This window comes from Eumetopias jubatus, unplaced genomic scaffold, assembly GCF_037043125.1.
Source record: "Eumetopias jubatus isolate StellerSeaLion01/CBP00866 unplaced genomic scaffold, mEumJub1_p1.0 scaffold_14, whole genome shotgun sequence".
Classification (NCBI taxonomy): domain Eukaryota; kingdom Metazoa; phylum Chordata; class Mammalia; order Carnivora; family Otariidae; genus Eumetopias; species Eumetopias jubatus.
Window position 1 is genome coordinate 93,111,915 of NW_028274820.1, and position 288,358 is coordinate 93,400,272.

Consider the following 288,358-nt stretch of genomic DNA (forward strand, 5'->3'; position numbering starts at 1 on the left):
TAAAAGCAGCATAGATCAGAAAGGAACAGAGACAATATACAGTAACAGTCACCTTACAGGCAATACAATGGCACTAAATTCATATCTTTCAATAGTTACCCTGAAAGTAAATGGGCTCAATGCCCCAATCAAAAGACACACGCTATCAGATTGGATTAAAAAACAAGACCCATCAATATGCTGTCTGCAAGAGACTCATTTTAGACACAAAGGCACCCCCAGATTGAAAGTGAGCGGGTGGAAAACCATTTACCATGCTAATGGACACCAAAAGAAAGCTGGGGTGGCAATCCTTATATCAGACAAATTAGATTTTAAAACAAAGACTGTAATAAGAGATAAAGAAGGACACTATATCCTACTTAAAGGGTCTATCCAACAAGAAGATCTAACAATTGTAAATATCTATGCCCCGAACATGGGAGCAGCCAATTATATAAGGCAGTTAATAACAAAAGCAAAGAAACACATTGACAACAATACAGTAATAGTGGGAGACTTTAACACCCCCCTGACTGAAATGGGCAGATCATCTAAGCAAAAGATCAACAAGGAAATAAAGACTTTAAATGACACACTGGACCAAATGGACTTCACAGACATATTCAGAACATTCCATCCCAAAGCAACGGAATACACACTCTTCTCTAGTGCCCATGGAACAGTCTCCAGAATAGATCACATCCTAGGTCACAAATCAGGTCTCAACTGGTACCAAAAGATTGGGATTGTTCCCTGCATATTTTCAGACCACAATGCTTTGAAACTAGAATTCAATCACAAGAGGAAAGTCAGAAAGAACTCAAATACATGGAGGCTAAAGAGCATCCTACTAAAGAATGAATGGGTCAACCAGGAAATTAAAGAAGAATTAAAAAAATTCACGGAAACCAATGAAAATGAAAACACAACTGTTCAAAATCTTTGGGATACAGCAAAGGCAGTCCTGAGAGGAAAGTATATAGCAATACAAGCCTTTCTCAAGAAACAAGAAAGGTCTCAAATACACAACCTAACCCTACACCTAAAGGAGCTAGAGAAAGAATGGCAAATAAAGCCTAAACCCAGCAGGAGAAGAGAAATAATAAAGATCAGAGCAGAAATCAATGAAATAGAAACCAAAAGAACAGTAGAACAGATCAACGAAACTAGGAGCTGGTTCTTTGAAAGAATTAACAAGATTGATAAACCCCTGGCCAGACTTATCAAAAAGAAAAGAGAAATGACCCAAATCAACAAAATCATGAATGAAAGAGGAGAGATCACAACCAACACCAAAGAAATACAAACAATTATAAAAACATATTATGAGCAACTCTATGCCAGCAAATTAGATAACCTGGAAGAAATGGGTGCATTCCTAGAGATGTATCAACTACCAAAATTGAACCAGGAAGAAAGAGAAAACCTGAACAGACCTAGAACCACTAAGGAAATTGAAGCAGTCATCAAAAATCTCCCAACAAACAAAAGCCCAGGGCCAGATGGCTTCCCAGGGGAATTCTATCAGACATTTAAAGCAGAATTAATACCTATTCTCCTGAAACTGTTCCAAAAAATAGAAATGGAAGGAAAACTTCCAAACTCATTTTATGAGGCCACAATTACCTTGATCCCAAAACCAGACAAAGACCCCATCAAAAAGGAGAATTACAGAACAATATCCTTGATGACAATGGACGCAAAAATTCTCACGAAAATACTAGCCAATAGGGTCCAACAGTACATTAAAAGGATTATTCACCACGACCAAGTGGGATTTATCCCTGGGCTGCAAGGTTGGTTCAACATCCGCAAATCAATCAACGTGATACAATACATTAACAAAAGAAAGAACAAGAATCATATGATCCTTTCAATAGATGCAGAAAAAGCATTTGACAAAGTACAGCATCCTTTCTTGATCAAAACTCTTCAGAGTATAGGGATAGAGGGTACTTACCTCAATATCATAAAAGCCATCTATGAAAAACCTACAGCGAATATCATTCTCAATGGGGAAAAGCTGAGAGCTTTTCCTCTAAGGTCAGGAATGTGGCAGGGATGTCCACTATCACCACTGCTATTCAACATAGTATTAGAAGTCCTAGCCACAGCAATCAGACAACAAAAAGAAATCAAAGTCATCCAAATCAGCAAGGAGGAAGTCAAACTCTCACTCTTTGCAGATGATATGATACTGTATGTGGAAAACCCAAAAGACTCCACCCCAAAACTGCTAGAACTCATACAGGAATTCAGTAAAGTAGCAGGATATAAAATCAATGCACAGAAATCAGTGGCATTCCTGTACACCAACAACAAGACAGAAGAGAGACAAATCAAGGAGTCGATCCCATTTACAATTGCACCCAAAACAATAAGATACCTAGGAATAAATTTAACCAAAGAGGCAGAGGATCTGTACTCAGAAAACTATAAAATACTCATGAAAGAAATTGAAGAAGACACAAAGAAATGGAAAAACGTTCCATGCTCATGGATTGGAAGAATAAACATTGTGAAGATGTCAATGCTACCTAGAGCAATCTACACATTCAATGCAATCCCTATCAAAATACCATCCACTTTTTTCAAAGAAATGGAACAAATAATCCTAAAATTTGTGTGGAACCAGAAGAGACCCCGAATAGCCAAAGGAATCTTGAAAAAGAAAAGCAAAGCTGGCGACATCACAATTCCGGCCTTCCAGCTCTATTACAAAGCTTTCATCATCAAGACAGTATGGTACTGGCACAAAAACAGACACATCGATCAATGGAACAGAATCGAGAGCCCAGAAATGGACCCTCAACTCTATGGTCAGCTCATCTTTGACAAAGCAGGAAAGAATGTCCAATGGAAAAAAGACAGTCTCTTCAACAAATGGTGTTGGCAAATTGGACAGCCACACATGGTCCAGGATGAAACTGGACCATTTCCTTACACCACACACAAAAATAGACTCCAAATGGTTGAAAGACCTAAACGTGAGACAGGAGTCCATCAAAATCCTAAAGGAGAACACAGGCAGCAACCTCTTCGACCTCAGCCGCAGCAACTTCTTCCTAGAAACATATCACCAAAGGCAAGGGAAGCAAGGGCAAAAATGAACTATTGGGATTTCATCAAGATAAAAAGCTTTTGCACAGCAAAAGAAATAGTCCACAAAACCAAAAGACAACCGACAGAATGGGAGAAGATATTTGCAAATGACATATCAGATAAAGGGCTAGTATCCAAAATCTATAAAGAACTTATCAAACTCAACACCCAAAGAACAAATAATCCAATCAAGAAATGGGCAGAAGACATGAACAGACATTTTTCCAAAGAAGACATCCAAATGGCCAACAGAGACATGAAAAAGTGCTCCACATCGCTCGGCATCAGGGAAATCCAAATCAAAACCTCAATGAGATACCACCTCACACCAGTCAGAATGGCTAAAATGAATAAGTCAGGAAATGACAGATGTTGGCGGGGATGTGGAGAAAGGGGAACCCTCCTACACTGTTGGTGGGAATGCAAGCGGGTGCAGCCACTCTGGAAAACAGTATGGAGGTTCCTCAAAAAGTTGAAAATAGAGCTACCCTACAATCCAGCAATTGCACTACTGGATATTTACCCCAAAGATACAAATGTAGGGATCCAAAGGGGTACATGCACCCCAATGTTTATAGCAGCAACGTCCACAATAGCCAAACTGTGGAAAGAGCCAAGATGTCCATCGACAGATGAATGGATAAAGAAGATGTGGTGTATATACACAATGGAATATTATGCAGCCATCAAAAGGAATGAGAGCTTGCCATTTGCAACGACGTGGATGGAACTGGAGGGTGTTATGCTGAGTGAAATAAGTCAATCAGAGAAAGACATGTATCATATGACCTCACTGATATGAGGAATTCTTAATCTCGGGAAACAAACTGAGTGTTGCTGGAGTGATGCGGGGTGGGAGGGATGGGGTGGCTGGGTGATAGGCATTGGGGAAGGTATGTGGTATGGTGAGCACTGTGAATTGTGCAAGACTGTTGAATCACAGATCTGTACTTCTGAAACAAATAATGCAACATATGTTAAGAAAAAAGAAAAAGAAGACGATAGCAGGAGGGGAAGAATGAAGGGGAGTAATTCGGAGGGGGAGACGAACCATGAGAGACGATGGACTCTGAAAAACAAACTGAGGGCTCTAGGGGGGAGGGGGGTGGGGGATGGGTTAGCCTGTTGAAGGGTATTAAACAGGGCACATTCTATGTGGAGCACTGGGTGTTATGCACAAACAATGAATCATCGAACACTACATCAAAAACTAATGATGTAATGTATGGTGATTAACATAACAATAAAAAATTTTTTTAAAAAGTGCGATTTTGTCTTTCTTCCATTAGCGGTTTTTTGTTTTTGTTTTTGTTTTGAGGAACCTCCATACTCTTTTCCACAGGGACTGCACCAGTTTACATTCCTACCAACAGTGTAAAGGGTTCCCTTTTGCCCACATTTTCAAAAAATCTTATGATCTTTTTTCTTTCTTTCTTTCTTTCTTTTTTTTTTTTTGATAACAGCCATCCCAACATATAAGGTGATATTTCTTTGCAGTTTTGATTTGAGTTTCCCTGATAATCAGTGATGTGAGAACGTTTTCATATATCTGTTGGCCATCTGTATCTCTTCTTTGACGAAATATCTATTCAATTCCTTCGTCCATTTTTAAAATCATTTCTTTCATTTTGTTTTTGCTGTATTTTGGATATTAATCCTTTACCAAATATATGGTTTGCAAGTATTTTCTCCTGTTCTGTAGGTTTCCTTTTCTTTGTGTTGTTTCCTTTGCCATGCAGTATCTTTTTAGTTTGATGTCATTCCACTTAATCTGTTTTTGCTTTTGTTGTCTGTACTTTTCATAGCATATCCAGAAAGCATGGCCACAGCTGTTGTCAAGAAGCATTTTCTCTGTGTATTCTCCTAAGAGTCTTATGTTTATGTCTTTAATTCATTTTGAGTTGATTTTTTGTGTATGGTATAAGATAAGGGCCCAGTTGTCTTCCATTAGCATTTCCTCTATGGTCTTTAGACTAAAAACTCTTGTTATAATGGCCCTAAAGTAAGCTATAGGATTTTATATTGATATTATTTATAAATGATCTTTTCCTCCAAAACCATTTACTAGCCCCCACAAGATTTTTTTTTATTTTAGTTAGTATCAGTTGGTTCATATTAAATATTTACACATTATTCCCTCCTTTTCTCTTTCCAGATATTTCTTTATTATCATAGGCTAAGATCGGATGTTATTTTTTTCTTTATAAATCATGCAATTTTCTTTTTAAAAGTCAAACATTCACAAAGTCTCTGATAAAATTTTGAGTTAATTTTGGTACTTTACCCAAAAAAATCATAGTAAAACATAAGATTTAGCACTTCGTTCATTTTTTTTAAAGATTTATTTATTTATTTATTTTAGAGAGGTGGGGAGGGGCAGAGGGAGAGGGAGAGAGAGTCTTAAGCAGACTCTGCGCTGAGCACAGAGCCCAACGTAGGGCTCAGTCTTGCCACCCTGAGATCACCACTTGAGCTGAAACCAAGAGTCAGATGCCTAACCAACTGTGCTACCCAGGCACCCCATCATTTCATTCATTTTTAAGACTACAATTCATGGACAACAAGTACATTCACAATGTTGTACAACCATCACTGATTAACTTTTAAAAAGATAATAATGATACCATTTATTGAACTCCTTCCATATGTATTTATTTCATTCATTTTTCAAAACCCCTATGAAGTTTCCAGGTCATGTGACTGGAAAGTGGCAGAATGGGTTCTAGCCGACGTCTTTCTGACTAGTTCAAAATCAGATTTTTTTTATTTGTAGGTGTATAAGTTTAAAATTTGTATTAATGTGGGTGATGGACATGAAGGAGGGCACTTCACGTAATGAACACTGGGTGTTATATGCAACTGATGAATCACTAAATTCTACCCTGAAATTAATAATACGCTGTATGGTAACTAATTTGAATTTAAGTAAAACCAATAAATAAATAAATAAATAAATAAAATTTGTATTAATGTAATGCAGGCACACAGTTGAAAAATCAAATAAAAAACAAAATGATAAAAGTAATGGAGGAAATATACAAAATAATTTGTTGATAGCCTTAAAGTAAGAAAGACGTTCCTCCTAAATAAGATGCAAAAGCAAAGGACAAAAAAAGGTGATATATTGATGAATTTGACTACACTAAAAATTTTAAATTTCTGTATGGTAAAAAAATACCACAGAGTTAAAGAAATGGATAGAGATAAAATATTTGCACTGTATATAACCAGCAAAGATTTATAAGCCAGAATATGTATATATTCATATATGTGTATATGTATGAATATATATATATATATATTCCTTTACATCAATAGGAAAAAGACAAACAAGTTAATAGAAAGTAAGCAAATGATATGAACAAACAATTCATAGGACACAAAATACCAACAGTCAATAAACATATGAGAAGATGTTAAACCTCACTGGTAATCAGGGAAATAAGTGAAATTGGATAGATCTCCAACCTATATTTGGGTGGGGAAAAAAAGCAGGAAACCTAAAGACACAGAATAATGGATTGGTTTCACAACAAACTGGGTGGCTTAAAATAATAGAAATTTATTGTCTCATAGTTCTGGGGGCTAGAAGTTCAAGAGCAAGGTGTCAGCAGAGCCATGCTCCTTTTGAAAGCTATAAGGGAATCGTTCTTCCTCCTAGGGGAATACTCTTCCTAGCTTTTGGTGGCCCCAGGTGTTCTTTCACCTAGGGCAGCATAATTCCTGTCCTCCATCTTCACATGGCATTCTCCCTGTGTCTTCACATGGTCTTCCCTCTGTTATGTGTCTGTCTCCATGTCCAAATTTTCCTCTTCATAAGGACACCAGTCATACTTCGATAAAAAAATAAATATTTCTACCTCTTAGTTCCATTTCCAGAGGGAACCACTTTTTAATTGTTAGCTCTTTTTCTTACTACTTACCTTTGATGATTTAAATAACATGCTTAGGAAGATAATTTCTACCTCAGAGCATCATTGAGAGGAGCAAATGAATTATTACATGTCAAGAACTTAGAACTATGCTTGGCATATTAATACTTAATATAGGTTGGCTATTAGTATTTTCATTATACCATTGTTTTGGCATTTATCAATTTTAGACATTACTTATTGACTTCAGCAGTGATAAATGAGGATGTAGGGCTCTTATACCACCCCTCTCCCCTCTCTTATCATCTCAATTGCTTAATCTTGTCAAACACTGATTAACTCAGTTTGAAGTTCTTCCAAGTTGTTCTAATTTTCCCATTGCTTCAGCTTCCAAACTCACCAGTATCTAACAGGCTCTTGTCAGAATTACTGCCCTAAAATTTGGAAGAGAATCTGGTTGCCTTGATTGTGGAGAAGTGGTTTTTAATTTCTTGCTGAATCCCTCTTTCTTGGCCTTTTCTTTTGTAAATTGAACCAGACTATTACTGTGCTTCTATTCTGTTTTCCCTCAGCTTCTAGAGATCTAGTTTCAGAGTACTGACCTAAATGATACTGTCAACAATACATATTTGTTACACAGGGAAGGTAGTCAATAATACTGTAATAACTTTGTATATCACCATACACATCACTGTGTGGTAACTAGGCTTATTGTGGGGATCGTGTCAAAATGTATAAAAATTTTGAATCACTATGATGTACACCTGAAACTAATAAGATATTGTATGTCAATTATCCTTTAATAAAAAAATAAATATTTGTTGATGGACTGAAGGCTCTTTTATTATTGTTTTTACTATAATGATACATTTTAATCTTACCAAGTTAGAATTGAACTCACTGTGAAAACCTACTCACAACCCACATATCAAGTTATTACACTTCCCATGTGCAAGTTACTCTTCACAACACTGTCTAATATTTATAAGAACTCTTTATATTAAAACATTTTATTGTGGTTTAAATATATACAAAATAAGAGAGAATAGTATAATGACCTGGTACCTATCACCTTAATTCAAAAGGTATCGACATATAACCAATCTTATTTATATATACTCCTGTATACTCCCCCTCCCAAACTGGTTTATTTATTTATTTATTTAATTTATTGTTATTTTTTCAAACTGGATCATTTTAAAAAGTGAATTCCAGATTTCATCTATGGATATGTAGGAGATCAGAATATGCCTCCCAAAGTAAGCCACTCACGGCATAAGGATAATTTTGAGCTAGAGGCAATGGAGAAAAAGACACAGGATGAAATTTCTGCCATCCCTTTGTCTTCCCGAAACCACCATAAATCCTCCTTTCAAAGATGTGCGCCCCTTTCCCATACCAGGGAGAGAATAACAACCTTATGACCTGAGAGGAAAGGGCACCAAGAAAAAGTTTACACAAACTTTGCTAACTAGCCTTTATTTACCACTAGTTTCTCCCATATACTTGCCTTCCTACAGCTTGCGACCTCTTGAAGCTCAAAGCCTCTTTCCTTCATCTTGTCACTTCTCTTTTAATTTATCCTCTTTTGGCAGATTGGTATAAATGTCTCCAAGCATACCCATTTCTTCGGAGGCTTTTCTCTTTACTCTACGAAATCCCCTCACGCTCTACAAAACTTTTAACATCAGATAAATGTGCTTGCCTTTTGTTCTGTTACTCTGTCTGTTGTCAGTGTCTTTTGCAGATCCAGCTGGAGAATCTAAGAGGATAGAGGGAAATTTTCCACTCCTACAGGATTTGAGTTTGTATTTCTAAGATCTCTTCTCTCTTTCTCTCTCTCTCTCCCCCCTTTAACATCACTAAGAAACATTTACAATACTTCCTTGATATCATTAAATAATATAATATCCAGCCAGTGTTCCAACTTCCTCTATCATCTCATAAATGTTTGTTTTTTTACAATTGTTTTGTTCTACAGGATACAAACAATGTCTTCTTCCCATTTTACATGGTTGATATATTTCTTAGGTCTCTTTTAACCTATAGTCTCCCGTTCTCTCTCTCTCTGTCACTTTGTTGTTGATGTTGAAGAACCTAGGTTGTCGGTATTTATATAAAATTTCCCATTTTCTGAATTTAGCCAGTTGCATCTCCTTCCCCCCCTTCCCCCCATCCCACAATGTTCTTCAATTCTCTGAATTTCCTGTAAACTGGTAGTTAGATATAGGGCCTTGATCATACTCAAGTTTGAATTTTTTTTCCAAAAATAGTTTATTGGTGGTAATACACTTTCTATTACATCAGGAGGCATGTAATGTACTTAATGCTCTCTCTTTTTGTGATGTTAGGATTGATCTTTGGTTTCTGGTGCTATTGGCCTAATCCTTTCATTATAAAGTTTCCCACCAACTTTTCACCTAATGATTTTCACAGCCATTGATGATCATTTCCTAGATCTATTATTTTGTTAAGGGATGTATGGTGATGTTGTAATTGTATTAACTTCTTCTATATTTCCAATCTAGAATTCTTCTATAGGAAAGAATTTTCCTACATGATTTCCCCGAGGTACAGTTCTTATGGAGAGGTGGGATAACTTTTGTTAGCGGGCCAATGAGTTGGTTCTCTGGCATCCTCTAAAGATGTTCAGTGTGATTTAATGTTAACATATATGAATGCTTAAACTTTCACACTTGATGATACATTTAATTCATTATGGTTATCATTCTTCTTTTTAATGTTCAAATTATCACTTTGGTCAATGGGAGCCTCTTCAAGTTCGTTCCTGTATCCTTTTGATGTGACCACAGTAGGCTTTCAGTTTCTTTGCTTTCTCTTTAGGACAAGATGTTCTAGGATCATTTTATACATTTCCTGCTCCAAATCTGAGATCAGTCATTTTTCCAAGGAGTCCTGGATTAAAGAGCCTAATCAAAGTCTATCAGAAAATTGCTTAAAACATTTTCTTAGAAATGCTAGATACTTCCCAGAAGGTGGTTTAATTATTACATCACAACAGAGTTCTACTCTAAATCACTTTTTCTCAAATTTGAGATATCTTTATTTCTCTTAAATAGTAAAATGTTTCATAAACTACTTAGAGAGCTATATAAAATATAAACTTATAATTATGCATGGTTCCAGTGTTTTAAAGAAGATGTGATTTAGAGAGCAAGAAGCAACAAGCAGAATAGAGGCGATTAACAAAATCAGTTAGTTACTGATTAGTTACTGAAGTTACTACTTTACCCAACAGCAGTCCAGATGCTTTGAATTCCTCCCCTTTTATTTTCTATTTATTTACACTTATTTTAATAAACTTTCATTTTTAGAGCAGTCTTAGGGTCACAGCAAAATTGAGTGGAAGGTACAGAGATATCTCATATATTCCCTACTTTCACACATGTATAGCTTCCCCCACTATCAACATTCCCTAGCAGAGTGATACATTTTTTACAAGTGGTGAACCTACAATTACACAGCGTTATCACCCAAAGTCCATAGTTTACATTATGGTATGCTCTGGGTTGTTTTGAACTTTTATTTATTAAAATCTGTTGTCGGATTAAAAAAAAACTATTATTGTTTAAAATCTTGGAAAAGCAGAGAAACACCTAGAAGAAAATAAAAGTCACCTGCACTCTCACTCAGGAAAGACCACTGAAATATAGACCTCTGGTATATAGGTTTCCAGGTCTTTCCTTCTTTCCTTCTTCCTCTTTTTCTTTCTGTCATTTGAAACTTAGGTTTTCACCTATTGACAAGAGAATATTTAAAGGCTACATAGCATTTCATTATGTGGTTACAACACAATTTCTTTACACAAACTTAGTACTGGTTTATGGGTTATTTCTTCTTATTTGACTATCATAATTACTGCTATGATTTTTTTTAAGCCTGTACATCTGCAATTATTTAAATTTGTACTTGCTTTTTCATAAAATAAAGTCTTAAGAGTAGAAATTGGGGGTCAAATGTATACATGAAATTAATATTTTTGCTATAGGGGCACCTGGCTGGCTCAGTCAGAAAAGCATGTGACTCTTGATCTTGGGTAATGTGTTAGAGCCCCATGCTGGGTTTAGAGATAACTTAAATGAATAAATAAATAAAAACTTTTAAAAAAAGATTTTTTTCTACATATTTCAAGTTGAACTGATTTATACTCCCACTAGTACACTCATACTTTTATAGTATTATGCTTTTATAAAAAGAAATGGCAGATAGTACCTTCTGGTCATGCAGTCTAGAGAAGCTAAATGGATATATTTTTCCAATTCCAAGGAATGAATGTTCACCAGTGTGAGGGTCAAACTGGATTCATTCATTGTACAATTCAGAAAAAGAGTACACTTGAAGCTCTAAAAAGTTCTGAAATCGACTATTCTGATAGAAAGCAAGCCTTCAAATTGCATATTTTATTACCAAATCTCATTTGGAGTGATTCAGTTCAAATATTTATGAGCAATGAATAATAAATTGAGTGTAATAAATAGTTATTTCTCTTAATGATTGATACTTAAATGAAAGAAGGAGAATATTATCAGGAGATGAAGTGTGATCGGACCTCAGGATTTCAACATTAATTTTTTTTTCCTATGCAACAAATTGTAGGAAATCATGGTTTTGAGAGAACTTCTTCTCTTTTTACTTTGAGGGAGGAGTGGTGTTGGGGAGGAAGTCTGAAATAATGGAAAAGTTTTCCAACAGATTTCCAAAGATAAAAAATGACTCCAGATGTAGGAGCATTCAGCTCATAGCTATTGAGCACCTACCATGTTCAAAGTCCTATGCTAGGCAAGCAGGTGTAGTAAGATGATTATGCTGAGCTTCTGACCCTTACAATCTAACGAGGAGACAATCATAATACAAAATAAGTGACATTGGAGTTCTGAAAAGGAGAATGAATTCTCCTTGAGAAGCAGGTATGAGAGGGGGCAGGGCTACTCAAGGAAGACCTCACATCTTTCTAGGGCATCCTGTTATAAAATCTGTCACAGGCAACACTTTACAATGATTATAATGTTAAAAATAGGCCTGAGATAGTGTTCCCAGAAGATTACTTTTTAGGCTTGTGAGGGGTTAAGAATACATATAATCACAGAGCTGTGGACTGATGTTATCTTTTTAAAAATCAAGTGAATAATCTAGAGACAATTTCAGGATTGGTAATATTTTTTCCTTATAGTTCTAAAGGCTTTTTCCCCATTGTCTTCTAGCTTTCCATGTGGCTGTTGAGAAGTTTGATTCCATCTGACTCTTAGTCCTTTATACTGGACCTGTTCATCTTCTCTTTAGAAGCTTTGAGGATGTCTAGTTCGCTCATGTTCTAAGTCGTGCCCCCTTCTCTCCTGTTGCTCCATTTCAAGCGTGGACATGCACACTTCCTTCCGTTCCCAATGGTGACAGCTAAAACTTGGCTCGAACATCTGATAAGACTTAAATGCTTAAAGATTTTGGAATGGACTTTCAACACATCAGGCTAAATTTTTTGTATTTATCATTCTTGACCCATAGTGACTATTCAATATACAACTTTTCACCACGATAGCCATAATGCCACTTTTCTGACAAGTCATTTTTCCAGCACAACATATTTTCACTCAAAAACATTAAATAAATATTCTATAAGCAGCAGTATTTCGACATTATCATTTTAAACAAAGACTCATTCACCAATTCACTTGACACAACAATTTCTAGTTAAAGAGTATCATGTGGAACAGATCTGAATGGTGCGCTATGTTTGACTTGTATTGTGTATGTTTTTTTATGTGCATTAAGTGAGAGGGATTCTTCAGTGTGCTTTGAAGTGCTTTTCTGTTTAGCCTTCACTTTGTCCTAAAGGGATTTTTGTATTATAACTTCATTTTTAAGAGCATCACAAGTACAAAGCAGTATGAGCCTCCAAAGGTTCAAATATTGGTGGAGAGGAAATGGTACAGAAAGAAGAGAAGAATGAGAAACCTGGCCATTCAAAAAAGATGGGTGTGAGAAGCAGAATGAAAAGGGAGAAAGAAAGCAGCTCTTTATCCCCACAGGTCCTGTCCCCAGGCTTTAATAAAACCACATTTCTGGGGGGGGGGGGGAAGGAGAAAGAATAAAATACTTTGAATGTTTTTAAGGGAGAGTTCATCATATTGTGTATAGAATTTTTGTAAATTATGAGAAGATAGAGAAAAATTCTGAATCAGTCATATATTCAGGGAAATTGATCATGTCTACAAAAGAAGCTGCTTTTAGTTGTAGTCTGAAAGAATTGAAAATTATTATCAAGTGTGTCTCACTCTGATCTTGAAGGTCTGGCTGAAGGTCCCTTAGATTCCCCTGCTTCCTTCTCCTCTACCCACCACAAAGTCCTTAATTCATCTTTTGGAAAGTACAATAAACCTTCATTACATTATACTTTATATACAAATCATGTGTCTTTATTTTCAAACTGTTGTTTGTTGCTTATACAAATTTGAATTATTCAGTTGTTATATTTTTCCACAAAAATTATATAGGATCTTGGGCTGGGATTTAAGGCATCATAATTCTTCCCATTAAAATTAGTGAATATTTTTTTTTTGAAAATGGATTTTTAATTAGCACCAGTGTTTAGGGGAATGAATTAAAAATGTTAAGCAAGAGGATAGTTGTATCTGGTGTTTCTCAAACTCTGTAGGTCCAAGTCCCAACTGCGGTCTTACACTAGGAGTCCCTGAGCCTGGCCACAAGCAGACTGCAGGGCTAGTTTACTGCCCCGTAAGAGGAGTGACCCTGAGCTAGAATAACCAAATATTTATTGTGTAAACTAGACACTTTTCAGCAGTGAAAGGGGAACTATTAATACTTACATCAGGAAAATGGAGGTATAATGAGACTGTCCCAGGCAAATAAGGGATGTGTTTGAGTCCATCTCTTTTACCTGGAGTCAGTAATGTGTCTATAGATGTTTAACAGCTAGCTTTCTAGGGGGAGAGAAGCCCATTTCAGTGTTTGCTTCTACCTGCTAGAAAAAGCCCATTTCAATGTGTGCTACTATCTGATAGATTTCCAGGGCCAATTTTAAGCTACTAATAGTCTAACAACCAGCTTGCAAAATTCTTGAAAACTTGGCAGTCGGTTTTTGCCAGCCAAGAACCAGCACAACACAACAAGCCAGATCCAGTACATCGATGCCTGGAGTGTAGACATTAAATTACTTGCAGTTCAGAGTAGAATTCAGCTTCCCTTCATCTATATCCTATATTCCTGTTTCCTCTCCGTGGATAGAATTCTTCCTAGAAGACCAGAAATTCTATTATCTTTAGAGGAATCCCCATCCTTAGCCATAGATGTGGTCTTGCTTTTTCACCCCTCCAAACATAGTTTATTTAATCTATACAAGAAATGTTCCATGTGTTTTCGGTATACTAGGTATTGTGATATATAAGAATACAGCAACCCAATATCAGTCATGTAATCAGTGTCCAGGATATTCCATCTTGAATAAAACCATGTGCTATCAACAGTCCAGTAGGTGTCAAACAGCACCAAGATCAGCATAGTTTCTTGAACAATTTCTCCCGCGCCATGAAGGGATGACCAGGCTTGCATATTATTTCAGCAGTCTTCAGGGTTTTTTGATTTCCCATGGGCAACTAATAGCATAAAGGCTATAACTACAGATATGGCCGAAGAATATGCAGAAGTAATTACATGGGACAATTGGAATCTAGGAAGCAAATATTTCTCTAAATGAGAATCTAAAGGAAACACAATATTCAGATATACAGTTCTTTTCAGCATGGAGACAAATTTTACAGAATTATGAAGAACACTTTAGCTCCTAAGACCACAGCTCCATTCGAAAAAGCTCTTTACTTTGCCTTTGCACAACTAAAGCAAAATTAGGTTTGCCTGGAACTCGGGGATGGTTTGCCTCCATGTGTACCAAGTCTCTCCTTCTAGGAGGCAGATGCTTGTTTATATATTTAAGTGATGATTTTTTTTCAGTTTTCAGTGTCTACTCCTGCTGGATCCCAGTCTTAATATAGCTCACCTTCTTACATATCAAAATCAACTTTTTCTCTCTCCTTAATGATATCCCAAGACTTTGGGCTGTATTCTTGGCACTAAGCTGCAAACAGAAGTGAACACAAATACTGTCGCCAGGAAGTTCACGCTTGTGAGAGAGAGAGACAATTATATGTATCATTAACTATAATAAAAAAAAGAGAAAAATAGAGGTACAAACCAAAGACAGAATTAATGGACATGACATAAACTAAGAACATAAGGATCATAAATTCATTCTCTGCTACCCATTAGCATCTACGTGCTGTCTGCTTTGACTGCTTTCCAGTGTGCACACATTCACTTTTGCATCAGACCCAAGTATTTCCTGTTCATAAATACTTAATTTCATTTTTAAAAATCACAATTAGATTTTTTATAGAACTTGACAAACTGATTACAAAATGTATGTGGGTATTGATGTGGTATTTCCCTGACTGTTTACAAAGTTTACATTATCGATCCTGACTAGAATATATATGATTGTGCAAAAAAAAAAATTGTATTCCTGTTCAAATTGCTTCTGAGAAGCAAAACTCTAAATACATTATGGAAGGTAATAAAGATACTTTGTTTCCTTGCACAAAAAAAAGTACATGGAGCAGTAAACATATAAGAATAGTTTGAACAATTTGAAAAGAGAAATAAAAGGGAGGGTGGACTTACTCTTAGCAATACATATTATAAAGATATAGAAATCAAGGTAGTATTCGGGAAGAGACAAATCAATCAATGAAATAGTATCTGAAGCAGATCCATGCATATATGGAAATCTGGTATCAGCTACAAGTAGCATTTCAAATTAGGAAGAGATAGATGAACCATTTAATGATTGTAGTTGGTACCACTGGTCATCCATATGGAAACAAGAATGAATTCGCTTTTCCTTTCCTTCCTCCCCCAAATAACAAATGTTCATGTCACAGAGCTGTTACTATACTGTGTGGTTGTTAAAAAGAATGAAGTACATTTATGTGTAAAAATATGAAATGATCTTCAGACTGTAAAATAAAAACAGCAAGCTATAGAACAGTCTATACAGCCCAATCTTATTCATATGTGTTTGTGTGTGGGGTGGTTGACAAGCTTGAAACCCCCAATACACACGTATATATGAACACACATGTACAGCAAAAGGGTTGGGAAGTATATACAACCGACTGCTACCATGGTGACCAGGAGGAGGAGTGTTAGAGCAGGGTGGGGTATATGTGGGAGTATATTAGTCTTCATTCCAAACTTCCATAATTGCTTAATCCAGAAAGAAATAGTACTATGAAACAGTCACATGGAAAGGGCTGTCAAAATTATAAATCACTAAATAAGTATGTGATTATTTAATAAATGAATCTGTTCAGCTAGCTTTTGTGAAGTCTTCTCCCTGCTAGTAATGGGCTGGCTCAGTGGTTTTCCAAATGTGGTCTAGGAACTCCTGAAGTTTTCTGATGCCGTCTCAGGAGATCCGTGAGGTCAAAACTATTTTAAAAATAATACTGCTTTGTTTTGTTTTGTTTTTCCCTTTTCTTCTCTCACGAGTTTACAGTGGATTTTCCAGAGGAGGAGGAGGGTCATGAGGTTAATGAGATCGAAGTGGCAAGGGGTAGCAGGACGATTTTTCACTGTGTAGTTTTATATTTTTATTTTTATACCATACAAATGTGTTATCCATTAAAATATATCTTAGAAGATAATACTTCTATCATCTTTGGATGGAAGGCATTTCTGAATATGCCACAGAATCGAAACCCAGAAGGCCAAAGAACGATAAATTTAACTACATAAAAAGTTAACAATTTTTCCTAGCAGTATAAGAAACCTGCAAGATGAAAAGACCAATGACACAGAGGAAAAGTCTTTTTTGCAAGATATGGTGTGTGAAAAACAACAATCTCTTTCAAATCCATAAGAAAAAAGATGAGCACCCAATGGAAAAATAGGCCGAGGGCCATGATCAGGTAATCACAAATGAAAAAGATACAAATGTCCCCATATATGTGAAGATATGTTCTGTCTCAGCAGTAATCAAAGAAATGAAAATAAAATCAATACTGGGTTATGTTTTTTTAGACATTCAGATTAGCAAAAATTAACTAGAATAATGGCAAAGAGGTAGGGAAATTGATATTCACGTACAACATTGGTGGGAGTGTAGTATAAATTATTCCTGAAGGGCAGTGTGGCAATAAATATAAAAGTATTAATTGTGCAACCATTGTTCTAAGAATTTCACTTCTAGGAATTCAGGGTAAGGTCACAGAGATAAGTGAAACGCTGAAAATAATCATATGTCAGATTACTAATTTCTGCCCCATCTACCCGATCCAGTTTTCCCTTATCCCTTTACTAATAAAATGTCTACTTCTGCCAAGTTTTAGGATGTATGACTACTCTACTGGAGAGGACATTTCCCAGCTTACCTTGAAGCTAGGTGTGGCCCTGTGACAACATAGTGTGAATGGAAGCAAACGCCCAACTTTCATGTTACTTGATGGAAATCGCCAGTTCCTCTCTCTTCTCAGGTGAAAACATAGCACTCTGGGCCCAATCTGGCCATGTTGACAAAGACAACATTTTAAGAGATGACAGAATACCAAGTGAGAAGGAACTGTTGCCTTGAATGATTGAGAAGCAGAGCTGTGGACACACACTGGGACATATTATATAAAGAAAAATAAACTAGATATTGTTTGAGCTGCTGGACTTGTCATACCAGTTTAGCCCATAACTTAATTAATACAGGTTTAAATGTCGGTCAGTATAGCTTTTTAAACATAAATTTTGTTATAATGGAATCATAAGCAATCATTAAAAATGATTTCATAAATCTATAGATGTCTACCTGCATTGTTGGGTTTTTAAGACTTCTTGAGCTGCTGTAATAAAATACGACAGACTGGAGAAATCGACTTAAACAACAGAAACTTACTTCTCACAGTTCAGGAGGCTAGGAAGTCTAAGATCAAGGTTCTAGCCAATTCAGTTTCTGATGAGAGCTCTCTTCCTGGCTTGCAGATGGCCATCTTGCTAGGTCTTCACATGGCCTTTCCTTGTTGCCTGCGCCCCTCTGGTTGTGTTTTATGTTGGGTTGTGCTAGGATAAATTTTTTATAAGTTATTTCTTGGAATAAACTATGTCATCATTTTCAGAGTTCTTTCAAACCCCCCCCCCTTTGGTCCACCCACTCATTTCTCACCTATTTGCCCCTTCCCCACAGAGGGTCATGAATCTCCTCATTCTCCTTCCAGCTGCTAGCTACTCCACTTTTTCTTCTCTTGTTATCCGCAAGTGTTATTCCTTTTTCCTTTTATTCCATTTGTTTTCTTTCATTTGTCCCCTTATTATCTTCCTTGTTCTCACCCTCTTTTTTTTTCTTGGTCATCTGATTGACTTGCGCTTGATCTATGAGTTTTCCATTGCTTCTTTCTTCTTTTTCCCCTCTGCAATTCCTAATCTCATAATAAAACCCAATAAAAGTGCTTCCACAGAACTGGCAGAATATTAAAATGTGGGGCTTCTCTCTGCCCTTAGATATTCTCAGAATGTTCTGCAGAGGTATTGCTCCCACCACGTAAGTTGACTTCTCCAACTGTCTGTAACATATCTGTCCATAAAGCCTCATGAGTCAATATTCAGTTTACAGGTCACTTCATTACTCTTGTCCTTCAGACAAGGGAATAAATATGCCCCTTCTCTGGTCACTCCCCAGCCCTTTGGTGACTTCTTTTCCTCCACACTTCATGTTCTAAAACCAATGTTTATCCAGAAGAAAAAAATGACTACAGAGGGGAGGTAATTACGGAAAAGGGAAATCACTGCAATTATCTCTCCTGGACCTTCCTCTTCAGCAAATGGCTCACAAGAAGCAAAAAACAAACAAGCAAACAAAACCATTGAGCAAAGGAGCTATAATTGAGGCAAATACTTGGAATGAAGCAAAGGGTGAAAGGAAGAAAGCAGGAGGAACCAAGCTCTAGATTTTTTTTGCTTCTATGCAATTTGTGAGATATTAAAGGAATACAAAAGAGGAGAGATGGTTCTTAGCCCAAGGAATTACAGTTTAGTAGGGGAAATGACATGCCCTTTGTGTTGGCTGTCCCCAAGACCACCCTCAGTTTCAATGACTTGCTAGAAGGATTCATAAGATTCAGAAAAATAGATTCATCTATATCCCAGTTACCAGTCATTACGGCAAAAGGATACAGATTAAAATTAGTAAAGGAAAAAGGCACATAGGCAAAGCCCAGGAGAAACCAGGAGGGAGCTTCCAGGTGTCTTCTGCCAGTGGAGTCTCACAAGCAGGCTTAATTCCCTAGCAACTTTGTGTAACAACATGGGTAAAGTGTTGCCAGCAAGGGAAATTCACCAAGCCTTGGTATCCAAGATTTTAACTGGGGGTCAGTCACACCAGCTTGGAGTACCCAGGTGACTGACCTTAGCTACTCAGTCTCCTGCCTTCCAGAGGTCAAACACACTGTGGCCCAGAGCCCCAAGTATATAAAAAACCAGTGTGAGCCTAAGTCATATTGTTAGTATAAACTGTGATCAAACTGATAAGAGTATAAGGCCAAAGCCTCAGGCATACAGCAACCCCTTTATCAGGTAGGACAAAGATTCAAAGGGAATCTCCCAAGAGCCCATCAAGGACCAGTTCTTTCTTCGGAATGTGTAGGGTTTGAGTAACCCAAGCTCACTGAGTTAACCCTTTATCCTGATGGCAGAAAACTTAATCTAGTCATATTCTCAGTTACTTTAGGCTTTGTTTCCATTTTGGTTTTGGTCATCATTTGGGGTTTTAAATCCGTCAGTAAAAAATTCATTCTCCTTTCTGTCTAGGGCCAATTTGAAGACCCAAGGGTTTAATAGGGCCATGGCATACGTGGGAGAGACACTGGATCCTAGTACATCAGTTCATGATGGCATACACAGAACGTGCCTTGCTTGTATTGGTTCTTGACTGCTGCCACCTCTGTGGAAACCACTGAAATAACGAGACAGTCTTTGGTCCGTGCACAAGGCATCCTTGTGCTAACAATGAGGTCGCAAGTTATCCAAACCTCTCAGCTACTCCTGAAGGTGCAGAAATCTTTTCCTTATTCCTCTATAGCTATAGAAGATTGGGTTAAGGGGGTTATCTCACACCTTCCTTGCCTAGACATGTATTGTAACCTCGAAGAGTTCTACTCAAAAATGATTTTGTTAAACTTTTCTGGAAGATCTGGAATTTCTATTCATCCCTGCCATGTAAGGGGTGGGCATGAGAAATCCTCACTAGCCTCAAATGCTCTTGCTCTCCCTTCTCTTCTAGCAGAGACAAATATTACCCTTTCTCTCAGAGGGATGGTAGAGGTGGTGTTGCTGCAGTTTAGAAAATGGCAAGCCATCCAATTAGGCTGGAGCTTAGAGTGGATATGGGCAAACAGTATGAGCAGGCAGGGAGATCAGATAGGGCTGAAATTGTGGAGATCATTGGATGAAGTAGGGAGCCAGAGACATTATAGAACAAGAGGGGGAGATAGATGAGAGCTACAATTAAGGAAGAATCATCTGTCATAGTGTGGATCCCTGTGAAATATTTTTGCAATGCACTTGGGAAGACAGTATCTAGATAAGAAAATCAAATGATAAAAACACTTAAAACAATAAATTCCTTTTATGGAATTAAAAGGATCAGAAGCCATATATATTTGAACAAAGTAAAACACATGATTGTTTTAACTACATGAGACTAGAAGCCTAAGACTATGGAAGATAATTTTCCCTAAAACTGATTATCCATGATGATGTGAGAAACTAAACTAGTGGGTTGTTATCAAACTGCATGGAATTCTCCAAAAACAAGCTTCCACAATTTACCCCTTATTTTTTCCTTCTCCACCACCATCATCAAAGGGAATAAAAGATACTTTGTCTTTTAGTGTCCCTTTCTCTTTGGTCTGCTTGAATCCTGTATACCATTTCTGTAATAAATTATTAGCATATTAAATCATTAATTTATAATGCAGAATTTGCTTTACTAGGATATAAAGATTTGCAAGGTGCAGCTACAAAAAGTTGGGGCACAGAATGAGTATTGGGGAAAGAGTGATGAACTTCATGTGGAGTGGTTTAGGGAGACAATTGGTAAATCTGAATTGTGAGGGAAAAGCATTCCAAAATAAAGGGAACAGCATGGGCAAAGCAGGGATGCGTTAAATTTGCTGGTGCATAAAGTATGAGAGTAGAGGGAGCTTCAGCTTGAGGGGTATAGGTTGAGAGAGGGATGAACTCATAGAGGGATGGTAAGTGGGTTAAGAAATTTGAGATAGCCCCTGTTTTTCTAAGGGTGGTCCTAGACCACTCAGATCACAATCACCAGATGCTTCTAAAATTGAATAGGGGGATGAGCCCGAGAACCTGCTTTTAAGTAAGCTTGCCAGGTGATTCTTATGCAAACTAAGGTTTAAGAAACTACCACTATACAAAACAAATAGCTAGCCCTTGACTGCCCTTAAGAAGGAGAACTTCACTCCTGGAGGCCTACAGTGATTGGATTTAGGACCTGTTTTGGGAAAGAGGCCAGTAGGAGAGGAATAATTTGGAAAAGGTAAGGAGGATCAGGTTACCTAGAGTTTGCCCTCCCTCAGGCCATTTTTTCTTCCAGTATCATTCCAACTTTAACAAGGCCTTTTCTGACCCCATCCCTCTTTCCTCAGTGGTCCAGTACCACTTCATTTGTACTTAAAAATGGCACTTCCATACAATTTTTTTACATGTGTGTACAAAAGTTTTGTTTCCCCCACCCCGTTTCTATACTTCAAGCTCCTTAAAATTTGTTTTTTTTTTTAAGTAGTCTCCGTGCTCAAGATGGGGCTTGAACTCACAACCCCAAGATCAAGAGTCACATGCTCTACTGACTGAGCCCACTTGGCACCCCAAAGTTTGGCCATTTTTTGAGTGAAAAATGTGTGTACCTTCTGATATAAGTCTGTGTGTTTTGGGAGACCGGATGAAAAAATTTTTGAAGGAATTACTTGGACATCAGTACTGAGATTTATTTTTATTTCTCCAATTGATGTATTTATGCAATAAAGACATTTTCAAACAATCTTTATATATTTGTTTCTTGAAGAAAAAAACATTTTTATTTATTTGAAAAGCAACTCGCTGACTTTAAAAATTAATCACCTTTTTCACTGGGGAAATCCTTTAAAAATTTCCGACTTTGCAAGAGAACCTCCACCCTTATTCTTCATGTTCCGTCATTCATCATGGAGAAGAGTAAATTCAGGTGGCAAATCCATGCTGCCCCAGTATCTTTTTCACACAACATTTCTCCATTTATAAAATTCTTCCCTTGTTTGCTCTTCACAGTCTCTACTTCGTCATCCTTTGACCCTCCCACCATATTTACTCTTCCTACAGGACCCCTGTCTTCAGCAGTAAAACGAGAGTTTTCGAAGCAGTTACTTAATTAACCGCTTTGAGCCCACACGGTGGAGCTCCGCCCCATAGGAGGAGCTAACACAGGCGGACCGAATTAGTCGGTCTGTCATTAACAAATAATCCCTTAATCTTTTCAGAGGAGCGAAACACACACAAAGGCCCAATCAGAAGCCGCGGCTCTAGGAGTTCGGTGGGGGGCGGGGCTGGGCAAGCGCCTTCCCACCTCCCAGCCTCCCGCCGCGGCCGTCGGAGCCTCGCGGGCTTGGGCAGGCCCCGCCCTCTGGCCAGGCGCTGCGGCTATTGGGCGGCGCATTCCTTGCCGTCGCCTCAGTTGCTGGGAGAGGGAGGGTGGGGGCGGGGCCTGAGGTGGGCCGGGGGCCCAGGGAGAAAGGCGGGGAGACGAGGGCGGGCTGGGCGGATTCGACGAGCGTCTCGGCGGTTGGCGAAGCGGACGGGGCGCAGCCTTCCCGGTGCGAGGAACGGTTCCCGCTGACAGATCCCCTTCTTCCGGCCGCGCCACCCGGGAGGCGGATCCCCGGGGCCTGAGGAGGCTTCTTCGGCCCGGCCCGCCCTCACTCCCTCCCTCTCCCGCGGGTCACCCAAGCGGCCTGTGAGGAGGAGGAGGAGGAGGTCGTCGGGGGCGGCGGCAGGCGGAGATCGCGCTCCCCCTTTCCCGGCGGCGGCGGCGGCGGCGGCGGCGGCGGCGGCGGGGGCAGGACAATGGAGGTGGCTGTGGAGAAGGCGGCGACGGCGGCCGCGGCGGCTTCGGCGGCGGCCGCCGGGGGGCCCTCGGCGGCGCCAAGCGGAGAGAACGAGGCTGAGAGTCGGCAGGGCCCCGACTCGGAGCGCGGAGGCGAGGCGGCCCGGCTCAACCTGTTGGACACTTGCGCCGTGTGCCACCAGAACATCCAGAGCCGGGCGCCCAAGCTGCTGCCCTGCCTGCACTCCTTCTGCCAGCGCTGCCTACCCGCGCCCCAGCGCTACCTCATGCTGCCGGCGCCCATGCTGGGTTCCGCCGAGACCCCGCCGCCCGTCCCCGCCCCCGGCTCGCCGGTCAGCGGCTCCTCGCCGTTCGCCACCCAAGGTGAGAGCCAGCCGTGGGCGCTGGGGAGCCCGGGGAGGGGCTCGGGGAGGCGAGCGCCCTTGTGCGGCGCGACCCGCTGTCATGTCGCCGCCGCCCGGGGTGCGCGGCGGGGGAGGGGCGAGGAGGAGGGTCTGTGTCGGCGGCAGTGACATGGAGGGCCCGCGCGCTCTGCGGCGCGCCGCGCGCCCCGCGAGCAACTTCCACGGGCGCTGAGGACTTGGCGGCGCCGCTGCTGCTCCTCCTGCTGCTCCGCATTCTCCTCCGGGGTTGGGTGGCCCGTGCGACCCGCACTTTTGAAAACCTCTTTTGGAGCGGGCTGTAGTGTATCTCGGATTCTTGGCCGACTGCGTCTAGTTAACTGCTACCCTCTGCCTCCCCAAAGCTTTGTCCGGGTCCATATGATCCTAATCATCTCGTGTATAACCACGTTATTTGAGCTGGAGGGGGGAAGGGAGGGATGAAGATGAAGTGATGGTGACTTTCTTTGGTGATTGATTACAGATCAGATGCCGTCTGTTTTCTGGCTTGCATGTTTCGGGTTCTTTACCTTAACGAGTCCCCGATTTTTCTCCCTTCTGCTAGGGACAAAGGAACCAAAAGAGACGGTATTTTGTTGTCTTTTCTCCTTCGAAGATTTTATTTTGAAACGGTAAAGGGTAAAGAGAAATAGAACAAAGTGATTTGGGGTGCAGGCTTTTCTTGTATTTTGTGAATGACAGCTGGAAATGTTGAAGTTGCTGTTCTCTTTGTGGTATTTGTTACTGTATAATGATACTTTTGACAGGTAGTTCCCATTGCTAACGTTAACAGGTTTGAAACATTTAAAGTTAGTTAAAGTAAGCACAGTAATTATTCTAGTAGAATGCTTGAGGATTTTAAATTGTAATAGTGCAAATATTGGAGCACATCATTTTTAAAAATAGAAAGTAACTGGGAAAAGGGGGATAATTAATTTTTAATATATACTTCCTTTTAGAGGGTCTAGTTGATTTGAGATAAAATGCTAATTAAATAATTGAGGCTAGGTCAAAAGGTATATGAAATTGATGCTATAAATAGTAGTGTTAGACTCTTCATTTGATTATATGTTACAAACTATCTAGTTGAGGGAGCCAATTTTCCATGGGTCTCTAAGTTTCTGCAGGTCTTGCCAGGGAGGTACTGACTGCCCTTTGTTTCTATTTTTAAAAAGATGTTTGTATAAAGATCAGCCTTGGAAGATAGAGATAGTGTCTTCATCAGAGCAAAGAGCAGGCATGCATATGGTCCAGTATAATGTCTCTACTGGAGTAAAAGGCAGGCATGCTTACTGCCCATGACAAAAGACTGGGGTTCTCTAAGCTTAGGTTTCCTCTTGTGTAACACAACCCACTGCCTGTGCAAGTGTCAGTGGGCCCTTTTCACCTTGCCTGGTGGGAACTGGGGTTCTGGGAACCAGTGCAAAAATGTTGATGCTTTGGCTTATGTTATTGTAACTAATAAACTGCCCCTTGTCTCTCATCCCTGAGTCTTTGTATCTCCTACCATGGTAAGCTAGCTTGCAAGTAGGCTGAAGTCTCAGATCTTTTATACTGTTTTCTCTGATGTGGCCCACCTGTTGGAAATTTAGTACAGGTGAAACTTAAATTTTAGTTCTTAATTTTTAGACACATTTTAAGTTTTCTTTTATTTATGTTTTAATTGGTTAAGCAGGCTAGTGGCCGATTAGGATCTGAATTTTGCATAATCCTAGAATTAAGATTGATCTTGTGCCTGGCCATGACATTTAGACCTGAATGAATGAGAACATGGGTAATAAAAGCTCTGAAACTAGACTCTGAGACAAGTTTTCAATTTCAGATTTCTCAAAATGTTCTGTGCAATTCTAGTCTCTCAATGTATTTTATCTTGGTGTTTGTATTATCAGCACGAGTTCCAAGGAAGCATTTAAATTGGAAGGTAATGTTTTTTGTTTTTATACTAAGACAAAGTCTCTAATAAATGATACTTTAAATACAGTACAAAAAAAGAGGGTTATTTTCAATAAATTAAAAATAGTGTCTATCCTGAGTCTTATTGACTTGGATATATTCTCCCTTCCTCTCTCCTTGCAAACTTATTTTAATACTAGCTGAAGTAAAACCTGATCCAGTACATTTCATAAATATATAGGGTTCATTTGATCATCTGTACTTCATTCTCCTAATGAACTTGTGGGTACAGTCATCATGGGTTAAACTATAATACCTACAGGAGCTAAGCTAGATATCTGATTTAGGGAACTATGAACTTGGGGGTAAAATAATAGGGAAGGGAGAGGGAGGGCATGGGAGGGGAAGTAAACTCAGCTCCAGCAGGTTGTCATGCAAGAGAGGGGAGGGCCAGTATTGAAGGATATATATATATATATATATATTAATGAGAAGCCTGAAGCCCGGATTTTTGTGAGAGCTTTCTTTGTATTAGATATTGGCAAGTAAATAAAAAAATACCCATGCACACAGACCCATTCTATAGGCCAAACAAAACAAGTTTTGTTGAGGCCACAACCATGTTGTAGTTATGCTCTTCCCTTTTAGATTTAGTCAGTGGTTTCCAAATTTTAGCTCTACTAGAGTCACTGGTGTACTTATTAAAAAATTGGATTTCTGGGGGCACCTGGGTGGCTAAGTTGGTTAAGAGTCTCCCTTCAGCTCAGGTCATAATCTCAGGATCCTGGGATCCTAGCCCCCATGGGGCGGGCTCCCTGCTCAGTCGTGAGCCTGCATCTGCTTCTTCCTCTACCCCTCCCTGCTTTTGTGTGCGCGTGCTCTCGCTCTCAAATAAAATCTTTATTTTTTAATTTGTTTTTAAGATTTTATTTACTTGAGGTAGAGTGAGAGCAAGCAAGCGAGAGAGGAGCTTCCCCCCCCCGCCCCCATGCAGGGCTCTATCCCAGGACTCTGGGATCATGACCTGAGCCAAAGGCAGATGCTTAACTAACTGAGCCACCCAGGTGCCCCTAAATAAAATCTTTAAAAGAAAAATTAGATTTCTAGGCCTATCCCTCCAGAGAGCCCAACTTGGCATAGTTTTAGAATTCTAGAGTATATTAAGCTCTAGTGTTTCTTTAGTTCAAGCAGTATTATATTCCAAAATAAAGTTGATCATGAAAGGATTCCTTAGGAAATTAAGACCAAAATTCAAGGTATAGAATAACAGTTTTCAACATTATCAGACTTAATTTTTCTGTTAAATAATTTTTGGTGCTTCTTGTTACCCTAAATGAAATTCATAGAAAATAAATCCTAAAATCTTTTTTATGAAAAAGAAATAAAGCTAATTTATAACAACAAAAAGGTATGTGTTATGATTTATAAATGCCCAGACACAATTACATTAGCTCTCAAGACCTCATTGAGAACATGGGTCAAAACTGTCCTTTTGTAAGGCTGCCAGTTGGAAGGAATGAGGATGAGTGACCACACGCTAAAGTTGGATGACTACCTTAGATGTGACTGTCATTTTCTTAGTGTGCAGTTATATCCAGGAAAGAGGGAAAAGCTTAGAAAACAGATTTTCTTTAGGTACATTATAGGTACCCGAAGTCAGAAGACAAACTGATCTTGGACAAATGTTACAACATTGTGCAATATTTTGTGGTGTTGATGTAGTGTTCAGCAAAAGAGTAGCAAACTCTATTTTTTTCCTCTTTAATTTTATTTAAATTGAATTAGCCAACATGTAGTACATCTGTAGTTTCAGATGTAGTGTTCAATAATTTATCTGTTGCGTATAACTCCCAGTGCTCATCACATCACGTGCCCTCCTTAATGCCCATCACCCAATTACCCCATCCCCCAACCCTAAGCTATTTTTAAAAGAATACTGAGCATACTCTTGAAAAGGGTCATGTTATTCGTCCAGGGAGAGTAAAAAATAAGAAACCATCAGTTTTCTTAGACTTCTATACTAACTGGCAGTCTGTAAGATGTAATTGTCAATTCTGGGATCTGATTTCTTTGGGTTCTTGGTAAGAAGTATAAATCACCTTGTGAGTACAAGATATAATGTCAGAGAATTAATACTATTTAAGATTGATCCATATTGCCTACCAGTTTTGTACACAAACAGTTCTATATATAGTATTCACCTGTTAATGGAAATTATACTACTGTTTTCAATTTGGGGCTATTATGAATAAAACTGTTATAAATATTTGTAGACAAGTCATTATGTGGATATGTTTTCATTTCCTTGGGTAAATACTTGGAATTTCTTGTTTGCATCATAAATGTGTATTTACACTGGTGTACTGTTTTGCATTCCCTCCAGCAACGTATGAGAGTTCCAGTTGGTTCACATCCTCGCCAATTTGGGTGTTAGTATTTAATTTTAGTCATTCTAGTATGTGCAAAGGGGAGTCTCATGGCTTTAATTTTCATTTCCCCGATGAATAATGATGAGCATCTTTTCCTGTGCTTATTAGCTATTACAGCTTTTTGGTAAAATTTCAGTTTATCTTTTGTAGATTTTTAAAATTAGGTAATGGGTTACATTACTGAAAAGTAAATATTCTTTATATACATTCTGTATCCTGGTCCTCTGTTAAATACGTGTATTACACATATTTACTTCTGTACCTTGCCTGTTCATTTTCTTAATGGTGTCTTTTGAAGAGCTAAGGTTTTAAATTTTGATTAAGTCTGATTTGTCAATTTTTTTCTTTTATTTTTTTCTTAAATTTTTAAGAGATTTTTATTTGACAGAGAGAGAGAGCAAGAGAGAGAACATAAGCAGGGGAGTGGGAGAGGGAGAAGCAGGCTTCCCGCTGAGCAGGGAGCCCTATAGAGGGGCTCAATCCCAGGGTGCTGGGATCATGGCCTGAGTCAAAGGCAGATGCTTAACGACTGAGCCACCCAGGTGCCCCTTTTTTCATTTATAGTTAGTAATTTTTGTGTTCTATCTAACAATTCTTTGCCTACCGTAAGTTTACTAAGATTTTGTACTTGCAGTATTTTTATAGTTTTGGTTTTTATATTTAGATGTGTCATCTATTTTGAGCAATTTTTGTATTAGGTATAAGGGTTGAGATTCATGTTTTTAACCATATGTTAAAGTATCATTTATTGAAAAGGGTACTTTTCCCATTACATCACTTTGGCATTTTTGTAAAAAATCAGTTGAACATACAGGTATGATCCTGTTGCTATACACTTTTCTGTTCTTTTGAGCTATCCGTTCAGTAATAAGTGTTTGGGGTTTTGTTTTGTTTTTTTATTGCTGTAGCTTTTTTTTTTTTTTAAGATTTTATTTACTTATGTGAGAGTGCCAGAGAGTGCGGAAGCATGAGCAGGGGGAGGGTCAGAGGAAGAGGGAGAAGCCCAAGCAGACTCCCGGCTGGGCAGGGAGCCTGATGTGGGACTCCATCCCAGGTCCCTGGGATCATGACCTGAGCCGAAATCAGACGCTTAACCGACTGAGCCACCCAGGTGCCCCTATTGCTATAGCTTTTAAAGCAAATTTTCAATTGGACAGTTTTGTTCTTTTTCAAAATTGTTTTGCTCTTTGAAGTAATTTACATTTCTTCATAAATTTTAGAATCCACTTGTTAATTTCTACACAAAAGCCTGCTATGATTTTGATTAGAATTGCATTAAATCCAGATACCACTCTGGGGAGAATGATCTAACAATATTGACTATCCCTATCTATAAACATGTTTTATCTCCTATTTAGATCTTTAATTTCTCTCAGCACTATTTTATCATAGTAGTCTTGCACAATATTTGTGAAGTTTATTCCAAAATATTTTATGATAATGTTTAATGATACTGGTGTTTTTAAAAAATATCATTTCCAATTGTTGCTAGCTAAAGTACAATTGGCTTTTGTATATTGATTGTATCCCATTATCTTGCTAAATTCAATGATTAAATCTCAATAGTTTTTTTGTCTTAAGATTTTCTTCGGAGACTATCCTGTTGCTCACAGGTAGATAGTTGTACTTCTTTCTTTCAATTCCTAATTTCTGTCATTTTCTTCCCTTACTGCACTAGGTAGGACCTCCAGTACAGTATTGAATAGAAGTTTAATTTCACTATTAAATGAGAGATGACATCCTTGCCTTATTCCTGATCTTAGGAGGATAACGTTAGTTGTTCACCATTAATATGTTAGATCTACTAGCTGTTTACAGATGCCCATTATCACAATTAAGAAGATCTCTTCTATTCGTAGTGTGCTGAGGATTTTGTGTTAGATGATGAATTTTGTCAAATGCATTTTCTGCATCTGTTAAAATGATCATCTGGGTTTTCTCTTTTTTTCTGTTGATGTTGTGAATTATGTTGATTTTCAGATGTTAAACCTATCTTGCATTATTGGGATATATTCTACTTGGTCACCATGTTTGTGTACTTGTGGATTTGATTTGCTAATATTTTAGCGACTTTTTTATGTTCATGAGGAATATTGGTGATAGAGTTTTCTTGTATCTTTATCTGATTTTGGCATCAAGATAATAACTGTCCTCAAAATGAGTAAAGTGTTCCATCTCTAATTTTCTGAAAGAGGTTTTTTTAAGTTAGTATTAATTTTTTAAATATTTGACAATTAATCCATCTGGGTTTGGAGTTTTCATTATGAGAAGGTTTTTGATTAGGAATTCAGTGTCTTTACTTGAAACAGGGCTCTTCAGATTTTATATTTCTTCATGAATCCATTTTGATAAGTTGAAAATTTTCTGTTTCATACAATTGGTGCATTTTTAACATATATTCTACATACTCCCTTTCCCTTTTAATGTTTTCAAGGCCTGAACAATGTCCCGGACCTCTTTTGTTTCTGCTTGTAGTGTTTGCTCTTTTCTCTTGTTTGCTATTCTTAAGGACTTATCTACTAACTTTTGGCTTTGTTAATTTTATTTATTGTTTATCTCTGCTTTAAAGGTATAATTTTCTCTCTGAGCATGTGTTGGCCACCTCAAACAAATTTTGTGTTTTTATTAATGTTCTATTAAAATATTTTAAAATTTTTCCTGTGATTCTTCTGTGACTGATGGGTTGCTTAGAAATGTGTTAATTTAAAGGTATATGGGGATTTTCTGTATAGCTTATTCCATTGTAGTAAGAAAAAAAGTGCTCTGTAAGACTTAAATCTTTAGAAGTTATTGAGACATTTGATGTCCTTATAACATATTGTTTATCTTGGTGAAGGTTCTATGTATATTTGAAAAAAAATTTAAATTCTATCCACAGTTGTTTGGTGTAGTGTTCTATAAATGTCAGTTAGGTCAAGTTGGTTGATAGTGTTGTAAAAATCTTTGTTTTGGTTTGGTTTTCTTTCTTTTTTTTTTTTTTTTGTCTACTTCTCTCAGTTACAGAGAGAAGAATGTTAAAATCTCATGATTGTTGACCTTTTTATTCCTTTAATCCTGGTTAGTTTTTGCTGCAGATATTTTGAAGCTTTGTCTTATTGATTAATTGCCTGCCCTTTTTAACACCATGAAATGTTCTTTATCTCTCGTACTACTTTTTCAAGAAGTCTGCATTGTCTTAGGTTAATACAACTACACCAGTTTTCTTACCTCTGTTTGAATGGTATATTTTTCCATTCTTTTGCTTTTAACCTTTCTATTTAAAGTAGGTCTCTTGCAGATAGTGAATAGTTGTGTCTTGCTTTGTTATCCAACCTGTAAATTTTGCTTTTATTCTTTAATCCATTTACATTTTAAGTAATTATTAGTATGGTCAAGCTTAAGTCTACTTTTTAAAAATTTGTTTTCTCTTTGTTCCTGCTGGGCCTCTAGTATCTTTGCTTTTCTCAATCCCTTAGCTACTGTTCTCTGGTAAGCGTCCCAAAGTCTTGCTGTGCACATGCATGGTAGCCTTCAGCCAAGGACTTTGAGAAACCCTAGAGAGACTACTGGCACGCCCCTCACTCTTTGCAGCTCTCTTCTCTCTAGGGTTTAATTTGTTTCAAGCCCCAAATTTTCCTCTGGCCTTTTAAGCTACGTTCTGCTTAGGCTCTAGCTCCCCACATTGTGGCTGGGAAATAGACTCCAGGCAGAGAATCAAGATATGTTAGGGGTTCACCTCCTGAATTCCCCTTTCCAGGGATCAGAGTCCTCATTGCCTATTTTCCAGTGCCTGAAGACAGTTGCCTTGTATATTCTTCCCAGTTACATACAGTTGTTCATGGCAGGCAAACTTGTCTTGGTACTGGTTACTCTGTCCTGGTGGAGAGTTGATGTCAAAATACCATTTTTAAATTGCATTGCACCTTTTAAATACACTCACATGTGGGTAATTTGGTTCTTAGATCTCTAGATTTTTATCTTTTTAATTTTCCTTAGAGATCTCACCAAGTTAAACTCTCATCCTAGATGCATGAGCCCTACATTTCTTCCTATAACCTTGACCCCTTTCTCAAATTTACTTCTGCATTTTCAAGTACGTACTAGACCAGTAGTCTCCAGAATGGGATGTGTGTCACACATTATGAGGTAACATAATTGAGTTGAGGGAAAACATTAGAACTTAAGTTAAGCGTTAAAGTACTTGATAAGTAGAATGTCATGGTCACATGAAAAAGCATGTCAAATGGCTACATTTCACATATGGCATACAAAGTATTCTAAGGAGGAGGAATGAGGGCTGCTGCAAGTCCTAAAGGTAACTTTGTATGAATTAGGAATATATGTCCTTTTGACATATGTAGCACCAAGGACTACATGGCATAGGAAGTGGAATGCATATTAATCTCCATTTGCCCTCTTAAATTAAGTAGTCCCTTGGGCTGTACAGCCGATCAAACTGTACACAGCTGCCCTGGAGGTAATAGGATTTCTATACTGCAGACCCACTCCACCCCTACACACTCCACACACACAAACACACACACATATTGTAATACAATTTACATGTTCTTTGATAAGTCGGCTTATGGATTGTAGCCTCTGTTTTTAACTAAAATGACTGTCAAAAATTGAAGATCATGGTAGGCCATTATCAGGACCCTGACATAAAACCCTGTAATCTCAGTTCCTAGGGAATTCCCATATGTAGGCCGCTCACAAAAGCCCCTCAGTTCAGCAGCCTGGAGAGTCCCTAAGTTGTAGGATGTAGGGCACATGTGTAATGGCCATAAAAAGTGATCCCCAACTCCAATTAATAGCATAGGGGGTTCATTTAAGTCTGTCATCAAGGTTGGATGCTGATAACTTGTCTCCTCCCCAGTTTAGGAAAATACAGAAGGCTCCTTGGGGCTTCCCATATTTGATGATTTCTTTAGTGTTACATAGAGGAATAGATACTTGTCATTTCCTGGAACCTGAATATGCAATCAGTGATGGATTAGCCAGCAAGGAGATCTGTATTCTATAGAAAGCTGTTTTTGTTGCTGCTCCATTTTGTTTCTCGTTTTATCAGGTGTATGGAGTTGATGGGAATCGTGATTTTCCACCAGCCCTAAATTATTTGAACATTTGAAATCTCATTTTCAGCTATGATAAAGATAATACTAATTTGTAAGCATAACAGCTTTAGAGTGGCAGAATTGATATTTTATAGGCTCATTATCAGTCTTGTGAGGTTAACATAAGTGATTTTCTAGCCAAATCTAATAATTGGGCCTAAAAGTTTCAGAATTACTGAGAAGACTCTTTGAAATTGATTGACATCCTCTGTATTAATGATGAACTATACCTTAAATGTATAATACATCTTGGACCGTTAGAGAATAGTGGTATGAAGCTCCATGATTAGCGAGACATTTAAAAATATTTTACCCTGATTTTATTCTTTCAAAATGTCTTGTTTGTGTGATTTATTATATACAGGATATACCAGTTCCATAGTATATATACATAATAAATATATAGGTGCATGTTCAAATACTTGTGTTTAAAACAACATGTGAACATAACTATCAGCTGAATTGCCTCAGTGTTTTTCTCTGTTTATCTCATCTTTAAAAATGGTTTTCAAATCCTCTTCTAAGTTTTAAAAATACAGGACTCCTCAAGGAACTTTGTTCTGATTTTTTCTAAAATACGTAGTCCATAGATACTCTTGCCGTGATACAATACATTTAAAAGAAAACTGTCATATATAGTAACTGGGAATCATAACTACCAGATCTTTATTTTACCTCGATTATGAGAATAGTCTTTCTGGGATCTCTTGACTGTGTATTCAGCATTAAGGTTGACCAGGAGGAGAGCCTCTCGCACATGACATTCTTAGTATCTGTCTCTTTGTACTGGTGCATGTTGATTTATGTTTCTTCTGGCCCTCATCAATCTTCTATACTTGACTTGTGTGTCATGTGCCTTAACTTGCTTTTACTAATTTTCTCAGCTCACTTTCCCACCTATTTTTTGGTATTAGGGTTTCCTCCCACTTCTCTGACCCTTCATTTTTGGTCTCCTGTTGTCCTCTGTTCCTTTCCCTTCTCTGGAGATTAGAGTGAGGAGATCACCTAGGACAAGACTTTAGGAATTCAGATATGTAATGGATATATGGGATGGAAACCTAGAAAGGAGATTGAGAAGAGGTACGAGAAAACCAGGAAAATGTAGAGTCATGGAAGCCAAGGAAGGAAAGAATTAACAAAGGCAGTGGTGTTTCACAGTGTGTTGTTATTGCAGGGTCAAATAAGAGAGGCCAAAAACATTTTTAGTGTTAGAAACATGGCAGTTGTGCAAAAGCATATTTTGGTGGAGACGTAGAAGGGGAAACCCTACAGGGGTAGGTTTTACAATGGGTGGGAAGTTAAGACAACTCTGTGGAGAAGTTAAAAGGGATAGGCAATACTTGGGGAGAAAAATGGAGTTAAGGAGCGTTTCTTGTTTATTGCCTTTTTGTAAATAGGAAAGGCTTAAGCATGTATATATGTAAGTGGAAGAGTTCAATCAAGTTAGCTATCGCATATACCAAAGAAGGGATTTGTAAGTGAGTGTGTGAGGGTTCTGAGAAGGCAGGATAGGATTGATCCAAGGCATAGGTGGAGAGATTGGTGACTTTGGATAGGAGAGACATTTTGTTATGAAAAGGAGAGAAGGCAAGAATAGGTGTATGGATAGAAGATTTTTCTGTGTGTGTTCAGAGTGGATTGCATTTTCCAGTAAAATGTAGCACGATTGCAGGTCTTGTTGAGGCCCACTTGCTGCTAGAGATCATACATTTGTAGTGATACCTGTCTGCCTTATAATGCTACCCAGCACTTCTCTGAAGAAGCAGAGTATTTTAGGCAGTGCTATTCAAAGTGTGGTCCACAAACTGCTAATAGGGTTTGAAATGAGACCGTTTGCCACCAGAAAGTATGAGGGAGCTGCGGCAGCCTAGTTCCTGAGATTCTTAGAAATATTCAGTGAAAGAAAAGAGCCCCACACTGAGAAGAAACTGCTGCAAATAAACAAGATTTGATGAGAGTAGGAATTTAGGGGCAAAGAAGAGAAAATGATACATGTGGCAGGGGGGCACTGGAGGAGGCAGATCTCACAAAGTCTTAGGGAAGTGCTTATAAAGTACCATAGGTTTGAATATTTGTGATAACAACGTAAGAGGAAACCTTAGAACTCTGAATCTAGGAAAGCTATCTTAGTCTGTTTACAAATCCTAGATAGGAAACTTAAAAGTATAGGAAAACCCATTCTATAATATGATTTGTAGAAAGTACTGTAATTTTATACTACTGAAAGATAGTATTAGAAAAAAGATGACAACAGTCCTCTGAATAACAAATCTAAAGAAATGAAGATAGCAGTATACTTTGGTCTTAAAGCAGAGATATAATGAAACCTATTACTACAAAATGAGCTGAGAAAATTAAATAATATGTTATGAAAAAACAGTATAGAAATGTTTAGAAATGAGCTCCTACGCCATAGGAGATCATGAAAAGAAAAACTGACAGACTTAAGGAATGAATTAGAAATTTTTCAGAAATGAAGATGAACCAGAAAGTTCTTGAATGAGGAGACTCTCTAGAAAGTACTGTAAAAGAAATGATGGAAAAGAACAAGTGAAAACAAATCAAGTAAGAGATAAAAGAAATTCATAAAGTGAAAAGAAGATGTGATATGCAGATGCACATAAATATATGGACATTAATAATAGTACCTGGAGACTATTTGAAAAAAGAAACAGGAAAAAAAGAATGTTGTTTAAAGAAAGATGAACATCTGTATTATAAGGGTTCACCATGTGCCTAGAAGACTTGAAACAGCCACCACTGAAACATGTTCCAGGGCTTTAAAAGAAAAAAAATAATACTTTGGGCATCTACACACAAAGACTGGATCAGTTAGGTGGAAAGAATGCCAGATTATCATTAGACTCTCCAACATTGGTACTTGAATCTGGAAGACTGGGGGGTAAAGATTTTTAAGATTTTTACAGAAAAAAAAAAAAGTGAATTGAGACACTTACCCAGCCAACTGATGTTTAAGCATAAAGACCACATGTAAGAACTTTGAAAGTACTGTTCCTGTGAGCCCTTCCTAAGGATTCTAGATTTTGCTGCATTTTCTTTATTTCTCAAGTCAGTATACTTAGTGTTATTTTTTCTGATTTATATGGGAGTAGGTTGTAGACGTGACACTTGAGCCCCAAATATGTCAATGTGTCTCTGAAGTATAGATTCTCTTTTTTAGAAGGTTGTTTTCTTTCAGATTTACTGAGATAAGGGTAACATACAGTAAGCAGCACATATTTAAAATGTACAAGTTGATGAGTTTTGATATATGCAAGGATAATCCTCTATAACCACAGTATAATTACCAAATTCAGGATATTTGACATTAATACAATGCTATTATCTAATACATAGTCTATATTCAGATTTTGCCAGTTGTCACAGTAGTGTCCTTCACAGCAGCTTTTCCCCCTTTGGTGGTGGGGAAATCAGGACACAGATTGCTCGCATGTACCATAGGATAGATTTGTGGATAAGTTCCAGAGGGTGAATTTCCAGCAGATCCCACGGATGCAGAACCAGAGTGTGAGCGATGGGTGTTATCTTTTCTAACAGGGTCTGATATCAGGTCTGAACTTGGGCACTCTGTCCCCGCCTGAGGGGTAGTGGCTGTTAGGTGTCATAATTGTCGTATCTCCTGGTATATTCTTGAGTATTGTCTCAGCTTCTTACTAGCCATCCTTGTTATCCCAGTTCCTTGATGTCGTTAATAATTATTTATGTCAAACGTTTTTTCAAACTTAATGTTTCATTTCTCTCCTTATTGTACCTAGCCTGATGCATCGTTGTTGGCAAATGTAATGTGTCCTCTTAGGTGCTTCACTTTAGGAAACCGTGATATCATTCTGTCCCATTGTTGTTGGGTGTTTGGCTTTGATCACTGGTTTGAACAGCCAGATTTCTCCACTTTACAGATATCTTTTTTTCCCCCTTTATAATTAAAAAGTAACCTTCTGTGAGATACTTTGGGGTCTGTGTGAGTGTTCTATTCCCAGAAACCGTAGATAGCATCCACTGTTGATTCTTCCCCTCATCATTTATTATAGTGATGTTGCAAAATGGTGAATTTTCTGTCACTCTCTTCTTATTGATATTCTACTGTATGGATGAGAGTTTCCTTTTCCATTTATTTATTGTGGGCTTGTTAAATTTTTTTATATAATATGTTATAAACCATTCCTTTCATTATTTATTTTGATAACCACATTGTTCCAGTTTGGGCAGTAGAAACCCCTTCAAGTTGAAATCTTGTCCTTTGACATGCCCCTGTTGACTTTAGAGTACGTCTTACCTTGCTGGCAAACCAAGGAGTTTCTAGGTTCACCTTGTGCTTTTCCGTACCAGCCTTGGTTGTTTCTCCAGGGAGCCCCAATTCCTTAGTGAAGTCCAATTTATCTTTTATGAATTTTTCTTTTGTTTGGTATCTAAGAAATCATTACCTAACATAAATGTTTTCCCCTTGAAGTTTCATAGTTTTAAGTTTTATGTTTAGATCTATGATCCATTTTGAGTTAATTTTATATGAGATATGAAGTATGGATCCAAGCTCATTTTACATGTATTTAATTTTTTCACCACTGCTGTTGAAAAAACCATCCTTTCTCCTACTGCATTGCCTTTGTCAATTATCATTTGTCCATGTACATCTGGGTTTATTTTTGGGCTTTCTGTTCTGTGGATCAGTTTGTTTTTACCACCAATACCATGCTGTTGAGTCTTTATATTAATGCCAAGAGATCTTTTAGCAGGAAAACAATAGGCAAGATGGTCTGCAGGGAATTCTTTTTTTTTTTTTTTCATTTTTTTAAATTAAGTTTTTTATTTTAATTCCAGTATAGTTAACATACCGTGTTATATTAGTTTCAAGTGTACAGTATGGTGATTCAACATTTCTGTACGTTACTCAGTGTTCCTCATGATAAGTATACTCTTTAATCTCTATCACCTGTTCCACCCATTCCCCAACCACCTCCCTTCTGGTAACCATCAGTTTGTTCTCTATAGTTGAGAGTCTGTTTTTTGGTTTGTCTTTTTTTTTTCTTTGTTCATTTGTTTTCTTAAATTTCACATATGAGTGAAATCATATGGTATTTGTCTTCCTCTGACTAACTTCTTTCACTTAGCATTATGCCCTCCAGATTCATCCATGTTATTGCAAATGGCAAAGATTTCATTCTTTTTTACGGCTGAGTAATTTCCCATTGTGTGTGTGTGTGTGTGTGTGTGTGTGTGTGTATGTACCTTTTCTTTATCCATTCATCCATTGGTGGACACTTGGGCTGCTTCTGTAATTTGGCTATTGTAAATAATGCCACAGTAAACATAGAGTTCCATATATCTTTTTGAATTAGTGTTTTTATATTGTTTGGTTAAAAATCCAGTAGTAGAATTATCGGATCATAGGGTAATTCTGTTTTTAAATTTTCAAAGAAACTCCATGCTGTGTTCCACAGTGGCTGTACCAATTTGCATTCCCACCAACAGATGTTCCTTTTTCTCTACATCTTTGCCAACACTTGTGTTTTTGATTTTAACCATTCTAACAGGTGTGAAGTGATACTTTATTGCGCTTTTGATTTGCATTTCCCCGATGATGGTGATGTTGAGCACCTTTTCATGTGTCTTTTGGTAATCTGCATGTCTTCTGTAGAGAAATGTCTGTTCATCTCTTCTGCCTATCTTTTAATTTTTTTTTTTTTTTTTTAGTATTGAGTTTTAGAAGTTCTGTTATTTTGGATACTAACCCTCTATCAGGTATGTTGTTTACAAATATCTTCTCCCATTCTGTATGTTGCCTTTCAGTTTTGCTGATTGTTTGCTGTGTGGAAGCTTTTTATTTTGATGTAGTCCCAATAATTTATTTTTGCTTTTGTTTTCATTGCCTCAGCAGACATAGCTAAGAAAAATGTTGCTATGATTGATGTCAGAGAAATTACTGCCTGTGCTCTCTTCTAGGATTTTTATGGTTTCAGTCTCACATTTAGGTCTTTAATCCATTTTGACTTTATTTTTGTGTATGGTTTAAAAAGCGGGCTGGTTTCATTCTTTTGCATGTAGCTGCCTAGTTTTCCCAACACCATTTGTTGAAGAGACAGTCTTTTTGCCACTGGATATTCTTTCTTGCTTTGTTGAAGATTAATTAACCATATAGTTGTGGGATTGTTTCTGGGTTTTCTATTCTGTTCCATTGATCTGTGTGTCTATTTTGTGCCAGTACCATACTTTTATGATTACTACAGCTTTGTAATATAACTTAAAGTCTGGAATTGTGATACCTCCAGTTTTGCTTTTCATTTTCAAGATTGCTTTGGCTATCTGGGGTCTTTTTGGTTCCATGCAGATTTTAGAATTTCTTGTTCTAGCTCTGTGAAAAATACTGGTATTTTTGGTATTTTGATAGGGATTGCATTAAATCTGTAGATTGCTTTTGGTAGTGTAGACATTTAACAGTAATTGTTCTTCCAACCCATGAGCACAGAATGCCTTTCCATTTCTTTGTGTCATCTTTGATTTCTTTCATCAGTGTTTTGTAGTTTTGAGTTCAAGTGTTTCACCTCTTCGGTTAAGTTTATTCCTAGTTATTGTTTTTGGTGCAATTGTAAATGGGATTGTTTTCTTAATTTCACTTTCTCTGTTGTTTCATCATTACTGTATAAAAATGCAACAAATTTCTGTACATTGATTTTGTATCCTATGACCTTAATGAATTCAGTTCTGGTAGTTTTTTGGTAGAATCTTTAGGGATTTCTATATTTAGTATCATGTCATCTGCAAATAGTGAAAGTTTGACTTCTTCCTCACCAATTTGGATGCCTTTCATTTCTTTTTATTGTCTGACTGCCGTGGCTAGGACTTCCAGTACTTTGTTGAATAAAAATGGTAAGAGTGGACATCATTGTTTTGTTCCTGACCTTAGGGGAAAAGCTTTCAGTTTTTCCCCATTGAGTATGATGTTGCCTATCAGTTTCTCATTTAAGGCCTTTTATTATGTTGAGGTTATGTTCCCTCTAGACCTAGTTCGTTCAGGGTTTTTTTATGGAGACTGGATGTTATACTTTGTCATGTGCTTTTTCTGAATCTGTTGAAATGATCATATGGTTTTTATCCTTTTTCTTAGTGATGTGATGTATCACATTGATTGAACCATGCTTGCATCCTGGGAATAAGTCCCACTTGATTGAGATGAATGATTTAAGTATTGTTGGATTCAGTGTGCTAATATTTTGTTGAGCATTTTTGCATCTAGTTCATCAGAGATACTGGCCTGTAGTTCTCTTTTATTTTGTGGTATCTTTTTTTTTTTTAAGATTTTATTTATTTATTTGAGAGTGAGAGAGCATGAGAGGGGGGAGGGTCAGAGGGAGAAGCAGAAGCAGATTCCCTGCTGAGCAGGGAGCCCAATGTGGGACTCCATCCTGGGACTCCAGGATCATGACCTCAGTTGCTTAACCACCTGAGCCACCCAGGTGCACTATTTTGTGGTATCTTATCTGGTTTTACTTTCAGGATAATGTTGGCCTCATAGAATGAATTTGAAAGCTTTCTTCCTCTTCTATTTTTTGGAATAGTTTGAGAAGAATAGGTGTTAACTCCTTAAATGATTGGTAGAATTCACCTGTGAAGCCGCTTGCTCCTGGACTTTTGTTTGTTTAGAGTTTTTTTGATTACTGAGTCAATTTCATTGCCAGTTATTAGTCTGTTCATTTTCTTTTTCTTCTTATTTCATTTTTGGTAATTTCTGTATCTAGGAATTGATCCATTCCTTCCAGGTTGTCCAATTTGTTGGCATATAATTTCTCATAATATTCCCTTATAATTGCATTTCTGTGATGTTGGTTGTTATTTCTTCCCTCTCATTTGTGATTTTATTTATTTGGGTCCTTTCTCTTTTTGATAAGTCTGGCTAGAGGTTGATTGATTTTACTAATTTTTTCAAAGAACCATGATTGTTTATTTTCTGTTTAGATGTCCTGTCCATTGATGTAAGTGAGATGTTAAAGTCCTCTACTATGATTGTATTATTATCAATGACTTCCTTTATGTTTGTTATTGTTTTATATATTTGGGTGCTTCCGTGTTGGATGCATAAATATTTGCAATTGTTATATCTTCTTGTTGGAATATTCCCTTTATTATTACATAGTGCTCTTCTTTGTCTCTTGTTACAGTCTTTGTTTTAAAGTCTAGTTTGTCCGATATAAGTATTGCTGCTTTGGCCTTCTTTTGACATCCATTTGCATGATAAATGTTTCTACATCTCCTCACTTTCAATCTGCAGGTCTTTACGTCTTTACGTCTTTACGTCTAAAATGAGTCTCTCGTAGGCAGCATATAGATGGTTTGTTTTTTTCTTTTTAATCCATTCTGTCACCCTCTTGTCTTTTTTTTTAAGATTTATTTCTTTATTTTTGGGGGGAGCATGTGGGGGGATGGAGCAGAGGAAGAGGGAGAGAGGAGCTCAAGGAGACCGCAATGCTAAGCATGGAGCCTGACACGGGGCTCGATCTCACGGCCCATGAGATCATGAACTGAGCCAAAACCAAGATTCAAACACTTCACCAGCAAACTGTGCCACCAAGGTGCCCCACCCTATGCCTTTTGATTAGAGTGTTTACTCCATGTACATTCAAAGTAATTATTGATAGTGTGCATTTAGTGCCATTTTATTACTTGTTTTGTGGCTGTTTCTGGAGATTTTCTCGGATTCTCTCTTGTCTTTCTCTCTTGTGTTGCTGATTTTCTTTAGTGATATGTTTGGAGTTCTTTCTCTTTATTCTTTGCATGTTTATTAGTGGTTTTTAATATAGGGGTGCCATTAGGTTTGTGTATATAGCGTCTTCTGCACACAGCAGTGTGTATTAAGTTGATGATCGTTCAAGTTTGAACCCATTATTCTCTCCTCCCCAGCGTTTTAGGGATATGTTTTTATATTTTATGTCCTTTTTTTGGGTGAGTTCCTTGACTGATTTTTACAGAAATATTCAGTGCTACTGGTTTTGTGTTTCCTGCGTTTATGCTGTCACTTTTGGTCTTTCCTTTCCACTGGAAGAGTCCCCTTCAATTATTTCTTGCAGTGCTGGTTTAGTGGTCACGAACTCCTTTAATTTTGGTTTGTCTGGGAAACTCTTTCTCTCTCCTTCTATTCTGAATGATAGCCTTGCTGGATAGAGAGTATTCTTGGCTGCAGATTTTTCCCACTCGGCACTTTGTATATATCATGCCACGCCCTTCAGGCTTGCCAAGTTTCTGTTGAGAAATCTCCAGCTAGCCTTATGGGCTTTCCCTTATAAGTTAAGGGCTTCTTTTGTCTTGCTGCTTTTGAGAATTTTTTTCTTTGTCACTGTATTTTAGCAATTTCAGTTACAGTATGTCTTGGTGTTGGCCTGCTGTTGTTGATTTTGATGGGAGTTCTCTGTGCCTCCTGAATCTGGATGTCTGTTTCCTTCCCCAGATAAGGGAAGTTTTTAGCTATTATTTCTTCAGATTAATTTTCTGCTCCCTTTTCTCTCTCTTCCTCTTCTGGGATTCCTATAATATGAACGTAGTTACGTTTGATGGAGTCAACTGAGTTCCCTCACTTTGTTCTCATGTTCCATAATTCTCTCTCTTGATCAGCTTAATTAATTTCTATTACTTTGTCTTCTAGGTCATTCATTCCTTCCTCTGCTTCTTACAGCCTGCTGTCTTTGCATTAAGCATGTTTCTAACCTCAGTTATTGCACTCTTTGTCTCTGATTGATTCTTTTTTAACTCTTTTATCTCTATGGTAAGGTTCTCACTGATGTCTTCCATTCTTTTCTCAAGCCCAGGAAGTACTTTTATGATCATTAGTTTAAATTCTCCATCAGGCATGTTACTTACATCCATTTTGCTTGGGTCTCTTGCTATGGTCTGGTCCTGTTCGTTGATTTGGGAAATATTCCAATGTCTCATTTTGTCTAACTCTGTCTCTGTGTGTTAGAAATGTCAGCTATGTCTCCTGCTCCTGAGAGGAAATGGCTTTCTGAAGAAGAGGTCCTCTAGTGACTCAAGTGCAGTGTCTCCTATGTGAGTTTGTATGTTCTGCTGTTGAGAACTGGTCAGTTTTTCCTTCAGTCCAGTTGTCTGTGGAGAGGCTCTTTTTGCCTGTTGTGGATAGTGTTTGGTCCCCAGCTGGGTGAGACATGTTTTAACAAGGCATGTACTGGTCTGTTTGGGAAATGAGACCTGCCACTGCTGCTACTGGAACTGAGGTCCTGCAAAATGCTCGGGTCAAGAGACAAGGTGTTGAGTAGGGTTTGCACTAGTCTTGTGGGGGAGGTAGCCTGCAGCCCTAGGACTGAGGCAAGCATCACTGGGAAGGGCGAATCCACCAAAACATGGGCGGTAGGGGAGGTAGCTTGGTGTAAGCAGGTTAGGGAGAGTGTGTGCCCTGCGGGTTCCTGCAAATGATCATGTGTTTATCCTGGGGAGCAAGTGAAAGAAATGGCCATTTCACCTGCTAGCTCCTTTGTTCCTGGAGGGGTCTCCCCAGGATCCCTGTCCCTCCAGGTCAAGGTCTGAGATGAATATATAACTCTCCCTCCCATCTGCCCCTGGTGTTTTTCAAACTGTTGCTGCCATGCTGTATCACTGCTGGCTCTTTGTCTTGCTGTGTCTTTAAGGGTGGGAACTCTGCTTTTTAGTACCCTCCATACTCTCCAAGAGCAGAGCCCACCACCAATTTTTAGATTTCCAGGCTTTAAGTCCTGTTGTAAGAACTGATAAGATTCATCCCCTCTCACTTTCAAAGCCAAATGTTACAGGGATTTGTTTTCCCTGTGTGGGCTTCCTGGTGTGATAGTCTGTTTTTTGCCTTTTCTTCGTGCCATGGGCATCCTCCCTACCACAGTCGACCACAGTCCATTTCACTCCCAAGCCATGTTCGCCCTTCCACCCTTCTTTAAGGTAGCCTTTTCTCTCCCTTTAGTTGTGGACTCTGTTGTGTCAGTCTTTGGGTGGTTTTCTGGGTTATTTATCTGATGTGAGTGTTAAGCTAGTTGTATCAGTGGGTCGAGGTGAGCTTAGGGTCCTCCTCCTCTGCCATCTTCCCAGCCTCCTCTGCAGGGAATTCTTATGTGTAATGGTAGAACTTAATTCAGTGATAGGGATAAGGGGTGACAAAGTAGTATATACTCATTATGTGCTCTGACAGTGTAGATACAATGTAATTACTCAAGAACTTAAGGAATATAGTTCACATGAATCTTTCCTGAGGAAGCTATTAGATACTAAATTTCAGACAGCAAAGAAGTGGTTTAATAGGTTCATTGGTTGCCTTAAAGAAATTCACCAGGGCATCAAAGGATATTATTACTTTAAATAGATGCTGGGGGTGTATGGTGCAGGGATGGTATAAGGGGAAGGAAGGAGCTAATTTCTATATTTATACCAGGAAATCAATAGGCCATATCTAATAGAGGACTAAGGTTACGTAAAGGTACGAAGATAACCATTAAGACAAAAACCCAAACCTCTCTAGATGTCAAAAGAAGTATGAAGGAAATAGAATGAAAGAAACACACACAGTGAAATAATTTTTATATTTTCTCTGACGGAATTGAGACCATATCAGTAAATGGGCTTAATTGAGCTAATAAGAGAAAAAAAATATTTTCAGGTTAACTAACATAGCAAAATCCAGTTCTGTCTTCTATGCATATAACCACAAAACTGAAAGTCTCAGAAATGTTAAGAAGAAGTTAGGCAAAGATGTACCAGACAAATCAAATAAAAAGAAAACAGAGGTCACTATTTTGATGTTGCACAAGGTAGAACTCAGGCCAGAAAGCATTAAAGAGGTAGGACACATTACAGTGCTACAGCTGCAAGTCTCAATGAAGATGTAATATTGGATACATGGATATTGATGACAACTTCAATTTTTGCAAATTTTTGGAGGAATTGATAATGAGAAACATATTAATAATAGAAAACTTAAAATCTCTCTCAGTTGTGGATAGATCAAGCGGACAAAAAGTTTTATAACGCTACTAAAGATCTAAATAACACAACCAAAAGGTGGATCTCATGGTCGTATATTGCATTTGAGAGAATAAACCTTCTTTGCAAATGCACATGGAACACTGATTAAAAATGATAGCAGTAGTTTCCCTCATCTGTGGTTTGGTTTTCCATAGTTTGAGTTACCCACAATCAGAGGCAGTCCACAAGCAGATGACCCTCCTGTTGACATATTGTCAGAAGGTCAGTAGTAGCCTAACACTATGTCACCGTGCCTACATCATTCCCCTCACTTCATCTCATCACATAGGCATTTTATCATCTCACATCATCACCAGAAGAAGGATGAGTATAGTACAGTAAGATATTTTGAGAGAGATCACATTCACATAACATCTATTATATTGTAATTGTTCTGTTTTCTTACTGGCTGTTATTAGTCTCTCAGTGTGTCTAATTTATAAACTAAACTTTATCACAGATATGTATAGGAAAAAACAGCATGTATAGAGTTCAGTACTGTCCATGGTTTCAGGAATCCAATGGGGGTCTTGGATAAAGAATGGTTGGAGGTGGGGGGACTACTGTATTTGTTGATATATATAAAAAGAAATTCCTTCACATTTCTTTCCAAAATATATAGCATTTTTTGACCAAAAAAAAAAAAAAAAGTCAGAATGCACTCTACTTGGAAACTAGCAAATAACAAACATGCTGCCAAACAACTCTTGGCTTAAAGTGAAAATGCAAACAAAATTGCTAGGTTTCCTGACATGACACATCAGGATCAATAGGTTACAGCATGGTTGAGAGGGATGGATAGTGAACATTTTAGAGTTTGTGGACATGTGGTTTCTTTTAACTTTCACACTTTTCTGTTGTAGCAGAAAGCAGTCATAGACAATATATAAAGCAATCACAGACAATATACAAAGTCAGGTGTAGCTGTGTTCCAATAAATCTTTATTTAACAAAACAGGTGGCAGGCCCAATATGGTTCATGGAGTATAGTTTGCCAACCTCTGTGTTAAAGCCAAAGCAGTTACCATTAGAAAATTCTTAGTGTCAAATGCTTACATGAATGCAAATAAAAATAAACAAACACTCAGATAGAAAAGCAACAAATATAGGGGTGCCTGGATGGCTCAGTTAAGTGGATGCCTTCAGCTCAGGTCATGATCCTGGAGTCCTGGGATCGAGCCCCACATCGGGATCCCTGCTTAGCGGGGAGTCTGCTCCTCCCCCTGCCCCTCACCCCACTCATCCTCTCTCACACATAAATAAATAAAATATTTTTTTTAAAAAGCAACAAAAATAAATGAAAAGAATGCAGAAGGAAAGATTTAATACTGGTAAAAGTAATGAGTTTTAGATAACAGAATAATAGAATTTTCGTTCCTTAAAGTTTGTTTTGTTTGTCAAACAGATAACTTATCAGCTAACTAAACTTTTAAAAAGAAGAAACCTTAAATATAATGGGAAAGGAAGCCTCAAAACAGGAAATTTATTCACAAAGATAACTTTATGAGAATGTATGCAAATAGATTTGAAAATTATTGATGAAAAGGATTTTATAGGAAAAAAATTTATCTCAATTGACCCAGAAGAAAGAAGCACTTTAAGTAGACCAGTTTCATCATGACAAAGATTTATTCTAGGAATACAAGAGTCAGTATTTGGATTTTAGAGCCAAGGAGAAAAATTGTATGATTGTCTCCATAGTAAAAAAAAAAAAAAAAAAAATTCTCATTTGGCAAAATTCAACTCTCCTTCATGTTAAGAATAATTAATAAAATAGGAATTGATAGATACTTAAAAAAGAAATCAAATGTAGTTCCTCTTAACAGCCAGCATTTTAATGAGGGAAACTCTGGAGACTTTACCTATAAAATCAATAAAAAAAATTGAGAGAAAAAATTGTAGAATTAAGTTGCAGGATATGAAATTATAGAGAAATCAGTACCCTTCATGTCACCAGTTAGAAGATATAATGGAAGAGAAGTTTCCATTGTAATTGTAAGAATTCAAATAAAGTCTGGAAATCTAACTTGTATATAATCCACATGATGAAAACAGGACACTTCTTTGGGGGGTTATTTATTTTTTTAATTTAAATTCAATTAATTAACATACAATGTATTATTTGTTTCAGGGATGTAGGTCTGTGATTCATCAGTCTTATACCCAGTGTTCATTACAACACATATCCTCCCCAATGTCCATCACCCAGTTAACTCCATCCCCCCACCCCCCTCCCTTCCAGCAACCCTCAGTTGAAAACAGGACACTTCTGAAAGACTTAGAAGCAGACTTGAGCCAAATGAAAAGGGATTCCTTGTTTATAATAAGGATGAGATATTAAAGCATATAAAATGTATGTAATTAAAGTAGCATAGTACTGGTGAGTGAGTAGACAGATGCAAGGAGCATGAGAAAAACATCCAAAAACAGACATAATGTATATGAAAACTTCGTATATAATAAAAGTGGCATTTCAAATCATAGGGAGAAAACAAATACTTTTAATGACTATTACTAGGACAATTGATCAGTCATCTGGAAAAATATTTGATCTAATTCTACAATATACCAGAATAAGTTCCATATTGATTGGAGGTTTAAGATGTAGAAAATGAAATACTGGAAGAAAACAACAATGGATTCCTCTTTACCTGGGAATAGAGGGAATTTTTCCCAACCATCCTCTCAAATGTAGAAACAATGAGGGAAAGATTGGCAAATTTGCATATGTGAAATAGAAAACAATTACACTATAATGAGCACCATAAGCAACTATAAAGGCAAATGGTAAAGTAAGAGAAATATTTCCAACTTCTATCCAGAGAGCTAATCCTCCTAATATTTTAAAGTACTTCTAAAACTTGTGATGAAAAAGACCCACAGCCTCAAAGAAAAAGGGTAAACTTATGTTGAAATCCCATGAAAAATAAGTACAAATTGTCCTTATGCTGATGTACTTATAGTAGGAGAAACACAAATTAATTGTGATGAAGCACCATATTTTCACCTACCAGAATGGAAAAAAAGAATTGGCATTATACTTTTTGGGTGAAACTGGGGGGAAAGTAAGTCATTCAGTAATATTGTCAATGAGAATATAGAATGTTAAAATTCCTATGGAATGGAATTTGGCAACATCTAGCAGAATTAGAAATGCATTTCTCCTTGACCCAGCAATCTTCACTTTTAGAAATATATCCTGAAGATAGAATTGCAAAAGTATAAAATGAGGTATGTACAGGCTTGTAGCATTGTTTGCAATAATGAAAGATTGGAGTGCCCAGCAGTAGATAACTAGTAGAATATATTATGAAATATCACTGTGCAGATGTAGAAGAGAAATGAGAAAGTTCTGTATAGACTGCTATGGAGTGAATGAATTCCAGGTTGTATTATTGAGTTAAAAAAGAGGTGTAAAATATGTATTAAATGACCAGTTTTTGGGAAATGGGGTGAAATTGTGTGTGTGTTTCTTAGCTCTTTCCACTCTTAGGGCCTAAAAGCAGCAATATCTCAGTAACAAAAAATAAGAGAATATATGCATATAATCTAAAAGAAACAATAAAAAAACTGAAAATGGCTACTGAGGGAGGCAAGAGAGAACAGGGAAGAGATTAAGGATGAAAACTAGATCTGTGTAAATGTTACTTGTATTGCAGCATTGATTTTGGAATAATATAAATGTGTTGTATAACAAGTAAAGACTAAAGTACTAACCCTACTCCCCCCCCCAAAAAAACCCCACCCTGAAACAAATGAACATTATATTATGTTCAACCAGGTATAAAGTTTTACTAACATAGTAAAGAATTTTTTTTTAAGATTTTATTTATTTGACAGAATGAGAGAGCACAAGCAGTGGGGAGCAGCAGAGGGAGAGGGAGAAGCAGGTTCCCCACTGAGCAGAGAGCCCGATGTGGGGCTCCATTCCAGGACCCTGAGATCATGACCTGATCCGAATAACTGAGCCACCCAGGTGCCCCATAAAGAATTTTTTGAACTGATTTTAAATCACAGTGTTAATTATCACCCTAGAATGCTGTATTCTAAACCCAAAAAAACTTGTATTTCATTCAGTGGCCTATTTTTAGTGATTATATTGGTATGATTACTTTGAAACTATTTAGATTTCACATGGCATAAAACAAATAGATAATTATGTTCAGGTCATTAGGCAAAAGAATTCCCAGGATGATGATGAAAGAAAAGTCCCAGGATGGCAGCTTGCAACAAGCTTGGGAAAGATTGGAGCTTGAGGAAGGACTTCAGATTTCAAGAGGATACATCTTAACAAAAGTGAACTTCATAGGTTACTTGATATAGTTGAACATACTGAAAGGGGTTTGCAGTTCTGTTGGAAATTTTTGCGCTGATTTAGTGGTGAATACGTAAAAACAAAGCAAATAAATGCAGAAATTGTTTATTACTAAGAACAAAATTGGAGAAAGGAAATAATGGTAATATGCTCTGTGGCTCATACTGTGAATATTATTAAATGGTTATAAATGGTTTGATTTAATGGAAAACTAATAGAAATAAATTTTAAGAGGATGAAGAGGGAAAAATTTAGAATAGCACCATCTTCTGTACAGTTGGACTAGTGATTGCTGTTTTTTATAATAACTTTAGTAATACTGTAATTTTAAAAAGAAGGTATGTGCATTAGTAAAATTAAAAAAAAATTGTCATGCATGTTGATTATATATCAGGGAAAATTACTTTGAAAGTAGAAAAAGTCTTAAAATCATACCTGTGATAGTATTTTAGTAAAGCTCAGCTTACTTAAGTAATATTTAATTTGACTATGGAGATACTCATTATTTATATGCTCTCTCTTTTCCTGTATATCCAACGCGGGTTTTGAAAGTACTAAGGCAGAGGGGCGCCTGGGTGGCTCAGTCGTTAAGCGTCTGCCTTCGGCTCAGATCATGATCCTAGGGTCCTGGTATCAAGCCCCACAGCGGGCTCATTGGGCTCCCTGCTCAGCAGGAGTCTGCCTCTCCCTCTCCCACTCCCCCTACTTGTGTTCCTGCTCTCACTCTCTCTCACCCTGTCAAATATATAAATAAAATCTTAAAAAATAAAAGTACTAAGCCAGAAGTTAAAGCTTCAGCCTTGACTTTATAAAGCTACTCTCCCAAACAAATTCTGTCACTTCTCCTTTTTACCTTTGTCAGAAATCTGTTCTCTTCTTTTGCCTTCCTAGTTCAGGCCTTTTTTACTTCTCATTATAGCTACTTCCTACCTATTCCTCCTGCTTTCTCAGTTTTGTTGAAGAGGCTTTTTTTCCCCCTCCTCTAAAACTAGGACTTTTAAATTATGTAAAAAATGTGAGGGAAACACATGTACAATTAACAATTTAAATGAATACACATGTAACCACCTAGGTCAAGAAATGAACACTGATAGAAGTTCCTTGTGTGTTTCTTTGTTGTCACCCCTTTCCTCTCCTATCGTAGGTGATAACCATCTGCCCAATAACTGTGTTCATCATTCTCTTCATTTACCTTATGGTAAATATGTAATTGAGTTTTGCCTGTTTAGGGACTTTGTGTAAAAGGAATAATATTGGGTATATTTCATTTCATTTCTTGCTACTTTCATTTAACTTTGAAGGGATCATCCATGTCATTGCATATAGCTATAGTTCATTCACTTTTAATGCTGTACAATAGCACATTGTCCAAATATGTCACACATTTTTTATTGTTGCTGGGCATTTGAAATCTTGCTTGCTTTTGGCCTTTTAAAGCAATGCAGCTGTTAACATTCTTGTTGATGTATCCTGCAGTTCATGTATATGAGATGAGTACTGAGTTTTTTGACTGAAACTAGAATCTTAAGTTCAACTTAACTCTTACCAACTCTCATATCCCTACCAGCAGTTAATATGCGTTCTGTTTGCTAACATGTGGCTCACCAGCATTTGGTGTTACTCATCTTTATGTCTCATGGTCAGTTTCTTGTTAATGTCATTGGGTCTCATATGCTTTACCCAAGTACCAGTTAGGTTGAGAATCTTTCATATGCATATTGACCATTTGGATTTCAGCTTTTGTGAAGTGCTTTTTCAAATCTCTCTTCCATCTTTTTATTGGGCTTAATAAGAGTTCTTTAATACTCTAGATATCGTCTCTGATTGTCTTTTTTTATAGTCTTTGACTCAATTAATTTTATGAATCTTATTGTGTGGTCAGTGCATTAGTTTTAAGAATCTTTCCATACCCCAAAGTAATGAAATTATCTTCCTCTGTTCTCTTTTTAAAGCTCTATAGTTTGGCCCTTTACATTTAAATTTTTGTTTCAAATTGCATTTGATTTATATATTGGAATCAAGTTTCATTTTTTACCAGCTGTCCCAGCACCATTACTGAAAATACCATTCTTTTCCTAATGCACTGCCATCCTTATCAGTTATTAGGTATTTATGGATGAGTGAGTGTTTCTCAGCACTTGATCTGTTTTTCAGCCAGTTTTCCTCTGTTGGTCTGTTTGTCAGTCCCTGAACCAGTGCCACTCTCTCTTAATCACGAAGTCTTTACCATAGATTTTGATAAGTGGTAAAACATGTCTTTATGTAAACCCTGGCCACCACTTGTTATTATTCTTCAGAAACAGTTTTTTATTAAATTATTTTTAGCTGTTTCAATTATTATATAAATTTTGGAATCCATTTTCAAGTTTCACAAAAAACCTGATAGGATATTGATTGTGGGAACTGTTAGATCAATTTGGGTAGAATTTATATGTTTGTAATAGTGAGTTTTCTAATCCACAGCTATGCCATATCTCTTACTATGTTTTCTTTAGTGACTCATTAAATAGGTGTAATTATTACCATAGGGCTTTTGCACACATTCTCTTAGGATTTTTCCTGGGTACTTGATAGTTTTTGATATTCTTATAAATGGTGTCCTATTTTAACTCCATTTTTACCTTTTTGTTCCTGATAAATAAAAATACAAATGTGTTTTAAGTATTAACTTCTTTTCAGTAACTTTGTTGAATCTTACTAATGCTAGTAATTTCTTTATACATTTGTTGGGCTTTTCAACATTTATAGTCACATCTACATATCATATCATAGCTGTGAATAACAACACTTTTTCTTTCATTTCTAATCCTTAAACCTTTTTTTTTTTTTTGCCTTACAGTGCTTCCTAAAATCTCTAGTGTGTTATATCTTCTATAAAATTATAGATGTTGTTTTAGTATATGAAACATAGTGTTTTAATAGCCTACTATTTCGCTTATTGGTGTGAAAGATTCCTGCCCTAAGGTTATAAGAATGACCCCACACGCAACACCCAACACTGGACAGATGAAATTGAAAGCGGTTTATTAGTCATATATACTCATGCCCTGGGGGGAAGACACTGTATGCCATGCAAGGCCATAGGGGGGTTGCACTGGAGGCAGCGTGAAAAATCAGGTACCACTGGAGGCAGGCTTTGTATGTACTATTAGGAAATTTGTATATACTGTTAGGAAATTGGAGTGCCCACTCATTCCCACAAGAGGATGTGATTGGCTTGTTTGAATAATTCTGTAAGCTGGCAGGGAATTGAAACCCACTATTCAAGGATAAGCAGAAATTGTGCCTGGTCCCTTTGATACAGGAGGCATGTTTTATTAGGGGACCTTATCTGTTCCCACTGGAGGGGAACTTGTGGTTAGGCTATTCAGGGCTGTCCCAATTTTACCAAAATTGAGGCAGCACATAATACTAAGCCTTAATTTTAGGCCTTCTACCCCATTTATTACTAAAACCCACAAAAGGCTTTAGGGTTTCTTTTTTGTTTTTTTAATCGTGAATAATTTTTTTTTAATCAAATGCGTTTTTTGTATCTAGTGAGAGGATAATTTTATCCTTTTATCTGTTAAGTGGTGAATTCTAAGAATTGATTTTTTTTTAAGATTTTATTTATTTATTTTAGAGCACGAGTGGGGTGGGGAGGGGAGAGGCAGAGAGGGAGGGAGAGAATCTCAGGCAGATCCCATGCAGAGCACGGAGCCCCACAGTGGGGGAGGTGGGCTCCATCCCAATACCCTGAGATCATGACAGGAACTGAAACCAAGAGCCTGACACTCAACCTACTGAGCCACCCAGGTGCCCCTAAAATTAGTTTTCTAATAAAATAATCTTCATTCCTAGGCAGAACACTACTTAGTGGTGGTATTTTATCCTTTTTACATGTTGTAGAATTTGGTTTGCTAATAACATTTTAAGATTTTTGCTTCTGTGTTTGAGTTATATGGAATTTTTCCTTTTTTCCTTTCCTATTTTTTGGAATAGTTTGAGAAGAATAGTTGTTAACTCCTTTAAATGATTGGTAGAATTCACCTGTGAAGCCATCTGCTCCTGGACTTTGGTTTGTTGAGATTTTTTTGATTACTGAATCAATTTCATTGCTGGTTATCATCTCTCCAGGTTTTCTATTTCTTCCTATTTCATTTTTGGTAATTTCTGTTTCTAGGAATTGATCCATTCCTTCCAGGTTGTCCAATTTGTTGGCATATAATTTCTCATAATATTCCTTTATAATTGTATTTCTATGATGTTGGTTGTTATTTCTCCTCTCTCATTTGTGATTTTATTTGGATCCTTTCTCTTTTTGATAAGTCTGGCTAGAGGTTGATCAACTTTATTAATTTTTTCAAAGAACCAGCTCCTGGTTTCATTGATTATTTTCTGTTTAGATGTCCTGTCCATTGATGTAAGTGGGATGTTAACATCCCCTACTATTATTGTATTATTATCAATGAGTTCCTTTATGTTTGTTATTGTTTTATATATTTGGGTGCTCCCATGTTTGTTGCATAAATATATGTGATTGTTATATCTTCTTGTTAGAGTGTCTCCTTTATTATTATACAGTGCTCTTCTTTGTCTCTTGTTACAGTCTTTGTTTTAAAGCCTAGTTTGTCCACTCTCACTTTTTGCAGATGACATGATACTCTATGTGGAAAACCCAAAAGACTCCACCCCTAGAATTCATACAGAAATTCAGTAAAGTGGCAGGATATAAAATCAGTGCAAAAAAATCAATTGCATTCGTATACACTAACATTGAGACAGAAGAAAGAGAAATTAAGGAGTCAGTCCCATTTACAATTGCACCCAAAACCATAAGATACCTAGGAATAAACCTAACCAAAGAGGCAAAGGATTCGTACTCAGAAAACTATAGAACAGTCATGACAGAAATTGAGGAAGACACAAAGAAATGGGAAAACATTCCATGCTATTGGATTGGAAGAACAAATATTGTTAAAATATCTATGCTACCTAGAACAATCTACACATTTAATGCAATCCCCATCAAAATACCATCCCCTTTTTTCAAAGAAATGGAAAAAATAATCGTAAAATTTGTATGGAACCAGAAGAAACCCAGATTAGCCAAAGGAATGTTGAAAAAGAAAACCAGAACTGGTGGCATCACAATTCTGAACTTCACACTGTATTGCAAAGCTGTAATCTTCAAGACAGTATGGTACTGGTGCAAAAACAGACACATAGATCAGTGGAACAGAATAGAGAACCCAGAAATGGACCCTCAACTCTATGGTCAACTAATCTTCAACAAAACAGGAAAGAATATCCAGTGGAAAAAAGATTGTCTCTTCAACAAATGGTGCTGGGAAAATTGGACAGCTACATGCAGAAGAATGAAACTGGACCATTTCCTTATACCATACACAAAAATAAACTCAAAATGGATGAAAGACCTAAATGTGAGACAGGAATCCATCAAAATCCTAGAGGGGAACACAGGCAGCAACCTCTATGACCTCAGCTGCAGCAACTTCTTGCTAGACATGCCTCCAAAGGCAAGGGAAACAAAAGCAAAAATGAACTGTTGGGGACTTCATCCAGATAAAAAGCTTTTGCACAGCAAAGGAAACAGTCAACAAAACCAACAGAATGGGAGAAAATATTTGCAAATGACATATCAGATAAAGGGCTAATATCCAAAATCTATAAAGAACTTATCAAACTCAACACCCAAAGGACAAATGATCCAGTCAAGAAATGGGCAGAAGATATGAACAGACACTTCTCCAAAGAAGACATCCAAATGGCCAACACATGAAAAAATGCTCCACATCACTTGGCATCAGGGAAATACAGTCAAAACCACAATGAGATACCACCTCACACCAGTCAGAATGGCTAAAATCAACAAGTCAGGAAATGACAGATGTTGGCAAGGATGTGGAGAAAGGGGAACCCTCTTACACTCTTGGTGGGAATGCAAACTGGTACAATGACTCTGGAAAACAGTATGGAGGTTCCTCAAAAAGTTGAAAATAGAGCTACTCTATGACCCAGCAATTGCACTACTGGGTATTTACCCTAAAGATACAAATGTATCTGAAGGGGTATGTGCACCCCAGTGTTCATAGCAGCAATGTCCACAATAGCCAAACTGTGGAAAGAGCCCAGACGTCTATCAACAGATGAATGAATAAAGAAGATGTGGTGTATATATACAATGGAATATTACTCAGCCATCAAAAAAAATGAAGTCTTGCCATTTGCAACAATGTGGATGAAACTAGAGGGTATTATGCTAAGCGAAATAAGTCAATCAGAGAAAGACAATTATATGATCTCACTGATTATGGAATTTAAGAAACAAAACAGGATCATAGGGGAAGAGAGGAAAAAGTAAAACAAGATGAAACCAAGGAGGGAGACAAACCATAAGAGATGCTTAATCATAGGAAACAAAGTGAGGGTTGCTGGAGGGGAGGGAGGTGGGGCGATGGGGTACCTGGGTGATGACATTAAGGAGGGCATGTAATACAATGAGCACTGGGTGTTATATAAGATTGATGAATCACTGATCTCTACCTCTGAAACCAAAAATATAAGTATTGCTCCTGCTTTCTTTTGACATCCATTTACAAGATAAATGTTTCTACATCTCACTTTCAATCTGCAAGTGTCTTTACGTCTAAAATGAGTGTCTTGTAGGCAGCATATAGATGGTTTGTTTTTTTTTAATCCATTCTGTCACCCTCTTTTTTTAAAGATTTTATTTCTTTATTTTTTGGGGGGAGGGTGTGGAGGGATGGAGCAGAGGAAGAGGGAGAGAGGAGCTCAAGGAAACTCTGCATGCTAAGCATGGCGCCCTCACAGGGCTCGATCTCATGGCCCATGAGATCATGAACTGAGCCAAAACCAAGATTCAAACACTTAACCAACCAATTGTGCCACCAAGGTGCCCCACCCTATGTCTTTTGATTAGAGTGTTTACTCCATGTACATTCAAAGTAATTATTGATAGTATGCATTTAGTGCCATTTTATTACTTGTTTTGTGGCTGTTTCTGGAGATTTTCTCGGATTCTTTCTTTCTCTCGTGTTGCTGATTTTCTTTAGTGATATGTTTGGAGTTCTTTCTCTTTATTCTTTGCATGTTTATTAGTGGTTTTTAATATAGGGGTGCCATTAGGTTTGTGTATATAGCGTCTTCTGCACACAGCAGTGTGTATTAAGTTGATGATCGTTCAAGTTTGAACCCATTATTCTCTCCTCCCCAACGTTTTAGGGATATGTTTTTATATTTTATGTCCTTTTTTTGGGTGAGTTCCTTGATTGATTTTTACAGAAATATTCAGTGCTACTGGTTTTGTGTTTCCTGCCTTTATGCTGTCACTTTTGGTCTTTCCTTTCCACTGGAAGAGTCCCCTTCAATTATTTCTTGCAGTGCTGGTTTAGTGGTCACGAACTCCTTTAATTTTGGTTTGTCTGGGAAACTCTTTCTCTCTCCTTCTATTCTGAATGATAGCCTTGCTGGATAGAGAGTATTCTTGGCTGCAGATTTTTCCCACTCGGCACTTTGTATATATCATGCCACGCCCTTCAGGCTTGCCAAGTTTCTGTTGAGAAATCTCCAGCTAGCCTTATGGGCTTTCCCTTATAAGTTAAGGGCTTCTTTTGTCTTGCTGCTTTTGAGAATTTTTTTCTTTGTCACTGTATTTTAGCAATTTCAGTTACAGTATGTCTTGGTGTTGGCCTGCTGTTGTTGATTTTGATGGGAGTTCTCTGTGCCTCCTGAATCTGGATGTCTGTTTCCTTCCCCAGATAAGGGAAGTTTTTAGCTATTATTTCTTCAGATTAATTTTCTGCCTCCTTTTCTCTCTCTTCCTCTTCTGGGATTCCTATAATATGAACGTTGTTACATTTGATGGAGTCACTGAGTTCCCTCACTTCATCCTCATGTTCCATAATTCTTTCTCTCTTTTGTTCAGCTTAATTAATTTCTATTACTTTGTCTTCTAGGTCATTCATTCCTTCCTCTGCTTCTTACAGCCTGCTGTCATTGCATTAAGCATGTTTCTAACCTTGCTTATTGCACTTTTCGTCTCTGATTCTTTTTTAACTCTTTTATCTCTGTGTTAAGGTTCTCATTGATGTCTTCCATTCTTTTCACAAGCCCAGTGAGTATCTTTATGATCATTAGTTTAAATTCTCCATCAGGCATGTTACTTATATTTATTTTGCTTAGATCTCAGGCCCTGGCCTTATCTTGTTCTCTTATTTGAATAAATTTCTCTTTTCTCTGCATCCTTCTCTGTGTTAGAAAACCAGGTATGTCTCCTGCTTCTGAAAGTAATGGAATTATGAGGAAGACATCATGTAGTGCCCAGGGCGTGGTGCCACAGAAAATGTCTCTGGTGTGTGCTGCATGTGCTCTGGTGTGTGCTGCATGTGCTCTGCTGTTGTGTTCTGGCTGCTCTATCCTTCAGGCACGTTGTCTGTATAGGCTCTCCTTGCCTGCTGTGGGCAGTGTTTGGTCCCTGGCCTGAGTGTGGCAAGGTTTAATTAGGTGTGCTTTGGTTTGCTTGTGAAATGAGTCCTGTTACCACCTCCACCAGAACAGAAGCCCTGCAAAATTCTCTGGTCAGGAGAGGTGGCAAGGGGTGGGATTTGTGCTGGTCTTCTGAGGGAGAGACCAGCCGTGCTGGGCCTGAAGCAGTTGTGACTGAGAATGGCAGTCCCACCAGGGGTTTGTCCTTGGTGTAAGCAAATTAGGCAGCCAGTGTTGGTACTGTGTTGCTTTCCCACATGTGGCTCTGTGCTTATTTGGGGGGAGTGGGAGGAGGGAAATGGCACCAGCCGGCTGCTTTGTTGTTTGAGAGGTGTCTCTTTGAACTCTACCTCTCAGGGACCCTCTCTGAGAGGAGCAAATAAATTTCCCCAGTGTGTGCCCCAGGCACTCTTACGATCACTTTTTCCACACTGTGTGCTCCTGGGTGGTTTGCCTGCCTTCTCTCTGGAAGCAGCACAGTGCCCTTGGGGCTCTGTCACAGTCAAGCCCACTGACCTTTAAAACTCCAGGCTTTAAACCCCACTGGTTGCAAAAACTCGTGAAATTCAGCCCTTCTTGTTTTCTAAGCCAGTGGGTTGGTGGAAATGTTCCCCTTTGTGTGCTCCTCTCTCTCTCTCCCTCTGCTGCTCCCTCTTCCTCTCTAATTCTCTCACCCTTCTCTGTGACCATGGCTCCGTCCCCTCTGCAGCAGCCATAATCTGTTTCTCCTCTAAATCACATCTTCCACCTTACCTGCCTTCTTCAGTGTGGCTTCTTCTCTCCCTTTAGTTGCTGAGTTTGTTCTGTCAGTCTTCAGGTCATATTCTGGGGTACTGAGGATAATTTGGTAGTTAACAAGTTGTGTTCATGGGATGAGGTGAGCCTAGGGTACTCCTACTCCATTGCCATCTTCCTGCTCCTCTTCTCTGATTTTCCTTTTATATACTACTCTTATGAGCTTTCCTGTAGAGTTATATGAGCTTCATAAAAATGAATTGGAGAGTGCTACCTTTTCAATTCTTTGAAAGAGTTTGTGTAAGATTGGAATTATTTCTTTCTTGAATATATAATGGTAGTCAGGGCTTGTGCTTTACTTTGTGGGAAGACTTTTTACTCCGGATTCAGTTTTATCTATAAGAATCTTCAGGTTTTGTTTCACTGGAGAAACTATGGTAGTTAACTGATTTTCTTGTAATTTATTTCAGTTTACTCTACTATGCCTTACCAGCTTTTTGAGTATTTCTTATTGTAAAATATACATAATGTAAAATTTACCATTTTAACTTTTTTTTTTTTTGAGAGAAAGAGTATGTGGGGTGGGGGGCAGCGAGAGAGGGAGAATCTTAAGCAGGCTCCGTGCCCAGCATGGAGCCCAACTCAGGGCTCAATCTCACAACCCTAAGATCATGACCTGAGCCGAAATCAAGAGTCGGACGTATAAACTACTGAGCCATTCAGATGCCCTCCATTTTAATCATTTTCAAGCCTACAGTTTCATGGCATTAGGTACAGTTATTATGTTGTGTAACCATCACCACCAGTCCCAGAATGTTTTTCATCATCCTAAATAGAAATTCTGTACTCATTAAGCAATAACTCATTTCCCCCTCCCTGTCCCTGGTAACCTCTCTTTCACTTTCTGTCTTTCTGAATTTGCCTACTGTAGATACCACATATAAGTAGAATTATATATCATTTTCCCTTTTTTGTCTGGTTTAGTATTTTAAAGGATTATCAGTTTATAGCATGTATAAGATTTTCATTTCTTTTAAAGGTCAGATAATACTCTGTTTTACCAATACAACCATTTTATTTATTCCTTCATCTGTGATGGAGGCAGCCACCATTCCACTGTTGTGAATAATGCTGCTGTGGACAGCAGTGTACAGATATATTTTTGAGTCCTCTTTTCAGTATTTGGGGGCATATACCTAGGACTGGAATTTCTAGATCATATAATTATTCTATGTTTAACTCTTTGAGGAACTATCAAAGTCTTTTTTGCATTGGCAGAATTTTTTTTCCTTTAAATTTTTTTATTGTTACGTTAATCACCATACATTACATCATTAGTTTTTGATGTAGTGTTCCATGATTCATTGTTTGTGCATAACACCCAGTGGTCCACACAGAACGTGCCCTCTTTAATACCAGGCTAACCATCCCCCCACCCCCCTCCCCTCTAGAACCCTCAGTTTGTTTTTCAGAGTCCATTGTCTCTCATGGTTCATCTCCCCCTCTGATTTTCCTCCCCTTCATTCTTCCCCTCCTGCTATCTTCTTTTTTTTCTTTTTCTTAACATATATTGCATTATTTGTTTCAGAGGTACAGATCTGTGATTCAACAGTCTTGCACAATTCACAGCGCTCACCATAGCACATGCCCTCCCCAGTGTCTATCACCCAGCCACCCCATCCCTCCCACCCCACTCCAGCAACACTCAGTTTGTTTCCTGAGATTAAGAATTCCTCATATCAGTGAGGTCATATGATACATGTCTTTCTCTGATTGACTTATTTCAATCAGCATAACATCCTCCAGTACCATCCACGTCATTACAAGTGGCAAGATCTCATTCCTTTTGATGGCTGCATAATATTTCATTGTATATATATATATATGTATATATATACCACACCTTTTTTTTAAAATTTTTTATTGTTATGTTAATCACCATACATTACATCATTAGTTTTTGATGTAATGTTCCATGATTCATTGTTTGTGCATAACACTCAGTGCTCCGCGCAGAACGTGCCCTCTTTAATACCCATCACCAGGCTAACCCATCCCCCCACCGCCCTCCCCTCTAGAACCCTCAGTTTGTTTTTCAGAGTCCATGGTTCGTCTCCCCCTCCAATTTACTCGCCTTCATTCTTCCCCTTCTGCTATCTTCTTCTTCTTTTTTTTCTTAACATATATTGCTTTATTTGTTTCAGAGGTACAGATCTGTGATTCAACAGTCTTGCACAATTCACAGCGCTCACCATAGCACATACCTTCCCCAATGCCTATCACCCAGCCACCCCATCCCTCCCACACCCCCACCACTCCAGCAACCCTCAGTTTGTTTCCTGAGATTAAGAATTCCTCATATCAGTGAGGTCATATGATACATGTCTTTCTCTGATTGACTTATTTCACTCAGCATAACACCCTCCAGTTCCATCCACGTCGTTGCAAATAGCAAGATCTCATTCCTTTTGATGGCTGCATAATATTCCATTATGTATATATACCACCTCTTCTTTATCCATTCATCTGTCGATGGACATCTTGGCTCTTTACACACTTTGGCTATTGTGGACATTGCTGCTATAATCATCGGGGTGCACGTACACCTTTGGATCCCTACATTTCTATCTTTGGGGTAAATACCCAGGAGTGCAGTTGCTGGATCGTATGGTAGCTCTATTTTCAACTTTTTGAGGAACCTCCATACTGTTTTCCAGAGTGGTTGCACCAGCTTGCATTCCCACCAACAGTGTAGGAGGGTTCCCCTTTCTCCGCATCCCCACCAACATCTGTCGTTTCCTGACTTGTTCATTTTAGCCATTCTGACTGGTGTGAGGTGGTATCTCATTGAGGTTTTGATTTGGATTTCCCTGATGCCAAGCGACATTGAGCACTTTTTCATGTCTCTGTTGGCCATCTGGATGTCTTCTTTGGAAAAATGTCTGTTCATGTCTTCTGCCCATTTCTTGATTGGATCATTTGTTCTTTGGGTGTTGAGTTTGATAAGTTCTTTATAGATTTTGGATACTAGTCCTTTATCTGATTCGTCATTTGCAAATATCTTCTCCCATTCTGTCGGTTGTCTTTTGCTTTTGTTGATTGTTTCTTTTGCTATGCAAAAGTTTTTTATCTTGATGAATCCCAATAGTTCATTTTTGCCCTTGCTTCCCTTGCCTTTGGCGATGCTTCTAGGAAGAAGTTGCTGCGGCTGAGGTCGAAGAGATTGCTGCCTGTGTTCTCCTTTAGGATTTTCATAGACTCTTGTGTCACGTTTAGGTCTTTCAACCATTTGGAGTCTATTTTTGTGTGTGGTGTAAGGAAATGGTCCAGTTTCATTCTTCTGCATGTGGCTGTCCAATTTTCCCAACACCATTTGGTGAAGAGACTGTCTTTTTTCCATTGGACATTCTTTCCTGCTTTGTCAAAGGTGAGTTGACCATAGAGTTGAGGGTGCATTTCTGGGCTCTCGATTCTGTTCCATTGATCTATGTGTCTGTTTTTGTGCCAGTACCATACTTCTTGATGATGACAACTTTGTAATAGAGCTGGAAGTCCGGAATTGTGATGCTGCCAGCTTTGCTTTGCTTTTTCAACATTCCTCTGGCTATTCGGGGTCTTTTCTGGTTCCATACAAATTTTAGGATTATTTGTTCCATTTCTTTGAAAAAAGTGGATGGTATTTTGATAGGGATTGCATTAAATGTGTAGATTGCTCTAGGTAGCATTGACACCTTCACAATATTTGTTCTTCCAATCCATGAGCATGGAACGTTTTTCCATTTCTTTGTGTCTTCCTCAATATCTTTCATGAGTATTTTATAGTTTTCTGAGTACAGATCCTTTGCCTCGTTGTTTAGATTTATTCCTAGGTATCTTACGGTTTTGGGTGCAGTTGTAAATGGGATCGACTCCTTAATTTCTCTTTCTTCTGTCTTGTTGTTGGTGTATAGGAATGCCACTGATTTCTGTGCATTGATTTTATATCCTGCCACTTTACTGAATTCCTGTATGAGTTCTAGCAGTTTTGAGGTGGAGTCTTTTGGGTATTCCACATAAAGTATCATATCATCTGCAAACAGTGAGAGTTTGACTTCTTTGCCGATTTGGATGCCTTTGATTTCTTTTTGTTGTCTGATTGCTGTGGCTAGGACTTCTAATACTATGTTGAATAGCAGTGATGATAGTGGACATCCCTGCCGCGTTTCTGACCTCAGGGGGAAAGCTCTCAGTTTTTCCCCATTGAGAATGATATTTGCTGTAGGTTTTTTATAGATGGCTTTTATGATATTGAGGTAGGTACCCTCTATCCCTATACTCTGAAGAGTTTTGATCAAGAAAGGATGCTGTACTTTGTCAAATGCTTTTTCTGCATCTCTTGAGAGGATCATATGATTCTTGTTCTTTCTTTTGTTAATGTATTGTATCACGTTGATTGATTTGCGACTGTTGAACCAACCTTGCAGCCCAGGGAGAAATCCCACTTGGTTGTGATGAATGATCCTTTTAATATACTGTTGGATCCTATTGGCTAGTATTTTGGTGAGAATTTTTGCATCCATTGTCATCAAGGATATTGGTCTGTAATTCTCCTTTTTGATGGGGTCTTTGTCTGGTTTGAGGATCAAGGTAATGGTGGCCTTATAAAACGAGTTTGGAAGTTTTCCTTCCATATCTATTTTTTGGAACAGTTTCAGGAGAATAGGTATTAATTCTTTAAACGTTTGGTAGAATTCCCCTGGGAAGCCATCTGGCCCTGGGCTTTTGTTTGTTGGGAGATTTTTGATGACTGCTTCAATTTCCTTAGTGGTTATAATTCTGTTCAGGTTTTCTCTTCCTTCCTGGTTCAGTTTTGTTAGTTGATACATCTCTAGGAATGCATCCATTTCTTCCAGGTTATCTGCTTTGCTGACATAGAGTTGCTCATAATATGTTCTTATAATTGTTTGTATTTCTTTGGTGTTGGTTGTGATCTCTCCTCTTTCATTCATGATTTTGTTGATTTGGGTCCTTTCTCCTTTCTGATAAGTCTGGCCAGGGGTTTATCAATCTTGTTAATTCTTTCAAAGAACCAGCTCCTAGTTTCGTTGATCTGTTCTGCTATTTTTTTGGTTTCTATTTCATTGGTTTCTGCTCTGATCTTTATTATATCTCTTGTCCTGCTGGGTTTAGGCTTTATTTGCCATTCTTTCTCTAGCTCCTTTAGGTATAGGGTTAGGTTGTGTATTTGAGACCTTTCTTGTTTCTTGAGAAAGGCTTGTATTGCTATATACTTTCCCCTTAGGACTCCCTTTGTTGCATCCCAAAGATTTTGAACAGTTATGTTTTCATTTTCATTGGTTTCCATGAATTTTTTTAATTCTTATTTAATTTCCTGGTTGACCCATTCATTCTTTAGTAGGATGCTCTTTAGCCTCCATGTATTTGAGTTCTTTCCAGCTTTCCTCTTGTGACTGAGTTCTAATTTCAAAGCATTGTGGTCTGAAAGTATGCAGGGAATAATCCCAATAATTTGGTACCAGTTGAGACCTGTTTTGTGACCTAGGATGTGATCTATTCGGGAGACTGTTCCATGGGCACTAGAGAAGAATGGGTATTCCGTTGCTTTGGGATGGAATGTTCTGAATATGTCTGCAAAGTCCATTTGGTCCAGTGTGTCATTTAAAGCCTTTATTTCCTTGTTGATCTTTTTCGTAGATGATCTGTCCATTTCAGTGAGGGGGGTGTTAAAGTCCCCCGCTATTATTGTATTGTTGTCAATGTGTTCCTTTGCTTTTGTTATTAATTGCCTTATATAATTGGCTGCTCCCATGTTCGGGGCATAGATATTTACAATTGTTAGATCTTCTTGTTGGACAGACCCTTTAAGTAGGATATAGTGTCCTTCCTCATCTCTTACTACAGTCTTTAACATCTAATTTGTCTGATACAAGGATTGCCACCCCAGCTTTCTTTTGGTGTCCATTAGCATGGTAAATGGTTTTCCACCTGCTCACTTTCAATCTGGGGGTGTCTTTGGGTCTAAAATGAGTCTCTTGCAGACGGTATATCAATGGGTCTTGTTTTTTTAATCCAATCTGATAGCCTGTGTCTTTTGATTGGGACATTTAGCCCATTTACATTCAGGGTAACTATTGAAAGATATGAATTTAGTGCCATTGTATTGCCTGTAAGGTGACTTGCTGTATATTGTCTGTGTTCCTTTCTGGTCTATGCTCTTTTTAGGCTCTCTCTTTGCTCAGAGGACCCCTTTAAATATTTTTTGTAGGGCTGGTTTCGTGTTTGCAAATGCCTTTAGTTTTTGTTTGTCCTGGAAGCTTTTTATCTCTCCTTCTATTTTCAGTGACAGCCTATCTGGATATAGTATTGTTGGCTGCATATTTTTCTCGTTTAGTCCTCTGAAGATATCTTGCCAGTCTTTTCTGGCCTGCCAGGTCTCTGTGTATAGGTCTGTTGTCATTCTAATGTTTCTAGCATTATAGGTTACATATCTCTTCTCCCGAGCTGCTTTCAGGATTTTCTCTTTGTCTCTGAGACTCGTAAGTTTTACTATTAGATGTCAGGGTATTGACCTATTTTTATTGATTTTGAGAGGGGTTCCCTGTGCCTCCTGGATTTTGATGCCTGTTTCCTTCCCCACATTAGGGAAGTTCTCTGTTATAATTTGTTGCAATATACCTTCTGCCTCTCTCTCTCTTTCTTCTTCTGGGATCCCAGTTATTCTAATGTTGTCTCGTCTTATGGTATCACTTATCTCTCGAATTCTGCCCTCGTGATCCAATAGTTGTTTATCTTTTTATCAGCTTCTTTATTTTCCATCATTTGGTCTTCTATATCGCTGATTCTCTCTTCTGCCTCATTTATCCTAGCAGTTAGTGCCCCATTTTTGAATGCACCTCATTAATAGCCTTTTTGATTTCGACTTGGTTAGATTTTAGTTCTTTTATTTCTCCAGAAAGGGTTTCTCTAATACCTTCCATGCTTTTTTCAAGCCCAGCTAGTATCTTTAAAATCATGATTCTGAACTTTAGGTCTGACATCGTACTAATGTCCGTATTGAGTAGGTCCCTGGCAGACAGTACTTCCTCTTGTTCTTTTTGTTGAGGTGATTTTTTCCATCTTGTCATTTGTCCAGAGGAGAATAGCGGAATGAGAGAACAAAATACTAGCAGGGTAACAATGTCCCCAGAAAATATACTCTAAACAAATCAGAAAAGTCCTGAAACCAGGGGAAAAGAAAGGGAAAGAAAGAAAAAAGAAAGAGAAAAAAAGAGAAAAAGATAAAAACAAACAAAAACAGAACAAAACAAAAAAAAACAGAATATGATCAAATATGATCAGGTTGGTGCATAGATCAGTGCCACACACTAGATTTTGGGTGTATTTTGGTCTGTTAGAAGAAAGTGCCTCCTAAAATTTTAGAGAAAGACTTATAAATGTACAAACTAAGAGTTGATACAATGAAGGGATGGAACATGACTGTAAAGATGAACATTATAAAAAATTTTATAAAAGGAATTGATAAGAAGTTTGAAAAAAGAAAGAAGAGGATTTAAAAAAAAAAAGAGAAAAAAGGAGCGGGAGAGAATGTGATCAGGCAGGAGACTAGAACAAAGCCACACACTAGAGACTTAGGGTATATTTTGATCTGTTAGAAGAAAATGTATCTCAAAATTTTAAAGAGACGACAACTTATATATATATTCCAAAAATAAGGGTAACTACTATTGAGGGATAGAATATGACTCTAAAAATGAAAAGTAAAAATGTTTTTTTTTTAAAAAGGAGATTGATAAGATGTTGGTTGAAAAAGGGAAAAAGAAAAATTCAAAAAAAAAAGTTAAAAAAATTAACTTTTTAAAAGACTAAAGAATCATGGTAAAAAAGCCAGGAATTCTATGTGCAGTATTCTCCTAGCGCTGGAGTTCTGCCGTTCTCATAAACTTGGTCTTGGCTGGCTGTTCTTGCTGATCTTCTGGGGGAGGGTCCTTTGCTGTGGTTCCCAAATGTCTTTGCCAGAGGCAGAATTGCCCTGCCCTTTCCGGGTCCGGGCTATGTAATCTGCTCGGGTTTGCTCTCAGGAGCTTTTGTTCCCTGCAAGCTTTCAGTACAGCTTTGGAGGACCAGAGTGAAAATGGTGGCCTCCCAGTCTCTGCCCTGGAGGATCCGAGAACTCGGGGCCCTGCTCCTTAGTGCGCCTCCAGAGAAAAGCAGTCAACCACTCCTGTCTCCCCGGTTTCCGGCCACACTCTGTGCTCACCCAGCCTGTGACCGAGCGTTTCTATCTCTGGCACCTGACTCGGTGTGGAGCCTCCAAACCCAGCAGATCCCTGCGGTGCGCTTCCGCGCCGCTCCTTTTGGGGGAGGAAGGGGAGTCTCCCCGGATCTGCCGCCTGTTGGGTCCCTGCTGGAGGAGCAGTGGCCCGACTGGGCCGCGGATCACAGTTTATGGCCACCCCGAGCTGAGAGCCCGCGCCTCGGCTCCATCTCTGCAGCCAGCTTCCCTGCTCCGATATCTGGGAGCTCTGCCGCACTGAGGCACCCCTGGTCTTTCTGTGACCCCGAGGGTCCTGAGACCACACTGCCCTGTGAGGTTTCCACCTCCCGCTTAGCCACTGGAGCAATGTCCCTCAGCGGAGCCGACTTCTAAAAGTTCTAATTTTGTGCTCCGCTGCTCTATCACTTGCAAGAAGCAGCCGACGGAGGCTCCCTCCCCTGCCGTCTATCCTCCCAAATATCGCCTCGGATTCACTTCTCCGCACGTCCTACCTTCCAGAAAGTGGTCGCTTTTCTGTTCAGAGAGTTGTTGCTATTCCTTTCTTTGATCTCCTGTTGAGTTCGTAGGTGTTCAGAATGGTTTGATCCCTATCCAGCTGAATTCCTGAGACCAGACGAAATCCAGGTCTCCTACTCCTCCACCATCTTGTTCCGGCCCCTGCATTGGCAGAATTTCATTTGCTGTATGCCACCTACAGTGTATGGGCGTCTGGTTTCTCCACATCCTCCATCCTCTGCAACACTTATATTCCTTTTTTGGATAATAGCCATTCTTGTGGTATGATGTGGTATCTTACTGTGGTTTTGATTTACATTTCCCTAATGACTAATGATGAGAATCATTTCATATGCTTACTTGTTCTTTGTGTATCTTTTTTGGAGATATGTCTATTCAAGTCCTTTGCCTGGTACTGAATTTTTGTTGTTGTTGAGTTGTGGGGTTTCTTCGTATATTCTAGATATTTAAAGCATTATTAAATACGTGATATGCAAATATTTTTCTCCCTTTCTGTGTGTTGTCTTTTCACCCTCTTGATAGTGCTGTTTGATGTACAGTAGTTTTAAATTCTGATCCAGTCAAAGTGACATCATGCATAATTACACAGTAGGACTTCATAGGGGTCGGTCTCTTCAGTGAAACAACCAATAAAGTGGTGAAAATGACTAGAATCAACTATTTTAGACTCTGGACCTTGGTCAAACTCTTAAAAGATACAGGAGAGTGTTTGATTGAAGGGAGGGGCTGTTGCTTTTTGGTGGAGGGCTCCAAAAATTTCGGGTTGTGTGTTTTATTTGATCTGACAGATTCCTGAGGACTGGACATTGATGTTTGCTGAAATTTAAAATGATAGTACCTCCTTCACCTTTTGCAGCTAGATACTTAAGGAAATCTTTATCTGGTTACCAGCTGGCCACCAGACCGCATGGAACAGAAACTTCAGTGACTACAGTCAATAAGGAATATATACATACTTTGCAGTATAGTTTGGAAAAGTCACAAATGAACTGTTTCTTCTGTCAACAAGGAAAAATGAGCGATCCATCAGCAGTGGGACCGTCAGAGTTCTAGAGTTACCATAATAACCAGATCTCTTTGTGTTTAACTTGCTTGGAGTTCCCTCCATCTGCCCCCCGCCCCCGCCAGCCCCCCTACTTCTTAGATTCATGTCTTTCATCAAATTTAGGAGGTTTTTCACCATTATTTTTTGGATTATCCCGCAGGTCCCTCAGGTTCTGTTCAACTTTATCATTATTTTCATTCTTCTCTTCATACTGGATTGCTGATTATTTCTTTTTCCTGTTCAGATCTGCCATTTCTGTCAAATTCTTGTTTCCTATGAATGAATTATATTTCCTGGTTTCTTTGAATGCTTTGTAATTTTTTTGTTGTTGCAAACTAAACATTTCAAGCAAGCATATTGTGGTAACTCTGGAAATCAGGTTCTCTTCAGGAATTGATTTTGTTGCTTGTTGAGGTCTTCAGTTGTCTATTTGTATAGTGACTTTTCTAAACTGTTTTCTCAAAGCCTTCCTTGTGCCTATTACTGACCTGTTATCTTGGCACTCAGCCTGTGACATCTCAGAGGTTTATTGTTTTATTATTATTTTTTTTAATGTATGGACTTTTTTTAAGTGTATATGCCTCTTTAGATGTTCTGATAGATGCCACCAAGGAAGCTTTTGTTTCCTGGGGGTGCTAAATAAAGCCAGGCATCCTAGCTGACCCTCAGGGAACCTCATACTACCCAAATCACACAACTCTAAAATTTTAGAGTACAAGGTCTTTACTGTCCACCTTGGAACCAGCCAGCCACTTGAGGAATGCAGGCTGCTGTCCCTACATTGCAACAGGATTAAGGAAGGAGGCATAGCAATTGGTTTACCCAAGCAGCTCTTGTACCAAAGTTCAGCAGCATCTGTCTCTATTAAGCATTTCTCTGGTTGCTATAAAATTTCTGAGTGAGCTCCAGAGTTCTGAAATAATGCAGATAGTGTTTTTCCAGCTTAATGTTTGTTTTGGGGAGATAGCAGCCCAGAAGCTGCCGGGGGTTTTTTTGACATCCTTTGCTGCCATTTTTATTGCTATTTTTTATTTTATTTTACTTTTAATTATTATTACTATTATTTAGATTTTAAATTTATTTGAGAGAGACCAAGTGCACAAGCAGGGGGAGTGGGAGAGGGAGAAGCAGGCTCCCCACTAAGCAGGGAGCCTGATGTGGGGCTTGATTGCAGAACCCTGACATCATGACCTGAGCCAAAGGCAGATGCTTCACTGACTGAGCCACTCAGGTGCCCCATTTTTACTGCTATTTTAAAGTAAATCACAGATTTGATTTGGCATTTCATCCTTAAATACCTTAACATGAAATAAGAACAATCCGCCTGGATAATCTCACATCATTACCATGGGTAACTAAATAACTATTATTTTCTAACATTCTAAGTCAAGTGAAATTTCACATTTACCATATTGTCCTCAAAATTTGTTTATGGCTGTTTTGTTCAAACCTGAATCCAGTCAAGGATTAACCACATTTAGTTATTGTGTTTCTTAAGTCTTTCTTAATCTAGAATAGTTCCCTCTCCTATCCCTGTTTCTATTATTTGGACCTGGTGGAAAGAACCAATCAGTTGGATTTGTAAAATACTTTGCATTCTGGATTTCTGTGGTGTTTCCTCATAGGCTCTTTAAGTCATTCCTCTCAACTAGAAGTTTAGGTGATTAAGTTCAGGTTGAACCTTGTTAGATAATAATATTATTATATTCTTCATATTGCATCCCATCAGGAAGCAAGGAATGTCTAGTAGATTTGCTAGTAGAATAGTATTGAGGTTGATTGGCCAGATCATATATTATAAACTTGTTTATCTCTCAAGTAGTGCATCTTAATTGATCTTTAAAGATACTTCTGCTGGGTTTAGAGGTCTGGCAAGGCAATTATTATTGTATTTAACACTTGGAAGATGTCTTTCTACTGTCTTCTGATTTCCATTGTTGATGAGAGGTAGGTAATAAGTCTTACTTTTGTCCTGTTTGATAATCCATCTTTTTTTCTTTGCTTTTAAGATGATTTCTCTTGGTAGGATTTATCATTTCTATAAAATCCTTAGTTGTATTTGCTCTCAATCCTTTTTGAGACAATGATTAAATACTTGTTTTATATTCTATATGTATATGTCTATTTTTGGAGTCCCTTCTGTCCCATTGTTATTATTTCTGTCCTTACATAAATATCATCCTGTCTTGATTACTGTAGCTCTATAGTAAGTCTTGAAATCAGATCTTGTAAGTCCTCCAAATTTGTTATTTTTCAAATTGTTTTTGCTATTCTTGGTCCTTTTGCATTTTCATATAAATTTTAGCATCAGTTTGTCAGTTTCTACAAAAATCCTGCTGGGATTTTAATTGGGATTCCACTGAATCTTTAGCTCAGTTTGGGGAGAAGGAACATCCTACCCATATTGAATGTTCCAATCCAGGAACATGTTTAATGTCTCTAAATCATTAATTTTATTTCTTAATTTTCATTATACAGGTCTTACATATAATTTGTTAAAAGTATTCCTAAGTATTTCATGTGTTGTCTTTGTTTTGTTTTTATGTGTGTATGCTTTACAATTTTTTACATAGGTGATTATGTTTCCTGTGACTTGAAACAATTTTACTTCTCCCTTTCTAACCTGTTTACCCTTTATTTCTTTATCTTTGACTTTTTTGCACTAACTAAAACAGCTTGGAATAGAAGTTGTGAGTGGAAGTCATTGGTTTCTTCCAAGTCACACCAGAAAGCATTTACTATTTCATCATTAAATATGTTTGGTACAAGATTTTCATATATGACTTTTATCAGGTTGAGGAAGTTTCCTTCTATTCCTAGGGTGCTGAAAGTTTATCTTACATGGGTGCTGAATTTTTCAAGGATGATCATATGACTTTTCTCCTTTATTTTGTTAATACAGTGAATTACTTTAATTGACTTGAATGCTCAACCAACCTTGCATTTCTGTAATAAACTTAACCATGATGGGTTATCCTTTTTATATGTTTCTGAACTTGATATTCTGATATTTTCGTAATGATTTTTGTTCTTGAGACATACTGATCTGTACTTTTCTGTCGTGGTAATGACTGCATCTGATTTTAGTATCAGGGCATTACTGGCCTTATAAAATAAGACAAGAAGTATGTTTCTTCTCTGTTTTCTAAGAGTTGTTTAGAGTTGATATTATCTTCTTTAAATGTTTGCAGAATTGGGCGTCTGGGTGGCTCAGTTGGTTAAGCAACTGCCTTCGGCTCAGGTCATGATCCTGGAGTCCCGGGATCGAGTCCCGCATCGCTCCCTGCTCAGCAGGGAGTCTGCTTCTCCCTCTGACCCTCCCCCCTCTCATGTACTCTCCCTCTCTCTCTCTCATTCTCACTCTCTCAAAATAAATAATAAATAAATCTTTAAAAAAAAATGTTTGCAGAATTCACCAGTGGTTCCTTCTAGAGCTAGACTTTTCTCTTTGGGAAAGTTTTAAAATACAAAATCTGTTTCTTTAATTGATACAGGGCTATTCAGGTTTTCTATTTTTTTAAGATTTTGGATAATTGTGTCTTTCAAAAAATTAATATATTTAATCAAGTTGATCACAATATTCCCATACTATTTTTTAAGGTCCACAAAATCTGTACAATGGCCTCTATTTTTATTTCTGATTTTTTTCTTTTTTTTTGATCAGTCTAGCTAGAGTATTAATTTTAACAACCCCCCCCAACTGACCTCAGTTTCATTGCCGTGTTTTCCTTTATTCCCATTTTCTTTTCTTCTTTTTTTTTCCAGTAGTTTCTACTCATTATTTCCTTCATTCTACTTTCTTTAGGATTAATTTGCAATTTTTCTAGATTCTTGAATGGAAGTTTCCTGGATCATTGATTTTTTTTTTTTTTTTATGCCTTTCTTCATTAACATGGAAATCATTTGTTCAATTTCCACAGAGTTGGGGATTTTCCAGTTCTTTCTGTTTCTAATTTCCAAGTTTATCTCATTATGGTCATGGAACATATTTTGTGTGTTTTTAGTTCTTTTAATTTATTCATACTTGTTTTGTTGCCCAGCATATGGTATATCTTGGTAAATATTCTAATCACACTTAAAGAACATACATTCTACTAACATTGGGCATTCTTAAAACATCAGTTGCATCAAGTTATTTGATTCTTTTGTTCAAGTCTTTTATATCCTTTTTAAGTCTACTACTCTTACTGATTTCTGAGAGGAAAGTTAAAATCTCTATCATGTGGCTTTGTCTGTGTATCAGTTTTTACATTGTGTTATGAAGCTCTGTTAATTAATTAAATGTGCATTTAGGATTATATGTCCTTGTAGGGAATTGACCCCTTTATCGTTATACATTGTCCCCACATATCTGGTAATAGTTCTTGTTCTTTTGTGTACTCTGATATTATTACAAAGTCCTCCAGGTTTTATGGGTTTATTGTTGAATGTGTATCTGTTTCTATCCTTTTCCTTTTTTAAACTGTGTGTGTATTAATTGGGTTTCTTGTAGATAGTATTTAATTAGGTCTTTTGTTATATACATGTGTATGTATGCTTAATAGGAAGCCATCAATGGTATTGATAGGACCATGGACAGAACGTTATTTTGCACTGTATGTATCCTCTACTTTTAAAAACTCCACTGGATATTGGACTATAGTTTCCTGATTGGTGGTGATCCATCTCATGATACTATCATTCAACTCACTTGTGTCTCTGATCCACAGTGTTTAATAAAGAGGCTTTAAATCCACATATGTTTCTTTTGTGGAGATGAGTAGTCAGAGTTGCCAGTCATTCCTGGTACTTAATATCAAAGCATAAGCTCTGCATTATGCTTAGGTTTAGAAACTAAAACTTCACAAAAAGGAGATAGCAAATAATATTCCTCTCAGAACCCAAAAGCCATAAACATTTAATTTGTAGAAAAAATAATAATACCAAATCTTAGTAAGTTCATTTTAGGTCCACGTGCTTTTATAAGTGTATAATTTATGGTGTCATTAATTTCCTATGACTCATGTTTTATAACCTTATAATTATCCAAACATGTTTCATGACTTCATTTAGTAAACATAGAAACTTACTAGATGGATAATGAACATATAACTTCAGTCCTTTTCCTTTAAAATGCAGAAAAATATAATACTGAAGTGTTAATTGTTTCAGTAAATAGGTGATTTCCTTGCTTAGTTTCTTCCCAGGACATACTCCATATTCTTACTTTTGGTATTAGCTAGTGAGATCCATGTGCTTTACTCTTTGTCTTAAATTATAAAGTTGACTCCCTGCTTGTCTTTTGGATTTCAACTTTTCCCTTTCCAGAAATGGGGGTTGAATTGTTTTCACAGTATTCCCACTCTTCCCAGGATCGTGTGTCAAAAGAATCAACTTTCTGCATATAGGCATTCAGCTGTTTACCGTATGATATACTATGTCTCGTTTTCCTTGTACTAATGAATTGTGAGCTTGGAATGAAGTTTGGGTAGAGACACAAATTTAAGATACACCCAACATTTAGTCCCATTGTTACTATTATTTATGTATTTGTTTGTTTGTTTTCCTGTTGTTACTTTTAGGTAAACATGCATTTATGACTCTGAAATCATTTATAGCATTAGCAGATCATACTTTGAGGGAATCAGATAGATGAGGTCATGCTGATCCTTTCAGAAGGAGTCACTTATTACCTGATTTTAATTGGAAGGCACAAAGATTATAATACACAGGTTTGCCAAGTACCAGCCTGACATCATTAGGCCCTTTTTATACACTTATTCATATAATCCTTATAACAGTCCTGCCTCAAATTTGTTCTAATGAGTGTGAAACATTTAGCACAATAACTGGAACACAGCAAACTCTCAATATGGTAATCATTATCATTATGATTATCATTTATTGTTTTACAGAAGAGGAAATAGAGGCTCAAAGGATTTAAGGGTTATAGGGCAATCAATAAAGAGGAATACGCTAGGTCTATATGGTTTTAAACTCCATATTCTATCTCTTTTATTTAAATATGTTCCGTGTGGAATGTGTACAAGATGGGTCATGAGGCAGGGTTGAAATCCCAGATTTGCCACTTAGTAGTTTTATGACCCTGGGCAAGTGATGGTAGTCAGTTTTCTGATCTGTAAGGTGGGGATTATATTTAATTAATTTGCTAGAGCTGCTTTGCTCTGAGGGTTACTAGTCATCTAGTAACTAGTCTAGAGTTAGAGGTCTGACAAAAGCCAGCAGGTGTTTCACTGGGCCTCAGGTCTCATTTGCACCCATTCATCTCCCCTTGCTTTTAGGCCTTGGAAGCAGTTTAGTTCAGGAACAATAGATGGGTTGAAGTTAGTACTAAGAGGAGCTGCTGCTGCTTTCCCTTTTCCTAGGCCTAGCCACTGTCCAGACTTGTGTGCTAATCATTTCCTTGGCTTTTCTTTATAGTTGATCATCTATGTATGCTTTCCTATATAATATTTTATTTGGATTGTATTTGGATTTTTGAACTTAAATGGTGAATGTATTCTTTTAGGACTTCCTTTATTCACTCAATATAATATTTTTTGGAATTCAGTCATGTTGACATCTGTAGTTAAAGTGCATTGATTTCATTGCTGTAAAGTATTTTATTATTTGAATATATCACAGTATTTTGTTTCTCTTGTCGATGGACATTCAGATTGTTTCCAGTTGTGAGCTTTTATGAAAAATGCTTTGATGAACGTTCTTGAACATATCTCCTGATGCTGAAGTATGAGAGTTTCTCAATGTTGAAATTGTGAATCATAGGGTATGTGTATTAAAAGGAGTTTATTTATCATTCACCAAGTACTTACTGAGCACTATGCCAGGTACATTTTTAGGTGCTTTGGAATATTGGTGAACTAGAGAGAGAAAAATCTCTGCCCTCATGGGATTTACATTCTGTTTGAGATCTCCAGACAATAAATAATAAACATAAATAAATAGAAGGATAAATGCCAGGAGGGAAAAGAGAACAAGGTAAGGGGATCATTTGTGTAGGAAGGTGGGTGGGGGTGCAGGTGTCATCAACGGTTAACATTTGAAAACAGACTTAAAGGAAGTTATGTACCACTTAAAAATTTTTCAACCTAAATAACAAAAAGAAGCAACTGTGGCCATTAAACACACAGTGATGAATGATTCAAGTAAAAATCTCCACAATTCTTAGAGAATTATTTTTTCTTTAGTTAATCAGATCTTAATCTTTCCAGCTTCTGAAAGGATATATTCTAGATGCTAATGTCTTCCAATTTTTGCAGAAGAATTATAAATGTACTCAGAGTTGGTTGAATAAAAGTCACATTTTCTGGGGCACCTGGCTTGCTCAGTCAGTAGAACATGGAACTCTTGATTGGGGTTGTGAGTTCGAGCCCCACTTTGGGTGTAGAGATTCCTTTTAAAAAAAAATTGAAATCTTTAAAAAAAATTACATTTTCCTCTTCACTTTATGGTTAAAAAGGTATTGTTAAGTTAGCATTTTTTGGATTTAAACTCATTTAGGTCAAATTCAGCACCTTACACAACTGGGATTCTTTTTTTTAAGTTCTTAGTTTATTAATTCTCTCGTGAAAAATCTGCAGAATCACCACAGGTAAAGTCACTGCAGAATTTTTACTCCTTCTTTTTGCCAGCACCAACACTGGCTTTTGCAGTCCACCTGACTTTCTTCATTCTGTCCTTGGGTTCCTTTTGAGGTTTTCTTGACGTCTTTTTCATCTCATATAGGCCATGTCTTGCAAGTCTATGTTTGGGTCCATTTTTCCTTGCATATTCCAAGGAATCATAAATCATGCCAAAGCCAGTTGTCTTGCCACCACCAAAATGGGTTCTGAATCCAAAGATGACATCTGGTGTGGCCTTGTACATTCTGGCTAGTTTTTCCAGAATTTCTTTCTTTCCCAGGTGAAGAACATCAGTGACCATCTATTTCTGCTGAAGTAGTCGGTTGGTCATGACTTCCTGGTCCACGTGGTTATTTTGTCGTTCGTGATGGCCACTGAGCTTCAAGCAGCTAGGAAGGAAAAGAGAGCCACAAATGGGATTCTTAATTCGTGGACTAATATCTTATCTATCAAAATGACATGACCTATTAACCCATGGTTTTCTAAACATTTTTGTAAAGTGTAGTAGTACAGAGCCTGCACTTGGGTCCATCAGCCAAGGGTTCAAATCATAATTCCAGTGCTGTGTGACCTTGATCAGGTTAAACCAGAGTTTCTGATCTGTTTCCTCTTCTTTATGAGGATAATGCAGTGCATATAAGGAGAACACTAAATAAATGTTAGTTCATTTTAGGGTTTTTTTGTTTTGTTTTGTTTTTTACTTTATATTTTGATAATAGATTGATGGGAATTTACAGAGAGATCTAAGGTACACAGTTTTTCCCAATGATTACATCTTCTGTAACTAGTATAAATCAAAACAAGAAAATTAACATTGGTAAAATAGTGCCTATAGTTCTTTGCCACTTTATCACATGTGTAGATTCATATATCTATCATCACAATCAAGACAGTTGTGTTCTTGTTTTATTCCATCCCTACCAAAGCTCTCTTTGTAGTCATATCTACCCTTTCCTTTCCCCATATTCCATCATCCTCAACTTCAGGCAAAGCACTAATCTCTATAATCTTGTTATTTTGAGAATATTACATAAATGGAATCATTCATAAGTGACCTTTTGGAAATTAGCTTTTTTCACTCAGAATGATACTCTTAAGATCCATTCAATATGTTGCATGTATTAATAGTTATTTCCCTTTTATTGCTGACTAGCATTCTATGGTATGGATATACCACAGTTTACTTAATCATTAACTTCTTTATGGGGATTTGGGTCTTTTCAAGTTTGAGGCTATTTTGAATAACACTGAATTAAGCCAGTGTTCAGATTTTTTGTGGATTTAAGTTTATTCCATTGGAATGCCCAGGAGTGAGATTGATAATTCATATGATAAATGTTATGTTTAGTTTTTAAGAAAACTGCCAAACTATTTTATATTCCCACTGAGAATGTATGAGAGATCCAAAATAAAACGTAGTGACAGTAGCTTTCTGCTTGTATCTCATCTTGATCTTAATTTGCATTTACCTGATGGCTAGTGATGTGGAACTTATTATTGCGTGATTGTTTGCCGTGTGTATATCCTCGTTGGTGAAATGTCTCTTCATGTGTTTTGCCCATTTTCTAATTGGGATGTTTGTTGTTTCATTGTTGAGTTTTGAGAGTTCTTTATATATTGTAGATATGAATCCTTTGTCAGATCTGTGCTTTGTAAATATTTTCTCCCAGTGTGTAGTGGTGTTTTTTTTTTAATCTTCACAATTCATCTTTGTCTATCCCTTGATCAGTAACAGATATTCTTTGTTGTAGTAGCTATATAATGTCTTGATATTAGATAGAACAGTTCCTCTTTCTTGTTTTCAGTATTGATTTAGCTACTATTGTACATTTGCCTTTCTTTATAAATTTTGAAATCTTGTCTATATCTACAAAAAAAATGTTGCTGGGGTATTAGGAATTGTGTTAAACCTACAACTCACATTAAGGAGAATTGACATCTTTACTACAGTGATTACCCCTATCCATGAACACTCTGTGTCTCTTCATTTATTTAGATGATTTTTGATTGCTCTCATCAGCATTTTATAGTTTTCAGCATAAAAGTCCTATACATGTTTTGCTAGGTTTACACCTAAGTATTTCAGTTTGTTTGGAGCCAATTTCCAAATAGCTGTAGGGCTATTCAAATTATTTCATACTGGATAAGTCCTAGTAGTTCGCACTTTTTGAGTAATTTGTTTCACTTGTTAAATTTCTGTGACTAGTGTTAGTATTCCTCTACTAACTTTTTGATGTCCACATCATCTGTAGTGCTCTTCCCTTTTTCATTCTTTGTTTGGTAAATTGTATCTTCTCCTTTACCATCCTCAGTCTTGTTGAAGGTTTGTTAATTTCATTGGCCTTTTCAAATAACCAGCTTTTTGTTTGTTTGACTTTTCAGTTTTCAATTCCACTAGTCTCTGCTGTTACATTTCTTATTTTCTGTCTCCTGTGAGGTTGAAATTGAAGTCTGTGTTCCTTATGCTGCCTCCCTTGACATCTGGAAGGGGAGGGCCTCCTCCTTATTACTGGTGGATGGTGTGGAAGTCTCTTGCTACCTCTTGATTAGCTCCCTGGGTAATAGGGGCCTGAGTGTCTGTTTACTACTTCCCATTGTTCTTCATTGACCCATTTAAGGAGTGGGGACCGAGGAGGTTACTGGTAGGCAGTAGTAAAAGTTCTGAGTGTCCAATAATCCTTTTTAACGCCTCCCCAGCATAGAGGTAGAGCAGTACCTCATTACTGTCATGGAGGGCAAAATTCATGCTTTTCCCGTTGTTCCTGCTAATGCTGCAGGGGGCCTCATTAGTGCCCAGTAAGGATGAAAGCCCCAGCTCCCCACCAGTCTTCTCTGACAGACACAGCAGTGTGTCGTTGGAGTACTTGGTTTCTGCTTGGCCAGGGTGTAAGTCTAGACTTCCCACTGGGCCTTTGCTGGTGGGAAAAGGAGCACAGTTTTATCTGTGGTGTTTGAGTGGAGTAGAGCAGTTACTGTCTAAAAGTTTTGTCTTGGTGGGCTGCCTATTTCCTGGTCCTTAGGATAAAGAGAGCAGGTTTCTGTGGGATTTTTTTGTTTATTTGTTTACACCTGTTGATATTCATAGGACGGTGACTTCATCCATGGTGACTGCTCACTTTGGAATATATGAGGCTAAAAGAAAATCCAGTGAACTCACCACTGTGTCGTTCCTTGGGTCCTGAGGACTCTAGCTAGTCTGCTGCCTTCTCTCTACCTTTCAGTCTTCTTATGATTGTTTCATATAGAACACCTAGAGTTTTTAGCTGTATTTATATAGAGGAATAGGGAAAAATATGTTTACTCAATCTTACTCTTTTGTGAAATGCATTGTCACATAATTTGCAGATTTTTATTATTAATTCTTTGTTAGTAGCACATACTAGGTATATCATTCCCAGTTTGAACCTTGTCTTGTCACTTTCTTCATGGTAATCTTTTTGCTAGCTGTAATTCTGAATGTAAATGAAATCAAATTCATTGATCTTTCCCTTAATCTCTTGCTTTTTGTTTCTTGCTTTAGAAATTTATTCCTGCTCTAAGTTTACACAGATGTTCTCTTATATTTCTTTGCGAAAGTTTTAAGGTTCTTAATCTTTTAAAAGAACTCTCATTTTTAATTGAGTAGTGATCTCATTCATCCCCCTCCCACTTTGGAGAACTGTAGCACCATGAAAAGTTCATCCCTTTTCCCATTGATCTCCAGTGCCACATCTATCATGTATAAAATGTACTTATATGTGAGCCTGTTTCTGGTATGTGTATTCTGTTCTTTTTTTTTTTTTAATCCTTACATAAATTTCACACCATTTTAATTACCATAGCTTTAGAATAAGTCCTTTACTTGGTAGGCATATCCCCCCAGCTTGTCAAAATTCTATTGAAATTCCTTTTGGGATTATTAAAATTGCATTGAATCTATAAATATGTTCGGGGAGAATTGGTATCTTTACCATCGTGGACATGGTTTTTCTTTACTTAGATATATTTTAAGATTTCCAGATACAGCTTAACATTTTTCTCCAGAATGGCCTTACATATTTAAAACAATTACTTCTGAGTACTCAGTATATTTTGTTGCTATTGTAAAATGTGTTCTTTAATTTAAATATTTGTTTATTGCTTGTATATATAAATGAAATTGACCTTTGGATTACTTTATATTCATTCTTATGCATTTCATTTTACAAAAAAAATGTACTTGGGAACCTTATCTCAGTCTCCTTGGTACAAATTATAGCATCAAGTGAATATTAGATTTTAAAATTTTCATCAAAAATTTAGATTTTAATTCATTCATAGTTATTACTTACTGTTTTACCAAGCACTATGAAAGATTATTCTTCCCCTCCCCAAAAAGAACATATTTGCACTTGTTAAAGGAAACATAATAGTGTTTCTTAATCTCCCATGGAGATTTAAAGCAAAACAAGTATGTTTGTACTCCCCTTTCAGAAATCCTGGTCTGTACATCCAGAGAAAACCCGAAGTCTCTATTTTTAAAAAAATCTCCACGTGAGATTTTGAAAACCCCTGCCAGGGGAAATTGCTAAACAATAAAAAGAGCAGCCTATGAGGTTATTGGAGGAGCATCTCATTTAAAATAAACTTTTATTCATTATTAAATAAACTAGGTGTGGGATATATCTATATGTGTACATAAACTGAATTGCTTTGTGTTAAGTAACAGCAGATATGACTTTGAAGAGAGTGGGCATTGTAAAAGAACCCAGTTACAGTTTGAATGAGATGTGCTCGTTTGTGTGTAGTATATTTATATTAAAACTTAGAAAGAGAGCTCATTTGGTGGTTGCCTGAGGTGTAAAGAGTCATGGGTGGGTGAAAGAATGAAGAGGGTCAAAAGGTACAAATTTCCAGTTATAAAATGAATAAGTCATTGGGTTGTAATGTACAGCCTGGTGACTGTAGTTAATGCCATATTACATATCTGAAAGTAGCTAGAAGAGTGGATCTTGAAAATTCTTACCACAAGAAGAAAACTTTTGTAACTATGCATGGTGACAGATGTTAACTTAACTTATTGTGGTGATCATTTTGCAGTTATATACAATCAAATCATTATGCTGTGCAAACTAAGAAAACTTAGAACACAATTTTGTTTTCCCCAGTTGGAGTCATTCGATGTCCAGTTTGCAGCCAAGAATGTGCAGAGAGACACATCATAGATAATTTTTTTGTGAAGGACACTACTGAGGTTCCCAGCAGTACAGTAGAAAAGTCTAATCAGGTAAGTGTACTAATTAAGTCTTAAATGTTTTGCCTCCTCTTACTGAGACAGCCTGCATTGTTGAAGGACTCTAAAAAGGTGTCTGACATTGACCATTATGTCTATCAAATTATGTAATATTTTAAAAGGTAATAAAGAATAATAAATAATTCATCTTATTGAATAAAACGGTACCAATTCAGAAGCCTTGATTGTACTCCCACCTTCCCTGTCCCTTCAGAGAAAACCATTCTATATTTGACAGTATTTCATTTTTTTGTAACTTTACTGTGTATTGACAATTAGATTTTTTTATTTCAAGTCCCACCTTTTTCATTTTTTTCTGTTTTAATGATGAACTCTATAATGATATGACAAATCCCATGTCTTTGATCAGTATGGTTTCTGCATTTTAAGAACGTCTTCTATTCTGCATCGTATTTCTTTGAAAGCCTCATTTAGTAATATTGTCCAGGGTGTTGGATTTAGAGACCCAATGATGTTTTTCTTTTTTCCCCACTTCCATAACCCACATGTAGAACATTTCTATTGGCCCTTTAAATCTAAATGTCCGGTCGCTGGTGGGTGGATTGTAGTACTCTGGTGGAGGTGAGCTATGATTAATTCTGCACTAAAGTGTAGTGTATTAGTCTACTTTTGAATCGTGATTCATTGATGATTTCTCTAAGCATTTCCTTAAATTTGGAACATAAGATCTGTGAAGGAACAGAATCTGACAATGGAAAAAATGATTATTAATCTAAAATGTAAAAATCAAAAAAGTAATGTTTAGGGCACTTCAGGAATCACATAGCTAAGTTTCTGTACTTTTCATTTTCAGCTTTTTGTTTCTTGGGGGAACTGTGGGAATTTAGGGTTCATTTAAAATGAATATAGCCATTACTAACTAAAATATCCCTTTTGAGGGTGCATGGGTAGCTCAGTTGGTTAGGCAGCCATCTCTTTATTTCGGCTCAGGTCATGATCTCGGGGTTGTGTGACTGAGCCCCGTATGGGCATGGAGCCTGCTTGGAATTCTCTCTCCCCCTCTCCATCTGCCCTTCCCCCCTTCCATTGTGCACACATGAGCTCTCTCTCTCTCTCTCTCTCAAAAAAAAAAAAAAAATTTTTTTTTACAAAGATTTTATTTATTTATTTATTTGAGAGAGCAAGAATGAGAGAGAGAGAGAGCACATGAGAGGGGGGAGGGTCAGAGGGAGAAGCAGACTCCCCGCTGAGCAGGGAGCCCGATGCAGAACTCAGTCCCGAGACTCCAGGATCATGACCTGAGCCGAAGGCAGTCGCTTAACCAACTGAGCCACCCAGGTGCCCAAAAAAAATTTTTTTTAAATATCACTTTTGTTTCAAAAGTATCCACAGTTCATCAAAGGCCAAAGCAGGGCTTGGTGCAGTGAATAAACTTTCTAATTGTTGTGAAACCAGCTTTAAAGCATGAAAATGCAGTTATTTATGTGAGATACAGTGTCAAGTACTTAACACCTCTGAAAGTTCCCCTGTGAATACCAGTGATTTTTTTTTTTATCTACTAGAGTGTCATGTCACTTTGCTTCATATGTGATTATATTTATACTAGATATACTTTGTTAGTCATATCACTCACCAGTTATGCTTCATCAGATGAACTCTAGTAGTGCATGTGAATGCTCAATCCAGAAAATTCAAAAGCAAAGCCACATAAAAAATCAACAGGGTGGAGTTATGATCCTATATGAATTGATGGTGATAAGAGATGAGTATTGAAGGGATTCTAATCTAAAGGACAAATTTAAGAGGCTGCTTTATGCCTCTGTATAATCAATTAGTTTTGCTAAGTTTATCTACTCTGTTTTGTCACAAAATAATAGGAAGAAGTTATAATCAATTAAACTAAAGATAGTCCAAATTGACATCTTCATTTTAGGTAAGTGAGGCTAGGGAGGTTGTTAAACCTGGTTCAGGAGTAGGGTACTTGGAGGGATATTTTGGGAATGAAAACAGGAGAGGTGATAATGTGGGATGAAGCAAGCACTAGGCAAGAGGTAATGAGGGCTGAACTAGCCTAGTGGCAATAAGTAAAGGAAGGGGAGAAGTTACAGTCCACACGGGACTTGATATACCTGATTGGATGTGGAGGTGAGAGGGACCCCACTACCAGGATGGTGGTGCTTTTCATAGAGAGAAAGAGGGCAGGGAAGTACATAGAGAATTGGTTTTGAATGTGATTGAGTTTGCCTGTAAGACTAAGGTAATGTCATCTGTGATCAAACTGGAGCTCTGAGGATAGTTTATAGCTGAAGATAAACTTTTAAAAACTTTTTGTTACAGATAATTTTAATCATTACCAAGAGAAGGGACAGTTTCACATAACAGACTCCCATGTACACATTACCTAGCTTAGTAGTCACGAACTCATTTTATGTTTAACCTGACACTCCCCCACATACACACGCTATATTATGTTGAAATTATTCCCAGGTATTATATCATCTAATCCATAAACCTTCAGTATTTCCATGGAAAAATAATTTTTTTAATGAATGTAACCACCATATTAATTTAACATATAAAAGAAATTTACAGTAATTCCTTAATATCATCAAACATCCAGTGATAATGTCGCTAATTGTCATGGTTCTTTCTTTAAAACAGTGGTTTGTTTCTGTAAGGATCCAGTAAGGCCTACACAGTGCATTTGGTTGATTTGTCTCAACCCTATCTTTTAATTAATCTCAAATTATCCCTTCACTTCAGTGGCTTTCTTTTTCTGCCCTTTTTAACATATTTGTTAGATAAAGTGTGTTAGTCCTGTATAGTAAGCCTTATTCTGCCTTTTGCCAACCATCTTCATAAAGTCATTTAACATACTTCTCTGTCTCCTGTAATTTGTGTACACTGGCAGTAAAAATGTAGAGGCTGATTTAATTTCAGGTTCCATTGGGTGAGGGGGTATGAGAATACTTTCATCCATATGTCTGTATGTACTTCAGTCAGGAGGCACAGGAGTTTGGTTGTCTTTCTTTTTCCTGATGTCAGTGGCCATTAATGATCGCTGCCATGATTCTGTATTATATTACGGCCCTTGGAAAACTATGACGTTCTCATTCTGTCATGCCCCTGTATTTCTTAACTGGAAGAGAAACCGAAGGCTTCCTTCATTTATTCTTTGGTTTTAAAGGAAAGGTAGGTTAAACACTTAATTCTTTTCCTTCAGTTGCTAAATTTTAGAGTAGTAACTTAGTTTCTTAGCATTCTTCAGAGGTTGACTAATGAGTGGTGTGTTTGTGTGTCATTATGAATTCGTGGGCTTTTAACATAAAATCTGTTCTAGTAGTTGTTAGTGATGCTCCACTTGTGCCATCTTGGCAACAGGAGCTTCACGTTGATTCCTGAGTCATGCTGATACAATCACAGTAGTCACTGCTGTCTCCCCTGCTTTCTGTTTTGACATATTGTTAGAGGCTTTGGTTCCTTTTAGTTGGAAATGGTATCTGGAGACCACAGTATGGGTGCTGGGGATACTAATGACCATTGGGTTGGTCATTTGTCTAGGCCTTGCAGGAGAATGATTTAGCAAACACTTTATTGAAAAAAGAAAGTGACTACACTTACCGTGTTGAACACTGCGTGATGTATAGAATTTTTGAATCATAAAATTGTACACCTAAGACTAATATAACACTGCTAATTACACTTGAATAAAAAAGAAAAAACAAGTCCATCTGGCTTGGTCTTGAATTTAGGCCACATAGTGTCTCTTGGGGCACAGACAAGCATCCTCTCTAAGGCATCTTTTTTATTAAGAAGCTCATCAACCTCAAACACATGGAATTTTAAGGAACTACAATAGAGTCTCTGAAATCTTTATTAAGGGAAAGGGATAAACAGAATACAAAGTAAGTATTAGGTGATAGAAAACTGTCATGAATGGATAAAGAAGATGTGGTATATATACACAATGGAATATTATGCATCCATCAAAAGGAATGAGATCTTGCCATTTGCAACAACGTGGATGGAACTGGAGGGTGTTATGCTGAGTGAAATAAGTCAATCAGAGAAAGACATGTATCATATGACCTCACTGATATGAGGAATTCTTAATCTCAGGAAACAAACTGAGGGTTGCTGGAGTGGTGGGGGTGTGGGAGGGATGGGGTGGCTGGGTGATAGACATTGGGTAGGGTATGTGGTATGGTGAGCGCTGTGAATTGTGCGAGACTGTTGAATCACAGATCTGTACTTCTGAAACAAATAATGCAATATATGTTAAGGAAAAAAAAAAGAAGAAGAAGTTACCAGGAGGGGAAGAGTGAAGGGGAGTAAATCAGAGGGGGAGACAAACCATGAGAGACGATGGACTCTGAAAAACAAACTGAGGGTTCTATGATGGGAATGCAAGCTGGTGCAACCACTCTGGAAAACAGTATAGAGGTTCCTCAAACAGTTGAAAATAGAGCTACCATACGACCCAGCAATTGCACTACTGGGTATTTACCCCAAAGATACAAATGTAGGGATCCAAAGGGGTACGTGCACCCCAGTGTTTATAGCAGCAATGTCCACAATAGTCAAACTGTGGAAAGAGCCAAGATGTCCATCGACAGATGAATGGATAAAGAAGATGTGGTATATATACACAATGGAATATTATGCAGCCATCAAAAGGAATGAGATCTTGCCATTTGCAACGATGTGGATGGAACTGGAGGGTGTTATGCTGAGTGAAATAAGTCAATCAGAGAAAGACGTATCATATGACCTCACTGATATGAGGAATTCTTAATCTCAGGAAACAAACTGAGTGTTGCTGGAGTGGTGGGGGTGTGGGAGGGATGGGGTGGCTGGGTGATAGACATTGGGGAGTGTATGTGCTATGGTGAGCGCTGTGAATTGTGCAAGACTGTTGGATCACAGATCTGTACTTCTGAAACAAATAATGCAACATATGTTAAGAAAAAAGAAAAAGAAGATAGCAGGAGGGGAAGAATGAAGGGGAGTAAGTCAGAGGGGGAGACGAACCATGAGAGACGATGGACTCTGAAAAACAAACTGAGGGTTCTAGAGGGGAGGGGGTGGGGGGATGGGTTAGCCTGGTGATGGGTATTAAAGAGGGCACATTCTGCGTGGAGCACTGGGTGTTATGCACAAACAATGAATCATGGAACACTACATCAAAAACTAATGATGTAATGTATGAAAGAAAAAAAAATAAAAAAAAAAAACAAACTGAGCGTTCTGGGGTGGGGGGGGAGGATGGGTTAGCCTGGTGATGGGTATTAAAGAGGGCACGTTCTGCGTGGAGCACTGGGTGTTATGTACAAACAATGAATCATGGAACACTACGTCAAAAACTAATGATGTAATGTATGGTGATTAACATAACAATAAAAAATTTTAAAAATAACAAAATAAAAAAAAGAGAAAACTGTCAACCTTCGTAAGGAAACTAGTGTTTTTAAGAAGCCTAGGATTTTAGAAAATAATGGGTGCAAATTTTTAACAGAAAAGCAACCAGCTTTATTATTAGTGGTCAGAATGTATTTACCAAGTGAACAAATTTCTGTAGCAAAAATGTGAGAAATGACCCCAGAAGCTCAGACAGCAAGTGGCTATTCTCTACACCAAAAAAACCTGAAACTGCATCCCCCTAGTGCCAAAACCACCAGCTGCTAGCGTAAAAATTCAGTGTATAGATATTTGTTCTATATGATACCAAATGTCCAACTGTTATGTTTTTGTTGCTGTTATATTTCCACAGAACAGATTAATAGTTTGACCTGGTGTCCTACAGAGTATGTGAGAAATTAGGGTTGTAGCCATGCCCTCTGGGTGCATGGCTATCCAGGATCATCTCCAGTGCAACCAGTCTTTGGGGTTCTACCTTGACCCTGCTGAGGATCACAGAAGGCTCCCCATTTCCCTTCCCTGCCTTGACTGTCATTTGAACAGCACCAAGAAGACTGCTCAATTATCAGGAGAGTCGTGGATCTGCTGAAAATTCAAATTCGGCAGAGGGAATAAAGTCTATGATTACTAAATGTGCATGTATTCCACCCCTAAGCAAACTGACAGCCTGATTTGACGCTCATGAGAAGTTACCGAGGGAGGATATAACATCTAAGATTCCTGTAACTAGAAGACCTTAAGAAGAGAAATAGATTTCATTTGGCTCAATGGTGCACTCTCCAAAGATAAAATGTGCTTCCATGTGAGGTAATGGGTGCCTAATTGTTGAAAATACACAAGCAGCAACTGCCTAGGAAGGAAAAAGCAAACATACCACAAGTATATATTGATATTTATAAGTCCAATTTAGATTTGTAGGTTTTATTTTTTTGATTTTATGTTTATCTCACTTATCTAACATTGGAAATCTTGGTTCTCAATTACATTGACATAATTTATTTATTTTCTCCAAATATATCTACATTATAGGGTATATTGTATCGGTTTTGGTTCAATCAGGAGCCATCTTAATTCTTAAAATTAAGAATTGTTAACGAGATACAAACTTGTTTACTGAAAGGATAAGTAAGAAATATTTAAAGTATCATAGAGATAGCAAGTATAAAGAAGCAGCTCAGAGAACAAAGAGAAAAGGTTGGAATCAGTCAAAATTAGAGAAAGGGTCTTGTGGAACATCAGTTCAGACATCTGAAGAGGCAGTGCTGCTTGTCCCATGTTGGTGTCTGAGCGTTTGGCCTTGGGATCGCAGACCTCAGGAGCAGGAGTAGGCCTGTGGTGTCAGTATCTCCAAAGCTGGTTCCGTGAGGATTGGGAAAACTGCAAACTAGAGCTCAGTGCCGCTGTGGAAATGAAGTGCCTCTGCTGGAGTGAAGTAGCATTGATTGGCATGATGTTCACAGAACAGGCAAGCAAATAGAAAGACAGCTCAGATGATGAAGTACCTTCTTCCTCTGGCATTGCGGTCTCCTTCCAGCACCAGCTGTTAGACTCGAATGTGCAACCAGCTCGTAAAGCATAAATATGGTTTTCAGAGTAAGAGTAGGGAAGAACAGAGTTGGGCCTGAAAGTAGAAATTGTAGAGCTGTTTCTGTCAAAATAGAAAGCAAGGAAGACAGCAATTACTGCATGTATGCACCTGGAGATAGTCAAATCATAATTTTTTTCAAGTTTTTATTTAAATTCGTTAGTTAACATACACTGTAATATTTTAAAGTTACTTGAAAGAAATAATTCTCTGAACAGTCAAGCCACCCATTGATAGGCAGATTCATTTGTTTCATTTGCTTTTGGTTTTTAGGGATTTAATTTCTGTAATTTGTAGGACTACATATAAAACCATTCATAAAGTAAAATCTATAAAACACAGTGTACTGGGAGAACTCAAACTATAGCTGTTTAATCTACCCATGTACCTTATTTCTTCTCTACCCTATAGGTAACCATTTAATTTCCTTTATTCTTCCATTTAAAATATTTTATATATAATTTTAAGTAATTTTATGTTATTTTAAAAATATTAGCAAATGTTATTTCACCCATCCCCATCTTTCTTAGAAGAGCAGTATCATGATTTGCTTTTCCACTTTGCTTTTTTTACTTCATATACTATAGATCCCTCATTCTTTCTTATAACGTAGTGTGGAGATTAAATTTTAGGTGACATCCTTGAAGACAGGATAGCTGAAGCTAAGGGAGTATAGATGAGACAGTGCCCAGATCTAACAAAAAATGTACAGAATTGGAGGAGGAAGGGGGGGGTGGGATCCAGAGGGCAATCAGGGAGATAAGAGGATCTGGAGGTATCAAGGAATCCAAAGGATTTCTAGGAAGTAGGATTCAATAATGTTAGAAAGGTGAAAGATGATAAGAGTTGAGAAAAGGCAGGTTTGAATTAATGAAAATGTTATCCAGGTATTTGGAATTTGGCTAACATAAAGCACTAACTGAGGGGAATTATTTTTTTCCCCCAGCCACAAAAGATAACATGAGGACTGCTTACATGTAACTTTAATATCTTTTCTCAGAGAAGAGTGCCACCCTCTTCACAGTTACAGAAGCTGGAAGCAAAGGAGCTGTCCCTTCATCTCCCATATCCAGTGCATCCTCTGAACCAGTTTTACCATCAGTCTTCCTCATTCATTCCCACTTCCACCTAAACCACTGAAAAAGCCTCTTACTTGTCTCTGCAAAAAGCACTTGCCCCTTTTATAATCTGTTCTCTATATTACAGTGGCAGTGATTTTTAAAATTGCAAGTCTGGCCATGTCACTTACTTAAAAGCTTTTAGAAGACTTCTTCAGACAGGGACCAAAGTTGCCATGTGATCATGCTTGATCTGGCCCTTCTGCCTGCCTTGCCCCTAGCTTCTTCTCTTGCCAGTCTTCCCTTGATCTCTGCACTTCAGTCATACTTTCTGTCAGTGCTTTGAACCTGCTGTACTCTTCTTGCCAGAGGCTTTTGTACATGCCGTTCTCTCTGCCTGGAAGTCTTTTCATCAGTAATTGATGACTCAACTTTCATATCTTAGTGTTAATATGATCTCCTTAGAGAAAGCCTTGCCTGGGTAATCTCTCGCTTTCTCCAACACTCCAACCCCACTAAAATGAGATCAGTTTCCCCTATCATGTGCTTTTATACCTTCTCATACTTTTCCTTTATGGCACTTCTCAGTTGGTAATTCCATATTGGTGTGATTCTTTGAGTAATGTTTGTGTAACTCACATTTAATCTCAGCACTACTCAGTAAAATCTGTTACTAACCTCACTTTAAAGATGAGCATTCTAAGTAACCTGCCCAAGAACTACCTAGCTAAGAAGTGGGGAATGGGGATATGAATGCACACTCCCATCTATGATACTCAGTATCATAAGGGCAGGAACCATGTTTGCTTTTCCACATTGTTATATCCTCAGCACTTAGCATAGTGCCTAGAGTATTTGATATATTGAATGAAGGACAAGGCCATATTTCCATTTCATATGTTTATAATTTAAAACATGTCAGTTTAAATTTACAAACACTGTTAAGATAACTGATAGAGGCAAGTATGATTGGTATATCAATTTTATAGGACTAGTTGTTTGACTACCTTTTCATTTTTCTTAAAACTTGATGTGACATGTTTCTCTTATTAGGTGTGTACAAGCTGTGAGGACAATGCAGAAGCTAATGGGTTTTGTGTAGAATGTGTTGAGTGGCTCTGTAAGACATGCATCAGAGCTCATCAAAGAGTGAAGTTCACAAAAGACCACACTGTGAGACAGAAGGAGGAAGTATCTCCAGGTAATAAATTGGTTTTAATCTCTTTTTGTCTCTATCCTTCCCACTCTTTTCTCTCTTCCTGTACTAACTTTGTTTTGATATACTTGTAAGTATTAAATACACTCTTGTTTTTTAATATAAGGAGGTCTGTATTGTAATTGAAATTTGAAGAATTAAAAATGTTAAATATGAATAGATATAGAATATTTCTGTCTTATATTCATACTCCCAACCCCCCCCCCCGTAAATGCTTTAATTTGGTGTAAATGTATAGCAAGTGAAAAAAAAGTTGCTTTTTAAACTTAATCTTCTCTCATTGGTTCTCTTATTTCTAAGGTTGTTGACAAGAGTTGGGCTTAACAAAAGTTTTATAACTCTTTCCCCTCTGATATTGTTGTGATAAACCTGGTTCATTATATTTGATAGGTAGATAACTAAAGAAGCTCTGCTTTTTATGTAATTTACGGCTTCTCAGTTTTTATTGTATTGCTTATACTGTAAAGTTTACTAATGTATTCTTTTACTGTAGTAAAATATATGTAACTTACAACTTGCCATTTAAACCATTTTTAAGTGTACAGTTCATTAAAGGTACACTGTATTACATTACATTCAGTTCATTAGTGTATGGTCCATTAATGGCATTCACAGTGTTTTGTAGCCCTCACCACTCTTTCCAAAGTTTTTTCATCATCCCAGAAAGAAACAATACCCAATAAATAATAATGCTTATTCCCCTCTTTTCTCTGCCCCTGTGAACTTCTAATCTACTGTCTCTACGAATTTGCTTATTTCTGCAAGTGGAATCCTATAGCTTTGTCCTTTGGTATCTGGCTTATTTCACTTATCACTATTTTCTGGGTTTATCCATGTTGTAGCATTTATCAAACTTCATTTGTTTTTATGGCTCATTAATATATTTTTGTTTAAAAATTATTTTATTGCTTTTAATCCAAGTCAACCAGTGTTTGTATGTCTATTCACTATTCCAGGAACTTTGCTAAGCATTGGAGATGTAAAGGAATCAAACAGATACTTTTGCCCCACAGAAGTTATAAGTATGATGAAGACTACAAATTAGCAATCATAGTTTGGCTTCCTAAGTTCTATAAGAACACATGAAAGAAGCGCCGAACTCAGATTTGGGGATTTAGGCTGGAGGCCAAATCTGGGGCTTGAAGGAGGAATAGAAGTTCATCACAGGAAGGAGAGGGGTAGGGAAAACTGAAGTACACACCCAGACTTGCAGAGGGAGACAGTTGAATGTAGCTGGAGAGTAAGATTCAGGAGAAGGAATAAGAGATGAGCCTAAGAGTCTGGTGACACAGGAAAAGGAGATATAATTTCTGAGGACACTAATGAGGAAAAGACAAAAGAGAAGAGGCCAGGTACAGATTCAGATAAATTGAATAGATAGTGCCTGAAAGACTTCTCTTTTTTTGTGATTCAGTCATCTATTGAAAAATAGAGCAGAGAAAATAAGATGAAAAGATCAGGAATGCGTGGGATACTTGAAATAACTCCGGTAAAGAGAGCTCCAGCTTCAGAAACAGATTGTTTGGTAGCATCCAGGTTACATTTGATGTACAGGCCTTAAAACTTCCTCCATCGGGGAGCGCCTGGGTCACTTAGTTGGTTAAGTATCTGCCTTCCATTCAGGTCGTGATCCTGGGGCCCCGGGATCGTGTCCCACTTCCGGCTCCCTGCTACGAGGGGAGCCGTCTTCTCCCTCTGCCTCTGCCTCTCTCTCTGTCTCTCATGAATAAATAAACAAAATCTTTTAAAAATAAATAAAAAATAAAACTTCCTCCTTTGGGCCTCAGCAGTATGCTTGTGGGTATAGAGAAGAATTGAGGGTTTAGCTGCGTAGGTGTTGCAGAAGTTCAGTAGAATGAGAGGTACAAATCATGGCATTTACTAAATGAAGGATTTTTTTTTTAACTGTATAAAGGAAATGAAGTTGATAGTGTCAGTCGATAGAGTGAAAGAAATTGTTAGGAACCTAGAGATCTTTGAAGCACAGCAAGAGTAGTTAACTAAGAATTAGAAGGTTAGAAAGTAGAAGTTATTAGAGTGGATGTTTGAATTTATGATTATAGAACTGGAACAGTTATGGACAATCAAAAGTCTAGGGTGGGACCATGATGTGAGGAGCTAAAATGGAGTATAGGTCTCTGGAGATAGAAAGTCTGAGAGTCTTGTTTTTATATGGTAATCTATGTGGATTTCTGAATCATCCATAGTGATGGTGACACTGAAGACTAGGAGGATGACCAAGTCAGGATCTAAATTCTTCAGTAAGTAAAGGAAGTCTACAAATGGGTGATATGATGTTCTAATTACCTAAATCAGAAGCTCTATAGTTATTGTTGAAGAGCAGGCCAAACCCAGAATGTCCTAAGCCAACTAAAGATGTATGGTCACTCTATCTACTATCTACTGTGATGCCTACGTGACATGCACATCAAGGAGAAGGATACAGGGAAGCTGTGAAGATATTCACATTACTAAAATTGAGCCATTGTTGCATTGCTAGAATTAATTGCATTTGGTCTTGATGTGTTGTGCTTTTAATAGTCTTTTACTATATTGCTAATTTTCTCTAGTTATTTTCCTTCTTCCATATGAGTTTTATGCGTTTTTGCCTGCTTTTTGATCTGACTAGATAGTAGGTTATCTTTTTGTTTTTATCCACAGAAACAGCTCTGAAATTTATTTATCTAATTATCCTTTATATATTTTAGTTCATTATTTTTATCTTTAATTTCTCCAGCTTACCCTAATTTTAAAGTTCTATTACTAACTTCTTTGACATAAATACTTGATATTTATTTTTATCTTTTGTAGAATTAATGACTGTTTAAAGCTTGATATAATCTGCCACTTAGATTTCTACTGTTTTTTAAATATTCTGCATATATGGGGGCACCTGGCTAGTTCAGTGAGTAGAGCATGCAGCTCTTGATCTCAGGATCATGAGTTCAAGCCCCACATTGGAACCTACTTAATTAGAAAAAAAAAAAAAATCTAAGTATTCTGCATTTATGGTTACCATGCAGTTGAAGGTTTACAGATTTTTGCATTTGTTATTTTCTGGTTCGGTAGATTATAAATAATGATATGGAAAGAAGGCCATGATGTATATTAAATGCAAAAAGTAAGTTGCTTAACAGTGTGTTTATTATGAACCCAAGAATTCATTAAAAGGAAAAAGGAAAATGTTCCCATTACTTGGCTTTTTTGTTTCCTGTTTCAACTTCACAGTTTTTTTTTATTAAAGATTTTATTTATTTGAGAGAGAGAATGAGAGCGAGAGAGAGCATGAGAGGGGGGAGGTTCAGAGGGAGAAGCAGACTCCCCTGCAGAGCAGGGAGCCCGATGTGGGACTCGATCCTGGAACTCTAGGATCATGACCTGAGCCGAAGGCAGTCGCTCAACCAACTGAGCCACCCAGGTGCCCCAACTTCATAGTTTTATTATGATCAGAAAACGTGAGTCTGTGAACTCATTCTGTATGCTAGCATACATGTTAAGATTTTGTAAATATTGATGGTACAACTGACCCTTGAGTAACATGAGGCTTGAGGGGTGCTGACCCCTGCGCAGTCGAAAATCCATGTAAACCTTCGACTCCCCAGTACTTAACAAATTAACTACTACTGATAGCCTACTACTGACCAGAAACCTTACTGGTAACAGTCAATTACACACTTTTTAAAAAATATATATTTTTTGGGGAGGGAGAGAGCGTGCGAGTGCGCATACACGCGCATGTGTGCATAAGTGGGGAGAAGGGCAGAGGGCAGTGGGAGAAGGGCAGAGGGCAGAAGGACAAGCGGACTCTCCGCTGAGCAGGGAGCTCAACTCAGGGCTTAATCCCAGGACTCTGAGATCATGATCTGATTTGAAGTCAGATGCTTAACCAACTGAGCCATTCAGGTACCCCAGAACACATTTACACATTTTGTAAGAAGTGTGTGTGGGAGTGTGTGTGTGTGTGTGTGTGTGTGTATTGTATACTATGTTCTTACAAAGTAAGCTAGAGAAAAGAAAATGCTAAGAAAGCCATAAGGAAGAAAAAATACGTTTACAGTAACTGTACTGTATTTATCAAGAAAAATCATGTGTAAGTGGACCCGTGCACTTAAAATCCATGGTGTTCAAGGGTCAACTGTATATGAAATGTCAGATAAATACAAAATTTATATTTAAAAGAGAAACCATAGAATTTCCCTTATAAGAAAAAAGTAAACATTTTTATAATTAGGAAAAAGCCTTTCTAGAAGAGGTTCTCTAAAACTAAAGCCACAAAAAATAAAAACAGATTAATTTTTCTATAAAATGTGTTAAGGACCTACTTGGAAAAATACCATAAACCAAGTCAGACTGGAGAAAATATTTCTAAAATCTTTGGCAAGCAATATTAGCAAATGTGTCTACAAATTGGTAAGAAAGAAAATTGGATGGAAAAATGGCAGAGGTTATAAACAGACAGTTCTTAAGAGAAATACAAATGGTTGATGAATGTGAAAAGTTGTTCTATCTCAGTTATTAAAGAAATATGTCCAAAGGTAGTGAAATCTTTTTTTTTATAAGATTGGCAGAGATTAAAAATACTGACAAAATGCTGTTGGTAATGTAGGTAATAGCCACTCTACACTGGTAAGAGTACAAATTGGTACAATTTTTTTTTTTGGAGGATCATGTACTTATATTTGTATAAGTCACCCTTTGACCCAACAATTCTGCTACTAGGAATTTATCTGTGGAAACATTCAATGACTTATACATTTCATATGTTTATTTCAGCATTATCATACAATATTGAAAAATGAGAAACACTCAAATGTCTACTGCAGGGGTTATATTCATTTGATGAAATACTATGCAGTTAATAAATAAATTGATATATTTACTAACCCAGAAAGGTATCTAAGAGGAGCACCTGGGTGGCTCAGATGGTGAAGCATCCACCTCTTGATTTTGGGTCTCAGGTCATGATATGAGGGTTGTGAGCCCTATGTCTGGCTCCACACTCAGCGTGGAGTGGGCTTGAGATTCTCTCATTCCCTCTGCCCCTCCCCCTGCTCCAGTGTGTGAGCGCACACATGAGCGTGTGCGCACTCTCTTTCTCTCTCTCAAACTAAAACAAAATAAAATAAGAAAGGTATCTAAGAGTTCTTAAGTAAAGAAATCTTATAGACAGTGTGTGTAATGCCATTGTTTTTAATTTTATAAAAGAAAGTACCTACTAATGTATGTAGTTATATACATAGAAAAACAACCAGATGAACACATAACAGGTTATTAATGGTGGTTATTACTGGAAGTGGAATTATTTCTGAAATGTTTGGATTTTACCTTTGATTATTAGTGACATAACTGATGTTTACTGTTTAATCAATAATTATATTTATTTGTATGCTGTTTTTTTTATTTAACATTATAACATAAGCATTGCTCAGTTTTATTGTCACTCTGGGTAACCATTAAAAAGTTATATGGCTGGACCCCAATATTTATAGCAGCAATGTCCACAATAACCAAACTATGGAAAAAGGCCAGATGTCCATCAACAGATGAATGGATAAAGAAGATGTGGTATAGATATACAATGGAATATTATGCAGCCATCAAAAATTTGAAATCTTACCATTTGCAATAACGTGGATGGAATTAGAGGGTATTATGCTAGGCGAAGTAAGTCAATCAGAAAGACAATTATCATATGATCTCACTGATATGTGGAATTTGAGAAACAAGGCAGAGGATCACAGGGGAAGAGAAGAAAAAATGAAACAAGAAGAAACCAGAGACGGAGACAAACCATAAGAAACTCTTTTTTCTTTCTTTTTTTCTTTTTTTTTTTTTTTTAAGAATTTTATTTATTTGACAGTGAGAGACACAGTGAGAGAGGGAACACAAGCAGGGGGAGTGGGAGAGGGAGAAGCAGACTTCCCGCTAAGCAGGGAGCCCGATGTGGAGCTCAATCCCAGGACCCCGGGATCATGACCTGACCCGAAAGCAGATGCTTAATGACTGAGCCACCCAGGCACCCCCATAAGAGACTCTTAATCTCAGGAAACAAACTGAGGGTTGCTGGAGTGGATGGGGGGGTGGGGGGGGTGGCCGGGTGATGGACATTGGGGAGGGTATGTGTTGTGGTGAGTGCTGTGTATTTGTAAGACTGATGAATCACAGACCTGTACCCCTGAAACAAATAATACATTATGTGTTAATAATTAAAATAATAAAAATTAAAAAAAAAAGTTAAATGGTTGGGGCGCCTGGGTGGCTTAAGTTAAGTTAAGCATGGACTCTTGATTTCAGCTCAGGTTGTGGTCTCAGGGTTGTGAGATCCAGACCCCTGTCCTGCTCCATGCTGGGCGTGGAGTCTGCTTGAGATTCTCTCTCTCCCTCTCCCTCTGCCCCCACCCCCACTTGTGTGCTCTCTCTTAAAAAGAAAGAAAATTAAAAAGAAGTTACATGGAGGACTATAGTATATAGTGAAAACTTTATGATTATTTCTGTGTTAATGGGTACCCTCTGTAAAGATTTTTACAGAAGTGGGAAAATAACTTTTCCATCACACTGTTTATACATTTTTATTAGATCTTCTGAATTCCATTTAAAACTATCTCCTTCCATATTTGGAGTAGAAAACATCCAGTTGATTCACACTCACTTTCCTGGGCTATTTTCTTAAGACTTTTTAATTCCATAAAGCATATTTTTAACTACATACTTTTTTTTTCTCCTGAGTTAATTTGAATTTCTGGGAAGAAAAGCTTATTTATCTTTTCCTTCTAAAATGCTGAGAATACTTAATATTTTATTTCTTTTTTTTAATTGAAATACAGTTGACACACAATGTTACATAAGTTTCAAATGTACAACATAGTGATTTGACAAGTCTATATATTATGCTGTGCTTACCACAAGCATAGCTACCATCTGTCACCATACAATGCTATTTTAATATATATAAAGCCTAGTAGTAGTGATAGTGTCAGAAACTGTTTATAGCTATTTTATATCTCAATAGATTCAAATTTAAATTAATAATGAGTAATTATGTAGTATTCAATTACATTAATTGTCTTCTTTTTGCCTCCCATTGTTTCTACAGAGGCAGTTGGTGTGACAAGTCAGCGACCAGTGTTTTGTCCTTTTCATAAGAAGGAGCAGCTGAAGCTTTACTGTGAAACATGTGATAAACTGACATGCCGGGACTGCCAGTTATTAGAGCATAAAGAGCATAGGTAGGGCATCTTTAATTATATACTTACATTTATAATAAGCTTTACGAGGAATAGAGGACTACTGGCACCCCTGCCAAATGGCAGTCAGCAAAAAAGTTTTGTTTGGCCAGCAGTATGTTGGCTTGTTCCAGGATTTTTCAACTTAGGTACTATTAATAGTTGTTGTGGGGGCATTTCTGGTTCATTGTATGGTGTTTAGCTGCATCTTTGACCTGTATTCACTAGATTCCAGTAATATCCTCCCAGTTGTAACAAACAAAAATGTCTCCAGATGTTGCCAAGTGCCCTACAGAACAAAATCACCCTGAGTTGAGAACCACTGGCCTACACACTATTTGAAAATAAATGTAATTTGTTGCCAAATTGTTGTTTGTAAAATGAGGAGATTTTACAATAAGAAAAAAAATTTAGATCTTTGGGTTTTTGAGAAAATGGAACCTGTTATGGCTTTGGGCCCCATACACTTGCATGTCAGCATTTGAGTGGAATTCATTTTAGTGTTCTGTAGAATGAGGCATGCCTTTCCCAATTCATTATAATTCCTACCAAAGCTTATTTTAAAATCTGACCTCCCATAGGCATTTGAGTCAGCAATCACTGATTTATTTAAAATAATAAGATTCTGGGGGCATCTGGGTGGCTCAGTCGTTAAGCGTCTATCTTCAGCTCAGGTCATGACCTCAGGGTCCTGGGATCGAGCCCCCCATCGGGCTCCCTGCTCGGCAGGAAAACTGCTTCTCCCTCTCGCACTCCCCCTGCTTATGTTCCCTCTCTTGCTGTGTCTCTGTCAAATAAATAAATAAAATCTTTAAAAAAATAAATAGTAAGATATTGATACAAATAAAATTGCTTAAAATGGTCTAGGCTCTCACAAACTGATGGTTATCAGAGGAGAGGTGGGTGGGGGGATGGATTAAATAGGTGATGGGGATTAAGGTGTGCACTTTTTTGTGATGAGCACTGGATGTTGTATGGAAGTGTTGAATCACTAAATTGTACACCTGAAGCTAATATTATTTACTGTATGTTAACTAACTGGAATTTAAATAAAAACTAAAAAAAAAAAAAAAAGAAAGAAAAATTGGTCTAGGGTCCAATAATGGCAGACTAGGCAATTTAGACCAAACCATACCAGTGAGGATAACTAGAAAACCTGGACAAAATATAGAAGTCATTGATAAAAACATTTTAGAGCTTATTAGTAAAAAATTACTAGATGAGGTTGGAGTGGGAACAGAGAATGATAAGAGCTTTTTTCCCCTTTGAGGCATTGACCAGGAGATTGGGGAACACTTCTGATAGGCCACAGGGCTGGGAAGATAGGAATTGGAGTTCAGGGGTTACAGGGGTGGAAGGCTTCTCCTTGCCTTGATTTGGAATCCTGAAAGTCTACACTATTACTGTAAAGATGAACTAGCTACTATACTAAATAGTTCCTGACAGACTGAAGCCTCAGCATCAAATTTTTTCAGTACCCAAAGACAGTAAATTGATATCATACTGCTTGTGCCCTGGTAGAATCAAATGTAAATCCTTCCTGAAGAGAGAAAACATCATCTTCTGCCTTAGATTTATTCAGTAATGAATTTTGCAAAATTGTCCAATACATAATTAGAAGTAATCGAGTATTCTAGGAGATTAAACAATGTGAACAAAATCTAGCAGATACAACAAATAATATAAAAAGACCCTTAGGGCTACATCTTTCTATACTGAAGATAAGAGACAAAATGGAAAATTTGGTTAGAGAACTGAAAACTAAAAAAGAATGAGATGGAAAATCCAGAACTGAAAATTGCCATAACTGAAAATAACTCATTAGTGGCTATAACAGATTTGACATAGCAGGAAATGAGAATTAATGAACTAGAAGAAAAGTAAGAAAATACCCAGAATGAAGCATGGTAAATAGAAGGATGAAAGTAGAAGTAGTAGTAATACAGGGTGTAACTGGGGCCCAAGAAGAGAGAAGGGGGAGGGAATGGGAAGAAAGCAACATATAAGGACAGAATATAATGGCTTAGAATGTGGTAATATTGAAGAAAGATGTCTAGCCCATATTTAGGAAGCCCCATAGATCCCCAGCAGGATAAAAAATATTTTTAAGGTACAAAAAGAAAATAATTACAAAACTAAAATTTTATACTCCGTGAACATTTTTTAAAATGAAGATTAATGAAAGACATTTTCAGACAAAATAAACTAGGATAATAAATCCCCAGTAAAACCTCACTAAAGTATACCTTAGGCAAAAGAGAAATGGTTGTTAATGCATGGTGGAATGAAGAGCAATTGAAAAGGTTAAGGATGAGTAAATCTGGATAAATGTTGACATAGGTAACAAAAATGTTTTATTAGCATGTGTCGTGTGTGTGTTTTGTGTATTACACAACAGACAGGAGGATATGGACTTCGTGTTCTAAGACTCAAAAGAGTAAAAAAAGTACAAATTAATATTAGATGGTAAGTCCAGAGCTGTATTTTGTAATGTCTAGAGTAGTCACTAAAAGAATAGTAAAAATGTCTATGATTATCAGAGTTAACAGAGGGGAAGTGGAATAATTAATCAGTCTGAACATAGGCCAAAAAAGACAACAGATGGGATTTAATAAGGACTTGGTAAGTTGGTAAATCTATAAGTATATTTGTAATTATAATAAGTGTAAATGGATAAAATGTTCTGAATTAAAAGATTTCATCCTGGATGAGAAAGAGAATAGAAAATCTGCTATTTGTTGTTTTTATAAGAAGAACAACTAAAACCTAAGTATATGGAAAGAATATTAGGAAAAGATGCACTACATAAACACTAACCAAAGGCAAGCTGTTATATCAAAGTGACTTGTTCAAGACAAAGGACACTTTATACAATAGACGGCTCTCCATTTAAAAGATATAACAGTTCTAAATATATGTATGCCCATAGGCTTAAAATATGTAACAAAAAATGACAGAACTTAGAACAAATAGACAAATCCATGGAGTGGGAAATTTTAACATACTTTTTTCAATAATTGACAAAACAAGCAGATTAAAAATCAGGATATTTCAGTAAGATTCAAATAACCTAATTAGCAAAGACTGTGTGGGCATTAAGGAACACTGCACCTAATGATAGACATTCTTTTCAAATATCAAAAGAAAAAATTTAATTGGCAGAGGGTTAAAATCATATAAAGTCTTACATAAACTCAATGCAATTAAATCTAGAAGATAATAATAGATGAGAAAATTCTCCAAAAATTTGAAAATGAAGAAATGAAATCCATACAAAAGCTAAATGCAGCAATGCATGATCCCATACTGCAGCCTGGACTAGAAGGGGAAAAGTGATTTAGAGGACATGACTGAAACAAATGATGTAACTAGAATATGATGTGTAGAGTAGGTGAGAGTATTATCTTGGTGTCCATTTTCTTACATTTAATTATTATACTGCAGTTGCATAACAATACTCTGTGTTTAGGAAATGCGTACTCATTATTAAGGTGTTAAAGAACTGTGATGAGTCAATTTTTGAAAAACTAAGCTGTGTAAAGGTATAGATCTCTGTACCATTGCAGATTTAACTTGGAAATTATTTCAAAATAAGCAGTTAGAAATAAATGTAAATAAAGCATCAAAGAAGAAATCCCAATGAATATCAGAAAATATTTTTATCTGAATGATAGTGGAAATAATATCCTAAGTATATTGTTAAGGCCATGATGAGAGGAAAATAGATATCATGAAATGTATATAGTAGGTAGTAAGGATAAAAAGTAAGTACAGTAAACAGTTATCTCAAATTAGAAAAATGAGTATATTAAACCTAAAGTAAATGGGGGAAAAGGACATAATAAGGATAAGGACAGACATTAATGAAGTAAAGTCAAAAATCAATCATTCAAAAGACTAGTAAATTGACAAATTCCTTTACGAGTGACTGAGAGGAGGCCCACCTGACTGATGCCAGGAGCAAAAAGGGGCATGAACACATCTCTAAAGGCATTTAAAATTACGAAAAGGTTATCTGTCAATAGATTTGAAAATTTTTACTTGAAAAAGGATAATTCTTAGAAAATAAAACTTAACCAAATTAACACAAGATAAGCTAGAAAATCAGAATAGTCCTTTAATGTAAATCCATAATTTGTAACTTTCTCACAAAGAAAACTACAGACCCAAATGACTTAATTGATGAATCAACAACATAGGTGCAGTAAAAAGAACACCTTTAAATACATACAGCCTTGTCCAGAGAATGATAAAAGAATGAATTCTCTCCAACTTGTTTTTTGGGGAATAAAAATAGAAAATGACAGACTAGTCTCACCCATGAAATGAATGTGAAAATTCTAAGAAATAAAGTAGGAAACCAAATCCAGTAATATTGTGATTTTTGGACAATATAATTGCAACCAAGTTGGCTTCATTTTAGGTATACAGAGTTCATTTAACATTTGAAAATTCATTCATGTAATTCATATTAAAAGAATAAAGGAAAAATACATTATGATTTCAATAGAGACAGAAGAAACATTCTGTAAAAAAGAAAATATGTATGCACCCAGATAGAAGATCTTAGCAAATGAGGGATAAAGGAAATTTCCTAAACCTGATAAAGATTGTCTATAAAAAGGACTAGATAACATCATAACTGGAATATTGAAAGTTTTTAGATTTGAGTTTAGGAACAAGACAACAATGACTATTTTAAGCATTTCATTTAACGTTACACTATATCAGGGTCCCAAAGAGTGCATTATGTACGAAGGAAATCCAACAGAATTATTAACTGTGTTCCCCTTTTTTTCTAATGCTGGCAACCCTATTTATAATACTTACTGATTTAAATGCACTTGCACTTTTAAATCATATTATGTAAAATACTGTATTTTATGCATTTTATGGAAAATTAATAAAACTAGTTATCTTCTACATTACTATTCCCCCGGAGCTACTCTTGACTTATCTACATAGTTTGTCAGAGGTTATCATGTTGACTTCCAAGTTAAATTTTTTAAAGTGCTGTGTTATGTTGTTTGAAGCTTTATTGCATGCAAGGCATAACATCAAGAGTTTTTCGTACTCTTTCCATTTTTCCCAAAGGCATATATTTGTGACCTCTGTGGCACAACCACCTAATGTTTAAAAGTGATCTTTAAAGTGTGTGTTTACAGCATTAAACTCTCATAATTATGAAATTGCAAAATAGTAAATAAATCTACTTAAATATCTGTGACTACTTTTTGCCAGGTCAGCCAAATAAGCTCTCTAAGCCTCTAAAATTATAATTGATAAATGTGTATCTTCCCCAAATTTCCAAAATAATTTAGAGTATCCATGAATAATATCTGTAAAGACTCCCCCTTTCTAAAAAAAAAAAAAAAAAAGACCCCCTCATTCTTAGGGATAATTTTGAGAGCATGAAAAACCTGCCTTCTAGAAATATATTAAAATTTTTTTTAAAGATTATTTACATCTTTTATAATCTTGTTATCTTAAATTGTTTCTATCTGGGGGCTTTTCCTCATTTTAGATATATTAGCTTGAAATAATTGGCTTGTTTACTTATCTTTCCAGATACCAGTTTATAGAAGAAGCTTTTCAGAATCAGAAAGTGATCATAGATACACTAATCACCAAACTGATGGAAAAAACAAAATACATAAAATTCACAGGAAATCAGATCCAAAACAGGTAAAGTTACATTTGTGGTATTATAAAAAATCATCTTTATATAATGTATTAAGTATATTTACTTTTAGAACAGACATTTTACTTAGCTCATAGTGAAATAGGTCCAAGTAAGCTGTTAGATGGCTCTAATAATGTAGTTCATAAGACTTCTCCAAAAACTGGGTTTCTGGAAACTGGACTGGAAAGCATTCTTTTCAGCCATGAAATTTCAAAACTGTTATGGTAATAAACTACATTGAGTAATGGCTCATTTATCTGGTAGGTATTGATAATTTATAATTATCTGGTGTTTCAAATTTTAAAGAAATCCCAGGATTTAAAAACAAAATCAATTGTTTTTACCAGTATGGTAAAATACTTTAATACTTGATTATATATATATAATTGCTTTTTTAAGCGTTGGCAAACTTTGAGATACCTTGTCTGTGCTGTCATCTTTTAACTGCAATAAAGTGGAGATCTTAGGACACCATTAAACAGTTTCACACACATTCCTTATCAGATATAATACTTACATAGTTTCTACATGTTACCTGTTACACTTTTTGTTTTCCATAGGAGTCCTCCTCTTCAACTGTACAAAGGCTCATATCTCACAATTCGGTGATTAGGGGAATAAACCACTAACCTCCACATGGAAGAGGGAGTTTGTCTATCTTCCCCATTTTTTTATCCCATTTGGAACCCACACTGACATATTTACAACCTTTACAAAACCTATGAAATCTCATATCTCCCTTCTTTTGTTGTTTTGCATACAAAAGAAACCTATCACTACCTAAATAAATCAAGAAATGCTTTTTAGAAAGAGCCTGAATAAGAGAGTCCTCACAGGGGATTTGAGTCACTCATAGAGAAAAAGTCTTTTGTGGTTCATCTTCCTTAAGACCAATCATCATAATCTGTTATACTTGTCATTTTGGAGCATGGCTACGGTGGGAACTTTTTCCAAGTAATTCCCTGGTTTAACTGAATTCTTTTAAAGATATTCTTAAGCATAATTTACCCTCGTCTTGATGCTTCAGTATTATTATTATTATTATACCCATTTTTATTCATTGTGATAATACAGTTCTATTGTGTCTTTTGTTTTTATTGTTCTTCCTTATCAGCTCTCATTTTACCTTTCTCTTTCACATAACAACTGTATTAACCAAATACTGTTTCATTTACCATATTCTAATCACAATACTATTTTTGCTAAATAGAGTAAGTGGTGGGTTTAAAAGTTTTTTATCTGAGTAGTTGAAAATTTGTAAAGGATATTTATGGAATGATGGAGAGAGATAGTTCTAGGTGCTTCTACCATATAAATGACAAATGGTAGCAATTGTAAAATAACTAATTTTGTGTAAAAGATCCACCCTTGACAAAATGTATTCTTGACTTTTATCTTATTCTCTCATGTATATGGTGTGAGCTATAAGCCAAAGTTCACTTTTTTGTAACATACAGATGTCCATTTGTTCCTATACCCTTTGTTTAAAAGACTGTATTGTTGCTATTGAATTGCCTTGGTTCCTTTGTAGGAAATCAGTTGACAGCATATGTATAAGGTTACTTCTGAACTCTGTTCTTTCTGTTCTCTTGTGTTTTTCTTTTTTGCCAGTACCCCCACTTTCTTCATGACTGTAGGTTTTTATAGTAAGTCTTCAAATCAGGTAGTGTGAATTCTCAAAATTTGTTTTTTTACCTTTCTGTTAGTGGTTTATGCTGTTTTTACAAAGTCATACATTATTGAATGGAAGGATTTTGGTTTTTGAATTGTGGTAAGACTTAAAGAATCCTTGGATTAAATGCTAATTGCTCATATCTGTATAGACTACCTGATTATAAAAGGATTACATTTACTGGGCTGGCTTACTTTGATATGAATTCATTTTTATGCATGTGCAAACATAGCATTGCTTGTCCTTTTTTCATCATGTTTAACCATCATGAGGATTTAAATTAGTTTTGGGGGGTTTGTTTTGTTTTGTTTCAGGGGGTTTGCTTCCCAGATCTGTCTGGGTTTCTTGATCTTATAGCCAATATTGGTGCCAATTAAATACCTTAAAGAATTTACAACAGAGAATAAAATCCATGCCCTATTGGTTTTAAGTTTCAGTGGGTAACTTTTGGAGAAACAGACTGGAGAAATGAAACTTTTTATTTATCTCAAAATGTTTAGTGGGTGTCCCATTATTCTCTTCTGTTTCTATAAGATAGTCTGATGTGATACTGTGTATTTTCTTTCTGTCTATCTCAAACTCCATGAAAACAGCATTCCATTTTCCCTAATCAAAGGAGAAACTGTACATCGTAGTTGATGAAACATAGTAGTATTTAGCTGCTTATTTCAAGACAAATGTGTTATTAAAAGTAGCAAACTACTATTGTTCTCTTTGCCTCTGTGCAGGTGTAATGAATGCTGTACCAGTTCAGATGACTAAGGGTGACACATTTATACTTTCCTACTTCTTAGTTACAGTGGATGCAATCAAACACTTTCAGAGTCATGGTTTTCTTGTTTATAAATCTTTTTTTTTTTTGTCCACCCTTTTAGGCCAAGTGTTGATTTTCTTGGGTGATTTTCATCATGATCTTTCCAAATCATATTTTCTTAAAATGTGTTCATTCTCTTGCAATTTTATACATTTTGATTTTAAGATTGAATTAAGTGACTGTGTCTTTCAGAAGAATTACATTTCTGCTATGTCATCTTCAAGAAAGTTGATTCAAACTGAAGGACCCTTAGAAACAGCTGAGCTTTTAAGAGTTTAAAACAAAACTTGGCCTAAGTTACATTAAAAAATCAATTTTAAATATTAGAAAACAATATTCTGCCTTAGATTTTAGATTTTTTCCCCTCTTTCATTTAATTTTCAGGATAATTGAAGTAAATCAAAATCAAAAGCAGGTGGAACAGGATATTAAAGTTGCTATATTTACATTGATGGTAGAAATAAATAAAAAAGGAAAAGCTCTACTGCATCAGCTTGAGGTAAGTTACTGTTAATGGGACAGTATGTTGTAGCAATTTAATATAGTATTTTTTCATGTATTTGTGAATTTGGAATCCCAGCCTTTTTCATATAATTGTTTCCATTTATGACTCAAAAATACTTTTCCATTCCCAAGTTTTCTTTTGCCCGGTTCTACATTGTAGCTGGCAGTTTATGGCTTAGTGTGTACTTGGTAGCACAAAGCACAATGCCTTGCTTGAAGAAGGAGCTCTGTAAACGTTGAAGAGATTAATCATTTTAGATTCATTGAAGTAACAGCTTTGGGTCCCCGAAGCGGTGCAATTGAGCAAAAATTTTTAGAATGATAACAAAAAATTTTTAGAATGATAGTATTAGTATTTCATTTTCAAACATACACATTTAATTAACCTTATGAGAAATTAGGTAAAAGGATATGCCTTCTGCTTTCAACATTTTATAGTCTTAACTGTGAAAGCAGTATGTAGCGAGGGTTGTTTAAGGCACTTAAGATAGTTGTTTCTCACCATGGTAAGAAAGATATTATGGTCTTCAGGGGCTTTATTACACTCATGAAGGTCAGGATCCAAAGTCAGTGTTTGAGGTTACAACTTCTCCATGGTATATTAAAATAATATTAATTGCATGGTATTTTAGTATTCTTTTAGTACATTGGTGCAGAAAGAAGTCACAGTAAAGCAGCAATTTACAATGAGAAGAGAATAAGAATTCTGATGTTTAAAGATGCAAAAAAAAAAAAAAGAAAAAAACACTCCTAGAAATAATTTAGTTCAAACTCTTTATTTTGTAGTTGACAAAATTATAAGGTCTTTGTCAGAGAGTCCTATCCCTCCTGGGAAAGCATGGTCATTCCCATGGTTTATCAGACGTACAAGAAACAAAGACTAAAATAATTCTCTGTTCTTTTGGAAACAGATACTTATTTAGTGAAGAAGTGTTCTGTCCAGGCAACCTCATTTATGGGAACTATTTTTTCAAGGTTCTTTGATTCTTTTTTTTTTTAAATAGAAGTATTTAAACAATTTAAAAAGTTTTCCAAGCTCTGCTTAAAATCACACATCACTTAGATTTGCTTTCTCAGAGATTAGCAGTGCACTCATTTCTGTGGCTCTTTCCAGACTTCTCTGTAAATCAGAATCACTTGAAGATAACAAAAGATGACCAGATCCCAGATCTCTAGGAATGAACCTAGTCATCAGTATTATTTGTAATCAACTTTATTGACTTACAGTTCTATACAGTTTTACTCTGGTCCTCATATCCATTCTCCTGGTTCACAGAATCCTCCTAAAATAAATGTAGCCACTTTTATCTAAGAATCCAGAAACCGGCGCAAATAGTTGTTGCCATAGAAGACCCAAATAACTAGGGCTTCTTGTTGTCAATATGCAGTCTCTCCCAAAGTCAACAGAACTTATATTCTTTCTGGTATGTCTCCAAAGAAACATTTAGGATATTTCTGACCTCTGTAAAAAATAAGTAATCTCTAAACTTAAATTAGACATGACAAAGCCATTGACCGTCATTGCAGTTTTTCCCTTAATTCACTTCACCTGTGTATTTTCCAAATTTGAAACTGACAAGGGTCAGGATCTAGGTTCCTTTTTTTTAAATGAGAACGTAAATCCATATTAGAGTTGTAGCAATTTTACTGTTAAACTTCAGGATCAGAAGACAACCCTAATCTCTTCCCCTTTCCTTGCAGACAAAGACTTTTGGATAGAGAACTTTAAAATAACCCAAGTTCAGTGCTCTCTCTCTCTCTCTCTTTAAGATATATTTATTTATTTTAGAAGGAACGTACACATGCAAACAGGGGGAGGGGCAATGGGAGAGAGAAAATCCTAGGCAGACTCCCCGCTGAGCACAGAGTCTGATGCAGGGCTGTAACCCAGGACCCTGAGATCATGACCTCAGCTGAAACCAAGAGTCTGATGCTTAACTGACTGAGCCACCCAGGCACCCCCAATGCTCTCTACTTTTGATTAATCTGTGTTCTTGCTTGTGTACTTCGCTTAGAGATATTCTGTATTCTGCTTTTGTGTAGTTTTTCTGAGAATGCATTGGCTCCTCTAGTCATCAGTTGGCTCCCAAGGTAATTCTCAATAGACAAAAATCATATCCCTTTCTAACCACATACAGAATATAAGTGTTGTCTACCATATGGCATGACTGGGCACAAAGTGGTTGCATTCAAGACTGGAATGCCTGAAAAGTGAAATCCTGTGATTGCACAAATTGTGTGATCTGGTAATTTTATTAAGATTGCTGGATGATACCTCTATTTTATTTGTGAGTATTGAATTTAATAGGCATTTGCTCTATCATAGTTAATCCATGGCTTTTGTCCCTTTTTGGATACTGGAAGTTGCATGAACAGAGACCTAAATTCCCAGAACCTGTCAGACTAGACCAAGGGCCTGGGGTGGGAGTGGGGATGCAGAGGCAGGGACGGCAGTGGTGATAGTGGTGGCAGCAGCAGGAGCCCTGCAGTGTTGGGACACAGTTTTTTGTGGCAGTGAGAGTGATCCTTTATACTAAGGGAGAAAAACACTAAGCATATTTTAAGTTTCTGTTATTTGGGTTCTCAGAGGTGGCAGTTATTCTAATTTGATAATCTGAAAATGACCATTATAGTATGTTATATGCAGGACAAATGTTGACGTTTTCTTCTTTTCAGAGCCTTGCAAAGGACCATCGCATGAAACTTATGCAACAACAACAGGAAGTGGCTGGACTTTCTAAACAATTGGAACATGTCATGCATTTTTCTAAATGGGCAGTTTCCAGTGGCAGCAGTACAGCGTTACTTTATAGCAAGCGACTGGTAAGATAGACTGAGTAATGCATTTAACATACCATCAAACCACAGAGAAACAGTGGAGGTATTGGAATACTTGAAATTCAGAAATGTTCATTAGTCTGTTTGTACTGCATTGTCCTTTACCTATTTCTAATTTTTTACCTATTTCTAATTTTAATTGGTCAAAATATTTTGGTTTTTAAAAATATATTTAACTGCCATGGTTTAGGTATAACTTCAGTTTTAATCTACCATTGTCATTCCTGTTTTATTCTTTTCTAGGTTTTCTCTGAGTGGCTGTTGAACTTAATACTAAAAATAATGATAACAGTAAATATTTCCTGATCACCTATAGTGTGCCAGACACTAATTCTAAACATTTTCCACGTAATATTTCACTTAAACTTATGCATCATTTTGAGGGGTGGGGGGTATTGTTTGTTTGAAGTTTTTACTTAAATTCTAGTTAGTTAACATACAGCGTAATACTGGTTTCAGGAGTAGAATTTAGTGATTCCTCACTTATATACAACACCCAGTGCTCATCAGAACAAGTGCCCTCCTTAATCCCCATCACCCATTTAGCCTGTCCCCTGCCCACCTCCCTCCCATCCACCCTCAGTTTGTTCTCTATAATTAAGAATCTCTTAAGGGTTGCCTCCCCCTTCCCCTATGTTCATCTGTTTTGTTTCTTAAATTCTTAAATTCTACATGAGTGAAATCATATGGTATTGTCTTTCTCTGACTTGTTTCACTTAGCATTATACTCTCTAGCTCCATCCATGTCATTGCAAATGGCAAGATTGCATTCTTTTTGATGTCTGGGTAATATTCCATTATGTAATATATGCACCACATCTTTATCCATTCATCAGTCAATGGACATTTGGGCTCTTTCCGTAATTTGGCTATTGTTGATAATGCTGCTATAAACATGTGCCCCTTTGAGTCAGCGTTTTTGTATCCTTTGCACTACCTAGTAGTGCAATTGCTGGGTCATTTTTTATAGCTAGGGGCACCTGGGTGGCGCATTCAGTTAAGCTTCTGACTCTTGGTTTCGGCTTAGGTTGTGGTCTCAGGGTCGCGAGGTCAAGGCTGCAAATAAATCTTAAAAAAAAAAAAAAAGACTAGGTACACCATCCATCCTTACTGTATGGATGATGAAACCAAGGCACAGAGTTAAGTCACATGCCTAAGGTTACAAAGTTAAGAGGTATATAACCAGAATTCTATCTTGGACACCTGAGCTTAGAGGCTGTGTTTCTCTTGTCGACAGTACATTATTTACTCTGGCATCCATCTATGGTACTGTGTATTTCAACCCCATTTGCTACAGAAGAGTGGCTGTGTTATTAGATGAACAATTTTGACAGTAATCTATAACCTTGCTACTGAAGATATTCAGTCACTGCATACTACTAATCACCCAAGGATTCTGGTTTAATAGTTGTGGAGTGGAGCCAGATTCTGTATTTCTTACAAGCTCCTGGGAGATGCTAATGCCACGGGTCTGTCAACTGTGCCTTTAGTAGCAAGGATCTTGAAGATATTTAGCCACTAGAAGTCGAACCATATAAACATTCTGAAAAATTCCCGCCTTACCTTCATTTTATTAAGGATCCCACAGAGAATTATCCTTTGAAATCAAATTAGGACATCCAAATCAGCTTTCTGTTCACCTATTCCATTTCTGGAATCAGGTGGCAGAATTTTTCTGTAACCATTTTGAAATAAGGAAATGTACTTCTGGATAAACGTCTATAAACTAGGTTCAAACATTGAGTTCAAGACTTATTAAAAAACTGATTTTTAACTCTTTCTAAAACTATTCCTAATCATGCATTGTATTTACTCTTAGAATTTTTTTCTTTCATAATATTCAATGATACACTCTTTCTTGAGTCTTCTTTTTTAAACTGCTTTATTGATGTATGAAAAACAGTTTCTATATAGTACATATCTTCTCTGTTTTCCTGAATATTTTTCTGAAAGTGAAACCAAAAACGAAGAAAAGTAGAAAATGAGAGAATTGTCTTTTTTCAATTATGAATGAAAAATTAGGAATATTGAATATTATTACAGATGTGTAAGAAGACATTCATACAGTCAGATAGTCAATCTCTTCTGTTTAAAAATTTCTCTAATTTTATTCTATGATTTTGTTTACAATTATAATAAGAGAAAACAATAAAAATAGAAGATGGGGTTACTTAATTTGCACAATGATTTCTTGACATGGGAGAGAGGGAGATTGTTTTATTTTACATGTAGGAGAAAATGGGTTCAGCAAATTATAAGGAATCAATTATAAGGAACCAATACCCAATTGACTAAATCATTTTTTTCTAATTTTTAAAAGCCTATGGAACCCAAGTGGGCCTTAGGGCATTACCAGTAGCCAATGTAGTTGATAAAATAATTTGCCTATAATGCATACAGAGCTGAGGCTCATGATTATTTGTAAACACTTATAAGGGTTTCCACCCTCAAAAAATTTGAAATTTGCTGTATTCTACAGCTCTGTTCTTCATAGTTCTTATGCTTGGTACATATAGCCATGTTTACTCAGGTTATCCTTTAAATGATGGCTTTTATGTGCTTAAAAGAATAAGAAGAAATGCCTTGCAGGTCTGAAATTTCAAGCTTGGCTTGGAATTCTCAGTTCATCTTTTTGCTGTGGGAATTATGGTCAATAAAAAACAAAACCCAATGCAACAGTGGAATCTTTTCAGAAGTCCAGTTTTAAATATATTTTGAAACATTTTCACAGTATTTCCTCAGGATTCTTCCGTCAACCTGTTAACATTGAGTTTATCCTTATATAATTTAGAAGGAGGACAAGAAATACTGACCGAAGAAAGACCAGGAGAGTAGAGCACTATCATTCTTTTTACTAGCAGTAAATATTTCTATAATAATAGCAGTTGGGAAACTCTTTAAGTTATAAGTAGTAAAAAGGAATTCTACAATCTCTTTTCTCCTTTTTCCTCTCCTCCAATCTAATGACTCTTTGAAGACCTTCTTTATGTTTTTCTGAATGTCTCATTGCCAACACCTTGCTTCTAATCCTTGGGGCTCACAGTATATGATGCTCTCTCTTGCCTGGGTACTGGTAGATTTCTTAGAATGCCTCTTCTTTCTCCTGAATAACTAATGTTCATCTTTTTAGAGACTACCAGCTTCAGTTTAGGTTTGTCTTCCTTTCTTCTTGGCAGCCTTTCATGACCAAGACTGGATTGAATTTCTCTTCTCTCTGTTTGCAAATCCTTTGTGCATATGTCTATCATACTATTACTGATTTTTATCTACTATTATATTTGCGTATGTTTCTATGACTCTCATTAGATTTTATACTTCTTAAAGGTAGGAATTTTATGTTAATCACTGCTTGATGTATAGGAATGAAACAAAAGATTGATGGTGAAAAAATGGCAGATATAACATCTTCTGTCAGAAACTCTCTGCGTGTTAATTTTTACGGGATTGGAAATTCAGATACTTAATTTCTTCTTTAACTTAAATAGAAAGGAGATAATATACAGCAGTGCTATCTTGAAAGCTGTTTTGATGTCTTTTATATTTTAAAAAGGTTTTTTCATCTTTTTTTCTTTTTGAACAGTAGCTAAGTTTTCAGTGTGAAACCTGAGTACATTTAAGTTCAGATATATCTGAAAGGATTAACAACTATATTTTATGAACCATTGGGGTGCCTGGGTGGCTCAGTCAGTTAAATGTCTGCCTTTGGCTCCCAGGGTCCTGGGATCGAGCCCCGCTTCAGGCTCCTTGCTCAGCAGGGAGCCTACTTCTCCCTCTCCCTCTGCCTGCCACTCCCCGTGCTTCTGCTCTTTCTCTCTCTCAAATAAATAAGTAAATAAAATCTTAAAAAAAAAAAAAACCAAATATATTTAATGAACCATTATCATTTACACCAGCCAGGCTTTATGGCTTTTCAGAATTATCTAAAACATGTATCAGGAGATTTGACAAGGTTTACATTTTAGATGGGTAATAAAATAATTTGACGGTAAGAGAGCTCTTACATCTTGACAGCAAAATACATCAGGAAAAAAAAATGTTACTTAATGAATAGTTTGCCCAAGTTTGATATTACTTTTAGACCTTGGCACAACTTAATTAGCAGATAGTAGCTATCAGAGTTGTAAATAAATGTGTCTTTTATTTTCTCAATAGCAAAAGAAGGGATTTATAGTGTAGTTAGTACCGGAAGGAGGGAAAGGTATGTCCCAAGGGGTTTACCTCATAGTTCCCTTTATTTAGAGTTGATTTTCTTTTAAGAAAGTGCTCACATTTCTGATTTTAACCATTTTTTCTGCATAAATGATAAAGAAGGGAAAAGTTTATGTCACAGTATAAATCAGTAACTGTAGAATAGTAGATATAAAGAAGCATATTTGCTCACTGTCGTAGAGGTAATTAAGGAGCGATCAGAGTATACTAATCCAGTGAGTAGAGAATTGATGGAACAGGATTTCAGTGTAATCCTAGAATACCTCTTTACAAAATACTAATCAGTTACAAAGGGGGAAATCCAGTGAATTTAAGGTGGAGAAACTGGGCAGCAAAATTGCCAGGTGATAAGGATTTGTATCAGCAGTTGTGGGACAGATTGACATCCTGAGCTTCCTGATCTGATGCACTAAGAAATGCACATTATCATTTATGTGGGATTCCTGACAAGAATGCTTTACTAAGTCTGATCAGGAGGAACTACACTCAGACCCATGTTGAAGGTCATCTTGCAGAATATAAGACCCGAACTCTTCAAAGCCATCAAGGACAAATGACGGGGAAAGACCAATGAACTGCAGAGAAGTGACAACTAAATGCAACCTGTATTCCTTGATAGCATTCTGGGAAGTGACCCTGTTAGGAGAGTTACCATTTGAATGAGGCCTTTGGATTGGATTGTAGTGTTGTGACAAACCTGCTTTTGGAATTTGGAACTTGCTGCTTATGTTAAGAGGATCTATGTTTTAAGTTATACTCCCTGGAGTGTTTGGGGTAGACAGAACCTCATGTCTGCAACTTGCTGTCAAAAGGTTCAGAAAAAGACAAGTAATAATAGTGCAGAAGCAGTTGGGCGGGCACTCGAAGAAATGTGCTAATACATTAACAGTTGGGAAATCTGGGTGAAGAGTTCTTTTCAGTTTTCAACAATTTTAAAATTATTTCAAAATGATTAAATTTTTGGAAATGGTAAAACATGCGTGTATTTATGAAGGGAAATTCTTGGAATAATTATTTTGGTTAGCATTTTTACAGTGAGAACTGTTAGAGGATGTAAAAAATTAAAGGCAGGAAAAACTTAGGGAGAAGAGCATTGTGTTGCGTGCTGTTTGCTACACACTGTGCCATGTATTCCACACAGTCCCAAAATAAGTTCGTGCTTTTTTACTCAGAATTTAGTATAGCTGTTGGACATAATTTAGCAACTGAAACAAATGTATTCAACACTTACTTACTGAATACCTGCTACATATCAGGCAGCATTCTAAGCACTGGGAGAACAGAAAACAAAATAAAATCTTTGCCCTCAAGGAATTGCATTTTAGTGAAGAGAGACAGTGCTGAAATAAATAAAATATGTATACTGCTACATGGTGTTCAGTGCTCTAGAGAAAGGTAAATTAAGGAAAGGAGTCTGGGAACATTGGGGTGGGGATTGTAGTTTTAGGTATGTTAAGTCTATCCAAAGAGGGTGATATTTGAGCAAATACTGATGGAAATGAGGAAGCAAGCCCTGTAGGAAGTAAATACTCAAGGGAAGTAAATTCTGGCAGAGCACACAGCAAGTGCAAATATAGAGATGGAAGTTTTTGTGATATGGATACAAGGAGGCCTGAGGGGCTGGAACAGAGTGAAGGAGCAGAAAGTAGTACGAGTAAGATCAGAGAAGTAATAGAAAGTCAAATAGCACAAGCGTTGTAGTTCATTATGAGGACGTTCGTTTTTAATCTGAGTAAGATGGGCAACCATTAGAGAGAGGGACTTGAGAAGGACAGAATATGATTTATATTTTAACAGTCACTGTGGCTATTTAGAGTAGATTATAGGTAGTTGAAGGCAAGAGAGAAGTAAGGGAGACCAGTTGAATCTTACTGCAGCAAGGTGGCTTTTCCAAGGTGGTAACAGGAGAATTAATAGAGTTGATGGGAAAACTGGTAGGGTTATCCATGTCTTTTAAGGATAGGACCAGTAGGATTTGCTGACAGGTTGAATGTAGGGCTTGAGAAATAGAAAGGAACCAGGGACTAACTCAGCAGTAGGAAAATAATAATGGAGATGGAGAAGATTATAGGACAAAAAGACTTGAAGAGAAAGATCAGAAGTTCCCTTTTAGACATACTAAATTTGAGGTGCCTGTCAGACAACCAGGTGGAGATGTTGACTAAGAAGTTTGAAATGCAAGTTCAAAAGAGAGATCCAGACTTGGGATACAGATTAAGAAGTCATTTAAACTATGAGACTATATGAGATCACTAAAACTATGTGGGAATAGGAGAAAAGAGGGCAGTTGCAAGACAAAGAACCAACACTGGAGGCTGTGATGGTGCACTGGAACCCAAACCTATTCTCAGTGGCCCCAAAAAGTAACAGCTGCTAAAATAAAGGCAAAACCATGAGAGTATAGTATGCTGAAAGCCAAGTGAAGGAAATGGTTTCAGAAAAGAATGGGAGGAGGGGAACGGGGCAGTAAAAATAGATGAGTTTTTTTTAAGAGTTTGCTGTTAAAAAGCAGAAAAATGGGGCAGTGGATGGTAGGAGGAAAGGAGCCAAGAGTTTTGTTTTTAGCTGGGAAAGGTTAAAGCATGTTTATATGTTGATAAGAGTGATCCAGTAAAATGAAAGCCTAGGTGATACAGGAGAGGGAGGAAAATTGCTGAGTAGTGTCCGTAAGTAGGCAAGAAAGGTTGGGTACTGTTGCACAAGTGGAAGGACTGACTTTAGAAGCATGGCCATTTCGGGGCACCTGATGACTCAGTCATTTAAGCTTATGGCTTGATTTCAGCTCAGGTCATGATCTCAGGGTCCTGGGATCAAGCCCCACGTCAGGCTCCGAGCTTCTTGGGGGAGTTTGCTTGAGATTCTCTACACCCCACCCCATCCCCCGACCCCAGCTCCGTGTGTGCGCTCTCTCACGCTCGTTCTCTCCGTCTTTCTCAAATAAATAAAATCTAAAAAAAAAAAAAGAAAAGAAAAGAAAAAAGAAACATGGCCATTTAATCCATTGTAATAGGAGGGAACACTAATACAAGTGGTGAGAATTTGTAGAAGGACCCTGATTGTTCCTGCTTTCTCAGTAAAATTGTAAGCAAAATCCATCAGCTGAGATTGAGAATGGGAGAGGAAGGAGAGCTAGAGATTTGAGAAGAAAATTCGAATAGTCATTTAAGAGAGTAGGGAAATAAAGTACCAGAAAAATGTCATGATAGCCAGTCAACCTTAGGGGCCTACTTGAAGTAAATTGTCATGTGTTTATTTGTCCAGTTATATCTGCAGAGGCAAAAGTTGGGTTTAACCAGGGTTGTTTTATTTTGTTGGGGGAAAGGTTGAGAGGGAAGGGAGTATGTGAGAGATAAGAGGTATCAAGGGTATATGCAACGTGATTATGGTGATTGACCCTGGGATTTCAGCGGGGTAAGGTTACTGGTGAGGTGAGACCAAAGGACAGGGAAAAATTCTAAGAGCACTTATAGGACCTTAAGGTTTATTGGATTATTGGTACTTGGGCACTAGAGAGAGGTGGAAAGAAGGATCAGCTGGTTGGATATTAAAATCGTCAAGAATTACGACAAAAGTAATGTTAGAGATGGTGATAATGAGCCAGGAACTAAATTCTTCAAGGACTGAGGGAGAATGACCAAGTATTCACTGAGGACAACTTCCACAGTGGGGAAGGAGGTGGGTGGTATTGTGTGATGACATGAGATTGAAAACATAGGAGCAAGGAGAACCATCCCTAGCAGGCCAACTTATGGGCTGAGATTAATTTGTACTTTCCATAACTCATTAGCCCCCTAATCTAAATTTTGAATCCTTCTTTAAAAGAGTAAGTAAAATAAATAAAAGAGCAAATGTGTTAAAATTTATTTTACAAATATTTAGTTGGTGCTTCCCTGAAGTTTTAGTAATTCAAAAAACTGACTTTAACGAACCTATCACTTTAAGATACTTTTCAGTTTTGTGTTCAGTAGTATAGCCAATTGAATTATATCTCAAAACTTTTAACATGTTAAAAAAAAAACTTATCCACGTTTATAACTTAGATATGATTACTTATTTTGTGTTAGCATACATACCAGAGACCATTTTTTGTGTATTTACTGGGAACTTAATAAATTATTTGCTTGATTAAAGACACCAATGTTTAGTTGTCTCTCCTTTCTTCTAGATTACATACCGGTTACGGCACCTTCTTCGAGCAAGGTGTGATGCTTCCCCAGTGACCAACAATACCATCCAGTTTCACTGTGATCCTAGTTTCTGGGCTCAAAATATTATCAATTTAGGTAGGCCCTTATGTCCGTTTTCTGAAAGTGCCATTTGTTTCTAGAACTCTTCATGATTATGATATGTTATTGAAAATGTATTCCCTTCCACCCCCGAAGTGTTTTTATTACCTTGTTTTGAAGACATGGAATTTTTGCCAGTATTTTATTGTTATGTATATATGTGTGACGCATGCATGAATACAAGTACACATGTAAATAAATGGATATGAACATCCTTTATATTGACTCACAGGGTATCTATCTAGACTTTGGGATTTAGAAGTTCTTTTTTCCGTAGAATCTTGTTTCTATTGTTAACTATAGGTTTATCAGAATGGGATAATAAAACTTTTGACTCATGACTGCCATTGATACAGGATTTTTGATATTTGGAATGTTTTCTGATAAAATAGTATTTCTCGTACTGGCTTACTTACTTTTTATACCCAGTCATGAAGCACCTAAGGGTTCATTTGCTTGATCTTGCTAGGGGAGACTTCTCATTTTTTTATTCTGCCTTTTATGTAATAACTACATATTTTTAAACTTACAAATTAGAGTGTAACATGCACACAGAAAAGTGCCCCAGTTTTAAGTATTAGAGCCCACTGAATTGTCACAAAGGGAGACTATCATTTTGGCAAGATTAGAAGCTCTAATATCTTTGCAGGCAGTTCAGCAGAAAGTTATTCCTTTAGCTTCCCTACAGTATTTGCTAGTAGAAAAAGTCTTCCCTTTTTGCCTCTTCATTTCTCACGGGGAATCTATAGAAGTAGAAATGTAAGAATTCCCTATACATTCTTCATCAGCCACCAACTCAGTCCCTTTGATGACAGTTTTTGGTCTCATTGACTATGTTTCAAAATCATCAAAGATGGTTGCTCTCCTTCCCTAGGCTAGATTCTGGGTAGGAAAGGAAGAAATGGCTGGAAAGGGAGAGAGCCAGTGCTGTCATAATATACCAAGAAAGGAAGCAATAAGCTTACACAAATCTCATCCATACAACAGAAGAATAAAAAGGATGGTGATAAGGTGACCCCTGTGGCTCAGTTTCAAAGTGCATGCAGCAACATATTTATTGATAGGTAGCAGGCATCTGGAATCACACACAGTCTCACCTATATTACTAAAAAGAAGCATCTTAATACAAAGTGTGTTTATAAGTAACTCTTACCCTTCCCCACTGAACCACCACACAGTCAGCTCTACAGAGTACCTATCCACATAATATATCATATACGGAAATATATGTACTTATAAGCATATTGCTTATACTATAAAACCACATGATGTAGACATAGGTAAAATTAAGAATATGTGTGTAACTATAACACATAAGTGGATATAGTTTTAGATAAATCTGTATCAGCAAAAACAAAAACAGCATCCCTATTTGTGAAGTTTGTGAAAATCCTATAATAAAATTAAACCGTATCCTTTACTGTAAGTCTTCTCAGAGCTATCATGTACAGCTGTGTAAATTGTCATTTACAATGAGATTTGCATTTTAAATATTCTAAGAAGGAGACAAGTTTCCCAAACTTGTTTATCCATGGCTTCTGAGAAATAGAAGAGTGTGAGGGAAAAATATTGATATAGATGAACATTCAATTAATGTCTTGGTGAGTTTGGGTAAGTTGTTCAATCTCTCTGAACCCTTAGATCCCTTATCTATAAAAAGGACTTACGGATATACATAGACTTGATATCATATTGCCTAACATACAGTGAGTATTTAATCAATGATAACCATATTTTTTTTAGGATGTTTATGCTTAGTAAATCAGAAACATTTGAGTCTCTACTGTTGAAGTCAAGCTTTGCCTTGTGCTTTAATCAGACCTATTCAGAGGCACGCTTAAATTCTAAAAGTGTAACTGTAAGCCAGAGTATTGTCTGTCAGAGAACTGATGTATTATGCACTGTGAAGACATAAGGATTTGAGAGATTACAAATTGCTCATACTAAAGAATCAGAAATATATTGTGGAGTTTTAGAACCAATGTCAGGTTTGCCTGTTTTGTTTTGATAAACGACTGCAGTTAAGACATAGTATGAGGCTCCTTGAGCACACTACAAGGCCTCCCTTTTTCAACTACATGTCTGTTTGTGGCCGGTTTTCTTCAGGTATTTCAACCCAAACAATATATAATGACAGATAGTGCAAAAACAGATAGGAGAGTTCAACTTTTAGGCGAGACATGTCAAAGAGATTTTTAAAAATACTAAAACAGTCACTAATATTTTTGAAAAGTTATTTTTCATAAAAATGTTATTATAGGTCTGTTATTTTTAAATGAATTAATAATAAGTAAAAAATGTTTTTAATGGTTTCTAATATGGTAAAATTTGATAGCTAGAACTTACATAAGCAAAAGCTCTTTGGGGCCTTCTATTTTTAAGAGTGTAAACTGTTTCTGAGACCAAAAAATTTCTTGGCAATTTGGAGTTCAGCAAAAATAGCCTTACAAAATACGGTATTTCACTATCAGAAAAACTTGAGAACTCAACTTTTTCTCTTTGATTAGGTTCTTTAGTAATTGAAGATAAAGAGAGTCAGCCACAAATGCCTAAGCAGAATCCTGTCGTGGAACAGAATTCACAGCCACCAGGTGGTTTATCTTCAAACCAGTTATCCAAGTTTCCAACACAGATCAGCCTAGCTCAGTTACGACTCCAGCATATGCAGCAACAGGTAATGGCTCAGAGGCAACAGGTGCAACGGAGGCCAGCACCTGTGGGTTTACCAAACCCTAGAATGCAGGGGCCCATCCAGCAACCTTCCATCTCTCATCAGGTAAATTTGGAAGCAGGCCTGTCCTAACTTAGATAATTATAGTACAATTGTATTCAGCATCTCTTAAGATAACCAAGACATCTGTCATCTATGATCTGAATATATGAATCTATAAAACTTTATCAAAAGTATCCCTGAGTTAACTCCTAGTTTTTAGTCCTTCACAAAAAGAAATTAATGGTTTATTGAGCTGGTACAACTATTTTCATATACTCTTTGTTGTCTTCAAATTATAACCGAGGATAAATCGTTGCATTCCTAAACAACCCATGCCTATGGCTGATGGTAAAGTTGTGTATCTGTAACTCATCATTCCTGTGTTAGTGCTTCAGAATGATTCGTTCTTCAGTTATCTGGTCTTTGTGGGGAGGCACTGTTGAGGAAAACCACCGCACGTCTTAGAAATTAGGGTAAAACGAAATAGGAAAGGGTTGGGGAGTGGTTCACTAGAAATCTCCCTTCAGACTCTATTTCTGAGCAGGTATTCCATGAACCATTCTTATTTTTACTAGGTATGAAGTACTCCATTTACTTCTAATCTGATTTTTGAAGATAAGTTTATATGTTCTGTTAAGGAGTTTCACCATCCTACTCAAGTTAGATCTGGGCATACTTACTAAAATTTACTCAGGAATGTAAAGTCTTAGTAATTCATACAAATTGTTATTTATTAATTTATACTCTTCCTATTTCTGAGAAGGATTTGAAGTGGTATACTTCAAATGGATTGACACGAATGAAATGGAACAGGGTTTAATAAGAATCAAAGTGTGCAGAACTAGGCTAAGAATTCTTTTTACTTGAGACCAAGACTTAGAGCAGAATTTTTTTCTCAACCAAAGAAAACAAGAAACAGATATAATATCTATATTATTTGGTAAAAAGGAAACATGCCAGTTAACTAGGGAAGAAACGTTTTACTAGTATTTTTCTAGCACTAAGAGGAATGTATAATGTGGTTCTTTATGAAAAAGTAATTAAATGGCATAATAGTATTTTTTGTAGCAAATTTACACAATGTGGAATTGGTCTTCATAGGGCTCTTACTTCAACCCTGAATAAAGTTATGGACATGGGTAGATCCTGATTTTGTCAAGTTGCTTCTGTGAAGACCTAAAGCAATTTATTTCAGGCTTATGGTTTTGTAGAATTTGATTAAGAAGGCATGTCAAATCCAGGGGAATATTAATACACCCTGTAGATTATTCCTCTAGAACTTTGTTTTAACTCATGTTTTACAGGAAGTAATTAATAAAGAATTTAAGAGGTCTTTGGTGAGTGTTCCATGGCAAAAGACTTGTACACTTTAGATACCAGGAGCACAACTGACAGAGTTGAAATTTTAAGAAAATTGAGGAATAATTTTGTCATTACCTCTGCAGACTGATATTCTGCAGGTAGACTTCAAAGAGTACCAAAATATTTCTAAAGATAAATTTAAAAAGAAAAGAGTTGAGTGCCTAGTACTAAGCATTTGCATGATTAATATTTAAGTGTCTGGGAGATAGAAAAGTGATTTTTATTTAAGTTTATATAATGTGAAAAAGGTAAATTCATTATTTGTGTTAATTGCCATTTCACTAAGAAATAAGGAACTGAGGCAGTTAGTAGATTCTATGTGACTTGGTCCCTCTATCATTGTTATTTATAAGCAGTGACAAAGAAAATGATCTCTGAGCCTTTGGTCTACTTATCTCAGAAATTTGCTTTTGATCTTATTTTTCCTCTCTAGGGTTTACTGCTGTATAATCTATATAATACACAATCTGTATTATGAAACCTATTTTTCCCTCTTAGAAATAAAGTAATTTTCACATCTTTTGGTCATTTCCTCACACAGTATTGTTTTTCTACTACTTTCAGTGACTCCTGAATCTTCTTTCATACTCATTTTTATTTTTATCTCTCATTTTTATGTGTTCTCTGCCAAATACTCATACATTTTTCACTCGTCAATTTGTCCTCCTCCACAAGCTTTTTCACTGCTCTACCTAGCTGTGTACTTAGTTTCCTACCAGTTTATTTACATGTAAGTGTGGGAAGGTGTCTGTCTATAAGGAGGCTGTGTGTGCCTCTGGCTTTGTGGGTATGCTCAAATCATACTCTACATCTGTCCATAGGACACAGTTAAATTTAATTGCTTACATGAGAGTCCCTTATTTCTTCTTCCTCTGAATATTAACCATGTAATCTGCGTGGTTAAAGAGTTGTGTGGTGCAAAGGTAGGATACAGAACTAAGTGATACAAACCTGATAGACTGTGCCTCTGTTTATTCAGCACTATGCAGTCTACTCCAGTGGACAGGTTGCAGTTTGTTAGCACTGTCACCTGTGTTGTTTTATACATAATTCATAGCAGCGGTTCTCACTCCTGGGTCAGATTTACTGCTGTGGAGATACTCTTGTACATATGTGTACTTTAATTTTCCTGAACAGTGGATGGATGTTAGAAGGACATCCACTATCCTTCATGGTTATTATGCACAGCTGGGGACTACTGACCTAGAATACAATCAAAACCTGAAATCATAAAGTACTTAGAGTGAGGGTGAGGATAATGATGTTTATATGTCAGTTTGCTTAAGTGCTCAATTATTTCTCTGTTCTCTTTTTTCCTTCTGTATCTTCCTTGCAAATTAGTTGATTCCATTTAATTAAAGTAGCACTGGTTTTGCTTTTTCTCTTATGCTCATAACTAGTTCCTAGTCTTATTCTTCAAAGTTGCCTTCCCTGCTAACACAATCAAGTATAACAATTTAGGAGAGGGGAAAAAAAGCCCCTCACGTCTTATCAAACTCTGAGCTCCTTGATGGCAGGGTTGACATCCATTCCGACACCGATTTCTCAGAGTACGTTATTCTAGCATCAAGTGTCACTTCTTGACTTTATCAGTGTATAAATCTCAGTCTGGGTGGGGCTGTGAGTGTGGTAGCAAAGGGCTAATGTAAGTTCCTTTATTCTCTCTTAAAGACCATTTTGGATGATTTCCACACTTTTTAAAAAGGTATCGCTTAGATAAATTTAGAAGTTTTTCACTATTTCCACTGTAATTCCCCAACTGTTTTCTGTTTGTGTTTCTCTGATACAAAACCCTTCAAATCACAAAACTTCAAAAATCAAAGAGAATTGCTATGGCTTCAGGCTTATGCGTCCATACAGTTATGACATTTCCTCTAATATTTTTCTCTTCTGCACCCACAGAATTTCCCTTGGTCTTGAAACAGTATCTAAATCTATTTTTCATTGGGTCCATAATTGCTGGCCCCTCTCGAGAGTTACTGAGGGTGAACCCAGTGCCAACTAATTTGTAAGAGAGGGGAAAGAGAAGCATTTACCCAGGAAAGGAAAGTAAATTCCACAAATGAGAAAGGAAAAGCAAAAATAGAGGGCAGGCCTCCCTTTTATAGCTGTCTTCCTTCAGAGGACCAAAAGTTAAGGTGCTGTTACTTTAGCCCTACAAATTTCACATTTGTCCCCTTGTGAATATGGAAGTTAATACTCCCCTTTCTGAGAAGTTCTAATCATATACAGTTTAGAGAGCTAAAAATAAGTACTTGCTTTACAATAAGTTGCCAACCATAGAATTGGTTCACCACGAGACTGCGACTGGCATATAGGGTTACCTTTTTTTAGAACATTGGTCTCAATTTCCACGGCTAGCATTTATGCACAAAGAGGGTTTGCCTTCCCATCCCTTGCCCTATTGTGTAACCCACCAATGTTGTCCTTGAAGAGTTTCCATTTGAAATCTATTTTTCTTTAGGGAAATTCATCCTCTTAGCTCTAGTGAGTACCTTAATCCGCCCCCAGCTACACCCAGCAGGTGTTTTGGTGATGACATGGCAGAGTAGGTTTGGATTAAAGATCTAGTGCTGCCTTTTACTAGCTGTGTGACCTTTTTCAAGTTCTCTAAGCTTTCTAATGTTCAGTGTCCTCATTTGTGAAATGAGGGGAAGGTAATAATGAAGTAACACATGTAAAATGCTAATCATAATGCCTGGCATTTGGTTTGACCTCAGTAAGATCTAAAACTCATTAATTTTTAAATGTTATTAATAACAACTGTTTTCCTTATTCGTGATTTATTGGTTAAGAGTGCAGACCTTGGAGCCAGAGTGCTTGAGTTCAAGTTCCAGCTTCCTCTTTTATTATTTTCATTAATCTGAGGCAGGTTATTTAAATTCTCTATACCTCAGTTTCCTTTTCTGTAAAATGAACAGAATCCCTACCTCATAGTATTATTGTGAAGATTAAATGAATTAACTCATGTAAAGCCCTTAAAGCAGTACCTGGCATGTAACAACCGCTCTGTAAATGCTAGCAATTATTATTCTACCATCACATTATTTTAGGAGATCTGAAGAGGGCAGTTCTTTGCAAAATGTAATCATCGGGGACTTCTAAGGATACCAAACACAAATTTTCCCTACTTCGTAACATGGCCTACGTCCAGTCCTTTTGTAACCTACTTAAAGTTGGAAACCCCTCTCCCAAGGCTGTTTCCTAATAAAACTTATCACATAGTTATACACATTCTGGAAGGCTGCCTCCTTCCCCCATACCCTTGTTGTAGTATTAATAAATTATTCATCTGTGACAGAGGTGGTGTCTTTCTGTGAAAGTTACAGAGTTCTCTATAATTTGTCTTACAAGAGATGATTGTCACTAAATTGGCATAATTTATTTTTTCCAGCAACCCCCTCCACGTTTGATAAATTTTCAAAATCACAGCCCCAAACCCAATGGACCAGTTCTTCCTCCACATCCTCAACAGCTAAGATATCCACCAAATCAGAACATGCCACGACAAGCAATAAAGCCCAACCCACTACAGATGGCTTTTTTGGCTCAACAAGCTATAAAACAGGTATATATATTTACTTTCTTCAGTTTCTTGTTCTGCTTCTCTATTTTCAAATCACATTAAATTTATAGATAAAGCAATGAAGAGCCAGAGCGAGCATTTTTTTTGGGGGGGGGATTTATTTATTTGAGAGAGAGAAAGTGCATGAGTGGTGGGGAGGGGCAGAGGGAGAAGGAGAGAGAATCCTCAAGCAGACTCCCTGATGAGCATGGAGCCCAACACGGGGCTCAATCCAGGACCCTGAAATCATGACAGCCAAAAGCAAGCGGTTGGGTGCTTAACTGACTGAGCCGCCCAGGCACCCCCCTTCTTTTTTTCTTTTTTTAAATAAATGTGAGTTACCAAGTTTATTATACACAGACCTAAAGAGACAAAGCTAAGAGAAAAGGTCTTGATTTGTAATTAACAAGAAAAATCAAGCCACTTATATTGATATTAGAGTGAAGTCCCAGAATAATCAGCAAGTCATAGGTATGAATTTTGGCAATACTGATAGGTATAGCTTTTAGCAGAGTGCATTAAGACAGAAGTATTCTAACAAATACAGATTATATTTCTGCAAAAGAACATGAATGAATCTTTAAATTGTTACAAGGAGGGGCACTTGGGTGGCTCAGTCGTTAAGCGTTGCCTTCGTCTCAGGGAGCCCTTCATCGGGCTCCCTGCCTCGCGGGAAGCCCGCTTCTCCCTCTCCCACTCCCCCTGCTAGTGTTCCTGCTCTTGCTATCTCTCTCTCTGTCAAATAAATAAATAAAATCTTAAAAAAAAAAAAAAGCTGCAGGGAATGCCCTGCGGCATTCCTATAAAAAAAATAAATAAATAAAAAATAAATTGTTACAAGGAGACTTCCTAAAAACAAACTGACAATTTTAATATGGGGTACATATATATATATATCTGATTAAGTTTAATATTTAATTATATATTAAATCTGATAAAGTTTAATATATTCTTAATGTCTTTGGGTAAAAATACTTTTTAGATATGACATTACTTTTTAACAAGTAAAAGTTCAGGGCGCCTGGGTGTCTCAGTCGTTAAGCGTCTGCCTTCGGCTCAGGTCATGATCCCAGGGTGCTGGGATCAAACCCTGCATCAGGCTCCCTGTTCTACGGGAAGCTTGCCTCTCCCTCTCCCTCTCCCCACTGCTTGTGTTCCCTCTCTCACTGTCTCTCTCTCTGTCAAATAAATAAATAAAATCTTTAAAACAAAACAAAAGTTCTCTCTTTGTCTTCTCCAAGAATTCGTGTCAAATCTTTCCAGCTTAACACTTGTAGTTTGAGTTCAGTTTTCAGTTTTTTTTGCCAAAGCCAAAATAAGGAATATGATGCTATTTTCATAATTCTGTGGCATTCATTTATGAAAATTCTGTTCTAAAAAGTACACACACTGTGTGTGTGTGCGCGCGTATGTATGTGTGTGGTTATAATTAGTTTGGCTTTGCTGTAATATCACCAAACTAATTCTTAAATAATATTTAATAAAAATACTTTTAAATAAAAAGCATACCTTTCTCTATTTCATCGGTAGAGGGAGGGACAAGGGGCCCAAGCTATAGTTTAACCTTAAATTCTGTTTACTTTCCAAATAATTGTGTGACCTTGTACAAGTTTAATCTTTTAAATGTCATTTGCCCCAACTATACATTGAGTACCTTGCAGAGTTGTGCTGAAACTGAGTGCTAACATACACAGAAACAGCTAGCACATTCTTTGTACACAAATGTGTACTTTACCTCTTCCTCATTTATTATTTTTAATGGGTAGACACACGCTCTAAGAATGTTTTTTAAAATGTTTCCTGATCAAAAATGTAAACCTGAATGAATAAATGAGCCAACTAGGAAAATATAGTCAGGAATTGGTTTTCAATTGGTTAATTTAATAAACTATAGCATACTTGCACAGGGAGAATACTTTCAGCTCTTGAGAAAATGCAGTAATCTGTATGTGCTTATGTGGGAAAAACCATGTTCTAGAATTTTTGTGGGGTATTATCTCATATTTCTGGTTGTGTATGTGTTTTATCATATATATATATATGACGTGTGATATATATATGTATATACATCATATATATATGACCTATGTATGATATGTGTATATACATGATATATATAAATCTGGAAAGATAACACATTATCTGTAACTGTGATTATTCTGTGGGAGGGGAGGAGGATTAGGGTCCAAAGAAAAAGATGGACGGATGGATGGATGGATATGAGGGGTAGGTAGGTGGTGAAGACATTCACAGGTTTCTTTACACAATTTTTTTGGTAAAGAATATAAATTAGATTTTTCAAAATTGGAATGCTTCTGACACTATCACTCTATATAGGATAGTCTATATATAAACAGTGTGTTTGGAGATTTTTTTTTTCCCTTGCGTAGTCTTGAGATACCTCTTAGTTGCTTTCCTTTTCACCTATATTTTATTATGAAAAATTTCAAACACAAGTTGAAAGAGTTGTATAGGAGACAAAGTGTTCTATTTGCCTTCTCATTTATTCTTCCATATACCTATCTATTCATCCATCTATCAAGTGTTCTTATTTTTTGATAGGTTTTGAAGGAAATTGTAGAGAGCATCATGGCTCATCTCTATTACTTCTCATTCCTGATATTCTCTTAGTTACTGTAGCTTTTTTAACATAAATGACGAAGAGTTTCCTCAGATGTTTGTTGAGGTTTATTTATCTGTTCGTATATAAGAAGTGAGTTTTAAGAAAGTCCTGAAAGCCTTGGTCTGGAGCTAATGCTTGATGATTAAGATTTCACGGTAGATTTAAGGCTACGAGGCAGATTTATTGGGAGAATTCCTAGTGTTTCCATCTTTAAGTCTTCTTAGGCTGGTCCAGTTCCCAGAGGATCTTCCTGTCCTCTGCCTAAAATGTAGAGCCTGGCTGCTCCTTGAAGCCACATGGGTAAGAGTGGTAGGAGGCCAGTGGCAGCGTGAGGGAAGCTCAGCATTCAGTGTGAGTGTGCTTTCTTCATCTTCATTTTCAGTGCACTACTTTTCTGCCTTCTGCTGAACCTGGTGCCTTTCAGTCAAATGACACTGTTTTACCTGTTTTAGAGAATAAACTTCCAGCCTTCATCTGTGGAGGTGGAGGAAGTCCATATTATCTTGGGGTAACTACAGGTAAAGTAGGAAAGGAACATGAGCTTCAGTGCTGCTTAAACAGACTCGCGACAGATTATCCTGTTTTCAGCCCCAGATTCACCTCTCGTGCTTCTAATGTCCAAGCCCTTAGGGGTTCTGCAGTCTGTGTTGACTGACTTCTCTGTTTTCCCCACTGCCAGCTTAGGTTTCAGCTTTATCAAATTGATAAGTGGTTTGCTGTTTGTCCATCTTCTTTCCGGCTTCCAAAATGGGATTTCTGTCTTCTTTCCTATGTTTTTTGAGTCAAAAGCCTTTTTAAAAAATTCCCCTTAACTGTTACTTTAGTTTCAGGTGTCTCAGGTAGGGACAGAAGAAAATATAAGTGTTTAGCCCTCCATCTTTACCTCAGAGTTGCTGTCTCTGTGTATATTTCTTTTCCAGTATATATAAGCTTTCCAAGATGGGGTATTTTGGTTTTCTGGTGCATACTAACTGTTTTCTGGTTAAAAAAATCAGTGCTTGGGCGCCTGGGTGGCTCAGTCGGTCAAGCGTCTGCCTTCAGCTCGGGTCCTGATCCCGGGGTCCTGGGATCGAGTCCCGCGTCGGGCTCCCTGCTCCGCGGAGAACCTGCTTCTCCCTGTCCCTCTGCCTGCCTCTCTGCCTACTTGTGCGCGCGCTCTCTCTCTCTCTCTCTCTGTCAAATAGATAAATAAAATCTTTAAAAAAGAAAAATCAGTGCTTTTTATTTTACATTTTTGGATAGGATTAATGAAAATTATATATATCTGTCCATCTCCTTCCTCCTCCCCCCCCCCCCGCCCCCGCCGCCTTTCAGTTCAAATTATAGTTGAATTCAAATAGCGGAATGTGTCTTCTACTTTGTTTTGTAAGAAAGGAACAGGGACTGGTTGGACGTTTCATGTTTTGGCCTGACAGACACCCTTTCTCCTGTCTTGCTGCTGTAGTGGCAGATCAGCAGTGGGCAGGCTGCCACATCAACCGCCAACAGCACGTCCTCGACTCCTTCTAGTCCTACCATTACTAGTGCCGCAGCATATGATGCAAAGGCTTTCGGTTCACCGATGATTGATTTGAGCTCACCAGTGGGAGGTTCTTACAATCTTCCTTCTCTCCCAGATGTAAGTATACAAAAAATTTATACTAAGTGTGTTTAGAAAATTTTAAGTGAACTTAGATCTGGTAAAAGGCTTGAGTTAGTCGGATTATAGGTTGTGTGTTTGGTTTTAGAAGTTATTTTCATTCTTTAGAAATACAACAGCAGAAAAAATAAAAGAGCTAAGCATTTAAACATACTATAGAACATCTTTCATGGCACTGCAGTTAAAGGTGTCTGTCAATGAATGATTACAGTAATGGACTAGGGAAAGCAGGGAAGTAAGGACCTGGGCAGAGGTGCTGGAAAGTTGAGTTGCTGGAATGTGCTATATTAGAATAAGGTTGGCGGGGGAGGCTAGAATTGAAGACATCAGAAGAGGTGGAGACAAGTTTAACAATGAAAATGAAAACATCTCCTCCCAGATCATACTGGCCAGTGCAGAATTACCTCTGATTTAGTTTATATTTAAATTAAATACATGTACTTGCTGTCTTTGTCAGTATGACTTTTTAAAAAATCTTTTCCAAAGGCAGAAAATACAATATCCTATAGTCAGATCTCCAAGTATAAGTTGATACTTACTTTACCTTACCTTACCCTGTAAGGTTAGATAATTGTGACACAAACATTAAAAACTTGTAAGAAATATCTTGTCAGATTGTAAAATAATTTTTTTAATTTTCATTTAACTTGGTTTTTCAAGTTACTGAGATCATCTAATATTTCCTACTGGTTGCATCGTTAACCTTACCAGAGTTACTTAATATTTTGTAAAATAATTGCATATACTTTAAATGGGTAAAGTACATGTATTTTTCATACATAGGTGGTACATAGGAAAACTTCTTTTGTCTCACTCCTACAATTTTATTTCAGCTTTTAGGATTACCTCTCAATGTAAATAACTTTTCTTACATTAAGAACCAATAGATCCAGTCACATTCCAGTATGTTTTACACTCTGAAAAGTATTGGCCAAGGTATTGCCAAAAGAATATTAACATAAATGACCCTGTGCACTTACTCCCTCCCCTAAAGAGAACCCACAGACAGTAGAATTGTCCTTCTGCTCTTTTCTCTGCAGTCCTTAGATACAGGTGACCCTTTGTCTCCCAGCCTTGCTCAACTGAAATTCTGTATCTGAACCATAGAATAAAGAAGCTGATTTGAGTGACCATTTTCTCAATCACCTCAAAGATGGTTCATAATTAGCACCATTGTAGATGGAGAGTTGAAAAGTAAATTCATCATACACAATCTGTGCCCTAGGACAGTAGGACTTAAGTCTCTTGTAGAATCCTGATTGAGAAAGGCTGGAACTATATTAAAGAATTAAACTTGAACTTTAATCACAAAGACATTTTGGGGAAATAAATGGTCTATTTAAGCATGGAAAGTATTCGCATCTAAAGAATAAAGTCTTATTCAGTAGAAATTTATCAATATTTTAGCCGAGCAATCAATCAAGAAAGAAGTGTTTCCTTTATACCTGTTATATTAAAGCAAGAATATAGAAAGGATCCATTCTTCCTACCAAATAGTAGTAATGTACTTAAGTGAGGTTATTGTTCTAGAAATGTGTTATGTGTGGGCCTGCTTGATCTATGTAGTGCATACCATAGCACCAGTTCTCAATGTGAGCCAAAGACATGGGGGTCAGAGGCTCCACAAGGTCCTTCCTTTGTAAGGCCAGATTTTCTTCATCTTCTTCAACCAAAACCACACATCATAGCAGATTGTGTGCCGAAGCAGATATAAGAATCCAGTTGGCTGTTAGTAAGCCAGACACTAAAGAGGTTTGCTAAAATGTGAAACTGCTACTTTTCTCATCAACTTTTTTTGGGGGGCTACCTTTTGTTATTTTTAAATAAGTTAAGTATTTTTTTTGTTTCAATTTTCACGGGTGTGAATGACACATGATACTCCCTTATCCTTGCTCATAACTTCTGAACTAGTATGTCCTCAGCATATTTACTAAGATGGAACATTAAGAAGAATGAAAGCTTTTTTCAAGATTGTTTATGGGGAAAATATGCATCAGAACTTCTCAAATAGGATATTTACATATTTTATTATTTGACAGTAATTAAACTATTGAAGTTTTCTATTAAATTTAAACTAGCTTTTAACTTGCAAAGTCAGGATGCCGTGAAATAATTTCTTTTCTTGTAAGATTGACTGTTCAAGTACTATTATGCTGGACAATATTGTGAGGAAAGATACTAGTATAGATCATGGCCAGCCAAGACCACCCTCAAACAGAACCGTCCAGTCACCAAATTCATCAGTGCCATCTCCAGGCCTTGCAGGTAAAGTGGGCTTCTTTTGATTTTGTGAGTGTTTTCCCATTTTTTACTCGACTTGTAATGACTCCCCACCCCTTTTTGTTGGATGATTAAAATGAGTCTGAATTTTTGGCACTATTTAAAATTAGTATACTTTCAAAGTGGGAAGCAAAGGTTAAACCTCTGTACCTTTTCAGTTTCAATAAAACATAGGCATGAGAGCATTCCCAGGAGGAAATTAGCACTATACATTCTCTTTTTGGTAAGTTTGCCTGTGTTGTGGTCCCTTTTTTTGGATATGAGTTGCCTAGGGTCAAAATTTATCAGTGTCAGTCACTTCTTGGTGGTTTTGTTTGGTATTTAATTAATGTTTAAGGATTTCTAACGTACCTGCTCATTTCCTTTGAGAGAGAAGCACTCTAATACCTACTCCCAGAGATCTTGGCAAAATAGGTGCCTTAGAACAACATAAGGAAGGAGGGGAATTTCTTAAGTCATTCACCGGTCACACAAACGTAATAAAGCAGTTATGCAATTTAAAAGGAGATGGTTATTTAAAATATAAACAAACTTAAAATACAAACAGACTGGAAGAACACTGTTGACAAAATATGGCAGAGAAACTGTTTAATTATAAAACAAGTTTGTACAAATAAATAAGGAAAGTACTCAGTATTGCCCAAGGACATGAGTAGATAACTCCCTGAAGAGGAAATACAAATAGCCAGTAACTTGGGGGATTCAGTCTCACTCGTGGTTATTAAAAATATCAAAACAAGATATAATTTCTAACTGTTGAATTAGCAAAGACTTAAATAGAGAAAATACTCATTGATAAGAATTTGATGAGAGAAGTACTCTGATACATGGGTGGCAGGAATATAAGTTGATAAAACATTTCTGGAAACCATTTTTACAATATTACTAAAGCTGACATTTGTCCTTTACTGACTGTGCTAGGCATTGGATGAAGTATCTTAAATGCATTGCCTAGTAGAATATTTGTTTCAGTATCTCCATTAATTGGTCTCTGTGTGGCTTTCTTTCTTGGACTGCTTTTATATCAGTGCCTACCACTTTTTATTGTCTTCTGTAGCTTTCACTGATGCTAGTGTCCTCACTGAGATTTTACCCTGGTTACTCTAATGTGGGACATTTGACAGTGTTTGGAAACATTTTTGATTGTCACACCCTGGGGTGGGAAATATAGAGGGATACTACTAACATCTAATAATTAGTAGAGGCCAGGGATGCTGCTAAACATCCTGCAATGCACAGAGGGCCCCACCCCCCCAAACAAAGAATTATCTGGCCTTAAATGCCAGCAGTACTGAGGTTGAGTACCCCCGCTAGTCTAAAGGAGTTAGACTTTGCTGCGAGTCCAACGACTGCTTATTGTTGTATATAATTTCATTGTGTTCCAGTTTCAGTGTAGTATTAAGTGAGCACATTCAGTAGGAAATAAATACATAATTATTAATCCATTTTATGAATGTGAATGATTTCCTCTTCTTCAGGACCTGTTACTATGACTAGTGTTCACCCACCAATACGTTCACCTAGTGCCTCCAGCGTTGGGAGCCGAGGAAGGTAAACTGACTTAACCTTATTCTCTCATATATAAAATCTCTGATTCGATTTCTCTTGACAGTGCTCCAACATGCTCTTGGTAACTCAATGCATTTTGAACAACTTCCTTTATTTTTAACTTTTAAATTAAAATGTGAATAATTATATATTAATTTGATTAATTAATGGATCAAGTAAATAAAGTGCAGTTTTGTCTTTAAAGGTACAGAAATTGGGGTGGGGGGTAATATGTTGAAAATAAGAAAATACATTTGACTTTAGCCTAATAGCAAGGAAAATTTAAATGAAGTAGGTATCACATACTGTACTATATAGGAATATGTACAAATACAAGCTCAGTGGGGAAAGAAACAATAACTTTATGCTAACTTCAGTGTCCTCTGACTTTTTTAATGGCCAAACATTAATTCTGCCTTAAAATAAATAAACTCATAGTAGTTGAAATTCTATCTTAGCTTACTGCTTTACTCGTCTATTTCTTACACTTGCAGATTTCTCCTAGATAATGAACCTAGTTCTTAACTTGCCTAATCATATGAAAGAAGCATTCTCACAACAAATGTTGGAGAGGTTGTGGAGAAAGGGGAGCGCTCTTACGCTGTTGGTGGGAATGCAAGTTGGTACAACCACTTTGGAAAACAGTGTGGAGGTTCCTTAAAAATTTTAAAATAGAGCTACCCTATGACCCAGCAATTGCACTACTGGGTATTTACTCCAAAGACACAGATGTAGTGAAAAGAAGGGCCATGTGCACCCCAATGTTCATAGCAGCAATGTCTGCAATAACCAAACTGTGGAAAGAGCTGAGATGCCCTTCAACAGACGAATGCATAAAGAAGATGTGGTCCATATAGACAACGGAATATTACTTGGCCATCAGGAAGGACGAATACCCAACTTTTACATCCACACGGATGGGACTGGAGATTATGCTAAGTGAAATAAGTCAAGCAGAGAAAGTCAATTATCATACAGTTTCACTTATTTGTGAACATAAGGAATAGCACGGAGGACATTAGGAGAAGGAAGGGAAAAATGAAGGGGGGGAATCGGAGGGAGAGGTGAACCATGAGAGACTATGGACTCTGAGAAACAAACAGGGTTTTGAAGGGGGGCGGGATGGGTTAGCCTGGTGATGGGTATTAAGGACGGCACGTACTGCATGGAGCACTGGGTGTTATACGAAAACAATGGATCGTGGATCACCACATCAAAAACTAATGATGTGTTGTATGGTGACTGACATAACATAATAAAATTTAAAAAAAAAAAAACATTCTCTGAAGAGAAAAAGGTTGCCTTTAATCCTATGAGAACATAGTGGCTATCTGTAAAAGGTTTTTGTCCCACTACACTTTTAAATATCAGAACACCAATAACTTAGGTCTCTAGTTAATTGTCTCCACACTTTGGGACAATAAGTCGTTAATGTGAGCGCAGAGTCTCTTTGTCACTGACTAGAGAAGGAAATGGGAAAGCCTAAGAAGATGATGCTAGCTCTAAAATCCTGAATCTGGCTGCCCAGTTGTAGAGCCTCAGAATATTGAAGTCAATTTTCTTTTAATTCAGGTTTTATTTAAATGTATTTAAATGTCTTTCCAGAAGTGTAATGTAACTATTTAGATAGGCTAATATGTAAAACATTTTTTATACATGAAGCTGTTTTGCAGTGTAGCAGTTGCATTTCAGTTATGTATCATTTATTGATAATGGAACATAGTGACCATTGGTGTGAAGTTACAGCATTATGCCTGAAAACTGTTGTTACACTTTGTCTTAAGATACTTAAAGTAGCATTCTTTGATATTTTTTTTTTCCTTTCTTTCTTATAGCTCTGGCTCTTCCAGCAAGCCAGCAGGAGCTGATTCTACACACAAAGTTCCAGTGGTCATGTTGGAGCCAATCCGAATAAAACAGGAAAACAGTGGACCACCTGAAAATTATGATTTTCCTGTTGTTATAGTGAAACAAGAATCAGATGAAGAATCTAGGCCTCAAAATGTAATTTTATTAATTTGGGGGATACTATGGCTATTTGGGGGATAGGATGAAAGAAACTTTTAAATAGCAGATAGGAGGTTATATGTTTGTTATATTTGAAAACTGGGAAATAGACAACTTCAAGGTTGAAAAATTTGAGGAAATCTCTCAGTAAATTAAAAGAAAAAAATGGATGGAAAACAGGGAGAAGGGGCACCTGGGTGGCTCAGTAGGTTAAGCATCTGCCTTCAGCTCAGGTCGTGATCCCAGCGTCCTGGGATCGAGCCCCGCATCAGGCTCCCTGCTTCTCCCTCTCCCTCTGCCTGCCTGTCTGCCTACTTGTGATCTCTCTCTCTGTCTCTCTGTCTCTCTCTCTCTCTCTCTGTCAAATAAATAGATAAAATTTTTAAAAAAGAAAACAGGGAGAAGAGTTTGAAAAATCAGAGGCTCAAACAAGGAGGTTGGGCATTTGAGTAAAACACATGGAAGATAATTGCCCACAAAATAATACAAGGAAATTTACTGTAGCTGAAAGCATGATCATTTGAGTTGAAGGGACCCACCAAGTACCAGAACATTAAATGAAAAAAGGGCTCAAGTTATATTGTCATCAGTTTCAGGATACCAGGATTCTAAAAGATTCCAGTGGAAAAAAACACCTTATACAAAGGATCAGATATCATAATAGTACCAGGTCCTCAAAATGGACACTGAAAGATAGTAGGGAAGTATCAAAATTGTGAGGGAAAAATATTTCATAGCCAGAATTCTGTACCCAGGCAAATTATCAGTCATGTGTAAAGATTAAGCATTTTTAGACATGCATGCAGGGTCTCAGAAATTTTAATTCTCATGCACTCATTCTCAGATATTTGAGAATATGCTTTATCAAAAATGGAGTGAACCAAAAAAGAAGAAGGCATAAGATCCCAGAAATGGGATCTAACACAGAAAAGAGTAGTTCCCAGTACAACAACTTCTCTAGTACACCATGTAGCAGAGGACGGAAGACTCCTCAGAGATATATGTAAACGCAAAAAGATGTTTAGCAGTATTGAGAGGCATCTTATCACCCTACTGGAGGTTGTGAGAATGACTTAGAGATAGGGAACTAGAGAAGTAAGCAAATGAAAGGAAGGGAGGGAGGAAGGAACAATTGAATCATAGTAAAAACAATAAGACAAAAAAGGAAGTGTAGTCATGGTATATTGTGTGGTTATGTAATGAGCAATATTTAGAGTCCTAATTATATAAACAAACACCTCTATTACACAAATTTGACTAAAAACTAGACATAATCAGGATATAACCTGAACACGCATTTAACCAAAAATTGATTTTTCAGGATACTTAAGCAGTGCAGCAGTGGTACTGACTTGGAATAAATGTTGGCCATAAAGTTATACCAGTACCTAACAACTTAAAAAAATAAATAAGTGTTTAATAAAGCATTAAGAGGGTGGCATGAATGGTGTGTGTGTGTAAGGAGGGGATGGAGAGGCAGGAAGGAAAAATCTAATCTTCCATACTAAGGTATATGTTTACATATATTTAAAAACTGAAAATATGCTTGAAGTTGAAAATCGGGGGCACCTCAGTGGCTTAGTCGGTTAAGCATCTGCCTTTGGCTCAGGTCATGATCTCGGGGGTCCTTGGGATCAAGCCCCGCATGAGGCTCCCTGCTCAGTCTGCTTCTCCCTCTTTCTCTGATCCTCCTCCCCACTTGTGCTCTCTGTGTCTCACATAGATAAGTAAAATTTTTAAAAAATAAATAGGGCGCCTGGGTGGCTCAGTCGTTAAGCGTCTGCCTTCGGCTCAGGTCATGATCCCAGGGTCCTGGGATCGAGTCCCACATCGGGCTCCCTGCCTCGCAGGAAGCCTGCTTCTCCCTCTCCCACTCCCCCTGCTTGTGTTCCTGCTCTCCCTATGTCTCTCTCTGTCAAACAAATAATAAATAAATAAAATTTTAAAAATAAATAAAATTGAAAACCTAAGAAATTACAGTATAAGTGTATCATTTAAAAATGAATAGCAAAAGAAAAAGCGAAATAATTTGAAATGAGATTATATAATCATGATTTTAACCAAATCTACATTTATTACTTTGAAAATTTTTTTTGAAGTTTAAAGGAGATAACAGATTTTGTTATTGATCTAAAATTTTTTCTATCCTAGGCCTCAACATAACATTTAGATTCATCTTAAAGTTATTAATGACTCCTGCAGAAGTGAAATTCTAGAATTTAAAGCACTATACTTTTCTATGAATGATGAAAATTCAACAATAGGCATAGTTTGTGTCTGAGTATAATTTGACCTAAGAGCTCAATGTATTTACAATTCATATGGTTGACTCTACTACACACCGATTCTCCCATTTCTGTAGCTGTTAGCAAATAAAAAGAGGTTTCTTACATTATCTACACTTCCTTTCTGCTGATTGTGTATTTTGAGGATAGTTTTTAGTAGAGATTCATGTCTTCTTTACCACTGAGGACTCTTACAACAGTTAGCAGTAAACCTGTTCTGTTCTCATGCATATTCACAGACTCTTTTGAAGTAACCAGGTGCCTATGAGAGAGGAGTCTACAGTCCAAAATTGCAGTAGTACAAATAAAGAATGTTGATTGTGAGAAATAACACATACTCTTTAACTTCTTTCCATTGCAGACCAACTATCCAAGAAGCATACTCACCTCCCTGCTCTTAAATAGCAGTCAGAGCTCTGCCTCTGAGGAGTCTGTGCTAAGGTCAGACGCCCCTGATAGCACAGGAGATCAACCTGGACTTCACCAGGAAAGTTCCTCAAATGGAAAGTCTGACTGGCTAGATGCCACCCAGAAGTCACCCCTTCATGTTGGAGAGACCAGGAAAGAGGATGACCCCAACGAGGACTGGTGCGCGGTTTGTCAGAATGGAGGAGAACTCCTGTGCTGTGAGAAGTGTCCCAAAGTATTTCATCTTTCTTGTCATGTGCCCACTTTGGCAAATTTTCCAAGGTAAGATGGTACTTGCTTCCCTTTCCCACTTTCTTGCACTATAAATAACAATCACTGATCATTGCAATGTAATAGAAAACCTTAGAAACCTAAGTAAAAGTCCACTTCGCACAAATGCATACTCCAAAACCTTCAACATAGGGTTTTCAATATCCTGCTTCCCATTCCCTGTGCATCTCTCAAAAACCTAGTCTGTTAAAGAGGGCAGAAAATTCGAAGCCAGTCCTTCGAATTACTACAAATTGTTACCCTAAAGAACAGTGATCCTTATGCATAATAATTGCCACTATTATTCCATCGTATTTGCCAAGCATTGAGCTATATCATTTACAAATATCTCAAGTACATTTTCAAACCAACCCTGAGATGCTGCTGCTGCTGCTGATGATGATGTGTTGATGCTGATGCTGATGATGCTGCTGCTGATGGTGATGATGATGCTGATGATGATGCTGATGCTGATGATGAACAGCAGCCACTGCGTTGATCTCTTTATTTCTTCAAAAGCTATACTTTTTAAAATTTAATTTCACATTTGAAGTTGCAAGAATAGTACCAAGAGCATTTCTTTTTCGTGAATCATTTCAGGGACAATGCCAGTTTTGCCTCACATCAGCCATAAGTTAACGTGTGTTTATTTGTGTTATGTGTTTATTTCGCATACGTGTTTCATGCCTCTTTGACTAGACTAATATTTACCACTTTGACCCTTGCACTGTATTGCTGCTGTTAAGCTCTCCCGGAATGGTGCTGTGTACATAGTAGTTATGCATGCAGTAAATCCACAGTGATTAAAATTCATGTCAAACAAACAAATCTGTATCATAGATGGTGTGGAGGAGGTGGGAAAGGGAGATGGTGAAGAAAGAAATGATGCATTAGGAATTCAGAAATACTTTATCCCCCAACAGTGGAGAATGGATTTGCACTTTCTGCAGAGACTTATCTAAACCAGAAGTTGAATATGATTGTGATGCTCCCAGTCACAACTCAGAAAAAAAGAAAACCGAAGGCCTTGTTAAGTTAACACCAATAGATAAAAGGGTAAGTTTTTTTGAAAATTTCTAACCTAGACTGTTAAAACACTTTCTTTGGTTAGATGGGGATTATTATAATGCCAGTGTGCCTTTCATCAAAGAAGTGTATATTCGATCACATTTTATACTGATCTCTTTTTCCTTTAGTTTTTCCCTAAGAGTATAGGAATCTTAAATAATATAACTTGTAACTTTTTCTGGTTAAAAAAAAAATTACAGTACTGTCCATACATTTTCTAGAAGCTTAAAAGACTGTACTTGAACAAGGTAAAACATGTATCCTCTATGTGGTCTAGAATTTGAGTCTACCTTTAGTAAATTTGTTTTCTTTCTTCTGTAAATAAGTTTTCTTCCTAATTTATTGAGAATTGGCACCAAAGAGATGGGCTTTTCTGTTTACTCTTCCTGGAAATAATTCCATTCTTTTACCAGATGGTACTGGGTTTATACCTCAAAGCCAGCTAATATAGTTAACTCTAATTGACAGAGCTACTACGTCAACACTTCTTTAGTAGTAAAGAAGTTCTTAGCTAAATTATTAAGTAAAACACTCAGTATGGGCCCCAAACATACACTGCCAGTGCTACCCCATATTTACTGGGATTAACCCTCAGCAGAGAGGTAGCCAAGTGTGTGGACAGCACCATGTGCATTCCCAGAGGCACGTTTGGACTGGACACACCATAGAAAGGGGTCCCTCTCTGGATCTCTTAACATACATATACTCTTTATTGACTATTAATAATCAATATATAAATTAGAGAGAGAAGTGGAAATTTGTTTTTAAAGACCTTCAGATAGGTTTCTCATGGTACTGCTTTTTGTTCCTATAAAAACTGCTCTCATATATCACATACACCCCAAACCGTTAAATAGTTTGGTTCAGTAAATGACCAAAGAGATCAGAACTCTAAGTATTGATACTTTTCTGGTATTCATCTGGTTTTAATTCTTGTTGTATTTTGAGACCCATAACATTGGTATTAAAAATAAGCTGTGACTTCATTATTTTATTTTTTTTTTGCTTAGAAGTGTGAACGCCTACTTTTATTTCTTTACTGCCATGAAATGAGCCTGGCTTTTCAAGATCCAGTTCCTCTAACTGTAAGTATTAACATTATTTTGTGCATTTTTACATAGTAGGATGATTTTTTGTTATTGTTGTCTTTTAGAGCACGCACAAGTTGGGGGGGAGGTGGAGAGAATCTTTAAGCAGACTTCATGCCTAGTGCAGGGCTCAGTCTCATGACCCTGAGATCATGACCTGAGCCAAAATCAAGAGTTGGACACTCAACCCGCTCAGCCACCCAGGCACCCCACACAGTAGGATGGTTTTTTTAAACTTGATTTGTGAGAACGTAGTTTCTCTACCATTCTTTAGTAGTCAGTTTCCTATATCTAAACCAAATCTTAAAGCTTTCTTAACACAAATGGAATACTTTGATCTTGAATACACTTTGATGTTCACAAATTGGCCCCAAACTTGTATTCATTTCTCATATATTCTTCTCATCTCACGTATTTTACCTACAATTCTCTGGAATGATTTCTATTAATTGTTTCTCTTTCAAGAGGCTTAGGCATATATCCTAAGGTATTGGGAAAAAACTTATAATTTGAGATAAAGACTCCTGAAATTCTTTGACATATTTTGATTTGTATAGATCCAGACTTAAAGTACTAAGTAAACTTGTAACAATAGAGGAAGGTGTGTGTGTGTGTGTGTGTGTGTGTGTGTGTGTGTGTGTGTGTACACCACAGGTTCGCTGTATAGGTTTCTTTAATGACAAATTAGTACACAGAAAAGCAATGAGAACAATCTGAATTTTATTCTCCCGCTTGTAGAATTTATTTAGGACAGGTAAATTTAGTCATTTTTATTATAGCTTCTCATTTATTTTGAAAGGTGCCTGATTATTACAGAATAATAAAAAATCCAATGGACTTGTCAACTATCAAGAAGAGACTACAAGAAGATTATTCCATGTACACAAAGCCTGAAGATTTTGTAGCTGATTTTAGATTGATCTTTCAAAACTGTGCTGAATTCAATGAGGTAAGAGGAAAAAGAAAAAACAGCAATGGGAAAATAATATTAAACCAGTTTATCAACAAAAGAGATGAAGATCTATGATAGCATAAATTTCTAGAAGTTCACGTTTGTCAGGGAATGAAAGGTAATTAGAAAGACTGTATCCACATTCCTAATCAAAGGTTTATTATATGGTAAGTGGACGTGCAAATTACAGCTGACAACTTGAAAACAATTGTAGAAAATAATTTTACCTAAAAGCATCCTTTGTCATTCCTACCTTTATTTCTTAAAATATGGCACTTCCAGACTAAAGCCTTCTTGATGTTGATCTTGAAATATTAAGGATGTGATCTAAATTGCTCTGGTGTTTAAATTTTCTCAATTTTTGATCTGTCAGTTTATCTAAACATCTGTCGACTTACAGCCTTTTGTTGATGGTTTGTTCTGTGTATTGGTTACTTGTTCCAGAGATCCACATTTTATTTAATTTGCTTTAAAAAACACCTGTTCCATGATTCTGTGATAATGGCATCTCTTCGATAATCTCAATTTAGTAATACAGTCATATGGCTATCACTAACTTATAGAATAATCCAGATGATTCCAAGCCTTTTATTTACTTATCTGACCTTCTCTAGACTTTGTCTAGCCCCAGACTATTATTTACTTCGTATCAGTGATGGTGCATAAACATTTTCCCAAAACTTGAGTTAAAAGAGAACAAAATGTGAGAAATTTACTTTTTTTATTGACTGTTGACTGTCTAAAATATTGGTGTTTGTTTTTTAATTCATATTTTCATTTTTATCCAACAGCCTGATTCAGAAGTAGCCAATGCTGGTATAAAACTTGAAAGCTATTTTGAAGAACTCCTAAAGAACCTTTATCCAGAAAAAAGGTTTCCTAAACTAGAATTCAGGAATGAATCAGAAGATAATAAATTTAGTGATGACTCAGATGATGACTTTGTACAGCCCCGGAAGAAACGCCTCAAAAGCATAGAGGAACGCCAGTTGCTTAAATAAGCATGGCGTGTGCTGGTTTTTAGATTTTTCATTTTTGTTTTTAAAAAACATTTTGTCGGTAATTTTAACATCATTACAAAAAGTTTGTGACCACTCTGATCTGTAAGTTTTTGATGTTTACTAGATTTTGATTTCCTTAATAAACCATTTCTTTTAATCTTCTTATTAAGAAAGAGAAGGGAAGTAAGGAAAGGAGTAAAAGGGAGGGAGAAGGGAGGGAGGAAGGAGAAAGGAAGGAAGAAGCATCAACAACAAAAAGACATTCTTCCCACTTCTTGGATTTCAAAACTACAATTTGGAATGATAGCAACTATAGAAAGGAAATAGAGTGTGTATGAACTCTTAAGTTGAAAATTTGACGTGGTTTGGATGTGTGCATTAATCCATTTTTAGAAAATACCACTACCCGTTAATTATGGCCCAACCATGAGTTTAGGTGTACGGTACTTAAGAACAGTACTCCGTGAACATGAGTGGTAATAAGAGTTCTATCCTAGAATGCTGACTGGTGCAACAAAAAAGTAGATTAGATGCTATTAAGAAGGCACCTAACAGTATATCATGTAAGATGGCAACTGTATTAAAGAAAAAGCAGGAAAACAAATGTTTGATTTTTGTTTTGTTTTCTCCTTGTCTGTAGAGGTGTTTGGTATAGCAGGTGTTCAAAGCCATTTTTCATACATTTCTAAATATAACTTCTTCCACTGAGGAAGTAAGTGTACACATGTTTGGTGTGCTGTGTGTCTCTGTGTGGTTTGTTTGCTTCTTAACTGTGCAGGTGATCCTTTTATAACAAGACTCATTGTTTGCAGTATGGCCGTTAGTGGAACTTCCCGCAACATGAAATACAGCAGTGTGCACCATGTTTGATGTGAGGATTCTTCAACATATTGGGCATTAAATATAAGTTCCCCTGTAAGGGTCTAGTTTTGTGGTTTTCATCTCTCTTTATAATTTGGAATAAAAATGTGTTGTGGAATTTGGGATCAGGCAGTTGGAGGGAATTACAATGAAAATTTAATTTTTTCTGAAGCTCCTGTTGCCTGATTTTAAAAGTCAGAACCTGAAATTGAATCTTTTATCTGACTTGATTCTGAATTTCATTTTCATTCTCCTAATAGAGGTACAAAAGACCAGTCTTCTGAGAGTAAGCATAGTGTTAATGAACCAGACCTCGCTAGTTAAACTGACATTCATTTATTCCTTTTGTTTGTTCAGTGTCAAAGAAGGAAACTAAATTAAGATAGAAGAAAAACATTGTGCCATTTGCTGATCTAACATTTGACAAAATAGTTACACATGAAGTTTTTCAAAATAACCATTATAAAACATTAATTGAATGAGGAAATTTTTCTCTTTAGGCTGATAGAATAAAAATAAGGCTGAGGTGAAAGAACCTTAATCTTCTTTGGATGGTATCACCTCCCAGGAATTACACCTAGAGGATTTGATTTTTTCCATGAGGCATTACTTTTTAAAATGGACAATTTGAAAATATCCTGGAGCTAATTCATTGGGTTTTCACATATTGCTAAAGATAAAATATGAGAAAATTTAGGAACAATAGCTTCTCATTGTAGACTTAGGTCTTGTCCATAGTATGTCAGTTACTCATTAATAAAGAGTCTTAATCACTTTTCCAAACATGTGTTTCAGAACAGTTGTTGTATTAATTTGTGAATATGCATTTGACATTTATTCTCCAAAGGCTGAACAAATTTTGATAACAGTGCATATACCATTTGTCTTTTTTTTTTTTCCTCTAGCATTTTTTAGCACAGCAACTGTGGAGGTTTAGCTAGTAAGTTTATTGTTGGTATCTCAGAATACTGTTCTTCTGGCCATTTGTTCTTCCATACTTGTCTGCTGAGTTAAAACGGCAACACAGATAAATTCTGAGGAGGATCACAAAGGGAAATAGCACCTAAAGGGAGAAAAATATATAATTTCTTAAATGCATCTGAGCCAGAATTTCTACTATCGTGCCCAAACATTCACTGTTAAATTTAGTCATAATAATCTTTTAAAAACAGTATTTCACCTTTACCATTTTTTTGCTGATTGAAAGGTAGTTATGAACCATCTTTCCTACAATCATACATAATACAAATTACATTAAAACTAGGTGTTTTTCTCTCCAAACAGCCTTTTTGTAATGGTCTTTAAGATTAAAGTCCTGTGACCTTATTAACAAGCACCTGTGTGCCTGGGTGGATTCCCAGCTAAGTAGTTCTTAAATTCGAATAGAAGTAAGGTATGAGGTGAGCCTGACTATTCCCCATGCGCGTTTAGAGAGCATCTTCCCAAAAGTTCAGTGTGACTCAGGCAACTTTGACCTAAACTTAATTAAAACACTCCAGTGTTTACCTCTGATCAAAAACTCCAGATTTCCTTCTGGATTTGGAACCACAGCCCAGTGTCATAGATGCAAGACCCTGTAATGCTAAACGTGATCACATGAGGACACCTTTGGCCAGGGCTTGTGAATTGAACAGACCATGTGGGAGCTAGGATTTACCTAATTCCAGCTCATCAAAAGCCTTCCCATGCTTTCCCATGGATCAAGCATCTGATCTTTCTGGCATAAGGCAATAATATATTCAGAATAAATTTGTATATGAGCATCTGGCAATGCAATTATTTTCTCCTTTCAATTAACAGGCCTTGCTTATCTTTTCTGAATGGAGGGGTGAGAAGTTGGATGTGCTGAAAGGAAAATGTCCTATTCCCTTCCCTTGGCAGTTTTACTTGCTTTGTCACGCTAAAAACCAGGCTTCCTGTTTTACCCCTACACTGTAGTATAAATGCAATATAACTTAGGAATACTTTCACAAAGATTCACTCCACAATCGGAAGGGTGAGTATACAGTTGATTGCTCCATTTATGAATTTGCATTTCAAATTCCTATGTTGTTATGGCGCTTAAACTTTTAAATTTGGGTTCCATGGACAGGCTAGTCAATGAAAGGAGAACTCCTCCTTTTGCTGAGGCCTGATCCATAAATTAATGTGAATCCCTTAAAGTTGCTACATGTGAGCAAAAGGTTTTTAGGTGTAAATAGAAGATGTGCTTATGTTATGAATGAGAGAAATTGAGTGATCTGATTGGTTATTGTAGACATGACCATGAGTTCAACCATCTAATTTCTAATGGAAGCCCTCCTTTTAAGTAACATGTACATATTTTCTAAAGTATTTTATAACCTCATGTAAATTAATGGTTGATATCTTTTTATATATATTGCCCTTTCATCTTGGGTGTGAATTTAGTAAGTCATAATTCACATGGTGGTAGCTCATGTTCCTTCGTGAGAATAATGCTGGCCAGTCAGACCCCGATTACTTTCCCCACAAAGATTTGCTTATTGTGAAAGACATCATAGGCAGTAGTCTTTGCTGTTGTTTGGTCTTTGTTTTTTAATTTGGGGGGGGCGGTGGGGAGGGGCAACTGGTGCTTTGATTTTTAATAAAAATTAGCTTTGATGGATTTTTACTGTGAATGTTTTACCGCAAGCAATTTTAATGGAAAAATTACTGTATGTCATTCAATAGAATCTTACCTAGTTCGAGTCTCTCTTCATTACCAGCTTTGTGTGTTCCTCTAAAAAAGTGATACATAATAGGGATGAGCTACTAGTCTGTAAATGATAGGAAAACTTTCTTAAAAATTCCAACATACGCATTTCACCAGCCTTATAAGCAAAAAATAATTTTACAAACAGGAAGGAAGGGGGTGATAACTTTAGTCGCTGATTCCCATCCCCCTCAAAGTAGGAAAACCAAAGATGTCATGAAAAATTCTCCTTGTCTAAAACATGTTGGAAGAGGAGAGGAAGACAGTAGGGACTTTTACGGGTCACTTTGAAAGTTTACTGATGTTAATTTCACCTGTAAACTTTCTAAAGTTTTGATTCTCAGAAATTACAACTGTTTTTAATAAAAACTACTATTGGAGGTGGCACCTGGGTGGCTCAGTAGATTGCAACTGGCTCTTGGCTCTTGATTTCGACTCAAGTCATGATCTCAGAGTCCTGGGATCAGGCTCTGTGCTTAGCAGGAAGTCGGCCTGAGGATTCTTTCTCCCCCTCTGCCTCTCCCATGGCTCACACGTGCTCCCTCTTTCTCTCTCTCTTTTTCTCAAGTCTTTATAACTCACTATTGGATATTAAATAGATCTTACTTTCATAGGACTGGGAATAAACTTCTGTTTGATTCTTGAGTTTTTACGTAGAATAATTAAGTCCTACTTTGAATCCTAAAAATAGCCCTTACCTAAAAATTACAAGTTAAGCATTTAGCAAAATTCTCTTTCCCATATCTTCAAAAGTAGATGTGGAAGAAAGTCTAATGTCCTCTGCCATGTATCAGGATACTTGTGTGAATTCTTTATCCATATTCTCTAATGCCTTTAAACTTAACACAAATGCACTAGAAAATTCAGTCTGGAATCTTTTCATTACTAATGATTAAAGCCAAGTTATTGTTTTGGGGGTAGGGGATAGAATACATAGATCAACCAGGGTTAAGCACTTCTCACCCTTGGAATGGGATTGTATGGACCTGAGAGGTGGCATTTCTCCAAAGAAAATCAGGGTGTTAAGAGGAAAGAGGAAGAATGGCAACAAGACAAGAATGAGGCACCATGGTTTAACAATAATGCTGGTTCTCTAATCTAATTGATTTTAGGGATTTACTGATGAGGGTATATGCTAAGAAAGCCCAAAATACAGAAAGTCTAAAATAAAGGTTTCAGCATTCATATTACGGGATGAGTTTTTGCCATTGTAGACTATGCTTTAAAGAGACTTAAATCTGGGGCAACCTGGGTGGCTCGGTCGGTTAAGCATCTGCCTTCGGCTCAGGTCATGATCCCAGGGTCCTGGATCAAGCCCCAAGTCAGGCTCCCTGCTTAGCAGGAAGTCTCCTTCTCCCTCTGCCCTCCCCCAACTCTTGATCTCTCTCTCTTTCAAACATCTGATTTAAGTCTCTTAAAAAAAAAAAAAGTTTCTATATATAGAACTATTAGGTTTGGGGTGGCTTGAAATTTGTTGACTTCCATTTCTACTAATGACTAATTCTACTAAGGAGGATAAACAATACACATAAGTTTATAAAGGATTTCTTGAATTTAGTATTCAGTTAAAATCACATTAATAAAATTTGCTGTTGACTAATTCAGTGTCTTCCAGGGAGCCTGGGTACTAGACTGGTGGACAACACTGTAAAGTTCCTTAAGCCTGGATACTTCCACAAGTACTGAGAGTTCCTGAAATTCTTGAGAAGATGCTTGAGCATCAGCTTTGTCATTGTTGACTGTGATTGTCCATCACTACTGTCCTTTGGTTTAATTATAAACTGCTGCTAACATGAGCATCAGGATTGTCAGTTATGATTGGGGGTGAGTTATTTGGCTAACCCTCCCATGTGTAGCCAAGACATCTTTGCATCAGAAATATTTGGGCCTAAAATTTTTAATAGCTATACCAAGGTAGGTGTGTAAACTTTTAAAAATGAAGAAAACAAATTAGGTGATTGCCTACTTCAAAAAGTGTTTGTTTCAGTCTCCATTCTCAAGGGTCCAGGGAGCTGCAAAATGCCGTAGAAGGCAAGAAGCTTTCATAGGATGAAGAATAAGGAACAAGTAAGTATCAGAGCCCAAAGCTGGCTTGGCACTTGGGGGACTGGCTGACTGGAACATTTATAGGGACCTGGACATGAAGTTTTGGTTTGCTGATGGGGCACACACCCTGAGTAGAGCAGTTCCATCTTGGACCTTGAAATTTATTTCAGTAGCCCTCTGCCCCCATTTTTGATCAAAAATAATGTGACTCTTAGTTACCACTGGCTCTTTAGGTCTCAGTGTAGTATTCAGAAAAGATGTCAGGCTTATATTCTTGGGGCTGGTAATGTTCTTATATTCTCTTTTGTTACGTGTGGACAGATCTGTTTAGTCAGTGGCTGCTCATAGGCATTTAAAACTTCGGAGAGAACACAGCATATTAGGGAGACACTAATTCTTACCAAAATAATGCCTGTGGTTTGCAGAGTGCTCCAGGGTCAAGGTTCCTATTGATGTGTGGTGGCAAGCGAACACTCAAGGAAGAATTCTTGAGATTTTTTTGGTGCAAAAAGGTGCTTTTATTATAGCTCAGGCACAGGACCTGTGTGCTGAAAGAGCTATCCTTTTGCTGGTGGTTATATGTCTAGTGCTCAAGGGGGAAGGGATGTGCAGGCACTATTAGGTCACAAATGTCTTTGAATTTCTACTTGTAAAACTACTTCCGCAAGATTCCTGTGGTGCTTATCAGTCATTCAGCTGGATATTAACTATCGGTGAGATGTACAGGCAATCATAAGACCCTTGAAGAATGTAGCAACCAGTACATATTTGATCCTTATCGAAACTATGCAGGCTGTAGGTCAGTCTTTGGGCTAAAGGTGAACATTTTTCTGCTTCTATTCCACTATTTCACTATGTCCCAAACCAACTAGAAATCAAGGAATGATCTCATAGAGGGGGATATTTCTTTAAGCCAGGTGGCCTGCTTATGTATTCCGTCTAATTGTCTACTTCCCTAGAAGTATTTATCCAGTGAGTTTCAGAGAAAGTGAGCCACTGGAAATCGGGGAGAAGTTTGTGACAAGTATAAAGAACTACAGAATGCCCCGCCTCCCAGCAGATCCAGTAGTTGGTTGTAGGTTGGTTTACCCTCCTTTGTAATGGCCTGAGATATGTATATAATAGTATCCTCCTTGCCGGCCAGGGCGAAGCAAGAGGTGGACAAAAGAATCATAAAGGATGGCTAGAGAGGGAAGGAGGCGTGGAGGAATAGTTCATGGCGTGGTGTCCTGGGAAGAAACACTTTGTCTCGATGTCTGCTTTTCTTCCTAGTCAATTTGAATTTGAATCTCAGGTGTTTACATAGGACCAGATGCCAGATGGAATCTTCCTTAGTTGGGAAATATGTACCCAAGGTTTAACACTTTGGAATTTGGTAGGGCCCTTTCCATGAGTCTCACTTTTGCAAAAATACAAGTAAAACAACAATATTGTTAATGACTCTTCATTATAATGAAATTGTTCTTTCTGTGATAAAACATTTTAAGATAACAAGAATGATGACTCAACATACCACTACAGATCAGATTTTTAAGAATTTAATGTGATTTTTTTGAAACATTTACATTAATAACATATCTGTATGGGTATGGATATAGCCTAAGAAGGTTAACATCACTTACTTGACAATGTTTCCTCTATAATTTAACATCAAATAAGCCTAATTAGGCTTAACTTTTGTTCTGTCTCCTTATTAGAAAAAATCTTTTGAGATGTGCCAGGGACCCTCTAGAAAATGTCCGTTAGTTCAAAGTCAAAAAGACTTTGTTTAGAATTTGAGTTGGGGGAATTTTGCCAAAGATACCCATTTACCAAATTAACTTCAAAGGCTAATAACAAAGTTACATAATTATTTTTTAAAACCCTTAGTTCTTGTAATAATGAGAAGACTGGGTTAAATACTTGAAGACCTGTTAAAGACAACATGAAGCATGGTCAAGTATTTTGGTAAGACACAAATTCTTTAATCTGCCTAGAAAGCAAAGAAATGTTTATTTACACTATCTTTAGTGCAGATCAATAATCTAAGAAAACTGTCCTTTGAACAGAAAAACAAATTCTAATTTTGTACCAGTGTACTTTTGATAACTGACTGAGCCACCCCTATTTAAGTGCCTGCCTTCAGCTCAGGATCCAGGCTCCCTGGCTCAGCAGGAAATCTGCTTCTCCCTCTACCCCTCCCCTCTGCTTGTGCTCTCTCAAGTAAATAAAATCTTGAAGAAAAAAAAATATATATATATCCATTCCAATCTTAGCCTTTTCCACAAACCAACAACTTTTTTAATATTCATTCAGGCCCTTCTTTTTCCTCTCATTCTGGAACAATCCATTGTTTCCCTTTTGACAAATTATTATTTTTCCTTTAATAAAAACATCTCCATATCTGATAATTTCTCTTACCCAAAACACATCCTACATTTATTGCAGAGATGTTTCCTTTATTTATGTATATTTAGAATTATTAGCCCCTTAGAATCATTAATCCTTTAACAGTAAGCAATTGGGGACTATCTGTTGGCTAGTATTTTGTGGATTGACAAATGTATAATTTTATAATTTCAAGTATATTCCTCATAGGAAATTTTTCAGTGTGGCACAAAACATGTTTACTAATACACCCAAGTATTTTTATTTCCTCTGTAAAAGGAAGCCAAAAGTGGATAAACTTATGTTCAGTAGTTAAGGTCTCCGTATTTTATCTTGCTTGTAAATGATCTAGATATTCAGTGAATGTCCATCATTTAATTTAACTCAGGATAACTTTAAGGTTTCGGGTCACAAAAAATTTTTGGAAACAGTTTTTAAGGAAACCTACCATAAAGCGTAATTGTTGTTGAAATGTTTATACAAATAAACTTTTCTATCTCTTTATTTGTTCTTTAGATTACTCATGAGACATTAAACAGCTAACCATTACCTTATTTGACTTTCAGTAAACCCTAGGAAGAATAAAAGTCCTGTCTATATTATAATTAATATTGATAACTCTAAAGAACTGCCTGTTTTAATTAAGCCAAGAAACTTAAAATAGCTTTATTTTTTAAACCAAAGATTATCCTAGATCACTTGAACTTGAAAAACATTTGAGTTGGTTTCTGTATTTCTGAGAGTATACTTGATTTATATAAACATGTGTTTGTCTTTAAGCAACTTAAATAGAGCTCTTTACAAATTAATTTTGGCAATACCATCTGAAGGTAGAAAAAAATCCTATCTATAACATAAACATACAGATGCAAACCGGTATCTTATAGCTTTTGTTTTAAAATTTTGGCCATAAAATGGATACAATAATATACTAAACTCACTAGTTTGTCAAGAATAACTGGATCCAAATTTTGTTTCTGGCAGATAGAATAAGTTGTTTATCTGCTCAGATGGCTCAAACTTCTTACTAGAGTTTGTGGAGAAGACTTAAAAACTTTTCATTTACCTGATTTCCAAATAGCCTTAAAGTAACAATTGCCTCCCCAAAGTTTGCATTCCAAAGAAATGGCCCTTAATGGTTCCTAGAAAATACTGGTTAGAACATTTATATCTCAAAGGCACAGAAAAAGAATGCAAGTTCTTCCAAGAAGAATCTTTGTTTCCTAAGTCCAGAATTTTTATAATACCTACAAGCCTTTTGAGATGAATAGGGGAGGTTAAAAGGAGGGGTGGCCTTTTTTTGTTCTGATTTGTAAGACAAGGACATTTTTAATTCCTCAGAGAATTGGGTCGCACCCTGAATGATACCAAGGGGCTGACCCACCCATACAGTCTTCAATTTGCTTTTTTATTATCGGGAGGATGATCTTCAACTAAGAAATCAAAAAAAGATTCCTGTGTTCTAGATTTAGAGCTGTTTGTGTTTTGCATTCCCCCCACCTTGGTATAAATTTCATTCTTAAGGGAGAAGACCTAAAAAGTTCTATCAGGCTCTGAATATTTGCTTGCTATTTGGCCAACTTCTGGCCATAGGGTACTACAGAGTTACTTTTTGTAAAAAATCCTTGCAACTACCTTGCCAAATTTCAGCCAGCACAAACAGTTAATAATCCTGGCAATATTTAACAGTCCAAAAGATTTTACCCTGCCAAGATCCATAACTCCTCCCAAAGATAACCAAAAGAAAAAAGGACCTTAGCAATTCCCTAACCAACACTTGGTAGGCCCCTAGACACAAATGGGGTATAACCCACATTTCTGTGCAGCCATCTTTTGGCACCCATCCTGACAGTTGAGCTGCCTACAGACACAAGAATGAACAACCTACAAGCCCCAGCAGGCAGAAAGCCACAGTCTCAGGAAACAAAACGAGACAAAGTAATTGCCATCCCTGGGAGAGAAAGGATCAATAACCAATGGGTTCCCTAAAACCAAATTCCCAAGAATCTGGATTTGGAAAGGAAAGGACAATGTGCAGTTTCTCTTGACCAGGCATTACAGTGGTCCAGAAGAGCTGACCTTGATAAGAATGATTTCTCTTCACCAGCTTCTGCCAGTTTCACCAGGATCCCATCTACAGGCTCCACTGAGTGGAGTTTAAAATCGAGTATAGCTCTCAAGATTTGGTAAGGGTTTCCATTAATTTTAGTTTCCCCTTGGCAGTTTGAGGGAATAACTGGTAGTAATTTATAGGAGAATCCATCAGAGTTCCATCAACCCTAGCCTCATGGAGGGGGCTAGAGGTCCTTCCTTTCAGAGTAAATATGGGGGCATTCAAATGTGATAAAATCTTTGAGGACAATTTTTTCCAGTGTCCCAGTTGATTGCACCAATTTGTGGGCCAGTGTGTTGATGATGGATGCCCTAGGATGGATGCAATAGGGGAGACCCAGCTGTTGTCTTAGGTTTCTGGCCTTGGAGCTGTTGCCGTTTTAAGGTCACTAACTTCCAGGACCATTGGCTTGGGTCTTGTGGTCTCTACAGGGTGGAAAGGCAATTCAGATAATGGAGGAGTAGACTGTTGATTACTCAGGTAAAGGAAGATAGAGGGGAGTTGAAGGTGTCCCATCATCTTAACAGTTTTGTTTTAGGTATCTCTTTTGTCTTAAATTTTATTAGCCTTTTGCACTGAATCAAACTATTTTAGAATTTTGAAACATCTTGGAGACTTCTACATACCAATTAAAATAGGTATCCCCTCCTGGTTATTGATTTGCGAACCCTTTTTTTTATTTACGTGCACTTCTTGGCAGTAGATACAGCTTCCAAGACCTCAATTCTTTGAAACTTGATCTTATTTAAGTTTTGGGTTTCTCAGAGTAAGTTAATCCCCAAGCGGGCTTGGGGATTTTGTGACGTCTTCCGTGTATTTTGTTGCACAGAATTTTTCTTGAGGTTGCTAAGTGACCTAGTGTCAGTCTATCTTGTTCTGTAACCAATGTTTCCTTGCACTGGAGTCTTAGATTTAGGTGGCAAGTGCTCTTTTAAGTGCTCAACCCATGCCCACCAACTTCACATCTTTTGCTTCCAAGATTCCAATTAGCAATGGCTTTTAATAGTCCAACTTGTGCCCATTTAGATTTTGTTGTGCCATTGGTTACAACAGTTCAAATTTCTTATCTTACTTCCCCAAGTCTCCCAGCATTTTATGCAAAGGATGTACCTCAAGGCTTTAGGAGTTGCTAACTGCTGCCACCCCTTGCAGACTCCCACTATAATGTACCTTTCTGGGAACTATATTTTACATACATACATACATACAAAATATATATATACACACACACATAGTTGTATATAACTGTATATATTTGTAGCACATAGCTCGTTTAGATCAGAGCGGCACACAAAGCCTAGAAGTGACTTATCCACGGCCCTTGGTTTTGATGAGAGGAACAGTGAACTCAAAGGATTCAGCAGGCTCCTTGCGTGTGTGTCTTACTGTTCCATAGGGCCATTAGCAGTGTGCTTCAGATGCTCATCCTTGTTGCCAAAACCAGTTAAAAATTATTTAGGTGACCCAAACAAACCTTATTTGACATTTTATGGAGCAGGCAATGTCCATTCCCGAGAGTCCAGAGAACTACAAGCTGGGCAGAAGGCAGGAAGCTTTTATAGGATAAAAAATAAGAGGCCAGAATTGGCTTGGTGATTGGCACACTGAACACACTGTTTCTGGCCCAGTAGAACATTTACAGGGACATGAAGGTTATTTCAGTTTGCTAGGGCACCTGGGTGGCTCAGTCTTTTAAGTGTCTGACTCTTGATTCCGGCTCAGGTCATGATCTCAGGTGGTAAGATCGAGTCCTGCATTGGGCTCTGCATGGAGTCTGCTTGAGATTCCCTCTCCCCCTGCCCCCAGCTCTTGCACTCTCTAAAATAAATTTCACTTTGCTGATACAGCACTCTAAGCAGGAGCTATTCCATCTTGGGCCTAGAAATTTATTTCAACAAAACTATGGCCTGTTAGCCAAATTTAACCTCTGGCCCTCTTTTACACAGTCTAAGAGATAGGGATGTTTTTTACATTTTTTTAAATTTTATTTTATTATGTTAATCACCATACATTTTTTTAAGGCTGAAAGGGTGGTGGAGGTGTGTAACAGAGACGATATTTAGCTCACAAAATGAAATAGTTACTGTCTGGCCCTTTACAGAGAAAGTTTCCTGACTTTAAGCCATTTGCACCTCTGGTTCAAATAGGAATGATTTGCACCCCTATTGAAGCAGGCGTATAAACCCTCTCATACATAGACTTGGCTAATACAGTGATACTTGATATGTGGCTGCAGTGAGTTCTTTTTCCACTGCGAAGTGCAGATGGGAAGAGTAGATGAACAAGCCGTGGGGTCCCCAGTTTTAGAGGTGTCCACAATAAGCGTAAATAGCAATAAAAGACTACATCTCAACATAAAAGCCTTAGGTGTTGTTTTTTTTTTCTACACCATACCTAGTGATGTCCTGCATGCTACAATTGCTCAACAAAAGGCAGATAAGTCATTGCATGATGTAGGAAAGCTTGCTGCACTTTTTAATTTTTTATCACATCATGGGAGTCTCCCATAAAGTAATAAAATTAAGATACAAACAGGATCTGGGAAAAAATTCATTTATTCCCAGCTTTTTTGCAATGATATGCAGGATTCATGCTAATTTAGGCATACTTTATAGATAAGCACACAATTTAAATAAATGCGAATTTTAATTGTGAATTTGACTGTTTTGAAAGGCTTAATGATACAACCCCAAGTTCACTCCTTAGCTACCAAATTTCAGGCCAACTTTTGCTACAAACCTCATGGGAAAATATCAAGTATATATGCATTTTCTCTAAGAAACTTTAACAACTTGATGTCAAAGAAAAGCTACCTTCCCCCTACCCATCTCCCATAGAAACCTTTCCAATCTTAAAAGTATATTTTTATAGAAGTTCTCTATAGTCTCCGAAGAAGAACATCAATATAAAGTTTACCCACCTCCTTCTCGTGTGCCTTATTTTTCAAAAATACATCATCAGTTTCTTAATTACCAAGTAGTATACAGAAATTAAACCAAGTTTTTAAAAATGTGCCACAGCTCTTTGTAAAGATAAAATGCATTTTTCTTCTCTGGTAGACATTGGTTTACGGGTCTTCATTTAATTTGCTGGAATAAGAAGTGATTCAGTAGATCAATACATTTAATAAAAAGAAAGCCTCTCCATTCATCCTCAATGTCTGGCACTCAAAACTGGAAATAGAAGATTTCTTAATAAACTTGTAAGGAATTAAGACCCTAGCATTTACCCTGTGTACCTGACTGGCAATGGTAGCTTTAGAGTTAATTCTAGTGTGATAAAAACATCATTCAGAAAAATCACACTATAAATGTCCTCTTTCAAGAATTTAGCAAAGATTTGGAGCGAATACTTGGTTACTTCAGTTTCAGTGCTGCTCGAAGTTACATGCAAGCAAACTGGATACCCATTTTTTTTTTTTTTTTTTTTTTTTTACTGGAACCCATTAAAGCAAATACCACACACACATTAGCACACACCTGGATGTCAGGTCTCCTTCAAAGAATTTCCATATTCCAAGCTCATTTCCTTTGGTCCAAAGATGATAGTTGAGAATACTTAAGAGATTTCTGCATCACTTACCTGCAGGGCCCGTCCTTTGGTCTCAATGGGGAGAGTAAATGCAGAAATGGCACATACAACACAGACCGATGAGAAAAGACACAGGGCCCCCAGGAATGATGCACTCATAAGAACCTGCAAGTCATAAGGAATGACTCAATTTATTGTGCCCCAGTCACTTCTAAATAGATTTTTATGTCAAAGGGGAAATCCTCTCTCCACCTTACATGAATGGATGTCCTTTGCAGCCATTCTGCAAATAGTGCATTCCTGACATCTTAGGTCTATTATTTATTTGGGCCCAGCTATTGTAGGCATTTTGTGTGACCCTGTGAGTTAGGACTGACATTAACATGTACTGGCCAAGTCAGACCTCTCTGCACCCACTCCTCGGTATCTCCAGAGCAAACCAGTGTCTGGGGAAGAGACGAGATCTGGTTTTCCACACTTTCGTACCAGTCTAGTTTGCTCAACTTCTAATTCTCATTGTATGCAGGATTCCCTCTGCCTAACATCCACTTGTTCCCCCTTCAGTTCTGACAGGATGGATTAGGAGGAAGTTTTGTTTTGTTTGGGGTTTTTTGGGGTTTTTGTTTTGTTTCTTGGAGATGCAATCTAATGGTCTCTGAAAAGATAATCAATTTTATCTGTTCATGATGCTTCATGTGTGACAGTACTTTCTGTTTGGTGTCCATTTTTTTCCACATTCAGAGTGGATTTCTGCCAGTTGGCCAAGACCATGCTCTGTTACTGGCAAGTTCAGACACTCCCATCTCCTACATCTGTTAACCCAGGGCTGCCTCCAGTTAGCAAAAAGCCAACCACTTGCTAGTTGTCAACTCATCTCACAAGGATAGTTAAATGAAGTGACTAAGGAACAGCAAGGCTCTCTACAGTCACAGAATACTACAATTTGGACAGACCTAGAAATTATCAGGTCTAGTCCAACCTAAAGTTACAAATAAGCCTAAAGTAAGGGCTAAATGACTACTTGTCCAAAGTCACATATAGATCCCTCACATGATCTACTGCTATTCAACCTCTTAGGTTCCGCTAAGATACACAATTTGAGAGCCCATCCTGTGTATAAGGCCTGCTGCCTTCCAAAACAGTAAATAATTCCACCTGCTGTGCGAGCAACCCATGATAATAACTTCCTAACTATTGTGTAGTTGACCTAGGAAGTATTAGGTACTGCTTTCTTGTCTCCCAAAATAAGTTACAGTTTCCCCAAAGAGGAATTTGGGAAACCAGGCTCAAAAAGGGAAAAGAGGTAGGAACCAAAAGAGACCAGGCAGTTGAACCATGACCAAAGCATGCCACAGTTAAGCATGTGTCTAGATACATCTGCCAATCCTGCCTTTTCTGTCCTTTAAAACCACAATTCACGCCACCACCAGCCATGAATTCTGAACTATTCCTCCCTATCCTTTGCAACAGATTTAAAGTCCTAGATGGTGTGAGACCTGATGGGTTCAATTTAGGTTACATAACTGCTCTACTATCTAGGATCAGAGAGAGCAACTGTCCCCCCCCCCTTTTTTTTTGGCTTCCCTACAGAGATACCAGTCTGGGCTTCATAGCAGGACTCTAGCAATCCAGTAGATGTTACTGGATATTCTTCCAATAAGCTCCTTTCTGCCTAAGTTAACCAAAGTCAATTTCTAGTGTTTGTAAAGAACTATAGTGCTTGATTATAAAAATCATCTGAGAATTTTATTACAACGTATATTCCCAGGCCCCTCTTTGATTCCCTGTATCAAAAAGATTAATCTGTTAATCCTCTACTTCTAAAAATCAGCCCAGACCAGGGACAAAGAGCAACATTACACAGTGAAGAAAGGTTTAGCCACCACCAAGACAATTCTAAAGGTTTCCCACAAAGCTTCAAAATATATTCAGTAAAAACTGAAAGAAGATCTAGATAAATCCACATACAGGTGGAGACTTCAATACCCCTCTCTCAATAATTGATAGAACTACTAGTTAGAAAACTGAGGACACAGAAAAACTTTATATGCCATCAACAGAGTCTAATTGACACAGAACACCTTACCCAACAAACAGCAGAATACACATACCTCTCTACTGCCCATGGAACATTCACCAAGATAGACCAGGTTCTGGGGGCATAAAATGAACCTTAAAAGATTTAAAATCCTAGGGTTGCCTGGCTACCTCGGTCAGTAGAGCATATGACTCTTGATCTCAGGTTTCTAGGTTCGAGCCCCACATTGAGTATAGAGATTACTTAAATCTTTAAAAATATATATATTTAAAATCCTAGAACGTGTTCTGACTTTTTTAAAGTATCAAGCTAGAAATAACATAACAGCAACATCTCCATGTACTTCTAAATCCCGGGGTCAAAATCTCATGAAAAATGAAAATACAGAATATTAAATGTGTGGGAAAGAGCTGATAGGGACAAAAATAAAATACGTAGGAATAAACAAGAAAGGTATAAGATGTATATGAAGAACATTATAATATGTAAAATTGACTAAGTCTATTTAGTTCTTAGAAAAATGTACTGTGAAAGTATACTTCTCAAAATAATCTGTAATTCTAATGGATTCTCAATCAAAATCCCAGTAGGAGAAAAAATCCCAATAGGATTTTTTGAGTCGATTTTGGGGAAATTGATTCTAAGGTTAATTTGGAAGAATGAACATATAAGAAAAATCAGGGAATTTCTGGAAACGTGTGCAGGTGAGAGAATCTGAGGGAAGTTATTAGCCTAAGTGACAATAAAGTTCTAATCATTAGCAGTGTGATGCTGGTGCCAAAATAGATCAGTAAAACAATGCATCACAAAATAGATCTAAGTATGAAAATTGGGCTTATTATAATAGCGGCATGGTAAATCGATTGAGAGGAGCCAGACAAAAGGATGATTAATGGCCTGGGGACAACCTGCTAGGCATTGTTTTGTTGCTTTTAAAGCTGAATTCTTACCTCAGGCCTTAAGCATAAACAATTTGTGAAATGATCAAAGAATTTAATGTTTTCTGAAAGCCTTTGAACTCGCAGTGTCTTATTTTTAGAAATAATGGATGCATGAATGATGCAGGCCAGTAAGCATGACATAAAACACTTAAGTGAAAATGGTAAATTGAGGACATAATTTTAAATTTTGGATGCCAAAAAATTTGATACTAAAATCAAAAGACAAACCACAAACATTGAAAAAATATCTAGTATAATAATGGCTAATGGCCTGTAAGAGAGTTGCTAATCACATCAATAAGCAATTTGCCAAAAAAAAATAATACAAATGTATAATAAACATATGAAAGATGTTCAGCTTTACTAATAATGAACAAAGCACAAATTAAGATATAATTTATTGTCTACCATATTGAAAAAGATAAAAAAATAAAAGGTTACCATCCTTTTTGATGAGGAAGGAAAGAACACAATGCTTGCTTAAGAATATGGGTGCCTGGGAGTGCAGTCAGTTAAAGTGCCCAACCCTAAGGTTTCAGCTCAGGTCCACCATCTCAGGGTCATGGGATTGAGACCCACATGGGGTTCTGTGCCCCACGTCAGGCTCCACACTCGGCACAGAGTCTGCTTGGGTTTCTCCACCTCTCCCTCTGCCTCTGCCCCTCCCCTCATGCTTACTCACTCCCTCTAAAAATGAATGAATAAATCTTTAAAAAAAAAAGTGTGTTAATATGTTATATCAAGGAATGCATATTTTAGAGAAAATTTGACAAGATCCATCATAATTTAAGGTACATACACATTCGACTTAATTATCCAACAGACTTTTTCTACAAAATCATGCTTTTTCACTCATACATATTCCATAGTCATTCCCACAGCTCTCTGCCCTACTGCAGGGGGGAAGGGGGTGAGGAGGGGCTCCCTAACCACACTAGCTAGCAGACCACCCCATCACTATCTCCTTTCTGTTTTCTATGTTTACATAGCATTAATTATACTAACATTAGTAAACCATTTGTCTCTTGTCCCTCATCCATTCTCCATTAGAATGTAACTTCAAAAAATGTGGGACCTTGATTTGTACAGTATCTGTAACATAAGAGTTCAGTGCTATTGAATGGCAGATATAGTTGCCCGTATACAAAGGTGTAGTGTGCATGATGGTCACTGTCCCATTGTTTGTAAAAGCAGAAAGAACACAGAAATGATTAATTCATCCACCAAATAACAGCTAATTATGGCACATCCATGCAATGGAAATCCATGCACTTAACTTGAAAGAATGAGGTTAATCTACATTTACTAACATAAAAAAATTATTAATGTGAAGACAGTTGCAACATGTAGGTATGTGTGGGTAGATGGACAGTTTGTGTGTGTTTATACATGGGCCTAGCTACATGTATACTCACACAGATAGACATAAATAGTGTAAAGAAGAGTCAGACTCCATCTGATGACTGCTGCCAGCCCTTAAGCCTCACCCTTCCCTCCTCTTCTTCTGCCCCAACCTCTGAACTGGTAAGAGAGCCTGGGTGCCAACAAAAGATCCAAACCACACAAGCTGCTGCCCTAGTGTGGGAACCCTCACCCCAGCCACAATAAAAACCCCAGCCAGTCTCCTTACCTTGCCCTCTCGAGGTCAATTAGGAGTGCTTGAGAGGGCTGTCCTGCTCTCCCAGGGACCTCAACTATGTAATTTAAAAAAGAAAAAACCTTTTCATACCCTGTTGATGTGTGTATACATCACCAGTCCTAATGATGAGAATATGGGGGGCATTCCATCTTTCTCCACAGGTGACTATAACATGAATACAGATAGATGTAGATAGATAATGTACATATTCATGGAAGTATATGTACCTACATATATACATGCATCTATAGAATACACACAAATATTACTGGTACATACACACCCAGAAAGACAAATACATGCATAGAAAACAATCTGGAAGAATATGCCCCAAGCTATTAAGACATACAGTGGTTAGTTCTGGTGATAGAGAATTTTCACTTTTGCAGTTACACATTTCTATATTTGGAATTATATAACAAGCATATTTTGATATTTGGAAAAATATCTAGGGGCATCTGGGTGGCTCAGTCAGTTAATCATCTCCCTTTGGCTCAAGTCATGATCCCAGAGTCCTGGGATCGAGTCCCAAAGTGGGCTCCCCACTCAGCGGGGAGTCCGCTTCTCCCTCTCCCGTTGCCCCTCCCCCTGCTTGTGCTCCCTTTCTCTCTCTCAAATAAGATCTTTAAAAATACATATATCTAAAAATAAGCGTTGTTAATAAAAAGGAAAAACCCCAAACTATACTTCCAACTCAAGAAGTACCTGAGAAACTAGTGTAAAAAATAAAAACAAGCCGAAATTGCAAATCAGAAACAAATTGACTTGATAAATTATGAATTATAGTGCATATAAATGTATGGAATTAAAAATGTAAAAGAGGACATAATCACTAACACAGATGAAAAAAAAAACCATAGAGAATAGTCCCCAGAGTTCTTTGTTAATAAATTTGCATAAATATTCAATTAAAATGTTTCCTGACATTTACTCAAGAGAAGATAAAAAAAAAACCAGGAGAACCAAAACACCAGAAATACACAGTGGCCAAAAAGTGCATCCTCAAAAGTGCCAGGATTCACTTTCACAGGTGAGTTCTTTTGACTCTCCAAGGAAGGATCCAGGGAAAGAAAAGCTTCCAATTTCTTTTTTTATGAAACCAGGATGACAGTGACTGAAACCTAACAAAAAATAAAATACAAAAGTCCAACTGCCCTCTCACATGTGAGTGTTGATTCAAAAATTATAAATAAAATACTGGTAGATAAAACCTAGTGGTTCACTAACAAAGTAAAACACTCTGGCTAACGGGACCCTCACTGCTGTCACTGGCACCGTGGCTGGGAGTCTTCCCCTGCCCACTCCTGCTCCCTCTCTCATTTACCCTAATCTCTTGCATGTGCAGTTGTTAGCATCTGCTTTTCCAAGGACTCAAACTGACTCAAGCTATTTCAGTAAAATAGTTGGATACAAAATCAAGATAAAAGATAAATTCAGGGGTGCCTAGCTGGCTCAAAGGAGTATGTGACTCTTGATCTAGGGATCAGGAGTTCAAGCCCCACATTGGATGTAGAGATTACTTAAACAAAAACAAAAAATTCATTTTCTCTCCAGGAAAAAAAAAAAAAATTTCACAAAATGTTTCGATGCCCACTATATGCCAGGCACTGGAGGAGGAGAAATACAAAAATGAGCAAAACATGCCCATAGCCTTGTCCTCACAGGGCTTCAAGTACTGGAAGAGATCGATTTTAAATAACCTGGGGGCGCCTGGGTGGCTCAGTTGGTCAAGCGTCTGCCTTCAACTCAGGTCATGATCCCAAGGTCCTGGGATCGAGTCCCACGTCGGGCTCCCTGCTCAGCAGGGAGTCTGCTTCTCCCTCTCCCTCTGCCTGCCACTCTGCCTACTTGTGCTCTCCATCTCTGTCAAATAAAATCTTAAAAAAAAAAATTTTAAATAGTCTGGCAAACAAATCAGCAATTACAATCTGATAATCAATATGAAGGAAAATTTCAAGGTGGCACAAGAGCTCACAGCAGGGAGACCAGACTCAGTTTAAGGCCTCAGGAGGACTTCCCTGAGCAGAGAATTAATCATAACTAACTGGAGATGGAGACAGGGTGGAAGAGGAGAGGGTTTCCAGTCCAAAGGAATAGCAAGTGAGAGAATCCCAGAAGGTGGTAACTGGGTAATCAACTACAAGAACCAAACTGTTTACAGCTAAGTAAACAGGTAGGAGCACAAGGTGGGAGCCTCATTGGTGGAGCCCTATAAACCAAGTTGAGGATTTGGGTCTTCACCTACAAAGAAGGGCAATGGCAAGACAACAAAAGAATTATAAGCACAAGAACAACATAGATCTGCATGGATACAGGGAGAAGTTGAAGGAGAATAAGAGCTTGCAGAAGGAAAGTCATCAGGATGTTCTCTTGGCAGCCCAGTGAGAGGCTAGGGTGATTTGAACCAGAGTGGTGTCAGTGGTGAGAAAGGAGGAGAGGTGAATGATACAGGACCTACACTAGGAAGTTAGATCTGCGTCACTGGGGATTGAATAGGATGGGGAGGGAGAAGAGAGTGGAGAAGGACAACTCCAGGTTGGACAGTGATGCCATTCACTGATGGGGACTGGAAGAGGAATGCGTTTGGGGAAAGATATCCTGAGTATGACATTGAACATGCTTAATTTAAGATGATTTTGAGACATTCAAGTGGAAATGCCAAGGAGGCAACTAGATACATGAATCTGGAGCTAAGTAAGGCCTAGTCCAGAGATACTAAGTTGGGAATCATGAGCATATGATTGATAATTAAAATCATAAAAAATGGGCAAAATCACCTACATGGAGACTAACATATAAAAAAATGAGGGTCTAAAATTGAGCACTAAGAATCCCCAACAAGAAAAGAATAGAAGAGGAAAATAAACCACAAGGAGATGGGGAAGGAACAGCCAGAGATGCAGGAGGAAACCCACAAGTATGCCAGGTGTTGGATGCCCCAAGAAGGTGACAGAAAGTGAGGACATGACCATCAGTCCTTACAGTAAGGGAGAGGTCGACATGGGAGATTAAAACAAGGTTTAGATGTAGAGGCATCGAAGTCATCAGAGATGGTATCAATCATTTTGGTGGAGTAGGGAGGGCTGCAGCTGAGTTTGGGGTGGGGGAGTCAGCGCGGGGAGGAAGTGAAGACAGTGAGGGGAAGGAAGCCAGTTAAGTAGTTGGGCTGGGAAGAAGAGGAAGGAAAGTCAATGGGGGTGAGTTTACCACTTGTAAGCTATGGAATCTTAAACACATTAAAATGTTGACTGGACAAGAAACGACAGATGTTGGCAGGGATGCAGAGAAACGCGAACCCTCCTACGCTGTTGGTGGGAACGCAAGCTGGCGCAGCCACTCTGGAAAACAGTATGGAGGTTCCTCAAAAAGTTGAAAATAGAGCTACCCTACAACCCAGCAATTACACTACTGGGTATTTACCCCAAAGATACAAATGTAGGGATCCGAAGGGGTACGTGCACCCCGATGTTTATAGCAGCAATGTCCACAATAGCCAAACTGTGGAAAGAGCCAAGATGTACATCAACAGATGAATGGATAGAGAAGATGTGGTATATATATACAATGGAATATTATGCAGCCATCAAAAGGAATGAGATCTTGCCATTTGCAACAACATGGATGGAGCTGGAGGGGGTTGTGCTGCGTGAAATAAGTCAATCAGAGAAAGACATGTATCATATGACCTCACTGATATGAGGAATTCTTAATCTCAGGAAACAAACTAAGGGTTGCTGGAGTGGGGGTGGGGTGGGAGGGATGGGGTGGCTGGGTGAGACATTGGGGAGGGTATGTGCTAAGCACTGTGAATTGTGCAAGACTGTTGAATCACAGATCTGTACCTCTGAAACAAATAATGCAATATATGTTAAGAAAAAAAAAGATAGCAGGAGGGGAAATCAGAGTGGGAGGCGAACCATGAAAGACGATGGACTCTGAAAAACAAACTGAGGGTTCTAGAGGGGAGGGGGGTGGGGGGATGGGTTAGCCTGGTGATGGGTATTAAAGAGGGCATGTTCTGCGTGGAGCACTGGGTGTTATGCACAAACAATGAATCATGGAACACTACATCAAAAACTATGATGTAATGAATGGTGATTAACATAATAAAAAAACCAGATTCTAAAATGTTGACTGGAAAGGTCGGGTTGAAATCACAAGACAGATGTGATTATAAACCTGAAAAATTCAAAAGGCTCAGATGAAAAACCATTAGGATTGAGTTCAACACTCACTAGCCTTTCCAAATACAACTCACTCAAACTGTGAGACTAGAATTTATAATGAAAGAAAACAATCTATTCACAACAACAATAAAGAGCCTTAAAATGCCTAAGAATAAACTTAACAAGATAATCAGAATCTCTTAGAAGAAAACAGTAAAATGTCAGCAAGGAGCATAGAACAAACATTGAAAAACTGGAGACAAACTCTGCTCTTAGGAAGAAAGTCACTTTTTCCTAAATTAACAGATACATTTAATGAATTAATAATTAAAATCTTAATAGGATTTGGGCAGAGAGGGGAGGCTCTGAGGCTTATCTGAGAAAAGAACAATGAGGTGGGGCTTAGGCAGCCAGTTTTGAAAATGTACTATAAATATCATTCAACTAAGGAGAAGAATATGACAATGACGAAACCAGACAGATCAATGGACTAAAATAGCGAGGCTAGAAATAGACCAAGTAATTGTGGAAATGTAAGCAAACAGACATTTCTAACCCAGGAATAAAAAATGGGTTATTAAGTGTGTAGGGACCACTGGCCCACCAATTAGGAAATCACACTGGGCCTTCTTCTACTGCAGTATCCCACTGGCCTAGAAGAGGACAGGTCAGGAGTTTCTGGGTCAGAATCTGGGATGCATTCACTTCGTGAAGGCTGATTAAGTTGTACACTTAGGATTTGTATGCTTTTATGTGTTATACTTCAATAAAATGCTTATATATCCTCTCCCCCAAAAAAGAGAAGGCCACAAACGACTGGAAGAGAGAGGTATATTTTCATAATCCTAATCACAGACCACAGAAGTTGTAAAGAAAACATTGATAAACATGAGGGTCTATGAACTTACATTTTCTGTACAAAGCAAGGAGAACAGAAACAAGAATGAAAGACAAATGGAAAATTGGGGGGAGTATTTGCAATATGTCAGAAAAAATGGTTGAAATCCTTTATACATAGGAAGGATTCTCACAAATCCATGTTTTAAAGACTGAATTGAAAAATGGGAAGGACCCTGAACAGGCAAGCTAAAAAAAGATAAAATACCCAATTAAAATGTGAAAAGAACATTCAGTCTCATTACTCACCAAAGAAAGACTAATTACAATGACAAAAAGATATCATTTATTGCCAGTGAGATTTGCAAATACAACAAAGACTAACAAAACCGGTTGACAAATATGTGAAGCAGCAGGACCTTCCTCACTTGTACAACCTTCCCAAAGAGAATGTTAGCACAATGTATCAAAATGGAAAATGAGCAGACCCCTTGACCTACCTACAATTTTTAGGAATTTATCGTAAAGGATGCTCATTACTGTTATTTGTGTTAGAAAAATATCAAGAAGTCTAGACATTTAACAATACAGAAATGATAAAGTAACTGAAAAGTTACTTTTGGAGTATACAAAAGAGGATATATTTTTCAACATGAATACAGGGGTTGACTTTTTATTGATATGAAAAATGTCTGCAACATATTACTGCATGCAAAAAGCAGGCTATAAAAAGTATATGAAAGTTTCTCTTCACGATGGCAACATAGGAGGATCCTAAGCTCACCTCCTTTCATGGATAGACCAAATCTACAGGTATATATGAAGTAATTTCCCCCGAAAGAAATCCATAAACTAGCTGAGCAACTCCTACAGATAGGGCAAACAAGAAAAAAACCCACATCAAAAAAGTAAGAGAGGCTGAGACACAATCTTGCCCTAAACCCCACTCCCGGTGCATCCATCACAATCAGGAAGGAGCTTAGAACTCCAAGCTTCTCCCTGAGGAGCTATGGGTTTGAATCCCACATGTGACACCCCAACTTCTAAGACATGCACCTGAGAGATGAGCCCCCATAACATCTAGCTTTGAAAGCCAATGGGTTCGTATCCATGAAATCCCCACAGCCACAGAAAACTGAGAAACCACTCTTCAAGGGCTCACATGAACTCACCTGGCCAACCGCTACACCCCTAACCCCCTATACACCCCCTCTCCCCAGCCAGGGCCCAGTGCAGAGGCAGCCCAGTGAAACACATGCAGTCTTTTTATGAAAGAGGCCTATTTGCTTATTGTAAAGCATCACCCTGATAGGCAAGCAAGCATCTACTTGAACACACAGCTAGGAATCTACTGAAATACTCTCCAAAGATTGAGACCAGCAGGTACCAACTTTACACTCTCCCTTAGCCTTGCTCCAGACATCTGGTATCTCCAAGGAAGGAACTTGTGCACATATCTGGTGCCCTAGTTTTTGTGGCTCATGCCCAGGGGACACCTCCTGATCACCTGGATGTGACAGCTAGCAGGGCTGACATTCCACAGGACTGTAACCAACAAAGAATTCTTAACCAGCTACACTGCAGGACATAGCAGTGGAGAGCTAGCAGACTGAAACTCCATCTTTCTGAAAAGGGGGGCTATTAGCTTATCTTCATAGCTTCAGCCTGAAGGTAGGTTCCTAACTCAATACTAGACATCAAGCGGCCAACTGTATTCCTCTCCAGATACTTTAGGGGGTGGGTGCTATCTTCTCCCTCTCCCCCTGGCTCACTCCAGGTCACCAGTATCTCCAGGAAAAGAGCTTAAACATATGTCTGCCCCAGTTTTGGTGGCTGCCAGCCAGGGGCACCCCTGGATCACCTGGTTCTGGTGGCCAACAGAACTTATGTTCACGGGTCTCATAGGACCCCAACCAACAGAAACAGTTCTAAACTGGCTGTCTGAGGCAGAGGTGCCCTCACCCAGAGTACAGCGCACACAGCAAACGGAAACACAGCCCCAGAGGCCTTTGCATTTATCTTCAAGCTGTGGCCTGAGGGGCAGGCTTCACCTTCAACCAACATTTAGGGGCTGACTACAATGCTCTCCAGAGATGGAGACCAGCAGACACCAGCTTCACCCTCTCCCTCTGCCCCACTCTAAAAGTAGTAAAAGCAACTACAACAATCTGTTAATGGATACTCGAGACAAAAGGTTGTTAACTGTGACATCAAAAACAGAATGTGGAGGGGAGTAAAAAACGTATAGCCTACGAATGAGTTCAAATTTAAATTATTATCAACTTAAACTCTTAGTTTCATTGATCTTTTCTATTGTCTTTTTAGTCTCTATTTCATTTATTTCCACTTTGATCTTTGTTATTTCCCTCCTTCTACTAACTTTCTGTTATATCTGTAAGAAGTCTTACATAAGCCTCACAAGTCACAAAGCAATAACCTAGAGTAGGTACACAAGATAAGGAATCCAAGCCTACCGCTACAGATAATGATCAAATCACAAAAGCAAGAGAATAAGAAGGAACAAAGCCAGAAAATAATGAATGAAATGCTAATAAGTACATACATATCAGTCATCACTTTAAATGCATGGATAAGAAAATAAGACCCCTCTGTACGTTCTCTACAAGAGACTTATTTCAGATGTAAAGACACACATAGACTCAAAGTGAAGGGATGGAAAAAGATACTCCATGAAAATAGAAAGCTGTGGTACCTATATTTTATCAGACAAAATAGACTTTAAGACAAAGACTATAAGAGACAAAGAGACATAATTACATAATGATAAAGGGATCAATCCAACAAAAGGATATAACATGTGTAAATATTTACACACTCACCACAGGAGCACCTAAATATACAAAGCAAGTATTAACAGATCAAAGACAAAACAGACAGCAATAATAGTTAAGAGACTTTAATATCCCACTTTCAATGATAGGCTGTCCAGACAGAAAAATCAATAAGGAAATACTGGCCTTAAATGACACCTTAGACCAGAAGAACTTAACATATATACAGAAGATGCCATCCAAAAGCAACAGAATACACATTTTTCTCAAGCATACATGGAATATTCTCCAGGATAGATAATGTGATAAGCCACAAAACAAGCCTTAATAAATTTAAGAAAACTGAAATCCTATCAAGCACCTTTTCCAACCCAAATAGTACGAAACTAGAAGTCAGTTATAAGAAGGAAATTGGAAAGGGCACCTGGGTGGCTCAGATGGTTAAGCGTCTGCCTTCGGCTCAGGTCATGATCCCAGGGTCCTGGGATCGAGTCCCGCATCGGGCTCCCTGCTCCTTTGGAGCCTGCTTCTCCCTCTGCTTCTCTCTCTCTCTCTCTCTCTCTCATGAATAAATAAATAAAATCTTAAAAAAAAAAAAAAGAAGGAAATTGGAAAATTTACAGGTATGTTGAGATTAAACAACATGCTACTGAACAGCCAACGGGTCAAAGAACAAATCAAAGGAGAAATCAAAAAATACCCTGAGACAAATGAAAATGGAAATACAACATAGCAAAATTTATGGATATAGCCAAAGTAATTCTAAGAAGGAAGTTAATAGTGATAAATGCCTACATCAAGAAACAAGAAAAGTCTCAACTAAAAAACTTAACTTTATACCTCACGGAACTAGAAAAAAGAATGAACCAAGGCTGAAGTTAGTAGAAGGAAGGAAATAACAAAGATCAAAGTGTAAATAAATGAAATAGAGACTAAAAAGACAATAGAAAAAAATCAATGAAACTAAGAGCTATTTTTTTTTAAACTGACAAACCTTTAGCTAGACTCACCAAGAAAAGAAGAGAGAGGATTCAAATTAAATCAGAAATGAAAGAGGAAATGTTATAAACAAAATCTTAAAGAAAAGGGGAGGGGGCAGCCTGGGTGGCTCAGTCAGTTAAGCGTCTGCCTTCAGCTCAGGTCATGATCCCAGGGTCCTGGTATGGAGCCCTACCTCAGGCTCCCTGCTGAACATGGAGCCTGCTTCTCCCTCTCCCTCTGCCACTCCCCCTGCTTGTGCTCTCTCACTGTCAAGGAAATAAATAAAACCTTGGGGGGGGGGGAGGAAATGTTACAATTGATACCACAGAAATATGAAGGATCATAAGAGACTACTATGAACAATTATATGCCAACAACTTGGACAACCTAGAAGAAATGGATAAATTCCTAGAAACATACAATCTACTAAGACTGAATCATGAAGAAATAGACAAAGGGCGCCTGGGTGGCTCAGCTGGTTAAGCATCTGCCTTCGGCTCAGGTCATGATCCCAGGGTCCTAGGATCGAGCCCCTCGTGGGGCTCCCTGCTCAGCGGGGAGTCTGCTTCTCCCTCTCTCTCTGCCCCTCTCCCCCTTGTGCTCAAGCTCGGTCTCAAATAAATTTTTAAAAAAAAGACAAGTAATGAGGGGTTGGTAAAGATATACAGAAAACAGAACACTTGTTTACTGTTGGTGGGAATAAATTGGGATAGCCACTATAAAAACCAGTACAGAACGTGAAAAATAGAACTATGCTGTGATCCAGCAATTCCACTTCTGGGTATTTATCTAAAAGAATTGAAAACACAAATTTGAAGAAAAATACATACTCCCACATATATTAAAGCATTATTTACAATAGCCAAGACATGGAAACAACATATGTCCATTGATGGATGAATGGATAGAAAGAATATGGTATACATATACAATGGAATATTGTTCAGCCAAAGAAAAGAAGAAATCCTGGCACTTGCAACAGCATGGATGGACCCTGAGGGTATTATGTTAAGTGAAATAAGCAGACAGAAAAAGACAAATACCATATGATGTCACTTATGTGTGGAATCTGGGGAAAAAAAAAAAAAAAAAACCCAAACTCACAGATACGGAGAATAGATTGCTGGTTGCCAAAAGCAGGAGGTCTGGGGGGGGGGGGGTGGGTTGTGCAAAATGGGTAAAGAGCGTCAAAAGATACAAACTTCCAGTTATAAAATAATTCCCGGGGATATAATGTACAGTGTGGGGACTATAATACCATATTGTATATTCAAAAGTAGCTGAGAGAATAAATCTTAATTCTCATCACAAGAAAAATGTGTGATGGATGTGAACTACACTTATGGTGGTGATCATTTCATAATATATACATATACCCAATCATTATGTTGTACACCTGAAACTAGCATGTTACATGTCATTTATATCTCAATTTTAAAAAGTATATGAATTGTGATATTTAGGTACAATGTATATACATGTACATACACCTGTTCATTCATACATACATACAGTTAGAGTGAAAGAACTTCATTAAAATATTTGTATTTGTGAGGTTCCCAGGTGGCTCAGTTAGTTAAGAGTCCAGCTCTTGATTTCGGCTCAGGTCATGATCTCAGGGTCGTGAGATTGAGTCCCACATCAGGCTCCACACTCAGCAGGAGTCTGCTTCTCTCTCACTCTCTGCCCCTCTCCCACCTTGCACTCTCTTAAAAAAACTTAAAAATAAAAAAAATAAAAATAAATTTTTGTTATCTCAGATAAAATATGAGGTAGTGAAATTTTAACTCAAACTTGTAATTTTCTGTGTTTTGGTGTAGAAGAAAAAAAATCACATGGAAATCAAGCCATTGAAAATACAAATAAACACAAGCCTATTTATGACCCACAGAACACTGACAAAAACCCTCTCCTTGACCAAACTCTAGCCAGACTGCTCTAAGCCTCTTCTCACCCGGGCCCCAACCTTGGTCTATAAAAGACCAGAACAAACACTAGCCCAGTTTCTAACAGCTGAAGGCCACATCCCCAGGATGACCCTCCGTTCCCCTTCATGTGTCTACATGAGAAACTCAAGTCTGCCCCCCAAATTTACTGTTTGTTCCAGTCAACACCTGGAGATAGGACCTTTGTCTGGGTTTCACATGGGCCAAACCCCTCCTTTCCACTTTTTGCAATTTTTCACTTCCCTTAGTCTACTATCCCACCCTCGCATTCTCCCTGTAAAACGCATCACCCTCTGTGCAAACAAAATTTGGATTCAGTTTGCCCTAGGCTCTTTTTCCCTATTGCAATAGTTATTACTGACCAAAATACGTCCTTGCCCCTCGAACTAGTGTCTAGCTTTGTTTATCTTTGACAATATACACGTACGGTTTCTCAGTAAGTGTAATGCTTATTAGTGGGGCGCCTGGGTGGCTCAGTCAGTTAAGCATCTGCCTTTGGCTCAGGTCATGATGCTGGGGTCCTGGGATCGAGCCCCCCTTCTGGCTCCCTGCTCCGCAGGGAGTCTGCTTCTCTGCCCCCCTCCCCCAGCCCCCCGCTTATGCTCTCTCACTCAAATAAAATCTTTTTAAAAAGTATTGCTTATTAGAAATCACTTATGAAAATATAAAATGCATATTTTTTCATTCCCATTAACTTGTGAAGTGCTGTATACAATCTTATGCATTGATTCATTGGGTTTCCATGTAGCTAGTCAGGTTATTTGACAGGACAACAAAATCACTGCTTAGCTGGGACAAGGCAATTCAGGCTTTTTGAGAGCCCTGAAAGATAAATTTTGGCTTTCAGCCTTAATTATGGTAGATTTTTTTTTTTCTGGGCAGAAATGTAAATTTTTTTACGTAGTTTCTTCCTTCATCTTTCTAAGAGAAACATTTTCCAGAATTCTAAAATCTCTTTTCACCGGAGAACATGGCAACGTGAGATTAAAGCCTTACCATAAGCTTGTTCTGCCCTGGCCCTACCCACCCCCACAATTCACTATACAGAAACCAGAGTGCTCTTTTCAAAATGCAAAACTGATCGTGTCACTTACCTGCTTAAAACCCTTACATTATTTCCCACTCCTCCTCAGGAAAAACTCCCAAGTCCTCACGATGCCTATAAAGCACTTTCTCTCCCTGCACGTGTCTCTGTTCTGCTCATCATGGCTAGTTTCTGTTCCTGGAACATACATATCTCTGTGGCATCTCCAGGCCCCTGTACCAGCAGGCATCCTACTTGAAACGCGATTTCTCTTTGTCAGTTGTCAACTTCTCCTATTTCCGGTTTCGACTCCAATGTCACCTTGCCGGAGAGGTTTTGCCTAAAAAGACCTGTCACCACTTTGTTTCACTATCATATTACCTCCGAAGCACTTATATAATTTGAAATTATCTTATTTGCATATTGGTAAATTTCCAACTTGAACGTCAGTCTCTTGAGAGCGAGAATCTTGTGTTGCTGTGTTGCCAAATGCTTAAACAACAGCCTTCCCCCGAAAGTCTTCTGCTACCATTTGCTGATGTCCACGGTACAAATACTACCACCATGGGTAATTTCAAGATCTGATGTGACATCAACCAGCCCGCAAAATGGCTTGAAAACTTAACAGTTCGCTTGCACAAGCCAGTGGAGACCAGCTCCGACCCACCACTGGAACCTCGTCTGGCTTCTTTACAGCTACCAATAAATGGAACTGAATCCAGGGACAGAGTAAGTGGGCAATAAATGGTGACTGAACGTTGAATTGGAATAAAAGAACTCTTAATTCTATTCTATCAGATAGAGATTGTAGCTAGTTGAGTCTTTTTGTGTGTGTGTGTGTGTGTGTGTGTGTGTGTGTTTTAACTGCCAAACTGTATGTAGAATTTGCAGACAAGTACTTTGACGTCAACTTGTTGAATGGGTCATTATAAGAGGTTCCTAAATGCAGGGCAAAAAGAGGAGGGGGAGGAAGGGGAGGAGAAAGAGGAAGCATTAAGTGAAAGTAAAGCTTATCTCCCAGTTGGTATTTTCCCTGTGGATGGCCTGGCCTCCCAGAACGCAGTCCACAGGCCAATCTCAGCAGGTTCGTTCGGAGTACTTGTTAGAACTACACTGGTGGTCCCATACGCAGCATCAGTCTCTGGGTGGAATCCAGCAATCTTGTTATCCAATTACGCCCTGTAATTCTGATATGCGCTCAAATTTGAGAACCACGTCCAAAGGAAGGCGGACAGATTATCAGCTCCCGAGAATGACGCCAAGGCAGACTATCTGCTTGGAGCAGCTCACCCCACCCCAAACCCAAGCAAATATCCTAGGAGTGAACAGATCTTGGATTCTGACCACCCATTCCAAATTTGTTAAGAAAGCAAAACATCCCAATTGCACCGTGATCAAAATACTAGACTTAGAAGTATTTTGTTATTGAGAAATATTTATTTGAATATTTAGCATTTGGCCTTCATTATTAGTGATCATTGCTATTAGGGAACATTTATTGAGTGTTTACTATGTGTCAAATGTTGGGCTAAGTGCTTTCCATGTATTAATCTTTCCATGTATTAATACTCAAAACAAACCTATGTGGTGAATGCTATTATTGACCTTTATTTTACAAATGAGGGGGACACAGAAAGAAGAGTGATTCAATTGGCTGCAGGATGCTAAGCAGATCAGAGCCTATGGCCCCAGAAGACCTGGACCCAGTTGGTGATCTTTCCTGATCCACAAAGCCACCAAAAGCTGTGTGGCTTCTAGGGTAAATACCCACGAATACCCAAAAGACAGGTTTCAAGCGGTTGAGAGAGAGATACAATTTCTACTTAAAGATCAGAAAATAAGATCATCCAGAAACAGGATTAGTATTTTACTTGTCTTTTACCACTATACTTTTTTTTTCTGAAAATGGTGAAAGCAGGGTAAAAAAAAAACTTTGAAAACCACTAAACAAAAGCTGCCCTCATTTTTCCTTAAGATGAGTGGGAAACACTCCAGAAATAGTTAAAAACAAATGAATAACCGTCTAGTGGTAGCAAAATGTGTTAAATTATAGGAAATACACCTGACAGTCTGCTCGGCCCACAACAACCCCTTTCCTTTGAAAACTGCATTTTCCCAGCTGCACGTGTAAGATAACCTTGACTCCTGGCCACAAATGATTGAGCTCAAGTATGAACATCCGACCAGACCTGGCTAGTGAGAGTCCCTTTTCAGGGATGCAGAGAGAGTGCATCCATGTCTTCTGGTGGCTGGATCTAAGGATCCACGTTTGGGATTCCTGGGATGGCCAAGTACACAGAGAAGCACAGCACACTGGTCTGCAGGGAGAGGAGAGGAAAGCCTGAATGCTCAGAAAGGTGAAGGAGTACCACGGAGCCAGACAGACAGGAAGAAAGGGCCTGGGTCCCTATCACCTCCACTGCTCGGACCCTCCCAGAGCCTAGGCTCACTCCATCTTTTTACTGCAGCCAGCTCAGGTGGATTTCCATTTCTGTGCCCAAAAAGAGAAGGACCAGTGCAGACAGGGCTCAGCCCCTCTGAGGAAACATGACCACGTTGGTCACCATATCTGCCTCTGTTTCCCTCCAGAAACAAGGGTCCATCCATGAGTCCAGGCCGCCCCTGGCTTTTACCCCAGCCCATACCTGGTTTGCCCTAGCACTAGACTCACCTTCCCTGCACTTCCGTGCTCTGTTTCTCAATTTTACCCCTGGACAGGATCAGGGCTCAAACCCATTCTCATTCAACTGCTCAAGCTCCTCATGTCCTCCCTTTCTTTTCCATTTTACTGCAACAATGCCCAACAAAATCCAAACCCTACACGCAATGAAATACATGCTATTGACCAACTACAAGCCTGGAAATGTTTACTTAGCCTCTCTCCCTGCCCAAATTCACCAAACAATGGGAAAACAACCCCTCAAGAAAATTCATTACATAAACAGAAATCCCCAGTTAAACCCTTAACTTGAAGGAACCCAGTGCCCCACTTTTCCCATCTCCTTTGGACTCATCCCCCTACAGACACTCCTGGGCTGTACCTGGGATGTAAACGGTGCCACCATTGCACCAGTCCGACACAGGGAACCACCGGTCCCCATCCCCAAAGCACGTATCATCGTGGGGTAGACCTGGAGGGAGGCACATAGGAAGCATTGGTTAGCTTGGACTCCTACTTTCTCAAGTCCTCTGCCCTTCCTCCCCCAGCCAGGGGGAGGTATACATCAAACACCAGATACTCTATACAGGTATGTAGGATATGAAATACAGGACATTTGTGTTCTCAGGCACACAACTTTGAATTTTTAAGTATCAGAAAAATAAACACTTAGAAATTATCATTTAATGACCAAATTCCAAAATATGTTTAATTGAATATTCCAAATATAATTTCAAAAAGGTAAGCTCTGGAATCAAAGAGAAGCCTTCCATTTCAGATCTATAAATGTATAAAGTGGTCCCACCAGAAGTAAAGAAAATCCTCCCCAAGGGACACCTGGGTGGTTCAGGTGGTTAAGCATCTGCCTCCTGGTTTTGGCTCAGGTCTTTATCTCAGGGCCGTGAGATCAGTGCAGAGTCTGCTTAAGACTCTCTCTCTGGAGGGGCGCCTGGGTGGCTCAGTTGGTTAAGCATCTTGTCTCCACCTCAGGTCATGATCTTGCAGTCCTGGGATCAAGTCCCATGTCAGGCTCTCTGGTCAGTGGAGAGTCTGCTTCTCCCTCTCCCTCTGTGCACGTATGCTCTCCCTCTCACTCTCAAAAAAAATAAAATCTTAAAAAAAAAAAAGATTTTCCCTCTCCCTCTGCCCCTCCCACTCATGCTCGCACACTTTAATAAATTTTTAAAAAAGAAAAAAGAAAATCCTCCCCAAATGATGATTCAGTGAAACTTCTAACACAATGAAAAGAATTGACAAGCATGCCGGGTACATGCAACATCATTCATGACATTCTTGTTGCTGAACCTTATGACAGAGGGGCACCTGACTGCCTTAGTCAGGAGAGCACGTGACTCAATCTCAGCATACTGAATTCAAGCCCCATATTGAGTATGGAGCATAATTTTTAAAAAATAGAATTTTATGGCATTAATCTACTTTTAAAAAAGATTTTGAGAGAGAGCATAAACAGGGAGGAGGGACAGAGGGAGAGGGAGAAGCAGGCTCCCCACTAAACAGGGAGATAGATATGGGGGCGTGGACCCCAGGCCCCTGGGATCATGACCTGAGCCGAAGGCAGAGGCCCAACCGACTGAGCCACCCAGGCGCCCCCATAATCTACTTTCTTGATGTAACTTTCTTACACTTATTACAAGACTTCATTGATCTGTACTTCCTTAATTCTAAGCTCTTCTAGGAACTGGCAGAAGTGGTTTTTTTTATTTTTTATTGTTATGTTAGTCACCATACATTACATCATTAGTTTTTGATGTAGTGTTCCATGACTCATTGTTTGTGCATAACACCCAGTGCTCCACACAGAACGTGCCCTCTTTAATACCCATCACCAGGCTAACCCATCCCCCTACCCCCCTCCCCTCTAGAACCCTCAGTTTGTTTTTCAGAGTCCATCGTCTCTCATGGTTCGTTTCCCCCTCCGACTTACTCCCCTTCATTCTTCCCCTCCTGCTATTTTTTTTTTCTTAACATATATTGCATTATTTGTTTCAGAAGTACAGATCTGTGATTCAACAGTCTTGCACAATTCACAGCGCTCACCATAGCACATACCCTCCCCAATGTCTATCACCCAGCCACCCCATCCCTCCCACCCCCCATCACTCCAGCAACCCTCAGTTTGTTTCCTGAGATTAAGGATTCCTCATATCAGTGAGGTCATATGATACATGTCTTTCCCTGATTGACTTATTTCGCTCAGCATAACACCCTCCACGAACTGGCAGAAGTTTAATAAGCAAATAGTACTTAACAATTTATGGGGAGAATGCTTTATGAAAGAATGGTTTTTCAAAACTCAAGAATTCTCTTAAAGCTATATAATACCAATACTTTTTAATTTATTCACTAAAGCAAAGCACATAGCCTCTTTACTTGGTCACATTTTGTTAAGCACCATCTGTCAAATGAAAAGTCAAGAAGCTGTCTGGCCTCAGTGGACACTGCTGTATTTTTAAGAGAAGGTCTGGGAGTGGAGTGCCTTTTTCAAGAGTTTTTCTTTTTCCAGAAAATGAAGCTGCTGGATATAACTGAAAACAATGGACTCAGACACATAATGATATCAGAGTTAAGAAAATAAGTCTTTTGTTCCTGTTTTGACAATTCTGAGTGGAATAATAGAAGGCAATCATCTTTAGGTACACGCTTTTGATTTTTTTAGAAAGTATCAAAATATTTACTTAGAAATGACCTTTTAAAATAATTTATTCCAAAATATGTTAAGTTGAATATTTCAAATGTAACTTTAGAAGCACACTGTATTACACAGATCAAATATGTCAATTCCCTATTTTTATCTATATGGGGAGAAAAGAGTATTTTTCTGCGGCTTTAATGGTTTGGACAGGACATATCTGTAAGCTGAAGAGACTTCTATGTTTCCTGAGATGAAAACAAATGCAGCCCCCACCCCCACCCCCCGTACTCTGCTTGGACTGCCCTCCTTGGGCGAGTATGCCTCAGGCCCAGTGCACTGGTACCCTTCCCCAGAAGACCAGCGGAAACCCCCACCCCCACCACCACATCTCCTGACCAGAGAGTTCTCAAGGCTTCTATTCTTGTGGAAATAACATCAGGTCTCATTTGACAGGTGACCAGAGCACACCTAGTTAAAACCCACCACATTCTGGCTAAGGACCAAACACTGCCCACTGCAGGCAAGGAGCCTCTGCAGACGACTGGCCTGAAGGACAGAGAAGCCAGCACACAGCAGCAGAGTGCACGCAGCACATGCCAGAGATACCTAAAGGGCCAGGCCCTGGACACCATAGGACCCCTTCTTCATAAAGCCATTACTCTCAGGAGTAGGAAACCTAACAGGCTCTTCTAACACAGAATAAGACAGAGTTAGACAAAATGTCAAGATGGAGGAATTCCTCCCAAATGAAACAACAAGATAAGCTCAGGGCCACAAATCTAAGTGAGACACATGTAAGTAACATGCCTGATGGAGAATCTGAAGCAACAATTTTAAGGATACTCATTGGCTTTAGAAGAGAATGGAAGACTTCAGGGAGGCCCTTACCACAGAGATGAAAGAGTTAAAGAATCAGTCAGAAATGAAAAATGCAGTAACTGATAATAGAAACAGACTGAATGCACTGAACAAGGCTGGAGAAGCTGAGGAATGAATGAGTGATACAGAAGATAAAATAGAAAATAATGAAGCCAAACAAAAGAGAAAAAGAACAATTATAGATGAGAATAGACTTAGGAAACTCCATGACTCCGTCAAATGCAGTAACATCAGCATCCTAGGAATTCCAGAAGAGGAAGGGAAAGAGAAGGGGGTGAAAATTTACTTGAGGAATTAAGAGCTGAAAACTTCCCAAATCTGGGGAAGGAAACAGGCATCCAGATCCAGGAGGCACAGAGAACGCCCATCAAAATCAACAGCAGGCCAACACCCAGACATATTGTAGCTAAATTTGCAAATACAGTGATCAAGAAAAAAATCCTAAAAGCAACAACAAAAAGAAGTCCCTAACTTACAAGGGAAGACCCATAAATCTAGCTGCAGAGGTCTCAACAGAAACTTGGCAAGCCAAAAGAAAGTGGCATGATATATTCTAAGTGCTGAGTGGGAAAAATCTGCAGCCAAGAATACTCTCTATCCAGCAAGGCTATCATTCAGAATAGAAGGAGAGAGAAAGAGTTTCCCAAACAAAAACTAAAGAAGTTTGTGACCACTAAACCAGCCCTGCAAACAATATTGAAAGGGATTCTTTGAGTGGAGAGACCAAAAGTAACAAAGAAAGGAACAGAGAAACTCCAGAAACAACCACAAAACCATAAAATGGCACTAAATACATTTCAAAAATTACCCTAGACGTAAATGGACTAAATGCTCCTATCAAAAGACAGGGTGTCAGAATGGATACAAAAACAAGACCCATCTATATGCTGCCTGTAAGAGACATAATTTAGACCTAAAGACACCTGCAGATGGAAAGTGAGGGGATGGAGAAACATTTATCAGGCAAATGAGTGTCAAAAAAAGGTCAGAGTAGCAGTACTTATGTTGGACAAACTAGATTTTTTTTTCTTTAAATTTTTTATTGTTATGTTAATCACCATACATTAGTTTTTGATGTAGTGTTCTATGAGTCATTGTTTGTGCATAACACCCAGTGCTCCACGCAGAACGTGCCCTCCTTAATACCCATCACCAGGCTGACCCATCCCCCCACCCCGCTCCCCTCTAGAACCCTCAGTTTGTTTCTCAGAGTCCATAGTCTCTCATGGTTCATCTTCCCCTCTGAACTAGATTTTAAGCCAAAGACTGTAACAAGAGATGAAGGGCACTCTGTCATAATAAAGGAGTCTAACCAACAAGAAGATCTAACAATTGTAAATATTTATGCCCCCAAAGTGGGAGCACCCAAATATATAAAACAATTACAAACAAAGGAACAAGCATGGGGAAGGAGTCATGAAGTGGATGACCATGGGACTGGGTTTTGGCTGGAACACACATGAGGTTCAGATGAAGTTGCCTCTTTCTGAAATGACAAGGAGGAGTAGGAGATCTAAATTCCGTCTGGTCCCAGGAATACAGCTAGACAGTTATCAAACCATTCTGAACACCTACGAACTCAACAGAAGATTGAAGAAAAGAATAGCAACAACTCTCTGAACAGAAGAGCGACCACTTTCTGGAAGGTAGGACGTGCGGAGGAGTGAATCCGAGGCGATATTCGGGAGGATAGACGGCGGGGGAGGGGGCTTCCAGCGGCCGCTTCTGGCAAGTGCTAGAGCCGCGGAGCACAAAATCGGACCTTTTAGAAGTCGGCTCCACGGAGGGACGTCGCTCCAGTGGCTAAGCGGGGGGTGGAACCCTCCCGGGACAGTGTGGTCTCAGGACCTCAGGGTCACAGAAAGACCGGGGGAGCCTGAGTGCGGCAGAGCTCCCAGGTATCAGAGCAGGGAAGCCGGCTGCAGAGACGGAGCCGAGGCGCGGGCTCTCAGCTCGGGGTGGCCATAAACCGTGATCCGCGGCCCAGTCGGGCCACTGCTCCTCCAGCAGGGACCCAACAAGCGGCAGAGCCGGGGAGACTCCTCTTCCTCCCCTGGGAGGAGCGGCGCGGGAGCGCACCGCAGGGATCTGCTGGGTTTGGAGACTCCACACGGGGTCGGGTGCCAGACATAGAAACGCTCGGTCACAGGCCGGGTGAGCACGGAGTGCGGCCGGAGACCGGGGAGACGGGAGTGACTGCTTTTCTCTGGGGGCGCACTGAGGAGCGGGGCCCCGAGTTCTCAGCTCCTCCGGGCAGAGATTGGGAGGCCACCATTTTCACTCTCATCCTCCAAAGCTGTACCGAGAGCTTGCAGGGAACAAAAGCTCCCGAGAGCAAACCCGAGCTGATTGCTTAGCCGGGACCGACAAGGGCGGGGCAATTCCGCCTCCGGCAAAGACATTTGCGAACCACGGCAACACCCCCTCCCCCAGAAGATCAGCAAAGAACAGCCGGCCAAGACCAAGTTTACCGATCAATGAGAATGCAGAACTCCAGCTCTAGGGGAATACTGCACATAGAATTCATGGCTTTTTTTTTTTTTACCATGATTCTTTAGTCTTTCAAAGTTAATTTTTTTAATTTTCTTTTTTCTCTTTTTCTATTTTTTTTTATTTTTCTTTTTCCCTTTTTCAACCAACATCTTAAAGATTTTTCATTTTTAGAGTCATATTCTATCCCTTCATTGTAGTTAACCCTATTTTTTGTATATATATAAGTTTTTCTCTCTTTAAAATTTTGGGATACAGTTTCTTCTAACAGACCAAAATATACCCTAAATCTCTGGTATATGGCTTGTTCTAGTCTCCTGCCTGATCACATTCTCTCCCTTTTTTTGTGTGTGTGGTTTGTGTGTGTGTGTGTGTGTGTGTGTTTTGTTTTGTTTAAATTTTTCTGCTTTTTTCAACCAACTTCTTATCAATTCCTTTCATAAAATCTTTTATAATTTTCATCTTTACCATCATATTCCATCCCTTCACCATAGTTACTCTTATTTTTGTACCTATATAAGTTTTTCTTTCTTTAAAATTTTGTGAGGCAGTTTCTTCTAACAGACCAAAACATGCCCAAAATCTAGTGTGTGGCACTGATCTATTCGCCAGCCTGATCATATTCTTTTTTCTTTTCCCCTGGTTTCAGGTCTCTTCTGATTTATTTAGTGTATATTTTTCTGGGGTCTATGTTACCCTGTTAGTATTCTGTTCTCTCATTCATCTATTCTCCTCTGGACAAAATGACAAGATGGAAAAACTCACCTCAAAAAAAAAAAAAAAAAAACCAAGAGGCAGTACCAACTGCCAGGGACCTAATCAATACGTACATTAATAAGATGTTGGAACTAGAGTTCAGAAGGACGATTATAAAGATACTAGCTGGACTTGAAAAAACCATGGAAGATACTAGAGAATCCCTTTCTGGAGAAATAAAAGAACTAAAATCTAACCAAGTCGAAATCAAAAAGGCTATTAATGAGGTGCAATAAAAAATGGAGCCTCTAACTGCTAGGATAAAAGAGGCAGAAGAGAGAATTAGTGATATAGAACACCAAAAGATGGAGAATAAAGAAGCTGAGAAAAAAGAGATAAACTACTGGATCACAAGGGCAGAATTCGTGAGATAAGTGACACCATAAGATGAAACAGTATTAGAATACTTGGGATCCCAGAAGAAGGAAGAGAGAGAGGGGGGCAGAAGGTATATTGGAGCAAATTATAGCAGAGAACTTCCCTAATTTGAGGAAGGAAACAGGCATCAAAATCCAGGAGGCACAGAGAACCCCACTCAAAAAAAAAAAAATCAATAAAAATAGGTCAACACCCCAACATCTAAGAGTAAAACTTACAAGTCTCAGAGACAAAGAGAAATTCCTGAAAGCAGCTCGGGACAAGAGGTCTGTAACTACAATGGTAGAAACATTAGACTGGCAGCAGACCTATCCACAGAGACCTGGCAGGACAGAAAGGAATGGCATGATATATTCAGAGCACTAAATGAGAAAAATATGCAGCCAACAATACTATATCCAGCTAGCCTGTCACTGAAAATAAGAGGAGAGATAAAAAGCTTCCAAGACAAACAAAAACTGAAAGAATTTGCAAACACCAAACCAGCCATACAAGAAATATTGAAAGGGGTCCTCTAAGCAAAGAGAGCATAAAAGTAACATAGACCAGAAAGGAATAGAGACAAAATACAGTAACAGTCACTTTACAGGCAATACATTGGCACTAAATTCATATCTTTCAATAGTTACTTTGAATGTAAATGGGTTAAATGCCCCAATCAAATGACAGGGGGTATCAGATTGGATAAAAAAACAAAACCCATCAATATGGTGCATGCAAGAGACTCATTTTAGACCCAAAGACACCTCCAGATTGAAAGTGAGGGGGTGGAAAACCATTTACCATGATAATGCACATCAAAAGAAAGCTGGGGTGATAATCCTTATAACGGACAAATTAGAAGACTATAATAAGAGATGAGGAAGGACACTATATCCTACTTAAAGGGTCTATTCAACAAGAGGATCTAACAATGTTAAATATCTATGCCCCTAACATGGGAGCAGCCAATTATATGAGGCAATTAATAACAAAAGCAAAGATACATATCAACAATAATACAATAATAGTAGGGGACTTTAACACCCCCCTCACTGAAATGGACAGATCATCTAAGCAAAAGATCAACAAGGAAATAAAGGCTTGGACCAAATGGACTTCACAGATATATTCAGAACATTCCATCCCAAAGCAACAGGATACACATTCTTCTCTAGTGCCCACGGAACATTCTCCAGAATAGATCGCATCCTAGGTCACAAATCAGGTCTCAACTGGTACCAAAAGACTGGGATCATTCCCTGCATATTTTCAGATCACAATGCTTTGGAACTAGAACTTAATCACAAGAGAAAAGTCAGAAAGAACTCAAATACATGGAGGCTAAAGAGCATCCTACTAAAGAGTGTGAACGGGTCAACCAGGAAATTAAAAAAGAATTAAAGAAATTCATGGAAACAAATGAAAATGAAAACACAACTGTTCAAAATCTTTGGGATGCAGCAAAGGCAGTCCTCTTGCCTTTCTCAAAAAACAAGAAAGGTCTCAAATACAAATACACAACCTAACCCTACATCTAAAGGAGCTGGAAAAAGAACAGCAAATAAAGTCCAAACCCAGCAGAAGAGAAATAAAGATCAGAGCAGAAATCAATGAAATAGAAACCAAAAGAACAGTAGAACAAATCAACGAAACTAGGAGCTGGTTCTTTGAAAGAATTAACAAGATTGATAAACCCCTGGCCAGACTTATCAAGAAGAAAAGAGAGAATGACCCAAATAAATAAAATCATGAAAGAGAAGAGATCACAACCAACACCAAAGAAATACAAACAATCATAAGAACATATTATGAGCAACTCTATGCCAGCAAATTAGACAATGTGGAAGAAATGGATTCATTCCTAGAGACCTATAAACTATCAAAACTGAACCAGGAAGAAATAGAAAACCTGAACAGACCTATAACCACTACGGAAATTGAAGCAGTCATCAAAAGTCTCCCAACAAACAAGAGCCCAGGGCCAGATGGCTTCCCAGGGGATTTCTAGCAAACATTTAAAGAAGAATTAATACCTATTCTTCTGAAACTGTTCCAAAAAATAGAAATGGAAGGAAAACTTCCAAACTCATTTTATGAGGCCACCATTACCTTGATCCCAAAAACCAGAGAAAGACCCCATCAAAAAGGAGAACTACAGACCAATATTCCTGATGAACATGGATACAATAATTCTCACCAAAATACTAGCCAATAGGAGACAACAGCACATTAAAAGGATTATTCACCATGACCAATGGGATTTATTCCTAGGCTGCAAGGTTGGTTCAACATCTGCAAATCAATCAATGTGATACAATACATTAATAAAAGAAAGAACCACATGATCCTCTCAATAGATACAGAAAAAGCATTTGACAAAGTACAGCATCCTTTCTTGATTAAAACTCTTCAGAGTGTAGGGACAGAGGGTACATACCTCAATATCATAAAAGCCATCTGTGAAAAACCCACAGCAAATATCATTCTCAATGGGGAAAAACTGAGAGCTTTTCCCCTAAGGTCGGGAACATGGCAGGGATGTCCACTCTCACCACTGCTATTCAACATAGTATTAGAAGTCCTAGCCTCAGCAATCAGACAACAAAAAGAAATAAAAGGCATCCGAATCAGCAAAGAAGAAATCAAACTCTCACTCTTTGCAGATGATATGATACTTTATGTAACAAACCCAAGAGACTTGATCCCAAACTGCTAGAACTCATACAGGAATTCAGTAAAGTGGCAGGATATAAAATCAATGCACAGAAATCAGTGGCATTTCTATACACCAACAACAAGACAGAAGAGAAATTAAGGAGTCGGTCCCATTTACAATTGCACCCAAAACCATAAGATACCTAGGAATAAATCTAACCAAAGAGGCAAAGGATCTGTACTCAGAAAACTACAGAATACTCATGAAAGAAATTGAGGAACACACAAAGAAATGGAATAATGTTCCATGCTCATGGAGTGGAAGAAAAAATATCGTGAAAACATCTATGCTACCTAGAGCAATCTACACATTTAATGCAATCCCTATCAAAATAACATCAACTTTTTTCAGATATGGAACAAATAATCCTAAAATTTGTATGGAACCACAAAAGACCCTGAAGAGCCAGAGGAATGTTGAAAAAGAAAAGCAAAGCCGGTGGCATCACAATTCCAGACTTCAAGCTCTATTACAAAACTGTAATCATCAAGACAGTATGGTACTGGCACAAAAACAGACACATAGATCAATGGAACAGAATCGAGAGCCCAGAAATGGACCCTCAACTCTATGGTCAACTAATCTTTGACAAAGCAGGAAAGAATGTCCAGTGGAAAAAAGTCTCTTCAACAAATGGTGTTGGGAAAATTGGACAACCACACATGGTCCAGGATGAAACTGGACCATTTCTTTACACCACACACAAAAATAGACTCAAAATGGATGAAAGACCTCAGTGTGAGGCAGGAATCCATCAAAATCCTTGAGAACACAGGTAGCAACCTCTTCAACCTCAGCCGCAGCAACTTCTTCCTAAACACATCGCCAAAGGCAAGGGAAGCAAGGGCAAAAATGAACTACTGGAACTTCATCAAGATAAAAAGTTTTTGCACAGCAAAGGAAACAATCAACAAAAGCAAAAGACAACTAACAGAATGGGAGAAGATATTTGCAAATGACATATCAGATAAAGGGTTAGTATCCAAAAATCTATAAGGAACTTATCAAACTCAACACCCAAAGGACAAATAATCAAATCAAGAAATGGGAAGACATGAACAGACATTTGTGCATAGAAGACATCCAAATGGCCAACAGACACATGGAAAAGTGTTCAACATCATTCGGCATCAGGGAAATACAAATCAAAACCTCAATGAGATACTACCTCACACCAGTCAGAATGGCTAAAATTAACACGTCAGGAAACAACAGATGTTGACGAGGATGCGGAGAAAGGGAAACCCTCCTACACTGTTGGTAGGAATGCAAGCTGGCGCAGCCACTCTGGAAAACAGTATGGAGGTTCCTCAAAAAGTTGAAAATAGAGCTACCCTACAACCCAGCAATTGCACTACCGGGTATTTACCCCAAAGATACAAATGTAGGGATCCGAAGGGGTACGTGCACCCTGATGTTTATAGCAGCAATGTCCACAATAGCCGAACTATGGAAAGAGCCAAGATGTCCAACAACAGATGAATGGATAAAGAAAATGTGGTGTGTGTGTGTGTGTATACACAGACACACATATACATACCACACAATGGAATATTATGCAGCCATCAAAAAAAAATCTTACCATTTACAACAATGTGGATGGACCTAGAGCATATTATGCTAAGGGAAATAAATCAATCAGAGAAAGACAAGTATCATATGATCTCACTGATATGAGGAATTTGAGAAACAAGACAGAGGATCATAGGGGAAGGGAGGAAAAAAATGAAACAAAATGAAACCAGAGAGGGAGACAAACCATAAGAGACTCTTAATCTCAGGAAACAAACTGAGGGTTGCTGGAGGGGAGGGGGGTGGGAGGGATGGGGTGGCTGGGTGATAGACACTGGGGAGGGTATGTGCTATGGTGAGCGCTGTGAATTGTGTAAGACTGCTGAATCACAGACCTGTACCCCTGAAACAAATAATATATTATATTTAAAAAAAAAAAAAGAAGATAGTAGGAAGGGAAAAATGAAGGGGGGAAATCGGAGGGGGAGACGAACCATGAGACTATGGACTCTGAGAAACAAACTGAGGGTTCTAGAGGGGAGGGGGATAAGGTGGGGGGATGGGTTAGCCTGGTGATGGGTATTAAAGAGGACATGTATTGAAGGGAGCACTGGGTGTTATACGCAAACAATGAATCATGGAACATTACATCAAAAACTAATGATGTAATGTATGGTGACAAACAAAACAAAACAAGATAAAAGACTCCACTAAAAAACAAAACTACAGGCCAATATCTCTAATGAACACGGGTACAAAAATTCTTAATAAAATACTAGCAAATAGAATCCAACAGTACATTAAAAGAATCATCCACCACTATCAGGTGGGATTCATTCCTGGGCTTCAAACGTGGTTCAGCATTTGCACATCCATCAACTGGATACATACACCGCATTAATAAAAGAGTAAGAACCATAGGATCCTTTCAACATCCATTCATGATAAAAACCCTCAACAAAGCAGAGTTAGAGGGAACATAACTCAACATAATAAAGGCAGTATATGAAAACCCACAGCTAGTATCATTCTCACTGAGGAAAATTGAGAACTTTTCCTCTACAGTAAGGAACAAGACAGGAATGTCCACTCTCACCACTGTTATTTAACATAGTACTGGAAGTCCTAGCCTCAGCAATCATACAACAAAAAGAAATAAAAGGCATCAAAATTGGCAAGGAAGGAGTCAAACTTTCACTATTTGCAGATGTGATACTCTATAGAAAACCCAGAAGACTCCACCAAAAAATTGCTAGAATGGATACACAAATTCAATAACGTGGCAGCATACAAAATCAATATACAGAAATCTGTTGCATTTCTATACACCAATAATGAAGCAGCAGAAAGAGAAATCAAGAAATTGAACCCATTTGCAATTGCATCAAAACCCGATACCTAGGAATAAACCTAACTAAAGAGGTCAAAGACCTGTACTCTGAAAACTACAAAACACTGGTCAAAGAAACTGAAGATGACACAAAGACATGGAAAAATATTCCACGCTCATGGATTGGAAAAACAAATATTGTTAAAATGCCTATATCACCCAGAGCAATCACACATTTAATGCAATCCCTATGAAAATACCACCGGTATTTTTCACAGAGCTAGATGAAATAATCCTAAAATTTGTATGGAACCACAAAAGACCCTAAATAGCCAAAGCAATCTTGAAAAAGAAAAGCAAAATTGGAGGCATCATAATTCTGGACTTCAAGCTCTATTACAAAGCTGTAGTGATCAAGACAGTATGGTACTGGCACAAAAAAGGACACACACATCAATGGAACAGAGAGCCCAGAAACTGTATGATCAATTAATCTTCGACAAAGCAGTAGGGACTATACAATGGAAAAAAGGATCATCTCTTCAACAAATAGTGTTGGGAAAACTGGACAGCAACATGAAGAATGAAACTGGACCACTTTCTTACACCATACACAAAAATAAATTCAAAATGGATGCAAGCCCTAAATGTGAGACAGGAAACCGTTTAAATCCTGGAGAACACAGGCAGTCACTTCTCTGACATCGGCCATATCAGCTTCTTACTAGATACGTCCCCTGAGGCAAGGGAAACAAAAGCAAAAATAAACTATTGGGACTACATAAAATAAAAAGTTTCTGCATAGCAAAGGAAACAATCAACCAAACTAAAAGGCAACCTTCGGAATGGGAGAAGATATTTGCTAATGACATACCTGATAAAGGGTTAGTATCCAAAAGATATAAAGAATTCATCAAACCCAACACCCAAACCAAAATAATCCAGTTAAAAAATGGGCAGAAGACAATAGACATTTTTCCAAAGACATACAGATGGCCAACAGATATATGAAAAGATGCTCAACAACACTCATCATGAAATGCAAATCATAACCACAACGGGATCCCACCTCACACATGTCAAAATGGCTAAAATTAACAACACAGGAAATAACAGCGGTTGGGGAGGATGCAGAGAAAGGGGAGCCCTCCTACACTGTTGGTGGGAATGCAAGCTGGTGCAGCCACTCTGGAAATAGTACGGAGCTTCCTCAAAAAGTTAAAAATAGAACTATCCTACAATCCGGCAATTGCACTACTAGGTATTTACCCAAAAATACTAATTTGAAAGGATACATGCACCCCAATGTTTATAGCAGCAATGTCCACAATAGCCAAATTATGGAAAGAGCTCAAATGTCCAGTGACTGATGAATAAAGATGTGGCATAGATCTACAATGGAATATTATTCAGCCATCAAGAAGAATGAAAACTTGCCATTTGCAACAACATGGATGGAGCTATGAAGATTATGCTAAGTGAAATCAGTCAGAGAAAGACAAATACCGTATGATTTCACTCCTATGTGGAATTTAAGAAACAAAACAAGTGAACATGGGGGTGGGGGAAAGAGACACAAACCAAGAAACAGACTCTTAACTATAGAGAACACCCTGATTGGTTACAGAGAGGAGGAGGGATGAGGGAAACAGGTGATGGGAATTAAGGAGGGCACTTGTGATGAGCACCGGGTGTTGTACGGACGTGTTGAATCTATATTGTACACCTGAAACTAATATTAGACAGTATGTTAACTAAGTAGAATTGAAATAAAAACTTGGGGGCAGGGGAAGAAAATGAGCACAGCTTTACCTACCAGTCTCTGTAGTGCCACTTTCTCTAGCTCAATGAAGGACAAAACCAATTAAAATACTGTTAAGTTGTCTGTTCACATATTACTTCTAGGAAAACTAGCTCTTTAAGGTGGGTGTTTGAGGAAATTCTCTAGCTCCTTCAGGTAGTGCCCTGCTTACAATAGATGTATTAATTCCATAAAGAATATCATTCAAATTTAGGCTATTATATTCAAATTTAAGCTACATGTGGCAAATAACAGATGGAGGGGAACACAACATGGTGCTGGGACAAGGAGTTGGTCTTTTACATGCATGCTGTGTCATGAGAAAGGTGGATCCTTAAATGTCCTCTCATACACTGGCTTTCACTAGACTCCATGGAGCAAACTATCAAACCACCCGCTAGCATTTTCTTGGAGTACTTTTAGAAAATTGTCAAAAGTCAACAGAAGCTAGGATGCGTCTTCAATGGACAGACACCCTAAGTAGCTCGCCGTGCAGGTCTTGGAGTAACCAACCCACAACTGACCTCAGCAGTGTAAATGTAGATGGTGTTGAAGTTGGCTGCCACCAAAGCCCTCAGCATGAAGAGGAAGCCTGTCAGGCCAGAGCTAGGGAACAAGATGCCAGAGATGTTAGGAAAGGCAGCATGGAGGGCTTTCCATGGCCTTGACAGGTGCTCACATTACACAGCTTAACATTAGAAATGCTGACACATGCCCACAGATAACCGGGTCCCAAGGAGGTGCTGCTTCTCACCTGGCCTGATTGTGGGGTCCTAAAGTAAATGCTGGACCCCAACCTTCAACCCAACTCCCCATCTGTCCTTCCCACTCCCCCAAGTGTGCTGTTGCAGCCTGGCCCCCCCAGATTAGCCCACCTTCAGCTACAACCCTCCAAAAATGATGCTGTTTGCAGAAGGATATAGATTACTATTGAGGACATCCTAGGATTGCAAATTAGAGAGTGAAATGAATTTTTACACCACAAGTAGGTTACCTATTTCCCTGAACTATTGCAACAACAGTCCAGATAATTTGGTAAACAACTAGAGTCCTGACGTTCCACGAAGCTTAGCATAAAGATCCTAAATACCCTGGTGGGTGGAGTGATTGTGCTTTGCACTAGCACCTGTATCCTGGGAGAGCTGAGGCAGGGCCGGGTCAGTGCAAGAGGGAAGGGGGAGTGGCAGGTACCAGGAAAGGCCCATTCCAGTCAAACCAGCAGCCCATTCACTACTCCCCTGGTGAAAGGGACTTGCCCCAATGCCCACTGAACACTATGGGTCAGGAAACCACAACTTAAACCCACTGCACAAACCTAGATTATTTTCAAGCAATCAGAGAGAGAAATACCTTGATGTGCAAATGTTGAGAAGGAAGAATAAGGCTGTGCATCCCATGGTGATAGAAAGGCTCAGCCGTCTCCCTAGGAAATTGATGCCCAGGATATTGAAAGGATTCACTAGAAAACAAATGACAATGACAGTTTCTGAAACCTCGAAAGCAAGTGGTATTTACCAACATTGGCAAGGATTCCTCCTTGTCATTTCAGAAAGAGGCAACTTCATCCGAACCTCATGTGTGTTCCAGACAAAACCCAGTCCCATGGTCATCCACTTCATGACTCCTTCCCCACGCTTTTTTCTCGTGGGTCGAAGAAGGACAAGCACTGGTGTGTATATAAAGGGCATTTTATGCCCAAGATGACTATAACACGTAGGTCTATCGTTAATTGCAAACCTGCTAGATCTATATTTTAAATGGTTTTACTGTTTCTCATCAAATTTACGGGGCCACTGATTTTTAAGTACTATTATTTTATGTCTACTAAAATGCAAACAGTGCCGCAAATTAAAATCTAAGTAGCCATTGTAAGACATCTCAGTTTCGGGCACCTGGGTGGCTCAGATGGTTAAGCGTCTGCCTTCGGCTCACGTCATGATCCCAGGGTCCTGGGATCGAGTCCCGCATCAGGCTCCCTACTCCTTGGGAGCCTGCTTCTCCCTCTGCCTCTCTCTCTCTCTGTCTCTCATGAATAAATAAATAAAATTAAAAAAAAAAAAAAAGACATCTCAGTTTCGGAGATGTCCGAAGTGGGGGTGGGGGGAACGCATCTTAGAATGATAGAATATAGTAATTCAAAGCTCTACTCCTGCAGACTTCTCCCCACACCAGTCTGCACTGGAGACACGTGAGCCAGGAAGGTGAGGGGACCTGTTCAGCTCTGCCAGGCAGGAGCCCGTCTAGGACAGGCTCCCCCACCCCAAACAGACAAGGCCCCCAAAACATGGAGGTCGACGCTTACGAGCAATTTCGCCAACGGTGCTGATAATCATGGTCCGGTAGTCGGAGGGAGCAAACACGTGGCAGTGGCAGGGGCTGTGGTTCTCCTCTGTGTCCGGCAGGGTTACGGCCACCCCGGACTCGGACTCGGACTCGGACCCGGACCGCGAGCCACACACCAGGTCCCGCTCCAGCAGCTCGGCGCTGGCCAGGATGACGCCGTAGTAGGCAAAAGAGATTCCCACCCTGGAAGGGAGAGAAGCCGCTCATTAGAAAGCTGCCCCCGGCCTGAAGGAGGGGCCAGGCCAGCAGAGGTGGGGAGAGGTGGGGAGAAGAGGGGACAAGGGGGAGAGTGGTCAGGTGGGGGGGTGCATCAGGTGCGGGGGGGGCGCCAAAGGCTGGGCGCACCTCTCCTGGGGAGCCCGAGGGAGGCATGCACGGGAACCCAGGTGGGAAAGGGATTTGCAAGGGCAGCCTGGGGCCGGATCCGGGAGGACCCCACAGCCGGTGAAGGAGATTTGAAGCCTGGACTCACTTTCTATCTCCGCTCTAACAAATTAGCACCAACTCGGTGGCTGAGAAGAACACACATCTATGCGCTCCGTTCTGTAGGCCAGAAGTCGTGTGGGTCTGGCTGATTTCTCTGCCATGAGGCTCCCAAGGCAGAAATGCCAGTGTAGGCAGGGCCTCAGGCCTTGCTGGGGATGGGGGCAGAATCTTTCCCGATCCAGGGCAGAATTCAGCTCCATGGGGCTCCACCCCCTTGCTACTCTTGACCAGTTGCTCTCGGTTTCTATAGGCTTCCTTCCTTCCTTGTCTTCACAGCCAGAGACGCTGAGCCGGGTCCTTCTGCTCTGGAATCTCTCCTCCCGCCTCACCTCGCGCTTTCTCTTCCACTCCATCTGTATTCCCAGCTGGAGAAATCTCTCTACTTTTAAAGACTCAAGTGATTGGATTGGGCCCACCTGTTTAATCCAGGATATCCTCTGTATTTTAAGGCCTGTAACCTTAATTACATCTATACAGTCCCCTCATACCAGCACCCAAATTAGTGTGTGATTAAATCAACAGGAGTTGGTAATCTTGGGGGGGGGGCGGGGGCGGAGAGTGATCTTTAGAATTCTGCCTGTCCCAAAGCATCTTTAAAGGTCAGGAGAAGGGGTGCCTGAGTGGCTCAGTTGTTAAGTATCTACCTTCCACTCGGTTCATGATCCCCGAGCCCCGCATCCGAGCCCCACATCGGGCTCCCTGATCCGTGGGAAGCCTGCTTCTCCCTTTCCCACTCCCCCTGTTTGTGTTCCCAATCTGTCAAATAAATAAATAATTTTTTAAAAAATAAAAAATTAAAGGCCATGAACTTCCTGTCTTTTTTCTGTCTATTCTTTAATAAATATTTGTGTTGAGATAAAATTATAATAACGTACAGAAAAGTTCATGTGTCAAAGTCAAGGAAAGAAATAGCCTCCCAGAAACTCCGGCGGTGCCCGTCTTAGCTTCACAGAAGTGGTTGCAAAAGCCAGCCGTCAACAGCATAGAGGGACAACCAGGGGAAAGCGCCAATGTTTGGTTATCAGCCGATATTAGTGAGATGATTGTTAAACTTGTCTGTTAATTATAGGAGTGGAATCATCTAAGAAAATGTCCTCAAGTAGTTGAGACTCTTAATGAAGTATCAGGTTGAAATGTCACGGAGCCTGGGCTTGCTTCAAAGTATGTCAGCACGGGAAAACACAGCCGAAGCAATTATGAGGGACTGCCCGTGACTGTCAGATATGGGTGATGGATCAATCAGAGGTCATCACGGTACCCTCTACTTTTGTGTGCATTTGAAAATTTTCATAACAAAGTATCAAAAAAAACCCCAATAATTACAATGCTTCCCCTTGTTATTAAAGTAACTTTAGTTCGGGGCGCCTGGGTGGCTCGGTCGGTTAAGTGTCTGCCTTTGGCTCGGGTCATGATCCCAGGGTGCTGGGATCGAGCCCCGCGTGGGGCTCTCTGCTCAGTGGGGAGCCTGCTTCTCCCCCTCCCACTGGTGCTCCCCCCTGCTTGGGCTCTCTCTCTTTCTCAAATAAATAAATAAAATATTTAAAAAAAAATAAAGCAGCTCTAGTTCAATTTCCAAATATTGAGAGTATTTTAAAAATTAAAGCCTTAAGAGGCAACATACCATCCTATTAATAATGATTTTATCTGAGAAAGGCAGGTAGACACTTTCCTGAATTTAAACACTATTGATTAGTTTTGCCTGCTTTCTATCTATATATAAATGGAATCACAGAATATGCATCTGTATGTCTGCTTCCTCTGCTGATTATGTTTGTAAGATTCAGGCATGTTGAATGTAGATAACTAGTTTTCTCTTTCCCATTATTGTATAGTATTCTATTTTATGATTGTAACACAGTGTATCCATTATACTGTGAATGGACATGTGGGTGGTTTAGAGTTTGGGGCTGTTACAAATAAAATAATGCTAAGGACATTCATGCAAATGTATTTTGGTCAACACATGTATGCATTTCTGCTGGGTATAAAGCTACGAATGGAATTACTGAGTCATAGGCTATGCATATTTTCAACTGTGATAAATACCTCTAAATGGTTTCCCAAAGTGGTTTTAATTTGAACTCCAGTCAGCAGTGCATGAGAGTTCCAGTTACTTTACATTCTTCCCAACACTTGCTATACTTAATCTCATTGGTTTGTTAATTGGTATAGTTAATTTAATTTTAGCCATTCCAGTGGATTTGTAACGGTGTCTCATTGGTTTTAATTTGCATTTCCCTGGTGACTTTAAGGTTGGGCATGTTTTCATATATTTTTTGATCCAGTGCCAGTTCAAGTCTCTTGCCTATTTCTCTACTGGTTTGTGTATCTTTTTCTTGTTGGAAAAAATTGTATACATATAATTTTATATATTGCTACAGTTGCATATATATAAAATTTTATTTGGTAGGTATTTTAGAAATTTCTTCTCCCAGTTGGTGACCTTACCTCTCAGATTCCTCATGGTATCTCATGGCTCAGAGTTCCTAATTTAATGGAGTTGCACTTTTTGTATCTTGTTTAGAAAATCTTTGCGTATTCAAGGTCATGACTGCAGAGAGTGAGGCACAAAGAAAACCACCAGAGTCTATTCCATTGAATTTGATTACTGGTAACTTCAAAGGATCACTTTGTCATGTGGCGAGGAAAAAGGCCAGACTACAAAAGGTTAGAAAGTGACCTCATATGAAAAATAAAAATCTAGTCATCAATAATTTCTTTCTCCTTTAAAAAAAATGGTTTATTTATTGGTTGGTTGGTGGTGGTAGCAGAAAGATAAGACATTGCTGGAGTCAGCCTTGTGGTTTTACTCCCCCCTGGCACTGAGTGGATTTACTTAAGTCGGCTCTGTGTTTATTGAAAAGTCATTTTGAAATGATTACATTCTTACCATATGACCCAGATCTGTAACGTGGTCCGTAAATATTTAGCACCCAATAGGTCTGCAAATCTTCCTCTTTTTTCCTGGGGGCGGTGGTGAAAAGGGACAGGCAGATTAGATTTAGTGGCCTACAGACTGGCAGAGGTTGCTCTAGTATTTTAGAGAACAGAAAGTAAGAACAGTGTGGGAATGTAATGGGGCATGTAATGGGGCTCCCATGAGCGCACCTCACCCAGCCCACAGATCACTGCTTCTCATCCATCTCGGCCAGTCAGTCTTCACATGCTTTTTATTATCATTGGCAAGGACCAGCCCATTGAAGTGAAAATTCTAACCCTTTCTCTCTTCCTCTTCTCACCAGTGCTGGTGAGTGGGGGGGTAAAGCACAGAAAATAGTAGGATACAAGAAAAGCATAACCATAAAACTGTTGGGAGATTCATTTAAACTTCACATTAAAATGGAAAACCTAGTATTGAAAAACAGCGTGAGAATTGTGTAAGAAAAAGAATGGCATACATTTGGAAGGAGGATAGAATGCCCGATTTCTTTTTGTGTCTTTAGGGTAATTAGCACAACTCTTATCCATAGTCACTGCTATGTCCAATATTTTGGAGAAAAATAAATAAGGATGGGTTATATACGATTGAGCAGTGATGGATTTTTATTTAAAGCTAGGAACGTAAAAAAGTAAATAAAGCTAAGAATGCTTTGTGTGTGTGGGGGGGTACTTAGCTGAAAACCAACTATTTTTTTCTCACAAATAGACCTGGAATTACAGGCCCCCTTTAGATAGACCAGGAGTATGATCCTAGGTGTCCTGGATTTTGTTGTCACAAAAAGTTATAAAGTTTGAAGAAACTTGCTCCAGTGACTTTTTTTTTTTTTTTAAGTAATCTCTACACCCACGGTAGGGTTCAAATTTTCAGCCTAGATCAAGAGTCACAAGCTCTACCTACTGAGCCAGCCAGGCATCCTGCTGATCTAATGACTTTTAGGCTCAGCTCCTAAAGGTCACTGTGGGCAAAGGGTAGCAAGTGACAGTCCCTTTTCATCTGCTTTCCATACTGGGGCTCTGGCCAGTCATCATTGGAAAACCTCTGAACTAGTCCTAGCCTCCCATTTTCCAAAAGAATATGTGACCCAGAGAGGGAAAGTGACTTGCCCAGGGTCACACAGCTCTTTGGAGGCACAGCCAGCCTGGTATCAGGTCTCCTAAACACTAGTCCTGAGTCTTGCCCATCTGCCTCCCTGACATGCCCCCTTGAGTCTAGATGTGACTATGGTCCCCTCAAATCCTCAAGTGTAACTGGAGATTCAGAACTCTGAGTCTGCCGTAAATCACAATGAATCATAAATTATAGTCAAAGAAATTAGGTGGTCATGAATCTTAGACTGCAATCCAAACTGGTGGACTCATTCACTCATCTATGGTGTGGCCCTTCCTTAGCCAGTCCCCAGAGCTTCTCGTCTCCGAGTCTGTGCAGTGAAGCTGCAGAGGCTGCCCTGCCCAGGCCATCGTGTCCAGCCCCCTCGGCATGGCACTCAGATGGCAGCCAGCATGACGAAATCCACTGCATATTCCTGCCTCTGGTCTTGGCTCACACCACTCCACCTCCTTCCTCCCCTGAGGATGCCTCTCCTTTCAGTGTTCAATTTATGCCTCAATTATCCCCTCAAGGAGGCTCCACTGCCCTGGCCATGCTCACCTCTCTGCTCTGATCCTACACGCTGTTGCCTGTGCCACTCACCTGGTTCTAACATCTGGCTGTTTTATTAGTGGTTCTTTGCTGTGTGAGCCGCATCTCACTAAGCAGATTGTAAGAAACTTGAAGGCAGGGTCTGTGGCTTATAGCTCTGTATCCACAGGGCCTTGCACCAGAGACAGTCATGAAGGACAAGACCATCAGATGGGCATATGGATGGAAGCTGCAAGCTGAAGGCAAGGGGAGGAAAGCAGGAGGAAGAGGAAAGGGGAGAAAGGAGAAGGATGTAAGAGGGACGATGGAGGATGGGGAATGTGGAGAGAAGATGGAGACTAGATGGGGTGGAGGAGGGAGGGTAGTTGTTATGGGACTTGAGTCTCCCTGATTTAATACTTTATAATATATTTTAAAGTTGTTAAGAGAGTCGCTCTTAAATGTTCTCACCACAAAAAAAAAAAAAAATGGTAATTATGTGATATGATGGAGGTGTTGACAAACTCTATGGCAGGTATCATTTTGCAATATAGAAGTGTATCAAATCAATACACTGTACCCCTTAAATTTACGCAATGTCGTATGTCAATTACAGCTCAATAAAGCTGGAAGAGGGGTAAACAGAAGAACAGCCTCTCCCACAGGCATGCCAGCCCTGGTGAGAACCTACAGCTTTTCTCTGTACCGCTGGTGTCCCTGCTTTGTGTCACTCTCTACCTCTCCGGTGATGCCTTTTGCTCAGTCATATGTCCAACATCCTTGTATTCTGTCAATCCTCCTCTTATCAAAATCTTCACTTAGCCATGGATCCAAGGATACAAAGGCTGATTGATAAAGATCACAGAAGACCTTAAATGCCAGGACGAGGATTCTGGGCTTCACGTATAGTCAGGGACTGAGAGGGGCAGGGGCAGGGAGGCACTGAAGGCTCCTGAACAGAAGGGGTAGTATTGGTGTTTGAAGAATCCTCGTCTGACAGTGTTGTGCTGGATGACATCACAGGGCATGGGGCAGGAGGTGGCAGTGTGAAAGAAAGAGACTGGACGGAAAAGCCAACTGTTGTAGAGGCACCAGTGGGATTGGCAGCCGATCAGGCTTGGTGGTGCAGAGGTTTGCAACGTCTCAAAGGGGATGCCACAGTGAGATGAGCATTAATGAACACCTGTTTCAGGCTGCAATGTGAAATAAGCCAGACACAGTACTGTATAATTCCCCTTATATGAAATAGAGAATAGGCAAACTCATAGAAACAGAAAGTAGAAGTTACCAGGGATTGGGGGTGGGTAGGAGTGAGGAGTTATGGCCTAACAGAGTGACCGTTCAGGATGATGACAAAATTCTGGATGTATTTGATGCCACTGAATTGTACACTTCAAAATGATGACACAAACAAATGGAAAGACATCCCATGCTCATGGATTAGGAGAACAAATACTGTTAAAATGTCTATATCACCCAAAGAAATCTACAGATTTAATACAATCCCTATCAAATATCAACAGCATTTTTCAAAAAACTAGACAAATAATCTTAAAATTTGTGTGGAACAACTGAAGATCCTAAATAACCAAAGCAATCTTGAAAAAAGAAAAGCAAAGCTGGAGGCATCACAATTCTGGACTTCAAGCTATGTTACAAAGCTGTAGTGATCAAGACAGTATGGTACTGGCACAAAAAAAGACACATAGATCAATGGAACAGAATAGAATACCCACAAATAAACTCCCAATTATATGGCCAATTAATCTTTGACAAAGGAAGCAAGACTATGCAATGGGAAAAAGTCTCTCCAATAAATGGTGTTGGGAAAAATGAACAGCTACATGCAAAAGAATGAAGCTGGACCACTTTCTTACACCATACACCAAAATAGGCTCAAAATGGATTAAAGACCTAAATATGAGATAGGAAACCATAAAAATCCTAGAAAAGAGGACAGGCAGTAATTTCTCTGACATCAGCCATAGCAACATTTTTCTAGATATGTCTTCTAAAACAAGGGAAACAAAAGCAAAAATAAACTACTGGGACTGCATCAAAATAAAAAGCTTCTACACAACAAAGAAAACGACAAAACTAAAAGACAACCTACCGAATGAGAGAAGATATTTGCAAATGACATATTCAGTGAGGGGTTAGTATCCAAAATACATAAAGCACTTATACAACTCAACACCAAAACACTCCAATAATCCAATTAAAAAATGGGCAGAAGACATGAACAGACATTTTTCCAAAGATGACATTCAGATGGCCAACAGACACATGAGAAAATGCTCAACACCACTCCTCATCAGGGAAATGTGAATCAAAACCACAAATGAGCTATATCCTCACATCTGTCAGAATGACTAAAATCAAAAATACAAAAAACAACAAGTGTTGGTGAGGATGTGGAGAAAAGGAAACTTCCTGTACTGTTGATGGGAATATAAACTGGTGCAGCACGGTGGAAAACAGTATGGAGAGTCCTCAAAAAATTAAAAATAGAACTACTGTATGATCCAGCAATCACACTACTAGGTATTTACCCAAAGAATATGAAAATACTAATTTGAAAAGATATATGCACCCCTATGTTTATTGCAGCATTATTTACAAAAGCCAAATTATGGAAGCAACCCAAGTATCCAGAGATGAATGGATAAAGAGGTGGTGTAAATATATGGTAGAATATTACTCAGCCATAAAAAAAAGAGTGAAATCTTGCCATTTGCAATGACATGGATAGATCTAGAGGGTATAATGCTAAGTGAAAAAGTCAGTCAGAGAAAGACAAATACCATATGACTTCACTCAAATGTGGCATTTAAGAAATAAAACAAAGGAACAAAGAAAAAAAGAGATAAATAAAAAAACAGACTCTTAACTATAGAGAACAAACTGATGGTTACCAGAGGGAAGATGGGGGGTAGGGCAATGGGTGAAATAGGTGAAGGAAATTAAGAGTACACTTATCATGATGAGAAATGAGTAATGTATAAAATTGCTGAATCACTATATTGTATACCTGAAAGTACTATAACACTGTACACTAATTATACTGGAATTAAAATTTTTTAAAAAGCCGTGTCTGGGAAAAAAAAAAAAATTACAGTTGACCCTTGAACAACATGAATTTGAACTGTGCAGGTCCACTTAAAAGTGGATTTTTTTTTATATAAATACAGTACAGTACTGTAAATATATTTTCTCTTCCTTATGATTTTCTTAACATTTTTTCTTTTCTCTAGGTTATTTTATTGTAAGAAGACAGTATATAATACATATTACATACAAAATATTGGTTTGGTTTGGTTTGGTTTTGAGAGAGAGTGGGGGAGAGGGGCAGAGGGAGAGGGAGAGAGAGAATCTTAAGCAGGCTCCATGCCAAGCACAGAGCTCTATCTCACGACACTGAGATCATGACCTGAGCTGAAATCAAGAGTCAGTTGCTTAACCAACTGAGCCACCCAGGTGCTGCCCATACAAAATATATGCTAACCAACTATTTATGTTATCAGGAAGGCCTCTGGTCAACAGGAGGCTATTAATGAAGTTTTTGAGGAATCAAAAGTTACCCATGGATTTTCAACTGCATGGGGAGGGGGTCAGCACCCCTAACCCCTGTGTTGTTCAAGAGTCAACTGTACTCACTTTAGAATCTTGGAGTCCTTCCTTTCCTTTTCTGAGATCAGTTTCTTAATTTGACGAATGAAAGTACTATATGTTGGCTAACTGAACATAATAATAAAAAATAAATTTAAAAAATACATATAAAAAATAAAATGCAAAAAAAAAGAAAGTAAAATATTTGCCTACCTCATAGGGTTTTCTCTAAGTATCAAATAAAAAATGTACATCAAAAAAAAAATAGAGATAAAAAACACATAGGGAGAACTCTCCCCTCAGGAAATTCAGCCTTCCAATAAGAGTTTTTTGTCTTGGTTTTTGGGTTTGTTTGTTTGTTTGTTTTTTAATGTTGCTGAGGAATATAAAAAGACTTGACTAGTGGGAACATACACTTTTATCAAAATAAAAATATTTAATATTATAAAGGTATCAATTCTCTTTATGTGTTAACTAATAATTCCAACACCATCCCAATTAAACTCTCCTAGTTTTGGGGGGGGAAATTAGGAGAAGATCTTAATAAAGTGTCTTCAAAGTTGTTCCAGAAAAATAGTACTGAGAAAATAACTTGGAAAATTCTGAAAAAGAATTTTGACAAGGGGACTTATCCTACTAGATATGAAAAATACTGTAATTAAAAGTGTCACATTGGACCAACAATTAACCTGTATCCTTTTCCCAACAACATGAAATACCCTCTTTATCATATAACAAGTCCTCATACATACCTGAATCTACAAATCTGTCATTAGAACACAATAGAGAATTCAAAAATAGACTCAAATATACAAAAGATGGATTATTCAATAAAAATATATGAGTGCAAATGGTTAGCCATTTAGATATAACCAAATTAGACCTGCACCATGTTTCTTATATTCAATTAAACCCAGACAGATCCAACATTTAAGTGGTAAGTATGAAACCAAATTAACCCAATAGAAAGGAGAAGGATACCAGAATGTTGTTGTAAAAGGTAAGCTTGAAACCACTAAAAAAGACAGTAGTAAAAATATTACAAATCTAAACAGATACCTGCTTAGAAAATAATGTCTAATTTAGGGAAACTTATGAACAGCATGAAACAAAAACATAAGACAAAAATAATTTGGAAGATGAGACTGGGGCAGATCAGAACTAACATCTTCAAGGGCCTTGTACTGTTCAGAGAGCAAATAAAGACACTAAGTAACATAGATATTGTGGGTACTCATTTTCAATATTTAAGGGCTATAATATATATCTTATATATATAAGAGATATATATATATATCTCTTATATATATAAGAATATAATAATAATAATAGTAAATATAACAAAAGAAATAGAGTGCACAAATTCCTAGCCAGTAGAAGGAAGCACAGGGGGAGAAAAGCAAACTGAATCACTCTAATAAAAGGTAGGAAAGGAGAAAGTGAAAGACATGGTTAAGAGGAAATATAAAATGGCAGAAGCCCAAATTGTGAGTAATCACAATAGATATAAATGGATCAAATTCATTACTAAAAGGCACAGAATACCAGATTGAGTGAAAAAAATAAAGATCAGTTATATATACACACAAGAAATAACTTTAAAGCAAAGCAACACAGGAAAGTTAAAAATGAAGGTCTGGAAAAAAGATACATCAGGAAAAATGCTAACCTAAGGTAGTTTTGATATAGTAATATGAGAGAAAATAAAATTTAAGGCCCAAACCAGTATAAAATAACAACATAATAAGGTTAATCCATGAGACTAAGCCAATCATGTGTTAGGAAGCAACAAGATATCCTGAAAATATATGAAGTAAACTGTCAGGACTGTAAGGAGAAAGAAACAAAGCCATCATCTTATTGAAAAACTGTTAGCTCAGCCAGGCAAAATCTAGCAAAAGTGTCAGATATTTATATGGCACAATTAACAGTATATAACAAAATATATATACTCAATGAGAACACATGCTCTTTTTAAGCACACATGGAACATCAATTAAAAGTCACTATGTAGAGAACAACAGAAAAATCTCCAATATTCCAAATAGTTGATAACATCCTCTGACCAAAATGCAATTAAATTAGAAACAAACAAAAAAGGGGAGTTGACGGATAACTCACTGGTTAAAGAGAAAGAACAGTTACAAAATAGAAATAAAAATAAAATTACTCTGTAACAAAACTTGTTAAATGCAGCTTAATTAAAAATCAAAAAGACTGACCATAAATGAGCTAAGTACTAAACTCAAGAAGCTAGAAAAACATAAAAAGCTAAAGGAGAAAACAAAGAGTAGAAATTAATAAGACCACAAAAAAAAAAGTCAATAAAGAGAACAGCAATGAAAAACCCTTGTTCTTTGAAGTTAATACACAAACCTCTAGTAAGAGGACCATGAAATAAGAGAAGGCACAAATATATGGCATTAAAATGAAAGATGGGACATACGCAGCAGATTTTTGAAACTCCTAAGAGGACACTGGGAACAATTTTATATCAACAAATTTGAAAACCTAGATGAGCTGGACAATTTTCTAAAATATATACACTACCAGAATTGACTCAATCAAAAGTCTTAAACAAAAGTAGACTCTAAACTTTACATAAATTAAATCATAGTTTTAAAAACTCCTCCATGTAACACCCCATTGTTACCCCCCCCCCACTGCTCCCCTCAAAATACATATTAGGCATAAATGACATTAGAGGCAAGTTTCACCAAGCATTCCAAAACCATATTCCAACCATAACCAAGAGGTGAATTTCTATCTTACATAAAGTGTTGCTGAGTTGGCAGGACAGGTGAGGAAGGTACCACTGGTACCTATGATTGACCCGCCTACAGTTGGTTGATCAGGGCTGGTGTGAGACATGATTTCAGATTGACATTAAGAGTCCTGGAACCAGTAGAATGTAAATGCCATATTCTTTTTTAAGAAATCATTTAGGGATGCCTGGGTGGCTCAGTCGGTTAAGCATCTGCCTTCGGTTCAGGTCATGATCACAGAGTTCTGGGATCAAGTCCCTCATAAGGTTCCTTGCTCAGTCGGGAGCCTGCTTCTCCTCCTGCTCCCCCTGCTTGTGGTCTCTCTCTTTCTGACAAATAAATAAATAAAACCTTTTTTAAAAAAAGAAATCATTTAATGAGGTTTATAGTTTGATATCACTTATCATTTACATCATTTATAAGGCCAGTACAAGAAAATAAAATTATAAAACAATCTCTCACCTATAAACAAAGATGCCAAGACATGTGACTAGCTCTGCAAGGTAGAGGTTATTATTCCCATTTCATCAATGAGGAAAGCGAAGGTAGGTAATTTGCTAGGGCCACCTGGCTCTCCACGGAGCTGGATTTAGTCCCAGTCGGCTCTGCTCTTATCCCTCGTCCCTCTAGGGCAAGGCTAGAGAGTGAAGGTCCCCTCCCCTCTACCCTTCTAGGACTGAGGGGATTTCTGGTGGGAGGAGAAGACCTCCCTGCTGGGAACTTACCAGGATGGGCTCCACCAGCTTCCCCTCCGGCATGACTGAGCGGTTTATCCTGGCGATGCGCTGCAGGGTGGCGAGGGCAGCCTGAGTGTTCCCAGTGGAGACGCTGAAGCGAGCGGACTCGGGAATAAACTGGGCACAGAAGGAAAGAGCATCAGAATTCAACTGCTGTGGACCCCAGGGGTTCCATAGTGACTCTTGTATAGTCACATGCCCCAGTTTCCAGGGATGGAGGAGCAGCAAGCATAAAGCCACACAGTATGGCAGGCATCTTCAGCATTCCAAGTTGATCTGGAACAAATAGGGTGATATCCTCCTTACTATAGTCCCATCTTGATGACATCAGGATGATCCAGAGCCCAACCTACTCGTTAACACAAGGAAATGCTTATATCCACTTGGTAAACAGCTGCCCCAGGGTCCCTCTACTGCACTGTCAGCCCAGCCTCTCCCCAGAAACCCTGTGATCTCCCACATGCAACAGCCCACAGCATGAATACAGCAGGGGCTCTGGCACCCACAGGGGGAAGAATCACTCCTGACTCACCAGACAGACCCTCAACCCACTGATCGTTGACTGCCATACTCAGAAAACAAGACAGGTTGGGGCACCCAAGTGGCTCGGTCAGTTAAGCGACTGACTTTGGCTCAGGTCAAGATCTTGGGGTCCTGGGATTGGGCCCCATGTCGGGCTCCCCACTCAGCGGGGTCTGTTTGTCCCTCTCCCTCTGCCCATCCCCCCATTCATGCTCTCACACTCTCTCAAGTAAATAAATAAATATAAATACATACATACATAACAAGACAGGCCTCTGTGGAGGCTGGGACCTTGAGAGTCACCTTGAACCACTCCCTACCCTTCATGCCTCACAACCGATCAAGGCGGGCTGGTTCTTCCTCAGAAAAGCACCTCCCCCAGCAGCACCCTGCTCCCTATCCCGTGGCCAGCAGGCAGGGCAGGTCCTCCTCATCTCCCACTAGGATGATTCCGACTGCTTTCCTGGCGTTTTCATGTTCCCTCCCACCCAGGCGCCCTGCAGCCGTGAACCAGCTTCCCAGCACACAACCCCTTCCATGCCACCAGCACCCCTTGCCTTGAAGGCCCTCATAATCTGGACACAGGCCTGTGCTCGCACCCCGCCTCCCACCAGCACCCTTCATTCCAGCCTACCTGCTCTCCCCCAAACATATTCTGCATTCACACCTTCGTGACTGGGCTGATGCCTCAGCTCTGCCCAAATGCCCTTGCCCCACTCTCTGGCCCTCCCCATGCAGGCTGTTCCAGCCCTCAAGGCCAAATTCAACAGCACCACCTCACTGGAACAATCCGCTCTCTCCCCTGAGCACCCACAGAACGAAAGCTGTGACAGTGCTGACCAAGTCCCACTGGTATGATCACCCTTTGCATTCGTATCTATCTCTCGCTGACTGGCTGGCGCTCCCTGACGGCAAGACCTGTATCCTATGCATACTTTTAGCCTTGGAATCTAATGCTGAGCCTAGTATATACTCGGTGTGAATGTGATCAATCCAAAGGCAAGACCAGATTCAAAATAATTCTTAAAAAGGTAATAACATAACTGCATAGCTAATGCACATTGAACCCTGTTCATGTTCCAGGCTCGGGAAGACCGTCTTACACATTTCCTTGTTTAATCCTCCCCACTGCACAGGGAGATAGGCCCTATTCATGAGGTGGGACAACTTGCCCAGGGTGGTGGGGCCAGCACAGTCTGTGTCTGACTCTACCAACCAAGGCAGGCAGGCTGCTCACGGGAAGCCCCAGGTCCACTAAGCCCCTGGGCCCAGGCACCTGCCGCTCTGTGTGGGACGCCAAGCAACCATCCACTGCAGAGAAGACACTGACCAATGGGCTCATCCAGGAAAAAAAAAAAAAAAAAAAAAGACAGGGCTCTGGGATCAGGTGGCGGCAGAAAGAGTTGAAGGTAATGCTACTGTTTCATTCAAAGAAGGAAAGCTCGGATTGGGCTAATTTTCCCCTTAACTGTTTGGAGGGATATCATGTAGAAGATAGACCTCTGGATTTTCAGAGAGAAGTACTGAGACCACACATAAATTCATAAGGAGGCAGGGTCCCCTCACGTTCAGAAAGAACTTCCTAAGAACTAGGGCTGCCTGCAGATGAACACACTGATGTCGTCTATAAAGTCTCGAGTCTGAAAGTGCCCAAAGCTGGGAGTGTTCTGGCCGTGACAGGATGTGTGCTTGTGGTTGGGGTATGAAATAAATGCCCTCCAAGGACCCTTGTGAAATCTGAAATTCTTTGATTCCACAGTGTCAGGTAACACACACACACACACACACACACACACAAAACACATCCCAGTTCCACTGAGCTGCCAGCCCCATCTTTGAACAATGAGCATAATTTTCCTAGAACCTAAGGATGAGGATGATTCTGCAGATTAGAGGGAGAGCAGAAGGACAAACCAGCTGGTCTATAGTGGCCTGAGAATGTGTACCCGGCATCCGACTCCCAGCACTAAAGGTTAGAGAAGGGTCAGCCCAAATAGGGTGCAGCTGTCCGACAAAACTTCCAGCAATAAATGATCAGAAGGCAGGCTAATGGAGGGGAGGGATGGAGCAGATTGAGACAGTCTCGAGTGAAGGAAAGAGGCAGATGTAAGGCTGATACTTATGGGGTGAAAGGACCCCTGGGCCAGCTGGAGGGGAGGACCAGAGGGAGCCCCACGAGCGTCCTCACCTTGAAGGCCAAGATGAGGATGATGCCAGGAATGGAGGCGATGCGGATGAGCCACCGCCACCCAATGGTGGGGATGACCACAGAGGCCAGGCTGATGATAAGCAGGGAGCCAGCCAGCCAGAAAACCTGAGGAGAGAAGGGGAGGTTGAAATTCCTCCTATCAGTGCACCTGGCTGGCTCGTCGGTGGAGCTTGTGACTCTTAACCTGGGGTTGTAAGTTCGAGCCCCATGTTCGTTATAGTAATTACTTGAAAATAAAATCTTCACAATTCCTATCAAGTGTCCTCAACCCTGCCTCTCTCGGGAGCATTTCAGTATAAGAGGTTGTGATGGAGGAGGGTTCTCCAGGACCTGGATGAACAGGGAACATTGCTTCACTTCTCCGTGGCTCAATTTGCTTGTCTATAAATGGAAGGCTCAACTAGACAGGGGGTCAGTACTATCACCAAAGTTTTAAAAATCGGAGACACTGACATTTTTCCCCATTGAGTAAATAATAGATTTACTGGTTCATAACTCAAAAGGCACAAAGGAAAACACTGAAAATACTCTCTTCCTCTCCTACTTCCCATCCAGTTCTCTTTTTTTAGAAGGAACCAATATTACCAATTTCTGGTGTCCTTCCAAAGCTGTTCTATGCATATACAACCTAATAAGGATATATCTTGTTCTCTTTTTTCACAAATGGTATCATAGTATAAGTATTGATTTTGTACTGAAAAATGTATCTTGAAGATCATTTTATATCGACAAACAACATGGCAGTCCATTACGGCCAGTCCCCATGGGTTTGGGAATTAGAATGAGTCCAAGTGTTAGCCTGAACATTCTCTCCCCACTGGAAGATGGAGAGTAAATGACAGTTCCATTCCACCTCACAGAGATAGAGAGAAGACAATAGAATAAAAGACCCTTCGTGGGAGACTAATTAAGGGGTGACGAAGGGGTGACTATTTTATCACTAAAGAATTCTATTATAAAAACTGAACAGGATTATTTCAGAAAGTACTAAGGACTATGAAAAAAAAAAGAGTAATGTCATGGGGAGTGGTCAGGGATGCACTTCCTGTAGAAGCAACAAATAAGAAGACTAGCCGTTAGCCATTGTGATAGACCAGATAGGGAGTCTATCACAGTGACAGGGGATAGGTCACTGACAAGGATTTTAGTAGGAAAATGGCAAAAAATTTAAAAACTGATAATCTGGCACAGATATTAGACCTAAAAGTGACAGGGTTTCCTGATGGACACTGCAATTGGGGGCCCATCAATAAGGGATGAATCAGTAGGACTTGGTGAAGGATTGAATGGATGTGAGGGCACAGGAGGGGCTGGGATGGCTCTTAAGTTTGTGGCCCATACAGTGTTTATTACTAGCTGAGAGTGGAAACGTGGAAATAAGACATTTCAGGGGAAGATGAACAGATCAATTCTATCCATGTGATATTTGTGAAGCGATAGTCAAGTGACTCTCCAGTAGTCTATTGGCTACCTGCATCTGAAACTCAGGGAGATGCTCTTGGTTGTAGACAAAGATATTTGGGTTTACAGATATAGGAAGCTAAAACCATTGGAATTAATTAGATGACCCAAGGAGAGGAGGAAAATAAGACTAGCAAGGAGAAGACATGACCAGGAAGCGTGCCATGGAATGAGTGGCAGATGGAAGAGAAAATGTCCACAGATGAGCCTGAGCAGGACCATGCCCATGAAATACTGTTGAGGATAAAATCCAAATTCTAAGTGTTAAAAGTGTGTGCATCTATCTTAACACAGATCAGAAGAAAGCTGGGAGAAATGTAAAGAGTTAGCGTGCAGTGTTTGTTATGTTCTTCATCATTTTTTGTTGCCTACATTGAGTATTAGAAAAATTTAAAATAAATTTTAAAATGTTCTCCTACGGCTTTACTTATTGTCAAATATATGTTTCAGTGAGAAGAGCCTTCTCTTTCCTGGGCCCCTGAAAGTCAGGGCTTTTGGACGATGATGGCATCAGAGATGCTACAAGGGCACCTAGATTGATCGACATAGCTTCTGATGCAAAACCTCTCCTCAGCAGCCAGTGGGGCCTGGGGCGGGCTTGGGAGCATCCCAATCTCCTCACCTGGATAAATGGCTCAGCTGGACAAGGCACTTAGTCCCCACAGGCATGGGCCAATTATGGCCTCAAAGATACTAGTAACCCTAGAGGGGAGATGGGCTGCCCTAAAAAGGGGTAGTAGCTGTGTCCTCCTACTGAAGACTCAGTGGGAAGACAAAGTCCATTCCAGATGCATTCCTGGGCTTCCATCATTCCACTGAGACCAGCCACTGGAATGTTTCCCAGAAGGGGCTACTGTGTTCTAAATGCTACTGTGGGGTGAGAAAAAGTCCTGGCTGAGGACACCTTGAAATGGGACCCCAGGCATCTAACCTTCCCAGTGCTCTTTAGTAAACACCAAGAAATAGGCAGTGTGCTCATCAATCAACCAGCCAGACGCAAAACCATGTGCATCATATCCTCTAGGATAAGACCGGGTAGGATTCCTATTTTATCTTACCTGAGACAAGGGGAGCATGTAGCCTCGATATTTTGTAGGCAAAAATTCAGTCTTTATGATTAGCCTAAACAGGAAGGGAGGGGGAAGAGAATAATTTTGTTTTTATCAAAGCAAATAACTTAAAAAAAATCATAACTTTTCTTGTCATAGAGATGAAGAATGCAAAAACATACACTTCGTCATTGTGAAAAATATATATACTGCTCTCAGCAGCCAGTTCCTGCTAATATTCGGTCTTTGGCTCCAGTTTCTGACACAGAACACCTAGAATCCTTGGACTTCCCTGGTCCAAAGGAGCATCATTTGGTCTAATGAGGTGGCTCTCAGTGAGCACCTGGATGGGGCCTGGTCTGAAAAGACCAAGCCATGATTAGAATTATGGAACATCCAGCCCTATCCCCCATCCCCCGGGGAGAGGAGAGGGGTTGGCATATGAGTTGATGCCTATATGCCTCATGCCTATGTGATGGGGCCTCCCTAAAAATCGCTAACATCCAAGGTTTGGTGAGCTTCCAGGCTGGCGAACACATCTACGTGCTGGGAGGGTGGTGTACCACCAACTCCACAGGGACAGAAGCTCCTGCTCTCAGGACCCTTCCAGACCTTGCCCTCTGTATAGCTCTTCATCTGGCCGTTCGTCTGTTTCCTCTAAAATATCCTTTGTAGGGACACCTGGGTTGCTCCGTTGGTTGGGCGTCTGCCTTCGGCTCAAGTCATGATCCCGGGGTCCTGGGATCGTCCCATATCGGGATCCTTGCTCGGAGGGAAGCCTGCTTCTCCCTCTGCTTGCTGTTCCCCCTGCTTGTGCTCTCTCTCTCTCTCTCTCTCTGACAAATAAATAAATAAATCTTTAAATAAATAAATAAATAGATAGATAGATAAATAAATAAATAAAATATCCTTTGTAATACATCTGCAATAGTAGGGAGACTGTTTGTCTGGGTCCTGTGAGCTGCTCTGGCAATTTATTGAGCCCCCAGGGGGATCTGTGGCAACTTGCAATTTGTAGCAAGTCAGACAGAAGGTGTGGATAACCTGGGGACCTACTGCTTGCGGTTGGTGTCTGAGGTGGGCGATGGCCTTGTGCGACTGAGCCCTAAACCTGTGGGGTCTGAGCAAACTCCTGGTTAGGGTCAGAATTGAACTAAACTGTAGAATACCCAGCTGGTGCTGGAGAATTGGCCGGTGTGTAAATAACCCACACATTCAGTGTCAGGAGTGAAGATTTATCGGGTTGCCTGGGTGGCTCAGTTGGCTAAGCAACCGACTCTTGATTTCAGCTCAGGTCATGAACTCAGGATCATGAGATCAAACCCCACATTGAGCTCCAAGTGGAGCCTGCTTAAGATTCTCCCTCTCCCTCTGCCTCCTCCCACCACCCCCTGCTTGCATGTGCTTTCTCGCTCTTAAAAAAAAAAAGTGAAGATTTGTCACAAGTACTGAGTGTGAGTGTGTAAAGGAAAACAGAAGTTTTTCCTAACAATTACATTTTGCTGTATAATTGTGAACAGCTAACATCCACGTAAGAGAACAATAAGAAATTTGCAACTGCTCTGGTTACATGTTTCTTCCCAAAGTTATTTTCAACCTTCTACCATTTAAGAGATATGAGCCTCATATTTCCCCCCCAAAAATTGGCAAAATGTTTTTGCCAAGCCTGATTCCCCTTTCTAAAACATACTTGGGAAATTAAAATACACCTAAAAGAAAGTAAATAGCCACAGCGAATGGTGACAGTCAAAGCACGGATTTCTAATTAATTTTGTGAAGAGACAAATAAATAGAATCATACTCCCTTCAGTTTTCTAATTGCGCTTCCCTGTTGCAATTATTAACCAGGGTTTGGGCTTTCTTAACATACTTATTGGGCTGGTTCCCCGAGGGATGTTGTAAACAGTCAAGCTAACTTCTACTACTGTCGGGCTCCACAGCTCAGAGTGGGGCTTAATTTATGCCCCAGAGGGGAACAGTCTTTCTGCAACACGTTAAGGTAATAATTGGGTGCTTTGATATGATAATACATTCTAAGGGTAACCTGCTCCAAGGCACCCAGGAGACAGTAGCCTGAGGGGCTCTGTGAATTTAAGGGAGGCTCGGGAGTTGCGGAACCTTTAGCACAACTCTCCAGGCACAAGAAGACAGTGCGCCCTTATCCCAGGGCAGAGAAGGACAAGCAACCACCGTCTCTCTCAGCAGTCTCCCCTTGCTTTGCAAATGCACTTAGACACAGTCTTCAGTCACAGGTCAATGGCGTTTTAAAATGGTTACTCCTTGGGCACCAGGGTGGCTCAGTCAGTTCAAGGTCATGATCCCAGGACCCTGGGATCAAGTCCCCCATCGGGGTCCCTCCTCAGCAGGGAATCTCCTTCTCCCTCGCCCTCAGCCCCTCCCCCCTGCTCATGCTTGCTCTCTTGTTCTCTCTCTCTCTCAAATAAATAAAATCTTTAAAAAATAAATAAATAAAATGTTTACCCCTCAATGTTAAAGGGGCTTCTGATCAAACTAAACTTTTCCAACAAATTCTCCAGCAATGAATAGACTGTGTTACCTACCTCACACAGCACTTTTGCTTAGCATTTAGTCTCACAAAATAAAGAGCAGCCTTAGGGACAAAAAAAGTTTAAACACATTCACCTCTAGTGCACTCTTGCTAGTCTCGCCATCAAACATCATTTTGATGAGCAAATAGCTCCTAGTGGAATTTGCAGCCGTCACTTCAAGAAAAATAAATAAATAAATAAAAAGCTAAAAAATAATTAGCACAAGTGAGGTCTTATACATTGACAGTTTGTTGATGCAATTGGCCCATGAGCCACAGCATATGTGTAAGTATCTGGTGGTGTGTACATCTCTCCCTCAACCATCCTCTAGGTGAAGTCTTTACCCTTGTGCATGGCCAGACACACCGCAGCCCACCATTGTCCGCAGGAAGACAAACCAGACGTAGGACGGAGAGAAAGACGTCAGCAAGGAGAAGTAGGCTCCCCACAGGAACGAGATGAGCAAAATCTGAAGCAACAAAAGGAGACTTATTAAAGGGACCTGCCTCAGTGGAAGAAGTTAATGGGAGAAAATTTAACTTCTGAAGGTGATTTTTAATTTCCATCCAGATGTTTGCTTCTCAGAGAAGCTAATTCTACAGGGACCTCACCAATCTCTCACAATCGTCAAATAACACAGTCTATGCCATTGTATTGCCTGAAAGTCCAGACATTCCAAATTTAGACCATTCTTCAAAACTGCCAGGCTGCATCCACCCTAACAGGTGACCGGAGCCCAAACTTGTAAATCAGGATGCAAAAACCTGCCCTCATTAGGAGCCCAGGGAAGTGTTGTGTTGGAATGGGATGAGGAGAAAATTTAAGGTATTTGCGTTTTCCCTAATCATAAGAATAATACAAATTCACAGAAGAGAATATGGAAGAAAAAGAGAAAACAAAAATATTTAAATCTTGCTTGACTTCCCAACCCCTCAAAAAAGACATATTAACATGTTTTTATCCTATTTTCCCTGCTTGAAAGGGAAAATGTATTTTTAATGGCTACAAAATATTCCAGTGGAAAGATGTACTATAATGCATGTAATATAATGCATAAACCCTTTCCCTGTGGTTGAATGCTGAGGTTTTCTCAACTGTGACAATGTCTGCACAGAAATCTCTGTGGTTCTCTGATGGTCTAATCGGGCTAGATTTCTGGAAAGAAAATGATCAGACTAGAATGCGTATTCTCAAGGTTCTTGGTCCATCCTGCCAAACCAATGGTCAGAAAAACTATACCAATATGAAGTCTATACACTTGCAGCTTTCTCTAAAAAAAAAAGAAAAAAATCCTTATGGATTTGATACCCCAAAAATCATACCTTCTGTTTCCTTTTGATTCCTCCCACAATCAAATGTTTTCCAAGATATCTTGACCATTTTTATTTTTTTGTAAAATGTCTTCTTGTGCTTTTTACATTTTTTTGACATACTTGTGTTTTCAGATTAATTTATGAATGTCTATGATATTTACTTCGTGTACTTCAAAACATACAGCCAATTCTATAATTATTTTCCTTTGGTGCTTGTCCCCCCTGTGCTTATGATTAGAGTGGCCTTCCCTACCAGAAACCAGACGAGGGGGCAAAAAAGAGAGAGAGAGACCCAGGTTTCTAATCAGAAGACATAGGTTTAGATCTTACTGTCTAACCTTAGTAGATACGTGACCTTGAGCAAGTGGCTGAGTTTCAAAGCTACACCAAAGTAAACTGTGTGAAGCTGCTTATGTTTCTATGTGTCATCCTCTACATTCTCAGATTTTCTGACTGTGCACACCCATCAATTCCGTTCCTGGATGACGGGGACCTGCTGTGAGGACAGGTACCCCAGGAAAAGATGAGAAAGCAAGAAGCCAAGCCTGGAATTCTGGCACGTGGTGTCAGAGAAGGACACTTCCACCTGTTTCTATCTTGGTTATAGACAAAGAAATGTCCATTAAAGAGAAGCAGGGGTGACATCATCACAAAAGAAAATTCCAAATCATTCTTCAAGGCCAACCTACCTTCCAGCGGCCATATCTGTCAGCAAGTAGGCCAAAGAGGATGCTGAATATCATGTAGCCAAAAAACACCATCTGGAGGTGGAGTGAGAAAAAAATGATCCAGTAGGCAGGCTTTCTAGAATATGCTGATTAGCTGCATTTCCCATTCATTCATCTTCATGAAAAGTTGACTGGAAATGTGCAAAGGGTAGAAGCTTCACAAAGCCCCCCTGTGTCTGGTTCCCATGTTCAGGGCTTCAGAGGCTGATGCTTCCCATCGGTTCACCCCACACGTAGAGAGGCTGCCCCCAGGTGGAAACAGGGGTCAGAGGAACAGGTAGTTTATCTCCCTCTGATCCAAGATGATGGCCCTGGCCTCATTCTACTCAGATGTATAATTGTGCATTTCCATTTTAAGAATTAAAAAAGAAAAACCACCTCTATTCATTCATGACCTGCCTGATCCCACCCACAAGTTGAGACTCCTAGAAGCAATTTTCCTTTATGTTTTTACAGGTAAACACAAACTTTAAATAAACACCCAAGCCAAGCCCCCATACAGAAACACTCTTCAAAACTAATATAAATCTGTTTCTTTTCCACCCCTGTTCTCACAACAGCTTATCCTACACTGATAAAATTCAAGAACCTGGGTATGATACCAGCATTTTAACTCAGTCTGAGCGGCGATCTGATGTCTATGTCTTTAGGCTACTTATTTTTCTTCTTTCAAGCAGTTCCAAGCTTCACTTGCTTTCCTTTCTACTAAGATCTCTGACTGATTGACTCTAGGGTAATCAAAGGAAAAGTGTTAGCTTGCATTTCTAAGACTTTTTCAATAAGAGAACTGTTTCTCTCTGCTGACTGCTTTGCTTTCTCTTTTTTTTTTCCCCTTCCTTACTCTTCATAAGGAAGACTCAAACGCATTTCTTCCACAGGGAACTAGAAGAAGAAGAAGAAAAAACCACATCATATCTGTTCTTAAACAACAAAGCCATGGTATTCCTCTACCCTGCGCTTTCCAGGATAGAAGGGGAGGAGGGAAGAAGCCAGTGTTTTCTAAATGCCAGGCTTGGGACAGATGCTGCCCTATCATGAAATCTAATCAGTCCTGAGAAAAAAATGGTGAAAATAAGGTCAATGTGATACGTTTTGAATAAATCTAAATTTATTAAATATTAAGGGCTCTTTTTATTCTGGAATAATTTTCTTTCTGATTGTTGATATGAATGTGCCCCTCTCTCTTTTTTTTTTTTTTTTTGAAAGATGATGGTAGTCAATGGCAAGATTTTTTACCTCTTTCTCATCTCCTAATAGGCTTAATTATCAAATATATATATTTTTAATGTCAACCCTATGTCAGCCGCTCAATTAAAAAAAAAATCATATCAGGGTGCCTGGATGGCTCAGTTGATTAAGTGTCTACCTGCCACTCAGGTCATGATCCTAAGGTCCTGGGATCGAGTCCCGCATCGGGCTCCCTGCCCCACAGGGAGTCTGCTTCTCCCTCAGTCCCTCCACCCCCACTCCCCACTTGTGCTCTCTCTCTCTCTCTCAAATGGATATATAAACATCTTAAAAAAATTAAAAAGTCAGGGGCGCCTGGGTGGCTCAGTTGGCTAAGCGACTGCCTTCGGCTCAGGTCATGATCCTGGAGTCCCAGGATCGAGTCCTGCATCGGGCTCACTGCTCAGCAGCGAGTCTGCTTCTCCCTCTGATGCTCCCTCCTCTCATGCTCTCTCTCTCTATCTCATTCTCTCTCTCAAATAAATAAATAAAAATCTTTTAAAAAAATTAAAAAGTCATATCAGTTGGTGAATCTCAAAATTTGGGTGCCCCTGAAATTAAGCAATTTCTATTATGAAATTATCAAATTCCCTCCAAGAAGGAAAGAAGTAAACTCATTTTTTTTTTCGTTTTGACCAGACTTGATTAAAAGGAAGCAATCACAGACTGCCCAGGGTAGGGAGGAAAGTGGCTCTTTGGATTTAAAATACTTTTGTTTATTGAGATGCTATGTTGGGTTAATAGACTTAATTTCCCCTGGATTAAGCTCAATTAAATGATTAATAAAGGTGAAGCAAAGAGTCAAATAAGATCAAATTTAAAGTTTACTCTGTTCTCGCCCATGAGTGGCAGATTTTTTTTTCTTTCTGTTTTCTTTCCATTCAGTGTAAAGACATGACTTTCCTAAGGCTGAGCTGTTTATTATCAAGCCTGTCTGGAGTACGAACCTTGACTCAATGCCTACGTGAACCCCAAAACTTGTGACTGCTAGTCCTGTTTGGGAAATCGCACAGAAGGGAAGACATAAACTCTCTCTCTCTGTCTCTCCCCCTCCCTTTGGAGGGTCTGCTTTTTCTGCAGGTACTTATTTTGAGCATAAATATTACTCTTCTATTTCTGTTTTACGCCCCACATGAAGTTTTGTTTCTTCAGCGCCAGCTCTTAGTCACAAAACGTGAGGGACTGTAATTCATCCACAGTCCTCAAGGTTAACAACTGCTTGGGCCAGGTTGTCCGGAAGATGGCAGGTGGCACTGGGCTTGGGGAATGGGGAGCCTGGGAGTTGGTCAAAATGTGGCCTCTTGGCTGAATCAGTCCGAGCCCCTCCCGTTGGCAAGCCCGTGGCCAGTGAGCCCAGGGCGCGGTTGCCAAAGCCGGATGGGACTCACAGCCAGGGTGACAGCCACGAAAAGACAGTAGCCAGCCAGGAACTCAGAGCAAGACATGGGCACATCTGGGGTGACTTGAATTCCCTAGAGAAAAGTCTCCTGAGCCGTGACCCACCTGACAAGGAAGTCGCGTTACAGGTGACATCAGGGAGGAGCCACCGAAAACAACATAAACGCAACCGATGAAATGTCACTTGTAAATATAGAAAGTGTATCATATAACATAGTTTCATGGGAGCGACGGATGCAAACACCACAGCTGGGTGCCCCAACATCCTCAGGAATAGAGAGACATGCATATTCACCAGCCCGCTGGGGTGTGGTGCAGCTATAATTACACGGAATCCTTACCGCGGTCACTCTAAAGGTACAGGGTTGATAAGGAATGCTTTCCAAACTGCAACTGTCTTTTATATGTAGAAGAAAATGAAAAATGGCCGGGTCACTTCATTACAAGCCCAGGTAAGGTCTTTAGTTGTTTTTATTTATACCCCTTCCCTCTTCTAAAAGCGTTAGAACTTTTTTTATTTTTTTAAAGATTTTATTTGTTTATTTGACAGAGAGAGACACAGCGAGAGAGGGAACACAAGCAGGGGGAGTGGGAGAGGGAGAAGCAGGCTTCCCGCGGAGCAGGGAGCCCGATGCGGGGCTCGATCCCAGGACCCTGGGACCATGACCTGAGCCGAAGGCAGATGCTTAACGACTGAGCCACCCAGGCGCCCCAGAACTTTTTTTTTAAAAAAGGAACAAGTGCAACAGAATTAATAAAGGGATTTTAAAGAGAGAAATGGATGTCAGAAAATAAGCAGATTGTACATTTGCTGCTGGGATTGAGTCCAAAACCGGGCTCCACGCTTCCTGGCCTCCACGACACAGAGAGAAACACAACTGGGCAGATAACGTACGTTATCTGAGAAGAGAACTCAGATGGGTTCCTTAGGGGAGGAGGAGGTTCCCGGTTCCCAACACAGATAAGAATTCCCAGGTCAAGTTTGGTTAAGGCAGTGAGTGAGTGAGAGCTGGGGACACCCCTTCCTCTCTGCCCATAACCCCCAGAAGCCTAGGGGGCTGGGGAAAACTTCCAGCATGCTCCACGGCCAGTTTCAGACCGTAACTCTCACTCTCTTAGAAGGCCTTACTGTCTTTCAAGGCCTCCGCCAACTGACTCTGCATCCTTCACCCATCTCCGCCTCCCTGCCTCCTGATACTCTCCTCTCGGTGAGGATGTTGGCACCTGTCTCATTGCATTTCTCCCTATTTAGTCCTGCCCTCATGAAAACCAGCTTCAATACCCAAGTAAATCAATTCTCCACTCCTCACCTTCTGTTTCTTTCACCTCCTCAGCTGATGTGACCTCTTAAATACTTCCAGAACACACTGCCTTGCCTCCGTGCACTCTGCCACTTTACTACTGCTCACGTATCCACCTTCCAACCTTATCTCCTCAGGGCGCTTGGAAATCTGACCACGTCTCTCCTTAAGGCCCCTTCATGGCTCCCTGTCAACCACAGTGTAGCCTCCAACATTTGTAGGCATGAAGAGCCTCTTCTAAGATTTTTTTTTTTAAAAGTTTTACCAGAGCTCCGCATGATAGGAAGTGTACTTCAATATCCATTTAACTAGAAATACATAATGACTATGAAGTCAATGATGTGTTTAGGTGAAATTGATCTTTGTTACGTAAAAGAGTAATTTGGAAAAACTGTCATATAGATCTGTGCCAAATTTATTGTGCTTGGGGGGCTTGCGCATGTTGACCGAAGTTGGGGTGTGGGGGCCCACAGTGGTCTCCAGAATGGAGTCCATGCATGGACTCCAAGATGCTTCTGATGCCCACCTGTCTCTGCAGCCTTGTCTCCCATTGTTCCCTCTTCCTGACTTTCTATTCAAGCAACATGGAGCTGCTTGTACTCCTGCCAACACACATGCATGCACACAAAGCCTGCTGGCGATTCACGGGTATTTAATGAACACCTTTTGAAAGAATGCTGTAGAATATCCTTAATTCCACTCTGTAGCAAAACTTGATGTGCACTTCATAAGGCTATTCACAACGATCTTCGAGAAAAGTTGAATGCATACCACAATACAATTCCGTGAGTGTGATTTGGTGATTGCATAAGTCACTATGGTCCGACTAATTTGCATTCTGACTCAAACCATAACTAATCCATGACTTAAGGGCTACTCTCTCTGATTTGCATTTGTCTCTTCTAGTCTCTTGCTAGGGGCTAGAAAAGAAGCAATTCAAGGGTGTGCTCCTTACAGGAAAAGAGAAAAAAAGAGAAAGACCCCAAATGGTAGTTTGGGCCTGTAAACCCATGAGCTTTGGAAGGCAACACACCAAGCAGTGAGGTAGCCTTTGGCTCTCAGCCCTGTGGGATGGAGGAAGGGGAGCAGAAGCCCTGGTTCTTAGTTGGTTCATTCAAAGCACACGAAGCAGGCACTCACCGTGGTCACTAAAGCCACCTGCCAATTCTCCAGCTGCCATTCACAGCGGATGACAGGAGACACGACTGCTATTAACATGATCTCCATGGCCTCGACAACCTTCAAGAAGGAGGGAAACGCCACGTCTTAGTGCTAGTTTCTCATCAATCTTCCCATGCGTGCCTGTCCATCATTCTTCTAATCCGAATCTCCTTTCCCTCTGCATTGAGGGAGAACCTACAGTGTACGCACTCAACACTGCTAGTTGGGTAATGACGTATAGTAGAACTTTGGCTTTCGTGGATATAATGTTTATGGTTTGAATAATTTGAGAGGACTCCCACAGATTTATGACATATATTTATTTGCTATGTTGCTGACCCATGTATTTGCACTATAGCACTGTGAGGGTGTTATGTGCGTGTGTGTTGGGGGAGTCACTTAGGTAGCAGATGACCTAACTACCAGCATCCACATCAACCTAGCTCTGTGGCTTCATACTCATCATTGTGAAGGTCTCAGGGCATAGCCTTTCCAAATGGACTTGTGAAATAGTCTCTGATCTCAAGAAGCTGAGCTGGAAGGCAAGCTTCATGAAAACTAGAAGAGAGTAAAGCAGCAAGTACAAAGCAATGAGTTCATCACCAGGAAAGAAGGCCAATTTGGCAAACCTAGTGTAAGTTATGCTCCCAAATACTTCTTTCAATAAGAAGTTTGAATATTATCCTCTGTCTCTATCTTGTAATCCATTGTAGGGTGAGTTTATCTCCCAGGGAAAGGAAGATGTAGATGCTAGAAAAGAATTGATATTTGGGTGGATTATGTATTATAGATGTAGATGCTAGAAAAGAATTGATATTTGTGTGGATTATGTATTGTATGGGAAGAGAGGAGAAAACTAGTATCACTCTAAGTAAAATTAGACACATCGTCCTCAAATATTTTGTGCATAAGAATCATATGGGACACCTGTTGTCATTACAGATTTCCAGAATCTTTAGGAGACACTATTTATAATATAAATATTATATTTGTAACTCGAAGGTCTGGGACGAATAAAGTATAGTGGTGTTAGCTACTATATGGGAATTGGAAAGATATCATAAAGGTTTGTCTCTTCTTGGAAAGTACTTTATTCATGTTTAGAGTTCAGATAGCTGGTGTGTTTTAGCCCCAAAAGTATAATGAATAAGAGACGGCATGACAACCTCAGAAGGATGTTTGATTTATTAAACTTCTCTCTCTCAGTAATGAGGAGCAGTTGGGTCAATATCAATCAGGACTCTACTCCTCCAAGTGGTCTTAGGAGAAAATAAGCCAATAAGGGAGAAGACCCTGCCCCACTCTGATATAACAGCCTTAGGGGAGAGGGACACAGGGGAGCAGCACCGTATAAGAAGATCTCAGAAGACCTCAGAGAACACCAGGATTCGGGACGCCTGGTCGCCGACTGGGGCTGCTCCACTGTTGTGATGTTATTACATACACCCTGGTCATGTGAGGCCCTGAGACCCAGCTATTGCTCCCACTGCCTCTGACCAAGAACCTTAAGAGACCATGGCCAGGAGGAGCCATGCCCATCACTGTCAACACACCTATTCTGATGAGAAGATTCATCCAGTGCAGCCCATCCTAAAACCAGGGAAGGGATTTGGTCACCACATACAATTAAACAGGTGTGTGTGTGTGTGTGTGTGTGTGTCTGACAGGGAGGAAGTGGCCTGGTAAATAGCCCTTCCTACCTGATGGGTTGGGAAGAACTGAAGCAGCTTATAAAACACTTAAAGAAGACCAGAAGCTATTTCACAACAACATCAAGTGCAAATGTGCAATAGACATACAATCTCCAGGGACATGGATCTGGATATGGACATCAGGGGTTACCTATACAAAAGTGATACCCATCCTTTGGGAAGGGGGTACACTAGCACCATCTTTCTAATACAGATAATAACTAGTAAAGATACACCCCCTTTGTGTAGGTGGTTTGGTTGATTTGGGAAGGTAAAAAAAATTCTGCATATTCTTTTCACTTGCCAGAGGGCTATAATGGAAGAAAAGACAGGGTTCCCAACATATTTGAAGGTAAAAGATGCAGAGAGTTTAACAGTGTTTAAGCCAAGGGGACCATGTAATGAAACCATACTGGAAACCAAATATGTAAAACAGAAGTGGAGATGTTCTGGTTGAAAGTCATGATAAAACCCTCCCCAGTCACACACATTTGTCCCTTGTAATATGGAACTTAACATTTTGGAGCCTCGGTGAGACATTACTTTATAGATGAAGAAATGTTCTAAATTATATTACAGTTGGTTATTATAAAAGTAGGGTCAGGATGTGTCTTACTTTTCTCTCCATTCCTGGACTGCCTCCTGAGAACACAAGGCTTTGGAGCCCTGCGTCAGAACTTGCCAAGTGCTCCCACCAGCTCACATCACTCTTTTTCTCATACCATTTAGCTGAGGGCGAGGGGCAGGGCTCCCTGTTATTTACTCACTAGTGTCCTCTTGGCTCTCTTTATGTCCCACCTTAAACCACTGTCATGTTTACCACTTCTCTCAGTTTTTCCATTCTGTCTCATTATCACTATCATATTCCTAACATATTCTCACTGCACCGATGACAAAAAGAGGAAGCATCAGTGGTCTCTTGGGACAGTCCCACTGTTGGTCAAAGCCCTGGGACTGAGCTGTCACTCTTCTTTTCTCAAACTAGCAAACCTTCATTAGTGTCTCCTAAAGGTTCTGGAAATCTGTAATGACAACAGGTGTCCCATACGATGCTTATGCACAGAATATTTGAGGACCATGTGTCTAATTTTACTTAGAGTGATACTAGTTTTCTCCTCTCCTCCCAGAGAAGGAAGAAATTTAAACCATTTTTTTAAATGAATACTGAATTCCCAGAACATAAAGACACAGATATTTATATGCTCATAACCAAATACCTGCCAAAGGTAGATGAAATTTATTTTTTAATTAACCCCCTCACAGGGTTCCTGCTCCCTTTCATTCCCCTCCCTGAATGGACATCCCAGAGCTGGAGGTCAGGGGAAGACTCTATGTGTCCAATAATGAATTCACCTTAGAGATTCAAATGATCTCCACAGAGCACTCACCCCAGTGCTGCCCATGATCAGAAAAAGGGCAATGTGGAAACGTCCAAATCCAATGGTCTCCACGGCATCTTCCACGGTGAATGTCTTTGATTCTAACAAGGAAGGGCAGAGTGAGAGGAATAGCCTCTGTGGGAAGGGAATGTATGTGGACAATTGCTCACTAATAATGAAGAGAAAGATGTTGGGAAACCAATTCATTATTATAAAAAAACTAGTAAATACAGGGGGAAATTAAGAAGCAGCTTGAGGGTCCGAGGCTTCCACGATCATCTTACCTTTTGGCTGGGTCTCTGGGGTCTCCAGTCTCAGCTTCCGAAGGCTAATGATGGTGACTGGCTCCGTCTGCTTGGTCGCCATCTTCTTAATGGTCCCAATTCCCCACACAGCTTCTCTGATGGAAGCGGGAAAGGGAAGAAGAAAAATATATAATAGAATGCACATTTTCCTTTAATCTTCACAGAAAATCTGTGAGGTTAGTTTTCTAATTCATCACCATCTTACATATAAGGACCCTGAGACATGGAGAGGTCAAATGGCCAAATGAGATGATGGGGCCCCAGTGGCTAGTAATCAACCCTGAGTCAGGGGCCAGGTGAGCTCTGGACGATTTAGCCGATAGCATCCTCTATCTGGGAGTGAAGATGGTCTTTGCTGCAGAGAAATAATCACAGTAACCGGCGCTTTACATTCCCGTAGATCCTGTGGTGTATAGTGTGCTTTCTATGTAACATTTTCTTTTCATTCTGACAGAAACCCAGGAGCACTTCTTTTTATTGGCTCCCTCCCCCTTCTTGTATTTAGCCCAAAGAAGGATTCTTAAATCTAGAAATCAAAAGAAAAACAAAACAAAGAAAGCTGAGTATCAACTTAGTGAAGTTTTTTCCAAATGACTTGAAAACGTTTAACTCTTGAGGTCATTTAACTCTATATCCCTAGTGGGATAAATAGAAATCCTAACTTATTCTCAGTAATTAGATTGTAGTTATTAATGTAGTTATTAATATTGGTATCATTATTTTGATACTAGTACATATTGTAGGATAAAGCAAGTAGTAATTATATTAATATGATTAGGAATCAAGACTTTGGGTGTAAAAGAAAAACAATACAAAAATCAGAGACGTTATATAAAAATCTTATAATCCTAACTTTGAATTGGAAATATCACTATGAATTCACTATGTTTTTCATATATACATATCCTAACATTATCCACTGGAAGAGCCTGGAAAAAATGACTAATGAGCACTCCTAGATCCCAGATTGTTTTCTTTCCTATTTCCCATTAAAAGAAACCCCGGTGCCTTAGATAAATGGCTAATTCTGGATCTGGGACAGGAAATGTGTAAATTGAGCCTGGAACATCTTGTCATACCAGATAGCAAGGAAGATATCAAACACTCCTGGGCTTGTAACAAAAGATTACAAGATTCAACTTAAAAAAGGCTCCCATCGGCCAAAGATGGGATCATTTAAGCATCAAGAAGAATAATGACTGCAAAGAATTGAAACATATCAAAGATATCAAAATCCATTGTTCATAGCAACAGTGAAATGAAAATCCCACTAATCATCTTTGGAGAATACTAAGAGACCAACTCATTATTCTGAAAACTAGTAAATATCTTGTCTTTCTTGTACAAATTCTTTGTACTTCAGGGTAACCAAACAGTTGGTGAAAGAAAATTGTTTTTAATTTCAGCTAATACATGCAAGGAAAAGAAGGATGAATGGAATTAAATTATCATGACTTTGCAACTAGATGAAATAATGAATCTAGGCAATGATTACCAATGGCTGATAAACTCCTAGTTGAAAGGCTGATGAAGAAATGGGTAAGAGATGGATAAGACTGATAACACCTGCAGCCATCTACAAATCTTAATGCCACCAAAAGAGAGACAATCAGATATCACGTGGTCCTGATGAGCTGCAATAAGACTGGAGTATACATCACCTGTGATGTATTCTCTTAAGAAGAAGTTCAAGCAGAATCTGATCCTCTAGCTCTACCAACGTATACAGGAGATGAAGAAGAAACTCATTAAACTGTACCATGTGGCTGCAATAAGAAAAAATCCAGAATGTGGGAAGTCGTATAAGATAAATGACCCAACTTCTTCAATGAAAAAATGACAAGATGAAAAGAAGAAAGGGGAACTTATAGACTAAAGAGACAAATCAACCAAATAAATGAGTTGATCTTATTTGTATCCTCATTCAAATAAACCAACTGTAAAACATCATCCAAGAGAATGAGATGAAGAAGAGAGGAGAGGAAAGTCAGGGAAATATAAACAAGTGTAGAAGTTTGATGATATTAAGGAATTTCTGATAACATCATTAGATGTGACAATGATATTATGGCTATAGCAGAAAAAAAAAGAATCTTTGTATAGTAGGGATACATACTAAAATATTTAGAGACAAAATTATACGATGTCTGGGATTCATTTTAAAATAATTCAATGAGGGGCGCCTGGGTGGCTCAGTTGTTTAAGCGGCTGCCTTCAGCTCAGGTCATGATCCCAGGGTCCTGGGATCGAGCCCCACATCGGGCTCCCTGCTCAGTGGGGAGCCTGCTTCTCCCTCTCTCTGCAGCTCCACCTGCTTGTGCTCTCTCTCTGTCAAATACATAAACAAAATCCTTAAAGAAAAGAAAAAACAAACAAATAAAATAATTCAGTGAGAGGGCGCCTGGGTGTCTCAGTCAGTGAAGTGGCTGATTCTTGATTCTGGCTCAAGTCATGATCTCAGGGTCATGTGATCGAGCCCTGCATCCAGCTCCACGCTCAGTGGGGGGTCTGCTGGAGATTCTTTCTCTCCCTCTCCCTCTAGTTCTCATCCCACCCCCCCCAAAAAACAAATGAATAAAATTTTAAAACAATTCAATGGTAGCGTGGAATACGGTGCATAAGAAATAGATGGGCATACAGAAGAATAAAGAATGCCCATATTGAAATAATTGAAAATTATTGAGGATGATGGGTGCATTTAGGATTCATTTTACCACCTGCTTTTGAAATGTGTAACATTTTTCAAAATCGGTTCAAAAAGTGAGGTTTTGAGATTTTAAAATAACTTTTCCAATGTCAGACCACTAGTAAATAGCAGAACCGGAACTCAAACAGAGGCATTTTTTCCCCAGAATATAGAGATAGCCACAAACCAGTCTACAGCAGCATGTCAAGGTCACTCATGTTTGCTAGCTCTGTGTCTTGTATTGTGTGAGCTCCTGTGAAGACTTCGAAGGAAGGTCTGGCATGTTCTCTGCCCTAAGGAGTTTTTATTCTAGTCGAGGACACAAAAGATACACATCAAAACAACTATTCTGTAATATTGATATTATTTGTGTTCTTAAAACACTGTCACAGAGACACAAATATTCCCAGATGAGAGATAGATCAATAACGCTCAGAAGTAAGACCATGAAATCCTCTTTCCCAAGAGAGAACATGAAAAGTACAAAAAGCTGTTATTTTCCCAGAGTGGAAAAAGTAAAAAGTAATTGGCCTCTCGGCCCATATGAGAGCCTGAAAATCACAATGACAGACTGTTCTAGAACTACCACTCCCTTTCCAGACATTGTCCAAACACCCCTTGGAGAGGTGTTCTTTATCTGATAACTTTCTTAATGAAGTAGTTAGCAGAAAAAATCCCCTTCTTTTGATTATAAAAGGACTTCTAGACACATTAAAAATTGGCTCTGACAGGGACGCCTGGGTGGCTCAGTTAAGCGTCTGACTCGATTTCAGCTCAGGTCATGATCTCAGGGTCAGTGAGATCGAGCCCCATGTCGGGCTCCATGCTCAGCGGGGAGTCTGCTGGAGATTCTCTCTTTCCCTCTCCCTCTGCCCTTCTCCCCACACACGCTCTTTCTCTCTCTAAAATAAATAAATAAATCCTTAAAAAAAGCTTAGCTATGACTGACCATCCCATTTCTAGATGGGAAGATGAACTAGTAACAGATTTAACTTAATCAAAATTTGAAAACAAGACCATTCAGTGAGAATTAGATAATGGTGAGGATTGTACAAACTGGCACTAAAATTGTACTAAAATTCACCAGATTATATACTTTAAAATGGTCAATTTTACTGTACGCAAATTGCATCCAAAAAAATTTTTTTTAAAAAAGTAGTAATTCAAATCACAGCAGCAGACTTAACAACTGAAAGTGATTCTGGCCATTTAGAGTCTTAGAGAATAAAACCATTTAGTTGGGTGGGAAAATAATTTTTTAAATCCCACTAAGTTCATTTTGAGTTCAGTTACAAATAAAATGCTTAACAATAAGCTTAATCCTCAATCTTTAATCAACACTTAATCTCTCCTACAGTCAAGTTTTATGACCTCTCATAGCAATCAAAACATGTTTTAAAATTTTGACAATCACCAAGGCTTACGTTTAGAGGAGTAATAAAACAACCTCCAGCAATTCTCCTTTTTGTAGTGAGTGGCAAAAAAAGAAACCCAGGAAATCTGCCATTTACTATTGAGCAGAGCAAGTTTTAATTCGTATGTTTTAACCTGATTAGGTAGTTCATGGGTCATAAATATCCTACATTCCTCCCTTCTCTTACCAGCAAAGAGAAACAATTCATCACAGAGGGCCTGGCAGAAGAGGTTAGGTCCAAGATAATGACTTCACAGCTTTCTTGAATGGAAGCTGATCCCAGAAAGGGAGATTCACATTTGTGATACCATATTTTTTTTAAGTTTATATTTTTAAGTAATCTCTACACCCAACGGGAGGCTCTCATTTACAAGCCTGAGATCAAGAGTCACGGGCTCTACTGACCGAGCCAGCCAGGCGCCCCATATGATTCCACATTTTTCTTGATTGAAGAGGAGATTCGTATTATTTTGTTTCTATAATATGAATGAAACTAAAATGTAGCATGTTTTTAGGCAACCGATGAGATAAAGAAGAGACAATTCCTTTTGGTCATGACAGTGGACATCAAAAAATAAATATAATCTTCACACATAACGCTCGGTCCTAAAGTGAGCAATATTTATATGGTCGTTAAAAAAAGACCGTTTATCCATTTTCAGGTTTAGAGTCAACATTTGAATAAAATACATAGACTTGATTGTGGTTTCAGAACTGAATGGAAATGTTAAAGATTTTTTATTTTATTTATTTGTCAGAGAGAGAGAGAGCACAAGCAGGGGAAGTGACAGAAGGAGAGGGAGAAGCAGACTCCCTGTTGAGCAAGGAGCCCGACGTGGGGCTCGATCCCAGGACCCTGGGATCGTGACCTGAGCCGAAGGCAGACGCTTAACTGACTGAGCCACCCAGGTGCCCCCGAAATGGAAATGTTAATACCCTCAACAATGAGTAAAATTATCCATGATAAACAAGAGCCGGAAGTCAGGAAAGATAGAGGGATGGGCAGGCATCCCCCCTGAAGAGTCCACATAAAAACCAGGGCTATAAAGATACTATTTATAATCACAAAAATAACTAAGAGAGTAACTAAAAATAAGAGCAAGAAAAAGAACAAGAACAATATAACTTATGTAAAATGAAAATCTGTACCCCAAAACTGGACATTTTACATTTTACGTAGATATATGAAAATGCCATTACAGGGACCACCTACAGGGCAAAAGGAGTGAGAGCTTGGGACGTGGGTGAACGGGAATGAAAAAATACATACATAAAAACATACATGTAAGAGACAGGACGATGTGCATGCCAGGTATTATGGTGCTATGCTGGAGACCGCTCCCACCAGCTTCTGAGGGCAGACTGCACACATCTCTTCCCACCTCTGTATTCAATAACATCACGTTGGTAATTTAAAACCAGCCACGGTGGGAAGAGTTACACCAGGGAAATCAGCAAACACTGCAAATCAAGGTACCACCCCCCCATCCCCTCGTTATTAAACACACCACACCCTACCGGTGACTCTCAACCTCAAGAAGGAGGTGGTGTGTGATGTGGAGAACAAAAGGCAAAAAAGAAAAAAATTGAATTTCCTTACAACTTATAGCTTACTGACAAGTATTAGGACAGGTAGGGTGACCTTCCTCAAGGAGCTCCAACTGCTACAAAGTTATGACTTTGCTAGAGCACTGGGTATTACATAAGACTGATGAACCATGGAACTCTACCTCTGAAACTAATAGTACATTATGTGTTAATTAATTGAATTTAAATTAAATAAAATTTAAAAAAAGAAAAACAACAATAATACTTTGCTAGAGGCAAAACTAGCTTGACGTTAGCTGGACTTCCAGGATCCCATATAAAAATCCCTTTGGAAACTTCCTTTATCTCTACCCCCCCACCCCCCCACCCCCCCACCAACTTATATGTTAGCAATCATCCTCCAAGCATATGGCCCACTGATAATATATCTAAAGGGTCTCGTGACTAACGGTTTACTAGACAACAATAAATGACCTTTCCCTAACAGCTAGCTTCTCAACGTCCTTGAAATCTGGCTTCCAAATTCCTTAGAGACTTAATGCTATTCCTAACCCCCTCCCAACTTGAAAGTATCTAATCAGCCGCTCCTCACAATCCCAGTGCAGCTCCTTCTGCCCCGGGGGCCTGTCCCCGAGCTTGAATAAAACCACCTTTTTTGGCAGCAAAGACGTCTCAAGAATTCTTTCCTGACCGTTCACTCCCGGACCCCAACGTTTCAACATCAATACGGAGTGACATGGATGGCTCGCAAATTTTTTCCAGGTGATCCTGATACAGTGATCCCTACCCAGCCCCACCTGAAAACCATTATTCTAGGCCTTTCAAATAGTTCGTGCCAATTTGGCAATGTATCAAAAGCCTTTAAAACTAGTTTCATCTGAACTGGTAATCCCCGCTCTAACAATTTGTCCCAAGGATGTATCTCAAATGTGGAAAATGCTCTCTATACAAAGTTTACCCAGAAAAAGAATTTTTTTAAGTTTATTCAAGTCTACTTTAACAATAATAAATTGGAAACGGCCTAAGTGTGAAGAGGGAATGGTTCTAAAAACTGATAATACATCCAGCATTTAAAATTATATTTATGTAGCGTTTTTAATAACATGAAAAACACTTGCTATTGGTTTTTTTAAAGATACTTATAAAATATTGGGAGAATGGCAAAGAGGAAATAATGACCTAAATCATCATCTTTTGTCTAAGTAGAGAACAATGGATTGATACTGTCTTAAGTTGATAAACTAAGAAATAAAATACAATTATGTTGTTTTAACTATAAAGATAATCACCAGAAAAAATAAAAAAATAAAAAAACAAAAGAAATTTCTCTGGGGATGGGGAAATCAAGTCAGGAGATTGTTTATTTCTGTTGTAAACTCATCTGGCGATTTGATTTGTTGCCATGGGCACTTACTACTTCAATATAAAAATTATAAAATTCAATAAATGTAAACAAACACAGACTATCTGCAAATATGTGTTTAACAAAGGCTCGTGTAGGTCAGGAAGGAAACAACAGAGGGGTCAAGATGTGAGGAACAAACACAGAATAAGTACAGTGGCTGATAAATGAAATTATGTTCAACCTAACTAGTAACCATGCCTTCAAAATTAAAAAGAGCTATCATTTTCCTTTAACAGATTCGCAAAAATCTCAAAAGATTGATTATACCCTGTGAAAGGGAAATAAGCACTCAAATTATCGCTGGGAGTGTACATTGCTACAACCATTCTGGAAGGCAATTAGGCAGAGATGAAAGAATATTGACTAAGCAATTTCACTGCCAGGATTCATCCTAATGGGCTAGTCAAAAGGCAGACAAAGATACAAAGAAGGTCACCACTCAGTTGTTTCAACAACAAAAGAATTGGATACAACCAATACCCACCAGTAGAGAAGTGGCTAATCAGAATACCACTTAAAACATCTTAGTGAAAGGCTATTTAGTGTTGAAAAGCATTTTCCAAGAGGTGTATACATAATGCATATGTATCCATAACGTATAAGTATGTATATATTCATCCCAATTTATAAAATTTCATTTGAATACGTACCTATACGGAGATTTCAGGAGAGACGTCCGAAACTGTGTTTTGTCTTTCAGCAAATATTTGTGGAGCACCGCTATGTATCAGGCAATTGGATATAACAAAGCAGTTCCTGGCCCCCGAAGGACCTACAGTCTCATGGGGAGCAAAATTATGGAGTCAGGCGGGAGCAGCGTGGTCCCAGGGGTAAGTGGAAGTTGCTCTGGCACACGAGGGAGGGCCCCTGCTCTATTGAGTCCTGAGACCTGGGGAGGCTTCTGTAGGCAATTCTGAGTGGAGGCCTGAAGAATGAGCAGGAGCCGGCCAGTGGGACAAGGGAGAAGAGAGGAAGGAGAATGTAGGGTTATTCCCATTCTTTCTTCTTTATGCTTATCTCATTGTTTGAATTTTTAGAAAAGCTAGTTCTTTCACCATAAAAATTCTTTTTGGAAAAGTGAACCAATGGAGAGTTGACATGTTGCTCACGGTGCTGACCAGGCCACTGTCCTAAGCAGGCCTGGGCCACATGCCCCCTGCTGCCCTCCATCACTGGCCATGACCTGTTGGGTCAGCAGTAGGTGCTTCCCCCAGACACAGTCAAATCAGTGACTGGCTGGGAGTCCACAGGTGGCCTGGCCCAGGAGACCCGCTTTGATAGTAGTAGTGGCTGCACAATATTGTAAATTATACAACTAAATGCCACCAGGAGCACCTGCGGGGCTCAGTGGGTTGAACGTCTGACTCTTGATTTCGGCTCAGGTCATGATCTCAGGGTCGTGGGATCCAGTCCTGCCTCAGGCTCGGCACTCAGCAGGGAGTCTGCTGAAGATTCTCCCTCTCCCTCTGCCCTTCCCCGCACTTGCACACACTCACTCTCTCGCTCACTCGCTCTAAAATAAATAAATAAATAAATCTTTAAAAAATGTCACTGCATTGTTCACTTTAAAATTGGTATAATGGTCAGTTTTATGGTATGGGTATTTTACCACAATTTCAAAAATTAAAAGAATAAGAAAAACCATTTGCAAATGTGTGTGTGCGCGTGTGTGTGTGTGTGTGTGTGTGTGTGTGTGTGTGTGTGTGTGTAGGCGCAGCACCCAGCAAATAAATGTTGGTAGTACATATTAACCACAAATTACAAGAAAAATGTTAGATTCCAATAGATTGATAGGCAAATTACATGAACAAGCAATTCACAAGAGACTATATAAATTGTAAACAAAACTGGAAAACAGTTCAGCTTCTGTAATAACTGACAAAATTAGAGCCACAAAAAAATCCTTAGGTATCATTTTATACCTACTAAATTAACAAGCGTAAGAAGGAGGAAAGGACAGCAGGAAGGAGGAAGAAGGGAAGAGGAATTAGAAGTAGCAAGGAGGGAAGAAGGAGGGATGAAGGGAAGGAGTTTCTTCTATCTCAGTTCCTTCTCTGAAAATAGAAACAATACCACGCTCCCTGTGGCAGAAGTAGCTTGCTGCCTTCCCAGTAATGTCCTCCTTTGTACCTTGCTGATGAGGGTGGCCACCCAGGGGCAGGTGGAGGTGGGGGGGGCGGTGCTTCTGAGAAAGCCTCTTTGCCCCTCCCCCCTTCCTCCTGCACAGTGGCAGGCATCTCAGGTCATGATGCAAATATGGAAAGTTTGGGCCAAGTCTGGCAGGGCAGAAGCTAGGAAGAGCCCGGAACCTCTCCTACAGGTGTAGACTACTTACCGCCAGACATCTACGTGGGAAAAAAAATTAAGCTCTCTGCTTAAGACACTGTTATTTCTGGTTTCTGTTCCTTGAAATTGTGTGCAATTTTTTTTTTTTTTTTAGGCTAGTCAAGTGTAGCAGTGTGAGAGAAGGAACAAAGAACTCTGTAGTTGGCTGTGATCAATGAATTGTGAACACCACTGCACTCAGACCAGCCAGTTGTGTGTAATTCTTAACTGATAAGCTTCCTTCTTCATTATGTTACAAGGATTAGATGGCACGATGTTTGTATAATAGGGCACAGTGCCCGTTGCAACGTAAACACCCATGGGAGTACTGTTTCGCATCTCTGAATAAAGGTATCAACTAAATGTCTAAAATGTCACCATAATCACAAATCACATACACGCAGGGTAAGTTTTTAAGTATTTTCAGAGTTATCAAATGTGTATCTCTCCAAAAGCATTTATTGCTAATATTCCACTAACATTAGAACACATTGGGCTCAAATAAAAACCACCCAAATGGAAAAAAAAAAAGTTACTTGTTTTCTGAAATAGATTGACCTTATTTCAAGGGTAAACCTAAGTGGTGTTAGGAAGCCATCACACATGCTGCATGCCTATTGGAAAATAGGATCTCAAAACTTCTCCATCCAGATGTATGACACTGATACCATCCAAATCAGTCGTCTCATCTTACTTACGAAGGGCACGACAAAATGGATAACTTTTACCAAAAACACTGTTGTTCTACATTACTTTTTTTTTTTTTTTAAGTAGACTCCACATCCAGCATGGAGCCCAACATGAGACTCAAAATTACAAACCTGACATCAAGACCTGAGCTGAAATCAAGAGTTGGGCGCTTAATGGGCGGAGCCACCCAGGCGCCCCTGTTCTACATTGCTTTAAATGGCAAAATCAGTATATTTTACAGGAAAAACAAAACAAAACAAAACACCTTCCAAACTCCAGTTTGGAATGGGCTCCTGGCCGCAGGGGTGAGGTAGGTGTGGAGGAAAGGGGCATCAGTGATGTGTGACTCACTCAAACTCCCCTCAGAGAAGAAAGCCTCAAACCAGCCACTGAAATAGTGGTCATGGTCTCCAGTTGCAACACTGATCTTTCTAATGCCCAGCCCCTGAAGATGGTCAAGGCCCGGATGGGTTCCCAGTGTCCGGGGATGTTGCCAAGGGATGGAAGAAATGAATGTACAAATTATCTGCAGCAGAGAAAGTTCCCATTCCTGCCCTGTTAGGTTATTACAGGGTCTTCAACAACAGGATGTCTTTGGTGGGTGGGTAGGGTGAGGAGCCACAGAGGTGTTGATAGGAGATTATCAGGATTTGGGCATTCACATCCGTGCATTATAAATGAGCTTACATTCCAAATCATTAAGAAGACACTCAAATATTAACTCAAAGTTAATACACAGGGGAGTATTCTCTTAGTATTTTCTAGACTTTCACCCAAAAGTTTCGTAAAGAAAAAGTTTTCATAAAAAAAGAGGACAGGGGCTCCTGGGTGGCTCAGTCAGTTAAGTGTCCAACTCTTTGTTTTGGCTCAGCTGGTGATCTCGAAGTCGTGGGATTGAGCCCCACATGGGGCTCTGTGCTCAGCATGGAGTCTGCCTCAGATTCTCCCACTCACTGCCTCTCTCTCTCTCTCTCTCTCAAATAAATAAATAAATAAATAGAGAAACAAACAAAAAAGAGGACAAAATGTTTCACAGAGATGGGTATAAGGAACATCGCAGATAGAGCTTGTAAACTCAGCTCTGGAATGGAGTGTTGGAAAAGCTGAAACGGCATCTTCTGTTGTCTCCCTAGACCATTCTAAATCCCTTCTAACACAGGGAGAGGATGGATGGATGGATGGTGGATGGATAATCAGTCAGACCAACTCAAGAAAAGAAGGAAGAACATGGGGAAGAATGTTTCCCACTTCTCACAATCAGTTCCTTAAACACTACAATGGGAAAGTAACCCATGACCTAGTTTCAAAGAATCTGTAAGAACTGCCATATTGGGGGTCTACTCTGAAACTCAAATGGCTCACATGGCATTCAGGCTTCATTAAAACAGATTGTAAAGCACTGACGGGCTTTTCTTTCTTTTGCATTTTGCTATACTAAATTTTTTAGCTGGAAATAATTGAGCCATGGTACAGCTTTTTTAAAACTGAACATGCTTGTGTCTGTGTATAATGCAATTTGTTTTGCAATATCATCAGTAAGAAGAGTAAACTTTTCATATTCCCTGTGCCTTCAGCCAAGTTTGAATGGTCAAACCCCAATCCCCACCTCCCCCACCCCCACTCCAAAGCAGAAGAAGTAAATTCAGATCCACGTTGCCCATGAGAGTTTCTTACCTGTGTATATTCCTTGGAAAGCTTTCCAGTTTCAGGCTCTTCTCTTCACATAGCAGTTAGACCACTGGTGGCCCCTGGAGGGACTTCTGGACTAGCCTGCTCAAGAAGCCTGGCCCCCAGGTCATCTCCTCCCCTTTTGGCTCAATCCTGCGAACCGAACCGAATTCCTTAAAGAGCAACCTTGCGTCTTGTGCATGTGAGTGACATCCAGGTCACACCCCCTTTCCTGTAGCCCTTCACCCGATCCCTTTTTAAAGGAGAAATTACATTTCTCATTGAGACTGAAGGAGGCTGTCAAACCTTGGAGAAAACGAACAGTTCTCAGGAAGGCCATGGAGACTTCGGGAAGATCAGTGGTCTAGGCAAGGGGAAGAAGGAAGCTTTGCCCTTTCAAACCTTTTCTTGCAGCCATCACTGCTTAGAATTAAAGGGCAGAAGGCTGGTGATCTATCTAAGCATAGCATATTTTTAGATAGTTGTTGAGAAGGGCAGGATGAGCTGAGAACCTTGAAACTGCCCAGTGACCTTGGCTTCTATGGACTTAGAGCTAACATTTACATGCTGCTTTTGTCTGTTCTTCCCTTCAGGCAACATCACTGGCTGGGTACCTGGTCCATGCCCGGTGCTTGACACCCGCCTTCCACAACCCAGAGAGGTGGAGATCACTATCCCCACTTCCCACCTGAGGACACACATGATAAAGTGTCACAATTGGAACTCAAATATATCAACTCTCATTCTTAGGCTCAACTTGCTTTAATCACTGAATATTTGTGGAGCAGCCCATTGTGCCTTAAGTTGTGCTAGATGAGTCATGACGTTGACATAGAAGTGACATGGAAGCTTCCTTGGGTATAAGCAATGACACTGCCATGAGCACCAGTCAACCCCGCTACATGGAGGGGCAGGAGGGAGCCGAAAAAAATAGAGATTGGTCCAAAAGGTAAGTTTGGATTTGGTCAGATCTTCTGGAATCTTAAGAACTAGATATTACATAGAAAGCGCCCTCTGGGATGCCTGGCTGGCTCAGTCACAAGAGCATGTGACTCTGGATCTTGGGTTGTGGGTTTGATCCCCACACTGAGGGCAGAGTTTACTTTAAAAAAAAATTAAATTAATCAGTTAACACTCAGGCTAAATATATATATTACTCTACACCTGGCTCTTAGCAGTTCGCCAATCCAGGAGCCTTAGAAATGACTTCAGGGCCAACAGACCCAGAGAGTAAGACCGTCTGGTGGTCTCCTTTCTGGCAAGCTGTTTTTCAGAACTTTCTCAAGCCTTCAAAGCTCTTTCTCCAGTTCCTGCGGCATAATGTATATCCAGCAGCTGCTGCTGATGTCATGTTGTCACATTTCATTCCGCAGGATTTAACAATGCAGAGCCACACCGTTCCACCCTCCTGTTCATAAAGAGAACATTACCCTTTCTTTCCCACCTGCAGTGAAGATTCATGAGAAAGTTCCTAATCTTATAAAGCTTAGCCCCAGGCAAAGACAAAGGTGTCTGAGGAACCAGGAAATGAAAGAATAAACTAATCATAATCCTCTGGAATTAGTTTGTGTACCTCTATTGCTTAGCTTTGGCCTGTAATTATCAATACTAAACTTTATGGAATAATTTTGCACAAAGACATCTTCAAGAACAAGGGAATAGCCCAGCAGTTTATTTTCTTAAATATCATACTTACAAAATTACAAGAAAACATCAGTGTAGCCCTCCCCATTTTAGTATTTTAGACCCAACCATGAGGTCTATAACATGGTGAAGTCATACCAAATCCCAAGGCTTATAAGTAAAATATACAAGGCTTCCCGCCTCCAGCGAGCCAAGAACAATCATCCCATTGACCAGCTCGCCCAGGCTGATGCTGAAGACGAGCCAAACTTCTCTTGCTGGCACAGAGACTGAAGCCAGAGGCGACGGCAGGCTGCGGGGCCTGTAGCTAGTCCTCGGCTGGCCCATCCAGGATGCATTTGAAGGAGAAAGGAGAAAACTTGTAACCAGCCCCAACGTAGAACTTGTTCTGGAACTCTACCCTGGGGAGGGTTGGGGGGGGGGGGGCAAGAAAAAGTGAGATTAAACACATAAACTAGAGGCTGGCGGCCAAAGGGAAGAAGCAGAACATTTATAAAATCAAGCTGGGGAGTAGGAAGGCACTCAGGCTGGTGGCCTCCACAGGGATCCTCTGATCATGAAAACCCTTCTCTTGCCTCCTGCTTACACCTTTCCCTGCCTCTCCCACCCTACTTCCTCCAGGCGTCTGCTACCCGCTCTGAGAGCACAGCAGAGCCACCCTCCGCACAGCTCCCATAAGCCAAGAAGCCCTCGCCGGGCAGCCTTGTCTCACAAGCCAGGGACAAGAAAATGTCTCCCCGGGGTGAGACGTGGTTTGTCTTCTCCATCCTGATCTTAATTAACCACGGGGCTTACACTATTGCAGAATACCCAGAACCTTAACTTAACGTTCTGATGACTTCCATCACGGATACATGTATGATCCTTTATGCTTGAGGATATTCATTTCCTCAATGACAGGGGGAGAGGCGATGTTACAACCAGAGTGGGGGGATGCTGTGATTCTGTCTGCTCAATACATGGAGTGTCAACACTTCTCTTTACGAACGGTGGGCACAGGGGGAGGTAGAAAGCATCAGTGAAAGCTGAAGACAGTCTGTGGGGTGTGAGGGTGCACACACACTCTCAAGATTCTGGGCTAAGAGATGACTCAGAGGAAAAACAGAAGCTTCAACAAATGTTTTCATATTCATAAACCTAGTGATGGCTGATAGTCTGCGGACACATCTGTGAATGTCAAGGGCTCCTGTGAGTGCCTTCTTCCTTCCAGGTACCCTCCTTCTGTTTCCACTTTGTACAGGGCAGGAGCCTCTACCATCGGTATAATTCCTGCACTCAGCAACAAGAGCCAAATGTCCCAGATTCGCTCAGCGTGCCTCCGTGAGCCTCTCTCTGATCTGTCATCTTACCAGTAGTTGGAGGTGCCCCTTATCTTGAAGCCAGTTGTAATATAACAAGTGAACATTTAAAAGAGAACGAGTAAATGGGAACTAACATTTAGTATAGGGCGGCCATTATATACATATACACACACACACTCACACACATACACACCCATGCACACGCACACACACACGCACACGTACACATGTGCGTACACACGCGCATGCACTCACACACGCATGCGCACACACATGGGTGTACACAGCATACACACATGCACGCACACATACACACGTGTGCGCGCACACAGGCACACACACAAATACACATACATCACCATGTAATGTTACACCAACAGAACCAGGTCAGGGTCTGAGGCCAGCTGGCGGGTCCCGCAGCTCATCCACTCTCTAGGGCCCGCGGAGCCTCTGCGGGGCAGCCTTGCTCACCAGTGCAGTCGCAGGGCGTGCAGGAACGCAGACAGACCCTCCATGATCAGAAGGATGGCTACTGTCAGCACAGCAAATATGGTAAAAATGATGAAGACCCCAATGAGTCCTCCCCAGCCTCGCAGACGAAGGCCGATGTTCATCACCATGGTCCAGAGCACCTCCGACAGTTCTGTAAGAACAGGAGAAACATTCTCAACCACAGGGTTTATCTTCCCATACTCTATTCCTGGGTCTGCACACCCTAGGATCCCAAATCTCAGCTCTCGGGTGGAGAACAGGCATGTGTGCCCTAGGGCACCCATAGGAGATTGTCGGGGGCAGCTCTGCTCATCATGGAGGGGTTTCTGTCACGATGACAAACATATGGTAGCCTGTTATTCACCAATGAAAGTGAGCAAACTACAGCTACCAGCAGCAACATGAGTAAATGCCAATAACATCATGGTACGCCACAGAAGCGAAACACAAAAGAATACATATGATTTGATATGGGCTGAATGTTTGTGCCTTCCCCCCCCCCATCAAAGTCATTTGTTGAAGCCCTACCCACCAAAGTGATGGTATTCGGAGAAGGGGTCTTTGGAAGGTGATTAGGGTTTGATGAGGTCATGAGGGTGGGGCCCTCATGATGGGTTAGTGCCCTTGTAAGAAGAGACATCAGAGAGCTATCTTTACATTGTTGGGTTGAGACTTGAGGTCACCCTACCTAAAGGTCACAGTGGCACGGCCCAGAGAGTTCAAGCCCTGTCACTTGCACGTGGCCACCAGGACATGATGGGAAGAGACACACGTGGGAGCACAAGGAGGAGCACCTGTGTCTGTACTGTGACCCCCGCCCCCGAGCTCTGGCTTTCAGCTGGAGTAACACAGGGTCCTTCATGGCGGGAACAGCTTCACCTCCATCTACTTATACCCCTACCCACTCCTCTGCACTCTGAGTCAGCATGGACTCTTTGCCTCTACATTTACTAAATTATTGAAATAAAAACTGAAAGCAATTAGAACTGCACCATGCTGTGAAACTCATGTGGCTTCTCTTCCCCGTGGCCCTTAGATACAGCAAAATCACAGTTTCCCCGAGAGCTGCTTTCCCCTGCTCCGGGTCCCAATGGGTAGGGGGCTAACAGTCATACCATCTATTTCCACAGGGCTTTTCAGTGAAGACTTCTCATTCACAGTAGCTCATGGGAGCCTCCCCCCACACCGGTGGGAAGGCAGGTGCTTAATTTCTAATGTTTCACTTTCACCTCCTCCTTGTACCCCCACCTTGGTGATTTTTTTAAAAACATTTTATTTATTTATTTGACAGAGAGAGAGAGAGCACAAGCAGGGGGAATGGGAGAGGGAGAAGCAGGCTTCCTGCCGAGCAGGGAGCCCAATGCGGGGCTTGATCCCAGGACCCTGGGACCGTGACCTGAGCCGAAGGCAGGCACTTAACTGACTGAGCCACCCAGGTGCCCCCATCTTGATTTTTGAAACATGTGTCCAAATACAGGCTCCCTCAACTCAGGTCTTAACATGGCACCAATGAACACAATATGCTAGAGTAGTAAATTTCCACTGTTTTAAGCTGCTGAGATCTGGGGGTGGTTCTTACTGCAGCACATTCTAGCCCAGCCTGACTAATACAGCAGGCTAACTATGAGAACGGCACAGGAAAGTCAAGGCACACACAGGTTAAGCTGCTGCCTGAATTACTGAGCTCAAAGTGGTAGAACAGAAACTAGAACAGAATCAGTATTTGTTGTCATTCTACCAAACTACCTCTTCAAGCAAGTTTGTTGGCATGAAGCAGAAGGTATCCATGGGAACTATATGTCTCAGGAAGTTCCAGAAAGACCCAATGGGTGGACCATGCCAGGCAGCTGTGAACCATATGGATTTTTTGGAGTCAAATTACATCCTCAATGAGCATGGGCTGGCCAGAGGAGGCCCTCCTGTTCTATCTAGTTGTGACCTGAGCCCTCCAAACCACACGAGATCAGAGCTAAAGGCAGACATCAACACCACTGACCACACAAACTCAGAGATCCACTTCGGGTCCCAGGATAACCACTTCACATGAGTGCATGTCAATGCACAAGTAAACATACATGGATGCTTGTGGGTGTCTGTGTGCAGATACTTACAGGCTGGATGTATGCATCCAAGCACCTGTGTGCATGCAGAAGCGTGTATGCGTGTAGGTGTGGGAGTCGATGCAAGGAAATGAACACGGCCTGAGCAGTGAAGACTAATGGTGAGCACTTGCATTTCTGCTACAAATCAATAAGCAGGCTCACTTTCATTGCTTTGGTTTCTATCCATCAAGCACACACTTTGGCCTGGTTTCTCAGTTCCACACATTGTGCTCAGCATGGGAACACAGGGATAGAAGACAGGGGCCTTGTTTCCAGGCTAATCACAACAGAACTGTAATCAGTGCTAGGATGGGGCACTCCCAGAACTCAGGGAAAGGGCACCTGCCAGGCCGGGGACCAGGGGAGGTGCCATCTGAGTAAGTTCTGAAGGAGGAATTAGCTACCAGTGAGGAGAAAGTTAAAGAAGAGAGGAATAGGGGTGCCTGGGTGGCTCAGTGGGTTAAGCATCTGACTCTTGATCTTAACTCAGGTCTTGATCTCAGGGTCATGAGTTCAAGTCCCACACTGGGCTCCACGCTGGGCATGTAGCCTACTTAAAAGAGAGAGAGAGAGGAATATTTCAAGCAATTGGGCTGCAGGGCAAACACACAGAAGGGCCCAGAGAGCGTGGCAGCTTCAGGAGCCTCGGTGCAGGTCCTTGTGGCCACTGCCTCCTTAGAAGAGGAAGGCAGGACAGTCAAAGCCCAAGAACCTGGAGACATGAAGCCTGCAGCAGGTGTCAGAGCGATGAGCCCAACAGCCAAGAAATGCAGGCAGCCTCTAGAAACAAGAAATGGTGGCAAGGAAATGGATTCTCCCCTAGAAACCTCTAGAAGACACCCAGCCCTGCTGACACCTTGGTTCTAGGACTCCTGGACTGTAAGATGGTAAATGTGTATTGTTTTAAGCTGCTAAGTTTGTGATAATTCATTACAGCAGCAATAGGGGACGGAAACAGAGGGCAACCGCTCTAATAATATAAAGTCAGGCCTACGGGAAAAAAGTCACATCTTCCTGAGAAAGAAGAACCAGAAATAACCCAAGAAGGCACTTCTCCCAACAAGTACTTCGATTCTGTTTCCCAGGGGAGCTCTGATTGTGACCCTGAGGGCGACTCACTCACGTGCATGAGCCAGGCTGAGGGCCCAGAGCCGGAGGTAAGAGGCTGTGTTTGAAATGCAGCCCAGGCAATACTCGATCGTGTGGATGGCTCGATGCACGAAGATGTCTCCAAAATTGAACTGAAAGAGAGAGCTCTTTATTCTAATTTCATTAAGAATTTCCTCCATGGAAGGTATCACAAATGAGACACCGATGAATAAAACATGAGCTCCACCATAAGTCGCTTCCAGTTGAACTAGGGGAAAACAAATATTAACATACTCGTAGGAAGAAAACTAGCAGCACAAAGTAGGAGATATAGTATGTGTGCAGTAACATTTCCCAGAAATAGCTGAAAAAAGTTCAGAGAAGAGAGAACAGTTGGTAAGGCGTCACAGGAGGTAGATGGGTGCTGAAGGAGGGGGAAGCATCCAGAAGTAAAAGATAAGCAAGACCATTCGTTCTGAAGGAAATGACTCCTGCTAAGGAAAAGGCTGGGAACATTCTGAAGGCGAGTTCTGGGGGAAAACAGTTTGGCTGGAAGTGGGAGCTTGTCTGGTGAGGAGTAGAAAGGAGAAACCAGGTGTTGAAGTTTCAGGAAAGGACAGAGCTGAGAAAATAACCTGGAGTCAACGAGGAACCATAAAAAGCGTCTGAGTAGAAAGTGGCCGGGGGGGGTGGTGGGGGCACGACATAAAGAAGTATTGGGGGGAAGATTAATCTGGTGACAAAATGGACCAGCAAGGGCAAAGCCGATAAGCAAAAGAGCCTGTTGGTTGATTAGCTCAGGGCGCGGGGAGGACGAAGGAGCACGCAGACAGCTGTAGCCATTGTTGGCCTCACGCACTCTGATGCTGTGGGGACAACCATCCGACTGGCACCAGCCCAGCCCTCGAATGGCGCACGGCCTGGTGGGGACAATGTGCACGGAAGGTGCAATAATCAAGAATCAGCAGTACGGTGGGGACGCAGAAGGGCCTCTCACCCAGGAGGGGCCGGGATCGTACAGGGCTCTGAGGCACCTGAGTCTGAGCAGCTAAAAGAATGGCATTGATAGAAATGGAAAATCGGAGAAGGAGATCAGTTGATGTGTTCAGATGTGTTGCATTTCGGGTGACAGCCGGCCACACAGGTAGCATCTCTCAGCACACAGTAGAAGAGGCAGAATAGGCTCAGAAGAAAAGTCTGGGCTGGGAATGCGACACCTAGGACCTCCCCTGTGGGAGGAGCAATAGCGCGAGGTAAGTGGACTGGGAAGATAGCCAAGGGGAAGAGCTCCCAGGCTCGGAACGCATCTTCATTCGGAGGTGAGAAAGAACAAAACGGATGATGCAAAGAAAAGGTCAAAAGGCCAGGAGGAGTCACAGGGCTATGGTCAAGGTTGCAGAGAAACCCAGGAAGGAATGGGGACTGTGGTCAACCACGGCAGGAGCTATGGAGAGAAGACAGAAACCAATGTCTCTGATTCAGCAAAGAAAACAGCTGGGAGGAAGTGAAGGGCAGGGATGGGCAGAGAGGGAGAGAGCGGAGAGACAGAGTCAAGGTGAAGGAGGGATGTGGAGTGAAGCATTAACCCCACCCAAGGAGAGGGCTGGCTTTGTCCCGGCTCCTGGGAGGCAAGCTCTAAACTCCTCACATCTCCCGCGTGAAAGAACTGTCTTTGTTTTTCATGGTAGCCCCCGGGACCACATCTGATCCTTTCCGTGGTTGGAAGGCTGAGACCAGGAGCCAAGTGTTTGCAGTCCAATCTCCAGGGAGCGGATGGGGCTGGAGACAGAGTACAACCACTGGGCTGCCAGTCTACGGAATGAAACGCCAATCAAACTTTGGACACTGGAGCGCAGGTGAGCTTCCTGGGCTGACAAGGCTGTGTGCATGGTGCCACAGGCTGGGAGATGAATGCCTCCCTAAGGACACAGAATTCTGGAATTTGGGGCGCCTGGGTGGCTCAGTTGGTCGAGCATCTGCCTTTGGCTCAGGTCATGATCCTGGGGTCGTGGGATAGAGTCCCACATCGAGCTCTCTGCTCAGCCGGGAGCCTGCTTCTCCCTCTCCCTCTGCCACTCCCCCCTGCTTGTGCACTCTCTCTCTCTCTCTCTCGTTCTCTCTCTCAAAAAAAAAAAAAAAAAAAAGACTTCTGGAATTTGGAACCCTCCCAGAGTTGGATTCTGCCTATGTGCCTTTTCCTCTGGTGGCTTCTGATTTCTATACTTGTGCTACAATAAAACCCCAATTGTAAGGATCGCACTTTACTGAGTTCTCTAAGTCGTTCTACAGATTATTGGCCGTGACGGAATGTGAGGGACCCTGAACTTGTAACTGACTGATCTGAAGAGAGGGTGGTCCCGGGGATCCCCAAACCTGTGGCTAGTGTCGGAAGTCAGAAGTCTCGGGCGGACTTGGCAGTCTGGAGAGCTGTGCCCTTAACCCCGAGTTTGGCCAACACCCGGTGTGGAGAGAGGTCAGAGAGGACTTTGAGGGGACAATGTAATCAAGCCTGTGTTTGCTTTGCCACGGGAGACCACACATGACTGCACTCGGGGGACGGGACCTATGAATGGCGCCTCAAGTCACCCCGACAAAGGCAGCCCGTTCACCCTGACTGAGCAAATCCTGAGGGCAGGGGAACAGAGGAGAGAGCCTGTCCCGGACAGGCTGCGATGGGATGCATCCGACGATGTGTGGGCTGGGTTCTAAAACATCCCAGCAGGTCTGACAGACTCAGTAATATTAATAGCCACTAATATGGGCTACTCTCCGTACCTGGAATCTTGTCGGAAACATTTGATCCAGATTTTTCTTTAATTCTAATTGGCCATCCATTAGTTTAAATGGTATTTTTTTTTTTTTTTTTTTTTTTTTAGTCATTAACACCACAAAGGGAGCTTCTTCTAGCCTCCCCTCAGGCTTCACAAGAACCCTGTCCTCACTCCAGGATTAGAACAGAACTCCAGTTAAAACCCCCAGCCAGTTGAGGCTTATGGGGTGTTTTAGTGATGGGATAAAAACAGCCACCTGCTTCATCTGGGAAAATGTGGCACATTCCTGAGGGAGAGTGACTGCCCTTGGACAGCAATGGGCAGGGAGGGAGGAGGAAAGCGAACAATTACTGAATTCACAGGAGAGGCAGATAATGTTACAAAGATAGGTCAGCAAGGTCCCAACAGAGCCAGGGTGGGGACAGGAGAACAAACTGGGGAAGGCTGCCAGGCAAGCTCGTGTCCGGGAGCGGGGCTGGGAGTAAACAACCCGCCTTTGACTTCAACAACAGGGCTAGATTTGGGCTGGCTCTTGGTTTGAGGGGCCCTGACTGGACAGTTCCTAATAAATGTAGCTGACTGCCAAGGGCACAGTTTGGAGTCAAGGAGGCCTCACTAACATCGAGGACCTCCGATGCCAATAGATCTCACAGAGACAGCAGCACCTGGGTTAAAATGTTAAAACACTCCTAGATTGGTTGGTGAGGAGTTGTTGTTCTTTTCTATTTTTTTTTTAAGATTTGTTTATTTATTTTAGAGAGAGACAGTGAGCAAGAGACAGGGCAGAGGGAGAGAAGATCTCTTGACCCTGAGATCATGACCTGAGCCGAAAACAAAGAGTTGGACACTTAACTGACCGAGCCCCCCAGGTGCTCCAAGTAGCTGTTGTTCTTTTTTTTTTTTTTAAGATTTTATTTATTTATTTGACAGAGAGAGACAGCCAGAGAGAGAACACAAGCAGGGGGAGCGGGAGAGAGAGAAGCAGGCTTCCTGTGGAGCAGGGAGCCCGATGCGGGGCTCGATCCCAGGACCCTGGGACCATGACCTGAGCCGAAGGCAGACGCCTAACGACTGAGCCACCCAGGCGCCCCTGTTGTTCTGACCCTATAGGCACTCCCCCTCCCTTGCGACCTCCCCAACGTCCCACGACTCTGCAGCTACAGGGTTGCCACCAGCACGGTCCTCCTGACCCTCCCAGATCCACTGCCCAAGTCCTTTCTGATGGACTGGTGGCCACGCCCTCCTGGCTGTTGAATATTTGACAATCACCCTTGATGAGATCCCACATCTAGAATCTGTACAGACTGGGGAGTCTTTGTCAACTACCGAGTCCCACATACCTCTTCTTCATGGTCATCCTGAGCCCCATGGGCACCTGCAGAAGCCCTCTGGCCAGTGCTCATGGAAGGGCTAGAGTTGTCACCTTCAGTGTTCTCTGTGGCTTCCTCTTGGATCCTGGAGGCCTGCAGCTGTCAGCAAGCAAGGAAGTGAAGCACTAAATTCACCCTTTGAATTAGAATTACAATTTATTCTATGTAAAATAAAGGCTGTCATCAAGTATTAAGTATGTACCAGACACTGTTCTAAACTCTCTCTACATCATCTCATTTAGGCTTCATGACAATCTTTTCATATGAGCACAATTATCACCTTGTTCTACAGAGAAGTAAACTATAGCAAAGGAAGTTTAAGAAATGTACCCAAGATCATACAGCTTGTAAGGCTAGTTAGTAGCAGAGCCAGGATTCAAACCCAGGCAATCTGATTCCAGAACATGTGCTTTTCTCCATGGTGCTCCAGAATGTGCCAAATTAATCTGTCTTTACAGTAAACCAGTGTATGTACAAGAGTACCTTTTATTGTTAAAATATATATATATACACAATATCATAAAATAGTCACAGCCTTGTGACCTGAACAGCTAGATTTCTGCAGGCAAAATTAACTAGGAGAAATTAATGACTGCTATAGTCTGAGTGTTTGTATCCCCCCTAATTCTTATATTGAAATCCTAAGCCCCAAAGAGGATAGTAGTCGAAGGTGGGGCCTTCGGGAGGTACTTCGGACATGAGGGTGGAGCCCTCATAAATGGGTTAGTGACCCTATAAAGGATTCCCCATGCAACTCTCTTGCCCCTTCCACCATGTAAGGACACAGTGAGAAAGTGCCAGCTAAGAACCAGGAAGGGGGGGCCTCACAATGATGAACATACTGGAGGCTTTGAACTTGGACTTCACAGCCTCCAGAACTGAACAATCAATTTGTTGTTTATAAGCCACCCAGTCTGTGGTATTTTGTTATAGCAGTCCAAACGGAGTAACACAATCACTTTTTGTCAACACTAATATACTCTTTTAGAATAAAAACATCACTTTATAAAAACAGCTAAGAAAAAAATTCAAGGACAAAAAAATCTAGGTGTAGTCAGCACATAATTTGGCCTGGTTTTATCCCTGAGTTTGTTTGTTTATTGATTTGTTTTAGAGTAGGGGAAGAGGGCTGGAGCAAAGGGAGGAATAAGGCTCCACTCCCAGAACAGCGCCCAAACATGGGGCTCAATCTCATGACCCTGAGATCCTGACCTGAGCCAAAATCTAGACTCAAGACATTTAATCAACTGCGCAAACCAGAGGCCCCTCCCTGAGTTTGAATAGACTATTTCTTTCAAGTTACTCTGAAACTTAATGTCCCATGCCCAAAGTATTTCCTAGAATGATTTTATGGGTGGAGTATTGCAAATTAGGCATTAAGGTCTTTTTACCTTTCTTTCTTTAGTGGGTCTACAATCTAATATTTGCAGAGCTTTAGGCAAAGGTAAAAATGGAAGTCCACATGTCATATATTTAAATATTTAAGAGTTATCAGTCAAGCCCACAGACCCCTAAATAAGACATGTTCTAGCCTCCTATCTTGATAAATCAATCAATCAATCAATCAAGTCTCATAGGAACTTGAAAGGTCAGGTTCAAATTCAGAGTCCTACACCAGGACATGGCAGCACAGGTGAGTTGGCCCTGCACTGTGGCATGCACCTTCTCCTTCTCCTTTCTGTTCTCGTCCCATAGCACGAGGGCCATGTGTGCACACATGTGGACACTCCTGCCACAGTGTCCACGTTCCACCCACACTCCCCAAAAAGAGTTGCCCCATGTCAGGGTCTAGTGGTACCCATGCCACTGTGTGGTTGGCACTTGGTAGGGCCTGGAAATGGACTTGAGTCCATTTGGACAAGAATTCTAGGGTGCCAGGTCCCGAGAGGGGGCTCTGGGTAAGCCTTTCCCCTTGGCCCCATAGTTCCTTATCCCATGATGAAGGATATGGCTCATGTTAACATGACTTTGTCTTCCTGAAATCCTATTTTCTCTCCCCCTTAACTTAAAGAAGAAAATCCCAAACAAGACACAGAAGATAGTTTTTCCATTTCCATCCCTAATTTCCAGCCTTTTCTGGTCATTATCCTGGAGTTGGTTAAAATGAACATGAATAATTTTGCACAAGCATAATACTGGACTTTATAAATCCTAGTGTCCATCTTCTACTAACCAACGCACAGTCTTTGAGCCTGCCCAGTGAAATCAAATGTACAACAACTCAATTTTAAATTAGTTACTTACAACTTTCTGAAAACACATGTACCAAAAGACATGCACAAGGATATTTACATCAGTATTATCTGTAATCACTAAAACTAGAGACAAGCCAGGGACTTCCAGGGAAGATGGCAGGGTAGGAGGATCCTAAGCTCACCTTGTCCCTTGGATACTCCTGGATAACACCCACATCCATGTAAAGAACCCAGAAAAGGACCCAAAGACTGGCAGAACACTCTCCACAGCTAAAGGTAGAGAAGAAGCCACATTAAAAAAAAAAAAAAAAATGGTAGGAAGGGTGAAGATGCAGTTAGGAAACAAACTGATGCATGACACTGTCCATGGGAGGGAGGGACACACAGGCTTGGAGAAGGGAGAGGAGTAGATTCCAACCAGGCACCCCAGGTGCAGGGGGACACACACTAGGACAAAGCCCCATATCATTTGGCTTTGAAAACCAGAGGGGCTTAACTTCACAAGTTCTTACAATCAATGGGTTTTAACACCTGGAACTGTAAAAATCAGCAGGCTCCACCCTGGGAAAGTTGGAGGGGATAGGAAACTGAGTCCCCATCTTTAAAGAAAGAGCATAACAAATAGCCCTGCTGAGATACAGCATAGAAGAAGCAGTTTGAAAAAAGGGGATATAAGGGAAGGAGATTTACTTACTAATCCCAGAACTAGTACTAGCGTGGCAAGGATCTTTGAGTTCTCCAAGAACAAAAGAGCTGGCCTGGCCATTTCCTTCCCCCATCCCCTAGCCTAGATACACAGTCATCTGCAGGAACCAGTGCAGCCAGCAAACATTCTCCACCCACCTTGCTAACAGTGCCCCCAACCCTACCCTACCCCCCACCATGCTTTTCTGCAAACCACCCCCTCCATCCCACCCTTCGCAAGAGTCCATCCAAAGCAGCACCACAAGCATGGCATTGTGGAAGCAGCCCCCACAGCATTTATCACCATTCCAAAGTGACTCTTGCCCTGGGGAGAAGGGAAGATAACCACACAAACCTGTTCATGAGTGGTCCCAGCGGTAGGCTGGGGGCAGACAGCGGGACTGACTATAGGCCCTGTCCACCAACAAAAGCTTCTCAGGGACAACATAGGGAAAGTGCCCTGCAGTTCAGTGCTACTGCATCTCTGGCAAATGCCTGGTCTGTCCCAACTCGAGCCCAAACTGGCTCATTAACAAACATAGGGACAAAACCCTGCCCACAACAGGCAAGGAGTCATTGCAAATGACTAGACTAAAGGCAAACATAGCTCAGCCACAACAGTGGGACACACACAACACACATAGGAGACTGCCCTGAAGACTGAGATTCTGGTGAACAGAGGTAAGATCTCTTCTTCATAAGGATACTACTTTCAAGAGCACAAGATGTAGCTGACTTTCCTAACACATAGAAACAGACACAGAGAATTAGACAAAATAAGGAGACAGAGGGATATGTCCCAAATGAAACAGGACAAAATCCCAGCAAGAGAGCTAAGTGAAACAGAGATAAATAGTATGCCTGATAGAGAATTTAAAGTAATGGTCATAAAGATACTCACTGGACTGGAGAAATGAGTGGAGGACCTCAGTGAGACCCTCAGCAAAGAGACAGAAAACATAAAAAAGAACCAATCAGAGATGAAGAACTCAATCACTGAAATTAAAAATACACTAGAGGGACTAAAGCTTAGATTAGAGGAAGTGGAAAACCAGATCAGTGACCCAAGGGACAGAGTAATGGAAAGCAATCAAAGCTGAACAAAAGAAAGAAAAAAGAATAATAAAAAAATGAGAACAGATTAAGGGAACTCAACAACACTATTGAGTGTAATAATATTCACACTGTAAGCATCCCAAAAGAAGAAGAAAGAAAAGGAGGCAGAAATTTTACTTGAAGAAATAATAGCTGAAAAGTTCCTGAATGTGGAGAAGGAAACAGAAGTCCAGATCCAAAAGGCACAGAGATCCCCCAACATAATCAATCCAAGGAAGCCCACACCAAAATACATAGTAATTAAAGTGGTAGTGATAAAGAGAGAATTTTAAAAGAAGCAAGAGAAAAGAAAACAGTTGCATACGAGGGAAGTCCCATAAGGCTATCAGGGGCTCTTTCAGCAGAAACTTCACAGGCCAGAAGAGAGAGGCAAGACATATTCAAAGTTCTGAAAGAAAGAAACTTGCAACCAAAAATACTCTCTCCAGCAAGGCTATCGTTCAGAATAGAAAGAGAGATAAAGAGCTTCCCAGACAAACAAAAGCTAAAGGAATTCACTGTCACCAAACCAGCCCTACAAAAAATGTTAAAGGGGACTTTTCAGGTGGATATGAAAGATCATAAGCAGGAGTAAGAAAAGTAAGAAGCACAAAAGCAGTAAAATTAAAAGTACATCTATAAAAATGAATCAAGGGATTCACTAAATAAAAGGATGTAAAATATGACACCACATACCTAAAATGTGAGAAAGGGAGAAGAGTAAGAGTTTAGTGCTTTGAGTATGGGTTCAAACTTAAGTGACCATCAATTTAATATAGACTGCTATATGCATAAGATGTTATATATAAATGTAATGGGAACCACAAATCAAAAACTGGTAATAAATACGCAAAAAATAAAGAGAAAGGAATCCAATTATATCACTTAAGAAAGCCACCAAAAGGTGAAAGAAGAGAGCAAGAGAAGAAAGGAACAGAGAAAAATTACAAAACCAACCACAAAGCAAGGAACAAAATGGTGATAAGTACATACCTATCAATAATTACTTTGAATGTAAATGGACTAAATACTCCAATCAAAAGACATAGGGTGATGGGATGGATAAAAAACAAGACCCATCTCTATGCTGCCTATAAGAGACATATTTCAGACCTGAAGCCACATGCAGTTTGAAAGTAAAGAGATGGAAAATATTTATCATGCAAATGGAAGTGAAAAGAAAGCCAGGGTAGCAATACTTACATTGGATAAAATGGACTTTAAACAAAGACGATAACAATAAACAAAGAAGGACACTATATAATTATAAAGGGAACAATTCAACAAGAAGATATGACAATTGTAAATAATATGCACCCAATAGAGAAGCACCCAAATACATAACGCAGCTATTAACAAACATACAGGAAGTAATCCGTAGTAATACAATAATATTAGGGGACTTTAACACCCCATTTATATCAATGGATAGATCATCCAAACAGAAAACCAACAAGGAAACGGTGGCTTTGAATGACACATTGGACCAGATGAATCTAACAGATATATTCAGACCATTACTTCCTAACATTCCAAAATACACATTCTTTTCAAGTGCACATGGAACATTCTCCAGAACAGATCACATGTGAGGCCACAAAACAAGTCTCAACAAATTCAAAAACACTGAAGTCATAGCATGCATCTTTTCCAACTGCAATGCTATAAACCTAGAAATCAACCACAATAAAAAGTCTGGAAAGAACACGAATACGTGGAGGTTAATTGACAGCCTACTCAACAATGAATGGGTCAACAAAGAAATCAAAGAGGAAATCAAAAAACATATGGAGACAAATGAAAATGAAAATACAATGGTCCAAAATCTTTGGGATGCAGCAAAAGCTGTTCTAAGAAGAAAATTTATAGCAATACAGGCCTATTTCAAGAAGCAAGAAAAATCTCAAACAACCTACTCTTACACCTTAAGGAGCTAGAAAAAGAACAACAAATAAAACCCCAAACTAGTACAAGGAAGGAAATAATACAGTTTAGAGCAGAACTAAAACAGAAACTAAAAAAACAACAGAACAGATCGATGAAACAAGGAGCTGGTTCTTTGAAAAGATCAACAAAATTGATAAGCCATTAGCTAGATTCATCGGGGGGGGGGGGAGAGAACTCACAATCAGAAATGAGAGAGGAGAAATAATAACCAATACCACTGAAATGCAAAGGATTATAAGAGAATATTACAACAAATTGGACAACCCAGAAGAAATGAATAAATTCCTAGAAACCTATAACTTCCCGAAACTGAAGCAGGAAGAAATAAAAAATTTGAACAGACTGATTACCAGCAAATGATGAAACTGAATCAGTAATCAAAAAACTCCATATAAATGGAAGTCCAGAACCAGATGGCTTCACAGAAGAATTCTACCAAATATTTAAAGACTTAATACCTATTCTTCTCAAACTATTCCAAAAAGCAGAAGAGAAAGGAAAGCTTTCAAATTCATTCTATGAGGTCAGTACTATCCTGATAAAGACACCACAAAAAAGAGAGAAAACTACAGGCCATTCTGTCTGATTCATGAACACAGATGCAAAAATCTTCAACAAAATACTAGCAAACTGAATCCGACAATACATTTAAAAAATCATTCACCACAATCAAGTGGGATTTACCCTGGAATGCAAGGGTTGTTCTATATTCACAAATCAATCACAAATATCATAGCAACAAGAGAAAGGATAAAACCCATATGATCACTTCAATGGATGCAGAAAAAAATATGACAAAGTATAACATCCATTTATGATAAAAAAAAAAAAACCCCACAACAAGGTAGGTTTAGAGAGAACATACCTCAACATAATAAAAGCCCTATATGAAAAACCCACAGTTAACATCATCCTCTATGGTGAAAAACTGACAGCTTTTCTCCCAAGATCAGGAACGAGACAAGGATGTCCACTCTCACCACTTTTATTCAACATAATACTGCAAGTCCTAGCCACAGCAATCAGACAACAAAAAGAAATAACAGGCATCCAAATTTGTAAGGAAGAAGTAAAACTTTCCCTATTTGCAGATGATATAATACTATATATAGAAAACTTGAAAGACTCCACCAAAAAATTGGTATAACTGATCAATGAATTCAGTAAAGTTGCACGATACAAAATCAACGTACAGAAATCTGTTGCATTTCTATACACTAAAAATGGAGTAGCATAAAGAGAAATTAAGAAAACAATCCCATTTACCATTGCACCAAAAAGAATTAAATACCTAGGAATAAACCTAACCAAGGAGGTGAAAGACCTGTATTTCTGAAAATTACAAAACACTGATGAAAGAAATTGAAGATGACACACACAAAAATGGAGATATTCCATGCTCATGGATTGGGAGAACAAATATTGTTAAAATGTCCATACTACCAAAAGCAATTTGCAGATTTAATGCAATCCCTATCAAAATACTAACAGCATTTTTCACAGACCAGAACAAATAATCCTAAAATCTGTATGGAACCACAAAAGACCCTAAATAGCCAAAGCAATCTTGAAAAAGAAGAACAAAACTGGAGATATCACAATCCCAGATTTCAAGATATACTACAAAGCTGTAGCGATCAAAACAGTGTGGTACTGGCACAAAGAGACACATAGATCAGTGGTACAAAACAGAGAGCCAGGAAATAAATCCACAATTATATGGTCAACTAATCTTTAACAAAGGAAGCAAGGACATGCAATGGGAAAAAAAAAGTCTCTTCAGCAAATGGTGCTGGGAAAACTGGACAGCAGCATGCAAAAGGATGAAACTAGACCACTTTCTTATAACACACACAAAAATAAAACTGAGAATGGATTAAACACCTAAATGTGAGACCTGAAACCATAAAAATCCTAGAAGAAAGCACAGGCAGTAACTTCTCTGACATCATTCATAACAGCATTTTTCTAGATATGTCTCCTGAGGCAAGGGCAACAAAAGCAAAAATAAACTATTGGGACTACATCAAAATAAAAAGCTTTTGCACAGCAAAGGAAGATCCCCAAATAGCCATAGCAATCTTGAAAAAGAAGAAGAAAACTGGAGGTATCACAATTCCAGATTTCAAGTTATATTACAAACCTGTGGTAATCTAAACAGTATGGTACTGGCACAAAAATTGACACATAGATCAGACACATAGATCAGAACAGAACAGAGAGCCCAGAAATAAACCTATGATTATATGGTCAATTAATCTGTGACAAAGGAAGCAAGGATATGCAATGGGGAAAAAAAACAGTCTCTTCACCAAATGGTGTTGGGAAAACTAGACAGCTACATGCAAAAGAATGAAACTAGACCACTTTCTCACACCATACACAAAAATAAACTCAGAATGGATTACAGACCTAAATGTGGAACTGAAACCATAAAAATCCTAGAAGAGAACACAGGCAGTAAGGTCTCTGGCATCAACCATAGCAACATTTTTCTAGGTAGGTCTTCTAAGGCAAGGAAAACAAAAGCAAAAATAAATGACTGGGACTACATCAAAATAAAAAGGTTTTGCACAGCAAAGGGAACAATCAACAAAACTAAAAGACAACCTACTGAATGGGAGAAGATATTTGCAAATGATATATCCGGTAAGGGGCTAGTATCCAAAATATATAAAAACTTATACAACTCAACACCAGAAGAACAAATAATCCAATTAAAATATGGGCAGAAGACACGAATAGATATTTCTTCAAAGAAAACACACAGTTGGCTAGCAGACACATGAAAAGATGCTCAACATCACTCACCATCAGGGAAATGCAAATCAAAACCACAATAAGCTATATCCTCATACCTGTCAGAATGGCTAAAATCAAAAACCCAAGAAACAAGTGTTGGAGAGGATGTAGAGGAAAAAGAAACCTTGTGTACTATGGGTGGGAATGCAAACTGGGGCAGCCACTGTGGAAAAGAGTATTGGAAGCTCCTCAAAAAAATAGAAATAGAATTACCATATGATCCAGTAATTCCACCACTGGGTATTTACCCGAAGAATATGAAAACACTAATTTGAAAAGATATATGTACCCCTAAGCTTATTGCAGCATTACTGACAACAGTCAAATTATAGAAGCAACCTGTCCATCAACAGACGAATGAAAAAAAGAGGAGGTGATGTGTGTGTGTGTGTGTGTGTGTGTGTGTGTGTGTGTGTGTGTATTAGAATATTACTCGGCCATAAAAAAAGAATGAAATCTTGCCATTTTCAATGACATGGGTGATCTAGAGGATATAATGCTAAGCGAGATAAGTCCATCAGAGAAAGACAAATCCCATATGACTTAACTCATGTGGAATTTAAGAAACAAAACAAATGAACAAAGAAAAAAAAGAGACAAACCAAAAAACAGACTCTTAACTACAGAAAACAAACTGGTGGTTACCAGAGGAGAGGTGAGTGGGGGGATGGATAGAATAGGTGGAAGGGATTAAGAGTATTCTTACTGTGATGAACATCAGGTATTATATAGAATCGTTGAATCACTACATTGTATATCTGAAATTAATATAACACTATATATGTTAATTATACTGGTATTTTAAACATAATAAAAAAATTTTAATTAAAAACAAAATAAACGAAGATATAATAAAATTAGAAACAAGCCAAATAACTATCAATATACAAATGGATAAATAAACTGTGGTATATTCATACACAGTAATACTATATAGCAATTACACACACACACGCGCGCGTGTTCGCACACACCTCTGGAGTATGACACTGGATGAAGGAAGCCAGATCCAAAAGAGGGCGTACCGTATGATCCCCCTTACATAGCATTTAAGAATAAATGAAACTAGGGCACCTGGGTGGCCCAAATAACGGTCGTTATGGAATCATCTCTTGGATGGAGGTGGTAGAAATGTTTCTAACATGAAAAAGGACTACCAGGATCCTAATCGGCAGCCTAAAAGACCAACCGATAGCTATGCATTCCAAGGAGAGCCCAAGGAGACAGGCCTCCACACAGTCTTGGGGAGCTCCTGCTACCCAGAGTCGTTTTAGGGGGTGTCATCCAAGATGGCAGACTAAGAAAACCTTCTCTGGCTTCCTTCCCTATTATATAAGTCATCGTGGGGAAAAGCGAGAAATCAACCACGTTGAGATCAGCAACTATTTACACTTTTTGTGGAGCAAAGAGCAAGGCAAGCTATTATTTTAGAGTGTGGGGAGTCAGGTGAGCCAGCAGCTCACTTACAGACTTACGGACGTAAGCTCACTTGACTTAACGGACAGGCTGAGTTTCTAGAAAAGAGAGTGGTATCTATGTCGGCAAACAGCTATTTGCCACCTTCCTTTGAAACACTTGGTCACCTCTAGACAACCTTCCACCTCACCCGCCCTTTATCATCTGGGTCTCTCAGCAATTAGCCAAACAATGAACAAGTATTCTTTGTTTTGTCTTTTTTTAAATTCATCTCCCACTTGAATTGTATTTACCGAGACAGGCTTCCTAGCTAGTCAAAGCTGACCAGGCACAAAAGAAGAGAAGCAGGTGATGTAGGGAAAGGGCGCCACCTAGGGACGTACCTCCAGAACTCCAGTCTCATCTCCAGGTCCCTGACTCAGCCAAGGCAATATCCCACAGATTTTAGAAAAGAACGAATTTATCTCAAAATATCTACAGCCACTTAAAACATATGTGATCTCAGCACATTCCACTTACTGTTTGCACTGATGTAGATAGAGCCGAGACTGATAATCTCAAGCAGCTCTCGTGGATTTCTAGATTCTGACGTGCCCTAGGAGGTCAATCTTCCCAAATCCTATTTGATTTAGACTGATAGTAAACTCTTCTTCATTCCCTGAATAAATGCGAGGCTCAGGAGCAGTTCACACAAAAGGAGGAAATGGGCTGAAATGGGTGTATGGCAATAGGGAAAAATCACAAATAAACGGAAGCTGGCTTATTTGTATTTCTTTACTCCTGCACTAGCACACTGGAACATAATACAGTGAAAGCTCACAACTGTAAAAATCTGATAAAAACAGCTTTCAATATTCACCAACAAACTCAAACTATAGTAAAATACTTTTATTTTCAACTAATAACACAACCATGTTCCGACTCTTATACGTCATTAGCTACCAGTAGACTTGGTGCACACACAGATGCACACACATACCCTGAGCAAAGTTAGCAAAACATAAGATTTAAATGTGCTCGTCCTATTTAATAGAGCATTGTCCTGGAAATAAGAAGGACCGCAAAGCCCAGCATTCTGGTGAAAGCCCAGATTTCTATTTTCAAAGAACCCACACTCTTACCCACAGTGAGTGAATGGAAATGAATAGGCACTTACCAGGGATTTTCGATGATTGGCTCTAAGAATAAATGGCTTAATCAGAAGCATCCACGGGACAGAAATCAAAGCCATAATAACAAAGAAACTCTGGACTTCTTGCTGTAAAATCAAAATCGTAAAATCCCATCACTTCAAGGTGATCACACGGCATAACTTATATGATAAAAATTATAAATATGGATCATTTTAGTTGTACTTTATTTTGAGAGATCTAAAGCATGTCAATGTGTCCATTCACCTTTACATCTTGGAGTATTCCCACTGCAGTCCAGTGGTGCCCAGCGTCAATCCAGAGTGGGCACTGGAAACTCACTATCTTATTCCTTACTCTTTGAGTACCCCCTTGCTATCCACCCACCCCACAGGTGAACAAGAAGTACTCACAAGGCACATAATAAGGGCAACTTTACTTATCCCTTGTCCCATGGGAATAGTCAGCCCCTGGCCCTGCATGAAAAGTGTGGCAGGCCCCATGACTTCACTGGTCACTCCACAGTAGCCAAAACCCCTTGGGTCCCTTGAAGTGACAAAGATGATCTCAATTAGCAATTGTATATTCCCAGGACTAGATAATTATCTGTGCTCTGTTGCTCTCTGTCTTTCAAAAAAGAAAAATAACTTCTTCTCAATAAGAAAAAAAAAGCTTCCTCACGCTCTTGCTGTGGGTGAGTCACCCGCCAGGCTCTGAGGTAGCCATGTTGGACTCTCCCTGGCTGTCTCCCTCACAGCTCCCTCTGGGCTGAGGCAACCACGGTCTCGATGCTTCTGCTGAAACCCAGAATTTGTCCCACCTTATCATCCTGCTACACATTTCCTCTCACATCCTCATGCCCCTACCTCTTATTATAAAACCCCTAGTCACCAACTTGGAGGAGGGACCCAGAGCTGCTGTGTCAAAGAACCAGGAAGCCCGGGGAGGCTTAGTCAGAGCTACTAAAAGGCATGGACACTGGCTGCTCGAGGGGGTAAGGAAAAATGTTTCTTAGACCTTCACTTTTCTTCTGCTGTTCTGGCCAAGCTCTCAGTGAATGCCAGGGGACGATTTTTATGCCGGTCGTAATAAGATTCACCCTGCTAACAGTGGGGACATCCTAGCCCCTCAGTCTTCCTTCTACTTTCCTCCACTCTGAAACGCTCAGAAGAGGGAAGGGAGCCTCAGAAACACACCATGCTTGCCAGTTCTAGCTTCCTGCGCTACCTCATCGCCATTTGTCCATCTTTATGCAAGGTTTTCCACCTCACGATGTACACAGCAACCAGAGATTTATATTTATCTGTTGCTCTTCTTCTTTGATATTCAAACATGGCACCACGATGGCCATGGCACTGTTGGGAAGGGGCTGGGTTATCAACTTACATCGTCTCTTCCAGCTGCATGACCCCAAAATGAGGCTATGGAAACTTCAAACTGTGTCAGGATAATGCATCTTCATACCAGGGCACAGGGAAACCAGCCAACTCCCAAAAAGGGTTTTGAAGGGGGAAAAAGAGCTGGAAGAACCATTCACTGTGCAAAGTTCAGTGCATATTCCAAACCAGGTGAGGACTTTAGTCTCTATGAAAGGAGGTAGCGCGTGAAATAGTTGGTGAGTCTGAGTCCTTTGCCTAAAAGAGAAGACTTCCTCGGGAAATCCAAGTGAACTTTCATTCAAACGCCGGCACTGAGTAAATGAACCTTCCAAATATGTTCATTTAGTGCTTATAGTCTAGGGGTGGTTCGTATACCATTCACGGAGGTATAGCGAAAACATTACAACAGTGAAGTGGGCTACCTCAAAAGAGCTTTCAGAGATATAGGTCTTCTCTGATTATTATCTTAAACCTGAATTATCTTTATTTTTCATAAAAAATGCCCTGCCACAAGGCATCTTCTCTTCTAATTTTGTTGCTCCTATAGAGGAGGCGAACACAGCTAGGACTCAAAGGCATGAGGCCACAAGCAGCCACAGGAGGGCACGGCATGTCTTCAGTGAGGACGTCCAGGTGTCAACAACCTTGAGTGGGTGCTAGGGTGGCTCAGTCTTGCAAATAACTATTCCCTGCAATACTCAAGACTGTGAGAGAGATGTGACGTTATCAAGTGCATAAAAGAAGAAAAAAAAACCCCATCGATACCTGATGTTTGTACAGGGGTGCATTGGAAGGGTCATCATAGTTAAACAGAAACATGTTAATGAAGTGGATGAGGATGCTAGGGGCATGCTGGGACGCACGGACATCAAAGTGGCACCATTTGAAAACGATCATGAAAACCAAGTATCCAAAGAGACACAGGATAAAAATCATCTCAGGAATAAATTGCAGAACGATGTTGAGAGTTCTTCTGAAGTATCTGGGGGTGGGAAACACACACGAGAGAGAGAACACTGAGCGAATATCAGGAACTAATTATTCGCCCCAAAGCACAAAATGTTCATTTTTCGCACACTGCATCTACTTCTTAGCAAGCAGCAATTATGCAGGGATGGGAAAAGGAGAAAGGACGGATTCAAGAGAACCAGGGTCTGGAAGGTAGTGTCTGAAGCAAAGGGCAGGTCTGCAGGGAGAGCTGGTGGTTTGACCTGCACACCTAGTTCATACCAACACCACCAAGGGCCCAAAGATATAGAAGGGCGACTAGGAGGCTTTTTCTCCTAAGACACGGGTTGGAACGCTAAGGCTTGGGGGCCAAACTGAGCCCATTCAACACAAGTTGAAAATGATTTTTACATTTCTAAATGGTTGACCAAAAAACTCAAAAGAACAATAGTTTATGATATGTGAAAATTATATGTAATTCAAATTTTAGTGTTCATTAATAAAGTTTTATTAGAACACAGACCCGCTCATCCGTTGACAGATTATCCATGGCAGCTTTTATGCCCCAACGCCAGGACTGAGTAGTTGCGACAGAGGCCGTCTGGCCTCCAGAGCCTAAAATACGTACTCTCTGGCTCTTTACAGAAAGAGTTTGCCGACTCCTGCTCTAAGTTCTAGAGAGAGTCCCACAAGGCTAAGTTGGTGGCCCCCAAGTTAAAATGTCAGAAAGGGTCCCCACTCCCTTTGCTAATTGCAAGAGTTATCTGAGGGAAAAGGGAGATCTCACGATAAAACAGGATCCCTGGATCGGTGAGGCCGGCCTGACACACACTGAAACCAATGATAGACTGCTCCAGAAAATACTTTCTGGGATTACCTCTCATTTAATTCTTGTGGCTCTTCCAGGGAGGCAGAGGTCACTGGTCACTGGTACCAGGGTCACTGGTCACTAATCGTCACTAGTTGGCCCACTAACTATATCTGATTTTTCGAATAGATCTGCACTTGTATGAGCTTTCAGGTCAGGGGGCACCACGGGGCTGGCTCTGGCCAATGGGAACAGAAGTGGTCTGGGTCGCTTCTTGGGGGGAAGCTTAAGAGTCCATGTTTTCCACATTGCACATTCCACATTCAACTTTCCATGTTTTCATACATTGTCGCCTTTAGAAAAATAGGTTTGAGAAGTTTTCCGAGACGCAGCTTGATACAAGGAAAGGAAAGATAAGACACGAACAGCCCAAGTGAGAGGCTGCTGACATCAAAGGGAATTGAGAATCTGAGGGCACAGGGGCCCCAGTGTACGTACCTCTCCATTTGCCCACTGGTGGGAGCTAATCCTAGATATGGCAGTGACCGAGACCTTTCAGGTTGGGGGACCCAAGGTGCTATGGGCTTGCCAGTCTGTTTCTGAACCCTCAAATATTTCTGAGGTGAAAGGAACACTCCTACTTGAGCGACCCAGCTCAGGAGAAACAGAGGTCCCACTTCTGCCAAACCAGCCTGTCCTGGCTCAAGCCAAGAGACATGGATGGCAAAGCACTCCCCGTAGGAAGAAGGAAACTCTTGCACAAAGGGACACGGGGCCACATGGGTGGTGCTGTCCCTGCTCTTCAACGACAGGGTCAGACCAACAGGCAGCAAGTTAATCATGAAAACTTACATGTGATTGAAAAGGCTGAGAATAACACCGAAAACCATCTGGACAATTCCCAGGATGACTGACATCTTCATTTTGTAGGAATTCAAGAATGTTAGTTTGTTTGAAGCCAAGTTCCAAATCTGGATGGGAAACGTGACAAGAAAGGCATGAGACCAGAGTCTAGAAGTTTTATCGGGGGCAAGAGCAGGACTTCTCCTGAGGAAGTCACTGTAGGGACCACATTTTCAGATTTTGATCCCGTTCAACGCATGCATTCTAGGCTCAGGAAAGGAAAAGGAAGAAACCCCTTATCAATGCAACTCTAATGACAAATGTGTCAGAACCATCAGTACATTAGTAAATATCAAGTGGCCAGAAGAAAGAAAATCCTACGTGATTTTTCCTACTCAGGGAATAGACATTCTGAAACATTGTGGAGAGCTTCCAAACTTGCCTCAGTTCCACTTCTTAGTGGTGGAGATTTCTGGCCCATGAACGTATCCAATCCCTTCTTGATAATACCACCTTTTACTATGATTTCTATAGTGCCTCACTTTACAAAGAATTTTCCTGGGTCCATCTCTAGAAACCACTCTTGTAGCCAATATTTATTAGCACTAGGGCCAGACATGGTCCCTGCCTTCTCCATGGTCCCTGTTTTAAACACAGCTGCCAGGCTTGCAAAGGGAGGGACATGTGTCCTTGCCCTCCTAACAAGACTGACACACAGAGCAAGCACTCAGAGGGGCTAGGGGGCTGGTCAGGGTCGTACTCTAGCTAATGGTCCCATGGTCTCCACTCCTACTCTTAGTAAATGGTTCAAGTCTTTGCTCTGACCTCCAACCCCTCCTCAACTTTAGACACATCCCCAAACTGCCTGCTAGACATATGTAAGGGTTTGCTATACCGCATCTCAAAGGTAACAGAGCTACAAGGGTTGTCTCATTTTCCCTCCTAAAATGACTTCCTCCTCCAAACTACTTTGCTTCTGTTAAGGGCTCAAAGCACCCCCTGGGCACAGTCTCAAGACAAAGGTACCTTGCCCCCACCCCATGCACACATACAGGCAGGAACCATATCTCACTGATTCTCTCTTTAAAATGTCCTGAGAAGCTACAAGCTGGCCAACCACTAAGAAGGCTGCTAGGAAGGCAGGCAAAGGGTCTCCAGTAACAGGTGTCCAGACACCAGGGGCATCTTCTCTACCTCCCCCATCTGGCTGGCATTTCAACAACACCAGGCTTGTCCTCCACCCTTTGCTTTTCCCTTTGCCTGCCTGCTTGGCCAGTCCCAACAGGATCATTCAACATGGTTAGGACAGGTTTACCAGCACACTGTAGACCCAGCCAAATCTGATAAACTAAAAATTGAGTACCAGGCACATACTAAGCTCTTTAAATATGCTATCTCATTTAATTCTAACAAAAACCCTATGATATAAATATAAATATTCCCGTTTTACACATAAGAGAATTTATCTCTATCTCAGGAAGATTGAGTTCTTTACACACCAAGGAAGAAATAATACCATGACATATGGGGTATTGACCCTATTTATGTACCAGACTCTCTTCTGGGTGTTTTATGCATAAAAATCATTTACTCTTCTGAGCAACCCAGTGAGTTAGAGCTGTTGTCATATCCATTTTGCAGAGACACAGAGGTGTTAACTTGCTCAAAACCACATAGCAAGGAAATAGAAAAGGCAAGATTTATACACAGGCTGTCTGATCCAAGGGCATAGGCTTTTAACCATTTTGTTATGTTCATTTATTACAAAATATCTACAAACACTTTTAGAAAGACCTCTCAGCTCTGACAGCCAAATATTTTTGTGATTTGATTCGCAAAAAGATGTCGCACATGTCAATAAATGCATCTGTAGACATTTACATTATGTTAAAAATCCAACCCTTCATTAATAGAAGTAAGTGCTGGGGCGCCTGGGTGGCTCAGTCCATTGAGTAACCAACTCTTGATTTCGGCTCAGGGCATGATCTCGGGGTCATGAGATCAAACCCCAGGTGGGGCTCCAGGAAGTCGGCTTGAGTTTCTCTCCCTCTGCCCCTCCCCCTGCTCACACATGCGCACTCTCTTGCTAAAATGAAAAAAATAAATCTTTGGGCGCCTGGGTGGCTCAGTCGGTTAAGCGTCTGCCTTCAGCTGAGGTCATGAGCCCAGGGTCCTGGGATCAAGTCCCGAGTCAGGTTCCCTGCTTGGCCGGGAGTCTGATTCCCCCTCTCCCTCTGCCCCTTCCCCCCGACTTGTGCTCTCAGCTCTCCCTCGTGCTCTCTCTCAGATGAATAAATAAAATCTTTAAAAAAAAAAAAAGAAATCTTTAAAAAATAGATAAGTGCTGACACAGGCACAGAAATGTTCTGTTAAAGGGGGTATCTCTGGGGAATAGAATTACCAGAATAGGAGAGAGAACGCTTTCTTTTTTTATACTGTTTTGTATTATATGGATTTTTAATCTCATATATGCCTTATTTTGTAATAAAAAGGCCAGAAATTTCAAAAAATTTCAAAAATAATTGCTACCAGGAAAAAAGTTAATTCTTTCACCCTCCCACTCCTCTTCCACCCTCCCCTTTTTCCTTCCTCTCTAACTGGTGGGCAGGCAGACAAAACTGCCTACACAGTAGACACTCCAGCCCAGTCGGTTCTGAGCCGTGACTATACTGTCCTTTGTCTGAGGGGCAGAACTGGGCAGGCAGGATCTGCTGATAGGTCAGGGGTGGGCTGGGAAGTGAAGAGAGGACAGTAGAGGCAAAGAGGTTCAAAGGAAAGGAAGGTCAACCAGACCCTAGGATCAGCCCCCTCTATACTCCTCCGTTGCCTCCTGGCTAATCATGAAAATTCCTTGGACCACAGAAAAAGCCTCTCAGTCCACAAAGATAACAACTTGCATTTGTTTTCCGCACTTTGCAGTTTACAACAAAGCTTCCAAGGACTCCACCTCTTTTGATAAAGCTTAAATTCCAAGTGCCTCCGCGTGGCAAATATAAACAAGTCCTGGGAGATGCACTTCCATCTTTCTAAGGGATGGGAGGCAGACCAGCGGCGGGAGGACTCAGAGAAACTGCAGAAGAGACGACCCATAGAGAGGAGAGTACAGTTCTAGGGCCGGTACTGTTCACTCTCGACTGTCAGCAACCAAAACTGAGGTCCCAGGACCTCTCCCACAAAAAGAGCATAGAAGAAACATTTATTGACGGCATTTGCCAAGTTCGGGTCTAGCCCGCTCAAGCTCATCTGGCGCACAAGGCTGCCACTTGGTGGCGGTTATGTGTTGGGACATCATGTGTACATGGCTTTAAGCAAACAGGCATGGGAGCCTTCTCGAAATCCCTTTATACCTAAAAGGCTACGCCAGGAAGCGCCTCTGTTTTGCTTGGGCTCAAATCCAACTGAGATAGTTATAACAACCACATAAAAGTTAAATCATACCTTTTTTAAAAAACTTATATCAATTCTCTGTGGTAAAATAAAGCAAAAATAAGAGCAAATCCACACTTTCCTAGGAAAAGGGAGATGTTACTCACTGCAAGAAAGAGCCAGAGTAGGCAACTTGATCGGGATGCTAAATAACTCCTCTAGTATGCATGCTTTCCAGGCAACCAAGGGCCTTTGAAAGAAGCAATCATTAGCCATCAGGGGTATAAGTTACCGGAGAAAGAGGCAGAATGTTTGAGCAACGATATGGAAAATGAACCACGAGCTAGGTAAAGGGTACAGGTAGGACATTTACTTGAGTCCTGCACAGTGTCATAAAACCTCCAGAATATGTAATTCTATCTCAGCATAAATGTGTTGATTTGACAGTCTCTGGCACTTTCTCCTCCTCTACCTAGAGATCTCCTCAGCAAGACATTTTACATAATAAATATTTAACCCAAGAAGACATTACCGGATCAATCCCAAATGGGTACGGATTTCCAGAGTACACGCCCGGAATGGCTGGGTCCAGCTGTAAATATGGATTTGTTTCCATTACGTATGTGCTACAGTGGGAGAAAGGAAAAATAAGAACAAAACCAATGATCAACCAGAGGTAGAAAAAATATACAATAGTGTCCTTGGTCATGAACTTGTAAGCCAATCAAAGCCTCACTGTTGGTGCAACTCATCCTTTGGCTCATTCAATCATCCCATGAATGGTTCCTGTGTGCCAAGTATCGTCCCAGATGCTGAGGCTACAGACATGACCATCCGGCCTCTGAAATGTCGAGTCTCCAAAGGGCTCCTACCCGGGTGGAGTATTGTAAAGAAAAACAGTTATACCACATCAGAAAAGAAGTCGGGCTAGGGATGAAGGAGCATAGAGGAAACAAATCTCAACACAAGGACAAGCCTGGGAAACCTCCTCGGGGAGCACGTGAGCTCATCCTGGGGGAATGAACTGGCTTTCACCCATGGACCCTAAATCTCTGTGAAACTTAGCTCTCAAAATTCCACTGAATCCCTTTAAATCAGTCTCCCAACTTTGCCCAGAAGCATGGACGTCAGTGGGTAGGAGTTTCTTACTATCTCTGCAAGACCATTATGGGTATTTGTTTGTTTGTTTGTTTGTTTGTTTGTTTAACAGAGCACACATCTACAGAGGAGCCAAGAAGGAGTAGTGAAATGATGAGGAACAGAGTTCTGGCAACTTCGGCTGGCTACCTAGGAATATACTCCCTCCCTCCTACAACTGAGGCACTGGAGAGTATTGAGTAGCAGCCAGGGAATCAGGTAGCCCGATCATGCTGATCAGGCCCTCCAGATGCAGTGGAAACAACTGGCCCTGACTGGCCATCTCAGACACAGACACCCCCGTGCTAATGGCATGCCTCACGGCAAATGGTTGCACTGAATTAGCAGAGATTTGTTTGTGTGTGGACAAAGGAGAAAGCCACCCCTGAAGGGAGTGAGCTGGCCGCCACAGCAAAGTCATGCTATCTGTTGTTGAATGTAAACAAGTTCACAGAACACCAACACCAGACAAAGCCACCCTGTGACCGTGCTGGATCCAGACACAAACAAGACCGATCCACAGTCATATCTGATATCAAAATATGGACATACCAAAGCAAGGACAATGTCCAAACCACAAAAATGACCAAAGGTTGCCCTCATCCTCTGGGGAGCCAGACCCTGTAAGCCCTTTCCCACACCCTCTTGCTGAGATGCTCAAGTTCCCCACTGGCACACCACATTCCCTGAGTCAATAACCTCAATTTTGGGGGATGACAGGCAGGTTTCTGGGGGTCTTGGGCTGACAAGTATTGTGACAGTGTCCCTAGTCAGTTGTCAGGGAAAGCAAGACCCAAGACCTGGCTTGTGACTCGTGACCAAAATCAGCTTGCTGTGTCCTTTGCCAATCTGATGGATGACGTCAATTTTCGTTTGTCTCACTGTTAATGAGGTCCCACTTCATATAATCAATGCCGGGGCACGTGGCTGAGCGTCCCTCAGACTGGGCTTGGCCTCCAAGAGCCTTGAATTGAGCCAGAGGTCATTTATGTGCATGAAAGAACATCCCAGCCCACATTTGCAGAATCGCAAAAAGCCAGTTGACTCGGACCTCTCCCAATCACACTCCTGGGCAAATTAGATTTCATCTTGGTGGTTTGGTGAAATGATGCTGATTTAACATGTTTCCCAGTCAATCATTTTACTTATGAGTTTAAATCTAAAGAGCAAATCTAAGTAATTTGCCTTTAAATTTATGAAAGCTTTGTTCTCCTAGGCATCTCTTCAGGGTACTAATTGTAAAGCAAAAACAAAAACAAAAACCCTTGTCAATATAGCCATCTGTAATTCTGGAAAATGTTTTATTCATTTTAATTCATTAATTAATTTTATTGTTTGTTTGTTTAACAATAAACAAACTGTCCTCTACCACAAGGGACTTGGACCCAGCAGAGAAACCAAAAAGATGCACCGAACCTCCATGACACCGTCACCCGCACTCTTACTGTCCGTCCAAGCTGTGGTTGGTGGGCATCGAGAGAGCTCCCAGGTCTCTCTCTTCTGCAGCCATGTCCTCACCAGCTACCCCCCACGCCCATGCCGCCCTACCTGCCTTCCTCACTGCACTGCCCACCAAACACAGGGAACCGCTGTTGCAAAACTAGCCACCCCCTCCTTTGTGTTCGACGTTGAATCAATATGCTCTGAAACCGTCAAAGAAAATGCCCTTCAGATGAGTCTGGGACCTTGAACACCGGGAATCAATCATTTATATATACTTCAACACCCATATCAGCCTTCTCTCCTCAGCCCCTGGATGCCTAATTTCACTGTTTCCAGTTCCCTGACAGAACAAGGCATGCTTCAAAGGCCTCCTTCTCCTCCAGGGAACTTGGCTTCTGTGACTGATACCAAGATGATAACCATTTATACAAACTGATACCCGTTGACATCCGCTCCACCGTTTGCTCTTGCCGTAGTGCTATGCACTCCGTGATATATACTTAATTGAAATTTTAAAATGATTTCCAAGGGGCACCTGGGTGGCTCAGTCATTAAGCGTCTGCCTTCGGCTCAGGTCATGATCCCAGGGTGCTGGGATCGAGCCCCGCATCGGGCTCCCTTCTCGGCGGGAAGCCTGCTTCTCTCTCTCCCACCCCCCCTGCTTGTGTTCCCTCTCTCGCTGTGTCTCTCTCTGTCAAATAAATAAATAAAATCTTTAAAAAATTAAAAAAAAAAAACTATTTCCATGTATTACAGTTCTTGGTGTTGTCTCAAGTGCTTCTAGTCCAGTTACTGAGGGACTGGTTTGAGGTCTCTCGCTCAGGAGATAAAATGGAATTCTTTGTTGGATCTGTGGGCACACCTCTGAGCAGATTTCCTGGCCATGAAATCCACCACTGAGGCCCCCCCGGACCCATGTCTGTCTGTAAACTTACTTCCATGTGCCATTTCTGAACATGGGTCTGACACTCCAAGAAGAGCCGAAGATGTTGAAAGACTTGGAGAAGCAGTCGTTGTAAATCAAGCCCGTGTAGATGGAAAAGATGCCCATGAGGAGAATCAGATAGCGTCCGTGGAAGAAGGTGTTCCAGATCTGGCCTCAGGAAGACAGAGGAGATGACCGTCAGTGGGCTCAGCACCAGACCCCGGGGTGGGAAGTATGTTATGGGATGTCTCCAGCACCACTGGGATAGCCCCAGCAAGGCACACAGGCCCTACACAGAGAGGCCATGGGACGAGGCAACATCAAAGCGGTCCAAATAGAGCACACGCACATCATTATTTTCCTGAGCTTATATCCGTGAATCAGAAGAGTCCTAGACCAGAAATTGTTACTATGGAAGTAAAACCATATAAGCCCCATATTCTTGAAGTGATCATTGGTTAGAAAACATAACTGTAGCACAAACTGAGGCCTCACATGTCAGGGAAGGGACGTGACGGTGGGCAGGTGTTGTCTCAAGTGCTTCTAGAAGACAAGCACGGAGCTGGACTCCCACGGCGGCTCAATTTCATTGCAAGTCAAATCTACACTCATTTTGGGTCTTGTCATTATAAAATCGAGTCTCTGTCTAAGCACATCCACTAAGGAGAGTCAAGTGTTTCTATAATACTGAATGATGTGTGTTGATCATTCTCAGACCTGCTCAAGTTTAGCTTTGAGACTTGGAATATTTATTACAGGCAACTACAGCTGTTAAAGTGGCTGGTCATGCAAAACTATATCGGCCAGGAGTGGATTTTCCCACTAACTTTGCTGATGATTAACCCACTGTGACATCATTGAACTAGCTCTAGTTAAGACAACTTGTAATAAAAGTTTGCAGATATTCTTAAAATGCAGAACACAGTGAAAGGCACGTTTCCGGCTTATAAAATGTATTAAAATGAACATAAAGTGACCCTAACTAATTAACTTTGAAACACTGCAGACTCTTGAGTTGTCTCAACCTTCACAACACCGAGAAGGCACTTCACAGAAGGTGTGGACACTTCAAGTGTCAAGGTGAAGACACAATATTCAGGGTTTCTTGGTGTTTCATAAGAACAATGGTCATGGGCTGATTGTGGGAGAAGGGCTCTGCCATGAAAAAATATTTGTGATTTTTTTTTTTTTTTGAGAGAGAGAGAGAGCATGTGTGCTGGGGAGGGGCAGAGGGAGGGGGAGAGAGAGAATCCCAAGCAGACTCCCCGCTGAGCACAGAGCCCAATGTGGGGCTTGTTCCCAGGGCCCTGGGATCATGACCTGAGCTGAAGTCAAGAGTCAGTTTGCCCAACCAGCTGTGCCACCCAGGTGCCCTGGAAAAAATATTTGTGATATTTTAAGTGGAAAAAAAAGAAGTCCACAAATTAAAATGCACTATTTGATCCCAGTTTTTTAAAAATTGTTTATTTGTGTATAAGCACACAAAAAAATGGAAAGATACATAAAAACATTAGTTGTGATTTTTCTCTAGGAAGTTAAATTGTATTTTCCCCATTTTTAAAATAAACATATATTGTCTTTATAACCAAAGGGGGAAAAAATCAATAGTGGGGAAAAAAACTTAAAAATAAGATCAATGCCTGGTCAAGCAATGTACAAAAAAAAAAAAAAAAAAAAAATGCTGAAAGGAACCGTACCGCACCAGCCAAAGCATTTGAGCTTTGGGCAGGAATTTCTGTGTTGAATTTTGGCCCTCTTTTACTCTCTATCTTTTGCTTTTCATAAAACAGGTTGTTTCTATGGTGAAAACAACATACACATTTTTCATATTCTACTTACAACCTCAAGGAAATGAGGCAAGATATTCGATGGACACCCACCTCATTGTTCATCTTCTGGGAGAGCAAGCGTCTCTCATTAAGGACCATCCAAAGTGCTGCCAGTAGCATCACGATCCCATGACCACAGTCTCCAAACATCACAGCAAACAGGAAGGGGAAAGTGATGATGGTATAGGGAGCTGTAGAGATGAGACCCCCAGCAGCCTGAGTCCTTCCCACAGCCACTGGGCCCCCATCAAAGATCTGTCGATCATGTTCCATGCCCCACAAGCTGGTTGCCCTGTATCTTCCTAATTCTGTCTTCCCTCCCCATCCCCAACCCCAACACATGCTTAGCTCCCACATACATCAGCTCATCAATAAATAAGCATTATTACTCCCCATTTACAAATGAGCTGAGTTTTGAAGCAGTTAAGTGACTTGCCCAAAATCACAAAATTTAATGGGTTTTAAAACCACTTTTCGGGGGCGGGATGGCGCCTGGATGGCTCAGTTGGTTAAGCGTCCAACTCTTGATTTCAGCTCAGGTCATGATCTCGGGATGCTGAGATCAAGCCTGGAGTCCAGCTGGGCATGGAGCCTGCTTAAGATTCTCTCTCTCCCCTCTGTCCCTCCTCCCCACTCTAAAAAAATAAATAACAATAAAACCAGTTTTCTATCTCTGAGTGTTTTGTATACTCTTCCACTACCACTTTTTGCCTGTTTCTCCAGCGTTCACATGCACCAGGCACCTCCAGCAGTTACTCACAGGACACCCAACCTATGGGGCCCCTGCATTACAGGTCCCAAGATTAGGACGCAGGCTGGACAAAAGCACTGTGGACGACATGACTGGAGGGCAGCTGGTCTACCCCTTTGTTTTTACAAACCAGGCAACCATATCCCACAGCTTATGGCACTAAGAATCCAGTCTTCTGACTCCACGTCCTGTGTGTTCTCATCTCACCCACAAAACAGCTCCAGCTCTATGAAGATGTTGAGAGATGACCCTCACTGAATTGGTAAGGGAAAAAGAACTGAATTTAACTACCTAATAACTATGGTTTAAGAGAGAACAGGTGAAATCTTGACAAAGAACAAATCTTTCACTAATCGCCATTTATGCAAGACAAAGCAGGGCATCAGGAAGCCAAACAAGATTTTAGGGATCTCACAGTTTTCAACAATTCACCTCCTCTGCCACCCAAGGGGTCAATCTTACCCACTTTTCATTTTCAAGCTTCCCCATTATTCAATGCATCAGACCCATACAGACCTGGGTTCATTTCCCGGTAACTGCCCACACCATAGGCATCTACAATATTCTGAAAGCCGGCTGTGAATTTATTGGTCCTGTTAAATGTGGGAGGAGCTGCTTTAGATTGCACTGCAGTCAGGATGGGGACCATGGAGGAGCCACTGAGTTCCTACAAAAAACATTGACAAAAAATGCAAGGAAGAGAGCTTTGAGCTGGGGGTCAGCACGTGGATCACAGTCCAATTCGCACCATCCCTTAAAGGTAAACTTGGAACAATTTCTTGACTTCTGTGAGACCCATGACCACATCTGTAAAAGTGAATACCTTCCTAATACTTATCTAGTTTATCCCAAAGGAAAGTCATCAAGCGGGTAGAGTTCTGGCCATTTCCATTCTCCTGCTCCTGCAAATGCACCTGTTACGCCCAGTTCTGGGTCCTCTATTTTCCTTTCTCTCTACTCACTCCCTCAAGAGTTTATCCACTTTCCTCATTCTGCCCCCTTCTTTCAAACGGCCCTGACCCTCCTCCGAATTGCAATTCTGTTTTAACTGTCTGCCTGGGCTTTCAAACTCTCATGTCTCAGCAACCCCACAAAATCCAGGAGCCTAAAACCAAACTCATCAACTTGCCCCAAAGCCAGGTCCTCCTTTGGCCTCACTTCGGCAGACTCCATTCTCCAGATCCCTGACCCATTGGAATCATCAGACGTGTCCCTTTTCCTGGTTTAATCAATCAACCAATCACCAAATCTTCCTGCTCGTCCCTTTCAAATCCCTCTTCTTCTTGCTGCCATCCCCGAGCCTCGCTGTCGTCTTCTGTCTCTTTCCCTTCCGTTTATCCTACACTCCAGACAGTGAAATCCTTTGATAAAATAAAACCAAGAGGACTGCTCCAGTCATGCTACCCTCCTACTCAAAGGCTTCTTATTACCTAAAGAGTGAAATCAAAACTCTTCAGTCTCGTAATCAAGACTTCTTTCCAATATTGACTTAGACTCCTTTCACACCTTCATCCCCAGTACTTCTGCATGGAAACCAGCCGACTCCACACCAGACATCTTACCCAGGTATGAACCATTCCCCAGGCTCACCCTCCAGGAACCCTCTGGTGGTTCCAAAGTCTAACAGCACTTACCACCTGCACACTCAGTGGGACCTAGCACCCGCCAAATGACTGCTCATCAATGCTCCTAACACCACCATGAGGTCAGTATCAACTACCCATCAAGCCCCACTTGACTAATGAGGAAATGAAGGTCCAGAGAGGTTAAGTAACTTCCCCTACGTCACATAGCAAGTGGAGGAGTTCCTTACTCTGTTGGTATATATCTTTATGTGATCATGATCTCCTTAAGAACAAGGACTGTGGTGTTTTGTTTTGTTTTTAACATGGGCCCCAGCACCTGACACAACACCTGGCATAGAGTATTTTTTGCTTGTTCATGATGATGCTAATGAAAGCTAACCCCTTACACTTCTCCCCTCAACCTCCTACCCACACAGGGCCTTCTACTCCTATCTGGAAAAGACTTTTGTCATTTCAGAAGGCTGAAGAAACTGTAGAAACAGTCAGAAGTGGCCTTGTAGAAGTTTGACTCCTTCGTGATGACAGGATGACCCCGTTTAGTTCAGATCCCGGCATCAGGACACCTCCCCGATAGCTCCGCAGGCTCGTCCACACTGCACTGAAATGTTTCTAAAATGCAAACTGGATCATGTCACTCTGGCATGAGAATAAAATCAGACCCCTGACACCACTAAAAGTCCTTCAGGACCACGCTACAGCCTCTCCCTGATCTTCCTCCCATTCTTTAAACTGGCTGCACCCTCTCTCCAGCCACTGGCCTTCAGGTGGGCCTGCACCACACGCCCCTCCCCACCACCAGTCACCTGCTCACTGACCCCTTCCATGGTTCAGCTCAGGCGTCACTTCCTCCAGGAAGCAACCCCATCCTTCCCATTCTGAGTGACAAGCTCTTCTTAAGTGCCCTGTTAGGTCGTTACTGGACTATCACATGGGGACCTTCAAATCCTGCCTCCTGGCTCCAGGACCGTGGTCAAGTCACTTCTCCCTTCTGTGCCTCAGTTTCCTCATTGTACAAGGGGGATAAAGATAGGCCCTACTTCCTAGTCCAATCCCACCTCAAGGCCTTTCTTTCAGACCCTCCGGCCTGAAAGCTCCCCCTCCTACCCCGCCGCCCGCTCCTGTTCCAAGCCACCTGCTCAGAGGGGCCTTCTCCAGTCACAGCCCTAGAATGGTATCAAAAGACCTAAAATTCCAAGCGCTGCCTTGACACCTTTGAGTCTCACAGGGCCCCAAAGGCCAAACCGTGAGTTCCTCTGCCCTCACCAGATTTGCGCCCACCAAGCAGGAAAGGCTCCCCACCCAGCTAGCTCCCCCATGGGCCAGACCACCCTGCCTAGTCTTCCGCCTCCCTGCCACCCCAGAAGTGTATTCAAACGAGCTCCTCTCGTCCTCCCATGGAAACCAGGGCCCCTTCCTCTTGTGGGAGGCTGCGCCCATAGCCCCGGTTGGCTCATTCTGCCCCCAAGTGCGAGCCCCAAGTACCACCTCCATGTGGCCCCATGCGGCCCCGTGTGTGTGTCCTTTTCCCCCGGGCTCTGAGCATATGTGACTAGCCAACTGCTGTCTGTCTCATGTGTCCGCGGGCAGCTGTTGTGTGTCTGACCGTCTGGTACCGTTCCTTTCTTCACCAGTAGGGTGACTAGGTGATCAGGACAAAGGCTCCCTCCTCACCCCATCCCCCCCCCCATCCCTCACTTTACTGCCTGCTCACCACCATCGTTGCCTGAAATCACATTAGTGATGGACATGCTTACTATATGTCTTCCTTTCTAGAAAGTCTGTCGGGAGCGGGGCTTTGCTCTGTCCGCATAGCCCCAGATCTGTTCCTGGGGCCCAGTGGCCATCTGGAGAGGTGAAGGACGAAGGCTGTGACCTTAACTAGGGTACAGAGTGCTGAGCACAGCTGTGGGCACACAGTGAGCACAGGTGTCTGGTTATTTGTCTTTCCAGCCAGGCTGTGACCTCCGTGAGGGAAAGGACGGACCTACAGTCACACTGACTGTGGTATCTACCATCACAACCAGCAGAGTGATTGGTACAGCAGCGCTCAACATGCACTTGCTGAAGATCAAAGAAATGTTGAATATTTGCCAGAAAAGGCGTTTCTAATAGGTGCCCGGCCCTGGATTAAGAACTGAAGATATGAAGATGAGGGAGACAGTCCTTGGGAAGTTCATGTGACGTGGGAGGCTGACAAAGGCGCCTGACAGAGGCACTGCTGAGGCTGGAGGTGAGGCACCCGTCCCCTCCCCAGCTCCATCTGCCACTCACCATGCCTTGCTCCAATGCCCTCTTGATGCGCCCAGTGTCTGCCACCGGGAACCAGATCTCGGCGATGGCACACTGCTGGGTGACATCAATGTTGCACATGTTCAGGATGTGGTAAATGGCCTTCATCTTCTGCACTTTAATGGCCCAGGAATGCCAGTTGGCAGCGGCTTCTTGCAGGAGGCGCTGACGGTGAGACTCTGTTTGTGTGATGACCTGGATGGGGAACAGCACACAGAGAAACAAGGAACACTCATGCAGGGCTCTGGCAATGTGGCAAAATGGAAGTCCGTCAGCCATCATGGCTTCTCCGGCTCTGGGCTCCCTCCTCTGGCCTGCAGCCCTTACCCGCCATCAACCCTCATGAGCAGTTTATCTTCCCTTGTAGAGGTTAAAACCCTTGGGCAAAGATTGTATCTTCCCTTTCTTCTAAATTCCTTAGAGTACTATTGTCATGGATTGAACTGTGTCCCCAAAAAAAGATATGTTGAAGTCTTAACCCCTGGTAACCATGAATGTGACCTTATTTGGAAACACGGTCTTTGCCGATGTAATTAACATGAGGTCATGCTGGAGTAGGGTGGGCCCTAACCAATATGACTGGTGTCCTTATGAGAAATTTGGACAGGGCGCCTGGGTGGCTCAGTTGGTTGAGCGACTGCCTTCGGCTCGGGTCATGATCCTGGAGTCCTGGGATCGAGTCCCGCGTCGGGCTCCCTGCTCGGCGAGGGGTCTGCTTCTCTCTCTGACCCTCTTCCCTCTCATGCTCTCTACCATTCTCTCTCTCTCTCAATAAATAAATAAAAATCTTTAAATAAAAAAAAAAGAAATTTGGACATCTAGGTGCTCCTGGGTGGCTCAGCCAGTTGAGTGTCCAACTCTTGGTCTCAGCTCCGGTCTTGAACTCAGGGTGTGAGTTGGACCCCCATATTGGGCTCCATGCCCAGCGTGGAGCCTACTTTAAAAAAAAAAAAAAAAGGTAGAAATTTGGACAACTAGAGACGTAGGGAAGAATGTCTTGTGTGATTTAGGCAGAGACTGGAGTGAAATATCTACAAACCAAGGAACACCAAGGACTGCCGACAACCACCAGACGCTAGGGAGATGTCTTACTCTATTCAGGCCACGATCACACAACACCATGCTGGGTGGCTTAAACAACAAAAATTAATTGTTCACAGTTCTGGAAGCTGGAAGTCTGAGATCAGTGTCTACCATCATGGTTAGGTAAGGATTTTCTTTTGGGTTGCCCACTTCAAATTCTATCCTCACATGGTAGAAGGGGCAAGCAAGCTCTCTGGGGCCTCTTTTATAAGGGCACTAATCTCATTCAGGAGAGCTCCACCCTCATGACCTAATCACTTCCCAAAGGCCCCACCTCTGAATACCATCACCTCGGACATGAGGTTTTCAACATATGAGTTTGGGGGTGGGGGTGACACACATTAGGACCATAGCAGAACAGGCGAGGAAGGATCCCTTCCTAGAGCCTTCAGAGGAAGCGTGGCTCTGCTGATCCCTGGATTTCAGACTTCAAGCCTCCAGAACTGTGAGAAAATAAATTTCTGTGTTTTAAGCCCCGCCCTGCCCCAGTTTATGGTCATTTGTTATAGCAGCCCTGGGAAAGGAATACAGCTATCAAAATGCTTTACATATATAATGTCTTCAATAAATGACCAGTGAATTAATGAAGGAGGGAATGGACAATTTTGCCCACAGAGAATTTATTTAATGGGATTCATTTTTGTTCAGGGTTACCAGAGTATACCCGTCTCAGCAACCTTCACCAGTGGCTCCCCAGGTCAGACTAAATAGGAACATAAGTTTGGAATAACTTCTTTTCCTCATGAAGCTTTCATAAAATGTAGTATGGAATGTTTGGGGAAAGAAGTTCAAGGGCAATTGCGTCAGGGAACCACAATCTCCTTGACAAGTGACAAGGAAGGAACAGAGGGACTTAAAGAAATTAAGCACAGATTTTTCTGGTAAGGCAAAGATGTCTGTTATTCTAAGCGTTTCGTAACACAAACGCACTCACATACCACATTTCTAAAGATACTCCCTGAGGATCCAGAATTGTGCTAACAACGGATTCAGCAGCCATGAAAATTTTAAATTTAATTAAAATTAATTAAAAATAAAAACTCAGGGGGCATCTGGGTGGCCCAGTCAGTTAAACATCCGACTCTTGATTTTGGCTCAGGTCATGATCTCAGGGTTGTGAGATCGAGCCCTGCATCAGGCTCTGCACTGGGCATGGAGCCTGCTTAAGATTTTCTTTCTCCCTCTCCCTTTGCCCCTGCCCACCTCTAAAAAAAAAATTAAAAATAAAATAAAATAAAAATTCAGTTCCTCAGTTGCACTAGCCATGTTTCAAGGGCTCTGTGGTTACGTGCGGCTCATGGCCACAGCATGGCGCTCGCAGGTTAGATAACACGCCCACAGAAAATTCTACAGGACAGGGCTCATCTGGAAGAAGCAATGTGATGCAGGCCCAGCTGCTTTTAGTGGATTCCTTTCAAAGCTTATTGAAGCAAGTGTTCCAATCATATGAGTGTCGAGTGCCACCCTGGATGACAACTCACTTTACAAGAGGCTATGAATTTGGGGTGTGTCACATGGTGAAACTAGACTCACCTGCTGTTTTTACGGAAGTAACTGGTCTGCTCAAACAACTGCGTGAGTCAATGGAAAAAGAATCAGTCAGACTGCTTGTTCAACCTAACTGGCTAGTTAGTTGTATCCCAGATGTGGCCCAGGCCGGGCTCACAATAAAGGGCTCCTTCTATCCGACTGGGCTGGCCACCCAAAAGCTGACTGGGGCTCAAGCCAGGCACAGCCGTACTGATACTCAGAATCACCACCTCCAGCTTACTGGACACCGTGTTCTTATCATGAAACCTTCCGTCATGATCGTTGGGAGAGCGCAGTTAACATTCCAGCTGGCCCGAAAGCGAGGGCACTGGGTCACAGGACTTAAATGGAAATGGCAAAAGTAGCCCCTCGGCAGGCCCCAGTCAGTTCACGCGCCTCAACTCCTCACTCACGGTGATTAAATCTTCCAGCTTCACATTGACGTCGGCCAGCATCTCTCTGCGCTCCGCCACAGGCTCTGGGCAGGGGTAAATGGTGGCTCGAAACCTGTGTTTCAGACATTCCAAAGGTCACAGCGGGTTACCACGGAAAAGCCTGCCAAAACGTCCCCTTCTGCCAAAGCCATCACTTGCTGACTTTGGTTAGATGACCACCGTTTTCTAGAATAACTGTCTCGGGGCGCCTGGGTGGCTCAGTCGTTAAGCGTCTGCCTTCGGCTCAGGTCATGATCCCGGGGTCCTGGGATCAAGCCCCGCATCGGGCTCCCTGCTCGGCGGGAAGCCTGCTTCTCCCTCTCCCGCTCCCCCTGCTTGTGTTCCCTCTCTCGCTCTGTCTCTCTCTGTCAAATAGATAAATAAAATCTAAAAAAAAAAAAACAGAATAACTGTCTCTTTGGCAGTCGGAAAATGAGTCCCAGTTCTAAGGGTTCTTGATGCATCGCTCGGCACTATTTAAATTCAAGCTATGATTCTATTCAATGAATGAGCTTCACTCAAACCAAAGAACCTGTGAGCTTTTAGGTAAATAAGACCACAGCTCGACTTGTCTCTTCTCCCTAGAATCGACTAATGTAATAACATCTTTCTCTACTGAATAATTTCTGCTGGAGTAAATCGATTCTGTAAAATCAGAAACAGCTCAGCATGAGGTGTGCCTGCTTCTTAGCGGCTGATAAAGGGTGTGAGAAGGAACACAGACATGGGTATGATGCCTCCTTTCCGTTACCTTGACATTTGCTTACTCAAGTCCTCTCTGCTCCTATTCCCACAGCTCTTAAAGATAAGTCGCATTTTTAACACTATCTAGTCAAATGCAGGAAGGTTGTTCTAAAATCCTAAGGGACCTCAAAGAAACCTCCAGTCAAGAGTACTTTGTCTCACACACCTCTTCACCTAATCGTGACCCAAATCACTGATGAAAGAGCCATGAACAGCCTCTTACCCTTCACAGATCTTCTTGATTTTCTGTCTGAGTTGCTCTCCTTGATAAAATATGATGAATATGTTCTTTTTAATTTCTTCTTTCTGGAAAATCACAACAGTAAAAACTATATATTTTTATATATATACAAAACTCTATGTTATATAATATATTATCCATAATAATATAAATAATTTATATAATAATACATATAATATATATAATTTTATATATATAATTTTTTTCTTTTTGGTTATAATGTAATTTTTAGATTGAAAAAAATTTTTTTAATTATAACTGGTGGGGTGCCTGGCTGGCTCACTTGGTAGAGCATGTGACTCTTGACCTCAGGTTACGAGTTCAAGCCCCACGTTGGATAGAGAGATTACTTAAAAACAAAATCTTAAAAAAAAAATTACAGCTGGAAAATTTCAGCTTCACCCAGTTGATCTAAGTTCGTAATTCTTTATGGTTGAGGGCAAGGCCACTGAGAGAGGCCAAGGCAGCCTTAAAGCAATAACCCTAATAGTGGTTATACTAGCCAGACCACAGCTGAGCCTGTATTCAGCTCTAATGCTATACTTAAGAGGTGGGCTCATAAACAAGAAACCATGCAAAAGAGAGGAACCAGGTTATTATAAGGCTTGAAATGAAAGTAGCAGACCTAGCTCACCAGAGTTAACTCACATACAATGTTTACATTTCAAGGGTGAGTGGGTGTTTGATGTTTAACAAAGGTAAAGCCATGTCTAATTTTTGACTCACTGTATGTCCATAGGAACACTGATTAAAATGCAATTCTCAAGTCCAAGTTTGACAATTCACAAGAAAGAATATATATTTCACAAGCATATATGAAAGCGCTCAAAGAAATGTGCTGTTTTACTCTTACTTAATTTGGGGCAGAGGGGGGTAAAGGCAAAATAATGAAATCCATCTTTGGAAAAGTTATAACCAATCCAGTACACTCACCATATGCCACTCAGGGCTCTGGAATCAGGTATGGCCCCACTGAAAAGCCCTTTGTCAGGAGCCACCAAGTGTCATGAAAATGCCCACCCCCTTTAAGCCAGTAATCCTATTTCCTTGAATTTATATCAAGGGAGTAATTCACAAGGAAAGAACAATGACATACATAAAGATGGTCATCATAGTGTCTGTATTCTGGAGAAAAACTGGAAACAAAGTCCATAAGTAGATAGATAATGTCATATCAACTCACTGGAAATCTTCCACATCAATTGAAAAGATAAAAATGAATCGTCATTTTGGCAACTGCTCATGGGAGCCAGGGAGGGCTATTTAGGATTTGGGGTGGCTACCTGCTTTACATTATCTCCAAAGGCTCCTTTGTCCAAGGACCCCTGGTCCTTTTCTGAATCTCTCAGGTCCTCTTGTCCCTGGATCCACCAGAACCAGGAATCTACTCTGATCTCATGTCATCTGCTCAGTGACCTTCGATATGCTATACTTAAGAGGTGGGCTCATAAACAAGAAACCATGCAAAAGAGAGGAACCAGGTTATTATAAGGCTTGAAATGAAAGTAGCAGACCTAGCTCACCAGAGTTAACTCACATACAATGTTTACATTTCAAGGGTGAGTGGGTGTTTGATGTTTAACAAAGGTAAAGCCATGTCTAATTTTTGACTCACTGTATGTCCATAGGAACACTGATTAAAATGCAATTCTCAAGTCCAAGTTTGACAATTCACAAGAAAGAATATATATTTCACAAGCATATATGAAAGCGCTCAAAGAAATGTGCTGTTTTACTCTTACTTAATTTGGGGCAGAGGGGGGTAAAGGCAAAATAATGAAATCCATCTTTGGAAAAGTTATAACCAATCCAGTACACTCACCATATGCCACTCAGGGCTCTGGAATCAGGTATGGCCCCACTGAAAAGCCCTTTGTCAGGAGCCACCAAGTGTCATGAAAATGCCCACCCCCTTTAAGCCAGTAATCCTATTTCCTTGAATTTATATCAAGGGAGTAATTCACAAGGAAAGAACAATGACATACATAAAGATGGTCATCATAGTGTCTGTATTCTGGAGAAAAACTGGAAACAAAGTCCATAAGTAGATAGATAATGTCATATCAACTCACTGGAAATCTTCCACATCAATTGAAAAGATAAAAATGAATCGTCATTTTGGCAACTGCTCATGGGAGCCAGGGAGGGCTATTTAGGATTTGGGGTGGCTACCTGCTTTACATTATCTCCAAAGGCTCCTTTGTCCAAGGACCCCTGGTCCTTTTCTGAATCTCTCAGGTCCTCTTGTCCCTGGATCCACCAGAACCAGGAATCTACTCTGATCTCATGTCATCTGCTCAGTGACCTTCGATATCAACAGGTGAACGTCATCTTTTCCCAGATGCCTACTTTATACTCTATCACCATAACTATTACATGTCAAAACATGGTTGTGGAAAGTGATGATTCAACATCAATTTTTAAAAATAATATCTATAAGGGACACATACTGATATAGGGGGAAATTGTATTCTCCAAGATCAAGAGAAGAGCAAAAAAAAAAAAAAAAAAAGATTCCATGTTTATTACTACAACCCGCTTGTGGCTTATGGACGAGAGAAAAAGAGCACAAGAGAAAAAATAAGCTTTCTTCCTATTTTAAATCTCACTTAACTCTGAAATTATTTTCCATAAAATAAAACCTCAAATTAATTTTTTTTCACCTCTACTTTGGAAAAGATTAGGACACTTAGAAATAGGCCCAACTTGGAATTAAAAAGTAAGCGGCTTGAAATGCTGACTGGATGGGCAGAGAAGGCCAACATTGCAGAATTAATAGCAGTAAGTGCGGGGTACTCAGTGAAGAGTCCTCTCAAAATCCTTGTTGGAAGCGCTCGGTCCACTGACTCCGAGCATCAGCAAGCATCAACATAGCTGGTCAAAAAGGCAGAACTGGGGGGGCGCCTGGGTGGCTCAGTCATTAAGCGTTTGCCGTCGGCTCAGGTCATGGTCCCGGGGTCCCGGGATCGAGCCCTGCATCAGGCTCCCTGCTCGGCAGGAAGCCTGCTTCTCCCTCTCCCACTCCCCCGCTTGTGTTCCCTCTCTCACTGTGTCTCTCTCTGTCAAATAAATCAATAAAATCTTAAAAAAAAAAAAATGCAGAATCGGAGGCCCTGCCCCCGTCCCACTGCTTTAGAATCCACATTTTAACAAGATGCCCAGATCATTCCCGCTCCGGTGCCCACTGAAACTTGGGGCTCACTGACCCAAGCCCAGTTCTTAGCTCCTGGTGAGGAAGACCCAGCTGCTGCCTCGCGAGGCAGGAGCACTGCTAAGTCTCCAGGACCCGGTATAGCTGGGTCTTGGAAGCATGAATAGTTGTGGGGTGTTAACAATCAGTCCTTGAATTGACCTTTTGTAGGATTTTTTTTTTTTTTTTTAACAAAGGCGGGGAGAGAAAAGCCAGGAGAAAGAAAGGCAGTGGCTATTAACTTCACAGAATTGAAGACCCACAGCTTCAGAGAACCGCCCCCCCACCCCGCCCCCTGCAAGGGCCCCAGGAAACTGAGGACAGAGTTCCCCACAGCCCACGACACCCACTGTGACAGGATCCTCCAGAGTCGTGTCCACCTCGCTGAACTTCAGGTAGATGTTCCCTCGGCACACTCGCCACAGCAGCCTCTCAAAGGAAGCCATCCGCTCCCTGTTGATCACCCCGGCCGTGAACCTGGCAGTCAGATGGGGAGAAGTTGCTGAGGCCCAGGGAGCGGGGTGCAGGGAGAAGGTCCCATAGGACCTGAGGACGTGCCAGCACGAGATGGAGGCCTACTTCCCTCTGAGCACGAGGAGGATTCACTAGCTGTCAGGGGTCCGAGGCCACTCAGCAGCCCAACCCCTACTTGCCCCAAGTCCCTTTTGGCCTCCTGTTTCCTCTGATGTATTGAGACTTCCTTAGTCACCCCAATACTACATAGTCACTTACTTGCAATTAGAAATATGATAGCCCGTCCATTACGGCATCGTAGCTAAAGAAAGAAGGAACTGTTCAACTGCTCAACAATGGGCTCTATGCATTTTTCTAAATACTGTGCTAGAAGTGAAACAGACATACTCATTTACATTTATCTCTGCTTTTAAAATCATCCCTGTGTCTAGATAATTTCCAATAGAAACTTTTTCTATTAACTTTAAAATGGTTGCTTTCATTGGTCTTTCACTTTAAATGTGCGCTGAGCCTTTATTACCTCCTGATCAAATGTTTTCAATGCATACACATCAATTTTACTTGGACACTGAATGAAATCCCACTGTTTTGAATCACCGTGCATTTTAATACCACATCACTCCTTCTTGTGGATGATGTGATCATATGACTACCTCATTGCTAACTGCACTTCAAACAGCAAATTTCAAATCTATTTTATTGCCAAAGCAGTATTTCCAAGATAAGGAAGCAGGAAACAGTTGAGAACAGGCATCTAAACAATTCTGGCCACATCCTCCCCCTGTAGGAACAACATAAACATTGTATTCTTCAGGCTCCCAGAATGCTAGTTTCACCATTAACAAGAAGGTAACACTACCTCCCACTCCACCAACCTGAAGAGGTTACTCTTGGGTTTAATACAGTGTGGAGGTCTATATTCATGTGAAATAGCCCTCATTCCAGTGTCTGGTTCATTCATCCATTCATTCACTCACTCACTCAGACCCTCTGGGAAATCTATCACATTCCAGGCACTGAACTGTGGACCAGAAACCCATCTACATGTAATTTTCAGAGCACAGTTACACTAACCCCAGTTTTCCAGTCACACAGGCAGGTGTCGCTCTTAACTCCAGGAGACCCGAAGTGTCTTCCATAAAGAAATCATCAGCGAGGTTGGTTTCCGTCTGAAAGTCAAAGAACTACTGCTTTCTCTTAAACGTATTTAGGCAACCTTCAAAGCTCCCTCGACCTCAAAGGTTTGTCTATTTTTAACAAAACTTTAATTTTCCACAAATAGTTAAGAGAATTCAAAAAGTCGAGTGCTCCTTGCCAGATCAAAAACTTCCCCCAGGGTGCCTGGGTGGCTCAGTTGGTTAAGCGACTGCCTTCGGCTCAGGTCATGATCCTGGAGTCCCAGAATCGAGTCCCACATGGGGCTCCCTGCTCAGCAGGGAGTCTGCTTCTCCCTCTGACCTTCTTCCCTCTCGAGCTCTCTCTCATTCTCTCTCTCTCAAATAAATAAATAAAATCTTAAAAAAAAAAACAAAACTTCCCCCAGTCTTTTACTACCGAAATCCCAAATCTGCCCAAACTCACTGTTGTGCTTTGTTCCCACTTCCATCTGTGTGTTTAGGGCACATACTTTCCAAACAGCATCATGATATGCTTGTGTTTAGTTCAAATTGGCACCGTTTCCCCCCGAATACCCTCCCCCCTCACTAATGACCTCGGCATGGGGCAGAAACAAGCATGATTTATGCATATTCCAAACCAGCCAGTTTTCAAAAATGGAAACTTGAGGATCTGGGGGAAAGGTCCCTTTAATAAAGAGTCCCCAGATAACAACCTCAAAGAAATCTTGGGTTTTCTTCAGCAGATGTTTGAGTTCAGTCAGTTCTAGGAAGCTTTTCTTCAAAGCCTGCTGGTTCTGGTTGGCTTCCTGTAATTCTCCTTCCAGTTTTTCTAGAAGAGTCTATGAAGAATGGAAAAAGAAGGGAAAGTAGGCAGACAGTGCTGTGATATTTACTGTACATTAATACACTACAAATAACTACAAATAACTACAAATAACTAAATATCAAAGAAGAATTCAGTGTATCATAATGTAGCCAGAAGTTGAGTGGCATGTTCAGTCCAACTCAAAATGACTGTAGAGCTATAAACTAGATCCATTTTCATCAAATAGGATCAGAAAACACTCTGCAGGGATGGAAATTAGCTTCCTGAAGAAGCCAAGGCATTTCAACAAATTGCATGTCTCTCCCCCATTTAAAACACGAGAAAAGGGAAGCTGGAGTGAATTTACATGTTGAGAATTCCTTCTGCCCCAAACATACTGCAATGATGAACTAGAACAAGAGGAATCGCTAGTTCTGGGTTGGAATCTGGAGAACCAGGTATAAACAAGTAAAAAAGGCTATATGGGGAACTGTGAGCACAACACGCAAGAAGACAAAACAAAGAAAAAACAATCTTCCTTCCAAAATGAGCATACAAAATGAGTAAGTCTCAAGAAGAAATCTAATGATAAGAAAAATCAGGGGCGCCTGGGTGGCTCAGTCGTTAAGCGTCTGCCTTCAGCTCAGGTCATGATCCCAGGGTCCTGGGATCGAGCCCCGCATCGGGCTCCCTGCTCAGCAGCGGGGAAACCTGCTTCTCCCTCCCCCACTCCCCCTGCTTGTGTTCCCTCTCTCGCTGTGTCTCTCTCTGTCAAATAAATCAATAAAATCTTTTTTAAAATTTAAAAAAAAAGAAAAAGAAAATCACCAACAAAATCAACAATCAGAACACAAATTCACATTGGGTGAAATTATTTTTATGGAAAAAGAGTTTAAGGCTTCTTTTAGAATGCTCAAAGAGATAAGTGAAGGCATTGCTTACACACACACACACACACACACACACACACACACACACACACCAAAAAATTATTAAACCAACGTGTCCTAAAATGAAAGAAAAGGTAAATATAAAACGGGAACAATTAAGAAATCTTGGAAATGTAAAATACAGGTATTGAAATTCAAAATCTAATAGGTGAAGATCAGCTCTTTATTGGACACAATTCATAAATGCACTACTAAGATTTGGTATAGAATGAAAGCTCATTTCTCATTTACCCAAATGTCCACCCACAGTAGAATGGATAAAGCTCCTAAAGTATGGTACATGCAATAAAAGAAACACTACCCATCAGTGAAAACAAATTAATTTCAAAAACATGAAACAATACGGTGTCTTAAAAAAATAAAATGACGTAAGAAAACAGCAAGTTGCAAAAGAAGAAACATGATTCCATTTATATAAAGCTAAAATGGGCAAAGCTATTTAAAAGAGTAAATGCTATTTAAAAGAGTAAATATGTGATAAAACTATGCTATTTAAAAGAGTAAATATGTGATAAAACAATGAAGAAACGAGGAAAAGAAAAATACAAAATTCAGGACAGGATTATCTCAAGGGAGGAGGGGAAGGACGGGGGGCACACAGAAGGCTTTTAGGAGCATCACTGTGGTCATCTTTTATGTCATACAGGGCGATGGTACTTGGTGTTTGCTATATCATTATTCCTTCTACCTTACACATATTTTCTAAAAATTCTACTGTATCAATTCAGTATTTAACAAAAACAATTGCCAGTAAATCAGCAACCATAATATCTGAAAACGGATTAAGGTCACCTATTAAAAAACAGAGATTATCGGGCGCCTGGGTGGCTCAGTCGTTAAGCGTCTGCCTTCGGCTCAGGTCATGATCCCGGCATCCTGGGATCGAGCCCCGCATCGGGCTCCCTGCTCGGCAGGAAGCCTGCTTCTCCCTCTCCCACTCCCCCTGCTTGTGTTCCCTCTCTCGCTGTGTCTCTCTCTATCAAATAAATAAATAAAATCTTAAAAAAAAAAAACAGAGATTATCATGCTAGATTTCTTTTAATCTACCTGAGGGACACCCTTACCAAAAGATTTTAAAAATAAACAGTAAAACAAAGATATCCATGCAAATATTAGTTACCTTCCGCCACCACCCTCAAAAGGATATTAGTATCAGACAAAATTGAATTAACATTTCTTATGATGGAAAATTTTACATATGTTAGATGGACAGAACTGTACCATGAACCCCACATACATATCAACCAACTTCAATTGCATCCCATGCCCTCCCCTCCCAGAGATAATCACTACCCTAAATTTTGAACACTAACTATAGTGGCACAAAGGTGGGGGAAAAAAATGAAATCCCCATTTCTTAACCATTTGCTCTATCCACTTAATGATTCTGTTAAAAATAATGCCACTTTTAAAAATATTTTGGAGAATCACGCATCATTTAAGAAACCGTTTACAAATGATAGTAAATGCAAAGAGTAGAAAATTAGAAAATGTAGACTATGGACATGTAATTACATAAAAATATAGCTGATAAGGATAAAAACCTGAAAATAGAAAAGGCAGGTTTTGCTGAGATGGTGGATTTGTGGGTAGATTTTTTTTTTTTAATTAATACTTTCCCTAGGATTGTTATGAAAGCCTCTTTAGAAATTCTGCATAGCAAGAGCCCAAAGCCAATTGTGTATTCTTGCCAGAAGGATTTCCCTCCCTAGGAATGTTGGAGGAACACTCAACTCACTGCCAGATCAGTTGAATCAGTCTGTCCCCTTGACCAATGGTTAGATAGATATTGCTACTCATAAGCTCATGTTGTTCTAATTTCATCTTTACAATAAATAATATCCAGGGGCGCCCGGGTGGCTCAGTCAGTTAAGCGTCTGACTCTTGGTTTCAGCTCAGGTCATGATCTCAGGGTCGTGGGATCAAGCCCTGCATCAGGCTCCACACTCAGCACAGAGTCTGCTTAAGACTCTCCCTCTCCCTCTGCCCCCTCCCCCCCCCCCGCGCTCTCTCTCCCTCTCTAAAAAAAATAAATAAATCTTTAAAAACAACAACAAAGAATACCTAAAAGGAAAATACTGAGTAAGGACTGTTGGCACACATCTGATTGTCCCTTATCTAACTGGTTATTACTACGAATGTATGAGAGTGTAGAGTTTCAAAACCACCCAATCAGCCAATACCAAACTCATTTAGATGCACTGATTTTTTTTCTTCTTTTTTCTTTCTTTCTTCTTCTTCTTCTGCTGCTGCTTCTTCTTCTTTTTTGGATGCATTGATTTTTTTTTTTTTAAGGTACTGTCTGAAACATACAACCAACACAACTTCTCCCAAAATATCCAGGATTTAGTATGACAGGATCCAAAATATTTTTCAGGGGAGTTGCCAGTCTCATATCTCTGTCTGAGTATCTTTATTTATACCACTAACAGCTTCAAAAATTTCAAGAATTTTAAGTTACCTTAAAAGAAAAAAACAAGCAAACCCAGCCAGAGATAAAGCTCGGGCGATGAAGCTCCCCTACCTTCCCGCCTCCTTTAGTGGGCCCTTCCTCTTCTGAGAATAAATTATCCAATTTTTTTAAAAATCAAGATCTGCAGGGCCTTCCAGGATCTGGCTCTGCCTACCTTTTGACATCCTCTCCCACCACCTCACCCCTCCCTCCTTCCTCCACTATCTCCTCTACAAGCTTCTAGAAGTCACAGCCAGGTTTTGTTTCTCTCTAAGGTACCTTGTACATGGCGGGCACTCAGTGTTCTATAAAAGGAAGTAGAGAGAAAAAGAAAGATGGAGGGCCACCAGCTATCGTGTTCTTGGCTCAACATACCTCCAACATAATCATTTCCCGTGGAAGAGGGGTCGGTGGGGGCCTCTCTGGCAACTGCGGCACAATCTCATTTTGCATCTCATCTTCCAGGAAACCTGTGGGATGAAACCCCACCAGAGATCCCAAGGTGATTGTGTTTTCTCCCCTAAGAAATGGATCCAAGCAGACAGCCGACTTTCAGCCGGCTCAGCTGCCTAAATTGCCCCCAGGACCTGCCACAGCATCTGGATCCCAACTCTCACTGCCCCACTTTGTCTCTAGAACACTTTGTCCCTATACAAATAGGGACATGTTTGTTATAATCCAGTCCTGCAAACCACTTACCTCCCCACCAGTTCACATTTATTTTTTTTTTAAGATTTTATTTATTTATTTGACAGAGAGAGAGAGAGAGCGAGAGCAGGAACACAAGCAGGGGGAGTGGGAGAGGGAGAAGCAGGCTTCCCGCCGAGCAGGGAGCCCGATGTAGGACCCGATCCTCAGGACCTGAGCCGAAAGCAGACGCCCAACCACTGAGCCACCCAGGCACCCCCCACCAGTTCACATTTAGACAGTAAGCAGAAAATTGGCTTACGGAGGATTCTCTCCAGTGACTCACACCTTCTCACTTCATTTACAAATTTCCTTTGGAAGCTGTTCACATTCCCATTTAACTAGAGTGGGGAGAAACCACAAGACACACATTGGTATCAACAGCCACCATGTATTCCCTTTGGGGTTTTTTTGTTGTTGTTGTGCTCTTTTGGTTCTGTTTTGTTTTTTGTTTTTAATGCTGGAAAATGTTGCCGGAATCATTTTAGGAATAGATATTTCCATGCACAAGACATGAGTTACAGGCAAAAAAACTTGATATCCTTACACATAATCCCCCAAATGCAAATTTGGCATCCTGCCCAATAAATGTCACTAAGGAATAGCCTCCCATCAGGTCCTAGGAACTAAGGACACAAAGAACAAGACATGACCCTTCCCTGCAGGAGCTTAGTTTTGGCCATGATCTTGGTGAGGAAGTAAAGGGGTAAGGAGTCCAATTTTCTAAATCAGACTCAAAAAAGCTTGGTAAGGAAACCACCTCTGGGAAATGATACCCCAACATCACACTCAAGACCATCGCGCCCTAGAATATCACCACAGAGAGACTATGCACCCCACGATACTTTGGCCTCAGACTGACTGACTAGGAAGCATTGATTTCTGTCCTCAGAACAAGGTTTGGTAATCTACATGCCACTGGAGATATCTAATTCTTGGAAGATACTACTTAAGAAAGAAAGTCTAATGCCATCTAACAAGTACTGACTGTACTAGAGCTTCAAAACATTCCTATAGAGGGGATACATATGGAGGAAGGAAGAACAGGTTTGCAAGTCACTTGCTCAGTGTTATCACAAATCTTAGCCAGAACAACTAGAACCACATGGAATGCCATCTATCTCAGCTCAGGGCTCTTCTC

At 39.7% G+C, this 288,358-nt stretch overlaps 3 protein-coding genes and 1 pseudogene across 4 annotated transcripts in view; 1 reads left to right on the forward strand and 3 right to left on the reverse strand.

The window, feature by feature from the left end:
• Positions 1–22,809: 22,809 nt before the first annotated feature.
• On the forward strand, positions 22,810–143,214 carry TRIM24 (tripartite motif containing 24). 2 transcript variants are annotated; one of them, XM_028106292.2, is made up of 19 exons: positions 22,810–23,505; positions 81,089–81,207; positions 90,289–90,436; positions 97,545–97,677; positions 103,243–103,359; positions 106,228–106,342; positions 109,024–109,170; positions 117,560–117,677; positions 120,188–120,456; positions 125,150–125,323; positions 129,388–129,561; positions 131,712–131,847; positions 133,341–133,413; positions 135,246–135,414; positions 138,064–138,392; positions 139,304–139,436; positions 140,459–140,533; positions 141,336–141,485; positions 142,280–143,214. In XM_028106292.2, exons 1-19 carry the CDS (start codon positions 23,142–23,144, stop codon positions 142,487–142,489), a joined length of 3,153 nt encoding a protein of 1,050 aa, XP_027962093.1. In that variant the 5' UTR covers positions 22,810–23,141; the 3' UTR covers positions 142,490–143,214. The 2 variants fall into 2 exon arrangements, with proteins under 2 accessions (XP_027962093.1, XP_087874752.1); XM_088018626.1 differs by having other exon boundaries at positions 120,188–120,354.
• On the reverse strand, positions 75,952–76,319 carry LOC114211670 (small ribosomal subunit protein eS24 pseudogene; annotated as a pseudogene).
• A 9,686-nt stretch (positions 143,215–152,900) lies between the features above and the next one.
• On the reverse strand, positions 152,901–222,492 carry SVOPL (SVOP like). Its single transcript, XM_028106354.2, has 15 exons — positions 222,411–222,492; positions 222,136–222,227; positions 219,036–219,134; positions 213,931–214,002; positions 212,273–212,397; positions 209,389–209,452; positions 206,849–206,974; positions 204,127–204,255; positions 195,360–195,433; positions 191,943–192,166; positions 190,991–191,099; positions 190,165–190,246; positions 175,526–175,615; positions 156,172–156,285; positions 152,901–153,014 (listed from the first exon to the last, which is right to left on the reverse strand). The coding sequence occupies exons 1-15, from the start codon at positions 222,490–222,492 to the stop codon at positions 152,901–152,903; spliced, it is 1,596 nt and encodes a 531-aa protein (XP_027962155.2).
• A 13,350-nt stretch (positions 222,493–235,842) lies between these two features.
• ATP6V0A4 (ATPase H+ transporting V0 subunit a4) overlaps positions 235,843–288,358 on the reverse strand; it is a 52,747-nt gene continuing 231 nt past the window's right edge. The window contains exons 2-20 of the mRNA XM_028106357.2: positions 287,480–287,558; positions 286,906–287,000; positions 283,037–283,162; positions 282,280–282,374; positions 281,082–281,208; positions 277,524–277,606; positions 276,536–276,629; positions 273,492–273,704; positions 270,151–270,301; positions 268,935–269,074; positions 267,065–267,222; positions 264,082–264,175; positions 260,193–260,311; positions 258,350–258,566; positions 256,232–256,333; positions 244,907–245,035; positions 240,830–240,947; positions 237,584–237,755; positions 235,843–236,212 (exon numbers count right to left, since the gene is read on the reverse strand). Coding sequence (XP_027962158.2) covers positions 236,119–236,212; positions 237,584–237,755; positions 240,830–240,947; positions 244,907–245,035; positions 256,232–256,333; positions 258,350–258,566; positions 260,193–260,311; positions 264,082–264,175; positions 267,065–267,222; positions 268,935–269,074; positions 270,151–270,301; positions 273,492–273,704; positions 276,536–276,629; positions 277,524–277,606; positions 281,082–281,208; positions 282,280–282,374; positions 283,037–283,162; positions 286,906–287,000; positions 287,480–287,558 — 2,406 coding nt within the window. The 3' untranslated portion in view covers positions 235,843–236,118. The remainder of the gene's footprint in view (positions 236,213–237,583; positions 237,756–240,829; positions 240,948–244,906; positions 245,036–256,231; positions 256,334–258,349; positions 258,567–260,192; positions 260,312–264,081; positions 264,176–267,064; positions 267,223–268,934; positions 269,075–270,150; positions 270,302–273,491; positions 273,705–276,535; positions 276,630–277,523; positions 277,607–281,081; positions 281,209–282,279; positions 282,375–283,036; positions 283,163–286,905; positions 287,001–287,479; positions 287,559–288,358) is intronic.

Coding starts and splice junctions, on each gene's coding strand:
- TRIM24 (XM_028106292.2), top strand. CDS start 23,142: ATGGAGGTGGCTGTGGAGAAGGCGGCGACGGCGGCCGCGGCGGCTTCG. Junction 117,678..120,187: donor TCAAAATATTATCAATTTAG/GTAGGCCCTTAT, acceptor CTCTTTGATTAG/GTTCTTTAGTAATTGAAGAT. Junction 138,393..139,303: donor ACTTTGGCAAATTTTCCAAG/GTAAGATGGTAC, acceptor ATCCCCCAACAG/TGGAGAATGGATTTGCACTT.
- SVOPL (XM_028106354.2), bottom strand. CDS start 222,492: ATGGCGACCAAGCAGACGGAGCCAGTCACCATCATTAGCCTTCGGAAG. Junction 214,003..219,035: donor AGGTGGCTTTAGTGACCACG/GTGAGTGCCTGC, acceptor CTCCACCTCCAG/ATGGTGTTTTTTGGCTACAT. Junction 153,015..156,171: donor CCAAAGGACGGGCCCTGCAG/GTAAGTGATGCA, acceptor TCCACCCTGTAG/AGACCACAAGACCCAAGCCA.